General features: G+C 37.6%; 32 protein-coding genes, 1 long non-coding RNA gene, 2 other non-coding genes and 3 pseudogenes across 54 annotated transcripts; 19 read left to right on the top strand and 19 right to left on the bottom strand.

Annotated features, from left to right (window-relative positions):
- Nucleotides 1-9,966: 9,966 nt before the first annotated feature.
- Nucleotides 9,967-11,731, bottom strand: LOC121753424 (3-ketoacyl-CoA synthase 4). The gene has a single exon (XM_042148718.1). It carries the CDS (start codon nucleotides 11,608-11,610, stop codon nucleotides 10,084-10,086), a length of 1,527 nt encoding a protein of 508 aa, XP_042004652.1. The 5' UTR covers nucleotides 11,611-11,731; the 3' UTR covers nucleotides 9,967-10,083.
- Nucleotides 11,732-31,488: 19,757 nt separating this feature from the next.
- LOC121753408 (probable LRR receptor-like serine/threonine-protein kinase At2g16250) lies at nucleotides 31,489-35,142 on the top strand. Of its 2 annotated transcripts, none has more exons than XM_042148716.1 (4): nucleotides 31,489-31,757; nucleotides 31,938-33,657; nucleotides 33,741-33,829; nucleotides 34,459-35,142. In XM_042148716.1, the coding sequence occupies exons 2-4, from the start codon at nucleotides 31,943-31,945 to the stop codon at nucleotides 35,043-35,045; spliced, it is 2,391 nt and encodes a 796-aa protein (XP_042004650.1). In that variant the 5' UTR covers nucleotides 31,489-31,757; nucleotides 31,938-31,942; the 3' UTR covers nucleotides 35,046-35,142. The 2 variants fall into 2 exon arrangements, with proteins under 2 accessions (XP_042004650.1, XP_042004642.1); XM_042148708.1 differs by having other exon boundaries at nucleotides 31,844-33,657.
- A 1,701-nt stretch (nucleotides 35,143-36,843) lies between these two features.
- On the bottom strand, nucleotides 36,844-40,295 carry LOC121753399 (putative late blight resistance protein homolog R1A-10). The gene is made up of 2 exons (XM_042148694.1): nucleotides 37,230-40,295; nucleotides 36,844-37,118 (listed from the first exon to the last, which is right to left on the bottom strand). Exon 1 carries the CDS (start codon nucleotides 40,142-40,144, stop codon nucleotides 38,321-38,323), a length of 1,824 nt encoding a protein of 607 aa, XP_042004628.1. The 5' UTR covers nucleotides 40,145-40,295; the 3' UTR covers nucleotides 36,844-37,118; nucleotides 37,230-38,320.
- A 2,836-nt stretch (nucleotides 40,296-43,131) lies between these two features.
- Nucleotides 43,132-43,527, bottom strand: LOC121792222 (putative disease resistance RPP13-like protein 3). Its single transcript, XM_042190091.1, has one exon. It carries the CDS (start codon nucleotides 43,525-43,527, stop codon nucleotides 43,132-43,134), a length of 396 nt encoding a protein of 131 aa, XP_042046025.1.
- Nucleotides 43,528-50,051: 6,524 nt separating this feature from the next.
- Nucleotides 50,052-53,194, bottom strand: LOC121753391 (putative late blight resistance protein homolog R1B-23). The gene is made up of 2 exons (XM_042148684.1): nucleotides 50,444-53,194; nucleotides 50,052-50,271 (listed from the first exon to the last, which is right to left on the bottom strand). Exon 1 carries the CDS (start codon nucleotides 53,164-53,166, stop codon nucleotides 50,479-50,481), a length of 2,688 nt encoding a protein of 895 aa, XP_042004618.1. The 5' UTR covers nucleotides 53,167-53,194; the 3' UTR covers nucleotides 50,052-50,271; nucleotides 50,444-50,478.
- A 4,004-nt stretch (nucleotides 53,195-57,198) lies between these two features.
- LOC121792215 (putative late blight resistance protein homolog R1A-10) lies at nucleotides 57,199-59,214 on the bottom strand. Its single transcript, XM_042190078.1, has one exon. The coding sequence runs from the start codon at nucleotides 59,212-59,214 to the stop codon at nucleotides 57,199-57,201; it is 2,016 nt and encodes a 671-aa protein (XP_042046012.1).
- Nucleotides 59,215-63,001: 3,787 nt separating this feature from the next.
- LOC121753372 lies at nucleotides 63,002-68,565 on the top strand. Its single transcript, XM_042148663.1, has 6 exons — nucleotides 63,002-66,724; nucleotides 66,826-66,933; nucleotides 67,058-67,188; nucleotides 67,920-68,020; nucleotides 68,170-68,229; nucleotides 68,364-68,565. Exons 1-6 carry the CDS (start codon nucleotides 66,523-66,525, stop codon nucleotides 68,449-68,451), a joined length of 690 nt encoding a protein of 229 aa, XP_042004597.1. The 5' UTR covers nucleotides 63,002-66,522; the 3' UTR covers nucleotides 68,452-68,565.
- Nucleotides 68,566-69,019: 454 nt separating this feature from the next.
- LOC121753363 (putative S-adenosyl-L-methionine-dependent methyltransferase MAB_0213c) lies at nucleotides 69,020-70,955 on the bottom strand. Its single transcript, XM_042148650.1, has 2 exons — nucleotides 70,168-70,955; nucleotides 69,020-69,905 (listed from the first exon to the last, which is right to left on the bottom strand). The coding sequence occupies exons 1-2, from the start codon at nucleotides 70,553-70,555 to the stop codon at nucleotides 69,277-69,279; spliced, it is 1,017 nt and encodes a 338-aa protein (XP_042004584.1). The 5' UTR covers nucleotides 70,556-70,955; the 3' UTR covers nucleotides 69,020-69,276.
- A 2,462-nt stretch (nucleotides 70,956-73,417) lies between these two features.
- LOC121753355 (GPN-loop GTPase QQT2-like) lies at nucleotides 73,418-76,603 on the bottom strand. The gene is made up of 7 exons (XM_042148639.1): nucleotides 76,436-76,603; nucleotides 75,780-75,863; nucleotides 75,566-75,677; nucleotides 75,232-75,458; nucleotides 74,465-74,755; nucleotides 74,008-74,213; nucleotides 73,418-73,928 (listed from the first exon to the last, which is right to left on the bottom strand). The coding sequence occupies exons 2-7, from the start codon at nucleotides 75,828-75,830 to the stop codon at nucleotides 73,685-73,687; spliced, it is 1,131 nt and encodes a 376-aa protein (XP_042004573.1). The 5' UTR covers nucleotides 75,831-75,863; nucleotides 76,436-76,603; the 3' UTR covers nucleotides 73,418-73,684.
- Nucleotides 76,604-79,834: 3,231 nt separating this feature from the next.
- On the top strand, nucleotides 79,835-80,400 carry LOC121792204 (annotated as a pseudogene).
- Nucleotides 80,401-96,040: 15,640 nt separating this feature from the next.
- On the bottom strand, nucleotides 96,041-97,023 carry LOC121792190. Its single transcript, XM_042190047.1, has 2 exons — nucleotides 96,578-97,023; nucleotides 96,041-96,488 (listed from the first exon to the last, which is right to left on the bottom strand). Exons 1-2 carry the CDS (start codon nucleotides 97,021-97,023, stop codon nucleotides 96,041-96,043), a joined length of 894 nt encoding a protein of 297 aa, XP_042045981.1.
- A 1,241-nt stretch (nucleotides 97,024-98,264) lies between these two features.
- LOC121753381 lies at nucleotides 98,265-99,411 on the top strand (annotated as a pseudogene).
- A 1,410-nt stretch (nucleotides 99,412-100,821) lies between these two features.
- LOC121753345 (DUF21 domain-containing protein At1g47330-like) lies at nucleotides 100,822-104,990 on the top strand. Of its 2 annotated transcripts, none has more exons than XM_042148619.1 (12): nucleotides 100,822-101,246; nucleotides 102,225-102,301; nucleotides 102,389-102,472; nucleotides 102,566-102,679; nucleotides 102,909-102,995; nucleotides 103,106-103,245; nucleotides 103,337-103,424; nucleotides 103,553-103,626; nucleotides 103,722-103,834; nucleotides 104,105-104,337; nucleotides 104,449-104,495; nucleotides 104,599-104,990. In XM_042148619.1, exons 1-12 carry the CDS (start codon nucleotides 101,069-101,071, stop codon nucleotides 104,675-104,677), a joined length of 1,314 nt encoding a protein of 437 aa, XP_042004553.1. In that variant the 5' UTR covers nucleotides 100,822-101,068; the 3' UTR covers nucleotides 104,678-104,990. The 2 variants fall into 2 exon arrangements, with proteins under 2 accessions (XP_042004553.1, XP_042004561.1); XM_042148627.1 differs by having other exon boundaries at nucleotides 101,106-101,256.
- A 914-nt stretch (nucleotides 104,991-105,904) lies between these two features.
- LOC121753338 (S-adenosyl-L-methionine-dependent tRNA 4-demethylwyosine synthase-like) lies at nucleotides 105,905-111,166 on the top strand. Its single transcript, XM_042148605.1, has 9 exons — nucleotides 105,905-106,833; nucleotides 107,533-107,648; nucleotides 107,924-108,099; nucleotides 108,464-108,654; nucleotides 108,794-108,880; nucleotides 109,595-109,752; nucleotides 109,834-110,044; nucleotides 110,127-110,271; nucleotides 110,803-111,166. Exons 1-8 carry the CDS (start codon nucleotides 105,955-105,957, stop codon nucleotides 110,265-110,267), a joined length of 1,959 nt encoding a protein of 652 aa, XP_042004539.1. The 5' UTR covers nucleotides 105,905-105,954; the 3' UTR covers nucleotides 110,268-110,271; nucleotides 110,803-111,166.
- An 8,518-nt stretch (nucleotides 111,167-119,684) lies between these two features.
- Nucleotides 119,685-123,037, top strand: LOC121753317 (uncharacterized protein At1g01500-like). 3 transcript variants are annotated; one of them, XM_042148578.1, is made up of 3 exons: nucleotides 119,685-120,117; nucleotides 120,796-121,585; nucleotides 122,566-123,037. In XM_042148578.1, exons 2-3 carry the CDS (start codon nucleotides 120,881-120,883, stop codon nucleotides 122,794-122,796), a joined length of 936 nt encoding a protein of 311 aa, XP_042004512.1. In that variant the 5' UTR covers nucleotides 119,685-120,117; nucleotides 120,796-120,880; the 3' UTR covers nucleotides 122,797-123,037. The 3 variants fall into 3 exon arrangements, with proteins under 3 accessions (XP_042004512.1, XP_042004528.1, XP_042004519.1); XM_042148594.1 differs by lacking the exon at nucleotides 119,685-120,117 and adding an exon at nucleotides 120,143-120,347; XM_042148585.1 differs by lacking the exon at nucleotides 119,685-120,117 and having other exon boundaries at nucleotides 120,354-121,585.
- A 2,600-nt stretch (nucleotides 123,038-125,637) lies between these two features.
- LOC121753308 lies at nucleotides 125,638-128,856 on the bottom strand. Of its 2 annotated transcripts, XR_006040388.1 has the most exons (4): nucleotides 128,576-128,856; nucleotides 126,700-128,441; nucleotides 126,146-126,336; nucleotides 125,638-125,826 (listed from the first exon to the last, which is right to left on the bottom strand). It is a non-coding gene; the product is annotated as an uncharacterized LOC121753308 (long non-coding RNA). The 2 variants fall into 2 exon arrangements; XR_006040386.1 differs by lacking the exons at nucleotides 125,638-125,826; nucleotides 126,146-126,336 and having other exon boundaries at nucleotides 126,634-128,441.
- Nucleotides 128,857-142,920: 14,064 nt separating this feature from the next.
- TRNAK-UUU lies at nucleotides 142,921-142,993 on the top strand. Its single transcript has one exon. It is a non-coding gene; the product is annotated as a tRNA-Lys (tRNA).
- Nucleotides 142,994-144,663: 1,670 nt separating this feature from the next.
- Nucleotides 144,664-144,735, top strand: TRNAE-UUC. The gene has a single exon. It is a non-coding gene; the product is annotated as a tRNA-Glu (tRNA).
- Nucleotides 144,736-145,218: 483 nt separating this feature from the next.
- Nucleotides 145,219-152,939, top strand: LOC121753294 (glucose-6-phosphate isomerase, cytosolic 1). 2 transcript variants are annotated; one of them, XM_042148550.1, is made up of 24 exons: nucleotides 145,219-145,313; nucleotides 145,856-145,906; nucleotides 145,991-146,067; nucleotides 146,178-146,259; nucleotides 146,373-146,420; nucleotides 146,989-147,144; nucleotides 147,224-147,320; nucleotides 147,451-147,493; nucleotides 148,052-148,119; nucleotides 148,216-148,300; nucleotides 148,942-148,990; nucleotides 149,410-149,482; nucleotides 149,558-149,618; nucleotides 149,896-149,962; nucleotides 150,309-150,365; nucleotides 150,458-150,511; nucleotides 150,604-150,732; nucleotides 151,154-151,217; nucleotides 151,328-151,401; nucleotides 151,836-151,889; nucleotides 151,975-152,043; nucleotides 152,149-152,238; nucleotides 152,339-152,446; nucleotides 152,636-152,939. In XM_042148550.1, the coding sequence occupies exons 2-24, from the start codon at nucleotides 145,856-145,858 to the stop codon at nucleotides 152,684-152,686; spliced, it is 1,707 nt and encodes a 568-aa protein (XP_042004484.1). In that variant the 5' UTR covers nucleotides 145,219-145,313; the 3' UTR covers nucleotides 152,687-152,939. The 2 variants fall into 2 exon arrangements, with proteins under 2 accessions (XP_042004484.1, XP_042004491.1); XM_042148557.1 differs by lacking the exon at nucleotides 145,219-145,313 and adding an exon at nucleotides 145,696-145,785.
- Nucleotides 152,940-154,076: 1,137 nt separating this feature from the next.
- LOC121800939 lies at nucleotides 154,077-155,944 on the bottom strand. Its single transcript, XM_042200429.1, has 3 exons — nucleotides 155,501-155,944; nucleotides 155,018-155,241; nucleotides 154,077-154,401 (listed from the first exon to the last, which is right to left on the bottom strand). The coding sequence occupies exons 1-3, from the start codon at nucleotides 155,768-155,770 to the stop codon at nucleotides 154,341-154,343; spliced, it is 555 nt and encodes a 184-aa protein (XP_042056363.1). The 5' UTR covers nucleotides 155,771-155,944; the 3' UTR covers nucleotides 154,077-154,340.
- A 3,643-nt stretch (nucleotides 155,945-159,587) lies between these two features.
- LOC121792182 (putative late blight resistance protein homolog R1A-10) lies at nucleotides 159,588-160,796 on the top strand. The gene has a single exon (XM_042190036.1). The coding sequence runs from the start codon at nucleotides 159,588-159,590 to the stop codon at nucleotides 160,794-160,796; it is 1,209 nt and encodes a 402-aa protein (XP_042045970.1).
- Nucleotides 160,797-163,333: 2,537 nt separating this feature from the next.
- LOC121753286 (putative late blight resistance protein homolog R1B-16) lies at nucleotides 163,334-166,953 on the top strand. 2 transcript variants are annotated; one of them, XR_006040378.1, is made up of 2 exons: nucleotides 163,334-166,401; nucleotides 166,525-166,953. XR_006040378.1 is itself a non-coding variant. In XM_042148537.1 (2 exons), the coding sequence occupies exon 1, from the start codon at nucleotides 163,471-163,473 to the stop codon at nucleotides 166,318-166,320; it is 2,850 nt and encodes a 949-aa protein (XP_042004471.1). In that variant the 5' UTR covers nucleotides 163,345-163,470; the 3' UTR covers nucleotides 166,321-166,355; nucleotides 166,525-166,953. The 2 variants fall into 2 exon arrangements, 1 of the variants encoding a protein (XP_042004471.1); XM_042148537.1 differs by having other exon boundaries at nucleotides 163,345-166,355.
- Nucleotides 166,954-170,942: 3,989 nt separating this feature from the next.
- On the bottom strand, nucleotides 170,943-172,606 carry LOC121804893. Its single transcript, XM_042204598.1, has 3 exons — nucleotides 172,213-172,606; nucleotides 171,733-172,071; nucleotides 170,943-171,568 (listed from the first exon to the last, which is right to left on the bottom strand). Exons 1-3 carry the CDS (start codon nucleotides 172,522-172,524, stop codon nucleotides 171,026-171,028), a joined length of 1,194 nt encoding a protein of 397 aa, XP_042060532.1. The 5' UTR covers nucleotides 172,525-172,606; the 3' UTR covers nucleotides 170,943-171,025.
- A 439-nt stretch (nucleotides 172,607-173,045) lies between these two features.
- Nucleotides 173,046-173,441, bottom strand: LOC121792176. The gene has a single exon (XM_042190023.1). The coding sequence runs from the start codon at nucleotides 173,439-173,441 to the stop codon at nucleotides 173,046-173,048; it is 396 nt and encodes a 131-aa protein (XP_042045957.1).
- Nucleotides 173,442-176,372: 2,931 nt separating this feature from the next.
- LOC121792170 (transcription repressor OFP8-like) lies at nucleotides 176,373-177,032 on the top strand. Its single transcript, XM_042190010.1, has one exon. The coding sequence runs from the start codon at nucleotides 176,373-176,375 to the stop codon at nucleotides 177,030-177,032; it is 660 nt and encodes a 219-aa protein (XP_042045944.1).
- Nucleotides 177,033-177,796: 764 nt separating this feature from the next.
- Nucleotides 177,797-182,775, bottom strand: LOC121800925. 3 transcript variants are annotated; one of them, XM_042200421.1, is made up of 7 exons: nucleotides 182,637-182,775; nucleotides 182,432-182,558; nucleotides 180,393-181,886; nucleotides 180,228-180,312; nucleotides 179,174-179,586; nucleotides 178,462-178,560; nucleotides 177,797-178,336 (listed from the first exon to the last, which is right to left on the bottom strand). In XM_042200421.1, exons 3-7 carry the CDS (start codon nucleotides 181,851-181,853, stop codon nucleotides 178,181-178,183), a joined length of 2,214 nt encoding a protein of 737 aa, XP_042056355.1. In that variant the 5' UTR covers nucleotides 181,854-181,886; nucleotides 182,432-182,558; nucleotides 182,637-182,775; the 3' UTR covers nucleotides 177,797-178,180. The 3 variants fall into 3 exon arrangements, with proteins under 3 accessions (XP_042056355.1, XP_042056349.1, XP_042056360.1); XM_042200415.1 differs by lacking the exon at nucleotides 182,432-182,558 and having other exon boundaries at nucleotides 180,393-181,916; XM_042200426.1 differs by lacking the exon at nucleotides 182,432-182,558.
- A 3,166-nt stretch (nucleotides 182,776-185,941) lies between these two features.
- On the top strand, nucleotides 185,942-187,648 carry LOC121800918 (outer envelope pore protein 24, chloroplastic-like). Its single transcript, XM_042200410.1, has 3 exons — nucleotides 185,942-186,154; nucleotides 186,408-186,767; nucleotides 187,288-187,648. Exons 2-3 carry the CDS (start codon nucleotides 186,426-186,428, stop codon nucleotides 187,366-187,368), a joined length of 423 nt encoding a protein of 140 aa, XP_042056344.1. The 5' UTR covers nucleotides 185,942-186,154; nucleotides 186,408-186,425; the 3' UTR covers nucleotides 187,369-187,648.
- A 4,114-nt stretch (nucleotides 187,649-191,762) lies between these two features.
- LOC121753278 (eukaryotic translation initiation factor 5B-like) lies at nucleotides 191,763-196,105 on the top strand. The gene is made up of 11 exons (XM_042148523.1): nucleotides 191,763-192,633; nucleotides 192,724-192,778; nucleotides 192,891-192,990; nucleotides 193,118-193,346; nucleotides 193,578-193,631; nucleotides 193,720-193,859; nucleotides 194,089-194,662; nucleotides 194,793-194,907; nucleotides 194,987-195,036; nucleotides 195,410-195,556; nucleotides 195,640-196,105. The coding sequence occupies exons 1-11, from the start codon at nucleotides 191,890-191,892 to the stop codon at nucleotides 195,886-195,888; spliced, it is 2,457 nt and encodes an 818-aa protein (XP_042004457.1). The 5' UTR covers nucleotides 191,763-191,889; the 3' UTR covers nucleotides 195,889-196,105.
- Nucleotides 196,106-198,594: 2,489 nt separating this feature from the next.
- LOC121753268 (probable serine/threonine protein kinase IRE4) lies at nucleotides 198,595-208,409 on the top strand. 2 transcript variants are annotated; one of them, XM_042148509.1, is made up of 17 exons: nucleotides 198,595-198,935; nucleotides 200,089-200,180; nucleotides 200,271-200,474; nucleotides 200,935-202,152; nucleotides 202,771-202,943; nucleotides 203,017-203,260; nucleotides 203,883-203,975; nucleotides 204,164-204,304; nucleotides 204,375-204,467; nucleotides 204,820-205,009; nucleotides 205,148-205,233; nucleotides 206,118-206,206; nucleotides 206,554-206,605; nucleotides 206,700-206,756; nucleotides 207,297-207,440; nucleotides 207,556-207,630; nucleotides 208,086-208,409. In XM_042148509.1, exons 1-17 carry the CDS (start codon nucleotides 198,623-198,625, stop codon nucleotides 208,191-208,193), a joined length of 3,372 nt encoding a protein of 1,123 aa, XP_042004443.1. In that variant the 5' UTR covers nucleotides 198,595-198,622; the 3' UTR covers nucleotides 208,194-208,409. The 2 variants fall into 2 exon arrangements, with proteins under 2 accessions (XP_042004443.1, XP_042004438.1); XM_042148504.1 differs by having other exon boundaries at nucleotides 198,596-198,935; nucleotides 207,553-207,630.
- A 343-nt stretch (nucleotides 208,410-208,752) lies between these two features.
- Nucleotides 208,753-211,595, bottom strand: LOC121800900 (protein SICKLE-like). Of its 4 annotated transcripts, none has more exons than XM_042200400.1 (4): nucleotides 211,372-211,595; nucleotides 210,836-211,023; nucleotides 210,250-210,531; nucleotides 208,753-209,907 (listed from the first exon to the last, which is right to left on the bottom strand). In XM_042200400.1, the coding sequence occupies exons 3-4, from the start codon at nucleotides 210,500-210,502 to the stop codon at nucleotides 209,036-209,038; spliced, it is 1,125 nt and encodes a 374-aa protein (XP_042056334.1). In that variant the 5' UTR covers nucleotides 210,503-210,531; nucleotides 210,836-211,023; nucleotides 211,372-211,595; the 3' UTR covers nucleotides 208,753-209,035. The 4 variants fall into 4 exon arrangements, with proteins under 4 accessions (XP_042056334.1, XP_042056337.1, XP_042056330.1 ...); XM_042200403.1 differs by having other exon boundaries at nucleotides 210,857-211,023; XM_042200396.1 differs by lacking the exon at nucleotides 210,836-211,023 and having other exon boundaries at nucleotides 210,250-210,534.
- Nucleotides 211,596-212,586: 991 nt separating this feature from the next.
- On the bottom strand, nucleotides 212,587-219,584 carry LOC121753256. 2 transcript variants are annotated; one of them, XM_042148482.1, is made up of 16 exons: nucleotides 219,387-219,584; nucleotides 218,727-218,938; nucleotides 218,251-218,387; nucleotides 218,043-218,153; nucleotides 217,861-217,962; nucleotides 217,655-217,763; nucleotides 217,356-217,556; nucleotides 216,858-217,026; nucleotides 216,552-216,633; nucleotides 216,366-216,459; nucleotides 215,908-216,004; nucleotides 214,645-214,738; nucleotides 214,284-214,356; nucleotides 213,971-214,144; nucleotides 213,016-213,138; nucleotides 212,587-212,852 (listed from the first exon to the last, which is right to left on the bottom strand). In XM_042148482.1, the coding sequence occupies exons 1-16, from the start codon at nucleotides 219,397-219,399 to the stop codon at nucleotides 212,679-212,681; spliced, it is 1,965 nt and encodes a 654-aa protein (XP_042004416.1). In that variant the 5' UTR covers nucleotides 219,400-219,584; the 3' UTR covers nucleotides 212,587-212,678. The 2 variants fall into 2 exon arrangements, with proteins under 2 accessions (XP_042004416.1, XP_042004425.1); XM_042148491.1 differs by lacking the exon at nucleotides 219,387-219,584 and having other exon boundaries at nucleotides 218,251-218,606; nucleotides 218,727-218,856.
- Nucleotides 219,585-223,334: 3,750 nt separating this feature from the next.
- On the top strand, nucleotides 223,335-226,733 carry LOC121753248 (trafficking protein particle complex subunit 5-like). The gene is made up of 8 exons (XM_042148470.1): nucleotides 223,335-223,541; nucleotides 223,792-223,880; nucleotides 224,092-224,155; nucleotides 224,433-224,510; nucleotides 225,252-225,328; nucleotides 225,418-225,484; nucleotides 225,569-225,676; nucleotides 226,446-226,733. The coding sequence occupies exons 1-8, from the start codon at nucleotides 223,470-223,472 to the stop codon at nucleotides 226,473-226,475; spliced, it is 585 nt and encodes a 194-aa protein (XP_042004404.1). The 5' UTR covers nucleotides 223,335-223,469; the 3' UTR covers nucleotides 226,476-226,733.
- Nucleotides 226,734-226,809: 76 nt separating this feature from the next.
- On the bottom strand, nucleotides 226,810-231,452 carry LOC121753236 (J domain-containing protein required for chloroplast accumulation response 1-like). Of its 3 annotated transcripts, XR_006040365.1 has the most exons (12): nucleotides 230,859-231,452; nucleotides 229,534-230,096; nucleotides 229,238-229,450; nucleotides 228,830-229,155; nucleotides 228,649-228,751; nucleotides 228,420-228,487; nucleotides 228,269-228,331; nucleotides 228,107-228,184; nucleotides 227,862-228,038; nucleotides 227,665-227,787; nucleotides 227,309-227,394; nucleotides 226,810-227,227 (listed from the first exon to the last, which is right to left on the bottom strand). XR_006040365.1 is itself a non-coding variant. In XM_042148451.1 (10 exons), the coding sequence occupies exons 1-10, from the start codon at nucleotides 231,185-231,187 to the stop codon at nucleotides 227,743-227,745; spliced, it is 1,965 nt and encodes a 654-aa protein (XP_042004385.1). In that variant the 5' UTR covers nucleotides 231,188-231,452; the 3' UTR covers nucleotides 227,472-227,742. The 3 variants fall into 3 exon arrangements, 1 of the variants encoding a protein (XP_042004385.1); XR_006040367.1 differs by lacking the exon at nucleotides 227,309-227,394; XM_042148451.1 differs by lacking the exons at nucleotides 226,810-227,227; nucleotides 227,309-227,394 and having other exon boundaries at nucleotides 227,472-227,787.
- Nucleotides 231,453-232,152: 700 nt separating this feature from the next.
- LOC121753227 lies at nucleotides 232,153-238,154 on the bottom strand (annotated as a pseudogene).
- Nucleotides 238,155-241,226: 3,072 nt separating this feature from the next.
- Nucleotides 241,227-245,434, top strand: LOC121753207 (deSI-like protein At4g17486). Of its 3 annotated transcripts, XM_042148431.1 has the most exons (5): nucleotides 241,227-241,487; nucleotides 243,228-243,308; nucleotides 243,915-244,179; nucleotides 244,362-244,649; nucleotides 244,853-245,434. In XM_042148431.1, exons 3-5 carry the CDS (start codon nucleotides 243,969-243,971, stop codon nucleotides 245,098-245,100), a joined length of 747 nt encoding a protein of 248 aa, XP_042004365.1. In that variant the 5' UTR covers nucleotides 241,227-241,487; nucleotides 243,228-243,308; nucleotides 243,915-243,968; the 3' UTR covers nucleotides 245,101-245,434. The 3 variants fall into 3 exon arrangements, with proteins under 3 accessions (XP_042004365.1, XP_042004357.1, XP_042004349.1); XM_042148423.1 differs by lacking the exon at nucleotides 243,228-243,308 and having other exon boundaries at nucleotides 241,227-241,528; XM_042148415.1 differs by lacking the exon at nucleotides 243,228-243,308 and having other exon boundaries at nucleotides 241,228-241,487.
- Nucleotides 245,435-249,370: 3,936 nt separating this feature from the next.
- On the bottom strand, nucleotides 249,371-250,440 carry LOC121800896 (peroxisomal membrane protein 11A-like). The gene has a single exon (XM_042200387.1). It carries the CDS (start codon nucleotides 250,342-250,344, stop codon nucleotides 249,562-249,564), a length of 783 nt encoding a protein of 260 aa, XP_042056321.1. The 5' UTR covers nucleotides 250,345-250,440; the 3' UTR covers nucleotides 249,371-249,561.
- Nucleotides 250,441-254,662: 4,222 nt separating this feature from the next.
- On the top strand, nucleotides 254,663-256,991 carry LOC121800890 (DNA-3-methyladenine glycosylase 1-like). The gene is made up of 4 exons (XM_042200383.1): nucleotides 254,663-255,172; nucleotides 255,735-255,876; nucleotides 255,965-256,091; nucleotides 256,480-256,991. Exons 1-4 carry the CDS (start codon nucleotides 254,764-254,766, stop codon nucleotides 256,768-256,770), a joined length of 969 nt encoding a protein of 322 aa, XP_042056317.1. The 5' UTR covers nucleotides 254,663-254,763; the 3' UTR covers nucleotides 256,771-256,991.
- Nucleotides 256,992-257,698: 707 nt separating this feature from the next.
- Nucleotides 257,699-261,347, bottom strand: LOC121753191 (NEDD8-conjugating enzyme Ubc12). Of its 2 annotated transcripts, none has more exons than XM_042148399.1 (6): nucleotides 261,192-261,347; nucleotides 259,415-259,528; nucleotides 258,504-258,612; nucleotides 258,314-258,392; nucleotides 258,103-258,219; nucleotides 257,699-258,028 (listed from the first exon to the last, which is right to left on the bottom strand). In XM_042148399.1, exons 2-6 carry the CDS (start codon nucleotides 259,521-259,523, stop codon nucleotides 257,891-257,893), a joined length of 552 nt encoding a protein of 183 aa, XP_042004333.1. In that variant the 5' UTR covers nucleotides 259,524-259,528; nucleotides 261,192-261,347; the 3' UTR covers nucleotides 257,699-257,890. The 2 variants fall into 2 exon arrangements, with proteins under 2 accessions (XP_042004333.1, XP_042004341.1); XM_042148407.1 differs by having other exon boundaries at nucleotides 261,084-261,309.
- Between the last annotated feature and the right edge of the window lie 290 nt (nucleotides 261,348-261,637).

Raw genomic sequence — 261,637 nt, 5'->3', positions numbered from 1 at the left:
GCTAGCTCATGTTTGTGTTAAATTCGCATCACCAACGTAGGTGGTGCTATGCAGATCTCTTCGTGGTCGCAAATTGTATAACTGTGAAACATATCTATGTCAATTGTAGTTTGGACATTAATTGTGTACTGTTTGGAATATTTTGTCAAAAACTCAATAAAAGTTAAAAAGAAAAAGAGAGAATTAATAAGATCAATTTAACTGTAGTACTACTAATTCATAAATAATCTAGAATTTGATTTTAATTTTAATTTTAATTTTAATTTTAATTTATGAAATTAATTTTAAAAATAATTATGAATTGGTTTTGTTGAGCTGTCAGTTTGGCAAAATAAAATAAAAAAATGAGATTATTATGTAGGTAGGGGGGGGGTGATTTGACACCCTGCGCAGGCTTTTTGTTTTTCAACAGCTCATTAATTATCCCATATAATCCCCATCTTCTCTTTTTCCTAAAGCGCTGATTCCGGGATAAGTACGGATCCTATCATACCCCTCGTTCAGTGCATACTGTATTATTACTCCTCTAGCTACACACTTTAGTGGCTCATTTTGTATTCAACACACTACTATGATGTTGTCCGATTAAAGTAAAAAAAATTTCTGAAAATTTGTCATATATATATTTTTTTATCCTTTTTAAAAAGAATAAAGTTATGCGGTCACATTATGACCGGCCATATATTAATTAAATAACAAAAAAAAATTGATTTTTTTTCAAATTTTTGATTTAATACTACTTGATTTACTTTTATATCATCTTCATTATATGTTGCTCAACATGTTAGTGTTGCTCTTTCGTAGTTTTTGCTCAACTTATTACTACTGTCATTTCTTGATTGTTGCTCAACGTATACAGTAATTCGTGATATTAATGTGTTTTACGTAATGGAATTCAAAAATAAGTATCAACCCACAAGTCCATTCACACACATATAAGTTTATATCGGTAATTCTAATTTTTTTATACATGTAAATGGACTAAATTAACTCTATATGGTCGGCCACATTATGGCCATTTAGTATCACTCTTTTAAAAATTTGTCATGTTACACTTTTATCATTTTTGTTAAGAGCATCCACTATAGGTGAAAGGGGCGGACGGCTTGGAGGGGGCGACGAGGGGGCGATCTATAGTGGCTGGAACGTCCACCCCGGGGCGGATGAGGTAGCGGCGGGAAGGGGGCGAGGACGGGGCGGTGGGGGATAGGCGCGCCGGTCTATAGTGGGGCGACGGCCAGCGCGCCTTAGCCCCCTCGAATTTAATTTTTTTTTCAAAAATTTGTCCTATAAATACCACTCCTCCACCATCCATTTTTCACCATTTTTTATTTGTATTTTTTATAGGAGGAATCGGACTCCGCCACCGATTAGACGATGGCGGCGTTTTTATTTGTATTTTTTTTGGACGTTCGTTGTATAATTTTACCTTTGCCAATACAACGAATATTCGGTCTCAATGACCTCGTTTTAGAATTATTTCAATTCAGCTGATTTAAAAATGAAATGAAAAAATTAAAATGAAAATTGATTATAAAATTTCGGGGCTATTGGAAGTGTTCGCCTATAGTGGCGGAAACAAAAAATTGGGGCTGTGGGCAAAAAATTGGGGCTGTGGACAAAAAAGGGGGCGGGGCTATTGGGAAAGGCCGCCTATAGTGGATGCTCTAATAGACCTTCATTCCACTAACTCATTCACATTCATATTTTATTATAAAACTAATACTATATAAAAGTAGGACCTACATACCACTAACGTTTTCAACCACTTTCTATTACATTCTTAAAACCCATATCGGATCAAATGGTGATAAATTGTAAGGGACAAAGGGAGTATTACAGTAAAAAAAATAATAAAGAATGATGTTTCTATTTTAAGATATACGGAATACTATGTTATTTAGAATAGGATATCTATATATAAAAATGTGTCACTTAAAATAGGACATATAAAATAGTATTATGTATTAGTTGATTTAGAAAATGAAACCCATTAAATTGAACACTATGGGGTGTTCGGTTTGCAAGATTGTATCTGTGATTAAATTAGTTGTGTGTTTGGTTCATAAGATTTAACCCCCACAACTCAATTCTAGATGGATAATCATTAGATAATTAGTCATTGCTAACATTCTATGACTAAAATAATCTCACAACTCAATCCTAAATTGTATTTTGGTATTAATTTATCTTGCAAACCGAACATCATCTATATATACACCATTGTCCTAGCGGCAAAGAACTTAGACATTATTGCATGAGGTGCCGAGTTCGAGCCCTCTTGACATCAGTTGTAATTTCCTCCCTTATATAGCACTTTTTCTGCCTGCTCTCTGGCAAGAGCACAACACCCACAGTTGTGCTCTTCCGTCCTGACGGAAGAGCACAATTCAATTTAAAATTAAATGAAACAAAAACATTTTCATAATATTAAAATTCATTAAAAAAACCTAAATAATATTACAAATGACAAATAAAATAAAAACGACATAATTAAAATCCTAAAAATTAAAAATTATATAATTAAAAACTAAAAATAAAAAAAATCACTACTCGTTGCCGAATTTCGCCCACATGTGTTTTATTAGGTCTTCTTGTAGCTCAATGTGGGTTCGGGTATCGCGCATTGTGTGCCTTGTCTCGATCCTCTGGCCCACCGTCATATGCACACCTCGGCGTGGGGGAGACCTCGAGGTTGAGCTTCTGGCTTCATCCTCGTCGTAGAAGCTAGCCGCCCTCGGTCCTTCGTCGGCTATGATCATGTTGTGTAAGATAATACACGTGTACATGATATCGGCGATATTATTCACGTACCAGAGCCGAGCCGGGGCCTTCTCAATGTTGAATCGGGCTTGAAGGATCCCAAAGGCTCTTTCGACGTCTTTCCGCGCGGACTCTTGACGCTGCCCAAAAAGAACCTGTCTCGGGTCGTGCGGGTTGCTGAGCGTCTTCACGAAAGTCGACCACCTTGGGTAGATACCATCAGCGAGATAGTAACCCATGTGGTATGTATTTCCGTTGATGGTGAAGTCGATCGCTGGTGCTACATCATTCATCACATCATTGAAGAGTGGTGAAGAATATAGCACGTTCAAGTCGTTGTTAGATCCGGCAACGCCGAAATATGCATGTCAAATCCATAGGCGGTAGTCGGCGACCGCCTCCAGGATAAGTGTTGGGCTGCCGCCTTTGTGACCGCTCAGGTGTTACCCCCTCCAAGCAGTCGGGCAATTCTTCCACCGCCAATGCATGCAGTCAATGCTGCCAAGCATTCCGGGAAAGCCATGGACTGATTCGTGAAGACGAAACAACCGTTGGCAATCATCGGTGGTGGGTACCCGAAGGAATTCATCACCGAAAGCTGAACGAACGCCCTCGCAAAAAAATTTTAGACAAAGGAATCCAGTGGACTCACCGATATGCAAATACTCGTCGAAAAGGTCGGCCGTTTGCCCAGTAGCGAGTTGTCGGATGGCATACGTACACTTCTGCAACGGCGTGATACTTTGCCGGTCGGCTGCATCTGGACCTGTTTGGAAGAATTCAACACGTGCGGACAATGTGTTGACAATTCGCATAAACAAGCGCTTTGACATGCGAAAACGGCGCCTGAAGTAATCTGCCGGAAACCGCGGCTGGTCGGCAAGTAGTCGGCAACGAGCCTTTCGTGGGCTCCCTCCCGGTCACGATGGATGTAACGGCGAGTTGATCTAGTTCGTTGAGGAGGAGGAGCGGGGGTATTCGCCGCGACATATGCTTCGTAAGCGGCACGATGTTGTTCGTAATATTCTTGTTCTTCGCGCTCCGCTTCCGCCATAAGATGAGTGAAATCTATCTGAGGTTTTGAGTGAGAGATGGAGGTGTAGATAGTATGTATGAGAATTATGAATGAGAGATGAGTTGATGTGATAAATGGATGATGAATGTGTGTATTTATAGATGATTTTGGAGGAAAAAAATTTTAAAAAAATAGAAAAATTTCAGAAAAATGGGCAAAAAAACGGTCATTTTTTGGGATTTGGAAAATATATTTTTTTATTTTTTTTTATCGATTTTTAAAATTAAATACCGAATTTTTTTAAAAAAAATCAAAGGCAACGGCATCGCGTGCCGCTACGTCACCTGCTCTATAGCACGGACGTGCTCAATGCATCGAGCAGCGCCATGCCAGCGACGCGAGCGCAGCAGCGGGCGACCTCCTAGCGGCACGGACGGACGGACGGCGTCCGTCCACCCACCGTTGTAGATGCTCTTAGATCATCTATCATCCCAAAAGATGTATACATATGTATACACTATGTCGCATCATACATTTATAAATGAGGTATTTTGCTGTATACATATGGTTTTGAGATATGTAATTGAAGTAAAAGTTTATGTGAATGTGGAAAAAAGATGTAGCAATAGTGAGGTCTGCAAAGTGTTGCAGAGGAAAGCATTCCTTTCCCTCGCCGATGTCTTTTCCTTCTTTCTGTCTTCATTCCCTCTCTCACTACTATGCTTGGGGAATTGGTAAATGGAACATTTTCTACCCAATTGGAATTCAATACTAACAACTTTTTGAAATCTATTATTCTTTTCGTTTACACCCTTTTAGCTATTCACGGGTTGCTCAAGATTGCGTCACAAGGGCTAAAGTAAGTGAGAGAAGCTCAAGATTACATCGTTGATTGGTTTTGGTCTTTGAAATATAACTCCATATACTTCTACTCTAAAAAAAATTAATAAAAGATAGTGTATTTAATGTCATTTCACTGAGATAAATGCTTCTAAAAAGTATCAATTTTATTTGTACAATTGTACCCTTAGTTATGAAATATAAATATGAAAAGACTAGAATTTATTCAATTGAATCATTCAATATTTATTAAGGTTACATGATAATTAATTTAATTCTTTCTTATATTTATAATACCAACGCATCGTGGTAATACTTTTATTTTTAATATTTACTTAAAATACTCTAAATGTTTGTATATTTAAAAATAAGTAAAATTGAGCTTTGATCAATATACTTATTTATGTTAATAATCATGGGTTAATATTATAAACGACCACTAAACTACATAGCATGTATCAAATTAGTTCCTAAATCAATTTATTTCTTAAGGAGTACTAAACTTTATATTTCATTCCATTTAATGTTTTTATTTAAATTTCTTAATTACTTTATTTTAAATGGAAGTAAAATTCCGCATAATCTCTTCTATTTAAATTAAATTACTGAACTTTTTTATCAATTGAATCTAGTATAATATTCAGTTGCCACAAATTGAAGATTAAGAGGGCTGACTGCAATTGCAATTTATTGAAAACTATACAATTACAACAACTTCATGATAAAAAAAATTTGCACTATAGGCAAAGTAACTACTACCCTCATCCATGTATGCCCAAGAACAAAGTAGTAATTCAAAATACGGTAAAAAGTTTCTTAAATTTTTTTTCCATGTTGATATTATGCGTTTTACATTATTTTTAATAAAGAATGGTGTGGTAGTTAAATATTTTATCAATTTCATTTAAACTGAAAAAATTCTAACATATTCTAATCTATATTAACAATAATAATATTAATTGCTATTATTATTATATTATATCTAGAGGTGGGTAGATACGGTATACCTTACCGAAACCACCATACCGTATACCTTACCGTAAATTCGGTATGCGAAAAAGTCATACCTTTATCTTACCAAAATTTTCGGCATACCTTATTTTCGGTATGGAGAATTTTCATATCGATATCGTACCTTATTTTTGGTATGTCGTACCAAAGTTCGGTATACCATACTTTTGCGGTATACCTTACTTTCAATATCAATGAAAATTGAATATTTGAGTTTTTAGAATACTATTTTTATTTTATAGTAATTTAAATAATATACGGGGTATTAAATACTAGTTTTTTATTCATATTATATTATATTTCACAATAAATTTTATAATTTAAAAATATATAAAATACTTATATATTATTATATTCGTATTTTACGGTATATACCTTAAATTACGGTATATACCGAATTTCGGTATGCCGCGGTATACCGCAGTATATAAAAATTCATACATTTACCTTACCGAAATATTTCAGTAAGGTATCATACCGTACCGAAAATCACGGTATACCAAAAATTTTATATTTTCGGTATTTTTCGGTACGATAAGGCCGGTATTTCGGAATTTTGGTATTTTTTCCCAGCCCTAATTATATCACAACTTATAATTGGAAAGTATATTAATATAATAAACTATTATGTATACTACATGCCTTATGTTATGTGAGCATTTTATGTATACATTATTCTCGTTCGATGCATATTTAATATTATTTATATGTATTTATATTTTTAGTTTGATTTTAATATATTAAAAAATATTATTAAAAAATTTAACAGTATAAAGTATGTTAACATAAAAACATATACTATATGTCAACTAAATTTGTGTTGAAATATTAATGTTATTGTATTGATATTTTAATATGCAGAATTGATATGTTATTAGAGTTAACAATTTGGAATCTAGATCCAATATTTAATTAACAATTTGATAGTTCAATTAAATTTAGACTTTAGACCATGTTGAATTGAATAGCTGAATACTGTAGTGATCTTAGATTAAATTGGGATTTCTATTTTCAGATAATCCCCTATTCAATAAGTTTTTGGTCCAATTGAAAATATGATTGATCTCCGATTAATTAGATTCAATTGAAAAATTAAGAATCTTAATTGATTTTTAATTCAGTTGTATAGTTGAGATTATAATTTATCTTCAATCCCGTTAAATAAAAATGATTTGATTGGAAGTAGTACTTGATTCGATTTATTTGATTCAACTGAATAATCAAATAATTTTCAGTTTATTTCGATTCATTTAAGGATCTTAATTTATAATACTTAATTCCATTGGAGATTAATTTTGATTTTGGATTTAAAGATAATTTTTTTTATTAATCTTAGTTTTATTTAAATAATGAGAATCTCACCATATAAAAATATGAGTAACTAAAACTAGAATGTAATATCACAGTACAAATATTGTACGATATATAATTTGTTCTAACGTATTGAAGATTGTGCCAAGTTTAAAGATTAATTACTATTAATATTCTTAGAAAAGATAATACTAGTAATTATTATGGAGAGAGAATGGTGTATATATAAATTGGAAAGTAAAAAACATTCATTATCTTTTGAAATGGTGAGAAAAGGGCTGTTACGTAAAAACAATTTAGCACTAACTATTACTATTAATTTATTGCATTAATTTTTATAATTATTTATGAAAATGCCATTGTGTGGCTGGCCACATTATGGCTGCACAGCATTACCCTAAAAAATACTCCCTATTCAAAAAATATAAACATTAGAAATGACAGAAGTTTTAATGCAAAATTGGTAAAGTAAGTGAGAAAAATGAGTAAAGTAAAAGAGAGGAAGGGAAAAAATAGTGAAAGTAGAGTTAGTGGATTGTGGGATCCATGTCCTAAAATAGAAAGATTCTAAAGTTTCTATTTTTAAGGAACGTTCCAAAATGGAAATAGTTGCTATTTTTAAAAAACGGAGGGAGTAGTCTATTTGTGGACGACACGGTTTTTAACGTTAAATTGATACATTATAAGAGCAGCAGAAGAAAAAATAGGTAGTAAAATAGATAGAGAGAAAAACTAGATAAAATATATGAGAGAAGAAGAAAAAGAAGATAAAGTAATTGAGATAGGGAGAAAAACTAGATAAAGTATGAGAGAGGAAAAAAATGAGGTAAAGTGTATGTAAAAGAAACTTTTCATTTTTATAAATGAAATTATTTGTATGAACATCCCAAACTAGCAAAATGAGATTTATTTATTTATTTGACGGAGTGAGTATTATGGTACCAAATTGAATCGTCTGACTTTAGATTGAAATTTATGAGATTCAATAAAAAATTTGGTTTAAACAAAACATTTGACCTAACCGACCCAACTCTCCTGCACCGTGGATTTAATTTTGTGTGGCCTAAGGTGGTGGTGGTGGTGATTGTTAGCTAAAGAGAGAGGGTGCCGGTGAGAAGCACGACCCGTTAGCAAGCGAAGATTATCTACATCAGCTCAGGCCCAGCCTGCAGAGTATGACAACAGTTCCGGCCCAAATGAACCGGGCCTGAGCAGAAGACCCGGTTGTGGGTCCATAATGGGAGGTAGATATCCCGGGCCCATATTGAGATACTGGGAGTTTCTTAATTAAGGGAATTATATTAAACAGTCAAAGACTAATTATTTGGATATTGATTCCTTTACGAAATCAATCCACACAAAAATATTAGTATAAGGTTGAATATCTAGAGATTGGTTCCTTCACCGTTTTCTGCAATCAATCCGATAAAATAATCCACCGGTTTTTGCAATCAATCAATAAAATAATCCACCATATAAAAAGAATCAATATTTAAAAGGTTAGCCATCTAATGATTGGTTACTTCACCGATGTTTGCAATCAATCAACGAAAACAATCCATCACAAAATTGAATCACACTTAAATTAAATTTCTTTTTATTACACTTTGTACAATAATATCCACCTTAGAACATATGATATGCCTAAAAGAAAAAGTCAAGGATCAAATCTATCTCCTCTTTTAGTAATAGTATTATCCTAATTTTGAAATTTGTCAATTTTATAATCTCAGTATCAAATATATCTCAACTTTTATAATCTATCAATTTTATCAGTCATTTTCTAGACAATTATTAAAAAAAAATTAAAGTAAAATTTTTATATCATCATACATAACATATATAACAAAATAATTAGTCATCACCTAACACATCATGTCAGGCTGAATCCGTTGAACTGAAATTTCAATTATAAAATTGATATAAGGTGAAAAGAGTATAAAATTTAAAAAGAATTGTACTAACAGAATTGATAAAATCACAGTAATAGTAAATTTGATCCAACCCAAAAGAAATAAGACAACTTGGAGTAGTAGGCCAAAATAAAAGAAAACTATCTTGAGCACAAGTCTGTTTGTATACACAAATAAAAAATGACAAAAACAATCAAATATTTAAATAGAAGAATCAAAGAAGGGACTAGGAGACAAACGAAGATTAGTATCCCTACAAAAGACTCAAGAGGCAGAACTGAAGGCAAACCACACACAAAAAGAAACACAATAGAATGATGTGCAAAGTTAAGATATGTCCCCGGAGTTAAATACATGATCACTGTAAGGATCTTATCAAGAGCCAGGGCATGTCACGATCGCCACAAACATTGCCCCTTTACTCGAACAAGGTGGCCCGGAAAGCACCGACGTTTCACAAATCAAGAGTTGGTAAGAGATGATCAAAGATTCAAAAAGGTAGGACCGTAGGATTGGTTTGGCTTTACATAGACTAATCAAAAGTAAACTTGATGCATGAGTTCCAATGGAATGATGTAATATTCAAGAAACTTAAAGCAGAGGATCAACAAAACTGGGCGGCTTCTAATTGGTATCATCTCAACAAGCTACATTCAAGAGCAATAGATGATCAAGTTATTATTCTCTAATAACACAAGGCCAGATTATCGCCTCAAATCAAATATCACAAACATTGTCAGTTGCACGAGGTGGGTGGGAATGAATCAGCGTTTCACAAATCAAGAATTGGCAAGAGATAGTCAGAGATGAGCAAAGATTCAAAAAGGTAGGCTTGGCTTGGTTTTCTGTGGACTAATCAAAACTAAACTTGATGCCTAAGTTCCAAGAGATGAGCAAAGATTCAAAAAGGTAGGCTTGACTTGGTTTTCTGTGGACTAATCAAAACTAAACTTGATGCCTAAGTTCCAATGGAATGATGTAACATTCAAGAGGACTATAACAAGAAACTTAAAGCAGAGGATCAACAAAACAATGTGGGTTCTAATTGATATCATTTCAAAGAGCTACATGCAAGAACTTGTATGATTAAGTTATTATTCTTTAATAACACAATGCCAGACTATCACCTCAAATCAAATATCACAAGAAGAGAATAGCAGAGTACATCATTAACTAAAAGAGCAATAGATAACATGTGTAAAGAGTCAAATAGATGCCAATTCTAATATGTTAGGAAACTACCTTCACCGGATACCTATCAATGCAGTCTTCCCACGGTCCATTTCGAGATGGCCTCACGCTGCGGAGCGCCTGCCAAACCGCGCTGTTACACTTGAAACCACTCCCGAAAGCAATCTGCCAGACTCTGTTCCCACGGCGCATCCTTCCCTTGGCCTCAATGTAGGCGAGCTCGTACCAAATGGAGCTCGAGGAAGTGTTGCCAAAGCGATGTAGAGTCATCCTCGAAGCCTCAACGTGCTCAGGCAGCAGCTGCAGGTTCTTCTCAAGCTCATCAATCACAGCTCTACCTCCCGCATGTATGCAGAAATGATCAAACGCCAGCTTGAAATCGGGTATGTAAGGCTTGACGTTCTTCTTGAACAGCTTCTTGATCACCAATGTGGCGAAGAAGAGCAGCTGCTCGCTTATCGGCAGCACCAGAGGGCCCAATGTGGTGATGTTCGTCTTGAGGGCGCCACCAGCAATGGCCATGAGATCTTTGGATAGGGAAACCCCTGTCTTCCCAACATCATCCTGCTCTTGATAAACGCAGCGAAACGCCTTATCATCAGCGCCTTTATGCGTCCTCACCACATGAACCAGCTTATACTTAGCCCTCCGCCTATCTTTAGACTTGTTCGAGAGCAGCACCGCCGCGCCTCCCACTCTGAACAAGCAATTAGGGATCAACATCGACTTTTTATTCCCGAAATACCAATTCTGCGTGATGTTCTCGGTGCTGACCACGACGGCGTAGGTATTCCGGTGAACCTGCAGCATATCCTTAGCCAAATCGACGGCAATCACGCCGGCACTGCACCCCATCCCCCCTAGGTTAAAGCTCTTCACATTGCCCCTCAATTTGTACTTGTTCACAATCATAGCCGACAGCGACGGCGTCGGATTGAACAAGCTGCAATTGACCACCAAAATCCCAATTTCCTTAGGCTTAACGCTCGTATTCGCGAACAATTTGTCAAGCGCGCCGTACATGACCTCCTCCGCCTCCGCCCTCGCTGCCTGCATCGACGGATTCGGCGGGATGGAATGCATCGCCTCCGGAACATAGGTCTCGTCGCCGAGCCCCGACCTCTCGAGGATCTTCCGCTGGAATTCCAGCGACGATTCGTCGAAATCGCCGGTCAACCGCGAATGCTTCATGAACCGCTCGTACGGCGCCTTGAGGCTCTCCGGCGGCCGGTAGCAGGAGTAATCGACGAGGTAAACGGGCCGGGGGCGGGTCATGATGTAGACGGTGGATCCGAACACGAGAAAAGCGGAGCAGGTTATGACAGTTACGAGATTGTATTGCAAATGCAGCCAGAGCTGGCGCACGTCGTCTGGATTCATCTGCGACGCCTCGATGATGATGATTGCCATGATTGGGACCAAGCAGAGAGTAATTAAATGCGAGATCAGGTAATGGTACCCTAGCTTGACGTACTTCAAATTGACGCTCTGTAGAAAGTCCGGCAGCCGCCGCGCCGGGTGGATCCGGACCCCCACTGTGGCGGCGCCCTCTCCCCCTCCGGCCATAGCCTGGTATCGTTTCAAAAGTCTTTAAATTTTTGCCAGCGGTGTGTAGAGAGAGAGAGTTGTCAATTTGATGCTGATTGATTGCTGCTGGGCCTTGATTTCATGCTGGGATGAATTCTATAAACAATTTTCTCTTTCTAAATTTTTTATTATTTTATTTTTTTATCACTAAATTTTATGACGAGAATTGAATAATTGAATGGATGAACTGTGCTGCCTAAAATTTCGGATCTTGGAAATTAATTTCTTTCCCTAAAAAGAAAAGATTTTAGAAAACATTTTAAAACATTGATAGAGATGTCAGTTATGGGATGGCCCATCAAAATTTGGGTTAGGGGCAAATATGGGTTAATAAAAATTTGGGTTAGATGTGGGCTCAAAACTAAAATTCATTGCTTTAAAAGTCCAATCATAACCAAAAAATTTAGTGGGCTTTTTACTTCGGCCCACAAAATTTGGGTTATATTTAATCCTACTTATTCAATCGGTTCAGTTCCTAATCGAACTCATCAGTCGGTTAACTGACATACTGGAACCATCAATCGTGGAACTGGAGTTGGAGTCGTTTATGGTTCGGTTCCTATACTAATCAATTAGTTAATATAAGAACCAAATAACCAAAATTAATGTGTATTAGTTGATTCCGAAAAAAATTTGTTGAAGAGGGTCGAACCGAGGTCTACTAGTAGTGAGGCAATGCGCTATAACCCTAGACCATTCTCAGGCCACCCGCAACGCGTCACGCGGGTGGCTCGTAACCTGTCACGCCGGGACGAGACTGCGGAAAGACGTGTTGCAGCGTCCCATCTCGTCCCTAGCCCGCCGAGCATCCCGTCCCGCCGAGATGGATGGCGAGTCGTCTCGCCACCCGCCAGGGCGACGTAGCGCGCTCCGGCACCATGCGTGACGCCCACTCGCCGGCCCGCGAGTGTGCATCGTCACGCTGACGTAATAAATCATTTTTTTTATATTCGAATTTAAAAAATAAAAAATAAAAAACATTAATATTACCGTTTTGTCGACCGTTTTTATTTTGTTTTTATTTTTTTTACTCTATAAATACTCCTAATTCATCCTCATTTCACACACAAATACACATCTATTCTTTCCAAATCATCTTCATTTCCTCTCCAATTTTCATTTATCATCTCATCACAAAATGTCCGGCGACGGAAATCTGGCGGTGGCGGCTCCGGCGGGTTTGACATTAACCCGTTCGGCGACTGGGGGCATGTACAATGTCCTGGGTGGTGGTTCCGGTTCGTCGATGTCGGGCACCCAGGGTTCGTCGACGCTGGGGGTACCAACCAACTCATTTTGATGTGGATGCATACGCCCTTCCCTCCGCCCCGTGGTATTCGCAGGGATTATCCCAGATTCGGGAGGATTATTCGGTTGAACCCACTCCGGAAGGAGGCCTAGGCGGTGGAAGCTCCAGGGCGGAGGCGGAGGCGGACGAGGAGGAGGAGGATCTAGGCCGGCATCCGTAGAGCCCCAAGGAAACATTCGTTGTGTACAATGCCTGGATCAGCATCTTGTACGATCCCATCGTCGGGAATCAACAATCCCGGAAGTGCTTCTGGGAAAAGGTCACCGAGGCCTACCACGAGATTAAGCCGAAAGGGTCCCGCCGCCGCACATTTAAGATGCTCCGCGCTCACTTTAACCGAGTCGACAGAGAGGTCAAAAAAGTATGCGCCATCTACAAGAGTGAAGCGGCTCATTACCAAAGCGGAGCCATGGGAGCCGACATTATGAGGTCGGCTTTGCGAGTCTACTTCGACGACACCGGAAAGGTGGGTCGGCGGTGTCCGGTCCAGCTCGGGCTCGACCTCGAAGCGCACGAAGCACACGGCGGGTGGTCAATACTCGTCTAGTGAGGGCGGTTCGGGCAGCGCCGCACAAGAGTTTGCCTCGCAGGAGGTTGAGGGCACGACAGACGATGCCAGGGGGTCCTCCGGTGGGCGCCGTCGGCCGCAAGGGAGAAATGCGGCGAAGGCGGCTAGAGGGAGGAGGGGCCGAGCCGAATCAAGCCAGGCGGGCTCGGGCTCGGGGGCACCCTCGAACTCCCTAATGTCCACGTACATGACCGCCACAATGTTGGACACTTCCCGCATGACGCCTCCCCAATACCAAGCATATCTTGCCGGAATTGAGTTTATGGCAAGACAACTTGGTATTCCGCCTCCAGGTGGCTTCAGTGCACCTCCACCGCCTTCGAGGGATGATTTGCCGGTGGAGTAGTTTTTTTATTTTCTATAAAATTGTATTTTAAATTATGTAATTTTTATTATTTTAGGATTTTAATTGTGTGTTTTGTTTATTTTTTTGAATTTTAAGTTGTATTTTTATTTTATGTTGTAATTTTATTTTATTTAATGAAGTGTGTTTTTATTAATTGAATTTGTTGGAAATAAAAATAAAAAATGAAATTGAATGAATAGTAATTTAAGAGATGGTTAAGAGACGAATAAGAGATGGAGGGTTGCAGGTTCTGTCCCTTAGTTAAGAGATGGAGTAAAAAAAGTACAGTGGGGCCCATGAATAGTAATTTAAGAGACGGTTAAGGGACGGATAAGAGACAACGTTGCAGATGGCCTCATTCATGTGATATCTATTTGTCAGATTATATTTATATGCAAAATTTTAAAATTAAAATTATGTTATGGAGTAAAATATAGAAATGAATTTAAGTAATAAAAATAAAATTTGATTTTGGGTTCCGGTTAGAACCAACGAACTCATAAATACAGAACTAGGACAGAACCGAGAAACCGTTGAATCGGTCAGTCCTATGATAGCTAAAAAATTCAGTTCGATTCTCGGATAACCGAGAACTGATCGACCAAATTCTCAGCCTTAAGCTATATTGATATCTTTTGCAATTGAAACCATAATTTTGTAATACCTTATTGCGAAACAAATTCAAAATTATAGTAGTACATTATTTTGATCATACAGTCTTTTGATTATTTTGGGAGTTTGAAATTGAGGGTGAGATCGAGATATATCTAATAATGAAACTTAAAACCGATTAAGGGACATATTACTAAAATTAATCTAAGGGTTCACTTTAATTAGTTCACAATTTGGGCTGAGATCAATTTCGGCCCAACATTTGTTAAATAAAACCATGTTATAACTAAATTATTCAGCCCAAAATTTATTAATTCAAAGCCGGCCCAAACACTAATTTCTTCTTGCTGCTGATAAGAATACAATATTATGTTTCATTATGATTATTACATATTCAACTAATATACTCCATCGGTCCCAAAAAAAAGACATTTAGAACGACACGAGAATTAATGCATAATTAGTAAAATAAGAGAGGTGACGAGAAATATAGTTAAAATAATATTAGTGGATAATGAGACTCATATTATTATTAGTGTTTAATGGTGAACATAGTGGTATAAGTCGTAAATAAATTGATGTGTATGGTTAATAATTTTTTAGCGCACTTTCTAAAAATGGAAATAGGATAATTTTATGTGACGAACGAAAAAGGAGAGTGTCCTTGTTTTTATGGGACATGGGGAGTATTGAAATTTATGTGGAATGAAAGAAACTTATTAAATTTGGAGATAGTGAGCTTGTATCGAATAAAAAAGCCTATTAAATTTAGATATCTCTTATCTTCAAATTAAATAAGTTTCTTTGATTTGATATGAATTTTAATATATTCATGGAATATATAATAAGCGGAATGTAATATTAAATGACAGATGCCACATTTGTAATAGTATATATTAAAATGGTTACTAAATTGGAACGATTCAAATTACAAAAGACGAAGTATCACTATTTAGGGCACCCGCAACGCGTGCCGCCGCCGTTCCGCGTGCCGTTCCGCCGGAACGGTTTCGCCGCGGAACGCGTTGCGGCGCACCATTCCGCTCCCATTCCGTTCTCATTCCGTTCTGCGTGCCGACGGCACGGCTTGTGCCGCCACGCGCTGGGGCGATGTGGCGCTCCCCGCTTCGTGCGTGCTTCCCACTCGCCGGCCCGCGAGTGGGACACATCAGCGATGACGCAATAATTAAATTTTTTTAAAAAAAATATATTTTCCCACGTTTTTTTATTTCCCACGTTTAATTGTGTGTTTTTGGTATGATTCGCCGGCGGAGTAGTTTTTTTATTCTCCCACGTTTAATTGTGTGTTTTTTATTTTGTGTTTTTTATTTTTTTAGGATTTTAATTGTGCGTTTTTTTTATTTTTTTTAAGTTTAAGTTGAATTTTTTTTTAATGTTGTGTGTTTTTTAATAAAGTGTGTTTGTTTTTTATTAAAGTGTGTTTATTTAAATTGAATTGGGTTGGAAAAAAAAAAAAATGAAATTGAATGAATAGTAATTTAAGGAACGGTTAAGGAACGGTTAAGGAACGTAGGGTTGCAGGTTCCGTTCCTTAATTAAGGAATGGAGTAAAAAAGTACAGTGGGGCCCTCAAATAGTGGTTTAAGGAACGGTATAGGAACAGCGTTGTGGATGGCCTTAGTCATGGATATTTTTGTTTTCTTTGTTTATCAAAACTAATCTCATTTTTGTATTTTGATTCAACCAACGAAATTAGTTTCATTCTATTTGTGATAAGTTCCACCTTCTAATGAGATGAGTCTCATTTTTTTTACTAAAAATATTAATTTCAATTACTTTATTTTTTCCATCTTTATTTTTCAATTTTGTATTAAAATTCAGGTGGTCAGTCGAGTAAACTCATGCACATAGAACTAGTTATAATAAACACACGATTTATACCATTACACGAAAATAAAGGCCATAGTAGACTATAATCTCTCGTTTATTTTTTAGAAGAAGAAGAAAACATTATAACCGGGAGAAATGAACTACTCCACATTATTTTTCTTCAACTCTTGCTTCAAGTTGATGGATAATTAAGAAATCCCCATCCTGCAAAAATAAGAAAAGAAACAAATTTTTAGTATATAATCAGTTACTATTTCACAAAATAAATTCAACATAATCCTACCTTTTATTTTGCCAATAATATGATATCTTAATCAATGGCTATGACGCAAAGCATACTCATCCTTATAATCAGGCAATGGCCACTTTCCCGACTCAATCAATTCGATATCATCGACAAGCCTTTAGAAGTGGAGCTTCACATCCTCCTCCGTCTTCGTGCCACCGACGGCCGCCACCAGTTTGCTCCACCGGTCCGGCGCCTTCTCGTCGAACACCGCCAATGCATCTTCAAATCGCTCGTTCTCCTCAAATGTCCAACTATCGCTAGACGCCATTTTCCACTAACAATATCGAATAATTTGTTTGATATTTGAGTGATGAACTTTGAAATGATAGTGACTCCTATTTATACAGTTATGGGAGAATTTTGGTAACAAATTGGTTAGAAAATATTGTGTGGAGATAAGATTAAAATAGCTGGTGTATCAAAGGAAAGTTAATCCCAAGATATCCCAAAACGTGAAAAATGAATCCAGATGCATCTACTTTGAAAAAATGTAATGCGGAGATTATCAAAGCATGCCATTATATCAGCCAATCAACGTTCGTTGCGCGTTTCATTTAAAATAAATTTTTATAATTCAAATATACAAGATTTTTTTAAAATAAAAATGAAACTGGCTTGATTAGTAAACACATGCATACGACTTTATTAATTTTTTAATTCCATTTCTGTAATTTATAGTAGTAGTTTATTTCAATTATGTAAATTTTGTTGTTTTAATGAAACTTTAATATTTTTTGTTTATTCATAGATAATAAATTACAACATAAAAAATGTAAAATGAGAAAAGTAGATGTGACACATGAATTAGGCAACTTTAAGTGATTTTTAGTGCTCGAGAGTTAGTGTAAAATTATAATGCGTGAAAGTAGATGTGAGATTCGTGAATAGCTTAAATAAAGTGATTTTTATTTTATTCGTGCTCGGCATTGCAACCAAAATTTGTAATATTGTAATCATCAACTAAAGAATAGTTTGACAAAATAGACATTCATGATACACCTCAAGTAGAAAAAAGTACTAAGACGCATATTATATACTATTTTTTTTATCAAATCTATAGAAAATATAAATTTTTGATCAAATCTAAAAAATATAAAATTGTCAATGAAATATATTGAAAATTAATTTGAAATGGATGAGATTGTTTTGAATTTATTGTGAAAAATATCACAATTAATAAATTCAAAATATCACAACTAAGCTTAATTCGCCAAAAATCATGTTGGTTTTAAAATTATATGGTTGATTAATAAAATACTGAGGAATGGGGTGACTAAATAGACTTTCCTAATACATCAGTAAAAAAACATTATGCCATGTTTCGTGTGTTTTAATTACGCTTCCATTTAACTTTGCGTCCCATAATATATACTACTATGTTCGATCAAATCAACGAAACACCCGAAATATTCATGAGATATTTAGAAAATTCATTTGAAACTTACTAGATTTATCGTGGTTGAAAAACAGATATATTAAGGGATGGTGTGACAAAATAGACATAAAGAATAGAAAATTCATTTGAAACTTCCTAGATTTATCGTGGTTGAAAAACATATATATTAAGGGATGGAGTGACAAAATAGACATAAAGAATAAAATATTAAGACGTGTTCGGTGTAGGTGTATTTTAATTACACGTCCATTTTGATAGAAATCCATGGGTTCCATCCTAAAATCAATTGATAGGAGGAGGGCCCTCAAACCCACGTGTTCGGTGTATTTTAATTACACATCAATTTTGATAGAAATCCATGAGTTTCATCCTAAAACCAATTGATAGGAGGAGGGCCCTCAAACCCACGTGTTCGGTGTATTTTAATTACACGTCCATTCTGATAGAAATCCATGGGTTCCATCCTAAAACCAATTGATAGGAGGAGGGCCCTCAAACCCACGTGTTCGGTGTATTTTAATTACACATCCATTTTGATAGAAATACATAAGTTTCATCCTAAACATATAGGAGGAGGGCCCTCAAACCCACGTGTTCGGTGTATTTCAAACCCTTCAAGGTGAACCTTGGAGGGGTTGTACTTTTTTCTGATCGATTGGATAACTGACTCAATTTTTTTAGGTCGGTTGGGACCACTTGGCACCAATTTTAAGTCCAAATATACTGTTGGGTCAGTAATTTTTTTGGTTTCAGCCCAGATATACTGTTGGGTCAGTTAAATGGGTTGGACTTTTTTTGTGATTGATTGGATAACTGACCCAATTTTTTTCGATCGGTTGGGACCACTTGGCCCCAATTTTAAGTCAAAATATACTGCTGGGGCAGTCATTTTTTTGGTTTCGGCCCAGAAATATTGTTTGGTTTCTTAATTTAAAAATTTTCTTTTATATTTTAATTAAATATTGTAATTTTATTATAAAATTTGTTTCAATTATTCCTATTCATCATCTGAAATGGCGAAATTTATGACATCATATATTTTGTAATTAAATTTTAATTTTCGGAAATCTCATTTAGAGATATATCTATAGTTAAGTAATCTATGATTTATTAAATTAATATCTATTGTTGAATTACACATAACAATTTAGAAAAATTAATATTTATTTTTCATTCGATAATCAAAGATGAGTTTTGACCGAAAGACCTCGAGCCAAGCGATTTAGGACACCATAGACAAATGAAATATCATCATTCTTGGAAGAAGAAATTATGCAAAAACACACACACACACACACACACACACACATATATATATATATATATATATATATATATAGGGGAGCGTTATTCTCCTTTTCACATCTTAGATCATTTTTCCTTCTTAATATTACGCGTTAGATCTAAGGCATCAACGGATCAGATTGATTCTATAAAACTGGTTCCGTGTTGCATTATAGAAGGTGGTTGTATGCATTACAGGGTTATTATTGACATTTGACGGAAAAGTAACTGCCACATTTTGGTATCTGCGAATAATGCACCACATGGTCACGAGTAATGCATATAATTGACTATATAATGCACAATATGTGAACTGCAATGCATACGAATAAGATGTACCATGTTATGATGTTTGGACACACGTTTCTTGTTTCTCCTAAGGGTTTAATAAGCTTAGGGGCTAGGGTATAGTACGTAGACACGTAAGTAATCTTCACATGGTAACGAGTAATGGATATAATTGACTATATAATGCACAATTTGTGAACTGCAATGCATACGAACAAGATGTGCTGTGTTATGATGTTTGACACACGTTTCTTGTTTCCCCTAAGGGTTTAATAAGCTTAGGGGCTAGGGTATAGTACGTACTCATTAATAACAAATTATAAAACGATACGAATAATTCACCAAATTGTCACGAGTAATGGATGTTATTAACTATATAATGCACAATATGTGAACTTCAATGCATACGAATAAGATGTACCATGTTATGATGTTTGACACACGTTTCTTGTTTCCCCTAAGGGTTTAATAAGCTTAGGGGCTAGGGTATAGTACGTAGACATTACTAACAAATTGTTGTTATTGGAATATACGTATGTGCATTATTTGGTTTAGGTAGTGCATTATGTAGCTGTTAATTGTCATTATCTCAGTATATTATGCATTATTAGAGGTATTGTGTATATGGGTTAATCAACGGATTGAAGATTACATACGTGCATTTAGTAATGTCTACGTACTATACCCTAACCCCTAAGCTTATTAAACCCTTAGGTGAAACAAGAAACGTGTGTCAAACATCATAACATGGTACATCTTATTCGTATGCATTGCATTTCACATATTGTGCATTATATAGTTAATAACATCCATTACTCGTGACAATTTGGTGAATTATTCGTGTCGTTTTATAATTTGTTATTAATGCGTACGTACTATACCCTAGCCCCTAAGCTTATTAAACCCTTAGGGGAAACAAGAAACGTGTGTCAAACATCATAACACATCACATCTTGTTCGTATGCATTGCAGTTCACAAATTGTGCATTATATAGTCAATTATATCCATTACTCGTTACCATGTGAAGATTACATACATGTCTACATACTATACCCTAGCCCCTAAGCTTATTAAACCCTTAGGGAAACAAGAAACGTGTGTCAAACATTATAACACAGCACATCTTGTTCATATGCATTGCAGTTCACATATTGTGCATTATATAGGCAATTATATGCATTACTCGTGACCATGTGGTGCATTATTTGTAGCGGTTTCCAGCCATTATTAGATTACTATTGTACCCTCATAATGTACAAAATAGGACAAATAATGCAACACGGGATTAATTACCCAATGTTGATCTTGACCGTCCATTTCTCTAATCTAATGGCTGATATTAAGAAGGAAAAAGGAGGAAATATAGGAAAATGAAATGAATACATCCATATATATATATATATATATATATATATATATATATATATAGGAAAATGATCAATACAAAACTTGATCTCAATACAAAATCCAGACCAAATCCTGACCATGAGATTTGACAATCCAATGGTCAATAATTAAACAAAAACACGGAGGGTCATTGTAAAGCAGTTTTAGGTCATATTATAAACTTTGGGTTTGAGGTAATGTTAAGATCATTTCATGCCATCCTTACTATAATGAAGTAAAAATAAGCTTACAATGACATAAAAATGACTTTTGTATGCTTGGTTCTACATTTTTGTATTAAGAATGGTTTTGCATGGATCAAAACCCTATATATATATATATATATAGGGTCATGATCTATGGCAAACACCTCTTAACCATATAACTAGAGAACAAATAATAGCCACAAGATCAAAAAAATCAAGGGCTAGTATTAATACATGTGATTTTAAAATTTAAAGGAGAGAAGAATCCAATTTGCGGGAGAGAGGAATCAACTTCTCTCTTTTCTCATGGTGTCGCAATTGCAGGCAACCACGCCGGAATCGGACAGGAAATCCGACGTTTCAGCCGACGCTTTCGACGAATCTACATTCTTCCTGCACAGTTGCTGCTGCGTCTGGACTTTCCCTTGCTACGGCACCCCAAAACCAAAAATTGGGAGCGAATTTCCACATCGGAGACCGAACACCCCGACAGCGACCGGAGCTGGTGGAGCGATGGAGTGGATGCGTTTAAGAAGGCGAGAGAATGGTCGGGGAAATTCCAGTACGATCCTTGTAGCTACGCCTTGAATTTCGCTCAAGGACCGGGGCAAAACGGTCAATTTGAGGACGACGATGCTTTCCGAGACTTTCCATCGCTGTATGAGGCGATCCCGGCGCAGAACAGCCTGTTGAAGGACGGTGACGGGGAGTAATAATTATCTTCATTTTTTTCTGGTTTTGTCGGGAAGTGTGTCGGGGAGAAAGAGGCAGTGAGAAATGGATGAGAATACAGTTATGTAGTTTGCTGCAGCAAGTCGTGAAAAGAGGGGGATAACACCTGAATTTCCAAGATTATTGTCTGTGTATCTATCTTCATTTTAATCCATTTTTTAATCTTTTTCTACCTCTACCTATTTCTTCCTGTCCATGCACTTGGGAACAACCCTTAAATGTAAAAATCAAGTTTCAAATATTATTCAAAAGAGTAAAACGATGCAATTAATCTATTCCTTTTTTGAGGGATGATCCTTCATATAACAATCTCAAGTTCGAATACTACAATACCTTTTTTCAAATAAGAGTGATGCGTTTTGTTAACAAGAGTGAAGTAAAATCGTGTTAAGAGTGATGCATTTTGTTAACAAGAGTGAAGTAAAATCATGCTAATAGTGATGTGTTTTGTTAACAAGAGTGAAGTAAAATCATGTTAATAGGGATGCGTTTTGTTAACAAGAGTGAAGTAAAATCATCCTAATAGTGATGTGTTTTGTTAACAAGAGTGAAGTAAAATCATGCTAAGAGTGATGTGTTTTGTTAACAAGAGTGAAGTAAAATCATGATAAGAGTGATGCGTTTTGTTAACAAGAGTGAAGTAAAATCATGCTAAGAGTGATGTGTTTTGTTAACAAGAGTGAAGTAAAATCATGCTAAGAGTGATGTGTTTTGTTAACAAGAGTGAAGTAAAATCATGCTAAGAGTGATGCGTTTTGTTAACAAGAGTGAAGTAAAATCATGCTAAGAGTGATGTGTTTTGTTAACAAGAGTGAAGTAAAATCATGCTAAGAGTGATGCGTTTTGTTAACAAGAGTGAAGTAAAATCATGCTAAGAGTGATGCGTTTTGTTAACAAGAGTGAAGTAAAATCATGCTAAGAGTGATGCGTTTTGTTAACAAGAGTGAAGTAAAATCATGCTAAGAGTGATGTGTTTTGTTAACAAGAGTGAAGTAAAATCATGATAAGAGTGATGCGTTTTGTTAACAAGAGTGAAGTAAAATCATGCTAAGAGTGATGTGTTTTGTTAACAAGAGTGAAGTAAAATCATGCTAAGAGTGATGTGTTTTGTTAACTAAGAGTGATGCGTTTTGTTAACAAGAGTGAAGTAAAATCATCCTAATAGTGATGTGTTTTGTTAACAAGAGTGAAGTAAAATCATGTTAATAGGGATGCATTTTGTTAACAAGAGTGAAGTAAAATAATGCTAATAGTGATGCGTTTTGTTAACAAGAGTGAAGTAAAATCATGCTAATAGTGATGTGTTTTGTTAACATTCCTATGCTCGTTAATTATGTTTACCGATCACTTTAGTTTGTACATTTAGTGATTTATCGTATTCACTAACTCCCTTTTTTATAGTGATAATTTTTGAATTTATTCCTCCAGAAAGAACTACATTGAAAATGTAATTTGAGTAGAACTTTTTATAAAGAAACCATGAATTAGGATGCACGGAAAGAACATATAAAATATTCGAAGTCACAAAATAGTGTTACAAAGAAAAAACAGAATAAAAGAAGCAATCAAACGATAATGAAATGCTCCATTAATCATTAATTAACCATATAACGCAAGACAATTAGGAACATAATGGTAAAAAACACAAACATCGTAGCTTTAACATAAGTAGCTCTTATTCTCAATCCATTCGAACCAACTCCTCAGAAGCGGCGCTCCGGGCTCCATCGCGGCGCATCGGGGCTGAAATGGCTCGACACAACCCTCGCGTCGAGCGATAGTGACCTTTGAGCCACAGCTCTTGTCGTTGGTGGCAGTTGTAGGCTGGATTCGTCGCTCCATACGAAAATCACATGTTATGCATATTCCGCCTTCATTCCACTTTTGAACTTGCCCCTCGCATCACTCATTCAATCTTTCCTGCAGCTCTACTTAATCATGTAATCTATTTCCTCTTTGTAATGTTGGTTATATTCAACAATCCTTCTTTCCCCCGTAAGAATTGGTTGCCCAAGTTTTGATTTTGATAACAGCATGCGCTACTGCATATCCAAGTTTGTTAAATGGCATCCGCCTCTCAGGAATTTTAGCTCCGTAAGTTCCTTCTGTTTCCTTCAATCAATGGCTTCTGAAGAATGTGTGGAGCGTGCTTCTTAATATTTGTTTCATTTATTTGTGTGGCTGAGATTTGTTCTCTAGTTATACACTTAAGATTAGTTATATCTTGATCACTATCCTATATATATATATAGGGTTTTGATATATGCAAAACTAGATTTAAATACAGAAACGCAGAACAATATCATAATTAGGTCACTTTTAGGTCATAATTAGGTAATTTTTAGGTCATGCTAGGTCATGCTAACAAAGCATGACCTAAAACGATCTTAGCATGACATTAAACCCAAATATTATAATATGACCTAAAATTGCTTAATTATGACATTCCGTGTTTTTGGTTAATTATTGACCATTAGATCATCTAATCCTAGGGCCAAGATTTGGTCTGCATTTCTGGATTTAAACACATACTTATTTTGATCATCTCCCTATATATATATATATATATATATAGGGTTGCGTTAAAGATAGAACCATTCTTAAGTGTAGAACCTAGAACTCTACATATTTTATTCATTGGATGAGGAAAAAATGACGGTCAAGATTAAAAATCATACATATTAGACTATGTTTTCACGACATTCCGGACTCAACATGTGAAAAAACTCACATGTTGATGGAAGAATGAATGAAACGAAGAAGAGTCCATGCATGCTTTATTTTTTCACTTATCTGCATTCACCCATTAATAATAGTTTTGGTTGTAATGGGAAGTTGTTGTGCAAATCAACACCATTGGATTAAAAGATCTAACGACCTCCGTTTGGCATTTGTTCTACGTTTAAGAATGGTTCTATCTTGATCACAATCCTATATATATATATATATATATATATAGGGAGATGATCAAAATAAGTATGTGTTTAAATCCAGAAATGCAGCCCAAATCTCAGCCCTAGGATTAGATGATCTAATGGTCAATAATTAACCAAAAACACGGAAGGTCATAATTAAGCAGTTTTAGGTCATATTAGAAGATTTGAGTTTAATGTCATGTTAAGATCATTTTAGGTCATACTTGGTTAATATGACCTAAAAATACACTAACCATGACCTAAAAACTACTTAATTATGATATTGTTCTGCGTTTCTGTATTTAAATCTAGTTTTCATAGATCAAAACCCTATATATATATATATATATATATATATATATATATATATATATATATGGGTGTGTTAAGGTCCTTCGCAGCTTTTCAGTCCAAGCTTCAATCAGATCACAACCCTTGGATCCTTGAATTGGATGGTTGTGATGATCTGCATTATTACACTATGATGGTGCATTATTAGTCAGTGTACATTATTAAACTGAAATCTGCATTATTAAATGACACGTGGCATCAATCTAACCGTCGGATGACAAAATCGTGGGGCTGAGATTAAAAAGAACAATAGAACAAAAGATACAAAAAGGAAATGAATATATCCCTATATATATATATGTTACGTTAATCTATACAATTGATTTCAAAGATATAATAAATCTATTTCCTAAATGTCTATATATTGATTATAGAAAACTTATTCTTTCCTTAATAGTCGTAGAAGGGTAACTACGTAATACATCAAATAATTTAATAACTATAAACTTATTTTAAATGTAAAATACCTAAAATGTCCAATTTTGTATATACAAATTTTGTTAATTTATCACTATCCATATATAAAAATACTAAGGAATGGTATATATGCTCATGTTTGGCTAAATCAACGAAACAACCAAAATATTCATGAGAAATTTAGAAAGTTAATTTGAAATCATGAGATTATTGTGAAAAGTAAATCATTGATCATTAATGTGAAAAATGTCACAATTATGCTTAATTCAATGCAAAGAATCATATTCGCTCTAAAACTATCACAAATTTGATTGATCTGGTGGAATAATAAATATTGCAAGGAATGGTGTGACAAACATTTAATGATACACCCAAGCAGGAAAAAAATATTAAGACATGTTTGGTGCATTTTAATTAATTACGTTTCCATTTTAATTATGCATATCAGAATATATATGTTTGACCAAATTAACAAAAAAGACCAAAATATTGAAATATTTAGAAAGTTAATTTGAAATTCATGAAATCATTTTGAGTTTATTTGTGAAAATATCACAATTAATCAATTATGCTTAATTGAATGGCAGAAATCACGTTTGCTATAAAGCTATTGCAAATTTGATATGTCGCGGTTGAATAATAAATATAGTAATGAATAGAGTGACATAATAGAGATATATACACTCTAAGTAGAATTTTTTTAAAGCCATTTGGTGTGTTTTAATTACGTTTCCATTCAACTTTATCTAATATCAATCTTAAAGAAAAGGACCAAAATATTCATGAAATATTTTGAAAATTAATTACTTAATTTCGAATTAATTGAAGAGATTATTTTGAGTTTATGTTTTGAAAAATATTATAATTATGTTAAAATGCCATAAATCACCTTCGCTCTTAAATTATCACAAATTTGAGTTATTGTGGTTGAATAATAAACATACTAGGAATGGCGTGACTGAATTGTGATTGATGATACACCCCAAATAGAAGAAAGAAAAGTATTAAGACGCTTGATTTATTATAATTATGTTTCATAATATATACTTCACCTGTCCCATTAAATATAAAATGCTTTTTTATTTTTTTCACATGTTTTGAAAAAATAATTGAAGAAAAAGTCAAGTAAAAGAGAATCTCTCTTACTTTATTTTTTCTCCACTTTAACTATTTATCATTTTTCAAAACACGTGCAAAAAAGACATTTCGTATTTAATGAGACAAATAGAGTATATGCTTGATCAAATCTAAAAAAACCCAAAAATATTCATGATATATTATAGACCAACCAAACAGGATAACAAAGGGAGTATATGTTTGGTTACGACTGAATTTTTGCCCGTCCACCACTCAAAGTCAGCTCCAAACTTACTCGTTGGTCACGGCGAATTCATCGTCCGGCCACCACTTCGAGTCATTTGGGCTCTTAATGAAAACACCAATGATATAGACCAAACAAGAGAATTCAATTTAAAAAATTAATTGGTTAAGAGAGAGAACTCATTTAATCTATATATCTAAGTTGTTCTTACAATAAATGTATGTCATTGAATTTTTAACATGATAGCTCGTCAATTTATTATCAGCCTAATTTTTAAAACATTAATTTTATAAAAACTAGCAATAATTGAATGTAAAAGACCTAGTCAACAACTTAAATTTCTCTAAAATGTCATCATCACATAAGAAAATTTCGATTAATGGGACCTTTTAATTGTCATGTCCACTTGTAAATGTGTTTCAAATTATTGAAAAAGACCAAGAAAAAGTTGAAGATTCATAAGCTATGTCGTTTTCTTTCCATGCCCACTTTTTATGATTTTGCATTGTAATCTTAGTTTCATTAGACAAGTAGACGAAAAAATGCATATACTTTTTCTTAAAAATATTTATACCGTGATGACTATCTTGTTGTACCTCGTTCTTTACTAATCCATCGTTAGAGCATTCACAATAAGAGCCTATCTCCGGAGCCCATCTCAGAGCCTATTTCCATTTTTTCCTGCCACATCAGCACGCTCATCCCAGAGCCTATCTCCCTGTAATGAGAGCCCATCTCAGAGCCTATCTCATTTCCACATCATCACTATTTTATTTCACTCTTTTAATTTTTGTTGATGTAATAATTAAAGACAACGTAAAATATACGACAAAAAATATATTTCATTTTAAAAACTAAATAAAGCATAAATGTCTAAATAATATAAATAAATTACATAATAAATTCATTCTTCGATCTAATACAATATTGGAAAACATAATACAACGAAAAACAAATTTAAATAAAACATCAGCCCCTTCGTGACCAAAGTTCTTCAATCATATCACGTTGGAGTACACGATGTGCTTCGGCCTGGCGCATGTCAACAAATGTCTGAAAACGCTCATCATCGTTGTATGGTAGACCCTGGCGATGAGACTCACTTGCAACACAGTGGCTTGGTCCAGTAGTGTTTTCATCGACGACGTCTGCGATTCATTCACCTTCATTTTCGACTATCATGTTATGCATGATGATACATGCATACATGATATCAACGAGATCTCCAAAGTAAAATAGACGCGATAGGCCTTTAACTAATGTCCAACGCACTTGGAGCACACCAAAAGCCCGCTCCACATCCTTTCAAGCGGCCTCTTGTTTCTTGGCAAAATAAGCCCTTTTCGGCTCAGTTGGGCATCTGATCGTCTTAAAAAAACGGGCCACACCGGGTAGATACCATCAGCCAAGTAATAACCCATCTTATAGGGATTGCCGTTGACAGTGGGTGAAATAGAGAAGGACGTGGGTGTGTGAAATGAAGGAGAGGAGATTGAGGTATTTATAATAGGAGAAGAAAATAAAAAAAATAATTAAAAAACAAAAAAAGGAAAATCAGCTCCGCCATCGGCCCGAGCCTCCGCAATGGAGGCCCATGCGGAGTCGATGGGGCCAGCGGCTAAGGCCATTGATAGGCGCGGGGGCGGAGGCGAGGGGGAGAGAGAATCGGCCCTCCAACCGCAATGGTGACCGGTCGGGGGGGGGGGGCGATCAACCGATCTTGAAGATCGGCCCCCATTGTGAATGCTCTTATAATCCAATTTTACAAATTTCGTTTCCTAAATCTATCCAACGTGTATGAGAGACTAATACTCTTGCAAATAGTATTTCTTATGAAAATAATTACTCTCTCCATTCACTAAAAATAAGAATTTTTGAAACAGTACGAGTTTTAATGCAAAATTGGTAAAATAAGAGAGGTAGAAAGAAATATTTATTAGAGGAAAATGAGTATCACTTCATTAGAGAGAATGATATTTTATTAAATAGAAAGTTTTTGTTTTTATAGGATGGATGGAGTATAATTGAGAAAACAAACATGTGAAGTGATTCGAACCTTGATGTATGGAGTATTATTATTGAGAAAACAAACACCTTCACATTAAGTGAGTCGAACCTTGATGTATATTCTTGTAATATAACATATATTATTAAGTGTAAATGTAGTACTCCCTCCGTTTCTTCATAGTTGAGTCATTTTTCCATTTTGGAAAGTTTCCTCATAGTTGAGTCATTTCCCTATATAGTAGTAACTTTTTTCTCTCTCTTACTTTACTCTCTCTTACTTTATTCACTTTCTACTTTATTCACTTTCTACTTTATTCTCTCTACTTTTTTCCCTCTCTTACTTTTTTATCTATTTATTTAACACAATCAACATCTCTTTCTTAAACTCCGTGCCAAAAAGTTTTGCCTCAACCAGGGGCGGACGCACGTGGACACATGGTAGGGCTTAAGCCCTTACCGATTTTTTTTTTTAATTTTCTACTTTCAAATTTTTCTAAATTTTAAAAAATCGTGTTACTGAAGAACAAATTATCTTGTGATGAATAATTGTGTGGGGCTGAAATTAAAGAAGGAGAAGTACAAATCTGCAGAAAAAAATGTAACAATGGCGTTTGGCAGTGTAAGGAAGAAGATGAGTAATTTTAGGAGTGAATTAATTAATTATAAAAGTAAAAGTCAAACTTACCCCACTTATCCCACATTATATGTTGAACTATTTTTAACTTTTAAAAATAGAGAATGCATTATTTAATTTTATAAAAGTGCTATCACTTTTAAAAATGGACACACATTTTTATTAAAATTTGAGAAGAAGGGTTTTTAAAATTTTAAGTGGGTACACGGTTTTGGGACTTTAAAAAATCAAAGGAATACAGACAGAAGTGTTTAGAGGTTTAGAGCAGAGCGGCTGCGGCAAGAGGGTTTGAGTCTTTGAGACTTTACAGAAATTAATATTCAAATTCTACATAAAATGTGAGGTAAGGAGTTTATTAAAGTTGTTAATTTTATATTCTATCTCTTGTCTTTTTAAGTTTTTTTAAGATTTTGATAGAATAGTTGCAAGTTAAAAAGGTTATAACAATGGTTAGTTGCAAGCTAATATTTGTGAATTGTGATTGTCTAGTATACATAATACAATTATGTTATGTAGATGTGGGTGTTGATAGTATCTTACTGATATAAACTAATGGGAGGTGAATGGACGAATGACAATTTAATTGTGTATATTGAGAATGACATGTTTTGAACTATTGATAAAGGGCGAATCTTATAACGTTTCCAATCAATGAGAACACGTAAGATTCAGTTTTACTGCTTTAGATGTAAAACCACAGCTCTGACATGTTCTTTTTATTAGATATATTTTGGACTAGTTCGTATTAAATATATATGCATTTTTACAGTTGTTGTGATTGCGGTTTTTATATTGTATAATATATATATATATATATATATATATAGGGTTTTGATCTATGCAAAACTAGATTTAAATACAGAAACGCAGATCAATATCATAATTAGGTCACTTTTAGGTCATAATTAGGTAATTTTTAGGTCATGCTAACAAAGCATGACCTAAAACGATCTTAGCATGACATTAAACCCAAATATTATAATATGACCTAAAATTGCTTAATTATGACCTTCCGTGTTTTTTGTTAATTATTGACCATTAGATCATCTAATCCTAGGGCCAAGATTTGGTCTGCATTTCTGGATTTAAACACATACTTATTTTGATCATCTCCCTATATATATAAATATATTATATTTGACTGTGAAAAAATATATAATGAAACTCAGTCCCTACACCCAATTTTTTCTGCGTCCGCCTCTGGCCTCAACTACGAAGAAATGGAAGGAGTATAATATTGACTACAAGATAAAAAAAAGGTGTGGACATATGCATGCAGATATATTGATATACGCGTTGAATGATTGGCGGTTTTGGATTTTAATAAGAGTCGTAGTCTACTTTCTCATATGTTTTGGTCCACCATAGTCAATGTTTATTTGAGATAGAGAAAAATCTAGTTGATTTCCAAGTTATTCACTTCGTGAAGTAAAGTAGCAACATCAATAATTGTGGTATAGCAAACAATAAAATCTAAATTTCATTTTGCATGTTAATTTATAAAAATATTTTTATAATAATTAAACTTTCAATTTCATCCGGCTTTGCTATGAAGTTGGATTATGGCCTAATTTAAGTTTGAATCGATCACCTGAAAACCCATGGTGGCCAAGTTGCTCGTTTTTTATTGAAATAGCACGCACATGATCTAGTAAAATCAATTTGATCGTGAGCGTGAAATTTGGGGCGAATCCAAAAAAAATCAAATAAAAATGAATTTTAAATTGACTTGCAAAAATAGAAATCTAAACATGTACTTTTGTATTTTAAATGCACTTATTAACTTTGTATACAATATTCTGGTGGACTGCCGATCCATACGAGGTCGGGGCCTAGGTCACCGACCCCACTGTTAGCTCATAACCGTAAACAAAATTTTATTAAATTCGATTTTTTTGAACCCAATCCTTTTCAACGGGAGTTCACTTATGTTCTCATTCTAAATCCAATTTCTTGCATAATTGCATTGTCACTATCTTATGAAACCACCTCATTCGTGTGTGCTTAACTTGAATTATTTATAGGCTGTTCTTCTTCCTCTTCTCTTGATAAACAAAATCTAGTTAGGATTACCGAGTCAACCCAGTCCTTCTTCCATTCATTGAATAGCTCCCTTTCCCGCCATCAAAATCACATTCGGTTGTGGCCTTGAACCCTACCTTTTCGCCATTAATTCCTTCATCCAGAAACCAAAGCTCGTGATCATCATTCAGGTATGTACGCATAATTTACTGTCGACGTGACGCAACCTGCTCGTCTCGTCACTTTCCTCATTAATTTCATCCCCCCCCCCTTTCAGCTGAAACACAGAAATCCAGTAATAACCAGTAACAATTACGTTATATGATTGAGATTCATGGCAGCAGAGCTCGTGATTTCGCTTTTATTTACAGCTGTCATGGTGCTCAACTCCGCGGCGGCGGTGGTGGCTCAGCCCCTTCCGCGGCCGGTGGAGCGGCGGGCATTGCTCGATCTCCGCTCCTCTCTCGGAATCTCAGCGAAGAGCTGGCACAAGAAGGCCAATCCGTGCCTCAATTGGACAGGAATCGAGTGCCGAAACGGTCACGTAGTCGCGATTAAATTATCAGGTTTGAGGAGAAGTAATGATGGGAAAGTAAATCCACGGTTTGCTGTTGATTCGTTGCAGAATTTTCCTTTCTTATCGACGTTCAATTCGTCTGGGTTTGTTCTAGCTGGGCCGATTCCGGTCTGGTTAGGCACAAACATGAGCAATCTCCGAGTTCTCGATCTTAGCTCAAGTTCGATTTCTGGCTCAATTCCGTTGTCTCTCGGGAGTTTGAGCAGCCTTGAATGGTTGAATTTGTCTAACAATTCAATCACCGGCAGCATTCCGATTGCATTGGAGAAGCTGCAGTCATTGACGGTTCTTGATCTCTCACAGAATTCATTAGCAGGGCAGATTCCCAAAGAGATTTCATCTCTTCGGAATCTCACCATTCTTGACCTATCGTTGAACTATTTATCCGTTGCGATTCCACTTGATCTCGATTTGCTTTCAAAGCTTAAGCAGCTGAATTTGAGCAGGAACAGCCTAAGCTCATCGATTCCCTCTCACCTTGCAAATCTCTCGGAGATGGAGGAGCTTGATCTCGGATTCAATTCACTAAGCGGGGAGCTTCCACAGGAACTGGGAGAGCTGAGGAGCTTGAAGTATCTAGATGTTTCTAGAAACAATCTCACCGGTGTCTTCCCAAACCAGACAGCTTTCTTCAATGCCGCCGCCCCTGCTGCAATCTTCAACTTCTCTGGAAATCTCTTCTATGGAAATGTGAGCTCCGGGTTTGGAGATGCCCTTGTTGTTGATCTATCAAGCAACTATTTTGGAGGGGAAGTGCCAAATGAGAGGCCCTTCCGCCTCTCGAATAATTGTTTTTTGAACAGGGAAAGGCAGAGGGAGTTTGGGAAATGCTCAGAGTTTTACAAATATGTAGGTATACCCTATGGAAATAATGGTGGAATGCCACCACCACCACCACCTCCATTAATTGAACCAATAAAGAGGAGGAGAAGTAAGCTGGTTTATGCTATGATTGGGGTTTTTGGTGGGATTGGTATAGTCTTCATATCTGTGACAGCATTGCTGCTGCTTCTGAGATCACGAAGAACCCAGATTGGAGATATTGAGCAGCCTCACAAGTTCGTTGCTGACTCGTCTGGTTTGGGAAAGGCGTTCACTTATGAGGAGCTGCTCGTGGCAACGAGCAGTTTCAGCAGTGAGAACTTGATAAAGGTGGGGCATTCGGGGAGCCTGTTTCGTGCAAGGCTGGATGGAGGAGAGCTTGTGGTTGTGAAGAAAGTGGATCTGCAGTCGATCAAAGAAGAGTTGTCTGTGGCGGAGCTGGAGCTTTTTGTGAAGGCGGCGCACCAGAGGCTCGTGCCTCTGGTAGGCCACTGCTTTGATGATGAGAATGTGAAGTTTCTGGTGTATAAATACATGCCAAATGGGGATTTGTCGAATGCTTTGTATAGGTTGGCCAGCTCGGAAGAAGGGCTGCAGTCGTTGGATTGGATCACGAGGCTGAAGATCGCGATAGGAGCTGCAGAAGCCTTGGCATACTTGCACAATGAGTGTATTCCGCCTCTTGTTCATAGGTAGTGACTTAATCATACTGTGTAATGTGAAGTTTGTTTATGTTTTTTCTATGGTTTTTAATCTGTTTTGTTGTGTTATGCAGAGATGTTCAAGCTAGTAGCATCCTTCTTGATGACAAGTACGAAGTTCGTCTTGGGAGTTTCAGCGAAGCTTGCGCTTCCGGTGGACGTGGTAAGCATTTGTTGTTCCTATGCAAGAAACAACATTATTTCATGCTCATACAAAAAGTTTAAGTTTGCATAATAATTCAAAAGGTTTCATTGGCGTTTTGTTTTAATATGTTCCGTCATCCGTGTCCAGACGTCGTCAACTCTTTGCTTACGTGGATAAAAGTTTAATCATTATTTCATGTTAGTGCAAAGGTTTAAAGTTGATATAGTTAATACAAAATGCTTCATTCGGTGTCATTGTGATACATTCGGTCCAGGCACTAATGTGGCATCTATATGAATTGTGTAACTACCCTGTAACGAAATGTATCACAATGAGACCGAGTGAAGGGTTTTGTATTAACTATGTTAACATGAAACTTTGTCTTACAACATGAAACAATGATGCAATTTTTTGTTGCTCATGCTGACAAAGAATTAATGTCTAAACACATGAAGAAATGAATTAAAATGAAGCGCTAATGAAACTTGTTGTACCAACATGAAATAACAGTGAAACATTTTTGTATGAATAGTATACTTACCCCCGAATATTCTGTTCTTTTGATTGGTAAATGAAATAGAGAGTAATGTGAAGTATTTGGATGAGTTGTTGATTGAAATTAAAAAGAATATTCTGTTTTTTTGCAGGATCATGCTCTAGTACATGTGCCTACGATGTTTATTGTTTGGGAAAAGTATTGCTTGAGCTGGTGACTGGGAAGCTTGGGATCAGCAAAATGAGTGATGCTGATGCACAACAATTGTTGGACAGCAACTTGCCATTCATCAGTATCTATGACAAAGAAATGGTGAATAAGATTATGGACCAATCTCTCATAGTAGACGAGGATCTGTTAGAGGAGGTGTGGGCCGTTGCGGTGGTGGCTAAGTCGTGCCTGAACCCGAAGGCCTCACGTCGCCCTTCAATGAGGCATGTGGTGAGGGCTCTGGAAAATCCGTTCAAGGTGGTGAGGGACGAGAATTTCAGCTCCGGGAGGCGCTCGTCTAGGCAGTCATGGACGGCTGCGTTGTTTGGAAGCTGGCATTATAGCTCCTCGGACAGCTCCAACGTGTCGAGCCAGACTAGCAAGGAGATCATCGGGGGGCTGAGGCGGGCCGAGAGAGCTGGGTCTCGTGGTAGAGGGACGAATGAACTTTCTTCTTCGCATAAAAGATTGTCGAGCGAGGTCTTCCCACAGCCACGGGAGATGGAAGATGTGGAGAGTGGCAACTGAGGGTGTGTTATGTTTGTATATTCAGTGTAAGAAGCTGTCATTGTTTTTGCTCATTTGTACAGGAACTTGCATATGTGAATTATTAGTCTCGAGCCAATTTTGATCTGAGAAAACATTTCATTTTTAAAAGAAATAATTGCGATTTAAATGTTAAACCTTCTATTCTTTAGCGTGAGTTTGGAGCTTGCAATATCATTTGGAATCTCATCCGAGTATGGACATCGATGAAGCATTAGGCACTGGAGACTCGGAAAGTGGCTACGATCAGTTCTTCAACATTTCAGATTTGATTATCAATAAGCTACTAATCCAATTCAGTCCATAAATCTCTTGCAACTCCATCTACTTTTCCTTTGGCATAAGCTAGTAACTTTGAGAGAATAGTCTTTCTACTACTATAATCGTGTGTTATTGTAATCCAAGCTCGAATGTCGAAATGACCCATGATTACTATAATTAGGGAGATCACTTATTATATTTGGTGCTACATCTCCAACTATACACATTATAAAATGATACCTTATAGTGGATCCACATGTCATTTTATAGTGTGTATGTAATAAGAGAAGTAGCACCAAATGTAGTAATGATCTCCACTAGATTACAGTTGTATCTACCAAGATTTAAAAGTCAACTGTGATGAGAAGTAGTCAAGAATATATAAATGGGCTTTAGTCTTATATTAATTGAGGAATACACAAATCAGAGTGATATGAATATTTCATTTTTATGTTCACTCCATATATGTTGCTTATAATGTGTAGAATTTCAAAAGAATCGAATTTGGAATTAACAAATAATCCCAAACCCAAATGGGTTCTGGAATCGCAAATTTCAAAAGAATAGAATTTGGGCAGAATAACAAATTGGGCTCTAACACACGAAATTCAAATAAATAGAGTATTTCACAAAAAGGCCCAAAGGCCAAAACACAGCAAAGGGTAAGGGTGAACAACCAAAAAACAGAGAGAGCAATGATAAACTGATTAGTCATTTCAAACAATGGAAAGGTTTATATCATATGGTACAACCCATGACCGAGCCACAGCCCCAGCCCCAGCCCCAGCCAAGACGCACCATCACCGCCCCTAAGCACTTCGGCAACGTTGCCTTATGCATCAATTCAAGCATAGCTATAAGCTCCTTTAAAATAGGATTGGTCTATACTATTTCAAATAAGAGAATCGTAGTCTTTATACTCTATAAAATAAGTGGCACAACTGAACTATGCATCTCCAGTTTCAGCTTTCTCAAGATGAAGCAAACGTATAAGATTGTCAAGATGATAGTCTGCACCAAACTTCTCTTCTGTGAGTAATCCTTACAATTGTTAGGAATTCATGTCATTGTGTAATGATACGACATGTAATATTGACACGAAAAACAACATATTATATCAGTTCAACATTTAAATACCACATATACTTACTTGTTTCGCTATTTGTTTTTAGTGATTGATCAAATCCTACTAGGTGAATTAACTACTTTCGATATACAAGTCCGATGCAAGAATAATTACCGGTACACAGTTCAACATGAGAAAACTAAGAAATCTCCCTATTGAACATACATGTTACATATGTCTAACAAAGAATGACTATATGTTCTAAACATTCTGAACTGATGCTCTATTTTACTACAATACAGATATACTGATATCAACAACATCATAGACTTTGAGCCCATAGGCTCCCATCCTTTTATTTGCATTAATGAATTTTAATATCAATATTAGTTCATATAGCTTTAACCAATCACATCATTGATAATAACAAAGTGTTCCTTTCCACTCATATACTACAGTCTTACTTAATTCCCTTTAATTTCTCTCACTTGTTTATACAAACTTGTTGAACTACATTAACAAGGACAAAGTACAATCCAGAGCAGCCTATTTCTTCCCTATGTAGAGTGATTTGACTTTGACAAATACAACACATTTTAACACACTTATCATCACAGTTTATTTGAAACCAGCTTGCAAACAAGTAGGATTTTATCAACCACGCCTTTAATTCTCTGCATCTTTCATCGGTAGAATATATGATAAGCTACCTCATCAAAGCTCAGCATCTGAAAATATGAGAAGAAAAAAATGATGGGAATCAACCAACATTCTACGAACTAAGAAATGTTAAAAGGAGAGGAAGATGCTCGGCTATTGCAACTTTTATGAGTTCCTACCTTATATGATGGACACGGTCAGGTTTGAGAGGATCAAGAACGCTTCACAACAACCTTTAGGCGATCATTCCTATGTTTGGCTTTTATTTTGTTTGCCGAGTACAAAAGAGATTGATTGTGATCATCGATCTCAATCAGTTTAAGTGTAGGAATATTTCCAAAATCATGTGGAATCTCATCCAAGTATGGACAACGATGAAGCATTAGGCACTGGAGACTCGGAAAGTGGCTACCACTAGTTTTCCAATGCTTCAGAGTTGATTCATCAATAAGCAGGAGTATCAAATTACCAAATTCCCCCTCAATGGTTTCCCAGTGTTCCCCATGGCAAGCATAGTTCTTTAGTTTCAACACTTGAAGATTAGGCAACGAACCAACAATCATCATATCTCTCCAAGAAATCCACCCGCCACTCAGTTCTAACTTTTTCAGTGACAAAGGAAAAACAATCAGACGTGGCACATATAAACTATGCATCTCCAGTTTCAGCTTCTCAACTCGACGAAAACGAATAAGATTGTCAAGACAATAATAGCCAGAACCAAACTTCTCTTGAGAGTAACATATTCCTAACTTTTTAATGTTGGGAATCATTTCCACCACCTTTTCACTACAGACAAAGTCTATTGCCATAGAAAGCGTTTGCAAGTTTTTTAGAGAAAGAGTTGCTCTTTTGGGAAGGGGTAAAGGTTGAAATGAGAAGGCAATAAGATGTCTCAACATCCTCAGACTCCAAATCTCTACTGGCAAACGAACATCAGATCTGTAAATAATTAAAGTCTGCAGATTTTGAAGCTTTGCTATAGCTGGAGGGACAATACTATCAGGGATGTTGGAAGCAAGGTAAGTAAGATTACTCAATTCAAACACTTGACCTAGTTCCCAATATGAACGATCATTTCTACGTAAAACATGAAGGACCCTAAGTGAAGTAAAGTTTTGTACAGAGCATTTGGGCCTATACCCTCTTTGTGGGATGCATATGATAGAAGTGGTACATGAGCTATGCCTAGAGTCTTTAAGATTTAGATCGTGCCAACTAACACTTACACGGCAATGATTTTGGAGGACTTGTGGAAGAAAATGTCTTCTCAGGATAGGAGTAGGGAAGTAGTCCATAACAGGGAGAGGAACTTCTCTTGCCCGGCCTGTCTCACACAAAAGTCCCGCACCATACTATGCAGCCTGCAACTTTTGATTTTGCCATCAGTTTTCCGGCTACTGATCAAAACTAGACTTTGCTTGATCAGATCCTCCAAGCACTGCTCTGCGAACAAATCTACAGTTTCAAATGCATATTGCCATACCTCAGCAACCCAAAGTTTGATGAGTTCAGAGGCACGGATGTCATACTCTTGAGGGAATGCTGCCATATACAAGAAACACTTCCTCAAATGTAGAGGCAAGTGGTTGTAACTCAAAGATAATATTGATCCCAACTGCCCATCATTTACTTCAATTTGCTTCCACAACTTTGGAGTTCTAGGAATCCTTGATAAAAGTCCTGCCACAGTAACAATTGAGAGAGGCAGTCCTCCACACCCTTTTACAATTTTTTCCCCCACACTTTGCAGCTCAATAGGACAATCTTGATCTCCAAAAACCTTGTCGTGGAACAAACGCCAACTTTGTACATCATCCAAGAAACGCATCATATGAATGTTCCGCGAAATGGCGGCATTAGTCGCCACATCCATTAGCCTTGTGGTTAATATGATCCGGCTTCTGTTATCATTGTTAGGAAATAGGCACCGTATGCGATTCCAAGCTACCACACTCCAAATGTCATCTATTACTATGAGATACCTCTTCCCTGATAAAATTTTTTTAATTTCAAGCTTCTCTGCTTCGATTACTTTCAATGAATCCCTTTCAACTCGCTCTACTTTTCCTTTGAGCGAAGCTAGTAATTGTGAGAGAATACTTGGTATGCTATAATCTTGTGATATTGTGATCCAAGCTCGAATATCATATTGGTCCATGATCATTGGATGATGATAAACATATTTAGCAAGTGTGGACTTACCAATGCCTCCCATTCCGACAATAGGGAGGATTTGTCGTCGGTTGGATGAATAGCCAGTTAGTCGGTGCACCATATGTAGTACATCTTCATCAAAACCAACCACATCATATTTGGTCGTGGATGGATATATTGATGGTGTATCACTCGGATCTTCAGCCCTTTTAGGTGCAGGTCTTGATGATGATGCAACAGCAGCAGAATCATTCAGATCATCATCAAAACCAGCAAAAACATCTTTGTTCGTGGGTAGAGAGATTGGTATTGAATAACTCGGTCCGATCGTGTCATCTGCTAATTCTTTGGCAGTTGACTTTATTTTCTCCTCTAATCTCTTCAACCTGTATGTATTTATTGCAATCAGCTCAACCGGACTCTTGAGTGAAAATCTTGTAATAACAGGACTCGGAGCTGACTTTATTCTCCCCCCTAATAACCTCGACTTGTTTGAATCTCTAACAATCAGCTCCTTTGCAATCGTCAAATGGTCAACTTGACTCTTAAGTGCAGATCTCGATGATGAACTAACACCAGGAGAATCACTGACAGAGTTGGAATTGATCTTGCAGTAGTCAACCACATATCCAACAGTTGAATCGAGCTCCCTAGCTAATTCCCCTAACTGATTTGGAAGTCTGACAGTTGGGTGTATGAATCCAAAATCTGATAGATTTAGTGGGGAGAAAAGATATTCAATAATCCTCTTTGCTGTATTTGCAACCTCCCTTATTGTTTCTTTATCTGGAAAATGTTTGAGATTCAATTGCAAGCCAGCAGCTTTGTCGTGGATGGATATAATTTGTTGTTTAACAGGAGGAGTGATGAGATCATCGTGGCGTTGAAGGATTAGGAGCAAAGTTTGTTGCAGGGAATCCACAGCTTCATAAGCCATGCCACCCCAACAATTTCTCAATCAAAATGCTTATCAATTTGGATTCGAAAATAGCAAAAATGAAAAGGTTGAGTGTAAGCAAGAAACATCTCCAGTGGCTCTCTGGATAAAATATGAGTGGTTTGGGAAGAAAATCATAAGGCAGATAGTATTAACTAAGTCAATCAAATCATTGAAAAATATAACAAAAAAGTGAAGGACAAAGTGAATAACTGCTGCTAACCGTAAATGATTGAGATTGAGTAAAATATCTGTAAAACTTGCATTACGGAGTAGTTATTTAAATAAAATATTTTATTCAAATAAATATTCTATTTATATATTCCTAACCAATTATATATAGTCCCTCCGGCTCACATAAATAAGGACTTCAAGTATAAGAGATAGAAAGAAAAAGTGATTGGAGTCCTGAGAATGGGGTCCACCTTAAAGAAAAAGAAAAACTTGTCAAAAATAAAAGTGAACTAATTTGAGGGAATAGTAATAAAAAAAAAATGGCTTACACACTTCCAAATCATACTTCTGGGGCTGAGCCAGGTTTTTCACTTCTCTCAACACTAGCTAGCCATCATCGCCACAAATTTTATGTTCAGACCTACTAATGTTGTTATCACAGATACTTTCCAAATGGAAAAGTGATGTTTGCTATTTCTCATATGATTACTTTTAGAACAGATACAACTTTGAGGATGGCATGCTAGTTATTTCTGCATGAATCAAACCTGAACATTTCAAAGTTTCATACACATTTTTAGCTTCCCATTTAATAGTATTTATTTGCAATACAACATAAATCTCATTCAAACAGGTACACCAGCAATCAACTAAAATATGAACAATTCAGTTGGGCATAGTAGTTCCATACTCTATACTATGCAATCAGAATACTAGTTTCTTCAGGTATTTGCTTACTAGGATTTTCCTGTGTGTGGATCTCTTCCCTTTACAAGGAGTTTAGTTTATCAACCTTTCATACTTAAACAGACATCACCAACCATTGCACCTTTTATTCGCTGCCTCTTTCGTAAGTGGAATATCTGATAAACTACCTTATCAAAGCTCTGCATCTTAAAAACACAATGATAGGAATCAACTAATATTATATGAACAAAGAAGTGTTCCAAAGAGAGGAAGATGTTTAGCTATTGGCAAAGTGTGTGCCGTTTCATAATCTCTCATTCAGCTTACTAATCTTATTTCTATCAAGTATGGATGCTAAAAAAGATGCCAAACCTTGCAACTTTCATGAATTCCATACCTGATATGATGAAGCACACTGTCAAGTTTGAAACAGGATCATGAATGCTTCACTAAATTTTTATGTCATCATATCAACATTCAATTCGAGAAAATACACAAAATATACTCCATTCACCATTATTTAAAACGAGATTACAACCAAGTAGAGTAAGAGTTTATCAACCTTTCATGCTTACATCATCACCCAACCATTGCACCATTAATTCTCTGCTTTTTTCGTCAGTGGAATATCTGATAAACTACCTCATCAAAGCTCTGCATCTGAAAAAATGAGAAGAAAAAAATGACAGGAAGGAATCAACCAATATTCTAAAAACTGAGAAATGTTCAAAGCGAGGAAGATGCTTAGCTTACTACTAATCTTACTAAATATGGTGTCAAACCTTGCAACTTTTACGAATTCCTTACCTGATATGAAACTCACTATCAAGTTTGAAACAGGATCAAGAACGCTTCACTACAATTTTTATGTCATCAAATCCTGCTTCCAATTCTTTCCTTTGTATAACTTTTGCTGAGTGCACAAGAGATGGGTTACGATCATCAATCTCAATCAGTTCAAGTGTTGGAATCTCTCCAATATCAGTTGGAATCTCATCCAAGTATGGACAACGGTGAAGCTTTAAGCACTGGAGGCTTGGAAAGTGGGTATATTTAGTTCTCCAACACTTAAGATTTGATTCATCAATAACCAGATGTGTCAACATACGAAATTCCCCCTCAATGGTTTCCCATTGTTCTGCATAGCAGGCATAGTTCTTGAGTTTCAACATTTGAAGATTAGGAAACGAACCAACCATCATCATATAATTGCATGAAACCGATCTGAAACTGAATTTTAACTTTATTAGCGATCGAGGAAAAACAAGATTGTCAAGATGTGGCACAAACGAACTATGCACCTCCAACTTCAACTTCTCAAGTCGAAGCAAATGTATAAGATTTTCAAGAGAATAGCATGCACTAAATTTCTCTTCAGAGTAGCATATTCCCAACTTTTTTATGTTTGGGATCATTCTCACCATCCTTCCACTACATGCTAAGTTTGTTGCCATGTAAAGTGTGTGTAAGTTTTCTAGAGAAAGAGTTGTTCCTTCGGGAAGGAGTAAAGGACAAAATGAGAAGGCAATAAGATGTCTCAACTGCCTCAGGCTCCAAATCTCCACAGGCAAACGAACATTAGATCTATAAATAATTAAAGTTTGCAGATTCTGAAGCTTTGCTATAGCCGGAAGAACAATATCATTGGGAATATAGGAAGCAAGGTAAGTGAAATAAATCAATTTAAACATTTGACCTGGCTCCCAATATGAATGATCATTTCTACATAAAACGTGAAGAATCCTAAGTGAGGTAAAGTTCCCTACAGAGCCTTTGGGTTTATACCCTCTCTCCTGGATGCATATAATAGAAGTGGTGCATGATCTATGCATAGAGTCTTTAAGATTAAGATCATACCAACTAACACTTCAGCGGTGATGATTTTGGAGGACTTGTGGAACAAAATGCCTTCTCAAGATAAGATTAGGGAAGTAGTCCGCGACAGAAAGAAGGAACTTCTCTTGCCCGGCCTGCCTCACACAAAAGTCCCACGCCATACTCTGCAGCCTGCAACTTTTGGTTTTGCCATCACTTTTCCAGCTAGTGATCAAAACTAGACTTTGCTTGATCAGATCCTCCAAACACTCCTCTGCACCCATTTCTTCGCTTTCAGATTCATTTCGCTGTTACAAAAAGCCCTCAGCAACCCAAAGTTTGATGAGTTCAGTGGCACAGATCTCATAATCTTGAGGGAAGGCTGCCATACAAAAGAAACACTTCCTCAAGTGTGGAGGCAAGTGGTTGTAACTCATAGATAATATTGATCCCAACTGCCCATAATTTCCCTCAATTTGCTGCCACCACTTGGGAGTTCTAGGAATTCTGGATAAAAGCCCTGCCACAGTAACAATTGAGAGGGGCAGTCCTCCACATCCTTTTACTATTTTCTCCCCAACACTACGAAGCTCGTTCGGACAATCTTGATCTCCGAAAACCTTGTGGTGGAACAAACGCCAACTTTGTTCATCATCCAAGAAACGTATCATATGAATGTTCCATGAAACATAAGTAGCCACATCCATTAGTCTTGTGGTTAATATGATCCGACTTCTAATATCATTATCAGGAAATACCCACCGTACGCAATCCCAAGCTTCCTGTTACGAACGCACCAGCACCGACAACGGACGACAAGGCGGAGGGGGCGGTAGAGACGATGGCTGGCGAGGAAGTGGAGAGCACGCCAGTCGGGGAGGACTCGATGAGTGTAGAGCCAGAAGTGTCGACGACAGAAACGGTGAAAGCACCGTCGACGGATCGAGTCTTAAGGCCGAGAGACCAACTCAAACCGCCAAGCAGGCTGAAGATTTGACGTCGCCCAAAGGGCGACTGTTTTATTTATTTTTGGTATTTTGTTTTATTTATTTTGATGAGGATATTGTTTTTTTTATTTAATTAAACTTATATTGAGTCGAGCAGTTATAAGCTCCGTCGAGTTTTGTTTGTTGGTTCTTTCCCGATGCTTAGGTTAAGTCGAACCAACCTAGGGTCCGTAGATTATATAAAGGCTATTCATTGTTCCGTCTTTTTCATCAATGAAGAATTATTTGCCCAATATTGCATGCATAATACTCTAAACCTTAAATAATTGCCGACGGAGAATTTTCCGAACCAGTCGTCGTTGTTTATCCGCCGATCCTTTCGCCTAGGACGCCGGAGTTGTGGTATTATTTTCGTTGTTTGGACAGGGATTCAACGTTGAGAGCAGGAGGCTCTTAACACTTCCACACTCCAAATGTCATCCATAACTATGAGATACCTCCTCCCCGATAGGATTTTGTAAATTTCAAGCTTCTTTGCTTCGATTACTTTCAATGATTCCCTTCCAACTGGATCTACTATTCCATTGAGCAAAGCTAGTAATTATGAGAGAAGACTTGGTATACTATAATCTTGTGATATTGTGACCCAAGCTAGAATATCATATCGGTCCTTGACCAGTGGATCATCATAGGTAAGTCTAGCAAGTGTGGACTTACCAATGCCTCCCATTCCGACAATAGGGAGGATTTGTCGTCGGTTGGATGAATAGCCAGTTAGTCGGTGCACCATATGTAGTATATCTTCATCAAAACCAACCACATCATGTTTGGTCGTGGAAGGATATATTGATGGTGTATCACTCGGATCTTCAGCACTTTTAGGTGCAGGTCTTGATGATGATGCAACAGCAGCAGAATCATTCAGATCATCATCAAAACCAGCAAAAACATCTTTGTTCTTGAGTGAAGTTGATTCACTGGGATCTTCATTGGCTAAGTCTGTGCCACTTGACTTTATTTTGTCCGCTAATCTCCTCAACCTGAACCCGTTTGCAAATATTGCAATCAGCTCCGTTGTAACCACGGGATCTTCAACTTCACTCTCAAGTGCAGGATCACTCCGTTGCCTTAATTGATCTGAAAGTCTGACAGTTGGGTCTATGGATGATAGATTTTGTGGGGAGAAAAGATATTGAATAATCTCTTCTAATGTATTTACTCCCTCCCTTATTGTTTCTTTAACAGGAAAATGTTTAAGATTCAATTTGCAAGAAAATAGATATGTGGTATATGGATATAATTTGGTGTTTAACAGTAGGAGTGATGTGATCATCGTGGCGCCGAAGGATTACAAGTATGGTTTGTTGCAGGGATTCCATAGCTTCATAAGCCATGTGAGGTGTATGATTATGGGTTGGATTGGAATCACCAATGTTAACCCTCATTTGGATGCAAAAACGGCAAGATTTAAAACTCAACTATGAGGTGAAAAAGTTATCAAGAATATCTAAAATGGTCTTTAGCCTTTTATACAAAGAATAATTTGGATCAAACGATAAGAACCATGCCAACTAGACTCTCACCACGATATGAATTTTGAATCACTAAATCAATTTTTTTCTTGTTTAGAGAAAATTTTCTTTTGGCTTACAAAAGACGCATGATCACATGCTTCTTTGAAAACGCATTGCGAGATTCATTTTAATCGAGTGAGAACATCTTTTTTGGTCCACGAACTTTAACAAAGTATCATTTTAGGTTCGTGAACTTTAAAAATATCATTTGAGGTCCACCAACTATAGATTAATATCATTTGAAGTACTTTTTACTATTTCCAAGTTTTTTTGGACGAAAATACCCTCAATACCTTAAAGTGTATATATTTTTAATAAATTTATCATATACTCATATTTTTTTATAAATATCTTTACAATATATTTTTGACAAATTTTCTAAATATAATTTGACCTTAAATATTATCACTTAATTTTGTGACATGCAAGTAAAATTGCTTCTTCAATTTTTTATATTAACTTTTTTTAAAATTGAATAAAGAACTTTTCTTTAATAATAAAAAATTGAATAAAGATCTTTTCTTGCATGTCACAAAATTAAATGATAATATTGAAGGTCAAATTATATTTAGAAAATTTGTCAAAAATATATTGTAAAGATATTTATAAAAAAAATATGAGTATATGATAAATTTATTAAAAATATACACCTTTTAAGGTATTGAGGGTATTTTCATCCTAAAAACTTGGAAATAGTAAAAAGTACTTCAAATGATATTAACTCATAGTTGGTGGACCTTAAATGATATTTTCAAAGTTCACAGACCTAAAATGATACTTTGATAAAGTTCGTGGATCAAAAAAAATGTTCCTCTCTCTAATCAATGCATGATTTTTTTGGATAGTTATAATCGTCATCCACACCTTTAGTTTATTGTTTTGATAAACAATGCATTTTCTTGGTTTCATCTACTTAGCTTTTATCTATTGCGGTTCAGTTTTAATTACTTTTTGGATTATCGGTTTATATAAGCCATTTGATAGTATACAAAATTTTCGAATCTCGATTTTTGATTTAGTTAAGCTTATTACTATTAATTAAGTAGTGACAAAAATAGTACTTTAATAATAGTTTCTCTATCTTTTAAAAATAGAAAGTTTTGAAATGGTAAAGGAAGAGAGAAATAGAAAAAAAGTTATTAAAAGGACTCAATTTCATACAAATACGAGCAAAAGGATGAAAACATCGAAAATACTACTTAATATTGATAGTATAGTAAGACCAACTAACCTGTCTTGAGCAAATAATATACTACCACTGACACTCTCTCTTTGATCAGCATGTGGGAAATCAGAGACACAAAAAGATCAAATATATAGAGGACTAAAATGAGTGAAAAAGAAAAATGAGGTAAAAGGGACTGCAAAGTGCAAACAATCAAACCTGGTCTTTAGCATATCACCCACTAAAAGACAGAACTATCCTTTGTAGGAATGCATGAAAACCGGACCAAAAACTTTCTTCCACATTTCCCCCTCCGTAGGAATGCTCACGAACATCTGCAAGCAAACAAACAGGAATAAACCTGTATCTATATATCCATCCAAGATTTTCAATGTGGTCGGGTTGACAAGCAATAAAGCAGAACATCATATTTTACGATTGTCATTTATCCAAACAGTTGGTGAGCAAATCGGAAATCTAATGGATGCTCACGCGGTGCATTTTGAATGTTTTCTGGGTTTGTGTGTTTAAATGTTGAACCGGAGGAGCTGTCTGATGAATAAACTCCCAACACATTTCAAAATATTGGACACAATATTAATATTTTATCTTCACGACAAGTAACATTTCAACGTTGTAAATAAATATAGATCATCATTTCTTATTAAACAATAAGTTTTTCTTTCGGGTTCGGCCGATTAATATCCCCTATAGCCAAAGAATCTTCTCACAATTATTACCACCAGTGACGGAATCAGGATTTTTAATAAGCCGGTGCTGATTTTTTTTTTAAAAAAATCGTCTAAAATATTCAATTTTATGTATAATATCAGAACAAGTGTTTGAAATAAAAATATTTTCTCGTGTGAAACCATATATCAAAACTTTAGGAAACTTTTTTTGGCATTAATTTTTTTAATACTACTATTCGTATAAATTATAAAAATTATTTACACATTTATCCTATAAAAGTATTAATGAAAATTTTGAGTTTAAAGGTTGCAATGAACTAATACATGTAATATGCTAGCACTCATTAGCAATTAATACTAAAAACAAAGAAAACACGATCTAACAATACATATAATAAATACATAAATTTATTATACTATGAACTATTAAATTTATTATATATAACACATAAAAAATTTAAATTAGGAATTAATATAAATTTATAGGCAAATTAATGAAAAAAAAGATGGATGAAAACATAATTTAGAGTTAGAGAATAAGACAATTAGTGGCTGGTTACTTTAGTAAATTTAAACTTTTACATGAGAGTTAATGAAAACCATCTACAAACACTAATTCAAATAATATTAATAGCGAGTGATTCAAGGCAAATAAATTAAATATGATACTAAATGCTAATGGGCTATAGGTCTATTATTTTATTAAAAGCCCAATAACGAATGTACCGTTCATCTTCTTTCTCAGCATATGGCAGATTCTGCAAATCGGTGCAGCGCGTCAGCGCCCCAAAAATCCAGTGATAACAGGTGTCAAGCACCGGCCAAGCCCCCGCTGGAGCGGTGGCTTGGCCTATGCTGGTTCCGTCACTGATTACCACACAATATGCACAAACAAAGACGACGCGTGTATCAGGAGTAAAAATTTGATGGTCCTTCCATATGGCATGATGATTTGATATACCTCGCCAATAATTCTTTGACAAATGGACATAAAAAAAGGACCCACACGCCACATCTATTTATAGTCAAACTCACAAAGCTACAGTTCCATTAATTAATTTATGGAAAATAGCATAATACTATTAAATAAGAATTATCTTACCTTAGAATTGGCGATGTCATATAATACAATATATGTATATTAACTTCATAATATAATTGTAATATTTCACTCATAAAAAATAATCATAGTATTACATTCTTTCAAGCCAAGAAAAAAAATTATACTTTTTGATAATTGATGGGTAAGATTTTTTTCTTTATTTTATATTCATATATATACAAAAAATTTATAAAAATAAAATTTATGACTATAACTTATATTTTATATAGCTTTCAATTATTATTATGTTAAAAATTATTAATAAATTTAACATGAGGATTCACTATCTTATCTTTATGCAATTAAAATGAACTTATTAGTAAAGGAAGAATTTCAAATATAAAATAAAAAACAAAGATTATTTTAAACAATATATTAAAAAATACAAAAAATAACATATTCCACTATCTATGTAGTCAAACAAACACATACATGTATATTTTATAAAAAGCTTTGGAGGAAATCAAAAGGGATGGAGAATTGAAAATAATTTCTTCTCTATATTGTATGAAAAAAACGAATGAAAATTGAAGAATTGAAAATAATTTCTTCTCTATATTGTATGAAAACACCGAATGAAAATTGAATACACATAAAAATATTTTTATTTTATAAGAGAGATATTGGAGTATATTTCACTCTAATTCTATGGTATGATAATTCCATATTTAATAGTATTATACTACTTTCCATAAACTGATTAATGAAACCGTTAGATTAGTGAATTAATGTTAAATAGATGTGGAATGCAGGTCCTTTTTTATGTCCATTTGTCAAAAAATTATTGGTGAGATATACCAAATTATCATGTCACTTGATATGGAAGGACCATCAAATTTTTATATTGTAAATATCAAATTATGACTAGTTAGTTAGCTGTAAATATCAAAAAAAAAAAAAAAAAACCTACACCGGATTTTTATAAGTACTTATTTAATATGTATGTTTTTGTAATTGGCACATGGTGGGTGTCAGAGATATATGGTGCAAAATAATAACCTAAAGATTAATGAAGACCGTTGGATTGCATAACTCTGGATTTGGTCCTTGCTTACGTCTTGTCTTGGCTTTGTGTTCTTGGTAATTAATCTGATTAAAAGCCAAAGCACTAATTAGATTTAGAAAAATAAATCAAAATTTGAGTATGAGTGGTGTAATAGTTAAATCTTAGTTTTTGTGTATCGAAAATTTCAATTAGTGGTAGGTCTTACGTACCTAAAATATTTATATATGTGATTTGATTTAAATACAAATCACACTTATGAATCTCCAACAATTCACGCTTGATCCATTCTTGCCGCTTGGTTCTTGGTAGCGTTCATGACCATTAATTTTTCGACAACCTCCGTTTAGGCTGATTATTTCAAATACACACATTCAAAATTTAATTAATCTACGCATAAGAGCCCACAGTGATAAATTAGTGCCTCAATTCAATTGATTCATAGTAGAATAATAGACCACACTTTAAATCATTATTTTAATGAATGACATAAACACTTAAATATACTCCCTACTATTGATTGTTTTAAATATAGGCAATGAAGACGAAAACTGCAAATGAGGACCCAAATTGTAGCCCATAAGGTGGTCCACAATTCACTGCCGAAATCCCACAACGGGAGCCCAATAGCAATGAGCCCAAAAGACCTCGGCCCACCAGCATAAGTGCTTACCCTATTCTTAAAAGGTTTGTTTTGGCTGAAATTTTCATCATTAGTTGTGATCAGTAAACCATGTAAACAAGAATGTTAATCCAAACTAACATTTAAACTTTAACAAACATCACCAACCATTTACATTTAATTACCTACCTCTTTCGTCTATACAATATCTGATAACACAAACATTTTTCATTCAGAGTCATTTGAAAGTAGCTAGCAAACAAGTAGGAGTCTATCAATGATTCATACTTAAATAAACCGTCAGTAGGTAGACTATCTCACTAGCTACCTCATCAAAGCTCTGCATCTGAAAATGAGAAGAAAAAAATGATAGGAATCAACCAACACTCTGTGAACTGAGAAAGATGCTTAACTATTGGCAAAGTGTGTGCCTTTTCATAACCTCTTAGTTAGCTTACTCTATACAGTATGGTTACTAAACACAAAGTAAAACCTTGCAACTTTTATGAAAACTTTACCTGATGTGAAGCACACAATCAAGTTTGAATGAGTATCAAGAACGCTTCACAACAACTTTTAGGTCTTCTCTTACCCAGTCCTGGCGTTCCTCTTGTATTTTTTTTGCCGAGTACAAAAGAGATTGGTTATGATCATCAATCTCAATCACTTGCAGTAATGGAATCAATCCAATATCATATGGAATCTCATCCAAGTATGGACAACGAAGAAGCGTTAGGCTCTGGAGCCTCGGAAATGGACTACATTCAATTGTCCAACACTTGAGATTTGATTCATCGATAAGCAGATGTACCAAATTACCAAATTCCTCGTCAAAGATACCCCAGTGTTCCCCATAGCAAGCATAGTTCTTTAGTTTCAACACTTGAAGATTTGGCAACGAACCAACAATCGTCATATCTCTCCAATAAATCCACCCGCCACTCAATTCCAACTTCTTCAGTGACAGAGGAAAAATAGGATTCAGACGTGGCACGTATGAGTTATGCATATTCAATTTCAGCTTCTCAAGTTTAAACAAATGTATAAGGTTGCCAAGATGGTAACCTACACCAAACTTCACTTCAGGGTAGCATATTCCCAACTTTTTAATGTTTGGGAGCATTCCCACCATCCTTCCACTACATGTAAAGTTTGTTGCCATGTGAAGTGTGTGTAAGTTTTCTAGAGAAAGAGTTTCTCCTTCAGGAAGGAGTAAAGGACAAAATGAGAAGGCAATAAGATTTCTCAACTGCCTCAGGCTCCAAATCTCCACAGGCAAATGAACATTAGATCTATAAATAATTAAAGTTTGCAGATTCTGAAGCTTTGCTATAGCCGCAGAAACAATATCATCGGGAATGTAGGAAGCAAGGTAAGTGAGATAAATCAATTCAAACACTTGACCTAGCTCCCAATATGAATGATCATTTCTACGTAAAACGTGAAGTACCCTAAGTGAGGTAAAGTTCTTTACAGAGCCTTTGGGCCTATACCCTCTCTGTGGGATGCATATAATAGAGGTGGTGCATGAACTATGCATATAGTCTTTAAGATTAAGATCATACCAACTAACACTTATGCGGTGATGATTTTGGAGGACTTGTGGAAGAAAATGCCTTCTCAGGATAAGATTAGGGAAGTATTCCGTGACAGAAAGAATGAACTTCTCTTTGCCAGCCTGTCTCACACAAAAGTCCCACACCATACTATGCAGCCTGCAACTTTTGATTTTGCCATCACTTTTCCGGCTACTGATCAATACTAGACTTTGCTTGATCAGATCCTCCAAGCACTCCTCCGCCGTCATTTCTATGCTTTTAGATTCGTTTCGACATTCCAAAAACCCCTCAGCAACCCAAAGTTTGATGAGTTCAGAGGCACGGATGTCATACTCTTGAGGGAAACCAGCCATATACAAGAAGCACTTCCTCAAATGTAGAGGCAAGTGGTTGTAACTCAAATATAATATTGATACCAACTGCCCATCATTTACTTCAATTTGCTGCCACAACTTTGGAGTTCTAGGAATCCTCGATAAAAGTCCTGCCATAGTAACAATTGAGAGGGGCAGTCCTCCACATCTTTTTACAATTTTTTCCCCAACACTTTGTAGCTCAAGAGGACAATCGTGATCTCCAAAAACCTTGTGTTGGAACAGACGCCAACTATCTTCGTCATCCATGAAACGCATCACATGAATGTTCCACGAAATGGCAGCATAAGTCGCCACATCCATTAGCCTTGTGGTTAATATGATCCAGCTTCCATTATTATTGTCCGGAAATAGCTTCTGCACGTGATCCCAAGCTTCCACACTCCAAATGTCGTCTATTACTATGAGATACCTCCTCCCCGATAAGATTTTGAAAATTTCAAGCTTCTCTGCATCTATTACTATCAATGAATCCGTTCCAACTGGACCTACTTTTCCTTTGAGCGAAGCTAGTAATTGTGAGAGAATATTTACTATACAACAATCTTGTGATACTGTGACCCAAGCTCGAATATCATATTGATGCATGATCATTGGATGATTATAAACATATTTAGCAAGTGTGGACTTACCAATGCCTCCCATTCCCACAATAGGGAGGATTTGTCGGTTGGATAATGAATAGTCAGTTACTCGCTCCATCAGCTGTGCTATATCTTCATCAAAGCCAATCACATCATCTTTGCTCGTGGGTGGATATATTGATGGTGAATCGCTAGGGTTTTCAGGAAGGTCAAGAGCAGCAGAATCATTCAAATCATCATCAAAACCAACCGAAACATGTGAATCACTCGAATCTTCCTCTTCTGATTCTCTTCCAATTGACATTATATTCTCCGCTAACCTCCTCAACCCGTTTGAATTTATTGCAATCATCTCCGTTGGATCTTCAACTTCACTCTCAATTGCAGAATCACTCCGTTGCCGTATGTAGCCAACCATAAATGCAACCGTTGATTGGAGCTGCTCAGCCAGTTGCCCCAACTGATCTGAAAGCCGGACAGTTATGGATCCACAAATTGATAGATTTTCTAGGGAGAAAACAGATTGAATAATCTCTTTTGCTGTATTTGCTACATCTCTTATTGATTCTTTATATGGAAACTGATTGAGATTCAATTGCAAGACAACAGCTCTGTCGTGGATGGATATAATTTGGTATTTAACAGGAGGAGTGATGAGATAATCGCCGCGTACAAGGATTTGAAGTAAGGTTTGTTGCAGGGATTCCAGAGCTTCATAAGCCATATCAGTGTATGCAGCCAATTTGTTAAACTAAAATGATTATGGCTTGAGATTGGTGCCACCAATTCTTCCACTTGTTTTATGATGAATTGGGATTAAAAAAAGTTGTGTGGGATCCATTGTTAAACGTGGAAAAAGTAAATAAATCTGCAATAATTCTGTTTTTAAATGTTTCCATTTTAATGATTTTGAATGGTTTTCCCCTTTTTATACGTTCTACTATTATACTGTTGGCATCTTAACGGTCATATAAACGCCACCATGTCACCACTGGTCGTCCAGTCCCTATCTCCCGCTAAGAGCATTAGCAATGGTGGCCTATCTCCGGAGCCCATCTCAGACTCTATCTCCTTTTTTTTCTGCCATGTCAGCAGGCTCATCCCAGAGCCTATCTCCCTGCAATGAGAGCACATCATAGAGCCTATCTCAGAGTTGATCTCATTTCTACATCATCACTATTTTATTTCACTTTTAATTGTTGATGTAAATTAAAGACAATGTAATATATGATATTTCATTTTAAAAACTAAATCAAGCATGAATGTTTAAATAATATAAATAAAATTACATAATAAATTCATTCTTCAATATATTACAATATTGGAAGTGGAATTAAAAGACATTTCTAGTGAGAAAAAAAATATGAAGTAGAGAAGGATGTGGGTGTGTGAAATGAAGGATAGTAGATTGAGGTATTTATAACAGAGAAGAAAATTAAAAAATTAATTTTTGAAAAAAATATATGAAAATCGGCTTTGCCATCGGCCCGAGCCTCCGCAATGGAGGCCCATCGCAGGGCCGATGAGGTATCGGCTGGGGCGATTGATCGGGCATGGGGCGGAGGCGTTGGGGGTTGGAGATGGGCTCCCTCCCCACAATGGTGGCCTATGACAGCCGATGGGGAGGCCGATCGCTCGGCCCTTGCGACCTGCCTCCATTGCTGGTGCTATAAAGCCTCAACACTCAGAACCACCACCTCAACTCTCGCCATGCAGGAATAATTAGAAAATTCGAGAAAACTAGAAAATCTCCCGATTGAACATATATATGTCTAATAAAGAATGACTGCATGTTCTAAACGTTCTGAACTGATGCTCTACTTCTTTACAATACAAATATACTACTTCCGTCCCATAATAAATGTCACATTTTGTCATTTCGGGCCGTCTCACAATAAGAGTCACATTTCACTTTACTATAAATGGTAAGTAGACCCCACATTCCACCAACTAATTCTACTAACATTTTATTATAAAACTAATATATATACGTGGGACTCATATCTACTAACTTATCAACCCACTTTTTTTTACATTTTTTAAAACTCGGGCCTACACTAAATGTGACACTTAATGTGGGACGGAGATAGTACTATTAAAAGCATCATACACTTTGAGCCCATCACGTATCACTTTTTGCCATTACTTAGAGCATCCGCAGTGGTTGAAGGACGGCGTCCGTCCGTGCCAGCGGCACGGCACCCGCTGTCTGCCGCTGCGCTCTCGCCGCTGGCATGTCGCTACTCGATGCTTCGAGCACGTCCATGCCAGCGAGCAGCTGACGTGTCCTCCTCTGATTGGCCAACGACAATACCGTTGGCAATTTTGTTTTTTTTTTAAAAAAAAATCGGATTTTAATTAAAAAATCCGATTAAAAAAATATTTTCTCACTTCCCAAAAAATTATATCCGTTTTCTTCCCACTTTTAATTTATTTTTAAATTTTTTTCTCCAAAAATTAACATTTTCATCTATAAATACCCCCACTTCCACACAAAAAATTTCACACCACACTACACAATTCTCATCTAAATTCTCTCATTTCCATTCTTACAATTCTCAATCTTTCTTTCACTCTTACAACAAAAAAATGTCTGACTCCGGTGATCACACCTCCGACTCCCGCGGTTGGAACCACAAATGGTTCGGCTTGCAACCATTTCCTAGTCCAAAAACGGAATTTTCGGCCGCTCCGGGTGGCTATCGGCCTTACCCGATGGACGACCAAGATGCCCCCGAGGGCCAATACGGGTGGGTACCCGAACCACCCGTACCTAGAGCGGGAGGGAGCGGCGGCTCTCAAACTCCTTCTGTTCCTACTCGTGGTGTCCGCACCCCGTACACTCCGGGGGAGATGGATCAATTATTCAAAGCGTTTTTGTCTATCTCCGAAGATCCGAAGAATGACACGAACCAATCCGGGGACCATTTTTGGTGGCGCATCTGTCGCCAGTACAATCAAAACTGGCCGGCTGGAACAATCGAGCGCAACGAGAGTATGGTGCGCAATGTCATATACAGAGCCAACGAAGAAATGCAAAAGTTCCAGGGGTATTACCTCCAGGAAGAGCGGTAGGCGGGGAGCGGCAGAAGCGAGGTCGACATTATCAGTGCCGCGTTGGCGACCTACCAATCCCAACACTACAAACCGTTCAAGTACCTCAATGTTTGGCAGGAGGTGCGTGTGCATCCGAAGTATAGGGGAGGCGTATCATCCTCGTCTAGCTCCTCCGGAAAACGGTCGAGGTCGGTATCCCTATCCGACGCCGGCTCCGATGAGGTGTCCACCCAGCTCGCCGGAGCTAACTTGGGTAGCTCTGACGCCGGCCCGAGTAGTTCCCAACGCCGGCCGCAAGGAAGGAAGAAGTCGACGGCCAACCGCCATCGCGCCGCGACTCCATCCGCCCCCGATCCCGCTCCCGCTCCCTTTGTGCCACCTCAACCCCCCACCAACTCGTTGTGGGGGCTTTGGCCCAACTCAATTTGGCCGATAGGTCAACTATGACCCCCTAGCAACTTTGATCGCATGTGGCAATGATACGGGCTATTCAAAGAACATTTGGGGTAAAGCCGGATGAATAGTCTTCCACATGGGTATTTTTAGCCTTTAATTATGAAATTTTTATTTTTTAGGAGTTTAATTATGTAATTTTTATTTTTTAGAATTTTAATTATGTAATTTTTAATTTTTAGGATTTTAATTATGTAATTTTTAATTTTTAGGATTTTAATTATGTAATTTTAATTTTTTTTATAATTTGTAATAGTATTTCAGGTAATTTTAATGCATTTTAATATTGTGGAAATATTTTTATTTAAATTGAATAATAGAATGGTGGGAATCTTGAGCTTGTCCTTGCGGAAGAGCACGGATGTGGGTGTTGTACTATTGCCTAAGAACAGGGAGTAAAAGTGGGTCCGGGCCCACATCCGTGCTCGTTGGTAAGAGCACGGATGGGGATGCTCTTAAGTTCATATTACATGGCATATTCCTCTTATCGATATAGTGTCAAATGAGGCAATGAAACGTCTTAATTTAGCATTGATAATCATATTTACAAATTGTTCCTTTCCACTCTTATAGTGTACTACTCTCTTATCCGTCCCCTAAAAATAGAAACTTTTAAAATGGTACGAGTTTTAATGTAAAATTGGTAAAGTAAGAGATAGAAAGAAAAGTGTGTTACTGTAAAATGAGTCTCACTTCATTAGAAAGAAAGAAATTCTCTAAAATAAAAAAAATTATATTTTTAGAAAACAGACCAAAAAGAAAAGAGTTTATATTTTTAGGAGATAGAGGGAGTATCACTTATTTGCCTTTGAATGCTCTCCCTTGTGTATACAAACTGGTTCAACTACATTAACAATGACAAAGTACCATCCAGATTAGCCTATTTCTTCCGTACGTAGAGTATTGTAAACAAGAATGATAATCCAAACAAACATTTAACTTTGAGAAATACTACACATTGTTACACAATATTTATCATTCACAGTTATTTGAAACCAGCTTGGAAACAAGTAGGATTTTATCAACCATTCATACTTAAACAAACATCAACATTCAACAACCATTGCACCTTTATTTATTTGCCTTTATCGGTAGAATATCTGATAAGCTACATCCTTAAAGCTTTGCATCTGAAAAAATGACAGGAATCAACCGATATTCTAAGAACTGATAAATGTTAAAAAGAGAGGAAGATGCATAGCTATTGCAACTTTTATGAGTTCCTTACACTGTATGATGGACACGGTCAGGTTTGAAAGAGGATCAAGAACACTTCACAAGGGATCATTTTTGTGATCTTTCCTATGTATATATTGTATATATTTTTGTGATCATCGATCTCAATCAGTTTAAGTGGATGAATATTTCCAAAATCATGTGGAATCTCATCCAAGTATGGACAACGATGAAGCATTAGGCACTTGAGCCTCGGAAAGTGGCTACTTTTAGCTGTCCAACGCTGCAGATTTGATTCATCGATAAGCAGGAGTATCAAATTACCAAATTCCCCCTCAATGGTTTCCCAGTGTTCCCCATGGCAAGCATGGTTCTTTAGTTTCACCACTTGAAGATTAGGCAACGAACCAACAATCATCATATCTCTCCAAGAAATCCACCCGCCACTCAGTTCTAACTTGTTCAGTGACAAAGGTAAATAAATCAGACGTGGCACGTATGAACCATGATGCATCTCCAATTTCAGTTTCTCAACTCGATGAAAACGTATAAGATTGCCAAGACAATAATAGCCAGAACCAAACTTCTCTTGAGAGTAACATATTCCTAACTTTTTAATGTTGGGAATCATTTCCACCACCTTTTCACTACAGACAAAGTCTATTGCCATAGAAAGCGTTTTCAAGTGCACTAGAGAAAGAGTTGCTCTTTTGGGAAGGGGTAAAGGTTGAAATGTGAAGGCAATAAGATGTCTCAACATCCTCAGACTCCAAATCTCTACTGGCAAACGAACATCAGATCTGTAAATAATTAAAGACTGCAGATTTTGAAGCTTTGCTATAGCTGGAGGGACAATACTATCAGGGATGTTGGAAGCAAGGTAAGTAAGATTACTCAGTTCAAACACTTGACCTAGTTCCCGATATGAACGATCATTTCTACGTAAAACATGAAGGACCCTAAGTGAAGTAAAGTTTTGTACAGAGCTTTTGGGCCTATACCCTCTTTGTGGGATGCATATGATACAAGTGGTACATGAGCTATGCCCAGAGTCTTTAAGATTTAGATCGTGCCAACTAACACTTACACGGCGATGATTTTGGAGGACTTGTGGAAGAAAATGTCTTCTCAGGATAGGAGTAGGGAAGTAGTCCATAACAGGGAGAAGGAACTTCTCTTGCCCGGCCTGTTTCACACAAGAGTCCCGCACCATACTATGCAGCCTGCAACTTTTGATTTTGCCATCAATTTTCCGGCTAGTGACCAAAACTAGACTTTGCCTGGTCAGATCCTCCAAGCAATGCTCTGCCAACAAATCTACGGTTTCAAATGCATATCGCCTTAGCATATAGCCCTCAGCAACCCAAAGTTTGATGAGTTCAGAGGCACGGATGTCATACTCTTGAGGGAATGCTGCCATATACAAGAAACACTTCCTCAAATGTAGAGGCAAGTGGTTGTAACTCAAAGATAATATTGATCCCAACTGCCCATCATTTACTTCAATTTGCTTCCACAACTTTGGAGTTCTAGGAATCCTTGATAAAAGTCCTGCCACAGTAACAATTGAGAGAGGCAGTCCTCCACACCCTTTTACAATTTTTTCCCCCACACTTTGCAGCTCAATAGGACAATCTTGATCTCCAAAAACCTTGTCTTGGAACAAACGCAAACTTTGTACATCATCCAAGAAACGCATCATATGAATGTTCGATGAAATGGCGGCATTAGTCGCCACATCCATTAGCCTTGTGGTTAATATGATCCGGCTTCTGTTATGATTGTTAGGAAATAGCCACTGTATGTGATTCCAAGCTACCACACTCCAAATGTCATCTATTACTATGAGATACCTCCTCCCTGATAAATTTTTTTTAATTTCAAGCATCTCTGCTTCGATTACTTTCAATGAATCCCTTTCAACTCGCTCTACTTTTCCTTTGAGCGAAGCTAGTAATTGTGAGAGAATACTTGGTATGCTATAATCCTGTGATATTGTGACCCAAGCTCGAATATCATATTGGTCCATGATCATTGGATGATGATAAACATATTTAGCAAGTGTGGACGTAACAATGCCTCCCATTCCGACAATTGGGAGGATTTGTCGTCGGTTGGATGAATAGCCAGTTAGTCGGCGCTGTATGTATTTATTGCAATCAGCTCAACCGGACTCGGAGCTGACTTTATTCTCTCCCCTTATAACCTAGCAATCAGCTCCTTTGCAATCGTCAAATGGTCAATTTGACTCTTGAGTGCAGATCTTGATGATGAACTAACACCAGGAGAATCACTGACAGAGTTGGAATTGATCTTGCAGTAGTCAACCACATATCCAACAGTTGAATTGAGCTCCATAGCTAATTCCCCTAACTGATTTGGAAGTCTGACAGTTGGGTGTATGAATCCAAAATCTGATAGATTTAGTGGGGAGAAAAGATATTCAATAATCCTCTTTGCTGTATGTGCAACCTTCCTTATTGTTTCTTTATCTGGAAAATGTTTGAGATTCAATTGCAAGCCAAATGTTTTCTTAAGATAGGCGTAGGGAAGTAGTCCATAACAGGAAGAATGAACTTCCTCTCACACAGAAGTCCCGCACCATAATATGCAGCCTGCAACTTTTTATTTTGCCATCAATATTCCAAGAGATAACTCCCCACCACAAGGGTTATCAGAAACAACTGCAGAATCGATGTGTCCATAGTTTCACCCAATTGAATTTCACAAAACTTCATATCATCACTATAAGGAATTGTAGGAGTTGCTGAATATGGCAAATCTTTTATAGATTGTGCAGATTCAACATAAAGAAAATGTAACATCCCAAAAAAAAAAAAAAATTTACTTTTATTTTAATATGTCGATTGGAAATTTCATTTATGAAATTTAATTGTTCCTACTTGATTGAGTTGACTATGTGGAATAAATTGTCATGAGTGATTTGGAATAAAGTGTTATTTATATTATTCAATGTGGGTGATTAATTAAGTAAATCATGCATTTTGTTCTAGCCAAATAAAGTGGCTATTTTCGGCCCCCTCCAATTATTGGAAACTATATTCTCTTTCTTGGATTTTATTAATTGTTTTGGGATATTTATCCAAATTAAATCCAATTAAATCTTGCCACATTTTATTCCCTCACCCCAATTAAATTAAGAGTTGAATAATTTCCTTGTGGAAATTTATTTAATTGTTACCTATTTTATGGGAGTATTTTCCTATAAAGAAATTACCAAATTTAAACCCTATTATTATTTAATTGAGGATTTAAATAATTTCCTTGTGCACCCTACTAATTTTGGCCCCCTCCTTTTATTTCCTATTTGGAGATTTAATTTATTTTGTTCCCTTGTTTATGGAATATACATCGTTTTATTTCCTAAATTTTGAATCTATTTATCTCCAAGTAAATACTAAATAATTTCCTTATTGAATTTCTATCCATAATTTTCGAAATACTTGTCTTCCTTTTAATTGTGGGATTTTATTTTATTGGCCTCTATTTTATTCCTCCACAATTAATTAATTAATGGGATTAAACCTAGGACTATATAATCACCTAAACTAAACCCTAGCCCCCACCTCCCTCATAAAATTTCGTGCCTCTCGTCCCCCTCTCCACATCCTCTCCAAAAACTTCCTCCACAATTGTTCTTGCTTCAATTGGAGTGGATTTTTCAAAAAATTCCGGTGAATCGTGTCAACGTTTGTTTCTACCGTTTGTTTTCTTGATTCAAGAAGGTATAACTAAGTCTTTCTTCTCATCTTCTTCATTGAAACTTCATTCTTGAATCCTACATGCATATAGAGGGTGTAGGATTGATAGATCGAAAATTTAATCGGTGGGAAAGTGTGATTTCATAAGAACTTTGATAGTTATGTGTTTTTTTTATTGAATTCATGTGAAGTTGAATTTGAATTAATTGGTGAATAATATGAGTTGTATGCAAATTGTGTATGAGGAACGTGTAAGCATGATTTGGTGTTTTCGAGCATGGAAAATCGGTGGTTGTGTTGTGGAAGTTTTAAAAACCCTATTTTCGAATTTGAACCAGAAATCTGTGATGCACGACCAGTGACTTATGATCTGTATTCGACCCATCAAACGAACGAATTTTGCTACGAAACTTTTACTGAGTAAACCTCAAGGTGTTTTCTGTGTCTCGTGTGAATTTCAGGCCGTTTTATCGAAAACTGAATTTTTAATAAATTTTTGAAGTTGACTGCGCAAATCTGCCAGAAACGTGAGTTCTCGCCATGAATGTTTCGTTTTCTGTTTGACTGACCAAATGACCTCCGATCGATGTGATTCTTGAACTATATGAAAACTTGAAGTGTCTTCTGTGTTGTGTTAAATTTTCAGCCTTTTTGGGCATCGTATGAATTTATGGTGAATTTTTTTCAAATGAACTGCGCAATACTGTCAGAAATTGTATGTTCCGACCAGAGAGTTCAATATATGATATGACTGACTAAATGACGTTATTTCAGTGTGAAAATTTTCATGGATAAACTTGAATGTGTCCTCTGTATTGTGACCAAAATTTATCATCTTTTGAGGTCGGGTGAATTTATGGTGATTTTTACAAAACGGTCGCGCAGTTCTGCCAGTTTTTTGCCTTGATAAAATGACACTTATTTTCAAGTTTAAAAGTATTGTATGATGTATGTATGTCCAAGGAACGTGCCTAATGATGTGATCACGGGTGATAAGTTGAAATATATTACGGTGTGTTTTTCCGTCTTTGTGACGAACTTTGGGTTGGGTTAATTGAGAAAAACGATGAGAGAGAAACGATAGGACATGCATAGTAGTATGATTTTTGTGGAATGCTGACTTGTGTTGTCGTTGACAAGGGTGATTGTGTATTCGTGAACTCGAGGAACGAGAGTTGCCATAAGTTGGATTGTGAATTGTTAAGCGAACGAGGTGGGCTTTCTTTTCAAATCTCTTTATTTTTCCGAAAATACTATGTGGCGTTATAAGGGTGGTTTAACTTGTTATGTCATACCATGATTTGTTTTGATTGAGATTGTGTGCCTGATGCCTAGTTCGTCTGAGTTTACTCCGTTAGGCTATATGGCTGTGTTGTGAAATGAATTCGGGTCTGAGTAGGGCCGCAAACCCTATCAGGCTGTGTACACTGGTGGGATCGTGAGCCGTCCTTGCTAGTCGGCCGGTCTCGTGGGCGAATAGTGTTGCCACACTTTCGTCGCACATGGAATGATGATTGTGATTGATGGATTGTTGAGAAAGTGGGGAGATTATTTGACTGGCCAGTCTATGAAATGTTTTTGTGTTCTCGTGGTAATTTCTTAATCTCATATAAAATCTCGAGATCACTGATATGGATGACATAACTATATAAAATGTTTTCGGCATGAGCCCATTGAGTACAACAAGTACTCAGCCCTGCAATTTCTTTTAAAATTTTGCAGGTTGAGCAGGATGTTGCGAAGGATGTTGAGCTAGCCTTAGGACGCGTTGTGTCTTCATACATAGGCGTGATCCTTGACTCTCTTTAAACCTTATTTTCCGCTGCTATATTTTAAACTATGTCTCAAGACTTTAATCTTTTCGTACTGTGGTTGAACATGTATGGTTGTGTTAGGTTTTCACCAAGTAATTACGTTATCTTTTGAAAATGGTGTTCTCGTGAATTAAATTAAATGGTCTACTTTAGAAGTTAATTGGTTTTCTTTAAGTTATTTTCTCTGTTTTTTTCTTTTAAAAGTATTTATTATAAACCTTTTCTAAGTGATAGTAAAATTTTAACCTTAAACTTCTTTAAACTAAAATGTCTTTCTTCCTTTAAGTTAATTAGGATTTTCTTTTAAAAACGTTATCCATGCATGTCGGTCACAATCGCCGCATTTGTGGTACCCCTAGTATGGGCGGTCGTGACAGAAAACCATCGTCATCTTCATCCTCACACTTCCTAACAAGCTTCACGTAAAATCCGGTATCAGAATCGAAACATACTGATTTCAAACCATGATTCAGGCTGTTGGAGCTTTCGGAAACTTCAACCCTTTCGGTAATTACCGAAGGCACTGGAAGAGAGTGGTCAGCAATTTCGAAGCTAGGGCTGCTCAAATGAGAAGCATGAACAACTTGCTCCTCATCAGTCGATGACCCGAAAGACGAGGAAGAGTGGGCTGTTCGGCACGGCAATCCCGTATCATCATACCCTGAATAATTCAGGATCCGAAAGACGCATCGGACTCTCAACCTCAAGATTCAACGGAACCGACTATGTTTGAATCTTCTTCCTAGACTCCTCACAATCACCCCGACCATTCTTTAAGTCAAGCACCCTACTAGAGTTCAATGTACCATCTATGCCAACGAGGACATCATTCTCAACCATTTCCACCTCCAATTTATTTTCAAACAAAGAATCCATAAACTCATTTGAAGGTAGAACATCTAGTTGATTGTCATCAACCACACATGAAACTGCAACGTCAAAGAATGCCGGAGCAAATACCTCTTGTGTGACCTCCTCGTTTCGTTGCGGTGGCGGACGAATGGGCTCATGTCCTGCGACTGGGTACAGGTTGTTGCTGATTCCGGCTGGTCCAATCCGTCTGCGGAAACGGTCCGGGTGAGGCCGTCATCGCGTGACAAGCTTGTAATCTTTGAGCGATGACGAAAGTGTCCCGGAGCGTGCTCGGACGTCGAATGAGTACTACCTGTTTCAGCGGTGATTTGAGGCCCGCGATGAACAAATAGGATAGCATCGATTCCCCGACGTGCGAAGCATGTGGTAGCAATGCTTCGAATGATGTTTGATAGGCTTCGAAGGTTGAAGTTTGACGTAGTCGTCATCATATAAATCGGGATCGAATCGCTGCTTTACTGCTAGCAAAAAGTCATCCCAGCCCTTTCCCTTGTTATTTTCCACCCAATATTCCCTCCAATCCGATGTTGGGTGATCGAATAAATATTGTGTAAGATAAAGACGATCATCCAGCGATGTGCAGTGGTGATTATAGTACTTTTGGATCTTACTGATCCACTCCGAGACATTCTCTCCGTCGAAACGTGGTGGCTCGAGGCGGAGGCGTGGTACGGGGCAGGGTTTGATACTCAGCGGTGCGTTTGTGACCGACGGTGGAAGAGACCAGCCCCGCTGCGGTGTCACGACCGGCTGTTGGTCCGGCGGCTCCTTTGGTCTCGCGAAGGTAGTCGTGAGCTTGGTAAGGGCTTCCTCGATGTTCTTGTGGACTTGGCTTGAGTATGCATGCAACGGAGGTGGGGTGTTGTAAGCGACTGCTTCCGTTGCCATCGAACAAGTGGGGGTTGGGAAAAAATTGGAAGAAGGATTGACGTGAGTTTTTTGATTTCATGAGATTTTGATGTTTTGAGAGGAATTGATTTGATGAAGGAAGAGTAAACAATGAAAGCGCCAATTGATAGGATTTTGTATCTTATCGATTAGCATTAGAGCACTTGAACGATTGCGAAGAACAAGATAAACTCGAACGATTACGAAGAACAAGAAGATAAAGCCTAGTTGAGATAAGATAAAGCCTAGTTGAGATGCTAGGGGCGATTTCTGCCAGAACCGGGAATGAGAACAAGTAATTAACTTTATTTCTCAATGAATGAAATGATATAGAATTCTATTATATATAGAATTCTTAGCCCTAAAATGTATCTTGCTAACCAAGCAAGATAATTAAATAAAAGTACAAAAGATATGGAAATAAATAAAGTTAACAAAAAGTGCTAGATCAAAAAGATATGCTAAATAGGAAAAGATATGTCGTGTTGTTGATTGTTGAGGAGATATGTCTTACGATATTTGGTGATGAGTTAGGCAACATGAGATCCCTATCAACATGTCATCCATTATTATCAAATACCTCCTCCTCAATAAGATGTTGTGAATTTCAAGCTTCTGTGCTTCGATTCCTTTCAACGAATCCTTTCCATCTTGGTCTACTTTTATATTGAGCGAAGCTAGTAATTGTGGGAGAATACTTGGTATACTACAATCTTGTGATACTGTGACCCAAGCTAGAATATCATATCGGTCCTTGACCGGTGGATCATCATAAATAAGTCTAGCAAGTGTGGACTTACCAATGCCTCCCATTCCGACAATAGGGAGGATTTGTAGGCCTAGATAGGATGTATATGGAGTTACTCGCTCCATCATCTGTTGTATATCTTCATCAAAACCAACCACAACCACAACCACATCATCTTTGGTCGTGATTGATGGTGAATCATTGGGATCTTCATCTGCTAATTCTCTGCCACTTGAAAGAGATCTTCAACTTCACTCTTGAGTACAGACGAACTAACAGCAGGAGAATGTCGGAATTGCTCTTGCAGTAGTCAACCACATCTCCAACAGTTGATTTGAGCTCCACAGCCAATTGCCCCAACTGATGCGGAAAGTCTGACAGTTGGGTCTATGGATGATAGATTTAGTGGGGAGAAAAGATATTGAATAATCTCTTCAGTTGTATTTGCCACCTCCCTTATTGTTTCTTTTTCAGGAAATTGTTTAAGATTAAACTGCAACACAACAGCTTTGTGGTGGATGGATACAATCTGTTGCTTAACAGCAGGAATGATGACATGATCATCGTGGCGTTGAAGGATTAGGAGGAGTAAGGTTTGTTGCAGGGACTCCAGAGCTTCATAAGCCATATCAAGTTCTGTCAAAGTAACTGCTTATCAATCCCTCCCATTATTGGGATACAATTATACTACTACTATGTAATAATATTGATAGTACCACTAGCACTCTCTGTTTGATCAGCATGTGGGGAATCTTTTGAAGCAGGGATACTATAAATACGAGTGAAAAAGAAAAATGAGCTCAAAAAGACTGCAAACAATCAAACCTGCTACTAAAAGATAGAACTATCCTTTGTACGATCAGATACTGGGCTAAGGTACATGAAAACCCGACCAAAAACTTTCTTCCACATTTCCCCCAATGCTCAGCATGTGCCACAGACAGAGATCGCCGCTGGATTATATGGGGAAGAGGAAGACTCTCCCAATTATGGGAGAGTTTCTGCCGTTTTTTTCAAACTGGTTAATCACGCATTATATATATATTTTTTTGTGCAATCATTCTGTTTTAAATGTTTATTTTTGGAATAATTATTGTTTTTTCCTTTTTATTATACGTGTTGGAGGCGTTCGGTTGGCTAGATTTTATATGCATGTAGTGTGTTAGTTGATGAGATTCAATCTCACAACTCTAACGATGAATAATCATAGGATAATTAGTGACAGTTAATCTCATATTGACTAAAACAATTTTATTGACTAAAATAATCTCCTAACTAATTATATAGAAACATAAGACAACTTTTGTATAGTATACAGTCGGCATCTTAACCGTCACACAATCTTCACCATGTCACCACCGGTCATCGCGTCCCTATCTCCCGCCGCCGCCGCTCCGCCGCTGCTAAAGTCTCTACACTCAGAACCACCACCTCAACTCTCCCGACCCGAAATCACCTCGATATCGCGCCGCGCAGCCGCCGTTTTGCTCTCCTCAGTCATCACTCCCATCCTCGGGCCGCCTTTCGCCTCTGCATTCTCAATCGGCATCTGTACTTCACATTTTCTCAATTTTATTCGACACATTTCTCATATACATAGACGTATGGTTCAGTTGTATGTCAATTTTTTTTGTTTTTTGAACTGCGATTAGCAGGACCAAAGGAGTGGCTTAAGGAGCAGAAGAAGAAGTCGTTTAAATTTCTGTTAGCTCCGGTTGATGCCTCACGCAACATCCTCCAGTCCGCCTACCTTTTGCTCAGTACCTTTTTTTCTCAATTATCTTTTCTGCTAATGCCTATTTAGTTCATTATCTTTTCTGCTCAATTTTGTTTGCTCGTGTTCTGTTTCTCTTATACTACAAAATGTGATTTTGATTGATGTAGTGAAAAGTGAAGGAGAGTTAGGTGAAGGTGAATTGGACGAATTTCAGAATTTGTTGGTTTCTGCAGCCAGAGATTGTGTTCCTCGTGATAGAAGTTCTTTCGTTGAAATACAAGCCAATACTGGAGTAGAGGTATCAGATTGCACCCTTGTTAATTATTTGCTTGCGCTTTTCCTTGTCATTTGTTTCGCCTATTGGATTCTGAGAAATGAGGCTGAAAATTGTAGCAGATCAACTGTTTAAGAAAATGGTTAAGTAGAGTTTAACTTGCTCTTGTTCAGTTGAAACAGTTCATCCTGTCATTAGTTTGATTAAATGATTAAGTAGAGCTGGAATTTCTTGTCATTTGTTTCGCCTATGTTGTGCTTTTACTGTCTGGGAATGGATACTTGCTGAATCCTCATTTGAAGGCTAATTCAGCCCATGTAGAAAGTTTGTTAATCTGAATTAGTCTTCCTGAACAAGGTGTCATGTTTTCGATCAAATTTTGTTTAGCTTCAGCCTAAGTTGGAAAACCAGAGGTTTTAGCTAGTATTTATGTGTTATGTGAATACATGAGGTTTTCCAGTAATTGTTTCCTGGAAATAATAGGATTAACATGACATTTAGACGTGAACTTCGAAAATAGTCTCCATGCTATCAAACTCATTACTGGATCTTCCAAGCAAGTCGTGCAATGTCAGAGGTTAAGTGTATTTTTCAAGTAGGATTTATTCTGCATTTCTGAAGCACTCTTCATAGAGCAAAATTAGTGACGACAAAGTAGATCAATAGATGCAAATGGAGAAGGGGAAGTAATATGTTAATTTACTTGCTTTTGAAGAGTTTGAAATTAACTTCCAGAGTCTAAATTCTACCTTTAGGTCTGCACATTCCGGTTGATTGTGAAAAATGCAGCGTCCTTGCTTGATGACAACGACCCCCTCAAATTAGAAGCTGAATCCAAGCTCAATGATCTCATAAGGTATGTTTACTTGGGTAGCCAATGGGTCTTGCTTAATGTTGATGCTATGAATCATGTGATCCTATGCAATATGCTTAAAAGACAACAAACTGCATGTTGATAATCTAGGATCAGCAGATTCATTCTAATGTTTTTCTTGCTGACTGCAGATCATTTTCTTCTCTTAGTGGCATGGCTCGGGAAGAAAGTGTTCAACTTACTTTGAACAGGTTCAATAACCAACAGATTCGATAATCTACCATGCCCCCTTAACTGGCACTCAAATTAATGCCACTAACCAACTTCTCACGTAATCATTTATACATATTTGACAGTGAATATGGTCTGTTCATCTTTTGTGCAGGAAGCAAAGAGTTGTAGATGCACTTAAGGATACCATATCTTCACTAAACAACTTTGAGCAGGGTATCAAGAACTGTCTCCAAGTTTGATCATTCCACCTCTTGCTAAATGTTCTTAGCATGACTTCTTTTCAATGTAAACTAGTACATTGTAGAACAGGTGGTTTATTTACAATTTTAACACCAACACTGTCTATTGCAATAGTTATGTACTGTTATAAATATCAGCAAAATGTAGCTTGGGCATATGGACAACCAAATCAAGGTAAAGTAACTAATTAAGCACCAGTAGTTTGTTTTAGTTGATTAACCTCGAATAGAAGATGACAGAACCAAGTTTGATCTCATAAAACCATCTCTTGTCTTCTATAGATTACTAGCAATATGTGATTGGAGTTATTAAGGGTGTTTATTCCATATTTGGCTATCATCTTAGAAATTGTTGTAGTACCAGCTTACTTGATCTTATGGAAAGAATTTATCCAGTTGAAAGTCGTGTGCCACTTGCGGAGTCTGCAGTAAATTTAGTCATTCATTTTGATTATACTGACGGTCACCGCTAAGATGCTACAAATTGAAGCCAAGGAAACTCATCAAAAAGTACAGGTAAAAAAAAAAAGATGAACTGTGTTTGGTTATCTATACTAGGAAATGATGCTTTTGGCTTTAAATACTCTATATAACTGTTGATGTATTAAAATGTTATCACATGCTAGCGAATGTGAGGCCAAGAACCTCGTTTGGAACAAGGAGTTCCTGATTATAATGCTAAATTGCTAATACCAGATCTTTTGACAGAGCTAGTACTGCAATTTCATCACTGACTAAGCCTGTAAATAATACTAGCAAGAAATAGTGCCTATTCATATACTATAAAGTGAAACTCTGATATGTATAGCTTATTACAACAGGAACTCATGAGCTCATTTGATTGGGCGAACCAGAAGCTTGTAACAAATACAATCGACCGCAGGGCGTGCCATCATCTGGGTGAGTTTGAATTGATCTGGGCAGGCTGCGTAGCTTGTTGAACAGATTCAGTGGATCCTGCAATAATCCGAAATGGGCATCTGGATCGCCAATCTGTGAGAGCGTAACATCAGCAAAACCTAGAGATGGAAGTAGTTCATCTGGCCAGTCACAATAGAAAAGGAAGGTGGAACTGGATAATGCCGTTGCCTGCTTATTCATGAAGTCGGCTAACAGCACAGTCTTGGTAAGATTGCATTTTTCTGCAATGATTTTAAGTACTTTCATGGCATTGGTTTGCGAGAGATAGTACAGGATTCCCTCCAAGATCCAGACTGTACTCTTGTTTGGCTCAAATCCTGATGTTTCGAGCTTTTCAAGCCAGTCATCTTCCGTTAGGTCAGCTGCCACTCTAGTCAATGACTTTGCTGTAACGATTGGATGATGATGCTTGTCTCTTGAAGATGCTGCTGCCTCCAGAATTGTGGCTTTTGCGTGTAAAACCTCAGGAAAATCAACCTCAAAAACGCTGCTTTCTTTCAAACAGCTTAGGCGATGTGATCTTGCATCCATACCTGCAGGTAGACCACATATTCTTTATTCAAATTGAGTGGTTGTTTTGATTTCTCTTTTCTTGTATAAGCTAGAAATAGTATATCAAAAGAGGGCGTTTGTGCCATTTTTATAGAAAATGGTTTCTCATACTTTTTGAAATTTCTAAAACAAGTACAGAATGGATATATTTCTTTGGCATAGTAATATGGTAGAGATTCATTTATACAATGCTGCAATTTATGTTGATAAAGCAAAAAAAATGGTTTGAGAATTGTTACATACCTGCACCTAGCAGAACAACCTGTGCTCCTCCCCCATCATGTGAGCTCAGAGCCGCCTCAAGCTTTGAATCGAACCAAAGCGTCCTAACAGCAAGAATCACCCCGGAAATCTCCCTGGCATTGTTAAGCCGGTCTTTCTTGATCTTCTCATATATGTTTCTCAGGAACGTCTCGCCTGCAAACAGCTCGGCCAGTGGGTCATGGATCACCTGCTTCCACAATGCCCGCCCAGCCGCTGTCTGGCACGCTGACCGCCTCAGGAAATCCCAGTTGCTCTTGATGGTTGCATGAAGGCCTGCCAGAGTGTCGCTGCTCAGCAGCTCAGACAGCCTAAGTTCCGGCCAAGTTTCGTCCTTTAGAAACACACTTGCGTTGTCATCATTCGACATGTTGTGCTGGCGCGAATGCTGAACCGTACCATATGCGTCACGGAAGTTAAATGAATGAAGGGAGGTTCTGAGGAGAGAGTGGAGTCAAGATATAGTCATGAGGATAAGGAAAGAGAGCCACACACATAATCAACATGAAAGGTTCTTAGATATCCAGCCTCATTTTGTGTGTAGGGAAAGAGAAAGGTGATGAAGAGTCCACGATCACCTTCATCCATTTGCATAAAAAAGTGGCTGAAAAAGGCTCCCACCTTCAAAATGTGGTTCCCACTTTAATACTCTTTGTTGAAGATGATGTTTTGTTACGTACTTTATCCTCAAATATTCACACATGGACATATGGGCATGTAAAGTAATCATAATTCTTTAAAAAAATAAAAGCAGTGCAACTTTTTCAGGATTTTAATTCCCCAACTTTGCTTAGCTATTTTATCTTAGTTTTAGAATTTTTACATATTTAGTATTTTATTATTTTATTCAACTTTGATTAATTATTATTATTATTATTATTATGTTACAAATTAATACTAAGTAATTAAGAAAATTATTACAAGTTAGAGAAAATTGATAAATTTCATAACATTTGATGAAATAATTAAATATCGAGATCGATTCAATATCTAAGCCTTACATTTATCCTATAGGGAATATAATCAAATGAAAACTCTAAATATTGTACAAACTCCAAACTATGATCTGGACCGTTAAAAAATGTCTACAAATTACAAAATAATAGCAACAGAAAATATCAACACAGTGTCAACGATTGACACCGTGTTGACATTGTATTGACATTGTGTCGGCATCAAAATCTTGAAATTTTACACTGTGTAGACATTGTGTTGAAGTTGTGTTGATATTGTGTTGAAAAGTTTGGAGTTTGTACAATATATAAGTTTGCATTTTATCACTACCCTATCATATGGTATATAAATTAACTAATTAAGGATCATGTAATTATGGTAAACTTCAAACTGAAACCTAGAAAGAATTACTCCATCCGTCTCTAAAAAGTATGAACTATTTCCTTATTAGTCTGTCTCTGATAAGTATGAACTTTCTAATTTTTGAATAGTTAAACAATACATTATCCTTACACATCATATTATTTATAACTTATACAATTACACTACACTACTAATGATGTGGAACTCACTTCTACTAACACTACTTACACTACCATTTATCTCTCTCATTTTACTAATTATACATTAAAATCCAGGTCGAACAAATGTTCATACTTTTTCAGGGATGGCTAGTTTTGGGATCTATCATTCATAAAAAAAGTGAAATAAGATTATGATAGTGGAAAGATCAAAATAGCAAAAGAGAATTTTGTTTGTGGACGTGCGTCTTATATTATTCTCTTTGTCTATAAAATATTGTCCCATTTTTTCAATTCTTTGTCTATTCACCAAAATTTTTATTTTTATTTATGAAACTTTTCTTCTCACTTTTTTTCTGTCTTTTTCTTACCTACTTTGTCAATTGGATATTAAAAACTTATCCTCCACAAATAAATATGGAGTATTTTTCATGGATAGGGTATTAAAAATTAATGAATCAAATAAGAATTTAAAGATGCTCATTCGACGTCCGTTCATATCGCATCAATTTGAGCTGTTAAAGCCGGGCACTTGTTAAGACCTACGAATGGTGGATATTCAGTTTGGATTATCATTTAAATCACCTTCTTTCAACCAAATTCAGAGTAGATATAATTTTCAAAATCATTACCAAAAAATAGAGATTATATGATAGAAGAGCTGACAAGTGGACATGTTTAACGTATTGTTAGATTTTACTTACTAATTTAAGAGGGCCACACTAAATTATTAAAGAATAAAGCTATAATCTGATACAAGTCCAACTTAAGAGGACCACACTTAAATAAAGAAACAATGTGGTTGTTTGTCACAAAAAATTCTCCCAAAGCTAAAGGATTAAATGTTTTGCTTTGATTCATCGCAAATTTTGGTAAACGTAAAAAAAATAAGTGAAAAAGTTAATAAAAGAATTTTAATAGTGACATCCCAAAATAGCAATATGCATTTAAATTATAAGTAAAACATACTACATTCGTGCAATTGTAGTTGAGGGGAGTTTTATTTGGTGATGGATATTTAAAAATAGTAAATTTTTAGTGAATTAAATAGACTGTTAATAAAATAGATAAGTTAAGAAATAAGTGCTACTTCCTCTGTCCCTGAAAAGAACATTTTGTTCGACATGAGTTTTAATTTATAATTAGTAAAGTAAGATAGAGAGAGATAAAGGGTAATATAAGTAGTGATAGTAGAGAATGGTCTCTATATCATTAGTAAAATAATATAAGTTGTAAATAAAATTATGTTTAAGAGAGTGTGTTATTTAACTATTTCAAAATTTAAAAATGTTGTTTAACTATTTTAAAATTTAAAAATTTATACTTTTCAGGAACGGAGTAATAAGTAAATAGTTGGAGTACTTTTTTAAGGATGAGGAGACTAATACAATAGGAGAGATTAGACACATGAAATAAACGAAAAGACAGAGTAATGCTACTCAACTGTTAAAACGGAGAGAGTAATATGTTAGTAACTAGTAACAAATACTCCATTTTACAAACCACTAGTAAATGAATCGATATTTATATGAACAGAAATTGTGGCAAGTCACTACAAGATGATAATAGCAGTTTGTAAATGAAATCAATTTCAAGGGTAAAATTAGCATTTGAACAATACAAACTTATAGCAACGATCTGCTGGGTGGTGAAATTAATAAACAAGTTGAGCAGTAGAAGATGACTAATGTAGCACTCAGCTTTTCGTTCATCTTACCTATCAAACCATGGATTTCATCCATGATAAATCGCGTATCTTACCTACCCAATCATGGGTTTCATCCATGATAAATTTTATCATGGGATAAACTCAACTAGCACTAATTAAAGTTCATAACAATTGAGTTAAAGCATGACTTCCACAGCTACTACTATCTTTTTATACAAATGAGACTACTTTATAGTCAAATTCACCACACCAGATGAAATAAACGACTCCCAACTTCATGTACACCAAACCAAAGTTTACTAAGTAGATTTTTTGTGGACTCAGTGCCTCAATCCGAAAAAAACTGGCTACCCCTTCATCCTCTCGCTAGATCTTCATCCTCGTCATCATCATCTTCGTAATCTTCTTCACTGATCATGTCGTCGTCCTCTATCTCTTCATCCTCTTCATCTTCCTCAAGTCTGTCCTTCAACCCCGTGCTCAATATCACAGTTTCCCCCCTGGACTTCTCCATATCTTTCCGGAGCTTCTCCATGTTCTCTTTTTTGCGTTCTTCTTCTAATCTCTCCTTCTCTGCTCGTCTCTTGTCAAGATCAGCCCTGAAAAAAAGTGATTACGATGAAGCACAGAAATATTACTAGCATATGAAATGGTTTTGGTTGGCAGATTAAGAAGTACTTGTAAGTTTCCATGTACTCTTCTGCACTGGCTTCAATAGTCTTAAAGAAGGCATCCATCCCTGAACCAGTGATTGCAGACACTCCAACTGATCTCAGATGACTATAAAATTCCTCCAGTGATAGGGAGAGACTACGGGTCAGAGTCGATGTATAAGAATGGTCGGAATCTAGTGCCGCAAGAAATACCTCAAAATCTTTCATCCACTGCATTTACAGTAGAAAGTATAATAAGCCAGTGTACAAACACAAACTCAATAATAGAAAATATTATGTGATACCATATGGTGGAATACTTCAGTTGTCAGGAAGGAAAACATGAAGGCAGAAACAATAGGGTAGCCATAAGCAATTCTAAGGTGCAAATATACAGGCCTGAAATAAGTTAAAGAGGAATGCAGCGGTGTGTACATGAAAAGGGCAGATAATGAAAAGGACAGATAACACACAAAATATACCTCCAATGCGAACTCGTGCTGTGCCACATCTGTCTTGTTGAACACCAAAACCAGTGGCAACCGTGTCTTGTAGAGGATGCTACATGCATACAGCATATTACTCATGAAGGTAGCTGGGCTAGCTGAACGTGGCGTATCAACAACATAAGCTATTACGGTGGGAAATGTTGATGCAAAAGCTTCTGTTATAATAGCTCCAGATGCAGACCAAGTGAAAATCTCGATTTGGCCAGGAGTGTCCACCAGCACATAGTCAAGCTCATCCGCTCGTCTCTCTATCATGGATATGACCTACAGTTCCAACCAAGCAATTAAAGCAACACCTTCCCTCTCCTAATTGAAGATTTGATAACCAAATTTACACACAGTGCATAGCAAACTGCATTTGCTAAAAACTGAATCAACAAAATAGACCATTAGACGAATTTTATCACTTTAATGGTGTCGTCGACTAAGCAGACAATTTGTATTCAATATTCACCACAGAGCAAGCTGGTTCAAGCTTAGAGCTTCACTTGGCTGAATTATAACTTTCTTTCAACTTGAAAATACATAAACTAAGGTTTCTGATTAAGTCAAAATTTATGGAATCCATTGCATGATTGTTCTCACACTAACCCCTAGGACACATTTTAGCATATATGAGCTGGCATTTATTCAAGAACATCCCCTAAGCCATATTGTATACTGATTATCATAAGACATGTACCGTAAAAGACCCGCTGTTTAGGAGTTAAAACATGAAAGGAACTTCATGAAATTTTTACCTCATCAAACTTTGTAGCAAACAGATTAAGTGAAGTCAAAATTCCTCCATTTGGCCCAAGATTGAACTGCTTCATGACATCCTTGTATCGAACAGTATCTCTGATGTCAATGTTCGCACCATAAGGAAGTGTCAGGATGGCAGGATCAAGATTCATAACATAGCCTCGAATATTTGATGCCATAGTGTGGCTGACTAGCCGGTGAAGAAATGTAGTCTTTCCACATCCTAGACAATATGATGATGAATATTCAGAGTATAGTCATGGTAGTGAAAGTAAAAGGAAAAGATAAATAGGTAAATGAGCGGATTTTTCTTTACAAGCCATCTAATACCTGCCATTCCCACAACTATAATGATAATTGGTTTCTTCTTGAAGCTAGAGGATGGTTCTACAATATTCAGCTGCTCCATTGTTTTGGATATGTTGTCAGCAGCATCTTTAATCTTTTAAACACACAAATTGATCACATGTCATTTAACGAGTAAAGAAATAAGATATAGAGGATCCAGATGAAGAATCCACAGAATCACAAATAAAGTACTCACCTGTGTATCAACTGATGCAGCATTTTCAGGTGCTTTTGAGTCGATGTCCATATCTCGTGATTTTATAAAACTCTGAAGCTCAACCTAGAAGAAACATTGTTTAAGTAAGTGATGTAAACCACAACCTATACATAATTCTATCAAAGAGTCACAGAATGCAAGATAAAAGCATCTCCATGCTCCCAATCCCACAAAATTGCTCACCATAAGACATAAAAATAAAATGAACCTCGCCACTGTACTAAGGCACGACCATGCAATAAATAGATGTTAGTAATAAGGTGGAAGCTATCTACATATGCAAAAAACTAATTGAACTAACATCTATGAATTGTACAAAAAATGCATCCCCAAAAATCTGCAAACAGAAGGGAACTCAAACCGAAAAATGCATTTGAAGAATACTTTTCCAGTCCTGTTTGAGCTCAGCTTATCAAAAACTTGAGAACACATAACTGGAGCTCAAGTAACCGTTCCCAGAAAAAAGAAATTACAGACCGAGAACTTCACATGAACCAAAGCAACGCTATTCAACTCATACAGGTGTTGAAATTAAGTCAAAAGACGGAAATCATCTCTTCAATCCTTTCTGAAATGCATAAACCCTATCATAAATGACCTGATTTTAGGGCATTTTTGTGGATGTGAAAACCAACCTTAACCGAGGAGCGGTGGCCAACGAGTCGAAAGCGTTCCTAGAATGCGAGGGAGGAAAAGAGATGAAGATAAGCGGAACCGGCGAGGTGGGGCGGCCGCAGCGGGATGGGGCTGCAGCGGGGCGTGTGGGGGAAGAAGGGTTCTTTCAATTATGGTGTGCTGGGGGTTTGGAGGGTTTCTATTCTTTTTATAGTGGACTAATAAAAAGTGTTTTCTCTGTACGGCCAAATTTATTTTTCAATTATTCCTCCGTGCTACTTTAGGAGTTTCATTTGAGTTCCTCGCTAGTTTTAAAAAATGTCGGCCAAATTTATTTTTCAATTATTCCTCCATCCCACTTTAGGAATTTCATTTAATTTCGGCACGAATTTTAAAAAATATAAATGAAAATTGGTAAAAAGGAATAGTGAAATGTAGGTTCTAATTTTATATACTCCTAGTAATAAAATGTGAGTGGAAAAAGGTTAGTGGAAGGTAAGGCCTATTACCATTTATGGAAAAATTTAAACTGGGACTCCTAAAATTGGACACCTAAAAATGGCTAATCGGGACACCTAAAGTGGGACGGAGGAAGTACTGATTTCACATCTATACATCAATATTCCATCCATCTCATTTTAAATAAAGCATTTTTAATTCGGCACGGGATTTTATATAATATTGTTTAGTGAATAAAGTGGAGACTATAAAGTAAAAGAGATGAAAAAAATAGATTGAGTGGTGTTTCTATATATTTATAAGTATGTCATTTAGAATAGGACATCTTAAAAAGAAAAATGTACTTATCACTTGTAGCAGCGGTATAAGTATAAAAGAATATTTTTCTGAAACTTTTCAAAAATGTCATCCGCGTTAGTTTTGGCAGTAATCATGATTCTAAACATTCTAATTCTAATTCTAATGTTATCTTGTTAAAGCATTCTTTTGACCTACTAAATATTGGTAAGGTAAAATAGCATAAATACCAATTTACAATAAGAAAATTGAAGCAAATCAAAACCTTACAAAGCACAACCCAACGAGGGCAGCAAGGCCGGTGGTGCAAGTGAAGCAAGCAGGCAACGACGCAAGGCAGAAGAACTGGCCAGGCAGGACGGTGGAGCGACGAGGCAGGTGGGGCTGGAGCGGGCGGCAAGGCAGAGCGGCAGAGAGGGCAGGCAGAAGGGGCGGTGGTTGTGGCGGCGAGGTGGGTTCCGCCGATTAGAGAGTAGTAATGTTTTAGGCTGAAGAAATAAATAGGGGTGGGTCGATACGATATATCGTATCGAAAACGTTGTATCGTATATCGTATCGAAAATATCGATATGAAAAAATTTCATATCGTTATCATATCGAAAGTTTCGATATATCGAACTTTCGATATGGAGGATATCTATATCGTTATCGTATCGATATTTCGATATATCGTACTGAAATTCGATATATCGAAAATATCGATATATATCGTATATTCGATATAAACGATATATCGTACCGAAATTCGATATATCGTACCGAAATTCGATATATCGAAAATATCGATATATATCGTATATACGATATATATCGTATATTCGATATAAAACGATATATCGAAAATATCGATATATATCGTATATTCGATATAAAACGATATATCGCGATATAAGGAAATTCATATCGTTGTCGTATCGAAAACTTACGATACGGTATCGTTTCGTGTCGAAAATTACGATATATCGAAAATCCGATAATTTTTCGATATTTTTCAATACGATACGAGCGATATATCATTTTTTCGATATTTTTCCCCAGCCCTAGAAATAAATGTGTTCGATGGTTTAAAAGAATTGAGACGACTATTTAATCTCTGGATTTATTTAAGTTCTCAAATAATTAATTCAAAGAACTTAGTGTTTTCAAATTAATTAATGCAATTAATTAAATCTCCAGATTCAGTTAAGGCATAGAACTTCATAAATTCCTTAAGATGAGACAAAGAATAAAGCAAACATCACGTAGAATATATGCATTTTATTTAAGTCAAATGATTTTTTAAAGTCTAAATCAGCATGTTATATTGTTTCTAAAAGCATCACGCTATTGGAGACCAAAATGGACGGTTAATTTAAGGATTTAAGCAAATAAGGTAAAATTCGAGTCCTGGCTAGATTAATAATCTACTACTAATAAAATTCGAGTTCCAGTGTGGGAAGAGTCCCTATTCGGATTAGTGCGCATAAATGGGTATCGGACACCATCCTTCGACCAGTAATCGTTGTGGAATGTAACCACAATCCCGATTCACAAATGTTCAGATAAGGTATATGTTAAAGATACTTAGATTGGGCAATTGATTACTATTACGGATGAAATATTTTAGTGTACTCGGACCTTTTCAAAAGATAAAACAACTTATTTAATTATGGTTTAACAAAACTTCTTTTATTGAAAACATATCTTTCGATATGTGTTCATTAAGCATACCAAATATCCAGTCCTTCCTATGTTTAAAAAATGTATAGATTGAGAGTTGATGACAGAAAGAAGATGTTGAGCACAAACGCCAAGTGTCTTTTGATAAAATAATGTTGTACGGATCATATCTCCATACATGATGTCATTCGTTCTTAAACTCTTCCCTGCAAGTTAAACTCATACTTGTATTATTTACTTTATGTGTAAATAAACCGATACTTGATATTCTAAAATCAATCCCAATTATTTCAGTTTATAATCAATTATACTGATGTTTCCCAATCTTTCTCGCTTCCTCAATCCTCCTAAAGTCATGGTATCCCAAGCTTGCTATCCCTAATAAGTGAGATCGTGACAAGGGGTGGAGAGGAGCACCATGACAAAAAGAAGAAAAAGAAAGGGGAAGAAGATGTGGGAATTCGGTGCTTAAGTTTTTTAAAGTTCATTTACTAATTTGTATATTTATTTTGTATTTTAATTTTACTTATTTTTCATATTTTTTAATTTCAATTATTAATATATGTATTTTTATTGTATTTTAATTTCAATTACTAATTTGTGCATTAAATTTTGATTATTTAACTAATTACATATTTATTATATGTATTTTGAATAATTAGTGTAAATTAACGTGAGGGGTGCGGGGAGGGGTATGAGGAGAGGAGACGTCCATTGTGGAAATTGTAAACTAATGAATAAAAAAGAGGAGAAATGGAGAATGATGAGGGGTGAAATGTAGAAAAAATATACGAAATATGCTAAAAAGTAAAAACAAGAAAACACCTCAAATCAAATAAAGTCTTTATCCTAAGTTAATGGTGCTGTTTAAGTAGTATTTCATAAGATACCGTTCACTCTCTATCACTCCCTTTCCAGTCCGTTGGCAACTACTCTATATAAGTATAAGAAACTGAAAATCTGAGAGAAGTAAGAGAGAGAGAAAAAAATGGGGGAGAAGGTGATTCTGGTTGGATATGTTTGCTAGCATGTTCGGAATGAGGGCGAGAATAGCGCTGGCAGCAAAAGGCGTGGTCTACGAGTACAGAGAGCAAGACCTGCGCAACAAAAGCCAGCTTCTTCTCCAATCCAATCCCATTCACAAGCAAATCCCCGTCTTGATTCACAACGGTAAACCCGTCTGAGAGTCTCTCATCATTCTTGAGTACATCGACGAGGTCTGGAACCAAAAATACCCTCTTTTGCCTCACAATCCCTACCACAGAGCTCAAGCTAGGTTCTGGGCTCATTACATCGACAAAAAGAGGTATGCTCTAACTTCTTAATTCCCTAATCAATCGGATTTCCTTATCAGTTTGGCAGGGTAGGTAACTCATCTATCTTGGAATTATATGGACTTAAAATGTGTGTTCTGTGTTGCAGTTGTATGGTGGTGGAAGGAAGATGTGGAGTACGAGAGGGGAAGAAGGAGTTGGTTGAGATTCTGATGCAGTTGGAATCGCAGCTGGGCGAGGAGGCCTTCTTCGGGGGCAAAAGGCTGGGGTTTCTGGACATGGCGTTGGTCATGTAGAAATGATTAATCTAGATATCATGTAAAGGTACTCAACAAGAAATACCAGACAAACTAGAAGAAGAGAACCGAGAAGAAAAAAGAGTGTTTTATTGATTCAATCTGAATTGTTCAAGCCTACAAAGTGTTAGCTCTCCTCTATTTATACTCTACGAGCTACTCTCCTAAAGAACTAAACAACAAATCTCAATCGGAAACTAACTTCCTAACTAATTGACAGCTGTGTAACTAACTTTCATAACCGCCACCAACGGCTCTTTTCCAACTGCCTTTCATCCTTCAACTCTCAAGCTGGAATCCGCAGCTTTAACACCCCCTCTCAAGATGGACAATATAGGCTATGAAAGTTCATCTTGCCAAGAATGTTTCCAAAGGCAGAAACTCCCAAAGGCTTAGTGAAGATGTTAGCTAATTGCTGATCATTTCGTATAGGCATAGGTTTGATCACGCCTTCTAAATATCTCTCCCTCACAGTATGACAATCAATCTCAATATGCTTCGTGCGTTCATGAAACACTGGGTTAGAGCTAATGTGGACTGCCGCTTGATTATCACATAATAAAGGAACTGCTTTTTCAACTTTAATACCAAAGTCTTCCAACAAAGCTCTTGCCCACACCACCTCACAAGTGGCATGCGCCATAGCCCTGTACTCGGCCTCTGCCGATGATCTTGAGACAGTATGTTGCTTCTTTGCTTTCCAAGATACCAAAGATGAGCCAAGAAATAGGCAATAGCCTGTCATAGATCTCCTTGGGTCAGGGCATGCAGCCCAGTCTGCATCTGAAAAAATGCTGAGCATGGAATCACTATCACTTGAATAGAATAGACCATGTCCCGGAGTTCCTTTCAAGTATCTGAGTATTTTCTAAGCAGCCTATCAATGTTCATCACAAGGCTTTGAAACATATTGACTGAGCTTATGAACTGCAAATGTTATGTCAGGTCTAGTTATACAAAGATAGAGCAATCTCCCAATTTGTCTTCTGTATTTAGATGGATCCTTCATAGGGTGTCCAGTGTCTTGCTTGAGATGATTTACTGGATCCATAGGCACTGAGGATGGCTTGCATCCTAATAAACCTTCATCTCTGATCAGGTCCATCCCATATTTCCTTTGAGATATTAAAATTCCTCCTTTGCTTCTTGCTATCTCAAGGCCAAGAAAATATTTTGGAACTCCTAAGTCTTTGAATTTGAAAAACTGAGAAAGAAAGGTCTTGAATGTTTCTATCATGTCTGGTCTATTAGTAGCAATCATCATATCATCAACATACACAACAACACCAAAGAACATTGAGTGATCTTTCTTAAAGAAGAAAGAGTGGTCTGAAGCTGATTGTTGAAGTCCAAATTTAGCCAAAACTTCAGAGAGTTTGAGGTACCATTGTCTAGAGGCTTGCTTCAAGCCATATAAAGATTTATTCAACTTGCACACAAGTTTTGGACCAGTGGGACTGCCCCCCTCAACAATAAGCCCAAGAGGGAGATTCATGTAAATCTCTTCTTCCAAATCACCATAAAAGAAGGCATTATTAATGTCCAAATGGGAGAGTGACCAACCTTTAATAGCAGCAATGGCAAGCAAGAATTTCACAGTTGTTATGTAACGCCCCACTTTTTGAACCCTAATTTTCGAACCCTAAAGTACTTGCATTTAATACTTTTAATGTTGCGAAGTCCGTTGATTAATTGTCGAGTGGAATTGTTGTTGGATACTTTTCGTGACCTAATTTTTAGTTGAAATTTTGACTGGGTCAACTTTGTTGAAAATGTGACGTGGCTGCTTTGAATAGTTAATGTGGAGTGAAATTTAATGTTTTTGAATAATTGATAATTTGTTATGAGAGCTAGAAATTGTGAAGTAAATTACAATGCGAATTTAAATAATTCCTTTCCGTGAGGAATATTTGTTGGACTCAATTCCGTGTTGGATCTGATAAATTAAATAAATAATACAAAGATCCAGTCCGGTGATAAATAAATTGTGGGCTGCACAATTTAAATAAAATACAAAGGACCGTGAATCAAACTAATCTAATTAAATCTTTTCCTCGTTGGTCACTAAAAAATTTTAAATAAAGATTCTGTAAAGATTTTTCCTCCTCCGTGATCTGCAAATAAAATTTCAAGGAAATAAAATTAGTCAATCCTAATTAATTTTTAGGAAATTAATTACCCAGATTCCACCCCTTTCCCACGTTCAAGAATAAATCATCCCACTCCGTGAGTCTTTTCCAAATCTAAACCACCAATCAGCTGTTAATCCCAATTATTATTGGAGAATCAATTACCACAATTACTCTTTTAAATCATGGCCTTTCTACCCTAATCTCCCACCGCCGCTCCCACAATCTCTTCACAAACCTTAACACTCCAACTGTGAAGAATACGACAGAGAAGAAGAAGCATCATCCAACGCCTCCATCTCCTTCCCAACGCTGAATCTAAATTTCAAAATCAAAAGCAGATCGAGAGGAGTTTCGCCATCGATCGGATCGGACTAACATTCGAGACTTGTGGTTTAGGTATAAGATTTTCTCAACACTTTTCTTAGTCTCATACGAATGCATTCATAACAGCGCCTCATCTAAATCCATGACTCTTATATGAAATAAATTCATACAGCTTGTGCGACGAAAATAGATCAAAGGGGAAAAGCACAAACTCATCCTCCCCTTCTCAAATTGAATCTGCCACACCTACGGTATACACTCTCCCCATCCAAATCCGATTCCATACTTGTGCATCTCATGAAATCTGAAATAAATATCTAATCGGAAAGCCGTAGCAACCGAATTAAGAACCGGACATAACTAAACCAAGAACGAACCTTTAATGGGAAAGCGTGGCTGTTTCGGGGTGGATTCGGGGCTGCCGGAGCAGGCGCGGTCTCGGCAGACAACAACGCGGGGCGAATTGGAGCCGGTAGCGGCTGATCTGGGAGCAGCGGAGAACAGAAGCACCGAGGTGCTGTGGGATAGAGAGAGAGAATTGAATTTGGGGATCTTGTTATTTCTTTTTGTGAGAGAAATCGAGGGAGAAAGAGAGGCGAATTGTGTGTGTGTGTGTTCTTTATTTGAATTTACAGTAGAGAGAGGGAGTACAGAACAGTACACGATAGAAGGGGATTAGGAATATATATGTTGACTTTCATTTATTTCTTTTACGTTGAGCCTAATATTAGAGTGAGTAGTGGTATTTTAATTAGGAGTTGGGCTTCTTCAACTTTTGGTTTTGGGCTAGTGAATGAAATTGTTTTGAGCTGGAAGTGCACTTAATTCTCCGGGCAGAATTTTAATGGTTAATGGGTGGATGCTAAGTAAATTATTGGATAACGTTGGAGGAATCCCGGGTTAATTTTTGAACTACGGCGACGCCTTGGGCAGCCAAGAATAATCGAAATATTTAAGTTTTGATTCGGAAAATTCATAATCTTGAACGAGGAAAATAATTGAAGACATAGGATGCATGCATCTTATTTATTTAATTTGAAAGTGTGTTGATTTATGTGTTATGTAAATTCTAAAGGTGATATCTCGCAAGGGAATCGTGATCGCAAGGGAAAGAAAATAATTTCGGATTAAGCACTCGAGGTGGGCTTTCTTTTAAATAAGGACAATGTCCTAACTATTTTATCGATGGGAATGAAATGTGAATATGCTATCATGCCAAAGTTTTGGTTTTAACGTGCCTATCTGAAATGGCCTTGCCATTATTATTTAAATCGAATTCGGGTCCTTGTAGGGCCGCAAACCCTACTTGGATTAGTGTACACCTATGGTAGACCGTGTGCCAGCGTACGGGTTGGCCGGTCTAGTGACTTGGTTTGTGGCCACATTCCAAGTCATGTATGAGCAGATATGGCTGACGTCTATGGGAAAATGACTGCGCAGTCGTGATTTTGAACAATGAATATTTTGGTGCCACGTGCCTTTCAAAAGCTAAAACCCCGATGGTTACCTAACAATGGCATGATAAAATATAAATATTTTTGATAACTTGTTTTCGGCATAAGTTCACTGAGTGCATCAAGTACTCAGCCCTGCATGTGTTTTCCTATGTGCAGGTTGAGCGATGACGAGCTGGGTGGTGTTGAGCTTAAATTGAAGTCTCGTTCGATGTTTTTTGAACTCCGAGGGGCGTCGTGTCTTCACACATGGCGTCACTCCTACTCTTGAATGCTTCCGCTGAATTATGACTGTTTCCTTCTCAATTATGTTACTGAACCCTCTTCCATTCTTGGACTATTAATTTTGATAATTGTTGACTTTGGATTCAAATGTAAAGAGTTTACTCTTATTTTCCCTCGTTATTGAATATTAAATATTTTGGGTCAAACTCTTTATTGAAACCCTAGAAAATTCTCCTTTCATAAAGTCCCTTTGGTCACGACCTCCCGCATTTATTAACCCTAGAAAGGGGCGGTCGTGACAGTTTGGTATCAGAGCCTCAGTTTCTTTCCGCTTTGGACCCAAGAGTCTTTTTGAGTTGTAGTCTACCCTTGTATCGATAGACTAAAGTGTTAAACATCGAAGGCTCAACACCACAACTCGTCACGCCCAACCACGAAAGAAGAGGTGAGAATATTTTGGCGACTTTTGAAATAAATTACTGAAATTTTTGAAATTCGATGGAAAAATGGTTCCTTGTGAAAATGGCAATTTTGGGCCTATTGGAAATTTAAAGTAAATGCTATGGCTTTTGGAAAATGATGTGGTCATATGAGACGTGAGACACTATGGGTGTATGTGATTGAAGGTGTTGAATGTGATAAATATTGAAGTGTGAATATGAATCGCATGCTTGAGGCGGAGACTTGTTATTACATATGTTTGAACTGCGAATTTAACTTGAGGGACATACATGTTGATTACTTGAGCGGCAATTTTTTTTATGCCTATGTGGTCGAAATTGCATGATTACGAAACTGTGAATACAAAGCATGATGAGTGCATAGTTGCAATTTTGTGATTGTGATACAGATGTCCATGAACTGTATAATTTATGAAATGTGATTCCATGGACGATGGATTGACTGAGTTACTTTTTAAATATTAATATACTTTGGATGAAATGCTATGGAATGCCAAATGGTTTATATGGATAAACATGTTTGACTGCGCAATATATGAATGCCGTTTTATGTGATGATAATTCATGATTGATGAAGTATGAGGTATCGTACAAAATCATTATGAAAGTGAAATGTGGAATTTTGAACTTTGTTGCAAACGTAGAATCCATATGAAGCTTGAATTAAGCAACGATCGAATATGTGTTGAAGTATGAGACTATGAACTATGTCCGAAAAACATAGAGTGCCTAAGAAGTATACTAGGCTGAACGTGCTCGAACATAGTTGTAAATTGATAACTGCAATATCACTTTCCTGAGTGATGGGGCAAACGAAAACATATACTTCGAACTATACGGATTATTATAATTGCCTATTGTTTTCCCTGGATGAGAAGAACAAAGCGAAAGGAAGTTTCTAACGAGATCAAGACAAGAAGAAACGATAGGTGATGTATCTTTACAACGACGAGAAATTGTGCCTACAATCAAATAAAGTGAATGCAATCGTGCATAACATGTAAATGCTGCGACACGTTACAAATATGACAACATTTATTACACGTTAAGGCCAGGAGGGTTATTACCATGTTTTAATGAGAATGACCGCTATGGCGTGCCAAAAACAATATGGAGATGTGACCTTCAAGGATAGTTAATTGTTGTAACGACACCAAGAATCTTGACTTCGAATCTAGAGTTTTCGAGAACGCCTCTATTATCTTCGGGAAACGACGGAGTGCCACTTTTGTAGCTAGAATGGATGAATTTAATTGACAGTACTTACTTGGATTCTCAGAAATTTCTTTCTATGAAGTTCCTTGACAATGGTATTCTTTTCGTGCATTTAAAACTTTTGATTGACCCGCAATTTGCAAGTGATGCATCACTGTTTCCTTAATGAAAGTAGTGACTCATTCTTGTTCCTCTTGAGTCAATTTCGGTGCCATTCTAAATCAAGAGCAATTTCAATAGTGCTCCTCATGTTGAAACCCGTTCTGATCCAAGTAAGACTGTTAAATAGATTTCTAAATTCTTGATACAAGACTCTCAAGAAAGACAATGGCTCGATCTCTGCAAACACATATGAGGAATAAGTTTCAAGAGACACATACAAAAAAAAGGATACATCAACAACACGAGGAGTCAAATATTTTTGCATCTATGCTTAATTGTAGCAAGCGGCCGAAGAATCGAACGTTATGCCATACCTAGATATTAGGTCTTGAGCAATAAAAAGCTAAGAGAAGCCGTGTACACCAAATGATCACGTTTTGCGGCTCAAAATTTATGTAAGTGGTTGATCAAGGGATATACGGATAACAACAGAAAGTTGTGAGTCGGAGTATTTAAGATCGTCACATAAGATCATCACTGTACGATAGTATTGGAATGAAAATACGAGCACCCTGATAGATTAAGATATACGAACGAAGGTCGTCGACGAGAGGAAATCGTCTAGCAAGTGGCGAAATCGAATCAACTAAAATGAGAAACAATCAAAAGGAGGAACGCGTGCTAGTACCATCACCATCACCTCCTCCACCTAAGCCAGAATGGCATATTGAATAGTTTTTGCTAAAGCAAAATCCTCATATCTTCGATGGGATAGGAGAGCCAGCAAAGGCCGAGACTTAGATACGCGCATTGGAGATCAGCTTCGAATTCTTCAAGTGCACTAAGGAAGAGCGTTTGATTTGGGTAACCTACCAACTCACGGATTCAGACGACTTTTGGTGGGACAAGCAAAGTACCATGACCACTGAGCAAGTGGATACAATGACATGGGATGACATTAAGGCGGAGATATACAACAGGTATGTCCCAAAAAGTTACCGAAGGGCGAAGACGGCCGAGTTTTACAATCTCAAACAAGGGCGCATGTCAGTGACAAAATATGGCCGCACACTTGCGACATGGCTCGGCATGCACCCGAACAAGGGATACCAATAAGAAGATGGCTGAGAAGTTCCGTTCGGACTTAAGGCATGAGATAAGGATAGCATTGGCCAACCTTGGAGACTTACATACGCTGGATCGTTGACCCGCGTACTAGACGTGGATGAAGCTATGCCCAAGGAGAGGGCGATGTGAAACACTACACTGGCACTGCCTCCACCACATTATTCTCGAGAGAAGAGAAAGTGGGATGAGAATAAGGCTCCCTATGAAAACAAGGTATACCAGCCCACCCAAAACCAACCAAAGTATAGGGGAGTACATGCTGCACCGAGTCAGATGGGTGATTTCCGACCCAAACCTCCTCAATGCATCGTTTGCTCGTACTATCATTTTGAGAAGTGTAGAATTCATAATACTATCAAGTTTTTTTTACTGTAGTAGATATAATCACTTTTCTAGAGAGTGTCCAAGCAAAAATGTGGGGACGGAGTTAAGGGAGAACAATCAAGGACCCCGCTAGCAGTTAAGAGGGGATATTGATATAATTTTGGGAATAAATTGGTTACCCTCGTATTTTGCTACTAATCGTTGTAAGGAAAAACAAATATCATTTCAAGCCCCGGGAAAGGAACCAATTGTGTATCATGGAATCACGACGAACCGAAAAACGTCTATCATGTCCGCACCCCAAGCCACTACGATGTTGGGAAAAGAGCGTCCTGCCTATCTTGTCTTTCTACAAGGAGATGAGAAGAAAGAAAGGAAAATGGAGGATGTTGCTGTGGTACGAGAATTTTCAGACGTTTTTCCTGAAGCTTTGCCTGGCCACCGCCAGATCGACAATTGGAGTTCACAATCGACCTAGAGCCAAGGTCGGCACTTGTGTCTAAGGCCCCATACCGAATGGCGCCTAAAGATTTGGGAGAACTCAAGATACAACTTCAAGAGCTTATGGACTTGGGTTTCATTAGACCCAGTGTTTCACCGTGGGGCGCGCCTGTGCTTTTTGTGAAGAAGAAGGATGGGTCGATGCGGATGTGTATCGACTATAGAGAGTTGAACAAAATTACCCTCAAGAAAAAATATCCACTGCCGAGGATAGATGACATATTCGATCAACTACGAGAAGCCGGTGTGTTCTCAAAGATTAACTTAAGGTCCGGATACCATCAATTGAGGGTCCGAAGAGAAGACATACCGAAGACCGCTTTTCGCACAAGATATGGTCACTATAAGTTTGTGGTAATGCCGTTTGGATTGACGAATGCACCTGCAGTATCTATGGATTTGGTGAATCGAGTATTTCACCCATACTTGGATAAATTCATTTTGGTCATCATAGATGATGTACTCGTCTACTCGAAGAATGAGAAAGAACATGAAGAACACCTGTGAATCACTCTGGATACGTTAAGGAGTGAGAAATTGTACTCCAAATTCAGCAAGCGTGAGTTTTGGCTTAAGGAAGTAAACTTCCTTGGTCACATTGTGTCGGCAGAAGGAATCCGAGTGGATCCCGCCAAGGTTGAGGTGGTACAACAGTGGAAAGCACCTTCGACACCAAACGAGATTCGAAGTTTCCTGGGTTTGGCAGGATATTACCGAAGGTTCATAGAGGGATTCTCCAAGATAGCGAGACCAAAGACCTAACAACTCAAGAAGCGGGTAAAAGTCAATTGGACCCCGGAGTGTGAGGCAAGTTTTCAACTTTTAAAGGAGAAACTGACCACTGCACCAATCTTAGTTGTGCCAGAGCTTGGAATGAGCTACGTGGTCTACACTGACGCTTCGAAAGTGGGACTTGGATGTGTTTTGATGCAAAACAACAAAGTGATTGCCTACGCGTCACGACAATTGAGGCCACACGAGTTGAACTATCCAACCCACGACTTGGAGTTAGCAGCGGTAGTACACGCCTTAAAGATTTGAAGACATCATCTCTACGGAGTTCGATGTGAGATCTTTACGGACCACAAAAGCCTAAAGTATTTCTTCGAGCAGAAAGATTTGAACATGCGGCAACGAAGATGGCTCGAGTTGGTGAAAGACTACGATTGTGGCATCAACTACCACCCTGACAAAGCAAATGTAGTGGCAGATGCTTTGAGCCGGGAGGACCATACCCAACTGGCTACTTTTCTCACCAAAGAGGGAAGCCTGATTCGCGAGTTTAGCAAGATGCGTTTGGAAGTGGTGAGGGCACTTGAAACAGTGGAAGCACGAATCGCCACTTTAGCTGTTGAACCTGATCTAAGGTCGAGAATTATTGAAGCACAACAAATAGATGCGAAATTGGAGGAAATTCGTGTAGAAGTGCAAACCGGCGAATCTGGGAATTTTAGTGAAGAATGTGACAATGCCCTTACTTTCGAAGGAAGACTATGCATACCGAATAACGAGGAACTCAAAAACGAAGTTATGAGTGAAGCACATGAGACCCCTACACCGCCCACCCAGGAAGTACGAAAAATGTATCAAGATCGGAAGAAGTCCTTTTGGTGGAATGGTATGAAGAGGGATATATCGTCATTTGTTGAGAGATGTTTAGTCTGCCAGCAAGTGAAGGCTCTACATCAACGACCGTATGGAAAGTTACAACCATTAGAGATTCCTGGGTGGAAATGGGAGCACATCGCAATGGATTTCATGACGGGATTGCCAAGGACTCTGAGAGGGAACACCGCCATTTGGGTAATTATAGACCGACTTACTAAGAGTGCACTTTTCATACCGATTCTCAAGAGCTATGGGTCCAACAAACTAGCTCAAATTTACATAAGGGAGATATTCCGATTGCATGGAGTCCCAGGGACTATCACGTCTGACCGTGACCCAAAATTCACCTCAAGATTTTGGATAGGTCTACAGAAAGAGCTTGGAACCAAATTGAACTTCAGCACAGCGTTTCACCCGCAAACCAATGGACAGTCCGAAAGAACGATCCAAACTCTCGAGGATATGTTGAGAGCCGTGGTACTCGACCGAGGAGGAAGTTGGGAGGCAGCACTACCACTGAATGAGTTCGCCTATAACAACAGTTTTCAGGCAACGATAAACATGGCGTCGTATGAGGCATTATACGGAAGAAAGTGTAGATCGCCGCTATATTGGGACGAAGTTGGCGAGAGAAGAATACTTGGACCCGATGCAGTTGAAGAGATGGTTGGAATTGTTCGACGAATTCGTGAAAGGATAAAAGAAGCTCAAGACAGACAGAAATCATACGCGGATGTCCGACGAACTGACTTACAATTCCAAAGCTGGCGACAAAGTTTTCCTGAAAGTATCCCCGTCAAAAAGGGATAACACGATTTGGCGCCAAGGGCAAATTGAAGCCGCGATTTATTGGGCCTTACGAAATTCTTGAAGGAGTGGGCCCCGTTGCATACCGATTGGCGCTGCCACCAAACCTTGGTAATGTGCACAACGTTTTCCATGTGTAGCAGTTACGGAAATACGTGTTCGACCCTAAGCACGTGATCCATTACGAAGAAGTCGCCTTGAATCCGTACTTGAGCTAAGAGGAGAGACCCCAATCTATTCTGGACCGAAAGATCCAGAATGTGAGAAATAAACATGTTGCTTATGTGAAAGTACTATGGGAAAATCATGGGCATGAAGAAGCCACGTGGGAGAATGAGGACAAGATGATGGAATTGTACCCAGAACTCTTTACTTGAGGGTAACAAATTTCGGGACGAAATTTCTGTTAAGATTGGTAGGATGTAACGCCCCACTTTTTGAACCCTAATTTTCGAACCCTAAAGTACTTGCATTTAATACTTTTAATGTTGCGAAGTCCGTTGATTAATTGTCGAGTGGAATTGTTGTTGGATACTTTTCGTGACCTAATTTTTAGTTGAAATTTTGACTGGGTCAACTTTGTTGAAAATGTGACGTGGCTGCTTTGAATAGTTAATGTGGAGTGAAATTTAATGTTTTTGAATAATTGATAATTTGTTATGAGAGCTAGAAATTGTGAAGTAAATTACAATGCGAATTTAAATAATTCCTTTCCGTGAGGAATATTTGTTGGACTCAATTCCGTGTTGGATCTGATAAATTAAATAAATAATACAAAGATCCAGTCCGGTGATAAATAAATTGTGGGCTGCACAATTTAAATAAAATACAAAGGACCGTGAATCAAACTAATCTAATTAAATCTTTTCCTCGTTGGTCACTAAAAAATTTTAAATAAAGATTCTGTAAAGATTTTTCCTCCTCCGTGATCTGCAAATAAAATTTCAAGGAAATAAAATTAGTCAATCCTAATTAATTTTTAGGAAATTAATTACCCAGATTCCACCCCTTTCCCACGTTCAAGAATAAATCATCCCACTCCGTGAGTCTTTTCCAAATCTAAACCACCAATCAGCTGTTAATCCCAATTATTATTGGAGAATCAATTACCACAATTACTCTTTTAAATCATGGCCTTTCTACCCTAATCTCCCACCGCCGCTCCCACAATCTCTTCACAAACCTTAACACTCCAACTGTGAAGAATACGACAGAGAAGAAGAAGCATCATCCAACGCCTCCATCTCCTTCCCAACGCTGAATCTAAATTTCAAAATCAAAAGCAGATCGAGAGGAGTTTCGCCATCGATCGGATCGGACTAACATTCGAGACTTGTGGTTTAGGTATAAGATTTTCTCAACACTTTTCTTAGTCTCATACGAATGCATTCATAACAGCGCCTCATCTAAATCCATGACTCTTATATGAAATAAATTCATACAGCTTGCGCGACGAAAATAGATCAAAGGGGAAAAGCACAAACTCATCCTCCCCTTCTCAAATTGAATCTGCCACACCTACGGTATACACTCTCCCCATCCAAATCCGATTCCATACTTGTGCATCTCATGAAATCTGAAATAAATATCTAATCGGAAAGCCGTAGCAACCGAATTAAGAACCGGACATAACTAAACCAAGAACGAACCTTTAATGGGAAAGCGTGGCTGTTTCGGGGTGGATTCGGGGCTGCCGGAGCAGGCGCGGTCTCGGCAGACAACAACGCGGGGCGAATTGGAGCCGGTAGCGGCTGATCTGGGAGCAGCGGAGAACAGAAGCACCGAGGTGCTGTGGGATAGAGAGAGAGAATTGAATTTGGGGATCTTGTTATTTCTTTTTGTGAGAGAAATCGAGGGAGAAAGAGAGGCGAATTGTGTGTGTGTGTGTTCTTTATTTGAATTTACAGTAGAGAGAGGGAGTACAGAACAGTACACGATAGAAGGGGATTAGGAATATATATGTTGACTTTCATTTATTTCTTTTACGTTGAGCCTAATATTAGAGTGAGTAGTGGTATTTTAATTAGGAGTTGGGCTTCTTCAACTTTTGGTTTTGGGCTAGTGAATGAAATTGTTTTGAGCTGGAAGTGCACTTAATTCTCCGGGCAGAATTTTAATGGTTAATGGGTGGATGCTAAGTAAATTATTGGATAACGTTGGAGGAATCCCGGGTTAATTTTTGAACTACGGCGACGCCTTGGGCAGCCAAGAATAATCGAAATATTTAAGTTTTGATTCGGAAAATTCATAATCTTGAACGAGGAAAATAATTGAAGACATAGGATGCATGCATCTTATTTATTTAATTTGAAAGTGTGTTGATTTATGTGTTATGTAAATTCTAAAGGTGATATCTCGCAAGGGAATCGTGATCGCAAGGGAAAGAAAATAATTTCGGATTAAGCACTCGAGGTGGGCTTTCTTTTAAATAAGGACAATGTCCTAACTATTTTATCGATGGGAATGAAATGTGAATATGCTATCATGCCAAAGTTTTGGTTTTAACGTGCCTATCTGAAATGGCCATGCCATTATTATTTAAATCGAATTCGGGTCCTTGTAGGGCCGCAAACCCTACTTGGATTAGTGTACACCTATGGTAGACCGTGTGCCAGCGTACGGGTTGGCCGGTCTAGTGACTTGGTTTGTGGCCACATTCCAAGTCATGTATGAGCAGATATGGCTGACGTCTATGGGAAAATGACTGCGCAGTCGTGATTTTGAACAATGAATATTTTGGTGCCACGTGCCTTTCAAAAGCTAAAACCCCGATGGTTACCTAACAATGGCATGATAAAATATAAATATTTTTGATAACTTGTTTTCGGCATAAGTTCACTGAGTGCATCAAGTACTCAGCCCTGCATGTGTTTTCCTATGTGCAGGTTGAGCGATGACGAGCTGGGTGGTGTTGAGCTTAAATTGAAGTCTCGTTCGATGTTTTTTGAACTCCGAGGGGCGTCGTGTCTTCACACATGGCGTCACTCCTACTCTTGAATGCTTCCGCTGAATTATGACTGTTTCCTTCTCAATTATGTTACTGAACCCTCTTCCATTCTTGGACTATTAATTTTGATAATTGTTGACTTTGGATTCAAATGTAAAGAGTTTACTCTTATTTTCCCTCGTTATTGAATATTAAATATTTTGGGTCAAACTCTTTATTGAAACCCTAGAAAATTCTCCTTTCATAAAGTCCCTTTGGTCACGACCTCCCGCATTTATTAACCCTAGAAAGGGGCGGTCGTGACATGTTAATTTTGCAACTGGAGAAAAAGTGTCAAGGAAATCGACACCCTCAAGCTGTGTGAACCCTTTAGCAACAAGACGAGCCTTGAACCTTTCTACTGATACATCAGCTTTGAATTTGACCTTATACACCCATTTGCAGTCCATGGGAATTTTTCCTAGGGGTAGAGACATAATTCTCCAAGTATTTGTCTTCTCCAGTGCAGATAATTCCTCTTGCATAGCTTGCTGCCAATCAGGAGAAGAGGATGCTTGGGAGTATGATTTTGGTTCAAATACAGCAGTCATGAGGACTGTGTATTTGAGGTGTTAGATGATGAGACAGAATTGCAGACATAATCAGTCAAGTGTGGGGGAAGTTTGGTGGGTTTTCCAGTTCTTGTGATCTGATTGCCTTGATTAGTGGTAGAAATGTCTGAAGTAGGATTGCAGTGATTATCTGGAGGTGAAATATTTTGTGAGGCGGGATGATTTGGGGATGCTGAGGCTGAATCATTTAGTGAGGCAGAAGAACTTTATGGTATGGATGAATTATTTAGTGAGGCGGAATTATTTGGTGAGGCAGAATTATTCAGTGAGGCAGAAGTGAAAGGAGAAGGATTTAAGTGGGAAAAGAGAAATGTATCTTCATGAAAGACAACATTTCTGGTTATGATTTCTTGCATAGAGTCAAGATTTAAGACTCTATAGCCTTTGTATCCTGAGGGATATCCAGAAAAACACATCTAGAAGCTCTCAGGGAAAATTTGTTTCTGTCTCTATGAAGAGTAGAGGCAAAACACAAGCATCCAAAGACTTTCATGTGAGTGTAAGAGGGCGATTTGTTGAAGAGAACATGGAAAGGAGTGGTATTATTTGGTAGGACTAAAGAGGGGATTCGGTTGATAATGTATGAAACAGCGAGTATACTATCTCTCCAGAAAGTAATAGGTAAATGAGACTGGAAAATAAGGCTTCTAGCCACATTGAGCAGATGCTGGTGTTTTCTCTCCACTCTAGCATTTTGCTGTGGAGTTTCTACATAAGAATGTTGAGTCAAGGTACCAAAAGATGTGTATAAAGAGGGTAGATTGAACTCAGAGCCATTATCAGATCTGATGGTCTTAATCTTTTTAGAAAATTGGGTGGAGATGGTGTGAAAAAACTGAGTTAGTATGGTTTTGACATCAGACTTGTGATGCATGAGAAAGGTCCACACAAACCTAGACTTATCATCAACAATTGTCAAAAAATAGGCATAACCTTGTGTGGTACATGGAGAAAAAGGACCCCAAATATCACAGTGTATTAGATCAAAGATATCAGGGGCTACAGAATCAGATCCATGAAAAGAAATGTGATGTTGTTTAGCTAAAGGACAGACCTCACAAACAGAGTGAGTAGTTTTGGAAAAAGAAATAACATCATTCATGGATTTGAGTTTATTAAAAGATAAATGGCAAGTCTTTTGTGCCAGAGATCAATAGCAACGACAGAATTCACACAAGAGCTAGAATTTGAGGAACCTGAAGTAATGGCAGTGGAGATATCAAGAGAATAGAGGTTACCAAGTCTGCTACCCCTCCCAATCACAGTCCCCGGAGAAGCTCCCTGAATGAGGATGGAATCATGAGTAAAAGAGACAGAACAAGGTATAGATGATGTGAGGGAACTGATAGAAATAAGATTGAAAGAGAAAGAAGGAACACAAAGCACAGATTGTAGAGTTATTGTAGGTGTTAAATGTATGGTTCCCATATGAGTAACACCTGCCCTGACACCATTTGGTAGGTTCACAAAGGCATCATATCACAACAAACGTGGTGTGTGGCACCAGTATCAAGCAGCCACAGAGATGATGGTAAAGAGGAAAAAGCAACAAAAGGTGAGAAAAAAGTAGTACCAGTGAAAGGAGTTGACAACAAAAGGTGAGAAAAAAGTAGTACCAGTGAAAGGAGTTGACTGAGTAGGAGTGAATGAAGAACTTGGTTGAGTAGCAGAAATGTGAGGAGAAGATGGAGATGGTGGTGAGGTTGATGTAGATGTGGCAGCAAGCTGAGTTTGCAAAAGAGAAATTAGCTGCTGGAGTTGATCAGAAGATGACAAATTAGATGGCCGAGGCAGTGAACTGTCAGCTACTTTTATCACAGTTCTCAGTTATAGATTCTTCAACATAGTTCACCACTTTAGAGTTGGAGAAATCTTTGTAACTTGGCTTGCCTCTGCCCTTGCCATAACCTTGAGGAAAACTATGTAAAGAGAAGCATCTATCAACTGTGTGATTGGTGCAGCCACAGTGAGAATATAATAACCTTCCACGGCCAAAATTAGAGGAGGTTGCATTCACACTAAAAGGTTGTTCACTGGAGGAAACTGGAGGGGAAATTATCAGATTACCGTCAATAGTTCGTTGCCTCTCCTCTTGAATAACGAGGGAAAAAGCCTTAGACAGAGAAGGTAGAGGCACCGTTGATAGGATAGTAGACCGAATCTGAGAGTAAGAAGAATTCAAACCAATTAGAAACTGGATTGTGCACTCATCTTTCTGATGTGTATGCCATCGCATGGCACTATTACATCTACATGTGTCGCAAGTGCACCAAGCAACAGGCTGTGAATGCTTGTACTCATCTCAAACAACTATGAGATTAGTGAAGTATGTGCTAACATCAGAGTGCCCTTGCACAAGAGCCATAAGCTGTTGCTTAAGTTGATAAGATCTAGCTGAATCACCTTGAGAGAAAGATCACTGAGATCAGACCAAATATCATGAGCGTTATCTAAATACATAACACTCGAGCAGATTTGTGGAGAAACAGAATTTCGCAACCATGAAACCGCCATACTGTTACATCGGATCCAAGCGGAGAATAATAGATCATCATCATCATTTGGTCGCAGCAAGGATCCATCCACAAACTGCAACTTGTTCTTCGCGATTAAAGCAGTAATAACATATCTGCTCTTATTGATGTAATTGGATCCAATAAGAACTTGAGGAACCAGCTGGAGGCTTGGATTGTCACTAAGATGTAGATAATACGGACTGGTATGATCATCAACTGGAACGATTGCATCTCCTCCGCGATTGCCACGATTGCCACGGTTGTTCATCGTGAGAAACAGAGAAGAAGCTTAACACAAAAGGCGTAGCGGAAACAAGACAGATTACTTCTGATACCATGTAGAAATGATGAATCTAGACATCATGTAAATGTACTCAACAAGAAATACCAAACAAACTAGAAGAAAAGAACCGAGAAGAAAAAAGAGAGTGTCTTATTGATTCAATCTGAATTGTTCAAGCTTACAAAGTGTTAGCTCACCTCTATTTATACTCTACGAGCTACTCTCCTAAAAAGCTAAATAACAAATCTCAATCGGAAACTAACTTCCTAACTAATTGACAACTGTGTAACTAACTTTCATAACCGCCAGGCTCTTTTCCAACGGCCTTTCATCCTTCAACTCTCAAGCCGGAATCCGCAGCTTTAACAGGTCAAGTATTCGACGTGGTTCCACACCTACGAAATGTGCGCTGGTTTCAGCATTCAAGAGCACTGCCCCAAACTCACTCAATGGGTGAAGAGGTGCTTGGAGATAGACTTCATGTCCGAATCCTTGGCTGATCCGGCCAAGGTTTATGACTTCGTTTTAGCGATAAGGAAGGAGCTCGTCCTCCACACCCCCTAACTACTAGTAGTATTTTCTGTGGTTGAGATATCAGTAGTAAGTGCGATCGTGACAAGGGTGGAAAGGAGCGCCGTGACAATGAGAAGAAAAAGAAAGGGGAAGAAGATATGGGAATTCATGGCTTAAGTTTTTTTAAATTTCATTTATTAATTTGTATATACAATTTGCATTTTAATTTTAGTTCTTTTTATATTTTTTTATTTCAATTATTAATATGTGCCTTTTATTGTATTTTAATTTCAATTACTAATTTGTGCATTACATATATACATTTGATTATTTAACTAATTACATATTTATTATATGTATTTTGAATAATTATTGTAAATTAATGTGAGGGGTGTGTATTGAAGGAGTCTCCGGTAATGAGACTCAAGCTGGAAGAATATCAGATAATAGAGATCAAATTGATGACAATGCATCACATGGTTCACGTGCTCAAAGAAATGAAGGAAGCACAGGCTCACTGCCTAAAGCAAGTGTTGTTGGTGATGCTACAGCTGGTGTGAAGGACCACAAGAAGTCCTGGAGAGACGTGGCAACACAACCAGCTGTGAAGAAGAATTAATTGGCTTTCTGTTATGGATTAGGTTCTTAATCTAAGTTTAGTTGTTTGTTCTAGATCCTTCTTGTTGATGCTATATATATTCTGTAACGTGTAGACATCTCATCTTGATCCATGAAACAGTCTCAAGTCTACGTTCTATTTTGAGCTACAATGTTCTCGATCTTTATTCACTCTTTTCAATGGCTTTCCATGTGAACTAATGAAAAAAAAGAGGATAATGAATGATGAGGGGTAAAATGTGAAAAAAAAATACGGAATATGCTAAAAAGTGAAAAAGAAAGTCTTTATAATTATTTTATAAGATAAGATACCGTTCACCTTCACTCTCTATAAGACTCCATAACAGCACACTGAAAATCTGAGAGAAGTAAAAGAGAGAGAAAAAAAAATGGGGGAGAAGGTGATTCTGGTTGGATATGTTTGCTAGCATGTTCGGAATGAGGGCGAGAATAGCGCTGGCAGCAAAAGGCGTGGTATACGAGTACAGAGAGCAAGACCTGCGCAACAAAAGCCAGCTTCTTCTCCAATCCAATCCCATTCACAAGCAAATCCCCGTCTTGATGCGAGTCTCTCATCATTCTTGAGTACATCGACGAGGTTTGGAACAAAGAATACCCTCTTTTGCCTCCCCATCCCTACCAGAGAGCTCAAGCTAGGTTCTGGGCTCATTACATCGACAAACAGGTTTCTTAATTATTCTTGGAATTATATGATAAAAAAATGTGCGTTCTTATTATATTTGTGTTGCAGCTGTATGGTGCTGGAAGGAAGATCTGGAGTACGGGTAGCGGGGAAGAGCAGGAAGCGGCGAAGAAGGAGTTGGTTGAGAGTCTGAAGCAGATGGAATCGCAGCTGGGCGAGGAGGCCTTCTTCGGGGGCGAAAGGCTGGGGTTTTTGGACGTGGCGTTGGTCGTGTATTCCACGTGATTCCACACCTATGAAATGTGCGCTGGTTTCAGCATTCAAGAGCATTGTCCCAAACTCACTCAATGGGTGAAGAGGTGTTTGGAGATAGACTTTGTGTCCGAATCCTTGGCCGATCCGGCTAAGATTTATGACTTGATGGTAGAGGTAAGGAAGGAGCTCGGCATCCACACCCCCTAATTCCTACTACTATCCTATCTCTCTTGTTTTCTGTGGTTGACATCACCCAACCACATGTATCCTACCTTATCTGTTCAAGTTATATGTATCGTACGCTCAATAATTGATCGAAATCTGGAATTTCGATATTTTTTATCTGCAAAATCTACTTAAAAAAAAGACTGGTCATCGCACGTTCAGCTCAACCAATTGGGATACGACAACTGTAGCAAGTTTCGAAAGGTGAGGGCCCACCACAGCATATACTATCAAATGCATAATATGCATTCCTCCACATTCAGTAATTTAATTTACCAATATCATATGTAAGTTGAGTATTAGTAACAAACATTTACAATAAATATTGAAATTCCAAACTCAACTCTTTGATGTACTAATGATTAGCTATTAATGTAGCATTAGTGATGATATATATAAATGCGATCAAACTTAGTTACTACTTAGCTGTACTATATAGAATAATAGAATAATTCCTTATGCTGAGCATATCTAGTTTCTACCACATTGAATTATATTAAAGTATTACGAAAATTCCTATTTGCAATGGTTTTTCTATTATTATACGCCTCAAACTATATGGTAATTAAAATGATTGAAATATTACAAAATAATAAATTTCAACATTTTAAAAAGTTATTTACACTCAGTAATCTTAAATTATAAATATAAAACCGTATACATAAAATAAAGCATAGTAAATAATAATATAAAATTTTAGTAAGAAATATTGGTCCCTCAAACTATGAATTTTGGTCTAAATCTGTTTTTTCGGGATAATTATACAACTCATGTAAAATACTCCTATTTCATTTTGTTATGTATAGAAATCATTAAATTTTTTAATATGTGGAGTACAAAAGGTTTCATCGATATTACATTTTTGTACAAAAAGTTATATCGTTGTTTAATGTTCATACTAAAATTTTCATTATTGTTTCATATTCTCTACATCACGTAGGTAATGAATTAACGATGCCCAAACTCATATGACAAACTATATTAAATTGAAACGTGGTTAAAACCCCACGTTTGTACTACTACGGTTATGTTTAAAATATTTAACGGGGTGTATTAATTTAAAACACTAATGTAACATTTTGTATGAAATACGTAAACTTAATACTTTTTGTAATAAATTGAAACAAAGGTAAAACATTTTATATGAAACATGTAATTACTCCTATCAATGTGTGTTATTTCTAAGAATTTTAAAAGTGGTTTAAAATATCACAAATTGATATTTCTTGTATTATTTTCTAACCCAATTCGAATAAGATATTTTTGGCAAAAACTTACATGGGCAACCATAAAACACTTTTAGACAATTTTTAAGTCCGTAGCAAATGGAATAAAAAACTAATTTAAATTTTACCCTTCCAAGAATCAGACCATTATCTTTTTTTTTTCACAAATCACAGTCGTTTGAGCTAAACGAATTACATTTAAACTAGTACTACAAGGCTGCATAAATACTTATTCCAAATACTACTGTCGAAACTAGATAAGTAGAGTAGTTTATGATTTTATTTTATAATTATTCCAAAATAAGCCTACAACAAAGTAACGACAAGATGAAAAACTCATTATCGTAGGAAGAAAGAACAAAAGATTCACCCACCAAAGGAGTTTGCTCCAAATTTTAGAAAAAATAAACCCAAAAGCTTGGAATTGAGTAGGATACAGACAGGCATATCAGCACAAACTGCAGATTTTGTCTCTCTTTTCAGGAAGTGCGTGCCGGAAGATACACACACGCACAAACCCACTGACTGTGTGTGCGGCTGAGGGAGATAGATGGCTGATGATTTGCCTTGCTGCGATACCAAGTTTTTTCTGTATGTGATTGTAATCATAGGGCTGGTGCTGTTTGCTGGGATGATGGCTGGTCTCACTCTTGGCCTCATGTCTCTTGGCCTTGTCGACCTCGAGGTTATCAGCAAATCAGGCCGCCCCCAAGATCGCAAACATGCTTGTACTGTCCAGTATTACTCTCCCTCTATCTCTTGTTTAACTTGATGTTGTGATTTTACTATGTTTTTGGTGGTTTGGGTTTGTGGGATGCTGTTTGTTTTTTTTGGGGTTTGTGTTGCTGTGGACTTGATTCTGTAACTCTGGATCATTTTTGTTTGTTGTTTTTTTTCATTGATTGTTATCGAATACTCACTTCGAAGCTGAATTGCCTGTGTTGGTTTGTTGATTGGCTGGGATTAGAGTTCTTGAGCTACATTTGATTTTGCCCTTTCTGGAGTTTGGTGATTTGGGGTTGTGGGATTTTGTTTGTTTTTGCGTTTTTGGGGTTTGTGTTGTTGTGCACTTGATTTTGTAGCTCTGGATTATTTTTGGATTTTTGGCTTGTTGTATTTTCAATGATTGTTATTGAATACTCACTTTGAAGCTGAATTGCCTGTGTTGGTTTATTGATCGGTTGGGTTTAGAGTTCTTGAGCTCTATATATGATTTTGCCCCTTCTTGAAGATCTTGTTGATTATTACTTTTTTCTGTTCTAGCTAAATCTCGAACTCCTAAAATTTGATTTTGCTAAGCTTGGACTTCTAAATTGAATGACTAGGTTATATGATTTTTCCTATTTCGTCCTATTTGTCAGTTTGCTTAGGATTTCGGTGTTTGTGAGCTTTTTCTGCATTGTTATGTTAATACATAGTTGATGCCGAAAATCATGTCATTTCTTTCGTGCCTCCTTTTTCTACTGTAGCTCCATACTTCCAAATGCTTTATATCTGGAGTAACAATATTGACCTGCAAAGGATCTAGGGATGATCTAGTGTAGCAGCTTGTGACAAGAGAATAATCGGGTGTTATGCTATTCCGGACAAGATCTGATTTGTGTCAAAGCTATAGTTGAAGTGGAGAATGTGCTTAAGTATATGGTGTTTCTGCTTGCAATTCTTTTTTGTAAAATCTTTATAAATGACAATAATTTATTTGACAGCTAAAATACTTCCAGTGGTGAAAAATCAACACCTCTTGCTTTGCACACTCTTGATTGGAAACTCTTTAGCAATGGAGGTTTGTGTATTATCTGTTATGGCATTCGTATTCTTGGTGGTAGTTCTGTGTGTAGGTAACCAAACATTATGTGTTTTTTCCTTGTAGTCACTTCCCATATTCTTGGACAAGCTCGTGCCCCCTTGGGCTGCAATCCTGGTATCAGTCACACTCATCCTCATGTTTGGCGAGGTGATTGATCTGCAACTTTACTGAACAAAGTCAAATTTAGGATTAAATAGTATACTCTGTTGGCATAGTTCTAACATTTCCATCTTACTGAAGATATTACCTCAAGCAATTTGTACACGTTATGGGTTAACAGCTGGAGCAACTGCGGCGCCCTTTGTCCAACTTCTTCTTTGGGTGTTCTTCCCTATTGCATATCCAATTAGTAAGGTAATTGAATCGAAGGTTGATATTCGAATACGTTTAACTTTTCCAGTCATATATTTTCTACTTTTAATGAATTTGTAGGAAGATATCATCAAATTAAAGTTGTAGAAGTTTGCTCTTTTTTCGTGACTGCATGAAGAAGAAGTTACATGTGAATCCTTCAGATCATGGAATTCACCAAAAATGATCATTTTTCTATCTTGATTACTTAAAAACCTTTGTTTGCTTGTAGATCCTTGACTGGATGTTGGGCAAGGGGCATGCTGCTCTACTGCGCAGAGCCGAGCTGAAAACTTTTGTTGATTTCCATGGCAACGAGGTATGTCATGATTATCGAGGCTGCAATTAGTTCCCCTAAAATGAATATGTTTTGGAAGATGCCATTAGTCTTATTGTGAAAGCTAAACTAGTATCAATTTGCACTCATAGGCTGGGAAAGGAGGGGATTTGACACATGATGAGACGACAATAATAGCCGGGGCACTGGAATTGACTGCGAAGACTGCCAAGGATGCCATGACGCCTATAGCAAAGGCATTCTCCATTGATCTCGATGGAACTCTTAATTTGTGAGTTTAGCATTTCCTATCAGATGAAACTAATGTGTTATTCGTGATATCAATCCCTCTAATTTTATCCCCACTCTCTAATCCTCTATAGGGAGACGTTGAATGCTATAATGACGATGGGCCACAGTCGAGTTCCTGTGTACTATAACAACCAAAATAATATCATTGGCCTCATCTTGGTAACTTTCATGTTTTTTACTACACTTAATGAATTCACAATCATCGTCTGTTTATCCCTTCCATATGTTCACATGATGTGATTTGCACTGTGTGAACAGAGGCTAATATCTGTCTTTACCGCGTGCAGGTTAAAAACCTCCTTGCAGTCGACCCTGATGATTCAGTTCCTCTAAGGAAAATGTTAATCAGAAAAATTCCTCGGTGAGTTACACTTTTTTTTTTCCTAATCCCAGTTCCAATTGTAAACAGCTTTTGGTGATACTCGTGGCTAATTCTTCTCCTCATACGACTCACAGAGTCTCAGAAGACATGCCCCTTTATGATATTCTGAATGAATTCCAAAAGGGTCACAGCCACATCGCTGTTGTGTATAGGGATTCAAAAGATACACTCCAGAAAACCAAAGAAGGTATAACCATTTACAATCTTCATAGTTATGCAAACTTTAATGGAAATAAGCAATTTCTTCTCATCAAACACGATACGAGTTTTGAAGCTCCCGTGGTTCGTTTTCTGTAATTTTGCTCCTTGACTGACTACTTGACAATTGACATCAACACTTTTAGCTATAGCAATTCAACTGTCACACTAGTAGTACTAATTTTTGTGTTGAATTTGCATGTTTTTCTGCTGGATGTGTGGAAAACATATAGCAGTAATATATTGTGTCCCAATGCAGAGAATCATATATTTGCAATAAAAACTGTCACCCATGATGCCGACTCAGTCATGAACAAGTCTGACGATCAAGTCAAGAAAAGCCCTCCAGCGACTCCTGCTTTCAAGAAGAGGCACAAAGGCTGTTCCTTTTGTATTTTAGATTTAGAAACCTCACCAATCCCCGAGTTTCCACCCGATCAAGAAGTAGTTGGTGTCATCTCCATGGAAGATGTGATTGAAGAGCTTCTTCAGGTTCCCTTTTACATTTGAATTCTGTCTGCAAACTAGTCTATCAAACGATCATTGAAGTTTTGGTGTTCCTTCTCTTGGCTTACGTTAAATCTTTAACCTTGTTTTTGACAGGAGGAGATACTTGACGAAACAGACGAGTATGTAAACATACACAATAGGTAAGTTAAGTAATGCCTTATGTCATTGTTCAAAAAACTGTGAAATTATACTTGAAAATTCACATGATATTATCAGATTGATTGGGTGTTGTCTCTGTTGCAGGATAAAAATAAACATGAATGCTGCTTCTCAGGATAAGACTCCTGATTCCAACTCTATTCAATCTACAACTCCGGTTTGAAGCTGTTGTCCGATTCAACGGGTGCTGCGCATTAACACATTGTAGTATATAAGCTCATATAGTTGCCAAAGACAGCTTATATAAGTCTTATATGTTGAGAACAACTAGAAAAAGGAATCTGAATTATAGTGCATGTGGATGAATAATTAATTAATTGTGTGTGAAATATGGGTTTAAACTTGTCTGTATCAGTATATGGTTTGGCTAGGCTATATGTATGCATAATTGTATACTAATTAAACCATTCTCTTTCTTGAAAGAGAATAATAATCGATTCCAGAAAATTCAAGTAATAATTCAGATTTACATGTTTTATGGTGAGTGGGGATAAACCTTGTTGTTTATAATGTTTCAAACGTTTCAGTATTTAATTATTCTACCCTTTTTTACTTATTTCTAATAAAAATCAATTAAAGTTATGAGAACATGATTAAAATGTTTAAATTTTATAAACAGGTAAAAATAGAAATTATGATAAATCAAGAACAGAGTTTTCAATGATATTGAAAATAAATAAGTAAATGAAAAATAATTTTGATACTCCGTACTAGTTTTTTTTAACATGCAAATTCGTCAAAATACATGCTTCACAGATCACATTATACTGAACATGTATTTTATTATCAATAAATTCACTGTTTCACATGCTTCTTCACACACATTTGAAGGGTGTTTACTTTGGTTAATAACTTAAATACACATATCAAGCTAATTCACCATATAACTTTGATGGATTGAACATCTCTGAGCTCGTTCATTCATACAATCCTTCAAATAATCTATGTTACTAGTACTATGTAGTATTATCAACTAATATATTATACTTGTACACCCAAAAGAAATACATGTACCAACAACTACGAATCAAAAAAATGAAACTTGTAGAGTTGGACACAATTGAAAATATCATCATTGTTCACTAACAAAGATAATGCGACGATCATGCTCAACAACAAATGGTGATTGAAGAATGAAAGCTAAAGGGTTGGAGCGAGCGGACTGCCGTAAGATCGACGACAACTTTATGGGCAGACGATGGGATAGTTCGAGCCTAAACCCAATTGCATTCACCTTTATTAACAAGTGCATTTCTATTTTATTTCATTTAACTATTGATATAGTTTATCATTTTATAAACAAAAGAGATGATTATACTATTGAGTTGGGCTTCAAAAAGAATTAATTTTGGAGTCAAAGCTAATTCGATTGCCCTCGTTCCTTAAATTTCATGTAAACCCACAAAAAATATTCGAAAACCCCAAACTTGAAACCTGCAAATGCCGCTCCCGTCGTCGCTCTCGCTCCCTCCCGCTCGCATCACACTCCTCACTCTCCTCTCCGCCTCCGCGGCCCTCTACCTCCTCCACAAATCCCTCAATCGCCGCCGCCTCCGCGCCGTCGCAGGAACCGGCTGCGGATGCCACAACCACGCTCCTCCCAAAAGGGGCAAGCTCTTCTTCCTATCGCAGACCAACACTTCCAAAGCCCTAGCCCAGCGCCTCCACGCTCTCCTCACCCTCAGCGACGTCCCCTTTGATCTCGTCGATCCCAAAGACTACGAGCCTGAGGATTTATGCAAGGAAACCCTCGTCTTGGTCGTCGCCTCGACATGGGAGAACGGCGGGCCCCCTCAAGATGCGGCCTTTTTGGTGAATTGGCTAGCCGAGAGTGCTGAGGATTTTCGGGTTGGGGCGCTCGTGCTCAAGGAGTGCAGATTTGCTGTTTTTGGGGTGGGGAGTGGGAGTTATGGGGAGACGTTTAATGCCGTGGCCAGAGATGTTGCGGCGAAGCTGAGGAAGCTTGGGGGTAGAGAGCTGGTGGAGTTGGGGGAAGGGGATGTGGATTTGGGGGATTTGAATGGGGTGTTTGATCGGTGGAGTCAGAAGATTGTTGGGGTTTTGAATGGTAATATAGAAGAAAATGAGCAGGGTTTGGGAAATTATGTAGCTGGGAGTGAGAGTGAAGGTGAATACAGCGAGGAAGATGATGAGGATGTGGAAGAGTCGGACGTTGTTGATCTTGAGGATATTGCGGGCAAGGGGCCTTCAAGAAGATCAGCAGTGGAAGCTAAGGCTAATGGGAAAGTGAATGGACATGCTTCCAATGGGGAGAAAGAAATGGTGACCCCGGTAATACGTGCAAATTTAGAGAAGCAGGTAAAAACTTGTTTATGAATTGGCTAATTTGAAAGAGTTGGGATTTTTGGGTCATTTGTTGTTATATATATATATATATATGTGGAAGATATCCTATTTCGTTCATACTCTGTGCATTTTGCTCAACTTAGGAAATGCTAGGGTATTCTGCTTTATAGCTCTTTCCAGACTTCAATTAGCTCTTGCCTAGTTATTTACTATTATTCATTTATACTTTTGTTGGCCAGTGTACTCTGTCATTCCAGTAAATAGCCAATCAAGCTCATGTGGTGTATAACTTCTGGTAGTTTATATATACCTCGTGAAAATGACTGGGTTTGTATGGTTTTTATCTCTAATTTATTGTGATTATATGTGGTATTGATGTGTTTATGAAATTTCAGAAGTAAAATAGTTTTGCAATTCATACTTAAGAAGTTGCCACCATTCGGATGGAGTTTCATGTATTAGTTGATTATGAATTAGAAACCTATCACAATATAGAAACAAAAAACTATTTATGTATAAACTAAAAACCTGGCTCCAGGCTGATCTTCCCATCTAAAGCCCCTTAAAAGAATACCTAAGGTACCTTTAATCGTATCATCGTGTTAATTCATAATCAGTTAACATAATTTTGTGTTACATGCGCTTCAAATACTATTGTGATCTCTTTCTATTACATGAACTATTTTCTTAACTGGTTGATATTGGTGGCAGGGTTATAAAGTAATTGGCTCTCACAGTGGGGTTAAGATTTGTAGATGGACCAAGTCTCAGCTTAGAGGGCGTGGAGGATGTTACAAGCACTCGTTTTATGGCATTGAGAGTCACAGGTATATTTAATAGTGTTTGTGTTGTGGGTTATTATTTAACATGGAGGTCTTGTATTATGTTTATATCATGTATTATACGGACTATCGGATCTACATATGCGATTCCAGTTATTTGATTTCTTGAGCTCTAAAGCTACTCAACTTATTTCTGAGAAAACAAAAATACTATTCCGATTGCCTCTACGAGATTAACTGTGTTCCATTTTAGTATCAATTATTTCCCTTGAATTTAGTAGAAGTTTCATTCTGTGTTATGACTTTGATTACATCTCTAGGTGCATGGAGGCTACTCCTAGTTTAGCATGTGCAAACAAATGTGTCTTTTGTTGGAGACATCACACAAATCCTGTAGGGAAAAGCTGGCAGTGGAAGATGGATGATCCATTGGTCATCATTGACACTGCAATTGACCTACATAAAAAAATGATAAAGCAGATGAAAGGAGTACCGGGTAAGTTAGTTAAATGTTTTTTAATTCTGAGAAGTGAGAACTGTATCAAGAATGCTCAGATAATATATAGATTTATTAAATGTTTGCTATGGAGAGGATTAACATTTTCTGTTCAAAAATTTCATGAAGATGTTTGTTGTAAATTGTTGCACTTCTATTCGAAAAGTGGTTGGCATGCTGTTTTGTAAATCTTATGCCTATCTGTTTGTTTTTTCTGTCTTAAGCCTTCTGTTTAATTGAAGGAGATAATGTATATCATTACTTTCTTTATTGATTTTGTTATCTGCATTTCAGTTGCTTTGTGAGGCTTTTAGCTGGCTGGTGGTATTGCTGATAATTGACTAGATTGTTCAAATATGCACAGGGGTAAAGGCAGAGCTTCTGGCCGAAGGTCTTTCTCCTAGACATTGTGCCTTATCTCTTGTTGGTGAACCTATCATGTATCCGGAGATCAACAATCTTGTTGATGAGCTACACAGGAGGCACATCTCTACCTTTCTTGTGACAAATGCTCAGTTTCCTGAAAAAATTATGGCGTTGAAACCTATCACACAGGTGTGCTTTTTCAGTCTTCTTTGCTATATTGGTTTTAGTGAAAAACATGTTTTGAGAAGACCGTAGAAGCCTGGATGGAAATTTTTATTCAGATAGATGATAGATGAGGTCTAACACTGTTTCTATATGGGTCATGCAGCTATATGTGAGTGTAGATGCTGCTACTAAGGATAGCTTGAAGGCTATTGATAGACCACTCTTCAGCGACTTCTGGGAGAGATTTCTTGTGAGTACATTAAAAATTTATAAGTCCTATTGCTGTTATGAATATCTAACTGTGTTGGATACTAGCTGGGAGCAGACATTAAAAATTTTGAGAAAAAGAAAGAAATCCGAGCTTCCTTTTTTACATGCAGGATGAAAACATTCTAGAAACAATTTACACTTTTTTAGATGTAACTGAAAAGTGGTCAAACAAACAATTGGTTCACGTATAACATTTTTGAAATATTTGCTTTGTGCATAGTTTAGTATATCACCCGTTTACTGGTATTTTGCTATTTCTGTTACCTCTTTATACCCCAAAATGATCAAGAGTTACCTTTCCAATCAATTGTATCATATGCCATATTGGAGTTTATAGGTAGTTTGATAATATTTGGCCTTTTAATATCGTATAACCTGAAATGCTTAAGAATTACCTATCATCATATGGCAGATTAGTAATGTACTGTAGTATTCATTAGTAGGTTGATATTTTATGACCTCTTAATCTCTTATAAAGTCAATGCTTTAAAATCATTCAACTGTAACTTTTATTAACTTCATTAATAATTAGTCTGGAGATAAATTTTTACTGTATTTTTTTTGACACAACTGGATTTTTTTGTTACCCTTATCATATTTCTTTTACAGTATTCTGTCATATTCATCATAATCCCAAATCTGATTTGTTTTGTTATAACACGTCTAAGTTGAGGTATTCGTAAATGAATGTCAGGACTCTTTGAAAGCACTAAAAGAGAAGCAACAGCGCACTGTCTACCGCTTGACATTAGTAAAAGGATGGAATACAGAAGATATAGATGCTTATTCCAGCCTATTTGATGTTGGAAATCCCGATTTTATTGAAATTAAAGGGGTGACGTACTGTGGATCGTAAGATTCTCTCCCATACTAGTGCTCTTTTTTGTCTATTACTGTTGTTTGTTGTATTTCACAAGAAGAATTCTGTTACAGGTCAGCCACATCGAAGCTAACGATGGAAAATGTCCCCTGGCATAAGGATGTAAAAGAATTTTCAGAAGCCATTGCTCGAAAGAGCAATGGGGCTTATGAGGTTGCTTGTGAGCATGTCCACTCGTGTTGTGTTCTTTTGGCTAAATTCGACAAATTTAAAGTCAACGGCCAATGGCATACATGGATAGACTACGAGAAGTTCCACAACCTGGTCCGTAATTCAGCATAGTTTCTACATGCCTCATAGTTTTTTTGCCATTTATTGATGATATTTGACTCGTTTTGAACTGAAGGTATTAACTGGAGAGCCATTTACTAGTAACGATTACATGGTTCCTACACCATCCTGGGCTGTATATGGAGCAGAGGAAGGTGGCTTCGATCCAAAGCAATCTCGATATAGAAAAGAGCGACACCACAAATCTGCACGCTGAACAGGTTTGCTTTGAATTTTATCATAGATGATGATCCATTTCATTTCCTCTGGCTAGCAGTATTCACGATTATTTGTCAAAATCACAGTTTTCTTTTCGGGATGTCCCATTCAATGACACATTTCTAAAAATGAAAGCACCACTCTCTCTACTTTATTCACTTTCAACTTAACGTACCAAACAACACTACATAAAATTTCGTGCTAAAAAGGAAATGCTTTGTTTTGATGAATTGATTTCATCACGTTTGATGAATTTCACCTTCCCAAACACAGGAACCATGCTTATCTGTATATACAGTAGTTTGCTTATTTGTATATATACAAAAATGCTTTTTCTATGTACAACAGTGTTTATTTTATGATACCTCATATTTATATAGCCACAATACTGTTTTTTACTGAAACCATACATCATACCATTATTAGCAGTTCATATGTATTTGATAACTGTTTTCTGGTCTTTCAAAATTTTTCATAACATTTCTTGCATAAATCAGCACTACTCAATTCTTTGGTTTCCTTCCCCTCAACAGACAGTGAAGATGTCATTTTTCTAAAGTGAGGCCCGTGCAGAGCCGGTAGAAGCTACTAAACGCGGTTGGTCTTCTACTGCCGGCCAATCTTGAACATACAATAGTGCTGAGCAAGACTAAATGTGGCATGTATTAATAAGCTTTGGCTACCATCTTCTCACAGCAATAGCCGAATGAGTTGAAAATTTTGAAGCTACTTCAATTTTAGATAGGTCAAGGAGTTAAAAAAAAAAAGCAGCTTGCTTATAATTTTGGTATCGATTTTGTGTCGAATCCACACTTATTTTCATATAACATGATAATTTTGTGCTGGATTTTATCGTGTTACATGATACTCCATTTAGTTACTTGATTTTATTATTAATGGCAGTCTAAATATTTAGATAAGTCAAGAAGTTGAAAAAAAGCAGCTTGCTATATATTCGGTATCGATTTTGTGTTAATTACATGTTTATCTTCATATAACATGGTAATTTTGTGCTGGGTTTTATCGTGTTAAATGGAGTAATATTAATATGGGGAAAATCGGGTTTATGGGGCACTTTACACTAAAGATTACGTAAATGTACCCATTTTGTTATCTATTCCAAAAATGGGAAAAACGCCAACCACATTGGCGTTTCTATTAGTAAAAACGCCAACCTCATTGGCGTTTATCTTCGCGTCGTATTGGAGGTGTATTTTCGCCAAATACAGCGACGGGAAAAAACGCCAATGAAGTTGGCGTGTATACCAGGTAAAACGCCAATGTAGTTGGCGTGTTTAATTAATAAAAACGCCACTGAGGTTGGCGTGTTATGCTTAAAAACGCCAATTTGAGCGGCGTGTTTCTGTTGAACCATATCCTTATCAGATCTCCCCCAACATCGCGACCCTAAACACTTTCCCTCCCCAAAACGCGAAAACCCTTCCCAAACGCATAAAAACCTTTCGCTCGGGTCGACCCGGTGGTGGATTTAAGCGTGGATATTTTGAATTTGGCTAATTCTTTCAACCATTAGTCCTTCTAATCGGTTAGTATATCAAATTTTAGACTCATTCTTCTAAACATTAGTCTTCCAATATTTGATTGATTGTTGTGATAATATATATTGTAGTGTAATTAATATAATAGTTTGACCAATTATTATGGGTACACTAATATTTTGATGGATTATTATGATAGTATATATTTTAATGGAAATATTTTGACCAATTGTTATGCTATTATATGTTATAGTATATTTTATGGATTGTTATGATAATACATATTGTAGTGTATTTAATAGAATTATTTTGTCAATTTTTTGGCTGACTCTACATAATGATGAATGTAAAAATAATACATATTTATTTGTGTTTTACATTATTGCAGATAGTATGACGTGGTGTGTCAATTTATATTGGGGTGGAAAGATAATTCCCGGAGCAGTTATTTCGTATGATCCTCCTTTTGCTAAAGGATTCATTATGTTGGATGAAACAATTTCGTACGATGACCTTGTGGAAAAAATTTGTGAAAGGATGGGGATAAGCATATATGAAAACAATATTCAAATAATATGGAAACGTACTATATGCTTTGGATCCGGAGTCACGTTTATAGGTGTTCAACTAGAAGAAGTATGCATGCAACTAATGTTTAGTGAGAGTATGGTTATTGGAGGTGTAATTGAATTATATGTTGAGTATTCGGCAATTACTCAACATCATAGTCATCATGTCATAAGTTATGATGCTGGTACGTCAACGAGAGCCCAAGAACCATATTTTGCTGCAACACAAGATTTTGATGTTGGTACGTCTACGAGAGCCGAAGAACCATATTTAGCTGCAACACAAGATTTTGAAGCTGGAGGCGTGCATTTAGGGGATCGTGACAATTGTGATGTGGTGGAGGACATAATAGGTCCTGATAAAGCCGACTTTCTTGATCCACAATCACCTTATAATTCTGAAGATTCCGACACGGTTAGTACAGACTCGGATGGTGATCCGTCGGATGATGAACAATTTGTTGCTTCAAGACCATCCATTCCACTTGGAGAAACAGCAGTTGGAGAAACATCAGTTGGTGGAAGGGCAGTTGGAGGAAGAGTAGTTCCACAGTTCCCACAGCCTGGAATCAACTACTTTCGCACCTTACCAGGTCCATATGATAGTTTTGATCCCAAAAACTTTGAGCGTGATGATCCCAGTGTGCATTATTGGAGTGAAAAGGATCCTACCAATGTCGGTTTGCATACTAAATTTAGAACGAAGTTGGAATTGAAGGCAGCTGTGACTCATTGGCATTTGGAAAAAATCCGACAATATACAGTTGTTGAAAGTAAAGGAAAGAGATGGCATGCAGTTTGTAAGTGGCCACAGGGAAATCCGAAAGATAAGTCCTTACCGCCATGTTTGTGGGAGTGCCGAGCAACACTGAGGAAGCATGATGAACACTGGCAAATTAGAGTGTTCAGCACTGCTCATACTTGCATGGGGGATCGTAACTATAATGGTCACGCTAATATTTCGTCGGGTATGATAGCGTTGAGTGTTCGCCATCAGATAGAAAACGATCCTTGCTACAAGGTAAAAGCAATTGTGGCGGATATTGAAAATAGATTTCATGTCAAAGTTAGTTACAAGAAAGCATGGTATGCTCGGAGGACAGCGATTGAGCTTGTATACGGTGGATGGGAGTGGTCGTTCAAAGTTTTACCAGCTTATTTGAATGAAGTGCAAAGACAAAATCCTGGCACAATTGTGGAATGGATGCACGATGACATATTAAGCAATGGTATGAACAAGGTATTCAAGTACGTATTCTGGGCTTTTGGACCAGCTGTGGAGGCTTTTCAACTATGCAAACCAGTTTTAACGGTTGATGGAACTCATCTACGTGGACGATGTCGAGGTAAAATTCTTATTGCCGTTGGATTTGATGCTAATAAGAAATGTTTGCCTGTTGCATATGCCATTGTTGATGAGGAAACCAAAGAAAGTTGGAATTGGTTTATGGAACGCATTAGACTTCATGTAGCAAAGCATGAAATATGTGTCATATCTGATAGGCATGTGGGAATCATAGATGCAATGAATTCTCCCATATGGAAAGAAGAACCCAATGTGGGTCATCACAGATTTTGCTTGGTACATGTTAGAAAGAATGTTTTGCAGAATCACAAAGGTATCATGGTCAAAAGACTTGTTTGGAAAATTGGTATTGCTACCAAGAAGCGCAAGTTTAAGATCAGACGTCGTTTACTTCGAAACGTCAACAACGAGGCTTTGCAGTACCTTGATGCCGTGGAGTTAGAAAAATGGAATCTGGCGTATGACAAACACAAAAGATGGGGTGAGGTTTCCACTAATATGGTGGAATCTTACAACAATGTGTTGAGAGGCGCAAGACAACTCCCAATTAAAGCTTGCATTGATATGATATTCTGGAGGACAATAGAATGGTTCAATGACCGGTCAATTGCATCAACACAGTGTGCCACACCACTTACCCCGTGGGCGCATGAAAAGGTGTGCAAAAATGATGCAAAAGGTCAATTGCATAATGTGAGAGCACCCAACACAATTGCAGGGCATTATGTGGTTCGAACAAAGCGTCGAATTGGTGGAAAGGGCGCTAATAAGTGGAAGGTAAAGTACTTGGACTCGCACTGCAAATGTCAAAAGTGGCAGATGTGGAGACTTCCATGTTCACATGCAGCGGCAGTTGCGCGTTTTAGAAACGACAACATGCTGTCGCTTGTTGATCCCGTATACCGCACAAGTGTTTGGGTACACCAATATTCTACGGTGTTCAATCCACCCAGACACCAAGATTATTGGGCCGTGCCTGAATGGACTTTGCAATGTTCACGAGCTCAGTTAATGCCTAAAAGTCGCGGTCGATACCGTACTACTAGGATTCCTAATCAGATGGATGTCCGTGAAGCTGACCAGCCACGAGCCCGACGCCGATGTAAACATTGCCGTCAACCAGGTCACGACAGGCGCAACTGCCCGAATGCTCATTCAAGGATGGATACTCAGTTGGTAGATGATGCCGCTGACGATTTTTTGCATCCACCTCCACCAAGGATGGATAATCAGTTGATAGATGATGCCGCTGACGATTCTTTGCCTCCACCTCCACCAAGATATGCAGTTCGAGGTCGTCATTCTGTCAGTCACACTGATGATGTCGATCACGATTTTATGCCTCCACCTCCACCAAGATCTGCAGTTCGAGGTCGTCACTCTGTCAGCCACACTGGTGGTACAGGCGAACACATCGGTCTCAGTGATGTCCCACATTCTCCACCTCGGTCTTCTGTGCGAGACGAATATTTTGGGGTTGATTTAGAGAATGTCGTTGTGCGAGAGACTCCTCCGTCTAGACTCTCAACCGCCAGAATCGGGAAGGGGATCCGTAGCTTTTTTACGCGGAAAAGGCGAGACAATTGAACGTATGCATTGTGTAATATTGGATTTCTGTATTTAGCAAGATTTGGACTAATGTATAGGGTAATATTTGTATGTACTTATATATTGAATAATGATGAAATGATTAAAAACTCTTAGCTGTGGGAGCGTTTTTTTATAGGACACGCCGATGTGAGTGGCGTGTTTGAAGAGACGCCTACTTAATTGGCGTCTTTTCACTTTAAAACGCCAACGTGAATGGCGTGTTATTACTGAAACACGCCAACGGGACTGGCGTGTTTGTTCAGAATGTCCGCTTTCGGCGTAGAAAAAACGAGCAACGAAAAAACTAACTTAAAAACGCCAATGGCGTTGGCGTTTTTAAATAACACGCCAACGGCAATGGCGTCTTATTAAAAAGCCTCAGCCGCCTGCTCGGCACCTCAGCCGCCTGCTCGGCACCTCGGCCGCTGGCTCGGCATCTCGGCCGCCTGCTCGGCACCTCGGCCGCTGGCTCGGCACCTCGGCAATGGCGTCTTATTAAAAACGCCAACGGGAATGGCGTGTTTGTTCAGAATGTCCGCATTCGTCGTAGACAAAACGGGCAAAATATAAACTAACTTAAAAACGCCAACGGGAATGGCGTTTTTAAATAACACGCCAACGGGAATGGCGTCTTATTAAAAACGCCAACGGGAATGGCGTGTTTGTTCAGAATGTCCGCATTCGTCGTAGACAAAACGGGCAAAAATATAAACTAACTTAAAAACGCCAATAGCATTGGCGTTTTTCACAAAGACTTACATTCACACAAAAACGCCAATATCTCTTTATTTGCCTGTTTTCATTTTCATTTCTACTAGGAAATAATAATTCAGACATCCAAATACTTAATCATAAAGACTTAAAATCAATGAGTTCAAATCAAATGAAAAAACATCAATATCAAATTACAGTAATATCAAGAGTTCAAATTAGTTCAATCGTCACGACGTTTCCGCATAAACAGACGCCGTATCCCCTTCCCAATAGTAGATGTAGATCTAGGGATCCTTGAGGGAGGAGTATCTTGAACAACAGCGTTCTCAAGATCCTCCTGCACAGACGACCGCGGTGGAGAAGCGGGGACATCACTGAGGCCAATATCTTCTCCGGTACCACCGGTATGGCTAATAGAATGACGGCCTCGAAGTGCAGAGCTCGGTGGAGGTGGGTCCTCAAAATCGTCATCGGAGTCGTGTACGAACTGAGATGACGACTCTCCGCGGACGGTTTTCTGCTTGGTTCGTCGTTTTGCCTTTTGCCTTATGGGTACGTCCACGTCCATTGCAGAGCGCTGCGAAGGAGGGTAGTCCATCAGCTGAGGCTCCCCGGATATCTGCAGTCCTTCTTCAACCATCCTCGAAATGGTTTCCATATCCGGACAGAAATGTCCTGTCGCAGCTCGACCACTTAGATAGTGACGTATTTTGTGAAGCGTCTCCACCTACAATTTTTCAAAGTTAAGTACATATCATAATATGAATTTGAATAAGTAATCAGGGTTTAGTTAAGTATGAATAATGTACCGTAAAGTTATGAGAAGATGCGGTTTCGTGGAATCCCTCTTCAGCATGCACGCCGGGTTTGGTTAAATACACCACAGTGATCTGGCGAAACCAATTCATATATTCTTCCGTTGCAACAGGCTCAGTACTGTCCTCCAGATCAGTCCATATCGTAAAGTGTCTGTTGTCCCACTCCTGTATATAATTGGCGTGCCATTGAACCCAATTCCGACCAGCTTTTCCACGGCGATCCTGTTTCAAAAAATCAGAACCGTGGAACCGGGGGAGATCCGGGATATACGGTTGGACAATCCCGAATTGGCGCAACACTCGGTGTGGCAGGTGTGGCTCAGCCAGATTCCAACAAATAAGCGTTGTGATCGACATCCATATAGGACGACCGGCATCACAACTTTCCGGCAACTCCCGGTGGAGATAAGGCCTCCAAATAAACTACATGTGATACAAATTTTTCAAAATAATTTCCATAAAAACAAAAAACAAAAAACCAAAAACATTTTATAAATATATGAAGTACCTGATTAGGATGCATCATGGAGAACTGATCTCGGAAATTTTCAACACAATGTCCGGGTGCTTTTACATATGACGCCGGGCCATTCCATCTAAAAAATTTAAATTATGAGCGAAGAACACGAAAATTGATGAACATTAAGTTTAAAAACGCAATTAATGAACAACTTACGCGCTTGCACATGGTAGATAGTCTGTATGCACGGGATCTAGCATCCTCGGTCTAATATTTGGGATTCTCTCCCAAGCCCAAAGTTGTAATAGAGTTAAGGCTCCCCCTACATCCGTCCTCTGACCAACGGCCGCTTCACACAAATTGTGGTACAAGCAAGCAAGCGTCGCCCCACCCCAGCTATATGTAGAACACCGTTCTATATCCATGAAAAAGTGTAGGTAGAAGAACGGAATTTTATTTCCGGTGGCGTTGGGGATCATCAGACCACCAAGTAATAGCAGACAATAGATACGAGCCCGCTGAGCATATATGTAGTGTTCGTGGTCATTAGACAGCTCAATCCTCAATTGGCGCGATAAGCTCGTCTGCTTAAAAGCCATTTCCTTCAACTCGGATGCTTCCGGTATGAATCCTAGAAAATCCATACACCTGTCCGTCCAATATCCCGCGTCCGTCGGGGGGATGTAAGTTGTCAGAGCCTCTCCATCAACTTTCAGGCCCCATAAGACCTCCACGTCTTCCAGTGTCACAGTCGCTTCACCGACTGGAAAGTGAAACGTGTGAGTCTCTGGCCTCCAACGTTCAATCAGAGCTGTGATAAGATGGTGGTCAATTTCTTTTGGTTTACCACACCTTAACATACCCCCAAACCCCATCTGGTCCACTATTGTCAAGACATGTTGCTGGATGGGAACATCCCAAATTTTTCCTTCAAATCGTCGGCAGCGTACATCTTCGGATGGAACTCCTGCCCATATGTTGTTAGAGACGTGTTGTCTCTGAAAATATAATACAGATGGATCCGCAGGACCACATGCAAGCCGACGACGAGAGGTTGAAGATGATGCCATAATTTACCTACATAATTCAAATTCAACAATAACCAACCATAACATTTAATCCAATTTCATAAACCAAATTCAACAATAACCAACCATAAACCATTTCAATAATTAGATACAATTTAATCCAATATCACAAAATTGAACACCAACATCAAATAAGCAAGTTACACAACATTGCACATTCAAAATCATAAACCAATTCACCTACACAAAATTAACAATTTCAATTAACAATTCGCCCAACCTACCAATTTCAATTTTGCCTAACCTAAACAAATTTAACAATCTAAACTAATCAACCAAAACCCACATAAATCAAAACAATTTGCCCAATTTTTTAGCTATAAAAACCCTAGGGTTTAGGCTTATAATCAAATTTATACACAAATTAACTTAAACCCAACACAATCCAACATAATAATCAACAATAATATCATTCAACCAATCCAAAATGCATAATATTTCTACTCAATTCACAACCCATTACAAACCCTAGCTATCCACCAATTACTATAATTATGTAAAAGGTAAGCATACTAACCGAATAAAATAGATGAATTTGGGGGAAAATAGCACCGATTGATGAATGTAGGCCGAAATCACGGAGAGAAGGCGCGCAGCTGGAGAAATCGCGAAGGCTGTGTGTTGTGAGGTTTTCGCGATTTGGGGGAGGAACGCCTGGTATATCAGTCTGATTAAACACGCCACTCAGAATGGCGTTTTTCATGATTAAGTAAATACGCCACTCCGGTTGGCGTCTTTTACAAAACGTCAATATGTTCGGCGTTTCAACAAAGAAAACACGCCATTTACAAATGCGTTTTTTTATTTATACACGCCAACCAAGTTGGCGTGTTTAATCGTAATTACAATCCGAGAGCATACACCCAAAATACGGCACAAGTATAAAACGCCATCATCGTTGGCGTATTTACCTAAAAACACGCCAATGACGTTGGCGTATTTACTAATAAAAACGCCAATGTGGTTGGCGTTTTTCCCATTTGTGGAATAGATAACAAAATGGGTACATTTACGTAATATTTAGTGTAAACTCCCCCACAAACCCGATTTTCCCTATTAATATGCTTAAATTTTATTAATTGCAGTGTTAATTTATTGTTTTTTTCTTTTTGTTGTGGACGGAGGCAGTATTCAAGGAGTAGTATTCATTATTCCTGATGCATATATGTGTACATAATTCAATCGTGAATTTATCAGTCAATAATATCGGAATTGAAAATCCTAGAACCACATAAATGAGAAAGTCATTTTTCAGAAATATAGCTAAATCCATAAACATCACTTTCAGTATAATGTAAGGCACCGACCTCGTAAACTCCAAATCTTCGGATAAGAACGAATGGATTAATCCCCCATCTCCATCAACACTCGTTTTTCTTACCTCACCAAGTCACCAACAAATAAGAATATGTATGTGCATTCTTTTGATTGTACCAATAAAATATTTGTAGATATTTTTAGTGTTCTGCTAATTTAAAACTTGTCAGGTCCGTCCAACTCTAGGATCTTTTCATCAACTCTGCCTACTCGTATGAATTTTGAAATCAAGAAAATTAAGGAGTATTACAAAACCAAAGGCGATATTTGTTTTGATTGTTGGTATAATTCCAAAGAAGGGTGTCATAATATTCCATTTTCATCCACACAAAAAAAATAACTACTAGTATTGAATAAAAAGCTCCCATCTTGTAGCAGGAAAGCGATTTGAGAGATCATAGGCTGATTGTATTCCTTTTCTTGAGATTATTTTCAAGATTGTGATTTTCACCAAGCCCAGAAATTCTTTCCATGTAAATTAAAGAGGGTAAGCTGCTGTCATCACTTCCGGAATTTCTGACCTTTCATTTTTCTTTTTAAGTGATTTTTTTGTCCCTTTCTTTTGTTGAATTATTATATGAGTTGAATGGCTGGGTTCTGTCATTCTGTGACATGTGTATTCTCTCTCTCCTTTGTTTCTCTCTTTAGTTTGTTTAAATTCCACATTAGTGTTAGGACTGAGGTTTTGGTGTGACAAAGAGAGATGAAGTTATAAAGGTAGGAGACTTCAGGGATACGTTTCATCATTTGATGGTGCACAATGGATAATATACTATCTGTAGAAATTTCTCACTATATGTTTTTTCCCTTTCCAACAAAAGTATTTTCTTGAATGTGGAAAACTGGTTGATGCAATTCGGTTATATTTTTCAGGGCTTGAATCTTATTGTCTGAATTTCTGGAAAAGATTAGGTTTTGAATGGTTACATAATCTCAATTTTGGGTAATATTCAGTTATATTGCAATTTGTTTGCATCAGCTCATTTTTCTCTTACAGATGTAGCTTTTAGCAAGAATTTCTCACATAGTGGAAAAAGCAATCAGTGTTCATTCTGTTGTTTCATATAATTCTTTTTTAATCAGAGATGTTTGGCCTTATTACTAGCTTATTCAATCCATTTACCTTATTTCTTTTGGATTTATTTGATTTACTGCTCTTGTTCAGATTAGGGTTCCTCAGCTCATTCATCCAAGTTTATCAATTGTCTGTAAAAGAATGTGGTGAAAGTTAAGTGAGTGAGTGAGAGAGGATGGGGAGTTCTTATGAATTTCATAGCAATGGTAGTGTGAGTGATCAAGGCCTACAGATTATCAGGCACCCTTTGTACCAATCCGGTGGTCGGTTTTCATTGCATTGGTTCGATGCGAGAGTGTTCTATGTTAGAATCAGCAATTTCTTGGTTGATGATGCCACCCCGGAATGCCTAACCCTCAACCACATCCCTGCTTCCATGGACTCTGTCCTTGAGGTGAACGGAGTAAGATGCTCGATGGAATCACAGGGGGTCTCATCTATTCTTAGACGCGACAGGGTTGATAAGAAATCAGAAGAGGCCACATTTGTCAGTACAGATTGTATAAGGTTTACAGGAAGTGTGAGATTCGAGGTTTTTGATAAGGACGATCTTGTGATCTCCGGGGTTTTGGAAATGTCGAGTAGCAATGGAGGTGTTGGGGATTCGACAAATGCAGCTAGAAAGTGGTGTATGAATTGTGAACCTGTGATCAGTGCTGGAACTGGATTTCTGAAAGGGAAGCAGATAACGGATTCTGAATCTTCGTCTCCTACGATTGAAGTTTACGTGGCAGGTACCTCCTCAGGAACCCCAGTCATTTTAACCAAGAGCGTGCAGCTTAATCACCGAAAGAAACACAGAAAGGGTGTCTTGCATTCAATCCCTGAGTGTGATGCTTCTGAATCTCGTGAGGATCTTGCATCCGAGCACGATCTGCAGGTAATGTATATATATTTTCTGTCTTGTTCCGACCTATGCAACGTATCTTATATTCATCCTCTGATATGTTGAATTAGCTTAGTATTATCAAATAATGACATGAGTTTCTTGGTTGTCTACTTTTCCATGAGAACCTAAAAACCTAGATTAAGACGCTTCGACTAATAGCTAGTAATACTCATCATCTAAATGTACTTAGTTTCTGTGTATAATTTATTCAAGATTGGGATGCACTTGGGTTTTGTTAATCTTATCCACACCATATCCTCCACTATGGCTGTTTTCCTGCCTCCTCTGGTGAAACATGTTTCTATTGGGACAATCGTTGGGACTGAATATAAGCTAAATAATAGAATCTTATCCTCAACATATCTTAGGTATGGGCAGGCACATATATTAAAGTGATAGAGTTTGACACCCTTTTTTGCTGTCTCCTATAATATCATTTGCTGCTAAAAACATACATGTATGGCCCTTCATCGAATATACTAGGTAGGTCGACCTCAACTCCGGGCCCACCATGTCTCATTTTGCAGCTGAAACCTTTGAAGGCCAATCTTCTTTGCAGGATAGGATAGTGTTTGTTAAATGCTACTGTAGATTTGGTGGTTTGGCATGCGCTAGACGTTTCTCGTTAGGAATTTAATTATCATAAACGGAGATGCTACATCTCTAGGGATGTTTTTAGCTTCGTTTGCAATCTAATTTGCCATGTCTGATAGAGTAATGACACATTTGAACATGGATAGTTTCGATTTTGGTCCAAAATAAATAGATGTTCCACTTTCTTTTTTGAAAAATTAAACCGTCATTATTCATTAATACATTCAATTACATCAACAAGTGTGACATCTTAACCGGGATGGGAGGGGATAGTATATTACTGGCTCTCATGGTAATTTTGATCTCCAAACATGGTTGTGTTTGGATGCTAAATTCTCTATGTTGATGCTAAAGAGAGTTCTTGTTTGGTCTTTCAGCTGGCAGATTACAACCGATATAAACAGGAAAGCGACGAAGAATACGACTTGTACTGGAGACCGGCTGACTATGTTGAAGGTGAAGACGGAGAGCTATCTTGGTTCAATGCAGGGGTCCGAGTAGGTGTAGGAATCGGGCTTGGGGTGTGCCTTGGAGTCGGGATTGGGGTTGGGTTACTGGTTCGTACTTACCAGACGACTGCCCGGACCTTCAAGAGGCGGCTTTTATAGTCTGGGTAAAGGACCTCTACCATTACAGTGTGCATTTTGAAGTTGAGAGTTTCTTGATTTTTTTTTTTCATTTTTCTTTGATGGTGTTACTGAAAATACAGAAGTAAGAAAAGAAATGATATTTGAAGACTCTGTAAATTTTTTTATAGAAGTACTTGTAAATAGCTTGTTTTGTCTGTTGAGAAATAGTGTGCACTTATGTAGAGTAGCATCAGTATAAATTATCAATCACATTCATAAATACTATTTTTGTTTATAGAATTCTATCTCTAGGATGAATTATCTACCCTACTAAACATAGGCTAATGGGATAATGAGTCTTGCATATTTTTCAGTATCTAATAATATCACAAGTCTCTAGGATGAATTATACTCCATTTGATGTACTTTCGCATTGTTTTTTAGATAATCTATCGCTTCTAACCTCTTATTATTCTCTCTTCCTTTTTCTTCTTCCCTATTTTTTTTTCTCTCATCTATTTAATTTCTCTCTCGTCTTTCTATTCTCCATTTTTTTTTTCTCAATTTCATTTATATTAAAATAAGCAATCAATAATTTATCCCTTCTAGCCAAATACTTGTGTATGCAAAATGGATCTTTAGCAAATTAAATTTGTGAATAACATAAAAGAGTAGTAGAATCATGAGGTGAAATGCGATCCTCTTTATTAAGTTGAGAAATGGAATTTAACAAGTATAAGAGCATCCACATTGTGGATTGAGTCCACCATAGGTAACACAAAAAGAATTTATAAGCCTGGAACCATAATCAGCTTCACACTTGGGAATGCATATTTGAGGTCCTTCAGCATCACATGGAGCACTAAACCGACTGCTGCAATCCTTACATGATGCCATTGACACACAAACCATTGCAATCACCATCAATATTGCCCACACCTTTCCCATTTCTACTCTACTATTTAGGAGTACTACTACCAAGTATATTGTCTTAATGATTTTTCTCATTCCTACATCACCTTTATATAGCCATATTGATATGCCTTTTCAACCATGTAGATAAGACTAGCCGTTGACTTTTTTTGACCCATCCCTATTAATTAATGCTGGATTTTTATTATTTAAATTTGCCTCATTCATATTAATGTTGGATTTCTACGATTTAAATTTTTAATGTTTTTCTTAGGTATGGCAATTTCGAGATAAAATGAATTTGGTTCAAGCTTTATTGGGTCTGTGTCCTTATCGGACTGACCTGTTAGAAATCTGTCAATTTCGGGTAATCCATTAAAAGATAGGAGTACAATAATATTACTATTTTTTAAAAAATTACTTTACTTTTATTCTTTGAGTTCGGCGTGTAAATTAGATTTAAATCATGTAAATATGTTTTTGTATTGTAAATAAGATTTAAAATTTAGGTTTTAATCATGTAAAAATGTAATACCAAATTACTTTTAATTAGTTGAATGATAAATAACTTACTCAAAATATCAAAATAGAATGTGGCATTTAATTGTGGATACATTTTTTCACAATTCAGGACATTATTAATTATGACGAATGAATAAATTGGGCCATATTGTTGGGGAAATGCAATAGATGAAATTTAATTATTAGCAATCAAATATATCTGCTGCGGTTGGGATTAAATACATAATAAGCCATAGAATGATATATTAATAAAAAAAATTGCCAAAAAGGGAAAAAAGTCACACATTATAATAAGCCATACAATGATATATTAATAAAAAAATTGCCATAAAGGAAAAAAAAAGTCCCATATTATACTTCCTATTATTATAAATATTATTTAAAATAATTTAGGCCTATAAATAGTTGAGTGCACACATCAATTAATTGACAACTAACAATATTTAATACACTATATTACTAAAATAGTAGAACGTCATAATTTTCTAACAATTTGCTCTTTTCCTTGTACCTCAATCTTTAGAGCAAAATTGATGCTTTTCTAGAATTAAAATGTACTTGTGTAATGTATGTCTTGAATTTTCATAAAATTGTTATTTCTTTCATTTCAGCCAGACGTTGCGTTTAATATGGCACAAGGTTAAGAATAATGTTTTAGTGAGTTAAATGAGAAAGATAATGTAGAAGAAATAGTAATAATAAAGTGTAAGAGATAAATAAGAATAAAGTAGCAAAAGATAAGAGATAAGATAAGAGAAAAAAAAGAGAGAGATTAAAAATTCACACAAATTAATTTAAGTTAGGAATTAGGATGGAGGGAATGTCGGTATGTCCGTACTAGGGAATATTTTCTCATAATTTTCTCCTGCAGCGTAGCATCAGTATAAATTACACTACATTAGGATATTTTCATAGTAGTATGTAATTTCTGAAGTTTTAACACTACATCAGAAAAATAATACTCCAAGAGTCCTAGTAATGCATAATATGAATTTTAAGTCTATAAATTGACGAGAAGAAAATAGTTTGATAAAGTAGAAGAGAAGAAAATAGTTGAGTGTAATTAGTAAAAAAGTAGAATTATTATAAAGAAACTTATCATAAATAGAAAAAAAGAATTTGATACACAGAAAAAATTGAAAAAAAAATATTTTGTTGATAATGATAATATCAAGATAATCTCGATAAGGAGTCTAGATGACTTACAAGAGAGAAGATGCGACAGAGGCAATGTCGAAGGATTTTTAAAAAAAGGTTTGCTTTGTCTTTTCCTTCATTTACATTTTATTTTTCTCATTTTTATTTCTACTTTCCCCCTTTTTAAGTTTAATTATCTAGCAAAGTATATATTAATATATTCTATACTTTTGTTTTATTTAATACTCCATTTTTTGTTTTAATTATATAGTAATAATTTTTAAAATTTCAGGATTTATTTAGGATTCAAATTTCTGTTATTCACAAATTAAATAAACATATTAATAAATATATAGAAAAAAAATTCTGATGTCTAGACTCGTTGTACCTCTCCAGCAGCAATTCAGCATCAGTTTCAGTTCACTTTATGTATGGTCCTTGACTCCTTGTCTTCAAGAGCAGTTCACTTTATGTATGATCCTCGTCTTCAAGAGGCTCCTATCAAACAAAGATTCAAAACCATAAAAATGGTACAGAAATTAGACATCTCAACATTTCTTTCTGGCAATTTTATTTTACTCGATAGAATGACAAAAGTTTTGTATTTGTACAAATATATTTCTCTGGCGAAAGATAAGTAATGATGCGATTTTAAACTATAAAAGTGTGATATGTTTATGTATTTATACAATGTAAGGAATCCAGGTGGAATTGAACCACCATCCTCTCAATGCCCCCTTTGGGTCATTGAGCGCTCTGCCATTTCTGAGCTCATGGATCCATCCATATATCATAACAAAACTCAACACCAGTTTACCTTATTTATGCCCATAGATTCAGAAATGACACCAAACTCGGACAAAACCTTTGAATCGATTTCTTTACATCGAATACTAGTCCAGAAATGGAGCTCAGCTTTAATTTCCCATTTGTCCATATTTCACACTTTAATCTTCTTGAATCACAATTTGCATCTTCATTTCCCATTTTAAGATTCCTCTACACATCCTGTGTTGTATTTCGAAATGCATTAATATTGTAACTGGTTCTCACAACTGCTGGGACTATTACTTCACTACCGCACCCATAACACATAATCACAGCAAGCAAAAGCATAAAATACTTCTAAAACTTTATCAACACTTAATTAGGAAACAGTAACAAATTCAATACAAAAACAACCAAATGGAAAAACAGCTAGCAAATTAAACCAAGTACATTTTGATACTGTATTATTGGATACTTATGTACTCCTACTATGAGCAAAGATGGCAATAAGGAGAATAAAAAATAACATAGAATTCATTTAACAAAATACCGATGGCAATAAGGAGAATAAAAAAAGAATACAGAGTTCATTTAACACAATACCAATGGGGTGGAGCAAAGGGCATTGCAGTATTCTCAAGCCCAGCAGCTTCTAACATCATCAAATGTCACACTTGGCCAGCTGAATAGTGTTTACAGACAGAAGCAGAAACAAGAGGAAAGCTTAAAACCAGCTAACTGTTTAACAGATTTAAAGAACCAGTTCAGCCAAAAGAGCTAAAAATTCTATGTTCAGAACTCAATTAATCAAGACTCGAGTTTTCGAACAGCCTCACAATCTAGTGCAACAGTTGATGGGAGAAAAATCTTCAAACTATGGAACATTCATGACCTTGGAAATATACAATAAGTCACAGTTGAATATCATCCATTCAATGGGCAGCACATAAACTCGAACACAAACAACCAATCACCCTTGAGGTGGTTCATTCAATATCAGAAGCTCACTCAGCAGTAGCAGCATATTCCATATCCAACTATGGAATCAGCCCAGGAAACTAATTCTCATTAACTTCATTCACGCCTTTCGCTAAGAAACAGCAGCAAAACCTCAAAAGAAGTATGGTTCACAATAGCTAATACATTAAAAAGTACAAAGCCGTGCCTTCACAACATAAGGAAAGGAATTCCCTTACATGGGCACTAACTGGAAGCTTTATACTCCATCCAAATAAAAAACTAATAGAGGTGTTTCAGATCAAACCACAACAACAGCCTTAATATAATAAAAAAAAAGTAATAGCTTAAGATAGCAAAAACCATACTGTTCAAAATGTACAACCTTGTAGAAAACCAGACACCCATTCAGTCTTTGACTTTGAATGGAAGGCAAAAAAAGCCAAAACCATACTGTTCAAAATGTAAACTTTGTAGACAAACAGATAAACACATCGAGTCATTGGTTTTGATTGGAAGGTTGATAGAGACAATAGATAGAATTAAATTGGTTAACAATTATAAAGATACAAATGGCATAAGGAAATGTGGTAGTAGGCATGAGCCTGCAGTGATACCATGCACTTGATGTGCTAATTATTGTGGTGCGTGATTTCATGTGCGTGGAACCCAGATACCAAGCGATGGATAAAATTTGAAACATAATTGCCTCTTGAGTAACAGTCTCTGTTTTCAGAGCATGTTTGGTAAATCAGATGAACTACCGTAGTAAAAGGAGATGTTGAGTTGTACCTGAGGTCTTGGAACTTAAGGAGTTTTACCGAATTAAAGACAAGATAAGTAGAAAATTAGTAACATAAAAGGGCAGAGTGCTAATTTGTACCTTATCAGTGAATTTGTCGGCCCCAGCCCTCAGGGAGTGGATTAATATCATGTTTTGGTCTTGAATGATTGGCTCAAAATGTAACCATTCAAAGCTACCAAATACCGAAACTGTTAATGGGGTTATGAGTGCTGAAGTAGATGATGGCGAAGGGGAAAGGGGTAAAGAAAAAAAATAAAGGACACCGCACACGAGGGGAGAGCCGGAAAAATCACCGTACCATCTCCCCTCTAAACACAAAAAATAGCTTTTATTATGTGGTGACCTACCATGCGAGCGCACCCAACATGGTAAAGGCCGATCAGCTCACCCACTCTTCTTCTCTCAGAGTCTCAAATATCACACCACACTTTTTTACATACGACTACAACACTACCTAGAGTTCCATTTATACTATCTCTCGTTGTTTTACCAATCAAGTTTCACCAGATTTTGAGACGATGAATGACAATTTCTGGTATGGAAAGCCTCTCGTGCTCGGCTGAGCATGAATAAGATCGTTTACCTACAAAAATCACCAGTCGTACAACTCAATCACGGAAAGTAAAACCATCAAAGGAAAAACTAAAAGCAACTCCAACCAAAATCAACAAAATCTGAAACAAATAGGAGAAATCAAAATTAAGAAAAAGGACATACCATGGGCAGATCAATGAACAAATTTCACCGAATCAGCTGGTTTCTGAAAAAACAGATCTCTCCGAGCTTCATCTAAGCAGAAAAGCGCACAAAAATCAGCCCAGCGTAAATTCAAACGGAGGATCGGAAGAAAATTATAAAATCTTCATCGATTGGCCGTGGATTCAGCAAAATAGAAAAGCAGGCAGCAGAAAATCAAAGGTGAATACAAACGCCGAATATACAACGAGATCGACGATCAGCTGTAAATCGAAACCTACAAAAGAAAAAGTAAACGGGAGGTAGAGACACAGTACTTGTAGCCGTGTAGCTGCAGGGCATTTTATAGAGCAGAGGGTTGGTTGATCTACGGTTCAGATATGAGTAGGTGGAGACAAATCAACGGTTAGATGCGCGTAAGCGTGGGAGATTTTTTTTTTCTATTCCGAGATTGAGGCGGTTTTCTTTTGATTAGGTCGAATATAATTAGATATAGGGCTGTCTATTTTTAAAATTTACTGTATTTTTTATTTTGATAATTTACTATATCGATCTCAAATATTTATAATCTAATCAATACAATTTATTATTATCTAAATCGTGATACGATATATTGAAAATATACTACTCCTACATTATTTTTTTCTCAAAATAAATTATGTCCGATTATATTTTAATGTTAATTTGATGTAGTAATTATCTGACTGGTGAAATTGATGCATTTAAAAATACAAAGATATAATTGATGATTAAGATTGTGATAGAATTGATAACAGGATATAAATAATAAAATTATTGAAGATTGGAATATATTCGATCATTAACATCTAAATATGTATAAACTCATTCAAATTTAACCGAGTCAATCAAATAAATTTAAAGATGTAAATTAAAATATAAATGTATATACTTTGTTATTAGTGAAACACATTATATTTCAAAAAAATTCACACAAATCAAATCTGAAAAAAAAACATATGAATATTTACATAAGTATTTATATAATCAGGTGATTTAAAGATACTACTAGTAATATATTCAATAAATGGATATCTGTATATCAAAATTTAAAAAATTGGAGTTCTTTATTCAATCAAACGCAAATTAGATTTTATTGATTTTTGGAGTACCACTTAAGTTTGATAGCTCGAACAAATTAGATTTTATTGATTTTTTGGTGGGCTGGAGACCGGCTTTATGACCATGTCTAAAACTGAATACAGATGCTTCTTTGGAGCGAGGGACGGGTTGTGTTTTTGGTGGTGGCTTGATTTGAGATAGTGCAGAGATTTGGAAGCATGGGTTTGTCGTCAATATAGGAGTTTGCTCCATCTTGCTAGCTGAGATATGGTGTACTATATCTTGGGGAGAGACTTGGGATTCGAATACTCAATGGCGGATCCAGGAACAAAATATCGTGGGGTCGAACAAGATAGTAAATATCTATTTAAAATAATTATTTAAATTAATTATTTTTATAAATATATTTTTAATATAAATAATTCATGCGAGTATCGATAATCTTAAAACAACATACTCCACTTTCTTCGTCCCGTTATAAGCGAGACGCTTCTTTTGGATACAGAATTTAAGAAAAAGACGTTTATGGAGCTAACTGAAGAAAGAATAAAATATGATCTTAGATAAAACAAATATGCAAATAAATACTTCCTCCGTCCCGCACTACTCGCACGTTTCCTTTTCGGCACGGAGATTAAGGAATGAGTGTATAGCAAAGTCAAATATTACGGCTGTAGGTGATAATTTTTACTAAAAATGGAAAGGGTGCAAATAACTTGGGACGCCCAGAAAGGAAATAAGTGCAAGTAACACGGGACGGATGGAGTAATAAAGTAAGAGAGAACAATTATGTTATACTACGTATTTTGACAAAAAAAAATGACATACACATAGCATAAATTTTCTGCAACATACCAAATTTTTAAAGATTTAAAAAATTGAATATAAATAATAAGGTTGAAAATTTAAATTATAAAACTAAGAGTAGAAGAAATTAAGAAATATTTACTTTATATAAGTAGGTGGTTAATTTAGATAAGTTAGATTTTGATATACTGTAAAAAAATATTACTACTACTATTTAACATTAATTGATATTTTAAGATGAGAATATATTTTTAATGGACTTCTAAGAATTAATTCAAATAAAGAAAAATATTTAAGCCCATTTACAATTAGATAACATATTTAAGATATTTAATCTTTTAAATTTAATTAAATTTATTGATGCCGGTTTATTCTATTTCACGAGTGAATATAGGGATGAGAAAACAATAATGACATCTCCAATACCATTCCTCTTTCTCTTCGAAAACAAAAACCGCGGAAGGACTCTTCCCCTCCAACTCCTTCGTTCTCGACAACAGTCTACCCATCCGGCTACCTCACTTCCTTTCTCTCTGATCAGTCTCCTCAACATCTCACACGGCGTGAGGACGTGAGGTGGGAGCGGAGACGTGAACGCCGTAGGGTCGGAGGCCGAAGAAAGTAGCTTTCCGGTGCACCCCGGGGCAGGTGGTGGGGTCGGCCGACCCCGCCCGACCCCACCTGGATCCGCCAGTGCGTATACTGAAGGTAGAAAGTGGTAATCTTGTGGCAGTCTCCATGATTTTGGGACAGTTTGAACTCTCTATCAACTGCCGCTCTACTGTGAAGCGAATTTGTGATCTGCTTTCGGGCTTTGATTTCACTGTGATAACTGATACGCCATGTGCATCGAGAAGATAACTAGCGAATTTGTGATCTGCTTTCGGGCTTTGATTTCACTGTGATACGCCATGTGCATTGAGAAGATAACTTTGCTGCCGACTACTTATCACACTATGCATACACGTTTCATCGGGGAGTCCATGTTTTAGATACCTCTCCGTCGGGCATTAGTATCCGGCTCCTGTATGACAGACTTGGTGTCTCCTATTATCGGTAATTTTGTTTTTTTAGACTTTCAGGACAGATTTGGTGTCTCCTATTATAGGTAATTTTGTTTTTTAGACTTTCGGGTTATTCCCGCTTTTTATCTCCAAAAAATAAACTAAGATAAAAATTAAGCGTAAAATCTTTATAAAAACAATATCGTACTAACTCGCTTAGTAGATATAATAAAAACAATATGAAAACGAGATGTTTGATAGAATTGTTTGTAGAGTAAGATGTAAATTTACGTTTTTGTCATTAAACTCACTTTCCACCAACGCCAGAAACAAAATCGCCCAAAACGCAAGAATATATATTGTGCTTTCTATGACGTTGTCGTCTATCCAACATTAAAAAAAGAAAAAAAAAGCAAAAGAAAATCATAATGCATTAAATGAAATATTATTTCATCTCTTTACTCTGATGCTACAAACTCTTATTTGCGGGACCGAAGAAGGAATACTTAATTTTACGCACATACTGATGGGATACGAACTACACAACTAAACAATAATTGCGAGCCCAATAGCAGTGACGGCCCATCAGCCCAAAACCCAAGAAAGAGTATCAGTTCGGCACAACCAAAGAGTTCGGTCACAGCCTATAGCTCGGTAAAAGCCGACCAATCGAGCTCAACTCTCAGATCGGCAAAAGCTTCGGCACAACCAAAGAGTTCGGTCACAGCCTATAGCTCGGTAAAAGCCGACCAATCGAGCTCAACTCTCAGATCGGCAAAAGCTGATCGGCAAAGTTCAGCAGTTCGGTCTCAGTATTCGACCGAACAAGGAGATAGTGGACCCATGCAGGATCTCCACGACCTCCATTACACCCACGATCTATTTAGTGGTATTAAGCAGTTATCAACCCCCCTACCAGGGCTGCAAACCACGATCTTAGTTCGAATGTATAAATAGAACTTAGATCAGATAGACCAAGGTTAAGTTCTCTAGATCCTGAATCTCATATAGCAAATCAGCATTGTAATCTGTAAGAGATCAAGCAATACAAATTTGCCCTCTATTCTTCCCGTGGACGTAGATTTACCTCAGTAAATCGAACCACGTAATTTTCAGTGTTGTGATCTTCATTTATTACTTGCATTTATTCCCATAAAAAATTCGCCAAATCATCACTGGCGCCGTCTGTGGGAAACGACAGAAAACCAAAACTGTGATAAAAGCGAGTTTTTGATCCTCTTCCACCAAAAAATGCGTACCAGATCACATAATACCCATACTTCCGTCCGTGATGAACGTGAGGAAGCTAGTCCAGCCCGTAGGTCTGGAAAACAGCCTCGGGAGAAATCTGCCTCCAGTTCTCACGGTGAAAGAACAAACCACTCAAAAAGTCATCGCACCGAGCCTCCCCAGCAGCTCGCTTTGAATGAGGCTGTCAAGTTGTTCTTGGCTGAGAAGCAGGATGAGTTCTTAACATTCCTGCAAAAGAGCCAGAAGCCGGAGAAGAAAACGGCGGATTCTCCCTCCCCCTCCAGACATGAAAGTCACTACTGCAGTAGTGTCGTATCTTCCAGGAGAAAGAATCCTCACCACCGATATGTTCCTTCTCCTCCTTGTTACCGAAATCACAGGAGAACTCCATCTCCACCATACCGTAGAGATGTCGGATTCGCTATGTATGGAGCGCTGAAGACTCCATTTTCGGATGATATCACCAGAACTCCGTTGCCACAGAATTACCGAACTCCGTCAGTGACTTATGACGGGTTAGTGGATCCTCATGATTTCCTGGGACGCTATCAGTATAATATGGCGAACCAAGGTCTCAATGAGGTTCATATGTGTAAGCTGTTTCCCGAGCTGCTCATCGGGAACGCAAGAAGGTGGTTTGATAGCCTCCCTCAAGGTAGCATTAGATCTTACAGAGATCTAATGGATGCTTTTCATAGGAGGTTCTTCCAGAAAGCTGAAACCCGAATCACTTCGGCTCAGCTGCTTTCTATACGTCAAGGTCGCGATGAAAAGATTAGCGACTTCATGACAAGATTCCACAAGGAATGCCTACAAGTAGATGATCTCAATGATCTACTTGTCATTTCGGCATTCCAAAATGGAATTCTGCCAGGAGCTCTCTACAGAAAGCTCGTTGAATGCAGTCCGCAAACAGCTCAAGAGATGTGGGACATTGCGGACCAGTTTTCTCGTGCTGATGAGGCAGACCGTCGAAAACGGTCTTTAGACAGCTCTTCCAGAGGAGACAAGAGGAAGCCCGATCACAGCGATCAGGGACATCCTCGCCGAACTCCTTTTGAAAGAATTCAAAGGGCACCGGTACAAGACAGATTGGGACCACGTCTCAATCCTGAGAAACCACCCTCTCAGTTCGTACCATTGAACAAGTCGAGAGCGGAAATTTTCGAACTGCATTCTGATATGTTCGAAAAACCAAAGTCGATGACGAAATCGGCCACGCGCCGAAGTCAGGATAAATATTGCTCCTTCCATCAAGACCACGGTCACGATACCGAGGAGTGCCGAAATTTGGCAGCAGATATTGATGTTCTTGTGAAAGCAGGGACGTTAAAAAAATACCAAAGCAAGCCGCCGAAAAAGAATAAGAAACAGAGAAGTGCGAACTGCGCTCCTCAGGATCCTAAAAGGCAACAGGATCCCGAAGACGATGACGAGCCGCAATATGATGGAGTGATCCAGACTATTGACGCTCTCCCAGCCGGGAAGACTAAATCGTCTCTAAAATCAGAGCGCAGAGGCTTCAATCGAGAGGAGCCAACACATAAAAGGCTGAAGAAGGAGGAAGTAATTACATTTTCAGATGCAGATCCCGTCCCGGCCATTTCTCCTCATCAAGACGCTATTGTCATTCAAGCTGGAGTGGCAAACAAACTGATCCACAGAGTGTTTGTGGATACAGGAGCGTCGGTTAGCATTCTTTTTAAAGAATGTTTTGATAAACTGGAAGTGGATCCAGCTCGGCTCAGTCCGGCCCCACTTCCTCTGAAAAGTTTCGCCCAGGAGGACACCCGCCCTGAAGGTATTATCAGCCTTCCGATTACGGTAGGAAGAGCGCCTACTAGCTCCAGTACGGTGATCGAGTTTTTTGTGGTAAAAGCTCGATCCCCGTATAACATTATACTGGGAAGAGACTGGCTCAACACAGTTCGGGCCATTTGCTCTACTTATCACCTCACAATCAAGATCCCCACTAAAGGAGGGATAGCAGTCATCCGAGGTGATCAAAAGAGAGCAAAAGAATGTTTGCAGATTGCGCTTAAAAGTGCCGAACAATCAGATCGGCACCATCAAGCATAGCAATCACAGCAGCCGGAGTCAGAGGCAGGCGAAATGAACGAAGTCACACCGGAGCCGAACTCGATGAAAGTTCAGTTATACGAAGATGATCCATCCAGAACGGTCAAGATCGGTTTCGCGGGAACACCTCTACTCCGGGAAAAGACCATCCAGCTCCTCAAAGAGTACAAAGATGTCTTTGCGTGGTCTCCGTCGGACATGACTGGAGTGTCTCCCGAGGTAATTACACATCGGTTAAATATTGATCCTTCAGTCCGACCTATAAAACAGAAGCAAAGGCTCTTTGCGGCAGAAAGAAATCAAGTCATCCATGACGAAGTCCGCCAATTACTGAAAGCGGATGTATTATTTGAAGTAAAATATCCTTCTTGGGTGGCCAATCCTGTGATGATCAAGAAAAAAGAAGGAGGATGGCGGATGTGCATAGATTTTACGGATCTAAATAAGCACTGTCCTAAAGATTGCTACCCCCTTCCCAACATAGATAAAAAAGTAGAAGCTCTGATAGGCTTCGAAATTTTCTGTTTTCTTGATTTGTATAAAGGATACCACCAAGTTTTAATGGATGAGAATGATGCTTCAAAAACGGCTTTCATTACTGACTTCGGTATTTTCGCTTATAAAAAGATGCCATTTGGTTTAAAGAATGCCGGAGCCACATATCAAAGGATGGTAGATAAGCTATTTCGGCACCTGATCGGAAAAGAGGTTGAAGTATATGTTGACGACATAGTTGTTAAAAGCAGAAGCACTTCGGAGTACGAAAACAATCTCAAATCCACTCTCGACGTGCTCAAAAAAGCCAACCTCAAACTCAATCCCCAAAAATGTACCTTTTTGGTAGATTCGGGAAAATTTCTGGGTTGTTGGGTTTCAAAGGAAGGACTCAAGGCAAATCCCCTAAAGGTTCAAGTTGTTCAGAACATGGCAATGCCGAAGTCCATACATGATGTGCAAAGGCTAACTGGATGTCTAGCCGCACTGAATAGATTCCTTTCCCAAGCAGCCGAAAAGCAAATGCCGTTCTTCAATGTTTTGAAGAAGGCACCAAAGTTTGAGTGGGGAGCCGAACAGAAAAAGGCTTTTGACGAACTCAAAAGTTATTTAACCGAACTTCCTACTCTCTCTGCTCCAACAGATGCCGAAGTGATATTCTTATATTTAGCAGCATCAGATCAAACCATTAGCGCGGTGCTTGTACGAGAAGAAGGCCTAAAACAGCGTCCTATCTACTTTACAAGCCGAGCATTAAGAGGTCCCGAAACAAGGTATCAACCTCTGGAAAAAATTGCTCTGGCATTAGTAAATGCAGCAAGGAGACTGCGGCCATATTTCTATGCTCACAAAGTATGCGTCTTAACCGATCTTCCACTTCGGCAAGTTTTGACTAAGCCAGAAGCATCAGGCAGAATTGCCAAGTGGGCCATAGAGTTGGGAGAACATTCAATAGAATATCTACCTCGGAAAGCCATCAAGGGACAAGCCTTGGCAGATTTTCTTGTAGAGGCAAAGTTCGATCAGGCAATCCATATTATTGCCGAACAGAAAAATCTTACCAATGATGAACTAACACAGCCCCAGAAACCCGAAGTAGAGCCGCCGGACTGTTGGATTGGATTCGTAGATGGAGCTTCGAATAAGACAGGAAGTGGAGCTGGTATTCTACTTATCGCTCCCGACGGACACGAAGTAACTTATTCACTTCGGTTCTTATTCCCAACCACTAATAACGAAGCCGAATACGAAGCCCTTCTTGCCGGACTTCAGTTAGCGCAACATCTACTTGTCAAATCTCTCAAAATTCATTGTGATTCACAAGTCATAGTGAATCACATGCTGGGTACAAGTGAAGCCCGTGGTGAAAGGATGAAAAGATACTTGGACAAAGCGCAAAGTATTAGCCGAAATTTCTCTTATTTTCGGATAATCCACATTCCCAGAGCGGGAAATAGCCGAGCAGATACTTTAAGTAAGTTGGCCTCATATCCGAGCTCAAAGGTGGAGGAATTACCGCACAGAAGCATTGATGAAGCTGAAGTACACTCAGTAACCAGTTCACCAGACTGGATGACGCCAATATTAAAGTATCTAGATCAAGGACAACTGCCCGAGGATAAGAGAGAAGCAAGGAAAATCACATGCCGAGCACGTCGGTATGAACTTCATGAAGGAGTCCTATATAGAAAGTCCTACCTTCAACCGTTATTGCGATGTGTAGGACCAGAAGAGACGGATTACATCCTTAGAGAAGTTCATGAAGGATCTTGCGGTAGCCACATCGGAGCTAGAGCATTAGCTAAAAAAGTTCTGAGATGGGGATATTATTGGCCAACTTTGGTACAAGAAGCAGTACAGCTAGTTAAGAAATGTACGAAATGCCAGATCCATGCAAATATCCCAAGGACGCCGCAGACTGATCTATGTGCTATGCAAAGCCCTTGGCCTTTTATGCAATGGGGCATAGACATAGTAGGACCACTACCACAAGCTCCCCGGCAAATGAAATTCTTGATCGTTGCCGTGGATTACTTCACAAAGTGGGTGGAGGCTGAACCATTAGCTACGATAACAAGCTCAAAGGCATTAGATTTTGTCTGGAAGAACATAGTTTGCCGATTTGGCATACCCCATATCCTCATTTCAGATAATGGGACTCAGTTTACTGACAAAACATTCAAAAATTGGTGCCAAGAGTTGAATATTCAACAGCGGTTCACTTCAGTCTCTCACCCACAAGCAAACGGACAAACGGAAGTAACAAACCGTACTTTGGTGAAAGGATTAAAAGCTCGGTTAGAACAAGCCAAAGGACAATGGGTAGAAAATCTTCCTCAAGTCCTATGGTCTTACCGAACTACACCAAAAACCTCCAACGGTGAAACTCCGTACAGTCTAGTGTACGGCACTGAAGCCGTAATTCCGGTTGAGATCGGCATACCCAGCCCCCGAACTCTTAATTTCTCAACAGAACTGAATGACGACGGACTGAGAGCCGAACTAGATCTTGCCGAAGAAAGAAGAGAATTGGCCTTCATAAAAGAAGCCAAGTACAAGGAGCAAGTAACCCGGTATTATAACCAAAGGGTGAAAAAGCTGCAGTTTCAAGTGGGAGATCTCGTATTGAGAAACAATGAAGTAAGCCGAGCAGAAAAGCTGGGCAAACTTGAACCCACATGGGAAGGTCCGTATCGGGTGTCAGAAGTCCTGGGAAAAGGGTCTTATAAATTAACCCACATGTCAGGAGAACAAGTACCCCGAACATGGCATATTTCCAACCTCAAGAAGTTCTATTTGTAAGAGACAAGGTCCGGTCAGTCTTGTGTCTAGTTCGGTCCTAGGGTTATGTGCTTTCATATTTTTATTGTTCTTGTGTCTAGTTCGGTCCTAGGGTTATATGCTTTCATATTTTTATTGTTCTTGTGTCTAGTTCGGTCCTAGGGTTATGTGCGTTTTGTCTCTTACAAATGTTACTGAGGTATATTGTTCCTTAAAGGTTGATCCCCTTTTTTTAGAGCATGTATTAAAGACAATTGTGAGTCCAAGCTTCTAAGGAAGATACAAGATTCCACAATTCAGCTTAAGAAACAAGCAATTCGTCTGAAACGAACTGCAATAAGCCGAAAACCACTCCGGTTAACTAGGGAAAGTCCAATCCAAGCGATAAAACTCGCCAAATAAGGACACTAACTAAGTCCGGTCAAAGAAGAGTTTACTTCATAAGACCGAGGACGAGTACAATAAATGAAATAAAAAATCGCTGAACTGTAAATACGCAGTGATAGAAGCGAAATTTCATTTACTAAGTCTTGTTGGGCATACAATTCCGATGCCCTACGAGAATGCGTTACACCATTACAAAGGACTATTCTACTGTCTACGATTGCTAAAGTTGAGCCACCTATCCGAAAAATCCTCATGATGCTGAGTTCGGACGTTCCGAGCAGTTGAAGAATAAGTAGGTGGACGAGATGCTCTAATCGACCTACCGCCTCTTCCCTGAGTCCGGGAAGTTCTAGCACCTCGGCGGCGAAGAGTCTCTTCACGAAGCATTCGCTGATCTTGCTCACTCATATTCACAACTCCTCTACGAACTTCAGGGCGTTCTTGTCTTGACGTTTCCGGTTGCTCCTGAGTCCGTTGCTGATTTGGAGTAGAAATTTGAGTAAGTAGATTAGAGGTTTGAGTTGGAGTGTGAGCATCTGTTAGCGGGAAACGGCTAAGGAATCTCTCGAGTGAGGGACGCCGGGAAAGAATGATGTCGTACAGAGAAGCCAAGCACCGCAATGATTTCACAACTTGTTGGCAAGCCGAGCTCTCCAGCACATTGTTCTTCCGGAGTACATGAAGCTCCTCCCACAGTTCATCAACTTGATTCTGAACTTCAGATATAGTCATTCCCCCGCGCCCGCAGATGAAATCTTCATATGCAGTCCTCTCAGCGATGACAGTATTCAGCTCGGCCTCCAGATCTTTCTTTATGGACTCTAAGTCCTTATTGTTGGACTCCAGCTCCACTAAACGAGCCAAGAGTTCATCATACTTCATCTGGTCATCTATAGCTTTTTTCTCAGCTTCATTTAAAGCCAAAGAGTATAGCCGCTTCCAGTGAAGTACCTCCAGATCCTTAGAGTTAAGAATACGAAGCAGCTATGTCAGTTCGGCATTTCAGTTTACCGAGCAGGCAGTAAACCACAATAGGAGTAAAAGAGATTAAGAAAAGCTATAAGGAAGACAAGAGTGTAGAAAGAAGATTTTTTTTCATTCGCAAGAAAAAGTTTACACAAGGAGGGCTTCAAGGCCATTTTACAAATAGAAAGAAAGAAACTAAACTAAGAGAAGGGAGACGAAATCATACTCCGCCAGTTTCGTCTCCGGCTTCCCCGTGGGTTTCAGCTTCTTTCTCCTTGTCGACCTCGGTCTCAGCCTCGGCCTCCCTCCTCCCTCCCTCCTGCTCGGCGCCCCCATCGCCGATCTGCTGCACCTCTTGCTCGGCGTGCCCGTCGCCGTTCTGCTGATCCTTCTGCTCGGTCTCCTTGCCGGCCTCATTTTCCTGCTCACCCTCTTCTATGAAAATTGAAGCGGGTGAAACAGGCCCCAAGGAGGCAAAGATGGCCTCCATGTTCTCGTCACGGTCAGCACGGCAATTACGGACTCGCTCAGCAGAAAGCAGGACCGAGGAAGACGCAAGCTCCTCAAGGAGCGGCAGACTCTGGAGACGCGCTGCAATCTCTCGGCCATACAGCGGCAAGACGACTTCGGGTTCCTGCTCAACATTATCGGTCATCAATTTCAGCAGATCACCGATAAGGGCCGAAAATTGATTGCTCAAAAAGAGTTTCTCCGTGTAAACACGGAGAGCCTCCCCCTGAGCAACCACGGCAGCCGCCTCCCTCTGTTTCGACCGCTCTCTGTGGATGATGAGCTGGTCTTTGGCACGCTGGGCTTCATCCTGAGCCGAGATCATAGCGGCCCTTGCCCCCTCAAAGTCTGCCCGAGCCTGTTCGGCCTGGTGACGAGCAGCATTCAAATTCCTCTGCATCTCATCATAATCGCTGGACGCTTTAGAGAGTTCAACTGTGACGAGTTTGCAGAGCATATTGTTCCTCTGAAAATGGAAAAAGGAAAAAGTCAACAGATGGGCCACAAAAAAATATAGGAAAGAAGCAAAGCCAGAAAATCAAGAAGAAAATTCACCTCTACAAAGTCCTTTGGCCATAAAAAGGGCTCAGAGATATGTTCCGAAGTGGCCGTAACCACTCCTGATCCATAACCCCCTGGACAATGTCTCTCTCTGGCGCTTTTGGGGGTTTCTGAGTCTTCGCCGTCCCCCTTGCCGAGGTCGATCGCGGCTTTTTTGGATCCGAAGACTGACTCGAAGAGGTCTTCTGCCTCTTCGGATTCTTCTCGGCATCAGACGCCGAGCTGGTGTTTTTCTATTTCTCCGGCTCCTTTGATTCGGAGGATTTGCGACCAAGCCTGCTTAGCATGTTCACTGCCAAAAAGCAAGAAAACAAAGTTAGTTTTCGCCGCTAAAGCAGTAAAGCATAAAAAAGAAATCCTCACCCTCAGTCTCTTCGTCCGAAGACGAGGAGTCGAACACGAAGTCACCCTTGACGAGCTCAGATTCCAAATACTGTTTCCTAATCATGGGAATCTTATTGAGCCCGCCCTCGAGCTCGTCCAACGGTTCTACCCGAGGATGAGGAATTACGGACTTCGGCCCTCTCCAGGAAAAGTCCGGAGCCGCTATCCTATTGTAAAAAAAGAAGCGATTTTTCCACATCGGCCATTTGGTTTTACAGAAGGCTCTAAAGGGCTGTAAAGGGATCAAGTAAAACCAGGATCCCTTTCTCTTAAACTGAAAGAAATTAAGGATTGCCCTCAGAGACAGATCCTTTTCTAGTCTACGCAGCTCGGCAGCAAAGGCCGATAAGTGCCTCCAAGAATTTGGAGTCACCTGACCTAAAGGAAGTTGGAAAAATTCAAGAAGCTCTACAAAGGCGGGGGGAAGAGGGAAACGAAGCCCGCATTCTAAGCAGGCTTCGTAAACGGTGGCATAACCCTCCGGCGGCGAGTTAGCCCTATGAGTGTCGTCGGGAATCACCACTAACCCCCCAGGAAGAAAATATTTTCCGTGTAAGGATATCACAGTATCCTTACTCAAAATGCTGTGAAAATATTCTACCGTCTTCTCCCCGGACTTTTTCCGGCCAGAAGATCCCTTACCCCCCTTCCTACCACTACCTGATTCAGAAACATTTTCAGAAGAAGAAGACATGATTCTTATTCTTTGATGGTCGAAAGTCTCTGAAGAAATTCTTGAAGAAGCGGAAGAAAATTTTACGAAAAAGAGAGAGAATGCAGAAGAAATAATCGCAAAAGTGTTCCAATGATGAAGAAAGGAAATATTTTTCAAATTCGTCGCACCGTTTCAAATCCCACTTTTTCTGGATTCTCTGGCCGGATTTGCTGTCACATTTAATGCAGACACGTGCAGAGCACGTCCCCTGACGTCAGCCTCCCCCTTACACTTATCCAAAATGCCGAAGTGATTCACTTCGCTTTTCGGGGGGGGGTGGTGATGGGATACGAACTACACAACTAAACAATAATTGCGAGCCCAATAGCAGTGACGGCCCATCAGCCCAAAACCCAAGAAAGAGTATCAGTTCGGCACAACCAAAGAGTTCGGTCACAGCATATAGCTCGGTAAAAGCCGACCAATCGAGCTCAACTCTCAGATCGGCAAAAGCTGATCGGCAAAGTTCAGCAGTTCGGTCTCAGTATTCGACCGAACAAGGAGATAGTGGACCCATGCAGGATCTCCACGACCTCCATTACACCCACGATCTATTTAGTGGTATTAAGCAGTTATCAACCCCCCTACCAGGGCTGCAAACCACGATCTTAGTTCGAATGTATAAATAGAACTTAGATCAGATAGACCAAGGTTAAGTTCTCTAGATCCTGAATCTCATATAGCAAATCAGCATTGTAATCTGTAAGAGATCAAGCAATACAAATTTGCCCTCTATTCTTCCCGTGGACGTAGATTTACCTCAGTAAATCGAACCACGTAATTTTCAGTGTTGTGATCTTCATTTATTACTTGCATTTATTCCCATCAAAAATTCGCCAAATCATCACATACTTTCTTTTTACCGAATCTTTCATACCAAATCAATGTTGGTCAAAAGAATCAAAGTTAATATTCCCATCATCCTTAAAAATACTATGAATTATTTATTTATTAATTTAAAAAATATGAACTCTCTAATTTATTAAACAAATACATTATTCTTTATTTTAGTTATAACTTATATCATCACACTATTTGACTATAGTACTAATAATGTGGAATCAACTATCCATTAACACTACTTACATTACTGTTTATCTATCTCTCTTATTTTATCAATTAATAGTATATATTAAAACTAATGTTAAATTAAATATTCATACTTTTCATAAATGGACGGAGTAAATGTTATCTAATGGAGTATATCTTTTCAAACGCAACCCATGGTTAAGATGGTTACCTACTTCTACACGTTTAAAACGAAAGAATGGGTTATGTATTTATGATCTAAGTGTGCCTTATTGATCATTTCAATAAATATTACATAGTACCAACTTTTTCGAGATGCCGTCTTAGCTCAGCTGGTAGAGCGCATGGCTTTTAACCATGTGGTCGTGGGTTCGATTCCCACAGACGGCGTAATTCGTAATTTATTCATTTTTAATCGTTATTTTAAGCCCATTTATTAAGAAAAAAAATAATATGTTAATTTTCCTCTGATTTAATTTCGCTATCAAATTGACAAATGCACCGAGCTCATTCTAATTTCTGTGTATCATATTCATAAATCATAATGATCAGACATTTTTTTTATATTATGATTCTTCTCACCTAAAATGCTTCAAGGTGATTTGTCACAATGTTTTCAAGTGGTTAATAATGCTTCAAGGTGATTTGTTACAAGTATATTATGGAAGGGGTTAATATTTGGTCTTCTTTGTTTTGAATTTCAGTTTTTCATGATTTTTTTAAATAAGTGGTTTAGTCTCTCTCAAATAAAAAACCCTATAAAATCTCTTTTCGTTGCATAAAAATATGTGCACTTCCCATAAAAATATAGACATTTCCATTTATGAAAAATTATCTCATTTTTGTTACTTTTACACATCAAGTAATTTACTACTTATATCACCATTAAACTACAAGTATATTATTGAAGGAGTTCATATCTAAAGGGATCTTTGTTTCGAATTTCAGTTTCTTAATACTTTTTTTTTAAATAAGTGGTTTAGTCTCTCTCAAAGAAAAGAACCCTATAAAGTCTCCATTCGTCACATAAAAATATGTGCACTTTCTATTTTTGTTCGTCCCATAAAAATATGTGCACTTTCGATTTTCGCTCGTCCCATAAAAATATGGACATTTCCATTTATGAAAAATTATCTCAATTTGTTACCCTTACACATCAAGTAATTTACAACGTATATCACAATTAAAATACTACTCATAATAATAATGGGGTCCCACTACTCACTAATACTAGTTTAACTACACTTCTCATCTTCTCTTTTACTTTATCAGTTTTTTCTTAATTTTCATGTCATGTTATATGCCCATATTTTTATGGGATGAAGAAAGTATTTGTTTATATTGCATGGAATATTTGGAACAGAATAAATGAGTTTTACTGTGAGCAAAAAAATTTTGTCTAGAAGACTTCTTTATTTGCACACAAAAGTTAGATGGAGATGTCTAAATAATTTTCAAGGAGATGCTGAAAATAGGACTGAACAACACTTTTTTATAAATAATGATATAATTATTATCCAAAATGGTCAAGTTGGTTTAGATATAGATGAAATGGGGACGATTGTTTTTGCATATTTTTTTAGAGTTAGAGCGGCCGTTAAAAACTTTAATGGAAGGTATTGTGATTCGTTATGGTTTAAACATAATCCATTTTCTTTTAAACATATCTAATTTGTATGTGTAAATGATAATCAAATTTGGTTAGAGGATTATATGGTGATGTTGACCTTGATCCTTATAGTTATAGTGAGGTGGTAAAGGTTGATCTACTGCCAATGGCGAGTAATGCTCACGTTATCGATTTTAATTTAATCTATAGAGTTTATAATCGTATCGCTCATTTGATATTTAGGTGTACAAACTTTGTAGGAATAAATTTTATTCCAAAAGATATCTTACTGTTAGTACTAGAAGAAACATCTTAATTACTTTTCTAAGAAAAAGTGAAGATAATTGTACTAATTTTGATAATATATTCATAGATTGCGATGTCAAAATTCAAATCATTCAAATAGAATTGTGCGTTAAATATATTAGTTGCACTGCATAAAATACATACATCCGTTGTCGTCCAGCGGTTAGGATATCTGGCTTTCACCCAGGAGACCCGGGTTCGATTCCCGGCAACGGAATTGTTTTTTGTAATTTTTTATTCTTTCGTCAAGTTAATTGATTCGTTTATTGAGGGTTTTTTGTAATTTTTTATGATAATTTTTATTCTTTCGTCAAGTTAATTAATTCGTTTATTGAGGTACTTTATTTTCCGTAAACTAGATGGAGTAGTTTTTTTTGTCAGTGAAGTGAGCAGTTATCTAAGTTCAATGTAGTAACATTTATTTAGGCAATTTTTTTGGTAGATTGGAGTTATTGAGGCATTTCTTTTTGATAAAATGGAGAGATTCTCAAGTTAATTGAGTTATTTGTTTTTGATTAACTACAGAAATTCTATGATATGATATAAAGCATGTCACAAAAGAAAATTTATTAGGATATTTTTTTATGAAATGTACTAAAACAGGAGAAAATAATTTATTGCAATTTATCTCCCTGTTGATCAAATCTCAGCCGTTGATTCAGTAGCCTTGAAGAAGGACTATTTTTCCTGCTTTTTCCTCCGCATTTTAATATTTACTGCTTTTTCCTCCGCATTTTTTCACATTCTGCTGTTTTTGCACTTCCGCTCATTACTGATCTCACTCCAGCAAGAGAGGTATTCTCTTCTCACAAATTCTATTATTTCTATATTTTGTTGGTTATTTGAGTTATGATTCATTTATTTTTCTGTTTCTGTGAGTGATAATTTTGAAAAGGGAATCAGATTTCTTCTGGCATTAATGGCAGACGCAGTGAATTTTTGTTTTTAGGCACGTGTCTTTTTTCTCTTCAGGAGCGATGAGTGTGAAACTTAATATTTTTAACCAGATTGTCTGAATTTCTATTATTTCTATGTTTTGTAGATTGACTTAGCTATACATTTCCGGTTTATGTGACCGATAATATTTGAAAGTGCGTCAGATTGACTTCGGTATTAATGGTGGATGTAGTGAAGTTATGGTTTCAGGCGCCTGGTTTTTATTTCTTCAGGAGCGAGGACTGTGAAACTTAATTTTTTAACTGAACTGTCTGAATAAGAAAGATGTTCTGCGTGTGATTTGCACTAGATTCTTTTGGAATTGATTGGGGTGAGAGACATATAATGCGATGTTTTTAGTTTTCTGAACCTTCCGGATTTTGATTGTGGAATTTGCGTAGATGGCGTCATCTGGTCTAGTCTGCGAAACTGATGCATGGAAGGATTTAAAGGTAATTCCATGTTTATGTTCAGACCATGGTTTGAAAGTGTTGTGGCGATGCACTTTGGTGTGGTATTTAATGCATGCATTTCAGGCCCATGTTGAAGACATTAAAAAGACTCATCTGCGTGAATTGATGAGCGACACGAAGAGATGCCGGTCCATGATGGTGTATGATGCTTGTTTTCTCTTCATGTTTAAAGTTTTTAAGTTTATGATAAAGAGGGGAGTTTTTATGTAAAATGGTGTTGAATTTTGATTTTATGTCTTTGTGATGTCAGTGAGTTTGATGGGTTATTGTTGGATTACTCAAGGCAATGTGCCACTGTCGATACGTTCAATAAGCTCAACAAATTAGCCGAGGTTCGTGATCGTGAACCAACTTTAGTTATTATTGAAGGGGAGACTCATAGCATATATCTTGGTTCATACACGCATTTTGAACTCTGATTATGGTAGCTTGTCTTGTGTTACAGGAAGCTCATCTGAAAGATAAGATTAACCTGATGTTCAGTGGAGAGCGTGTAAGTTAATGTTTACTAACTTATTATATATAGTCTTTGTAAGATGGTCTCTGCAAAACTTCCTTATATTACTTACACTTGCATATTTTCCATAGAGATGTTTCAAAAGTTATGTATCTGTTAAAATTTTCATATAGATACAAAGAATACAACTGGACAGTCCTACTTTCCTACTTTCCTTTATCAGGCAAATGTCAGCAAAATATTCAAAGCATGAATCCACAAGAATGTTACTTTTTCTGAAAATTTTAGAAGCCAAAAGGAATGCCTTTTTATTATATTAATGCAAAAAGCATGCACGCCGTCATGCACATAAGCCATTTAGTATCTTTTGTGTCATGTCTCTGACCATTGCTACCCTTATTATGAATCAATAAAGATCATGCAGTTCTCATAGATCTCCCATTACTGCATTGAGGACTAATATTTGAAATATCCCAATAGTCATTACTTCATTTGAAACTTTTGCATTGGTTAGTGTGACAGAATAATAACTTAATTATTACAATGAGACATGCTTCTTTGACATTCTTCATCCAGTATTTGTTTTTGAATTTCATGTCATCAGATAAACATCACAGAAAATAGATCTGTCCTTCACGTAGCTCTTCGTGCTCCAAGAGGTTCAGTTATAAACAGTGACGGGAAGAATGTGGTACCTGATGTTTGGCAAGTTCTTGATAAGATTAAGGATTTCTCTGACAGGGTCCGCAGTGGTGCCTGGGTAATCCTTACTATCAAATATGTTGTAACTTTTGTTGGTTGGATCATAGATTTGTTTACCTATTTGGGAAATTTTAAAGGTTGGAGCCACTGGGAAGCCATTAACAAATGTTATTGCAATTGGGATTGGAGGAAGCTTTCTAGGCCCTCTTTTTGTTCATACAGCACTTCAAACAGGTTATCTTGATGCTAAAGACATTTCCCCTTGTGCATTTGGATTTTGCCCCCTTGATGAAAATTCACCTGTCTCCAATGATGTCTACGTGGATGCTATAAAATATAGCTAATGCTTCACATGATCATGCAGACCCAGAAGCTGCTGAATTGGCTAGTGGTCGAAAACTGCATTTGTAAGAAACTATGTCCTTGGTTATTTCATCATTTCTGTGTGTGTGTGTACTCTCTTTCTAAGTTCTCTGTGTTTGTAATCTCTTTCTTAAGTTGATCACTTTGAACTTATGTGATTTAGAACAGCTTTCAAGCCTATATATAAACCTGAAGATAGTCAAAGGGTCCAAGATCAATACAGCCTCTTAGACTCGATTGACTTTTTTTTGTCAATATCTCTAAATTGAAACTCAAAAGACCATGTTTTAGGTATCAGGGAAAACCAGTAGGTTATCTAATACATATTTTCCCTTTCTTCCTGTTATTTCATATTTCCCTTTTATAGCTGTCTTTCTATGCAAGTCTTTAGCTATTGTCACTGCTGCTGCCTGCTTTCTTTCTCACCTTTTTGTTTGTTTTTATGGTGGGGGTTTGGGGGTGTATGCCGTAGGGCAGTTTGTAAATTGGTAGTAGATAGTAATGAGTTCTCACTACTGTCATGTACTGAAGTATGCATCAGTTAAGAGTTTCAAGAGCTAAATACCGCTCTTACCTCATTGTTTTTTCTTTTCCTGTCGAAGCCTTGCAAATGTCGACCCAATTGATGTTGCAAGAAACATTACAGGGCTGAATCCTGAAACTACATTAGGTATATTTTCCTTTTTATTTAGTTATTGAGTTCTATAGACAAAAATATTCAAGCTACTTGATTGTTTTTACTTCCTACTTCTATGTTTTTTTGCAGCTGTCGTGGTATCAAAAACTTTCACCACAGCGGAGACTATGCTCAATGCTCGGACTATAAGGGAGTGGATCTCAGCTGCCTTGGGGTGAGAACATTCCAAAATTAAACTTCTAGTCAGTGATCTCAGAGTACACCTCAGGCCTTTGACTAATAATGTGAAACTAGCATTGGCAATATAGTTGCTGTTGATTGCTAATGGTAATTAAGAGATCTGGGAATATCTTGGGTTTTGATGTAGTTGTGAGTGAAGTGTCTTATGTTAAAGTTGTTGAAAAGGAGAAGTAAAAGGAAGTTGGTATAATGTAAAATGGGGATTCTGCGATAACTTTTTGTTGCACACTCGTTGAACTGTGTTAGATCCAATCTATGATTATTTTCTAGGGGACTAGGCAGAAAATGTTTTTGGTGGGGGCTGGATTTTCAAATTTAAAGTTTGAGATTTTGATAAACTATTTTTTATACGATTCAGTTTTGTGATAGGGGAGTTTTGCTCAACAGTTCACACAAAATGGCAGCAATTTCTAGATTTTATTAGAATATAAAGTTGAAATGTTCCGTTGATGGGAGCTTAAGCCCCTCTCTGAGCTCTCTCTTCTTCAGTGGCTCAACCACTATTAGTATCAGAGCCTGTAGTTGGTTTTTATACCTTGGAGTTCTTCCTTAACATGTCAATTGTGTTTCACTTTGGCATATGATCATTTGTATCTCTTCACGTGCTATTTCCAGACCTGAAGCGGTTGCAAAACACATGGTTGCTGTCAGCACTAACCTAACTGTGAGTGCCTTTTCTTTCCTTTTCCCCTGTATTTATAATTCCCTGTAGCATTCAAAGCAACATAAGTTCAATTATTTACTTTTGAAGTTTTCCCAAGTCATTGTATTTCTTTACTTTTACTAGTAGTATTTTTTTAAAAAAATCAGTTGTAGGAAGGACATTTTACTCTAAATTTCTTTTGATATCAGACCCACCCTAACTTTTCTTTGGATCAGCCACAATCATGACTATTATTTGCGTCAATGCCGTTAAAACATAAAGCTTTCTTGTATAGTGTGCCTAGAGAATCATGTGTTTGTATTGTCTACAAGTCTGGTTGTTCTTAGGGGAATTATGGCTGTAAAAGTAGCAGTTTTCCTGATCATGTTAAACATGGATTTGGATTTACTGATTAGACACTCCTGTACTTTTATACGCAGCTTGTAGAAAAGTTTGGCATCGATCCAAATAATGCTTTTGCTTTCTGGGACTGGGTGGGAGGACGCTACAGCGGTATGTTCTCTTTTATGTCAAATGGAGTACTTGATTTGGAGGATGTCTAATTGGTTTCTGGACCACTGTTTGCAGTTTGCAGCGCGGTTGGAGTATTGCCTCTTTCTCTGCAATATGGTTTTGCAGTCGTTGAAAAGTATAGTAAAACACTGCTTTATTTATTCAAAGCACTTACTTGTATGGGTAGTGGAGCATGTCATGAACTTCTCATTTGGGCCTGGAAGACTGACTTCAAAATCATTAAGTGACCTTCAAATTTGGGAACCTTTTGCTTTTATTTCTTTCTTAACAGATCAAAATTTCAATATTTTTTTGTTGGTTGAGATATAGTATTATGTTTTTATTCTGAATCTCTGATATACTACTTTGCTTCACGATGACTAATATTCTATTGTTTTTCTCTTTGGGTGAAGGTTCCTCCAAGGAGCTTCAAGTATTGATCAACATTTCCATTCAGCACCTTTTGAGAAAAACTTACCTGTATGTTTATTCCTTAAAATGCTTAGTCTTAATGATGCAATGTGCACTCCAACTGCTCGATTTATTACCTGCACACACTCTGTTGGAGCAACTATTGAGTAGATTGACTTTGAAGCTAAGTCCTACACGTCCAACTAAGAAGCACCAATTTATATGAATATGTTTGGTCTTTTAAGTATCATATGTCCTCTTTCTCTTCATTTGTATTTGATATTTTGATAGCCTTCTATTCCTTGTTTCACTATTGAACTATATTTTTGACTTGTAAAAACATCCCCCTGGCAGTCTACATTGTATGTGTCTTGTAAATATCACTTATGTGTTTATGCAAAAATTATTTCTGCAGGTGCTACTGGGCTTGCTGAGTGTTTGGAATGTGTCATTTCTTGGCTATCCTGCTAGAGTATGTTTATTAGCTGTCCAAGTTTATTTAAATATTCCCCATTAACTGATGCTTCACTTAAGCATAAGGGCACGCTATTCCTTTTTTTTCAGGCCATCTTACCTTACTCTCAAGCACTGGAAAAACTTGCACCACATATTCAGCAGGCATGTCCTGATGACCCAGTGTTGATAGTTAATGTTTGTGTTTCTTCCATTTGAGGTTGACCTTGATATTCTATAAAAAACTATATATTCAGGTTAGCATGGAGAGTAATGGGAAAGGTGTGTCAATTGATGGTGTTCCCCTTCCCTATGAGGCAGGTGAGATTGATTTTGGTGAACCAGGAACAAATGGACAACACAGCTTTTACCAACTAATTCACCAGGTAATGCCATAACATCTTGTATCAGTACATTCAGTTTTCTCACAGTAAAGTGAACATGCCGACTTAGTGGAGGTGCTCCATATCCAGGTAAACATTCTATGAACTCTCATATTGATGATTAAACATAACCAGGAATATGAGAGTTTATAAGTTGTTTACATGGATATGTTGCTGGTTATATTTAATGTAGTCTCCGTCTCCTCTCTGAAAAGGCTCATGTCATTTTCTGCATTTCACTCGAGCATTTTGGTATATCGACATTCTATATTGTTATAGATTTTGTTGGTCTCGGTTATGGATCCTACCCAATCAGTAACTTTCCAATGTGCCATTGTCGAAAGCAATCACTGCCTGGTTTTGCATATGTGATGTTGTATATTCTAGAATCATTGATTTAACCACTTGGCCGGTGAATTTCCAGGGTCGTGTTATTCCGTGTGATTTTATTGGGGTGGTGAAGAGTCAGCAACCTGTTTACCTGAAAGGTGTTACTTTTCTCCGATTTATCTGCTTTTAGGCATCCTATGACACCTTGTTTTAATAGAAACTGGGAACAATCCAAGCAACATTGAACCCAGGAAGCTTGCTTATACAGGTGAATTGGTCAGCAACCACGACGAGCTCATGTCAAACTTCTTTGCCCAGCCAGATGCGCTTGCTTATGGAAAGGTGATAAACTAGTCCTATTTTACGTATACGGCTTCAATTGAGGTTTACTATTATCTTTTGGTCACTGGGAAAGTGGGAATATATGTATACTCATAGCATTGACAGACTGAGCTCGTCCTTTGCTTTTTTAATTATACTACCCCCTCCGTCCCATAGTAGATGTCACACTTTCCTTTTTAGTTTGTCCCACAAAAGATGTCACATTTCCTCTTTTGGAAAAAGTTTCCTCTCACATCTATTATAAAATTCGATTTTCTTTCACCACTTAACACACAAAACAACATTTCCTAAAATCTCGTGCCATCTTCCAAGTTTGCCATCTTTTTTGGGACGGAGGGAGTATTATTTTGTTGGTTCCACCTGTAAATATCTCGCAATATCTATCACTAAAGCTTTTGGATATCAGCATTTAACTATGGTTAGTTTTTCTCCAGACTCCCGAGCAGCTGTTGAAAGAGAATGTTCCTAGTAATCTTATTACACACAAGGTAATTCCCTTTCACTACCAGTTTATATGATCATCTCCTTCTGCCAAAGTTCGATATTGGGTCTGAAGATATACACTTTTTGCAGACTTTCTCTGGGAATCGGCCCTCTCTCAGTCTTCTACTTCCTTCATTAAATGCTTACAACATAGGACAGGTGGACAATCTTGTTGTTGATGCTACTAGCTATATAAATTACTTTCTTCATGTGCTTGAACCTCCGAAGCCTAATTCTTCATAATACATGCCTGTGATGTTGCAGTTGTTGGCAATTTATGAGCATAGAGTTGCTGTAGAAGGATTTGTGTGGGGTATCAATTCTTTTGACCAATGGGGCGTAGAATTGGGAAAGGTACCGATTATATGATCAGACTTCACCTAACCTTACTACCTTTATGATTCATCTATATTAACTTTTGTAATCTCGTGATCTGGTCTAAATTACAAATCAGTCTCTGGCTACTCAAGTCAGAAAGCAGCTTCATGCATCTCGTAAGAACGCCGAACCTATTGAGGGATTCAATTTCAGTACTGCAACACTCCTGACGCGATACCTAGAGGTATGACACGACCGTCTGTCAAGCAAATTCTTTTTTCTCTGTTGGACTATGATTATCGAACGTACACGGCTTGTTCATGAAGTAGCATATGCACCGTGGACTTTATGATCTTATAGCTAATTTGGTAGTGACTTTTGGTACAACCCACATTTTAAGAGCACTTCTGACTAGGCTTGCCATGTGTGACAGGCGAGCAAGGACGTTCTAAAGGAGGACTGCACGGTTTTGCCAAAGTTGTAAGCATCAACCGGACGGAAAAACGATCTGGTTAACCACAGTCCACAGGTTGATTTCGTTTCCCTGAAATGGAACAGCATAAAGAGTTAGCTTTGCTGCTATGACTGCTTAACTTGCAATTTTCCATGGTTAGGTGAATACATATAACTGCCTACAACTGTACCTGTGCAGTTTCCCTTATTATTTATCTTGTACTTGCAGCATGGTGTACAAGAAAAATCTTACTAAACGATCGAAATAAAAGGGATTTTAAGAACTTAGGTTCTTGTACTTGATATTTCAACACTAACATAACTAAATATTAGCCACTTTTTGTGTTAGGGCAAACATACCCTTATGAAAACAATAGCATTAAAAGCAAAATAATTTAGAAAATCCACTCTCATTGAACATACTGACGATCTAAGTGGGTTCAGTCGATCAATTCCACTGCTGGCACATGGGCTAGAAACTTTCATTAAATTTGGCTTTTCGCGCCAGTTGCACTGCAACTGCCTCTGGCGCCAGTGTAAAAAATCTGGCGATATCGTGTGTTGGATTAACAGTCGGTGGGTAAGGTATGTGAGATTTTCTTAACTTAAAATTTTACTAAACGAGTATTTATTTTGCAATAATATAGTCTATATTTTTGAAGTTGTTTCATTATTGGTTGTCATATTTTTTTCCCTCCATTATTGTTTTTTTTGGAAATGAACATGTGATGGTGGATTGCGGCTCCCGCCAAGAAGTATTGTTCTTTTGAGTTTTGATGATAATAAAATCTCAACTTTGCTTGGTCTAAATAAGCAATTCGATAAGAATTGTTTGACTTTTGACATTGCAAATAAGTGAAGTAGTCTGTGTCGAGTCAAATTTGCCGTCGGAGAAGACAAGGAAGGAGTGATCTAGTTTGGACATTACATATTAGTAGGCATGATAATATGTTATCTGGGCAGACTTCATGTCCCGCAGAATACAACACCTCTCACTAGTAGAGTCCTCAGTCATGTGATGTCTCGGCTTAACCACTTCAGTTATGCCTCACTAACCCAAATCACCATAAGCTACATGCGAATTGCAAAAATACACACAAAATGTTCGTATAATCCATGTAACCATTTAACATGGATCAAGTTAAGAATTCGAGCGACACTAACATGTTACTTCATTTTATAACCATTTTTACATATTTTCCATGTTTGCACATAAAGATTACAGTTTTTATAATTCTAACTATAGTTCCATCTTTAGAATCAATAAATGGCTAATTTTCATATGGTGTGTCATTGTGTGTGAGTTGGTTCGATGAACCGATCGGTTATAACCGAGCAACTAATCAACCACCTGTGTGATCATTCTCTAACACAAAAATATGCCCTTCTTACCTTTTTTTCATCACAGTCAATTGAATTTATAAAGTAAACTACTAATTATTTGATAGGATCAAGATTTATTACAGCTATTCTCCCATTTGGAGCATGCTCTAGTGTAAAACTGTAAATATATTACTAAGCATTGAGGCGTCTCAACACCTTGCAGTAAGGATGCCCCAAGCCAGTATATATATATATATATATGGTGAAATATTTTATAAATATATGCTCCACGATTTCATATAATAATGTGATGGAGAAATCCAAAAAATTACATGATTGAGACTGCAAATATGCAATTGCTCTCATTTCTGCTTTCTTGTCTTCCCCAGCTTGATTCTTAGTCGAACATCCTCCTTCGATTCTCTGTATTTACAAGAATGTACAAGATCCAAATGTAAGAGGAAATCATATGCAAACATAATCCACTTTTTTTCTAAACAATGAAACCAACTATGTTATATCCCTTCACATCAAGACTAACAAAACATGATGACCAAGGTGAATAAATTGTCTTAGTCCAAATATTAGATCTTTAGCACATACTATGTCGATAGATTGAACGAATTTGAACATAGTCCCTCGAATAATCATCATATGCATTGGAAATCGTGGAAAGTAAGCACCCCCTTGAAATGGAGAGCTTTCCCATGCCATCTTACTAGGAGTATTTCATAATCCATTTTTTTTCTAAATCTAGGAAGCCTAATGAAATCAACAATGTCCAATTGTATGATTAAGGTAGAAGACAATTTGATTTCAGAAAACCTAGTTTGTGAACAAATTTGGCCAAGCATTAGATCTTAGCACATACTTTGATAGATTCAACGACTTTGAACTTAATCCTCGAATACTCGATCATATGTATTGCAAATCCCAAACCATCCTACTACCCCAACTTTGTATCAAACAAACACAATGCTCAAAAAGTATCAATATCAATTCAGCCTCAAAATCTGAGGAGCTCCATTGAGAGGCATACCTAGCAGCTGATTCAGCTGGGGGTGAGTCGTAGATGTCAGCTGCGCGGAACGACATCTTTGCAATCTCCCAAAAGGCAGAGTTCCTGACATTGGCAATCTCACTAGTCAAGTCTTGGTATGCTGCCCCAAACGCATCCCTCCAAAAGCCTGGCAACTTAGCAACACTGCTGTGCTTGTACACATTCCACATTTGCTTCACCATCTTTTCCCTCTCATCCACATCCTACAACACCAAAATCAAGAAAGTAAATCATGATTAGTCTTGATTCCCAAATATTCAATTTTTATTTTAGTTTTTTATCGGATCACTTGTTAATGAACTACCAAGATCCAATTTTTGGCATGTGTAACTATTCAAGATCCAATTTTTGATTCCATCTCAACTCTATATCAACAGTACTTCATCAGATCTCAAGCTAGCTTAGTAAAAATGACAGTAAATAAGATAAACCAAAAGGGCAAAAATGATGAGAAATGAGTACCAGAACATCAAGATCAGAATGGAGAGAGGGGTCCAAGTCATTAGAGGCGTGTTTGAGGTTAACATCAGACCATTTTAGAGTGACAGTGCCAGTGAACATCGACCAAACTGCAAGCAGAGTTATGGCACCCAAAGCCCACAATTTATACTTCCCTCTCCCAAACACCCCCTCAAATCCACACCCATCTTTCTTCACACTCATATTTGCTGCTCCATTTATGCTGCTGCTGCTGCTGCTGCTAGGAACTGTTTGCCCTTCTTCATCTCTCATTTCAGCTTCTCTAGTTCTTCAATTCCAATAATCAAAGAAAAAGTAGTGATTTTGGGTGCTTGAGAATTGTACAGTGAGAACTGAGAAGAGATAGTGTGAAATTATAGGTAGCTTTAATGGAAGAGACTAGACTAGAGAGAGTACAATAATCGCAGCAGCACTTGGGAGGGTGATTTTACCTTGAATGAAACTCCCCACCGACGGTGGTGGGGCCATGGACTCATTCTCTCTTGTTTTATTTCTAAACATGTTTTTGTCGGTCATTTGATTAATTCGTTGTACAGTTCAACCATATAAATTAAAGTGTATCAATTCAGATCTGCATTTTATTATCCTCAGTAACTGAAAGTTATTTTGAAACTGATCCCCTTTTTCTACTCTTTCTTCTAAAGAAAGTTGGATTCTTCCTTTCATGAAAGAAGAAATATAATGTAATATAGATATCACATTTTTTTTAGTTTGTCCCACAAAATAAGTTACATTTCTATTTTAAAAAATGTTCTCTCTCACGTAAATATAAAAATTATATTTTCTCTCTCCATTTAACACACAAAATAAAACTTCCTAAAATTTCGTATCATCCCAAAAGTGTGACATCTTTTGTGGAACGGGGAGAATATCATTTTTAGGCATTCTTAGGTTTATATAGTTGTTGTAATCATTTTTAGGTAATCCCAAGATAATTGAATCTTTCTTATTAACAAAAAAATTATTTCTCTCCTACAATACATTTTCTTTATATCTTATTTTATTCTCTGTCCACTTTTATTATTTATCTACTTGATCTCAAAATGTATATTTTTAATTTTTATATCAAAAAAGAAATGTCTCAACTAAAGTGAGACTAAAGGAGTACGAGACTAAAGGAGTACCAAAAATAGCAAGTAAGACATCCCATTTCACTATCTTATTTAACATTCTTTTCCTCCCATTTTTACCCTATAACTCTTAAAATATATGTCGAACTAAAATGAAACACGAACTTTCATGAAAAAAATTTAGTAGTCAACTATGGGTTTTTCGATTGATCAAAATTAAATTATACATTTTCATATGTTGAAGTAGCCCAAGATCATCTGACACATTAATATAGTTGATTATATCTTATGATTGAATATGTAGTATATTTGGTTCATAAGATTGAGTATCACAATCAAATTATAGACGGATAGTCTTAAGATAATTAGTCATATCTATCCCCTCCAATCAAAAGTCTCACAATTTAATATTAAATGGATAATCAAATGATAATGAATAGGGGCGAACGCAGAAAATAATATTGATAGTAGTTAAATTTTTTAAAATTTTATTTAAAAATATAATTTCCGATGATTTAGATGATTGTCAGGGACTTTGCATAGTAGTTTACACTTAAATTTAGACAAATATAAAAATTTTATATAAGAAATATATTTAAAATTTAGTTTTAATGAGGGTTTGAGCCCCTTGTTGGCTTCACTTAAGTCTGCGCATAATAATAACTTATTAATAAATCACGACAACAGGCGATATCTTAAAGTACATTGTTTGAAGCATGCCAATATTATCTGACATTAATATAGTCACATAAAAAATGCCTACACTCGTATAAGCACTAATCTTACATAGTTGCGTAGAATTGAAAATACGCACACCTAATATTCTGAAAATGGGTTGTATTCATTCGTGTATTTTATATGTGAATAACGCCGAGTTCACACTTATTTGGTCAAATTGGGTATTAAAAAGTGCTGTACAATGATAATAGGCTTACTTAATATAATTAATAATAATCATCTCACGTTAGTATTCTATTCCTGATTGATATGCGCCTAAAAATATGATCTACCCGACAAGACTTCATTAAGACTGTTGACTTCGGCTAGTGAATATCGAGTGAAGCTCTCTTTTTTTTATTAGTTGAATTTATAAACCTAACTCCATTCATAGGAGTACTACTTTTATAAAAAGAAATAATATAATAATATAGGATATGAATTTGAATACTCCTACAAACTTAGGAAGATGGAATAAAATGAAATTGAAATATTACTAAATCTTGCCGTTTTGCATCCAAATGAGGGAAAGAATTCGTGTTTCCAATCTCAGACCATTGAGCATCCGCATTGGTGTCTCGATGCGGGCTCGGTCTCGCCCCGATGAGATGAGACCGCATTGAGACACCGATGCAGATGCTCGGTCTCGTGTCGTAGCCTAGGGGGAGGGGTGGGATGTGGACTGTCTCGCCGCGTTCGTTGGCCACGTGGCGAGCAACGAGTGGTGTGTGACACCCACTCGCCGGCATTGCGAGTGGGCGTTGATTTCAGGCCATTTTTATTATTTTTTTAAAATTTTTTAAAAAAAATTGACCTTTTTTTGCTGTTTTTTTACCATTTTTTTCAGATTTTTTTTAACATTCATCTATAAATAACCTAATTCACCCACCATTTTTTCCATACACTAACACTACATTCTCACAAACACTAGAGTAGTTTTTATAATTTAAGTGTGCAATTTTTAATTTCTAATAATTTTAATTTTGTCTTTTTTTATTTTTTTTTAAGATTTTGCATCTTCCTCTCTTTTGAATATTTTCTGAGTTTGTAGAATGTTGATTGATTCCAGTCATAATTCGTTCTTGTTCTTTCAGATGCAAAGCTTTGATAAGGTAGTTTATCATATATTCCACTGAGGAAAAAAGCAGAGAACTAATGGTGCAATGATTGGTGATGTAAGTATGAATGGTTGATAGAGTATGTTATTTCGCGCCGATTTGATCAAATTTGCGGAAAAAAATAAGTATGAATGGTTGATAAACGCTTACTACCACCAATGAATGATAATTTTTTTATTAAAAAAATATAAAATAACCAATGAATGATAATAAAAAAAATAAAAAATTCAAAATATATAAAATAACCAATGAATGATAATCAAAAAATAAAAATCTATTTTATAATATATAAATAAATTGTCCATAGTCATTTATACGATTATTTTCTTCTATGTATTATAAATAAAAGGAAAAATTGCCAATTAAATAAAACGATCTCTTGAAAAAATCAGTTCAGCCTCTTCATATCATTCAGCTTTTAGCAATTTAGTTTTCAATCATATTGGCTTGGAAAGGGCTGAAAACTGTTTTTAATAATATCCAAAATTTGAGCATGTGCAACGCGTCTCGCCCATGGCTTGGGGGAGACGCTCGTGTTGGGCGGCGACGCCTGCTCACTGGCCTATGAGTGATGTTTGTTGAAGTATGAATGGTTGATAAGCTACTTTCAAATGACTCTGAATATTGTTTGGATTTACATTCTTGCTTGCATTGTTTTATACATAGTATAGTAGGGTAGAAATTGACTTCTAAGAAGAGGAGTTGGTTGAACTTCACCATGGAAACGTCCAAATTATTATTTCGTGATCATCAACTAATGATGGGAATATAATCTTTCTTATTGTTTGAACCGGCTGGCTAATCAGTTTCTCCTATTTATACTTTGTCATCTTTTCTTTCTTGTCCAACATTGATTTCAACTAGGCTTTGCTTTCTAAATAAATAAGCATTTTGGTTGAGAAATTCCCTGCAACAAACCTTACTCCAAATCTGCTGTGTTGTACTTTAATCTCAAACATTTTCCAGATAAAGAAAGAGGTAGCAATTGCAACTCAAGGGATTATTCATATCTATGAAATTGTAGATATGACAGAGTTTCAGATCAGTTGGGAAAATTGGCTAAGGAGCTTGGAAATATGTTTGACGTGAGTGATTCTCCTGGTGTTACTTCATCATCAAGAGTCAAGTTGAACATCTCCCGGGTTGAGGAGATTAGCGGAGAAAATGAAGTCAAGTGATTCACCATCAAGTTATTATACTGCTGCAACATCATCATCATCAAGACCTGCATCTACAACCAAATATATACCATCAATATCTCCACTCACGACCAAAGATGATGTGGTTATGGATTGTTTTTACAAAGATATCCTACACATGATGGACCGAATAACTCACTGTCCACCCTATTCCGACCTACAAATCCTCCCTATTCTCGGAATGGGAGGCATTGGTAAGTCCACACTTGCTAGACTTATTTATGATGATCCACTGGTCAAGCACCAATATGATATTCAAGCTTGGGTCACAGTATCACAAGATTATAGTATACCAAGTATTCTCTTACAGTTACTAGCTTCGCTCAATGGAAAAGTGCATCGAGTTGGAAGGGAATCATTGATAGCAATCGCAGCACAGAAGCTTGAAATTTACAAAATTTTATCAGGTAGGAGGTATTTCATAGTAATAGACGACATTTGGAGTGTGAAAGCTTGGAATCGCATACAGTGGCTATTTCCCGACAATCGTAATACAAGCCGGATCATATTAACCACAAGGCTAATGGATGTGGCTACTAATGCCGCCATTTCGCGCAACATTCTTATGATGCGTTTCTTGGATGATGTACAAAGTTGGCTTTTGTTCCACCACAAGGTTTTTGGAGATCAAGATTGTCCTCATGAACTACGTGGTATTGGGGGAAAAATTGTAAACCAATGTGGAGGATTGCCCCTCTCAATTGTTACTGTGGCTGGACTTTTATCCAGGATTCCTACAACTCCAAAAAAGTGGCAGCAAATTGAAGTAAATGATGGGCAGTTGGGATCAATATTATCTTCGAGTTACAACCACTTGTCTCCACATTTGAGGGAGTGTTTCTTGTATATGGCAGGCTTCCCTCAAGATTACGAGATTCATGCCTCTGAACTCATCAAACTTTGGGTTGCTGAGGGCTTTCTGGAACCTCGATATAGATATGAAACCATAGAAGTGGAGGCAGAGAGGTGCTTGATGGATCTGACCAGGCAAAGTTTAGTTTTGGTCACTAGCCGGAAAAGTGATGGCAAAATCAAAAGTTGCAGGCTGCATAGTATGGTGCGGGACTTCTGTGTGAGACAGGCCGGGGAAGAGAAGTTCCTTCTTCCTGTTATGGACTACCTCCCTACTCCTATCTTAAGAAAACATTTTCTTCCACAAGTCCTCACCGTGTAAGTATTAGTTGGCACGATCTAAATCATAAAGACTCTAGGCATAGCTCATGTACCACTTCTATCATATGCATCCTACAAAGAGGGTATAGGCCCAAATGCTCTGTACAAAACTTTACTTCACTTAGGGTCCTTCATGTTTTACGTAGAAATGATCGTTCATATTGGGAACTAGGTCAAGTGTTTGAACTGATTAATCTTACTTACCTTGCTTCCAACATCCCTGATAGTATTGTCCCTCCAGCTATAGCAAAGCTTCAAAATCTGCAGACTTTAATTATTTACAGATCTGATGTTCGTTTGCCAGTAGAGATTTGGAGTCTGAGGATGTTGAGACATCTTATCGCCTTCTCATTTCAACCTTTACCCCTTCCAAAAAGAGCAACTCTTTTTCTAAAAAACTTGCAAACGCTTTCTATGGCAATAGACTGTGTGGAGTGAAAAGATGGTGGAAATGATTCCCAACATAAAAAAGCTGGGAATATGTTACTCTGAAGAGAAGCTTGGTGCAGGGTATCATCTTCTCCACAATCTTATACATTTGCGTCGACTTGAGAAGCTGAAACTAAAGATGCATGGTTCATCTGTGCCGAATCACTACGGTCTTATTTTTCCCCAGTCCCTGAAAAAGTTAGAACTGAATGGCGAGTGGATTTCTTGGGGAGATATGAAGATTGTTGGTTCGTTGCCTAATCTTCAAGTGTTGAAACTGAAGAACTATACCTGCTATGGGCAACAATGGGAAACCACTGAGGGGGAATTTGGTAATTTGATACATCTGCTTATTGATGAATCAAACCTGAAGTGCTGGTATACTACATTTAGCCACTTTCCGGGGCTCAAGTGCCTAACACTTCATCGTTGTCCGTACTTGGATAGGATTCCATATGGTATTGAATTGATTCGATCACTGCAATTGATTGAGGTCGATGATCATAACCAATCTCTTTTGTACTCGGCAAATAAAATACAAAAGGAACACTGGCACCTTTGGAAAAAAGAAGACCTAAAAGTTGTTGTGAAGCGTTCTTGATCCTCTTTCAGACTTGATTGTGTGCTTCACATCAGGTAAAGTTTTCATAAAAATTGCTAGGTTTTATGGAGTATCATTTTTAGAGTAAGGTAATTGAGAGGTTATGCAATGGCTCATACTTTGCCAATAGCTAAGCATCTTCCTCTCTTTTGAACATTTCTCAGTTCATAGAATGTCTGTTGATTCCTGTCATTTTTTTTATTTTGGTTTTTCAGATGCAGAGCTTTGATGGGGTAGCTTATCAGATATTCAGTATTCTACTAACGGAAGATGCAGAGAATGAAAGGTGCAATGGTTGTTTGGATTAACATTCTTGTATTACTCTAATAATTTACATATGCAAGTTCCTGTACAAATAAGCAAAAAATATGACATCTTCTCACACTCAATATACAAACATAACACACCCTTAGTCGCCACTCTCCACATCTTCCATCTTCGGTGGCTCGAAGGTGAATGATCGTTCGTCCCACTGCCACGAGACCCGACTCTCTCAGCTCCCATACAACGCAGCCGTCCACGACTGCCTACACCAGCATCTCCTAGAGCTGAAATTCTCGTCCCTCACACAACTTAGCCACCACCACAACGGCCCAAACCTCCTTGTTCCATAATCTATTCACCATTTCCTTGTCATAGATGCTGATGAATGGTGGTATGTTGCTGTCTAGCCATTGCTGTGCATCAACATCACTCATTCTGCTGATCCCAAGCTTCCCCAAACAATACACATCGTAGGCACATGTACTAGAGCATGGTCCTGCTCCTGCCAATTTTTTCAATCAATAATTCCTCAAATACGTCGCATTACTCTCTAGTTCAAGAGAACTGTTACACTATTCATACAAAATGTTTCACGTTGTTTCATGTTGGTACAAAAAGTTTGAAGTTCACATAAATGATACAATTAGTTTCACTATAATACGTTCGGTTGTGAGACCCTACAAATCCAGGAGTCTCGACCCTGTAGGAGTCCATGTTGAAGAACGTATCGAACTCAGCGTCCAAATCAAATGTGGACCCTACAGATCCAGGAGTCTCGACCCTATAGTCTTCGTGGCCGGGCCAAAGGGCGCCGCTTCCGCCGAACATTGGCATACCGTCGTTGGCACTGTTCGAGTTTGGAAAATTGTCGGGATTCATATTTGATAGAAGAGATTAGAGGAGAGAATGGTGTGATAAAAAAGTGAAAATGAGGGAGTATATAGAGTGTTTGAACAAATTAAAAAAAATGCAAAAACGGGTCAATCGTCCGGACGAAAATCGATCCATTGTGGATGCTCTTAGAGTTGCACCACGGCAGCCGATTGTTATCGCCACTCTTGTGAAACCCGGTGGGTTTGTAACGGGTCGCACGATTGGTTTTTAAGGCTACCAAACAAGAAATGCAGTAACCCAACACAGTATTTTTCCCTCCTTTTCATGGGCTGGCATACCTACCATTCAGGCCCTAAGTAAATAGTACTAACAATGATCCAAATTATTCTTTGTAAAAGGATAAACGCCCATTTAGATATTAGTATTAGCTACTTCTTCAACTCACAGCTCTGACTTTTAAATCTTGGCGTGTTTGCATCAAATTCCAAATTAGGGGAAGAATTGGTGATTCCAATCTCCACCCTGAACCCTCAATCATACATCTGACATGGCTCATGAAGCTGTGGAATCCCTGCAACAAACCTTACTCCAATTCCTTCTACGTGACGATGATCGCATCACTCCTCCTGTTAAACACCTAATTATATCCATCCACGACAAAGCTGTTGTGTTGCAGTTTAATCTCAAACATTTTCCAGATAAAGAAACAATAAGGGAGGTAGCAAATACAGCTGAAAAGATTATTCAATATCTTTCCTCCTCAGAATATCTATCAAATCCAAGTGTCAGGCTTTCAGATCAGTTGGGGGAATTGGCTGAGGAGCTCGACTTAATTGTTGGAGATGTGATCAACAACGTGAGTCATTCTCCTGGTGTTAGTTCATCATCAGGATCTGCACTCAAGAGTCAAGTTGAACATCTGAGGATTGCAACGGAGCTGATTGTTAGAAATTCAAATTGGTTGAGAAAAAAGTCAGCTCCGAGTGATTCACCATCAATACCTCCATCGAGCAAATATGATGTGGTTGAAGATCTCCCGGTTGAGCTTAGTGCAATAAATACAAACAGGATTAGGAGATTAGCGACAAAAATGAAATCAACTGGCAGAGCAGTAGCAGATGAAGAGGATAACAGTGATTCCACATCAATCTCGACCAAAGATGTTGCAGTTGGTTTTGATGACGATCTACGTGATTCTACTACTGCTGCATCATCATCAAGACCTGCATCCACAACCAAATATTTTGTGGCTGACGATCCGAGCAGAGATGATGTGTTTGGTTTTGATGAAGATATACTGCGGATGATGCACCGAATAACTGGTTCATCATCCTATGACAACCTACAAATCCTCCCTATTGTTGGAATGGGAGGCATTGGTAAGTCCACACTTGCTAGACTTATTTATAATGATCCAGTGATCATAAAGCATTTTCATATTCGAGCTTGGGTCACAGTATCACAAGATTATTGTATACCAAGTATTGTCTCACAATTACTAGCTTCGCTTAAAGGGAAAGTAGATCCAGTTGGAAAGGATTCATTGATAGTAATCGATGCAGAGAAGCTTCAAATTTACAAAATCTTATCGGGGAGGAGGTATCTCATTGTAATAGACGACATTTGGAGTGTGGAAGCTTGGAATCGCATACGGTGGCTATTTCCAAACAAAAATAATGAAAGCCGGATCATATTAACCACAAGGCTAATGGATGTGGCTACTTATGCTGCCGATTCGTGGTTCATTCATATGATGAGTTTCTTGGATGACAAACAAAGATGGAGATTGTTCCAGAACAAGGTTTTCGGAGATCAAGATTGTCCTGATGAGCTACGTAGTGTTGGGGAAAAAATAGTAAAAGGATGTGGAGGACTGCCCCTCTCCATTGTTACTGTGGCTGGACTTTTATCCAGGATTCCTAGAACTCCAAAGTTGTGGCACCAAATTGATGTAAATGATGGGCAGTTGGGATCAATATTATCTTTGAGCTACAACAACTTGACTCGACAGTTGAGGAAGTGTTTCTTGTATATTGCAGGCTTCCCTCAAGATTATGACATCAACGCCTCTGACCTCATCAAACTTTGGGTAGCTGAGGGGTTTTTGGAATGTCGAAATGAATCTAAAAGTGTAGAAGTGGTGGCAGAGAGGTGCTTGGAGGATCTGATCAAGCAAAGTCTAGTTTTGGTCACTAGCCTGAAAAGTGATGGCAAAATCAAAAGTTGCAGGCTGCATAGCATGGTACGGGATTTTTGTGTGAGACAGGCCGGGCAAGAGAAGGTCCTTCTTTCTGCTATGGACTTCTTCCCTAATCTTATCTTGAGAAGGCATTTTCTTCCACAAGTCCTCCAAAATCATCACCGTGTAAGTGTTAGTTGGCATGATCTACATCTTAAAGACTCTACGCATAGCTCATGCACCAGTTCTATTATATGCATCCCGCAGAGAGGGTATACGCCCAAAGGATCTGTAGAGAACTTTACCTCACTGAGGGTTCTTCACGTTTTACGTAGAAAAAACTATCATTCATATTGGGAGCTTGGTCAAGTGTTTGAATTGATTAATCTCACTCACCTTTCTTCCAACATTCCCGATGGTATTGTCCCTCCAGCTATAGCAAAGCTTCAAAATCTGCAGACTTTAATTATTTATAGATCTGATGTTCGTTTGCCTGTGGAGATTTGGAGTTTGAGGAAGTTGAGGCATCTTATGGCCTTCTCATTTCATCCTTTACCCCTTCCTGAGGGTGCAACTCTTTCTCTACAATACTTACAAACGCTTTCTTTGGCGACAAACTTTGTATGTTGTGGAAGGATGGTGAGAATGATCAGAAACATAAAAAAGTTGGGAATACGCTACTCTGAAGAGAAGTTTGGTGTATATTACCATCTTGACAATCTTATACATTTGCTTCAACTTGAGAAGCTGAAAATGGAGATGCATAGCTCATCCGTTCCACGTCTGAATCCTATTTTTCCTCTGTCACTGAAGAAGTTGGAAGTGAGTGGCGGGTGGATTTCATGGAGAGATATGACAATTGTTGGTTTGTTGCCTAATCTTCAAGTGTTGAAACTAAAGAACTATGCTTGCTATGGAGAAAAATGGGAAACCACCGAGGGGGGATTTCGTATGTTGATACATCTGCTTATTGATGAATCAAATCTCAAGTTCTGGAGAACTAAATGGACTCACTTACCAAGGCTTCAGTGCCTAATGATTCATCGTTGTCCATACTTGGATGAGATTCCAAATGATATTGCAGATATTCTAACACTTAAACAGATTGAGATAGATGATCATAACCAATCTCTTTTGTACTCGGCCAAAAATATACAAAAGGAACGTCAGGAAAATTGGAGGAATGAAGTCCTCAAAGTTGTTGTGAAGCGTACTTGATTCTGTTTCAAGCTTGACAATGTGTCTCATATCAGGTAAAGAATTCATAAAAAGTTGCAAGGTTTAACATCATTCAAAAAAGTAAGTTCAGTAAGCTAATTAAGGTTATGAAAAGGCCACCTACCCTTTGTTATCAATATTTCTCAGATTGTAGAATGCCTGTTGATTCCTATCCGTTTTCCTTTTTGTTTTGTTTTTTTCCAGACGCAGAGCTTTGCGAATGTGAGATACTCTACCGACGAAAGAGGTAGAGAACTAAAGATGCAATGGTTGGTGGTGTTTGTTTTTGTGTGTGGATTTCTCCCCCTTCACTAAGAAAATACCGTAGCTCGCAAACAAGTATGAATTGAGGGGAACTTTGAAATGTTCAGTTTTGATCCATACAGAGATCAATAGTATGCCACCCTAAAGTAAGTTGTGTCTGTTCTATTAATTGAAATCAAAAGTTGCAGGCTGCATTGCATAGTATTATCCGGGGTGTGACTTTTTTACCAAGATTTGTTTTATTTTGCTTATTTTTCACTCATAGTATAAAAAGACATGTTAGGGTGTTTCCATAGTAGCTTTGAATGATATTGTAAGAACAAAGACTCAAATTTGAGCAACTCTTCATCTTTGAAGTTTTTTCTAAAATCCCTTGTGGTTGCATTTTAATTTATTGTCGGACTTACATTAAATGTTAAGGTATGCAATTCTAATTCTTGTGTTGCTAGTTTTGTAGAGCCATTATATTTTTGTTTTGGTATCTTGTGTTGTATTCATTGTTTTGTGGGTTGCCTTGATGGGGATTTTGTGCTACTGTGCATGGTTGATAAACTTGTTTGCAAGGTAGTGTCAATGATTGTTTGGATTAACATGCTTGGTAGTAAGATGTTTGGATTAACATGCTTGGTAGTAAGATTTACCATTGTTTAAGTCCACAGTTCCTAATATTGTTTATGAATTAAGCAACATTTTAATATCTTTGCTTGGGTCACCAAGTCAATTTTTTGTCTTCTTTTCAGTTTCAAGCTTAACACAACATTAATTTGATTTGGAATCCAAGAAAGTATAATGGCCCAAAGTTTTCTTTCTAAACAAAATAAACACTCATAATTACCAGAGTCTTTCTAAACTTTGGATCAATTATCAATATTTTCAAAACTACAAACATTCTCAAGTTTACATTCCAATATTCTCATACTCATATTTGAAATCCATGTAATCTTTAATTTTATATTGATCACAAGAGCATCCTCATCGATGCTTTCTCTGAAGGACAGCATCCGTGCCGTTGGCGCGGCATTGTGTTGTTCGTCGTTGTGCTCTTGCCGACGGCACGACGCTGCTCAATGCATCGAGCACGTCCGTGCCGCTGAGCAGGCCGACGTGGCACTACGGGATTGGCCAACGGCATAGCTGTTGGCATTTTAATTTATTTTTTTAAATCGAATTTAATTAAAAATTATTTTTAAATTAAAAAAATATTTTCCAACTTCCCAATAAATTATATCCGTTTTCTCACCACTTTTAATTTATTTTTAATTTTTCCCTCCCAAAATTCACATTTTCATCTATAAATACCCTCATTTCATACAAAAAAAATTCTTACCACACTACACAATTTTCACCCTCATTTCCATACAAAAAAATTTCACCACACTACACAATTCTCATTTAACTCCTCCGACTCCTGCGATTGGAACCACGAATGGTTCGGCCCAACATCATTCCCTAGTTCGAATACAAAATTATGTAATTTTTAATTGGTAGGATTTTAATTATGTAATTTTTATTTTTCCAGGTTTTAAATATGTAATTTTTATTTTTTAGGATTTAATTATGTAATTTTTATATTTTTTAATTTGTAATAGTAGTTCAAATATTTTTAATGTATTTTTATATTATAGAAATATTTTTAATAATTAAAATATTTAAATTAAATAATGAAATGGTGGGACCCTTGAGTAGGCTCTTGCGAAAAAATATGAATATGAGTGTTGTGCTCTTAACGAAGAAGAGAGTAAAAAATTAATGAATGTGGCAGACGTCCATGCCTTGCCAAAGGCATGGAATGGATGGGATGCTCTAAAGCATCAAAATTGAAATGAAATTAGACCAAAATAGAGCTCTCCCTCAGACATATAATTGTCAACAATAGAATTTCAGACAAGGCTGAAACATTATTATTATTATCTTGACATCATCGAGAGCTCTATTGACAATAGAGAAAATAAATAATAAAAGCAAAATTTTAAAATTAAAGATCCATCGATCAGATAATTGTAGTCTGGCATTTTTAGATCGTCATTCAAAAGTCCGATCGGCATTCCTCACCTCGATGGTTTCCCAAACAAATTAAATCACAAAAAAAACACTAAAATTAAGAAAATGGAGAGTGGGGAAAGGTTTCTGCTCAGAACTCGGATAAACAATCACAAACAATTGTTTCAATTGTCCAGACATAAATTGGTTTGTTCATCACAGCAGCAACCATTAGACTCTACAAGACAACGAATTACTAAAACATAAAATCATGTTTTCGATTAAAAAATGCAAAGAATTTAAAATCAAAATGTAATAAACAAAATTATATTACTAGGATTTATGAATTCGTTCTCAGAGGCATTTCCAGAAAGAGGAATTATGAGGACATTCAACACGGCATCAGGTTCTGTCCGCCCGTCCGCTTTCTCTCATCACCGAACAATGTTGATTTTTGACACAAAAAAACCATCAAAATTTCGCTCAACGAATAGAATCAACGAGATCTAAACAATGATTCAACCACAATCAAAACAAAAAATATTTTGAAAAATAATCAGGGATAAAACAATTAGGGCTCAGAAAGAGGAATGGCGTCAGATAATAAGCGGAGTAAGTAATCAACACAAAATTGAATTCTGATTGAAAAATCAATCAGAATAAAAAAACAAAAGAAAAACTTAAGGATAATGAAGTAATTGGATCTCAAACGAGATGGAGAAAAAGAGGAAGGATTGATTGACGAATGAGAGGAATTTTTCATTCATTAAATAGAGAGAACGGAGCTGTTGCGTTTGTTTATGATGACGGCGGGTCGCTCACATAAAACTAAATTTTCTGGAGCTAGGGTTTATGATTAAATTAATATTATAATGATTGTTAATTGACTAGCACCGTTTAGGGCATTAGCAATGGGGCGCCCTAAGGCGCGCCACGTCAGCAGTTTTATCCTCCTACCTCCCCACCTGCAGTGGGGCGCCCTAAGGCGCGCCCTAAGGCGCGCCACATCATCATTTTATTTATTTGTTTAATTGATTTAAATGTTTTCAACTAACAATTAATAACGAGTAAATAAAAAGGTCGAAATAACAAACGGGGACACATTAATAAAAAAAGAAGTTACACCGTTCAACTTACAAAAAAAAAAACTAAGTCGGTGCAATTCCCAACTTCCGACGCAGTTCATCTATCAATGCCCGGAGGTATTCGGCTTCGTCGGGGTCGGTACACTTCTTGAGGGCCTTGTGCGTCTCCAACAACGTCCTCGCCATCGACGCTGTCGCCAACGACGAATACACTTCGGCTGCCTGGGGCGGGAGCATTTCCGGGAGCGGAGGTGGGGTTGCAGCGGTCGAGGATGAGGTCGCGGCCGCCTTCCCTTTGGCCTTCGCAGCCTTGACGCCGGGAGGACGTCGGGAGGACATCGGTGTGCCGGAACCGCTGTCGTCCACGTACTGAAATCGGGATCGTATTGGGCGTTGGTGTCGAACGAACGATATTGGCCGGGTTCTGTACCCGGCCAACGCGCATCTCCACTAAACATAGGACTATTTGGACTTGAAGCCATTTCGTAGTAATTATGTAAATGTAAGTTTCGAAAGTGAAATTGTGAAATGAAATGTAAAACGAATGAACTCTATTTATAAAACAACCAAACCGCGTGCCATCGTCCGCGACCTATCGTCCGTGTACGCCACAATGGGGAGGACGATGGCGCGCCCGATGCCTATCGTCCGCAGCCATCGTCCGTGTACGCCACAATGGGGCGGACGATGGCGCGGACGATAGGCATCGGGCGCGCCATCCTCCGCGCCCTTAGTATCGGCCGCGACGATCGTCCGCGACCTATCGTCCGTATCCGCAATGGGCGCGGACGATCGATGGCGCGGACGATGCGCGCCATCGGGCGTGCCATCGTCCGCCCATTGCGGATGGCCTTAAGATACATATAAAAAAATTATATTAACGAAAGTATTTAGCTCTTTTTAATCAAAATACCATTAAAATGGCATTCAATAATAGGTGGTGAAACTAATTGGAAAATTGTTTGTGTGATATAAACATTGCCAAGTATTTTCTCTTTATTGAAAATATTTGAGTCCAATTAATTCTCTCTCATTTTTCTTATAGCTATACTTTGATAAATCTTGTTCACACAAAACTCAGTATTACAAGATTTAGAGTCAAATCAATGAAATGATGTATGGAGAAGGTACAAGCAATCTACAAGTTGACAAATGAATAAAATTCAATTAAAAACTATTTAATTTACAAGCCAAATCTAGCAATTTGTGAAAGTGGATTTTAATTCTTATCTTACAAAATTGGGAATTTTTACATGTCCCCACTATATAAAATCACCATATGACACATAAATATTTGATACTCACCAAAACCTTTAACTTCTCACAAATTAAACAAACATCCATCAAAAAAAACAAAATTAAAAAAAAAATCCATCCTAGCATGATATGCCATTGTCACAATTATGCTCGTCACTGTCCTTGTGATGATGATGATCATCCGCTGGTGGCAAGAAATAATCAACAGACAAACCAGAGATGTTGAAATCAATCTCTTCAATACTCCAAGTCTCCTCCAACTTCCACCTCTTCTTGTGAGTCTTCCCATATCTGTAAATGGAGGCGGTGGTCTTCCCGGAGTGGGCGATGTTGATGCCGTCGACGTGGCGGTAGTCTTCGAGGAAGGACTGGAGGCTGGTCTCGTAGAAGACGCAGTCGTCGCCCGCGGCAGAGGCTGAGGGCGCGGCGGGCTTCATCCGGATGAGCTTCGTGTCCTCGAACTGGATGAGGAGGCCGGATCTCTGGCTGAAGTAGCCCCATATGGTGTGGTGGACGAGCTCCGTGTGCGGGGTGCTTTGCGCCTTGAGCACGTCGGAGCTCGTCTCGAGTTTGAGGATGAAGCAGTCCTCGTCGTTGATGATCTTCTCCCCGATGCACACCGTGTTTGAGAAGAGGTTCGCAGTCGATCTCGGGTCTATACCCTTTGTGCATGTATCAAGAAACCAACGACGATGTTAGTTTTATTCATTGAAGCGTATCTGATACGCAAAGATATGACCAATTGAATTCTATTATGTTTTCATTCTAAAATCAATTGGTGATAGAAATAGCGGTTAATTGGATATTTAGTACTAGTTTAGTTCACCTGGAAAAATCTTCGGAGGGGTCGAGGAGGGCTTCGGCAGATGTTGGAATTGGGGGCATTAGAGTGATTCCAGTTAATTTTGCCATCGCTGCCGGCACTGATCTTGTGGCGGGCAACGACAAGCTCGAGGTACCATAACTCCGGATTCATCTGCCATATCACGAACCCACCCGCCTCACTATTCAATCTAGCATTCTCCATAGCCTTGGCGCTGTCCGACGCCGCTACCACCATCTTCACCTGCCCCACCGCGTACATGCTGCTCACGCCGTTGAGCGCCGTCACCCCTCCCGCCGCCGCTAGATATTGCTGCACTATGTACTTCGCACTGCAAGATTCCTGTCCACATCCAAAACATGTACACAATTATTCATTATTAAAATATACATTCACCAATCATCAACTTTGATCATATTTCATCATTAATTTCACATGTAAATTCTCATACAGATACGAAGAGATTATAATGAGATTGAATACAATGGAGCCATCTTTGATGGGGGTGGTGAGAGCATGATCGAGCTGGACGCGGAAGGGGATGAAGGCGGACGAGACGATCTTGAGGAGGAGCATGAAGTGGTCGGTGTCGGAGAGAAGAGGGTTGGCGATGACGGCCCACTTATCGGCCGCGGACTGGTAGTTGGCCCGCATGAAATCACGCATGTTCTGCCACCGGACGTCGGCCGTGCTCCCGCCCATCTTCTCGAACATCTCCTCAGGGATCGGGACCTCCAGCACCGTGTCGAGGCCCCCTTCCTTGTCCGAATTTGGACACAGATTCCTCATCATCATTAATCATGCACATACAATTAGGGAAGAGGATGATCAATGATGATGATCATTTTTTTTAATCTCCCTTCCCTTTCTTCTTCAATTGTTTCTTTTTTCCACCCCTTTTTGATGGATATGTTTGCCAAAGGTGTTCCTTGTATGTAGGGTGTTGTAAGCCACTATTTAAGCGAAGCTCTATGCTTGCTTCTTTACTTTGTTTAACTCTTGTATGTTTATGGGGTACGAACTATATATTTTCAAGACTAAAGTCCCAAAATGGTCCTTAACATATTGTGTTTTTTTTATTTTGGTCCAAAACATTATCTTTTGAATTATTTGGTCCATCACATTTGAAATCGGATCACATTTGGTCAATTTTGGACGGTTCCGTCAAATTTTTGAAGGTTTTAATTACCAGGTCACTAATCCGTCACTAACTCGGAAAAACTAATCTGTCACTAATCTGTCATTGATCCGTCACGAATCCATATGATTTTTATTACCACACCATAACTAACTTTCTAATAATAGAAATGTAGTAATCAAATAAATCTAAACCAAGAAGAGTGAAACGAGGACAAGTAATGAACCAGCACAAAAAGCAGGAGCAGCACCAGCACCAGCCCGGACGCCGACCCCGCGTCGTCGTCGGTAGCCGCGTGGTGATAGTGGTGTGCTCCGAAGTTGTAGCTCAGGAGGCGGTGGCGGAGCATGACGAGGTTGAGGACGACGATGAGGAGCAGAGGCAGCAGGAGGAGGCTGAAGCGGAACCCTGTCTTCCGCTTCTCCATCCTCTCCTTGTAGTCCGAGTGCGTCGCCAAGTAAACCAGCATCAGCAGCACGGCCGTGAACGCCATCAGCGGCGGCGGCGCCCCGAAGGAGGCTATGGCTTGCTCTTTCCAGCTCATCCCCTTTTTCACTTGTAGAAACCAACCCATCTCTATCTTCTAAATTGTTACAGGAATTGATGGATTTGAGAAGAGAGGATGGCTGATTTTATTTTTATCACCGACTTTGGCCTTTTCGCTATATATAAAGTTTGATGCCCAATTTGAGTTACTTTTTTCGTTGCTAAATTTCAAAAAATTCGTTAACTAAAGACTGTATTGACGGATTAGTGACGGATTTGTGACCCGGTAATTAAAACCGTCAAAAATTTGACGCAACCGTCCAAAATGGACCAAATGTGATCCGATTTCAAATGTGAGGGACCGAATAATTCAAAAGATAATGTTTTGGACCAAAATAAAAAAAAACGCAATATGTTAAGGATCATTTTGAGACTTTAGTCTATTTTAAATTAGGAATTAAAAATTTTGAGACATAATTTTCAGTTTTTTTTGGACTTTTGTACAACAATTTACACAAAATACTCAAAATTTACAATCCGATATAAATTATTAAAAAAAAGAATATTTTGCTTAGTAAGGACTTAAGCAAAAAGATTGATTCTGCCAGTGATCACAAGAGATTGATTCTTTATGTTCCAGAATTTTATGTATCCCATAATATCTTATTAAAAATTCCACAATTTTAATAGGTAACATTTATTATAACATAAAATAATTCATTAATAAAAATAGAAATTTTTTGCTTAATAGAGACTTAAGCTTCACAACGTTACACTAGTATATAAATGAAATTAGAAATTCGTTTGGGCTTTGGTTTATGAGATTCTTATCACACTTTGCAATATCTTTGGTCCATTTGAAACTTTCCATTGAAAAATTATTTACAAGGGTTATAAATATTGTCTAACGCTTTTATGGATGATATATGGTCCTATATTAATTAATGAAAAATATGTGAATTTGAGGTCATTTTATTCACAGTTAATTAAATATTTATGAATGTACTAATTAACTACTGAATTTAATTTTACTAAGGTTCTGTCCTTGAAGCATCATTTTTGCAATCGTCTAAGGGCCTTTTATTTTTTAATTTTCTTTTTTCGGGTTATAGAGAGAGGAGAGACGAACTCTAACTATAATTTTTCTCTCTTTAATAAATTGCTCCATTTCATTATTATACTTTGACCTGTCAATACTATACAAGTATACATGCTCCTAAACTTTTGACAAATTATGATTTTGCATATAACTTTAAAGTTTATGTGTTAATTACTGAACTTTTGATTTAATTTGATTTCCAACCGACACACATTTTGCCAAACATGTAGATTTAATTTTTCAAAAACATATAATAAATAAATTACGATAAATTGTATTTTCAAGAATCATATTTCCTAACCAACATTACTTTCCTATCAAACAATTGTATTCTAAGTGATATGATGTTTATGATAAGATTGTTGTACATAAATGAAGTACTTGTGCTAATTAATTCATTTATGTTAGTAAAACAAGAATTGCCATTTTCGTTCCTACCACATAAGATAACTGCAAACAATGGGACAAAATCTCATCATCCATTTCAGACTATTTTCGTTGGTGTTTGTGTTTGGAATTGAGCAAATTTGACTCCAACAAAAATAGATTAACATGACTTTCAAGAAATATATGAATTGTATATAGTTTAAGAAGAATCCTGGAACCTTGGGTTGCATTGTTTATCTATATCGAATGACTATTTTTTGCCGTGTATAATATAATTAAGTTTGTTTATTAGAATTAAATTATGATAACCATGTGAGAAGGAAATTGTATATTGAGCAAATGTACTCGACTAAAAAGACGTTAGGTAAAATTCCAAATATTGGAAGAAAATTAATTGTACGCAGGCAGAAATGTTATTTTGAAGAGTTTTACAAAAGTTTTTATTCTTCTTCTCTTTGTCGATTTCAGTTGAGACCCTTTTCAGTGATAACGACAAATTCTAACATTTCGCGGCTCTTAATATGGACCAATGCACACACACAAGAATCATGATAGCAATTTAGGACAAGTAGAAAAAAGTGCTATTTTTCCCAATTGATAAGAACTATTTATAGTCAATGGCGGATCCAGCTTAGGTTAGAGGGTCGATCAATCCACCACTTGCCCATGTCCGGAAAACTCCATTAAATTCGGCTTTTGAGCTACTGTCGACCCAACGGTGCAATAGCTCTGTCTCAACCCCAAAGGGTTGTGGTTAACTTTATTTCTTCGTGTGTCTTTCATTGCTAACGGCCGCTGACATACCAACTCTAGCTTTTGATGTCAACGTCGACTTCATTGTGTCTAGACCCACGAGTTCCACTACTTGGATGCGCCAATTAAGCTATTGTGAGAATTTCCAATATGTTTACTATTAAAAAAAGGAAATTGAGAGATGCATCGAACGAGTTATTAATACATACTCATGAGATCAGACATAGTGAAAAAGGTCGTTATCGGTGACCGTTATTGGCAATAAATGACAGAAGTGAACCTTGACCAGAAGGAAGTGGGAATGACTTGCTTCACCATGAGATCAACAACAACTCTAAGTGTTGAATTTAAATGGAGTTTTTCGACTCTCATGGGCCAGTCTTAATCTCGAAGATATGCCACACAAAGAGAGGAAACATCTTCCATGATTAATTATATACAACCAAGATTCATAAGTTGACACTTTCAAAGGGCACACCTGTACGCGGCTCGTGAAGAATTAAAACTAAAAAACCGTGAAAATCTTACAAAATCACCACTCAAATTCCAAGGTTGCTTTCAGGTAATAAACCTGATTGCATCACTAAGATTTGGTCATCACATTTAACTATCCAAATTACCGAAAATACCCCTCACCACACCACCAGCCGGCCTCTCCTCTCATAGTATCTACTATAAACAACAATAAACATCCAATTTAAACATCATCACAACACATATAAATACACATATATCTTGCTTAAACACTCAATCTTGACTACTACTCTCGACCAAGTTCAAATGGCCAAATCCAAAACTCTTAAACTCCACTTCTCTCTCCTCACCTCCTCTCTCCAACTCTGTCGCCCCAAAAACCCTTTATCAATGATCAAAGTCCCCAATCCCCCTCATACACCTCCATACATCCTCTCCCCTCTCAACTCCAAAACATTCGACATCTCCTTCCCTGCCACTCCCATCCCTCCACCATCCAGCTCCGATGATGACGAGCTGGACTGGTGGGTCCCATCTTCAAGAAACGACAAGACGAAGAAACACAAAAACACAAAGCAACACGAGCCAAAATCTTTCTCTTCTCAGAGTGGCCACGAGGAGGAGCGGGGGAAGCTGCATAAGCCACCAAGAAGAAGATTCAAGCGTTACGGGTCGAAAGAGTGGAAGGAGGGAGAGGAGTGTAGTGAGAGGAAGCCGATGTTGGGGAGGCCCGCGGAGCAATGCATGGTGTCGGATCATGGGCGGAGCTTCACGGTGGTGGTGAAGAAGTCGGTGGATCCGTACGAGGATTTCAAGAAATCAATGTCGGAGATGATGGTGGCGGAGAAGATCCTTGAGCCAAGAGAGATGGAGCAGCTGTTGATGAGCTTCCTCTCACTCAACTCAAGAATACATCACAAAGTTATCATACAGGCTTTCACACAGATTTTCAAGGAAATGCTCTAACTTAATGTTGTAGTATTGTTATTTCATTTATTTGTGATCAGAATTATTGTTTGATTCACTTGTTTATGTATAAATTTTTTTTTCATTCAAGTTATAACATACTCCCCTAGTCCTACTTAAAGTGACTTGTTTTTTTTTTGAATTATCTCACTTAAAGTGACATTTTTCTTAAAACTGAAATATAGTCATCTATACTTTATTCTCTCCACACAACTCATAAAACATCAGTACATGACGAAAAGAAACCTTACACTTTAAGCAGGACAGGGAGAGTATATGTTCTAGTGCTAAATGCAAGTGCAACTCAAACTAGTGAATTTAATTAGTATGATGTTCTAAGGAATCATATTCTCTCATCTTTTTAGCATTCGATTATTTGATATTTGTGCTTGTTAATTGTAATAGATGTTATGGCACTTGAATTTTTATAGGTAATGGTAAGATTGATTGATATATATTTTTATTTAAGATGAAATAAAAATGAGTCTTAGATTTTTGGATTTTTCATTTTTTTTATATTTTATGCAATCAATTTTGGATTCTTTGTTCAATCAGAATTTTGTAGTACAAATTTCAGATTTTCAGATAATTCGATTCAGAGTACAAAAATCCAAATTGAAATCTGAGTATTCAACCCCTAATATCCACCTTAATTGATCAAATCATTTTTGTTAATAACTCAAACTTAAAATTGAAATCCCAACCAGTCCCAGAGTCCCTAATTAAGCCGTGAAGAAAATTAACAATTCATTTGACTAACAAATAATATTCTCAGATGGAGACTCGCAGCTACAACAAAAAGCTGCTGAAATCGTCTATCTAAAGAGATTTAGTATATCTTCTATATCAACTATTGGCCGATTGTACAATACAATAAAAAATCCTAAGGCTATAATTAGGGGTGTCAATTGGGCCAACCTGTTCGAATTCATGACCATTTCTCCCATATTTACCATGGTAAGAATGTATTTCAGCTACAACAGAATTTGAATAAGAAAAATGGGTGTCATGAATATGACTGACCTTCAGTATGATTAGCAGCCATACTCAGGAATACACGAGCAGCAAAGCTCTTTCTGTCTCTAACCGAGAATGGATGAACTCGTTCTCAACATGTGAAACAGCATACCGAAATGCATAAGATGTCCTTACTGTTCCACAGCATTAGAAGATGGAGAGGCAGGGCTGTCATCAAAAAATTTGACATGACATAGCTTCCCACCAGCTTCATCAGCAAACATGATCTTCCTCTCCCCCTTCGGAGAACTATCTTTTGAAGAAGGTGTGCTGTCCGGCATCATTTTCTAACAATAGCGACAGTGAGTTTGAATCAGGAGATTTCCTAAGTTGACGTTGTTTCTAGTTTGTAACCTACTGAAAAATCATGACTTTCAGAAAATATGATGGAAGTTGTAAATATAGGACTGACCATTATTTTAGAGAACCGGTTGCAGTCTCTGGTCATCATAGACATCCACTTTTTAGCCGTTTCTTCAGCTTTAATAGCATTTTTTATGGCTAATTTTATCTGTCGAGAAGAAAGAATCATATCTAAGCTACTTGGCGTTCTGCATTGATTGGTATGCTAATGTATACAGTGTATTTTCAGAAATTCAAAGCATGAATGCCAAACAGAATATCAATAAGCTATCCACAAACTGGTTAAACTATCTCAGTATTGGCCTGTGCACATTTATATACTGGCATATCCAGCTGGTCAACTGCATTTAAGTGAACACTACATCTCTAATTCTCAGATCAAGACAAGAAAAACAGACACCCTTTCTAGATGGGTGCAGCATTTTCTGCATTGAGCAGATACGAGGCCAGCTTAACATAGAAGTTTATTTTAACTCGATCACAAGACACAGCCTAAGAATTATAATCAGACAATTGGCAGTACTTTTGTAAAGGCAACACAAGGTGGCCAGGCTTCTTAAGTCAGGATCATATGTGAACTTAAGAGTAATATGAAGCTAGGAGGCAAAATCAAATACTAGAAGACTGTACGTTTATGGTCGTTACAGAAGATCATCAAAGACACTAAAGAGTTAAACAGTAGTTGAGTGTGCAAATTTTTTTGATAGAAATTTAAGCAGATAAAATATACTAATATATTTTTAAAAATGCATATTACATACCTCATCTGCATCATTCTTTAAGGAAGCATTGCGGTATGCTTCAAAAAGCAATTTTTGTTCCACGATGTCCTTCATGGACTTCAACTCATTCATCAGTTTTAGTGCAACAGACTCCATATCTTGCATCTGTCGCTGTGAGAATGCAACAGCACTTTCAGAGCATCCTTGAACAGAGGTACACCCAGTACTGAGATTAGGTAAAGCGCGTGAGAAACGAGGGCCTTCAAGGTTGCCTTTGGCTATCTGTGATCTCTTGCTGATGCGTCTGGGAGATATGACGAGTTTCTGCTGGCTAACCTGTCCAGGAAATCTGTGATTCACAGTTTTTTCGTCATCCTGAACCTCTGATCTTAGAGATGAAGACTTCTTTCCAGTCTCGTTTTCAAAGAGCTTCTCCTCACATTTATAATCAACTGCAAACATTGAAGGGGATGGTCAGGGAATATATGGAAAATAAATAAATTACAAGACAACATAGCTGCATGGGTGAGCAGTGGAAACATAGGATTAAATATTATACACAAGCTTCTAGAGGTTATCAAATTATAATTTCAACAAAAAACACAACAGCAAGTCAGATTTTCTACTCTATGACAAGAAAGGCACTTGTGAAATTTCACACTCAGGAATCTGTATTCTCAATGTTCTCATAGAATCAATGGAGAAGTGTAACATGAAAAGGATAGGGTTCTTCATGCATACAGTGAAGGGGATGGTCAGGGAATATATGGAAAATAAATAAATTACAAGACAACATAGCTGCATGGGTGAGCAGTGGAAACATAGGATTAAGTATTATACACAAGCTTCTAGAGGTTATCAAATTATAATTTCAACAAAAAACACAACAGCAAGTCAGATTTTCTACTCTATGACAAGAAAGGCACTTGTGAAATTTCACGCTCAGGAATCTGTTTTCTCAATGTTCTCATAGAATCAATGGAGAAGTGTAACATGAAAAGGATAGGGTTCTTCATGCATACAGTGATGGGAGAAGGGGAAGTGGGAAAATCCTTAATGACATGGTTAGAGAACCTCGAACTACTTTACTTACTACTTTGATCTGCTTCATTAGCGATTCCAACAGAATTTGGATTCATCGCCAAACACAATCGCTCTTGAGAAGACGGAGACAAATCCTGTTGATGAAGACCAATTAATTTCATACGGTTGGAACAAACATATATAAATAAACTATCAAGCACAAAACCATAGTTACCTTGCGGGAGGAAAAGAGTCTTTGAGGAAGTTGGTGTTGCTCTGGTTTTAAAATGGTTTCAGCATCATCACAAGTTCTATAATCTAAAGAACTCTCATTTTCGGTACAAGTCAATGGAAATTCTGATTTCTGCTTGTCCAGAGGATTCAATAACTCATCTTCAGATTGACCTTCAGAATTGAAGTCATCCCTCATCGTGGTATCAGAGGCAGATGTTGAAAGTTTTTCCACATCAGCAATAGTATCTTTCATGGAAATGGGATTATGCCTAGTACTTGAGGTGGTAATGGAACCTGGGTTGGAGCCAAAGTTCTTGCCAGGGCTACTTTGAGAGTTTCTTAGCTCAAAGAGAATATGTGCCTCAGCTTTACTGTCAAATAAGACCGTATTAGATCCCCAAGGAGGTGTGCTGCAACCATCAATTGCCATATCAAGAACCCTGCAGCTAGAACCACATTCATTGGGCATATCTTCAACAATCAAAGAACTACTAGAATGACAAGATACATTGGCATCTGTATCAGCAGAAAACAAAGTTACTGTTATACATGAATCTGGATTCTCTTTTGGCTTCGTAATTTCTTCTAGTGCAGAACCCAGTGGCTCCTTACATTCAAATTCCTTAGTTTCCAATCTGATGTTACCTTCATCCTGAGGAATAAGAATGGAAATAGGTTCAACATCCTCCAAATGATCATAGCACATCTCATTAGTAAGACACTCTTCATATCTGTTGACATAAGATAGTGGTTCTCTGTCATGTTCAGGTAGAACTGTCATCTGAGCAGGATTGACCACCTCATTATGGCCAGTAGATGGAGCCAAAGGCATTCCATTGTGGCTTCCTATTTGCTCAGCATCTTGAACCCCAACCTCGACATTAATAAGTGGAGCTAATTCACCGCCAGCTTGCTCTGAAGCTTCAGAAACCAAATTCTCTTCAGATCTCATAGCTACTTTAATGGTTGCAGAAGAAATAGCACTTGGATTCAGGCGTCTTCTTTTAGCTCGTGAGGCCTTTGAATGCTTTGATTTCAAATTGATAAGCGGCTCATTAAGATCAGATTCATCTTCCATGGCTTTCTCTTCAGTGGAAACAAACTTCTTTCTCTTTGTCAATAACCGGTTCTTGAGCTGTGATAATGTCATAGCGTCGCTCACATCACAGTCTGAATCCCCATCAGCACTGGGATCACTATCACTAGGTTCAGATTTTATTTTACGTATTGTCCTAGCAGCCACTGTAAAACAAGAACTTCTGTGTATCACTTGTTTCTTACCAAACAGAAAACCTGAAGGAGGCTTCTGCAGTCTTTTAGCATCTTCAATGTCATATACATCCTTTAAAGTCTTGGTTCGAGTCACAGGCCTTCCATTGGTATTGGTATTGCAAAATTTTATCACCAACCCTCCCCTAATAGTTTGGATAAAATGCTTAACATTGCAACTACTCAGCTCCATTATTGCAGGAAAAATCAATAAATGTTCCGTCTTCTATCTTGCATATAAATGTGAGAACCAGACCTAGTTAGACGACAAACAAATGAAGCCAACTCTCAATAATAATAAGAAAAACAAATCAGGTATAGAATATGACAGTAGAGCAAGATGGGTTGTTCTAAAGGAGAACAGAAATCTTTAGCAAACTTTCAAATCAAGCAGATTATTTTATAGTATTTGAGAATGGCTTGACATCTAAATCCAACAAAGAATGTAATAGCGGAAATACTTATGCTGGCCTTCACTGTGACATTGACTATACTTATATTCAATCAATCTGCCGAAGAATCACAAAAACCTGGTTCAGGCAATCCAATTGGGTAAAAGTCGTACACCTAATTGAAATCTCGTAACACGCCCCATTTGGAAGAAAAAAACAATCGAAAAATCAACATAGCTAGCACAAAAAAAGGCAAAAGCTCGTTAAAACGTAATTGGCTGAATAAAAAATTTAATAAACCGTAGTCAACAAATCAATTACAAGCAACAGCAGTGCATATATCAGCCAAAGTGATATTGCTAAAACATAGTAGTAGTACGTTTGACCGCGTAGCATGTCAGATCTGGTGCAAAACAGCTCATACTCATTTCAATTCAGATTCATATCGTCCAAATATGAGATGAAACGCAAACAGCCGTCGGAAACCCTAAAATTTCCGATGAAACCTAACGGAATGGGAATAACTTTAAAATAACAGACATACACGAAAGAATGATAAGCAGATCTCGTCCAAAAGAGTGTACCTGAGGTGGCCGACTTCTGAAGCTGCAGCAGTCGCAGAGAGAGAGAGGGGGGGAAGAGAGAGGCTTCGGAAAATGAATTCGGCGGAGAAGTATTTGACTATTTGTAAGGTAAGGATACAGAGCAATTTCGCGGTAAAGGGTTGGCGGGAAGATATTAGAGATTCTCTTTTTTAGAAATTGGCCCTTTGACTTTCCTCAGATACAATTTTCAATCAAAATGTATTTATTTTCTTTTCTTTTATCATTGTATTGGTTAATATAATTTATGTGTAATTTAAAATCTTAAGAAAATAGAGAAAGTATAGACCATTTTTTAAATATTATATTTAAGATAAAATTACTTACCATACTTTTAGGAACTCGTAAATTACTTGGTCATAGAATGGAAATTAAAAAGAATTGCCATAAAATCACATATGCATAAAATTAAATTACAAATACATAAATCAAGTTACAATTAGATATAGAAAATCATAGAAAAATAAAGATTTCTATGGATTGAAAAAATTAAGAAATTAAATATTAATATCAGCCATCAAGGCTAGACGGTAATAAATTGACATGTGTGTCACGATGCGTACATTGATCATTGACATAATAATCATTTATATGTTTTAACTAAGGTTGAATCGCAAAAATCCTGGTTGATGGATTCACCCATGGTATGCTTATAACGAGGTTGCATTTTCACATTAAATTTTGGTAAATTAATATATTTGTCTCTACATAGTGGTAGTCTGTTAGATATTTGAACTAACGTGGTTTTAATGCGGTAGAAGTTGTTACTCGTGCATGCCACTTGATGAGGACTCTTGGTCTCGCATCCTAATCGGACTTGCCTATGGAGTTCTCAACATATTCGAGGTCTTGTGGATGAACTACATGAAATATAAGCCATCAATAGGCGATATTGTTTCCATCATCACCAACATCATCCATATCCACTTTATTAGTGTTGTCGGCCAAATTCATAACTCCATCTACTTGTGAACTCCGATGTTGCTTTATCACAAACGTTTCAACATCATAAGTAACAGTTGGTGGAGGCTTTTGTGCGTAATAAAAAAATTTTGAACATATAATTTAATTAATCGAGAGGTTACCAGCCTCGTCAATCATTATCAAGTTGTTGTACCGCTATATAGTTATATCTATATCTAAAATTTACACTAGGTCTCCACATTTTTTATATTTTCGACATTATGCTCATCCATGCTTATTACAATCCTTCCACGAACCAAATCGATAAATTCATCATAAGAGCATCTCCAGTGGGCGGACATCCCACTCGGACATCCACTAGGACATCCCAAAAACACCTCCTGCCACGTCACTAGGACATCCCACCCCACTGCCACATCACTAGGACATCCCATGCATATCCGCCCTTCCCATCGCCCTTCCCACTAGGACATCCCGCAATAAAAAAAATCATAAATTCACAAATAAAACAATTTACGTTTACGGAAATAAAATTTGACCGAGAATACGAACGGGAAAAATTAACAACTTTATCGGAAAAAACATACATGATTCGAAAAAAAAAATTACACACTAATAAAAAAAAATTCATACATTATCACGTCAACCCCTCCGAGTCCAAACCTCTTCGATAATATCCTGCTGAAGTCGAATATGGGCATCTGTTTGCCGCATGTCGGCAAATGCACGCAGCCGCTCGACCTCTCCATGAGGTACCCCCATATTCACATTCGCGGTGGCCACGCCGTGACTTGGACCTGCACCCGTATCATCTTCATTGGTCCACTGAGTCAGTTCCGCAGCTTCATTTTCGACAATCATGTTGTGCATTATGATACATGCGTACATGACATCGCCGATGTTGGGAATATACCACTGCCGTGCAGGACCCTTCACTACCGCCCACCGACTCTGGAGCACACCAAATGCCCGCTCCACATCCTTGCGCGCTGCTTCCTGACGGCTCGCAAAGTATGTCTTCTTTTGTCCGGTCGCATGCTTGATTGACTTCACAAAGACAGGCCAGTTTGGGTATATCCCATCTGCCAAATAGTACCCCATATTATGCTGGTTGCCGTTGGCGACGAAACTGATGGCGGGACCAACGCCATTGCACTGATCGTTGAACAGGGGCGACGACTGGAGAACGTTGATGTCGTTGTTGGACCCGGCGACTCCAAAATAAGCATGCCATATCCACAACCGGTAGTCAGCTACAGCTTCAAGGATCATCGTGGGATGCTTGGCTTTGAAGCCGGTAGTGTACATCCCCTTCCAGGCGGCGGGGCAGTTCTTCCACTCCCAGTGCATACAATCTATGCTGCCCAACATCCCAGGGAACCCGTGCACCGACCCATGCATATCTATCAGCATCTGGCAGTCTTCGGGGCTCGGACTCCGAAGATACCGCTCCCCGAATATCGCTCTCACGCCCGCGCAAAAATTTTGCAGACACTCGACTGCTGTCGACTCGCCAATGTGGAGGTACTCGTCGAACATGTCGGCCGCGCCTCCATACGCCAGTTGTCTGATTGCGACAGTGCACTTCTGCAAGGGCGTGAGTCCGGGTTTGCCAGCTGCATCCTCTCTGATCCTAAAAAACAGGTATCTACTCTCTAAAGCACCCACGATGTGCAGAAACAGCGGACGATGCATCCTAAAGCGTCGCCGGAATAAGGCTTCCCCAAAACGCGGTTGCGGAGCGAAGTAGTCCGCATACAACCGAATATGTGCAGCAATGTGGTCACGGGGTACTTGAGTTCGACGATGGATCGGCCGAGGTACCGCCGCCTGCTGCCGCCGCTGCAACCTCTGTTGTAGCAGCCTCTGTATAGCACCTGAAACAGCGACCTCCAACTCATTCTCGCTATCACTTTCACTAGACATTCTAGATATACTTGAGATTATAGATGTAGAGAGAGAAACTTGTTATTAACGCAAGTGGTGCGAATGAAATAAAATTCAACGAGCCGTATATATAGAGTTTCAAAAAAAAAAAAAAAAAAAAAACGGGACGTCCGACCGGACGTCCGAGTTGAAGCCACAGTGGCGGACGTCCGCCCGCCCGTCGCCGGGATGTCCGAGGACACCCGACGTCCTCACGGGACGTCCGTATCCGACCTCCGACCTCCCAACGGCGGACGTCCCGTCGCCCTTCCCGGTGTCCGACCGGACGTCCTACCGGAGGGGCGCCATAGGAGATGCTCTAAGAAACATTCCCATTAAAAAATGTGTTCATTAAGGTAGGGCGGATCACACGCAACACTTTGACTATTAAACTAGTCATTAGTAGGAATCCTATTCCACCAAAGAGAAACATCACCTAACTGAGCCAGATGATGAAGGCGTCGTTCAAGGCTAGATACGAGCCCAACAAAGCGGCGGCCGCTTCCACCATTTCCGTCAACGCCGGCGACTTCAAGCTCCGCGCCTCCCTCACCGATGCCACCGTCGTCAACGGTCCCAGCTTGAACGGCCTAGCTATTGCCGTCTAGAAACCCGGCTTCTTCATCGTAGACTACAATGTGCCCCAAAAAGTAACCTCTAATTTCCCTACCTCGTTCATTTCGAGCTGCAAACTAATACTTTTTCGCTAATTTTAAAACTTCGTAGCTATCGCCTCAGAACTGAACTGACTAAGTAACAATCCGATGTAAATATTTTGGGCGTCAATTGGTTATATGTTTGCCTTGCTGTCACTCATCGTTGCTGTGAATGTTTCATATGAATTGATTCCGATGGAGATTTGCTCAATTTTTTTGTTGTATTTTATATTGGTTGAATTTGTAGGATATTAGGCTTCAGTTCATGAATAGTGTTAGGGTGGCAGAGAAGCCGTTGAATTTGACTTACACTCACAGCAAAGGCGACGGGCGGACCATTTTGGATGGGGCTTTGGTTATTGATTCAGGCAATAAGGTCTCTGCAAATCATGTGCTCGGCACAGGAAATACGAAGCTGAAGTATACTTATGTTCACGAAGGGCTGACAACTTTTGAGCCGAGCTATGATTTGGGGAAGAATGCGTGGGATTTTGCTGTAACGCGCAAGGTTTACGGGGATGATGTATTCAGGGCTACTTATCAAACATCTGCTAAGAATTTGGGGTTGGAGTGGAGCCGGAGTTCAAAGCAGAATGGGTCGTTCAAGGTAAAAATTAATTGTTTGGTTTGTGTATGTTGATCTTTCTGTTGAATAGGATTAGTGAGTTGATGGAATATCAAGTCTTGTGAAGTTGCATAAATTTCTTATTTCTTAGAAAAGGAGGTAAAAACAGATTACTGCTTTTATTGATCATAAATCTTAGCACTTATTTATGCAATCATATGCATATGATGCGCTCCATGTTAATGGTGAGTTGAAACGAGCTTGCATTTGCTCACTGCTCCATTAGTTGCTGAGGGAGCTTGTACGTGTTTCATAATGAAGTCATTATAAGGAGTCTGCCACGGAGTGTCTACATGCGTTCGGTTAAGATCTTGGCTTAGTAATTTCAGGTCGAGTTCTAAAAGTAAAGCCAAATTAGCTGTTTTTCTGTTTAGTTCTTTTTCCTAAGTTAGATGGAAAGGAAGTTGGACTTGCAAAATTCCATGGTTGATATTAACTCCAAACTGCACACACTATCATTTACACTGCGAAGCTATAATTCACTGAATCATAATTCGTGCAGATCATAGCATCCGTCAATTTGGCAGAGGAACGGAAAATACCAAAATTATGTGCTGAAACTACCTGGGACTTTGAGATGTGATCTCCTTACTTGTGCTGCAGGGGAGCAAGGATCTCATCGCAGATGGAGTATTATGTATTTTTAACCCTTCACTTTACATGTGAAGATCAATTCTAGGTAGGCACTGAATCAGTGTTAGATGCAATATGAATTGATGAAGTTGTGATTAATTGGAAGATTGGATTGTTGAAACTTGAAGTGCTATTTAGCAAAGCTGTCGACTGTTTGGAATGTCAATTTTGAAACTACGATTGTATCGAGTGTTTACACTCTATTATATGGTAACCACAATGTTGTCAAATAGCTGCCATATGTGCAATGGCGGTTTGAAATGAAAAAGCCATTGCCACACTTGGGTTTATGGCATTTTTTGTGGCATTTTAACTTTTTTAGTTTTATTTACCCAAAGCCCAACCCATTTATCAGCATAACCCGACCAATTTATCCACATAACCAGGCCCAAAACTTAAGTAAAAAGAGATAAGTTATAAAAAATCTGAATACAAACACTAAATCTTCTTCTTCTCTCACCCGAAATCAAACCCACCACCACCTATCGCCGGCCTGGCGCTGATGCCCTCCAACACTCCCTGCCTTCTACTATCCTCATTAGCAATCCCAATTCCTACCCAACCCAACTTCAATCAACTTTTTAAATAAAATATTTATTTCTCACTCGTCCACATATAAACCCTCACCCAGTTTACTAAATTTTTAGTTCTATCAATGACCCCAACTCAACCCCATTAAATATCTTCTTTTTCATATGTTTTAATCAATGTAAATTTTATAATTTATTCAAATATATAAAAACGCATATTAAAACTATATAAACTATTTTATATTTCAAATTTATAATAATTGAATAAAATAAATTAGTAATTAAAAGTAATAAAAAAATCAAAAATTAATTTAGTGCAAAATGTTCGAGATTAAAAGTACAATACCAAAACATATACTCCAATAAATCAAGTAACAAAATAAATCAATAATTAAAAAGTAATAAAACAAAATTAAAAAATATTTCAATTTTCAACCAATAAAAAGTAGACATGTGTACATGCCACCCAATTTTTCTACGAGGAGGCAGGGTGATACTGAAAGTTGAGGGTGGGTTGGATTAATTTCATTTACAATTGATTTTATTTATGACTATTTTGTCTTATATGGGTGACCCTCTTTCCATGGTTACCGATGGAGGTGGTCTTCGCCCAAAACTGTCAGCCCACTCCAACACAGCTGTATCCCTGTTGAGGATGAAGATGACTATGTTGATGGGAATGATGACTAGTGAGGATGATTTTAATTTAGATATTATTATTATTATTATTATTATTATTATTATTATTATTATTATTATTATTGCGGCGGCTTATATTTTGTTGAATGAAAGACTTAAATTATTAGTCATATTATCCAATTACTCGTGGCCTATGCTTTGATAATTTTTTTTTTTTAAGAGTTTAGATTTTACATTTTTATTATTTTTTATTTTTTGAATTATATATATTAATAGTATTTTTATTTATTAATTGTTATATGCCACAATACCTATACGCCATATATCATATCGGTTTTTGGACAGACCACCATGAGCCGCCATATGTATTTGACAACATTGATATGGTATGCAAATGTAACCCATAGGATAAAACATGATTTAGACAGTAAGATGGTTTCTCTCTCACCAATCGTAGTGATTTAAGGTATCGTTATTGCATTTTATGTTTAGGAAGACATTTGTTTTGGTAAATATGTGAGTTCTTAAGTTCTAATATTTCATCAATGTATACAACTCACTATTAATGAAAAAATTCATCATTAATCCATAATCATTAACTTAACAATTAACACGGTGTGTCTTTTTTCCATTCAAATCTTTTCTTCTTCCGTCCTAACCTAGGTGAGGTGTTTCTATTTAGACATCTGAGTTTGGACAATGATGTTTTAGTGAATGAAATTGTAGATAATAAAGCATAAGAAAAAGAAAAGTAAAAAGAAAAAATAAGAATAAAGTGAAAAATATAAAAATGATAAATTAGAAGATAGAAGTAAATTATCATTAAAATGATAAATATCTCACGTAGATTTGGATATCCCAAAAAAGAATATACCTCATAGATGGAGGAAGATGTACGATTATTATAAAAAAATCATTTAATCTACTAATATTGTTAATTTACTACTCCATGTTTTAACATAAATCGGTGCACTAATGAAAACAATTCCTCCTTGTCAAAATGGATTGCTAATTATTTCCACCCTTAGGGGACGCCTTTATTAGGGCACCCGCAACGCTGTGTCGTTGCGGTTCCTATGCCGTTCCGGCGGAACGGTTCCGCGGCGGCACGCGTTGCAGGCCTCGTTCCGTCGCCATTCCGTTCCCATGCCGTTCCCATACCGTGCCGCGTTTCGTTCCGGAGGAACGCGGAACGAAACGTTCCGCCACGCGCCGAGGCGACGTGGCGGCCTCCCATTCAACGCGTGAAGCCCACTCGCTGCCCCGCGAGTGGGCTTCGTCCCGGTGACGCAATAATTCAATTTTTTTTTTAAAAAAATTGAATTTAATAAAAAAAAAAAATTTTGCAACGGTAATGTGACCGTTTTTTTATATCCGTTTTGTATATTTTTTTTTATTTACTCTATAAATACTCCTATTTCATACTCATTTCAATCACAAGCACACATCTATTCCTCTCTATTTCCACCCAATTTTCATCTCAAATCAACTCTGCTTTCCTTCTCCCAAATTTAATCAAACTAATGGATCCTTTTGAACAAATGCGTCAAATATTGCAACAATCACTTGAAGAAGATCGACGACGGGAGGCCGAAGAAGCCGCGCCGCCCCAACGACGCTCCCGTACGTACATCCATCGTAACCGGGAGGAAGCCGCTGCAAGGTTAGTACGCGACTACTTCTGCGATAACCCGGTTTGGGGAGATACGTACTTCCGTCGCCGTTTCCGCATGGGGAAACCTTTATTTCTCCACATCGCGAATACTTTGGCAGCCCGGGAAGAGTTCTTCCAGGAAGGGTACGACGCGGTTGGCCGTCCCAGCCACACGACGCTGCAGAAATGTACTGCAGCAATCCGCCAGCTTGCGACTGGACAAACGGCCGACATGTTCGACGAATACCTCCACATCGGAGACAGCACTGGGCGAATGTGCTTGCTCAAATTCTGCAAAGGCGTCCGGGCAGCCTTCACCGACGAATTTCTCCGGAGGCCAAGCACGACCGATTGTCAGTTCCTGCTCGACCTTCACGAAACAGTGCACGGATTCCCCGAGATGCTCGGCAGCGTCGATTGCATGCACTGGCAATGGAAGAATTGCCCGGTGGCGTGGAAGGGGTCCTACTCGAGCGGCCACAAAGGCACCCACCCAACCGTTATACTTGAGGCCGTTGCCGACTACCGCCTTTGGATCTGGCACGCGTACTTCCGGGTCCCCGGGTCGAACAACGACGTAAACGTGCTCCACCAGTCCGACCTCTTGACCGAAGTTTTGGATGGTAAAGCGCCGTCCATCAACTTCGTCGCCAACAACCGGCTTTATAAAATGGGGTACTATCTCGCCGATGACATCTACCCGAAGTGGCCTACCTTCGTGAAGACGTGCAGTGGGTCTGCGAACCCAAAGCAGGCTCTTTTTGCGCAGAAGCAGGAGGCTGCTCGCAAGGATGTGGAGAGGGCGTTCGGGGTTCTCCAAGCGCGCTTCAACATCATCAAAGCCCCGGCTCGTACGTGGTTCATGGAAAACATGGTCGACATCATGTATACGTGCATAATCTTGCACAACATGATTGTCCAAGACGAAGGACCCGAGGCGGGAAATTGGTTCGACGACGAATCCCCGGAAGCTCAACCGCAAGTAGTCCGCCTCGAAGTGGAGCGCATCCGTCTATACAAGAACGGTTATCTATTCGTGCAAGGACACTCGACTCTAGTGCCCACAAGGTGTACTTTTGGGCAAATTTTGGCAGATGAAATTATTAAAATTGTGTACTTTTATTTTTTTAGGATTTTAATTGTGTGCTTTTTATTTTTTTAGGATTTTAATTGTGTGTTTTTTATTTTTTTAAGTTTAAGTTGTAAATTTTTTTTAATGTTGTGTTTTTTTTAATAAAGTGTGTTTGTTTTTTAATAAAGTGTGTTTTTTTAATTGAATTTAGTTGGAAATAAAAAAAATGAAATTGAATGAATAGTAATTTAAGGAACGGTTAAAGAACGGAGGGTTGCAGGTTCCGTTCCTTAATTAAGGAATGGAGTAAAAAAGTACAGTGGGGCCCTCAAATAGTGATTTAAGGAACGGTATAGGAACGGTATAGGAACAGCGTTGTGGATGGCCTTATCATACTATAACAGAAGGGCAAATAGCAATAAGATAAAACAACTTGAATTATTCACGGCAAAAGTTTCCAACATTTGGCGCCTAAACCCTATATTCCCCAATTTATCTACGCTTTCCAGATCCCCATTCACTCCATCCTTAAATTTCCCCTTCAAATTCCAATCATCGAATCTAGATTGCCGGAAAATGGACAGCGACGACGATTATCAGACATTTTCACCCCCAAAGGTGCAATCTCCGCAACTCCAATTGCGGAGGCTGAAGCGCTTGAAGAAATCCGACGCCAAACCCCTAGAGGATCCGTTGTTTGACCCGAATGAGGATCCGATTTTGTTTGACCACGTAGATTTCGCCAAGCTGGAAGCACTGGAGAATGATTCGGAGCCACAAGTTGCCAACGAGTCAATTTCAACTGAAGATGCAGATTTATCTCAGGAGTCACTGTCTCAAGGCGCCGGAAAGGAAGTCCAGGATCCGATTTTGTTTTCCCACGTCGATTTCGCCAAGCTGGAAGCACTGGAGAATGATTCGGAGCCACAACTTGCCGACGAGTCAATTTCAACTGAGGAGGCAAACTTATCCCAGGAGTCACCGTCTCAAGGCGTTGGAAATGGGCTAGGGATTGGTGTGGAGGTGAAGAAAGCTAAGAGGGTTTTGGAGTTTGATGATGATGTGGTTGGTGGAAGTCCGATGAGAGAAGACGGTGAGAATCTTGAGCTGGAAAAGAAGGAAATCATTGGAGAAGAGGGCCTGTTAGAGGAGAACGAAGGGAAAAAGAAAAAGAAGAGGAGAGAGAACAGCGATGAAGGTGATGAATTGAAGATCAAATCGTGGGGTTCTAAGAAAGAGAGAGATGTGTTGCCTAAAAAAAGCAAAAGGGCAGAAGAGAGAGATGAGTTGCCCAAAAAAAACAAAAGGACAGAGGAGAAGGTTTGTTACAATTTAGCATTCTCGAATCATCTAATTTTGGTGTGATATGCTTGTTGACCCATAGTTGGATACTGAATTGCTGTTTTGCAGGAGAGGAAAGAGTATCTAAAGGAACTTCATGCTGAATCTCAGAGATTGTTACGAGGTTTTGGTTTAATTTTAGTATTTTAATAGGTGGCTGATGTTTTAATTTATTAGTTATTACTATCTCTCAGGCATGACTGATAGTGTTTGTTGGTCATGGTTTTTCTGTCTAGAAACCAGTGATGCATCGTTTAAACCTATACCAGCGGTGCACAAGCCTATATCATCAGTTCTAGAGAAAATCCGGAAGAGAAAGCTTGAAATTTCAAAAAAGTGGGTAGATATCACTCTCATCCCCATTCTATAAGAATAGAGGAGTATTATTTTTACCCGCATTCCCAAATATGTGATGGTTTTGATCAGGCTTTATAAATTTATGTGAACTTTTGTTTGGTGGAAGGTCTATGATTTCAAATGACAGCAATCATGGTTTCGAGCGAAGCATCAGGCCTAGAGACAAACTGATGGACCTTGATGTACCGAATGAAGACAGATCGGAAGAAAATGCAACCATACCAGTAGAAAAGAAGGCGAATGATTCACTTGAAGAACAGAGTAGTTTGACCGGTTCTAATGTGGATGAAGATGATGGTAAACCGACAATACATGAAAATGCTCAAAATGAAGTGGTAAGTCTGATTTATGATGGACTTCATTTTGATTCATTTGAAATCTATTTCACTTAACAGTTCGTAGGTGCTTATGTTGTGCCGTTCTATCTATCTTTGGTGCAAGTGAGTGAACTATTGATTTAGCATGTGAAAGATGTGTTGAGAATCGTTCTGTACTTTGAAGAATTGACCAGCAGTTTGATCAGTTATTTGCTGATTAATTAATGCTTCCTACCATTTTAACTGCAGCCTGCAAATGAAGAGCCTACTCCTGCACCCCGAGCACCAGTGGATGATACTCAGGTTATCTTCATTTTTTTTCACAGAAATTGCTGAATTTGGTGGTTTGTGGCTGTAAGTTCTCCAATTTACAAAATTGAGATGTCTACAGGATCTTTTTGATGATTCAGAACCACTGGGTACTACAAATGTACAGAATGATGAGAAGCCAAATAATCTTTTGGATGAAGATTTTGCTCCATCTTTACAGGCTATGAACTTGAAGTTCGATTCTGTCCCCATGGATGATAGGTTAGTTGAATTTGAGGCATTGTTTTGTTTGCTCGGTTACTTCTGGCTTTCGTAAACTATTTGGTTGCTGTAAATAGAACCTTTTTCCACAAAAAGAAAAGCCGATACACTTGGCTTTGCTGGTCCTAGTGATATTCTATTAGCATCAACTTTTGTTCAGCTCAATGATTACTATTTTCTCCTAACACTGTCTTAAAATATAAAATGACCTCTTTATTTGATTTCTCAGCTCTTCAGACGAAGAGGACAACGACAAAGAAAATTCAGACCCTCATCCTCGTGTAGTTGATGACAACTCTTCTCCAAATGGCGATCCTGTAAAAAATTTCATTGATGAGGAAGCTGAGGAAGAGGATGATAGTGACAATGATCTTAATCGTTTCCCAGAGAATGAAGGTGATGATATTGATGATTTGGAGGAACTTAATGCTATGATAGCCACTGAGTATGAAGAAAGGCTCACTGATAAAGAAAGGCGCAATGAGCTCCATCAGAAGTGGCTTGAGCAACAAGATGCAGCAGGAACTGATAATCTCATACAGAGATTGAAATGTGGCCCAGTAGTAAGAGATACATTGTTGTCAGACGACGAGCCTGAAACTGATGAGGATGATGAAAAAGATGAAGAAATTGACGATGAAGCTGAAGAAGGCTCTTTGCAAAAGGAATCTGGCAGAGTAAATATTAAAATGGCTAAGCAGATAATCCTAAATTTGTATCCTGATAAAGAAGATGCTTATGTATCTGATGGTGATGAAGATGATGACATGCAGAGGAAGCGTGCACAGTGCCTCATCAGAAAGGCAAGCTTTTATAAGTTATTTATATTCTTGTCGATGAATCTTTAGGTTCATAACAATATGTGCTATTGCACGTGTTGTTTTTTGCTCTAGTTGTTGAGTTGTTGCTAAGCTTTATATTTAACTCGAGCAGGAAGAGAGAGCTACAATAGCATCACCAGCTGCTGATGCAAGTTCCAGGGAAGTATTTGGTCTTATCAAGAAACTGAATATTTCCTCTGACAACAAGAGGAAACCAAAAGCTTTGTGTAAGACATCTTCTTGTAGTGTATTAGTACTATATATTTCTTTTGCATCTCGTCACTAATTGCTGATGATAATTTGCAGCCGTCTTTGATTCGATCCTTAAAGGGGGAAGTAGTGGTCTGTCTGCTAAGGTAACACCTACACATGTTATCTTTTATGTTAAAGCAATGATAAAAGTTACAGTTCTTATCTGCAACCATAGTCATCCTTCTGATTGCAACTTCTTCAGAAATTTATTTGCTCATACTGTAGCTTCATAAATCTTCTTTGAGAGGTGAGTAACAAATGGTCTTGGGCAAAGAGTGATTGCTCTATTATTGTATTCTGCTTATTGTTGTTTTCTTGAGTTCAAGATGCAAAGTCATTCTTACCATTAGACAATTGTTTGAGTTTCCCAGCATCTTTCTTTCTGTCATTTATCTTTTGTCTGTAATATGATGCATTACTAGAAAATAAATGCGGAGCCCGAGAAAATAAACTATCCGTTCTGATTGTTAACTTCAGTCATCTTTTGTTGGACGAGCATCAAACCATCATATTCCATCATCTCATAAGCAAGGGTCAGCAACAGTTCGACCATTCATTTTCGGAAGGGATGACAGCAATAGCCGGAGTTCCATATCAGTATCTGAGGACTCATCGAATGCAGAGGTAATATGTCATGATAGTTTAGAGAACAGACAAATGCTTAAGCTACTATTTTTGGCTAAAACATCAAGTGTTTTAACCTGCAGGTACCTCAAGAAATCCGACCAACCAGGAACATAACTGCCAAATACAGCAACTCACAGACCAAAGTTAGATCTCAAACCACAGATGGTGGTGTAGAATCAATATCAACAAGCACTTCTCTGCTCGAGATTTTGAAACGATCTTCATCAAAGCCTAAAGTCTGTAACTATGAGACTCCAGTCGACTTCACAAAGAGTATCTTTGGATTTAAGGTTCCTAAAAAGACAACAAGAGTACAAGGAAGAGGCTAGCTCCTGTGGTGAGACTGATTTTCTTCCTACGTGATTATATTCATTGATCACAAAATAGTTATCGTATGTGACCACTTCGTTTCTTGGAGTTAGAAGTATACCAGTTTGAAGCATTTGTTAAATTTGTAATTTAATTTGTTATAAACTAAAGGCCCATTTTGGTCCTTAACATATTGCGATTTTTTTATTTTGGTCATAAACATTATCTTTTGAATTATTGGGTCCCTCATAAATAAAAAACGGGTCACATTTGGTCAATTTTGGACAGTTCCGTCAAAAGTTTGACGGAAACCCTAAACCCAAACCTTCCTCACCACCTTTGCCACGGCGTCCACCTCCCATCATCCCTCAGCCTCACCCCCTTCTTACATCATCTCCTACACCACCTCCGCCACGGCGTCCACCTTCCTCGCCTCGTTCAACTCAGCAATCAATCTCCCGTAGACGCCTTCCGGTCTTGCCGCATCCACGATTTGAAAGGAGGAGGTGGAACTGCGGCGGGGGAGGCAGCTGTAGCGGAGGGTGCCTGGACGACGGCGAGGGCGAGGGCGAGGACGAGGGGGAGGTGGTCGAGGGTGAGGGAGGAGGCGAGACGATGAATTGGCCAATTTTCGAAAGAGTCAGAAATAGATAATTGCAGGTGCCGCAATCGGGGGTGTATTCGATCGATTTCATCTCTGGCAAAATTAGCGACAACGACGCCTTCCGGTGTTTCCGCAGCCACGATTTGAGAGGAGGAGGTGGAACTGCGGCGGGGGGAGGCAGTCGTAGCGAAGGGTGCCTGGACGAGGGCGAGGGGGAGGTGGTCGAGGGTGAGGGAGAGGGAGTGGAGGCGAGACGACGACTTGATGGTGAGCAGCAGCGGCAGAACACTGGGAGTTGGAAGCCGGCATGTTTCCGTCAATTTTTGAATTTCCGTCCAAATTTGGAATTTCCGTCAAATTTTTTACGGAACCGTCCAAAATGGACCAAATGTGACCCGTTTTTATTTGTGATGGACCGAATAATTCAAAAGATAATATTTTGGACCAAAATTAAAAAATCGCAATATGTTAAGGACTAAAATGAGTCTTTAGTATTTGTTATACAAAGTGAATGTTATCTTTAGGTTAGTGTTTTTCTTAAAGAACTTGTGGGTATTTATGGTCATTGTACTTAGGCCCAACCTCAAAGCCCAAGTGTAATTATTCCAAAGGCCCAACTGGCTTGGCCATCCCAAACCAGTTTGGTGTGACACGTGTCCTGCCCGCCCGACCCGCGATTCGGCCTCCCAAATCATATTTTGTGATATTGAGATGTCCAACGTCTGACTGACTCATCAATTACTAATTTGCTACTTTTATATTGTTTCCACTTTAATACTACTACTAGTAAACAACTTGTTATGGTGGAGATATCTGAATCACATTCTAATAAAACTAAAGTATGAAAGAAAATAAAAAATACAATTAACTTGCCACACGTGTGTACTGTACACCATGTGGAGTAATAATCATGCAAATTTTTCAATAATTATAGACCACCTTTTTTTCTGGTAGGCGGCCGAGTCAAATTGTTCATGATGTTCCCACTAATTTTTTTCTTTTTGTTCAACATATTACCTAATTAAATTACTTACAAAGTAAACCCTTTATTATAATTTTCCGTAGTCAAATCTCACCATTAATGCGTTAGTGCGCCGAGTAAAAACTCAATAGCCAAAAGGAAAAGAATGCAAAATTAATTAGTTATGGTCAATTCAATAACTCATGTAGTCATGTTGTCCCAAGATTCAACCCACGCGTGAACACTGACACATACTATATCACACAAACATAATAAATAATAGTAATAATAATTAATAATATTATTGTGAAATTTATAATTATATTTTTGATACGTAATTCTACTTTTGTACAAACTCGTACTTGTAAATGTGATATGCTCAAATTTATCGAGATTGTGAAATTCCAATGTTAAACATTGGCTATAAAATGCAAAGTCGTATTTTAGGGATACATATTAGCGAATGCATCTTTACTAGGAGTATATGAATAATCCACCTTAAGGGTCATGCATTTATGTTAACATATTGCAATTTGATGAAACATAAATCACATCGTTCAACACATGTTCGACTCTCGCGATTATGCAGAACCGCATCTGAACCAGTAAAGCAAGTGGTGATTATGGTTTTTGTCGACATTTTTTCCCCGATTTTTCAATGATTTTTCTTTAACTTTTTGCAATTCCCTCAAATTATTAGCTAAAATCGACAATTAATTTGGAATCGGAAGTTGACAAATAGATTCAATTTGTTGGTTCGATTTAGTCCATAGGAAACAATTACGTTTCAAAAAATAAAATCGTCGATCTAATTCCAATTTAACTATGCATCTCTAATTCTAGATGAATATATCAAATTAGCAAAACATTTCATTTTCTTGGATACATAATTACATTTTATTTATTGAAAATCAATACTAGTAAATGCTGATATTTTCACAATTAACCTAAATATCTCCCCATTTAATTAAGATCAAAATAATTAGTGGCTGGTATAATCTTGAAACAGTCCAGGTCTCCTACTAAAATGCACATCTACTTAATTACCATAAAAAATAAAATAATATTTAATAATAATAATGACAATAATAATTATGTGATTAACTTTTGTTAATCTGTAGGATTTAATTTAATCAAATTCCAAACCACTGTAGACTTATCGTTGTATGAACTTGTTTTGAAAGTTCAAATGAGTTGGCCCTTTCGCGCACTCCAAATCATATTTCTTCTTCTTCATCATCAAATACTCTTTCTCTCTCCTCAGTTAGACATGGCGGAACGGAGCCGAAACGACGGCGCTTCGTCGTCGCTCTCCGATGTGGGGATTCCGACCGGATTGAACCGGATCAAGACTCGAAGAGTGACCCCGAATTCAGCGGATGAGGATTCCGACCAGTTTAACGAGTCGCCGAGCAGTGGGTTTTCGACGGCGGCAGCTCATGTGAAGCAGAAGCTCAAGGCTTTGGGTAAAGGACACGTCAAATTCGGTCGTTCTAGAGAAGGTATTTTGTTGCTGTTATTGGAAATTGGAAAGAATGGTTATGCTTTATTTAGGATTCTCTACCTGTTCAATTTTTTTTTTGGTTTGGGATGAAATGGGATTATAGGGCTTTTGGTGCTATCTAGTATATTAAGGTAAGAATTGTTTATTGATTGATTATTGGTTCCTGAGGAGGTTAAATTTGATCAAACCAGCTAAAGAACACTTATTCTGATGAGGGCTTTGCTGTTGGATTCATGACTGTGAGTGTGCAACTAACCTCTATTGGTTGGATGGTCATGATAAATGTTGTATTTATTATTGAGAATTCAGATATGCTGGAAAATTTATAAAATAAATGGTCATTGTTTACCTTTTTTTGATTATGACAAACTTGCCAACTTGGAAATGAAACGTTGGTACTCTTCTTCTCCTCTCTCCGTTTTAAAGAAATAGAGGTTCAACTGATTCGAAGTTATGAGCTTTTGGAGTGGTTGGGTTGATGACGTGTCAGAACCATGCTTAGGGGGTGACCTATAAGTATCTGAAGTAGCAGAGTATATGAGTAATCTATGGGTGTTATTTGGCAATCATGCCTTACCCTCCCTTAGATAAGTTTTATTCAGGACTTGGGCACTTTGCCGGCATCCTTTCGAAAAGGGAAAGTAAGAATATATGGAAAAGGAGGAGAATACATAGAATAAAGACAAAATGGAGATAGCAATGGCGATAGCGTTTCTCGTGCAATGAATGACCCTCACTGCCTCTCCCAAAGTTTTCTAAACATTTATAGCAAAATTCATGTTGTATAATGGAATATCTTATTTCAGCTTCCCATGTAATGAGATTTTCCCTTTTGATACTTGATTGAATGTTGAAGTTTTATTAAATTATCGCTTCTGGAATCATTCAGAATTGAAGACAGTGCAACAATAAATTGGTATGAAACTCTTGCAAATAGGTCTTTCACCCCAACATATATTTGTTTCTATATACACCAATTTACAGATTTAATGACTAGTAAGAGTATCTCCATTCATCCATTGACAGATGCATGTACATCTGTACCTATGCTTTTTATCTAATTGTTACGTTTTATTCGGATATCTTATTACTGGGTTATTCATTACTTGGAAAGTAGTGCAATTGAATTTACAAAATTGTTTACGAGGCAGGATTCCGCAAAGGAAGAAAGATAGCTCGGTGGTTTTCTTCATCCCTTTTTAAGGACTCTGATCAACCTGTGGTTGATGCCACAAGGAATAAGGTCATACTCTTTTGCATTGCATCTCATTTTTCAGTGCTTAAGTGTTTCTTTACATTCTCTATAATTTATTTTATCTAACTAACATGACAGAGTAGTAAGTTGGAGTTCAACATGCCTAGTAAGGAGGATCCTAGAAGAAAACTGCGTAAGACATGGATAAACCAAACTGGGGATTTACCAAATGCCACAACTGCTAAAGTGCCAAAATGTATAAAGAGTTTTTCTCATGAATTGGGACCGAAAGGTGGAGTTCAGTCCCCTAATCCTAGGGCTCACAGCTTTAATGATTTGAAGGTATTAATGACATTTATTGCACGATTATTTGGTTTTGGTGGTTGCATAAAGACAATGTAAAAAATATTTTTCTTAAATTAATTAATATTATTATATGTTTTCAAGTAGTCCCTCCATCCCAGAGAGTTTGTCTCACTTTGACCGGGCTTGAGTTTTAAGAAATGTAGTGAAAAGTGGGTTGAACAATTTAGTGGAATGTGGATCCTACTTTTATATATTAGTTTTATAATAAAATGTGAATAGGAATGAGTTTGTGGAATATGGAGTCCATTACCAAAAATGGTAAAAAAGTGAAATGGGACAATCTATGTGGGACGGACCGAAATGAAAAAATGGGACAAACTATCTGGGACGGAGGGAGTATAATATACTGAAGAATCTTCAGAAAACCAATTTTCTTTAGGAACCAGCATGAGCTTCTTTTTGTTGTTTTGTAACTTCCCTACACCATGGCATTTAGGAGCTCCTGGGATCACTTCGTTCAAGATTCGATGCTACTAAGAAAGTCATGAATATTGAGCTTGGTTCTTTTTCACGGGAGGTGCTGGAAATTTTACAGAAAGTGGAGATCTTAACACCAGATGAATATAAAATGGCAGAAGAACTTTTTGTTCTTGCGCAACAATGCATTGACATGACATCCTTAGATTTCCGTACAAAATGTGAAAAAATTGTTCAAGATTTGACTGCAAAAAGACAGACATGCCAATTTGAGTTGCTGAAATTGCTGTTCACTCGCATCTTGTTCATAATGACAAGGTGCACAAGGTTGCTGCACTTTGAGAAGGATAGTTGGCCTGCGAATGAGCAATCAATCGGCAAGTTCAGAGAATGTTTAGAAAGGGTCCCTTCTGTTGACATGAACTGGGTTGTAAATAAGGGATTTGCAGAGTCTGAAATGAGTGATGATTTGCGACCCAAAGATCATGCCAACCAGTTGCCCACAAAAGAGCATACACTGGATACTACTTCTGAGATTGAGATAACAACTAAGGAACCATCAGACAAGTATGATCCAGAAGTGATAAAAGGTAGCATGTTAGTTCAACAAAAAATTTCTCAAAATACATGTGCTGATATATTTGATGGCGAGCATACGGATGGCATGTTTCAGATAGAATCCGTGAACATGGAGAAAGGCAATTGCTCAGATGAGTCAAATTTAGTGATTTGCCGGATATGTGAAGAACTGGTTCCTGCCACTCATTTGGAGCCACATTCTTTTATCTGTGCTTTTGCAGATAAATGCGTTTCTAAGCATTCAGATGTGAATGAACATCTCCTGAAAATCGCTGAGTTACTCGAACACCTGTTAGAGTTACGCAATTCAAGCAATCATGAAACATGTGTAAACCCGGAGGTCTTGAGGGTGAGGACTACTAATTCTGCAGTAACCACAGAAGGTTACTCGCCAAAGGGAAGTGAGAGTCGAAGTAGGGGAATGGATGGACTGTTAGAGGATCTCCATGAGATGGACACTGCCTGCATTGAAGATTCTCAAATTGCAAACTTGGTAAACTTAAAGAGTCACTTGCTAAATAAGGTAAACCAGTATGGATCACCATCCTCTAATGGAAGCATGACATCTACATCATCTGCAAATAGTCCCCGGGCTGGAAATCTCGACGTCTTGTGGTTAGATCAAAATAATCTGTCAGAGCAGGAGGACATGCAACAGGTTTGTCGTTAAAGATCCATGATACATTGACAGAGTAAACATCTATTGTTACATACTAGGCCCTTTTCTTTGATACATCAGATGGACCTATGATATTTCCGTGAAATTGTTGTCATTTGTAGTATTGTGATGGTGATCTTTATTATATGTTCTCTATCTAGAATTAGATGATGGATTACCACAATCAAATTTGTAAAATACTCATCATCTTCTCCATGTAAAAGTACTTTATCATTTAAAACTGGGTAAACAATTCTTGACATTGATGGGATCCTCATCGTAGAATAAAATGTCCTATATTTGCCTGGAAATTTTGATTTCTGGATATGGCGCAGAGCCATTCCTACTTAAAGTATCACAATTTACTGAAAATTGACTAGAACTGGATTTGGTTGACCTCCCTGAAACTTTTATAATATGGTTTATGATGTAAAGCTGGCATAGTAAGCTGTCTTTGCACAGTGTTATCAGCTGATTCCTTTTTTTGTTATATGTATGCAGTGTTTATTTTGAGGAGACTGTTAATCACAATATCTGCAAATCACTCATGGATTTTCTTTTTCACTTTCTATTGAAAACTTAGCATGTGTTGCTTAAACTCCCAAGTTTTATTTGCAGATAAATGACCTTGCTGACATTGCACGCTGCGCGGCAGAGATTAATATTTCAGAAGTAGGATCCCATGAGTTTTTAATAGCTTGTATGCATGACCTGCAAGAGCTTTTGCAACATAGCAAGTATGCTGCTCTTTTAGTGGATACATTTGGTGGCCGGATTGAAAGCCTTTTGAGGTATAAGGACCAGAAACTATAAAGAAATATGCATATGAAGCCTTACTGAAGCTACCTAATCTCTGATATGCAGAGAGAAATGTATATTTGCTTGCAATCAAGTGGACATAACTGATGATACCGGACGTCCAGAAAGTGCCAGATCTTTGCTTGATAGTGCATCTCAGAGTAGTACAACATCAACTCCTTCACATCCTGCACATAAAGATCGTACAAGTATTGATGACTTTGATATTATTAAACCAATCAGCAGAGGAGCCTACGGGAAAGTTTTTCTGGCTAGGAAGCGTACAACAGGTGACCTATTTGCAATTAAGGTATGATTTTCAGTGATGAAATTTTACTACTATGCTTGAAGACTAGTTAATAATATTGACTTGGCATATTGTGACCCAAAATGAAAGAGGACATTGCAATTTGATTTGTTCCTTTGACCCTGATTCATTGTTGGGAGAATAGTGTAACTTTTTAAGAGATTCTTACAGAATTTTTTTGTTCAAACAACTTGAAAATTGTTGGATTTACAGGTGTCTGTCTGATGACGTATTCATATTGATAATGCCACACATCATGAAGATAGTATGAAAATATGAAATTACTGAAATCGGCCAAATTAGATGGGTTGAACTGTTCTGAGTATGCATGTCTACATGTCTCCCTTTCTGTGGTGATGGTCTTCTAGAAAATTACTAAAATAATTTAAATGATTGTAAAGTTGTTGACCATAGTCATTTGGTCCTTATATGTTTACCTCACCAAGCAAGTTTTTCAAATGTAAGTGAAATTATACATTTGAATTGTGCAGAAGATGAACAAATATTTGTTTGTTGACAATTATATGGTGATTCATCTTGCGAGATATTATCTGGCCTTATCTTTTTTTGTTTTTCCTGCTAGATATTCTGTTTTTGTGGTTGATTTGATTTGTTAATGATACAGGTGCTGAAGAAAATAGATATGCTGAGGAAGAATGATATTGATCGCATATTGGCCGAGCGTAACATATTGATCACAGTGCGAAACCCATTCGTGGTAATTTCTGTTGATAATTTAGTCCACCTAAATCTGCTTTATTTCGAAAATTTGAACATGATGGTAATGTTGATCCACAATATGAAATATTAGGAGGGTGCCTCGGATTAAAATATCATCACAAACTGGTTCATTTAAAAGTTTTATGCTTGGTGCTGTGTAACAGAACAAATGTGATTTTCTTGCAGGTTAGATTTTTTTACTCATTTACCAGTAGAGATAACCTTTATTTGGTCATGGAATATCTCAACGGCGGAGATTTATATTCTATGCTGAAAAAACTTGTTTGCCTTGAAGAAGCTGTTGCTCGTACCTACCTTGCGGAATTGGTAAATTTAGAAATCATTTACATATATAAGCTCTTTAAATTGTATTGTAAATATGCTTTGGCATTTTCAGGTGCTTGCCTTGGAATATCTTCATTCTCTTGGGATAGTGCATCGTGATCTAAAACCAGACAACATACTTATAGCCCATGATGGGCATATCAAGGTATTGCCTACAATATTGTATATGGCTCTGTTGTCAAGAAATCAGTTGTGTACAAGTAGCATAGATCTACAAATGTGTAAGAGTTGATAGTCTTTGTACCTACACCCACTTATATTTAAAGCATCAATTGGTCTATAGTACAGATTTTTGCTCCCATATTGAAAATGTTGGATAATGAAAGTAAAAGATTGTGTGCTTAAATGAGTTTGAGAAATTACCTTATTTTAGGCATTCACATCAAAATCTACCATTGATAGAGATTACACTTGGCAGTTGGCACTCGTGAGTTAAGACAATGACCATTTTTTCTCATGATGACTTACGACTACTAATCCTTACAAAATTTGATCAGCTTACCGACTTTGGATTGTCAAAAATTGGTCTTATGAATTGCACCACTGAACTACCCACGCAAGATACAGAAAAAAATGATGCTTTAGATTCAAATGATCACATGGATGCCGACATAGTGGACAGTCACCATTCAGCTGTTGGCACCCCGGATTACTTGGCTCCTGAAATTCTTCTTGGAACAGAACATGGTTAGACAGCTATCTGATCCTTAATTTTATTAAGCACATGGTTAATATTTATCACTTTTTCTGTTTGTCTAACACAAAAGAATTTGGGAAGAGAAATTTGTTTCGGGTTGCTTATAATATCTTCTCGACACACTACAGGTTATGCTGCAGATTGGTGGTCAGTGGGAATTATATTATTTGAATTAATAACTGGAGTCCCACCCTTTAATGCTGATCACCCGGAGGTATTTGTTAAAGTTTTGTTCACAAAGATCATTTACATGCTAAGCTCTTGTATTAAATTGGCAGTCTATACATTTCATGTAGAAATGAATAAATTCCGGTGGTGATCATTTTTTTCAGCCACATTTTGATAAATGCATGTTGATTTAAACAATATTTAGAGGTTGTAATATTTTGCATAAATCTTTAATTTTTCCTCACAATTAACCACTACATTATTATTATCCCTTGGGAGAGTCAAGTTTTCAAAAGGGCCATGGTATAGTGCAGTTAAATTTGGATTTTTACTGTCTGATCTCTGATGTCATCATTATTAATATTTTCAGAGTTCATGTTTATCATCCTATTAGAAATAAATTTCAGGAGCTTTTTGCGGAGAGTAAATTTTATAATTCAAGTATTACAACTTACGTTCAGCCAATATGTCTAGCTTATACCTTTGGATTGAATTCACTTATAAGCAAGAATAACTCAACTGCCTGCCGGCATATGATATCCTCAACATTGATTGATCACAATCTTGTCGCATTTTTGTTGTCGATCAAACTAAAGCATACTAAAATTTTCTAAGGGAAGTATTAAAGTGTACTTACGCATTCCAAGGACATAACAAAGTTTGTGACAATAGAAGATGACCCTAAGTTCTCTTGGTGGAAGTTACAACAAAGCATTGAGATGTACTATAAATATTGATTTGGTTCTGCATTGACTATCAATCTGTTTTCTTATTTGTTTCTATTGCTCAGGACTTGTTATTTTTACTGCGTTAATTGTGCTATTGCTAAATGATTATTCTGGTAACCTTTTTGTTGATAAGTTTATCTAAATGTTTTATTTGTTAATCAAAGAGTTACCTTCTAATCATTTTCCTTTTTTGGTATGACAGAATATTTTTTACAACATTCTTAGCAGAAAAATCCCCTGGCCATCAATTCCAAGTGATATGTCTTATGAGGCCCAAGATCTGATTGACAGGTTGGCAAACGCGCGTAAACAGAAAAAACATCAAATTAGTGCCTTTTCGGACTCTTAGATTGCAGACTTTGAGTATCTTGTGTTCGAATAGCAACCTGGCAAACTTCTATATAGTGTGATAATTCTATTATTACTAAAAGCTTTTATGGAAAAATACACAGGTTGTAACAATACCTGAAATATTTTTTTACTAATCACTGTTTTATGAACCATATAGAAAAAATAAGATTTTTTTTTCACGTTTTAACTTTTTAATTAACTCCTTCAAAGTAATAGACCTGGCTTATACTTTCTGTTCTTTTTGGTATGCATAGCTGAATCGTGTATTTGTAAATGAACCTTCACAGGCTTCTTGTTCATGATCCAAATGAGCGACTTGGGGCAAGGGGGGCATCAGAGGTTGCTTATTTTTAATTGTATACTATGTTACTGGTAATAGAAAGAGGTGCAATTCCACACTGAACTGTCAGTTATTTTTTCTATTTCAATTCAGGTGAAAGCACATTCCTTCTTTGCTGGAGTGGACTGGGATAACCTTACCTTACAAAAGGTGTGTATGCAAAACAAAAATCAATAACACTGTTTATGCATATTCTTGTCGTGCATATTGCACGTTCCATTGGTGAAAGGTGAAATTCCTTAATTGTCTCTAGACAAGCAACACTGTGTTTGTCAACAAATGATAATAATATTTGCTTTGCTATCCAATTCCCCTATAAAAAATATAATTTTAGATTCATGGTTCAAACATATCTACTTTATTGATTTATATCAAGCGACATAAAGAAACTAATGTTTCATAGAAGAATATTTTTTGTGCAAGACCTTACCCCAGATGAGCATGGCCTACCATATGGAATCCTTGCTATGTGTAGGCGGTATTCAGATTTTTAATCCACTGTCCACTTTAGTGTAGGTCTAAATTGGCTAGACGCTCGATACAGTTGTGCAGAATAGAATAAAAAGAGACGTGTATTGGGAAAATGCAGTGTGTTATACTACATTATGTTTACTTGACAAGAGAATACAGAGTTAATAAATACATAACTGTCTTTTCTGATGGTGAATTTGGTGATTGATGTTTCTCAAGGCTGCATTTGTACCACAACCAGAGCGTATGGATGATACGAGTTACTTTGTATCACGATATAATTCAACTGGAATGGAGATTGATGAAACTTCTGTGGACTCTGATTCCGATTGCTCTGAAATGCACACAAATTCCAAATTAGAGGTGGACTATATTGCTCATAATTTATTTTTAGCATCTTATCCAGATGCTGGAGGAATATATTGCCCAGCTGTCAATGTTGACATATGAAAGATTTTGGTTTCTTTTGCTTCAGAAGATGGATGAATGCGGAGATCTAGCAGAGTTTGATTCTTCACCTCTTGATCTATCATTGATAAATTTCTCTTTCAAGGTATGTCACTTTCTATCTTGCTAAATCTGCATCCTCTTCTGGATTTAGTATGTTCAATTTGAAGCATATTCCATTGCTCAAGTTCTGGATTAGATATAATACAAGTTTCACAGCTAACTATTACTGACTAAGGTTTGTGGCTCAGTTTGATTTTGGGTGTTGATTAATAATTATTGAACCTGAATTCAAATTTATTCAAAGTGCTACTGAATTAACTGATAGAAGCTCAGGTTCATAACCAATTTGTATTTTATCAATTCAATCTAGATAACTATGTGCATATTATGTACATTGTTGGCTGGTCAAAAGAATGCAAAGTTGCAATTACTATTTAGCAAGAATATTCATATCATCTCAGCTACAAGTTTCAGAAAACTAGGGCGTCAAACTGCTTATTTTACCTGTATTCTGGTCTGAATGCTTTCACACATTGAGTTTTTACAACTTTATTGCAGAATTTGTCGCAGCTGGCCTCAATAAATCAGGATGTACTCCTACAGAGTGGGAAGGAGTTATCAAAGTGTTCGTCCCCATGCAGAGGTTCAAAACCGCCTTCCTCTTGATTTTTCAATATGATTTGAGTCCAATTGGAAGTAGCAGATATATGTAGACAAGAAAAATTGTTGTCAGTTGAAGTAGAGAAGAGGGATGCGATGTTTAGCTAGTATTTTAGCTGTATATAGTCAATCCATTTCACATCTTTTTATTTCTGCATCCTCCCATCTCTTGTATGAAACAGATACTTACGGTTCATAATTAATCATTTTCAACTTATTTTAGAAGATTGTCATTTTTAATTTTTAGTATGTTGTGTTGCTCCACCTTTGTTGGTATTGTACTAGAAGTTCGACAGACGAATTTTTGCTAGCTTTGAACCTTAACATTGCTTGAAATTGTACTAAAAGTAGTAGGGCATCCACAACACTAAGAAATTAAGCACTTAATTCACATGCTTTTGAGCATTTACACTAATCTTTTAATAAAACAATGCCACATGGCAGGCTTTGAGCATACCGTGTTCAAAGTCCGCAAGCTGTGCTTTGAGAAAAATATTGCAATCAGATCTAGTCATGATGAGTAATGAGCAATGGGACGACTTCACTTGTCGAGTGATTTTTGAAATAGAATGTAAAGAGAAGTTTGATTTTCTTGCATCATATCATTGATTTCAAGCTAAATTTGGATACCACTACAAAATGATTCTCTCATCAAAATCAGACATCAAAGATTCAACAACTAACTAAAATTACAAAAAAATAAAAATAAAAATTGAATCCAAAAAACATCAGATCTGATGGTTACATATTTATCTGTTTGTTTCCGAGGAATTTAGTTGTAAACTGATAGGCAGAATTAAGGGCTTATTACCAATTACTTTAGGACTCTGCTCCAAATGGCCAACCCTTCATGTACTCGGCTCGCTGTGAACAGGCTCGTCAGTTGAGTCACCGAATGAGGAAGCCAGGTATTGAGCTAGGCTTTGCTGAGAAATTGATGTCTCTGGAACTTCACTAGAAACTTTAGCTTTTTTCATAGTGATGGATTTAGGCAGCCAGGACTTATTCTCTGGGGCAAGAGTATCCTTTCTTTTAACAGGATCCAACATCTTCCATGGATCTTCTACCATTTCCTTGATGTAATACAAATCTGGTCGCACTTCAGCTGAAACTGATTCACGTGACCCTCCTCTCCCGCCAATCATTCTTGAACCTGGAGTTGCGCTATTACCAAATGATCGACCCCTGCCTCTACCAGACTCGGGATGCCTGCTGCCTCCACGCCCTGATGCATGGGGACTACTGTAGTAGTTCTGACTTCTGCCTCTACCATAATAAGGATGATCCTCCGGCCCAAAGCTAGGATTGCTGAAATGACCACCTCTTGAAGTGTTTGGTGGGCTTGCATAGTTAAGGGTGATGCCTGGTCCACCCCGGGCATTTGGAGGAGTACCTTGTGGTCGACCTGCAAATTCCATAGGTCCACCCCACGCATTTGGAGGATTACCTCGTGGTCTACCTGCAAATTCCATCGGTCCACGCCAGGCATTTGGAGGATTGCCTTGTGGTCTACCTGCAGATTCCATCGGTCCACCCCGGACATTTGGAGGATTACCTTGTGGTCTACCTGCGAACTCCATCGGTCCACCCCAGGCAGTTGGAGGATTACCTTGTGGTCCACCTCTTTGATCAGGATAGTTGACACCTGGAGTTTGATATGATTGGTTTGGAGCCGTACTTCGATAAGTAGGTCCAGGAGGCATATGTTGATGGGCAGGTCCTGTTGATCACATAAACAAGCATTCAATGAAAAGAAGCATATGCATACAAAAATCAACTCGAGCATTCAAACACCAGAACTTTCTCTTGGCAAGGATTTCATTATAGCTACATAAAACTTACAACACAAAGCAATTTCCAATTTCCAATTTCCACAAATACACGGAAGAATAAATCAAAGTAGTATCAACTCTACTAATTGCAATGGAGCACATCAAAAGTGCTGAATAATAAACATCAAAAGCAAACATAAGCTTATTTCAAAAGACAAGATTGATATTAATATCATTAGAAAATGAAAACAAGAAGAATATATGTAAAAAAAATCGGGAGCATGTGAGACCTGAGGAGCGCCCGTGTGAGACCTGAGGAGTGATGTTATCTCTCCTACTTCCAGAGAATGCTGCCATAGGGTCAGTGTAATAATCAAATCTTGGAGAAAAATATTGAGTTGGAACAGAAGTGCTTTCTCCTTCAACAAGAGGGTTTGCAAGGCCACCAGATGCCAATGATCTATCAGTGTTTGCAACTGTTGTATCAGTACCTTCAATTCGCATTGCCTTCAGCCTTTCCCTTCTTTTCTGAGACTCTTCCATTATCACCCAACGCCTAAAGAAGAATCAATCTGCTAGAGGGATGAACATATTTGTTATGATCTTTATATCTCAGACTCTATTTTTCAAATAAGATTTATCAAAGATAAAAGTTACAAGGAACTAAATTTACAATATACACCCTACAAAGTAATATGTAGGGATTGGTTATTGGCTACTGAATTACTACTAAGTTCAATTTCCTCTGCCATAGGCCAAATGGTTCAATGAGAAGTATGATTGAAAATCCAATTCTCTAGCTGTTAACATTATCACTGTTTTCCACCAGTTTCAACACACGCATACGTTCTTTTACCCTCATATTTACCCTCAAACCTTTTGAACTAAAAATCTCACAATATATGCACAAATTCATGAACTCAAGATTCATCCAAGCACATTTTGCTTCATAGTTTCCTGCAAGTTCCAAGCAGTCGGATTCGATACTTTTCCACATTCAAGTTTCTTCCACTGAGAAATACATTTATTCATCAACCTCAAGAACTTCCCTTAGGAAATAAGTTCTGCATTCAATCACAATTTCAGAATCAAGAGTTTTCCCTCACGTATGACACACAAATCAAGATTTTAACAAATAGAACTAAAACCAAGTTCTTTATGTATTTTTTTTCCTAGTACCAAGATTTCATGCTAGGATTGAGTGGATTTGGAGCACAATAACAAATTCCCATGCTTCACAAATATGCACACCTATTGCACTAAACAATAAAATTCAAAATTGGGATTAATTCCATCCTCAAACACCTACGACATAAACCCTCCCTTTTGTATTCTTAATTCCCAACACATGTTCACAAATTTCTGAAACAATAAATAAGAAACAGAAATAGGGAATAGGGAATAGGGAATACAATTTTTTCCCGACTGATGCTTGTGGAGGAGTGGGCATGTAAGTCTGTAGAGATGGTGATTCCTGATTGAGTTAAACGAAGGCACGACGCTACGGTTGCTTCTGTCGAGTTCAACCGCGAATTCGGCACGGCGTATCTGTTTAGGGTTCTATTTTAGAAATGGGGATTTTCACTGTATTCTTCTGCATTGCAGCCGCCGGTCTGATATTCTCTTCGTTTTACATTTTCATTTTGATGAAATTTATTACTATATCCGTCCACGAAAAATAATCTTACGACTTGACGACAAAGAGTTTTATGAACAATTAATTAAAAAGTGAAGCAGAAAAAATAAGTAAAATATAAGAAATAAAAAAATAAGTAAAATATGACAAAATAGAATAAAAAGTGAGTGAAATAAAGGAACAAAAAATAAATTTTATATTTTTAAAAATGAGACTACTTTAAATAGATATCCAAAAGTGCGGGAAATAAAATATTGAGGTCATTATATATTCATAATTTATATAATATTCATCTAAACATTAATTACTATAATATAAAATAATACTAAATTTATCAAAAAATTAATTAAAAATTATTTATAGACAAAATTTTATTTAAATTTTAGTTATATGAAACAATTAAGAAATATATTCAAGTTATGATTTAACTAGTTATTTTTAAAAATTATGAAATTGATAAGAAATCAACTACAAGTTATTATTATAATGGCAATTTTTTTCTTTATTAAGTACTTTATCTATTTCCTTTTTCTTATTTTATAGTAAAATTTAATTATATTTATATCATCTGATTATTTTTAATGGATGAGAGAAGTTTTTCTTCTTAAAAACAACCAACCCAAACTAAGCTTTAAGAATGTCAATATTCAATTCATTAGCTTATAAATGTGTCAAGTGTTTTAATTAAAAATTATAAACTTGTCAATCAGATATAATTAAATTCATTTCATTTCATTTACATTACTAGTAATTCGATTCATTTTTTATATGACTAATACAGTAGTACATTATTTATGATGAATAAACGACAAAATATGATTTAATACTATTTTGGATACTACTGAAAACTCTTGAACAAATCTTGATAACAGTAAGTTAACAAATGCAAGTGCTTGTCCAAAAACTAAACTAAGGTGACTTACTATCAAAGATCAAAGTAAAATATACTAAAAGTAAGTTTAAGATTGAGAATCTTAAAAAAAACATAAGATGAAACAAAAAAGTAGAGTAAGATTCAGAATCTGAATGAACATAAGATGGAACAAAAAAGTATTCTCGTATGACAGAAAGATGCTACAGAATTTAGAAGTTACAATCAGAGCGGCATGTCCTGAAAACTTCACCCCTCATCACATCTATTGGCATGTGCTCATTGGTATACCTCTCTGGACCTAAATACATGCCTGTTTTCTCCAACAGCTGAAGCCCTTCTTCTCGCCCAAATCTCGAAGAGTAGAGTTTCAGATACTCAATGTCCTGGACCATGCCAAACAGATGACTGAATTAATGGAATGGAAGAATCTGAATTGTATGGTCCTAAGGCACACAAAATCTTTTCATTTTTACGGATATTCAACTTCACAAAACACGTAAGCACGATGCCAAACAGGAAAATATATGGAATTCTCAATGAAGTTACCTGCAAACCACTTAAAAGCCGCTCAAGTCGTAAAGAGGCAACGGGTTCAGCTGAAGACGAGAAGACTTGCCCCGGGTAATATAAGACTCCATCACCTGGAGGGAGGCCACGCCGAAACTTAATCTGGAAAAAGGTATGAAAGAAGAGTGTCAAAGATGCGACAGGTGATTAAAAACTAGGGATGTCAATTTAGCCCGTAACCCGTGGGTTGACCCGAATAGCCCGCCAAATTTATAGGGTTAGGGCTGAAAATTTCCAGCCCGATAAAATTACAGCCCGATTAGCCCGCACCCGATTAACCCGCAACCCGTTAGGGCCAGACCCGAAAACCCGATGGGCTGGCCCGAAAACCCGATAAAATTTATATTGTTCTATTTGTTTGACTCTAATTCGACACTTCATTGATTATTTTATAATACAGATTACTGAAAAAATAACTTCCATTTTATATATTAAATATATAAATTATATATTAAGTTTTTATTAATATAATAATAGAGAATTAGAAACTTCAAATTCACTAAAAAAATATATTTAAATTTCTAAACATGCTTTAAAATTTCTTGATGTTTATGTTTTATGTTGCATAAATCTCAAATATTAGTATTTGATCATGTTAATATTTGAGTTTACGCATATATCTCAAATTTATCATAATTAAATATTTTACATTTTATAAATATAACTAATTTTCACCATTATTTATTGGATTGATCGCATGTTAATTTTATCGGTAGCAACCCGATTAACCCGATGGGCTAGCCCGAAACCCGAGCTTTTAGGGTTAGGGCTGAACTTTTATAACCCGAAAAAATAACAACCCGATTAGCCCGCACCCGATTGACCAGCAACCCGAATAGGGTTGGCCCGAAACCCGGTGGGCTGGCCCGATTGACATCCCTATTAAAAACCATGGAAGGACATCGACTTCATATCCTGTACAATATCAAGTTACCTCAGCACTAGGAACTGATGCCTTCTCATAGCAATTAGCACCCCAGTAGAGGAAACCGGTTCCGCCTTCTTTCCATACTCGCCACATTACAGCACGATGCTGGGTGCCTCGCATCCCCAAATGCCAATTAGGATGAGGATCTGCCGGCCCCATGCATACATAAGTCCACCACTCCTGTATAAAGGCGTCGATACATATATTAGGAATTAGTTTTATTTACATGTCGGTATAAGTATAGTGAGGAATACGACCCCATAAACTTAAGTGTTGGGGGTAGAAGAGCATTATTTCCTAGGCGTTTAAACTGCATTACCTCGCCATTTTCAGGTTGTATTTCTGCTATGATATCCTTTGCCAGATCTTCGCGATTTCCAATCACCCATTCACTGCAAGGGAAAATGACCTTCTACCCATAAGTCTATACTATTGTTGAAAAAAGAAGTCAAAATCAGCAATCTCAAGCCCACTCTACCATATTTTTCATTAACATATTCACATGTGTAAATTTAAAAATAAAGTTGTATGGAGAAGATAAAATGCATATTTCACCATTCGGAAGTTTAGAAGATATAGAAACTTCAGATGAATGGTTCAGATTCAGTTGCAGTCATAAATGCACTTAGCTGATTTGCTTAAAACTAAACCTAGAAGAAAGAGGTTGAAAGATTTAGTACCTTGTGCAATATATTTGATTGTGAGGACGAAGAAACTCTGGAACTTTAATAAAAGATTCAAAGTTATTTGAGGCTAAGGGTGCATCACTTGGACCTGAATTAACAAGAAACAAAAATGAGAGTGGAACATTCGGAAGAATAGCCACTGTTATCTTTTAGATTTGATTTGTTAGTAGATTTATTCAAAGTCCTTATCAGTAGGAGCTCAGTTTCAGTAGTAGTTGCTATCTTTAGGTTTAATTATTATTTCCAGCATAGGATATCTTTAGGTTTATCTTGCAGAATCTTAGTCATTTAGGATTCTTTTAATTCTCCATAAATACCTCCTTCAAGATTGAAGTAAGGCATCCAAGGATCAGTCGTAACAAACCAATGTGTTACATGAAATGAAGTAATGCAGTTCTGCTGCCTTAATCACTAAGAAGGTGCTTGGTATGATGGAATGGAAGATGGGATAGAATGATCATTCCTACCTCCATCCTACTTATTTTGTTGGGTACTATAATATTTCTTAGGAATCACCATACCTAATATAGTGGGAATAGCCATTCATTCCTGAAGCCATGGTATTAGACCCTTCCTAGTCTTATCTTTACAGTTTTATGATTTGACAGCAGCCATAGGTAATATCAAGTCATGCATCTATGAACACACACTCTCTCTCTCTCAGATTAGGCGATATATGATCTCCAGTTCCAGGCAGATATGCTCAGACATGTGATAGGCTGCCATGCAGTTCCACTGAATTATATTGTTATACAAAGATGTCAATCAATTTTACATGTAACATATCAATCCTATGATAATGCAACAATCATGATTCCATTCTTTCGTATTCCTTGTGCATATCAAGCATAGGAATCACCCAAGGTTTGTCATTCCGTTCCTATCAGCATCCCATTCCCCACTGATTTCCGTTCCATTATACAAAGCATCTCTGAAGTTACTTAACTTTGTATTATAGTCAAGTAGTTCTAATAGATGTTCATGATGCAATGTCAAGAAGAAGCTATTCAATCTCCGGATTCACACGTGTGCGATTTCTTCTGTTACCTATAACTCATCAAGAAATATTTGTAGGTGGATACATGAACAATAAATTTTTTGAACTGATTACTATGAACTCATAGGCACCGCAGGATCGAGTCAATGCCAGTTTGCTCAAAAAAAATTTCATTTTTCCAGCAAGTTTAACATCAAGTTCAGATATACACACATGGAGGTCAACTATCAAATTCCTCAAGTTAAAAGGAAAACACTCACCACAATAATAAGTTGTCATAATACGGGCATCAGGTGCGTAAGCTTGGATCTCACTTGCCATGTTACGAATAGCTTCATAATGCTCGAGGTTGAGTGGCTGGAGGGATAGAAACAAGAAAGAAGGGCGTGCCATCAATCAGTTACAGGGTAATATTATAATATTTATTTCAGAGGAAGAATAGTTTCTATAAGGTAGAGAAGTCAACAGATTCAAAAATATTTGAATACATATATTGCTCTTGTATGCTAGAATTTGGTAAGGTTTAATCCTGGATGATTGAACAAGAGCACATTTTTCAGCTTGCCAAGTATGTTATTTCTACCCAGCGAATGAGATAAGCAGAAGTCAGTTACACCCTATTTCCTTCAGCTATTGCTATCAATACATATCGTAAAAAAATCTCCTAAATTTTTTCAAGAAATATGCATGTTCAGACATATCACTCCCATGTCCTCACCTCATCCCACAGATAGAAGTAGGCCTTCCTCCAATGATTCTTTGTTCGTAATAGCTCCACTTCTCTTTGCAGAAAGTTCTTTGCTGTATCGCCACTAACGCACAGTAAGAAGCAAATATGAAATAATCAAATTAAGAAACAGAAAGAGCAGGATACACTTAGCCAAGGGGCAAGTAAAATATATACCAGGAGACTACCGGACTATCTGGTACAGCATATGCTGCAAGCCTGGGGTTAGACAGATACTCGTCTGATTTCGGATGATCAGCTGCACGAACAAGGACATGAATACAGCATGCCAAAATCAGAGAAATTTAATAAGTGGAAAACAGAGTAGGAATGTAGTAATGGATTAGTCATACTTTGATATCCTCATAAAATATTTGCAAACGGTGAAAAGCAGATGCTACAATTATACTCGACTGATAACTTAATTGTTGTAGAGGTACATTATCACTTTATTATAGTGACCTAAAACTTCTTCTTGTTTACCTGGCCATGGACAGGTGTAAGTCAGAACTCGCATTCCTTCACGCCATCTGCAGAAGTATGGGCTGATTTTATATTGAAGCAGCCACTGAAAATGCTCATCCAGTGCCTCGTACCACTGGCTACTTCCATGCTCAACACCGAACCGGTCCTCAATCACCGTATCGGATATCTATCTATCATTAAGGAATTCACCGTCCTTCACTTCAGTTCAGTAGGCAATAAGTGCAAACAGTGGCCAACTTATGAGATAATTTATAGAAACTATTACGAGGAAGGGTAAAAAGGGCAAGGATTGTCAAAGTGGAGAATTGCATACTATTATTCCGGATGGAATAGTAACAACAGAACATAAGGTTGAATTTCGCACCATAGGATCCAGATCTGTTCAATAGATACTGAAACCACGGGAAAGAGATTACTGAGATCAACTTTGACAAACTGTCAAATAGATAATTCAACTACACTTGGAACAGATGATCAGCCAAACAACAAGGATACACCAATAACAGCTGGAAGAGAAGGTGTGACTGGAAGAATGAAATCCCAGACTGTTAAACTCATCTTCACTCGTATTGAAAAGTTTGAAATGGCATCCTCCTCCATCATATCACCTGAACCATTATCTAGATAAAGATCCGAAAATGATGGCATTTCAAGCATTTTTCTCAAAGAAGAAGATGCACATTTCACTCTCTCTGCCTATAATTTAATAAGAAATTGATCTATTAGCAGCCTGCAGGAACATCTATATAATTTCAAGATTAATCTCTCAGCTGACAAAAAACCAAGGAACCCACCACTTCATCCAGTGGCTTTCCATCAATTGGCTCCAGAAAATCAAGACAATTTAATAATTCTTGGTACATGTGATTCCTCTCAGCTTTGTTTGGGGACTGTACAGTAGATCTGTAACAACACAGAATCACGAAGAGCAGATAACATAAGTGAATATGCACAAATTTCACACTATATGAATTACAAAGAAATACAATCAGATGATTACTGTGTGTCAGCTCGTGTAGCAGTAATTATGAATTCCCCTTCATACTGACCAGGGGGCTGGAATTCCGGGACATCGATTGAAACATAGACTGCCGTTGTTTCTCTGCAAGGATATCAAGATGTTTTGAGGGTCATAGACTTAGTTCAGACTTCAGACGGAATGAATTTCGATTTGTTCAGTACCCAGGAAGAAGGTTCAGTTGAGACACGGGTACTTCAAGCGGCACAAGGGCATCGGGAACACCCAAGATTGGTACAACATGCCTCACTTTCAACGACTCACCAACTATCAATCTGCATGTATGATGTATCCAAAAACATTAGCCTCCTCAATTTTCTAATTTATAATAGTATAAGAGAACAAAATTTGTACTATATTTAAAAGACAAACCTATCACCAGAAGTGGAGCACAGATCCGTACATTGCATCTGCACGGTTCCAGCCACAGTAGATCCGGCCCAAGAAACTTTTGGACGTATAGCTATCTGGAAATTCTCCCTCTCATTTCTTGCTGCTAAAAGAGATATCTTCAACAAAAACAGTGTCAGAGAGAAGGAGATAAGCTGATTTGTGCAGAATCAGTGTCCTTGTAGGAATCACCTAAGATTATGCATATAATATGGAACAAAACAAAAGAAGCGCCAATTTTGATATAGATACCCTTCATATTTGATGCAATACAGTATTTGCATGCACATCTTATGGCCTTCAATCTATTCACCCACATACGTCAGATTCTCCTGAATCTACGAACTCACATTGGATACAAATCACACAACCAATCTAGAGGATATAACAACAAAAACTACAAATGGAGAACAACAGTTAACCCTTAGCTCTAAAAGGTAAAGCTCGTTTAAACTTACGGGCTCCAATGTACGAGGCATGTCTTGTGGGCCGACATTCGCTGTGCTTGGCATGCACCAGGTATGAACTAACTCGGACGAATGAACTTTCAGGGGATCAATGGAGGTCCTCAACAAATTTGGATCTTGTATGCCACTTTCGCCCCATCCATACGCTGTCCCACCTCCTGCTACACCCTCAACTGGCGGTACCATTGCCTCCGGATGGCCCCCTACATTTACCACAACAATCACCTCACCAAATCAGTTCAATTTCGATGGCCACTACAAAAATTAAGAACCACTAGTTTTTTCCTTTTTCATCTTTGGAGCACAATAAATCCTATTAATCAATCTCAATTAAGCATCTCCATCCTTGTCCCCTGAAGCAGCACTTTACACCCCTTTTTCCACCTCCATTCATCAACCTTCCGAGTACAAATAATTCGCAATAATTTAACTAAAAAATGGTAACAAAATTCAAACTCCTCGTTTAAAAAACTCATAACTCCACACAATAATCCCTACAAAAACATAACTATGTGAAAAATTAAACCACAGAATATATAACTCAATCATCTTCAGGCAGAGAATTAACTAAACTAATCACCAAATAACACGAATTTAATCAGCCTAAACCCACACTAAACATTCATCAAATACACACAGGATGACGCTTACCGGAGCTGTCCATTGCTGCAATTCCGATTTAAATAACCACAAAACTATTACAATTTCGAAATTATATTATGTGTTTCGAGTTAGGTGATCCGAGATTGCAGGAATTATAAGTGAGTTTTTGATTGAGATTATTTATATAAATGTAATGAAGAGACAAAGCACGGGAGTTTCGTGGCATTGTCCGTCACCGTCATAGTGAGTCAGGATGAGAAAGTTATTACTGCCACTCCACTTCTTGCTATTTCCACTCCCACTTCAGATTAAAACGGTTAATTATATGGAGTACTCACTTATTTATCTGAACTTTCACCGAAATTTAATTATTTTTATTTATGGTTTATATTTAACTTGAACTTGTAGAAAGTACTTATAGACTGTAGTCCACAGAAAATGATATTAGTAGTGAAAGACAGTCAATTGTAAAATTGATAAAATAAAAAGAGAAAATATAATTGAAATATTTTGATAAAAAAATGAAATTTATCAAGAAAGAAACTAGCAAGTTTATATCTAGAGATTAATTTTAGATCATAGATGAAAATATAATTAATTTTTAAATTAGAGGTTATAATACTATCTAGTAAGTTTAGTATCAGGGAGACAGATTTTCACATGCCATTGTATATGCATCGAGATTGTTTTCCCTCCATTGACCAAAGCATAGCAGCGAGAACTAGTTTACCTTTCAGACCCAGTGATGTCAAGGATGCTCTTTTTGCTATGAAGCCTTGGAAAGCCCCGGGAGTGGATGGGTTTCAAGCAGGTTATTACCAGAGGCATTGGGAAACCGTTGGAAAAGATATTTGTGTTGAGGTTCTGGGCATTCTAGAGGGAGAATTGATGGATGATAAGACTTAATAGAACTATGATTTGCCTCATCCCGAAAGTGGAAGCTCCAAATAGTTTGACTTAATTTCGCCCCATAGCTTTGTGTAGCGTGATCTACAAGTTGGCAACAAAGACAATTGCTAATAGACTGAAGCAGCTCATGCCTCTGATTATTGGCACGACTCAATCTAGTTGTGTGGCTGGTAGACATATTTTTGATAATATTGTAATTGCACAAGAGGCTATTCATTCTATGAGGAATAAGTCTGGTAAAACAGGTACGATGGCTCTAAAGGTGGACCTCGAAAAAGCCTACGATCGGGTCAGTTGGGCATTTCTCTTTGATACTCTTAATGAAGCTAAGTTGCTTGCTGCTCTTGTGGATATGATTATGAAGTGTGTCTCTACTAGTTCAATGTAGCTGCTTTGGAATAGGAACTTAACAGAATCATTTAAGCCGTCTAGAGGACTTAGACAAGGGTGCCCGCTCTTGCCCTATTTATTTGTGCTTTGTATGGAGAGATTAGCTCATGGGATTGAGCATGCAGTAAAGGTGGGAGAATGAAGTCCATTTATGTTTGGTAAGAATGGACCATCCCTAACACATCTTTTCTTTGCAGACGATCTTTTACATTTTGGGCAGGCTGATGTTAGAACGGCTAAGGCCTTCTCAAATGTACTAGAGGAGTTTTGTGGAAGTTCGGGGATGAAGGTTAGTACTGCAAAGACAAGCTTATTTTTTTTCTAAGAACATCTACAGTGAAAAGCGTAGAATAATTAAAAATCTGCTTGGAGTGCGGGTAGTTAATGATTTAGGGCAATGCCTTGGTGTTCCTCTCCTGTACCGGAAAGTTAGCAAGCTCACATATGCTCGTATTTTAGATAAGATGAAGGCGAAGATAGCAAACTGGAATATTGCACAACTTTCTTTAGCTGGAAGAATCACTCTGGCTCAAGTAGTATTAAGCACTATGTCGCTATATGCGATGCAAACTTCCAAGCTGCCTGTGGGTGTGTGTGCTGAGATGGCAAAGGAAATTAGAGAATTTATATGGGGGAGCGATAGGAGCAACCAACGATTGAGCAAGGTCGCATGAAGCAAGGTGTCGCGACCTAAGGAGGAGGGTAGTCTTGGCCTTCGAAAGTTAAGCCTAGTTAATTTTGCCTTTGGAATGAAGGCGTGTTGGGAGATCTTCAAACAACCAATGTCATTATGGGCAACTCTATTATGCTCTAAATATAAGTTTGATCCACTTTTGGGTTTTGATCCTATTGCTCCAGCTTCTTGTACACCTTTTTGGAGATTAATTTGCAGCTCTTGGGATACTATGCGTAGGAATTTGGTTTGGGCGTTAGGCAAGGGGAGCAGTGTTCAATTTTGGAATCAACGGTGGGTTCCAGCTCTGCATGGGACCACTTTCTGAAGTAGCTATCCAACGTATACCTGATCACTTGTTGTATAGGACAGTGGATTTTTTTTTGTTGAAGATTCAACTTGGGCATGGTCTAAATTCAGTTACTTGTTGCCTGAATCGGTGCTTGATCTGATAGCTGCTATTATGCCGCCGGGAGCAGAGCATGAGAAAGACGAAGTGTTTTGGGGCTTTTCATCATCTGGGATGTTTTCTATCAAATCTGCTTATGATGTTCTGGTGGAAGGACAGAGGTCACAAACCTTCTTACCATGGAAGAGAATTTGGAACTGGTACGAGCCACAAAGGATTAAAACTTTTTTTTTGGCTACTCCTAAATAATGGGGTCCTAACAAATGCAGAGAGAGCAAGAAGACATATTTCTCCGTCGGCTATGTGTAGCATGTGTGGTTGTGAAGAGGAGACTGCCCTACATATGCTACGAGATTGCACCCACGCGAAAAGAATATGGGAATGACTGATGAGATATGGAGGAGAGGTTGGATTTTTTTATGTGGCCTTAAATGTGGCCGATTGGATTATTCAAAATATTAGCTCAAAAATCTTGTTAGGAAGTGGAGTCAAATGGCGCACGGTATATGGAGTAGGCTTCTGGCAAATTTGGAAAATGCGATGTGGCTTCATCTTTAAGGGGGAGAGAATTAGCCCGATAGAGAGCATGACTCATATTGTTAGTATTGCAAAGACAGTAGAAGAGGCTAAAATGGCAAACGATACAACCTCTGGAGTAGCTCGCTACCCACTTTTGTCAGTTGGTGACGGATTAGTGACGGATCAGTTTCTCCCAGTTAGTGACGGATTTGTGACCCGGTAATTAAAACTGTCCAAAATTTGACGGAACCGTCCAAAATGGACCAAATGTGATCCGATTTCAAATATGAGGGACCAATAATTCAAAAGATAATGTTTTGGACCAAAATAAAAAAAATGCAATATGTTAAGGATCAAATTGGGACTTTAGTCAAAAAAGAAATATAAGTGAGATCGAAACGTTGTCGCCTAAATAATGGGGTCCTAACAAATGCAGAGAGAGCAAGAAGACATATTTCTCCGTCGGCTATGTGTAGCATGTGTGGTTGTGAAGAGGAGACTGCCCTACATATGCTACGAGATTGCACCCACGCGAAAAGAATATGGGAATGACTGATGAGATATGGAGGAGAGGTTGGATTTTTTTATGTGGCCTTAAATGTGGCCGATTGGATTATTCAAAATATTAGCTCAAAAATCTTGTTAGGAAGTGGAGTCAAATGGCGCACGGTATATGGAGTAGGCTTCTGGCAAATTTGGAAAATGCGATGTGGCTTCATCTTTAAGGGGGAGAGAATTAGCCCGATAGAGAGCATGACTCATATTGTTAGTATTGCAAAGACAGTAGAAGAGGCTAAAATGGCAAACGATACAACCTCTGGAGTAGCTCGACTACCCACTTTTGTCAGTTGGTGACGGATTAGTGACGGATCAGTTTCTCCCAGTTAGTGACGGATTTGTGACCCGGTAATTAAAACCGTCCAAAATTTGACGGAACCGTCCAAAATGGACCAAATGTGATCCGATTTCAAATATGAGGGATCAATAATTCAAAAGATAATGTTTTGGACCAAAATAAAAAAAATGCAATACGTTAAGGATCAAATTGAGACTTTAGTCAAAAAAGAAATATAAGGGAGATCGAAACGTTGTCGTCTAAAGCCAGTCGCGCAACTGCAGCAAGCCTGAAACGCAAACTCTCAGTCGACACTGAGCATATCGGCGATTACTAGCTCCTATGATTCGAATACACATCAATTACTGCGAAATTGCATAATAGTTGGAAGGAGAAATGATAGGGGTTGGCAAAGCGAAGCAATATGCAAACGTGCTAGATAGACCCATTGGTAAAGGGAAACAAGAGGTAATCCTATTGCAAAGCTTATAAATTTGATCAATTTCTTGAAATTGAGATAAAGGTCATCGATCAAAGCTTTTATTCGTTTAATTACTTCGTAATGGTAGTTGATTGGAGTGACGAATTCATGTCTATGGCTGAATATTTTGTGAAGACGGTCTATTTATTAAATCTGCTGTGTTAAATTGGGGGAGGCAGGATTAGTCCTCATTGAATTAGGTCACGATTGACTCGACGAGTAAACGATTTGCTGCAGGTCAGTTTGAGTGCGTTCGCCTTCCTGTTTTCGGAGCTCGTTCAGTACAATCAGATTCAAGTTGACAACATAGCAGAGTTAGAAAGAAGGTAGTAGTTGTTGATCAATTTTTTTCAGTTAACCTCCAATATGATGATCATTGCTATAGAGCATAATATATCTACTGCTCACATTATTTTGATGTCAATGGATTAAAAATCTTTAGAGGATTTAAAATTTAGTATATATTGTCACTAAACATCTTTGCTGGAATCTTTTCTTTCAAATCCAGATTTGATGTTTACACTACGTCTGGATCAGGTTAGAGGATGCCGGCTATGCTGTTGGAGCCAGGGTTCTGGAATTGCTTTGTCATAGAGAGAAGGTTGGAAATTTCCTGCAAGCATGTTTATACTCTTCCAAGGAACACAGTGCAACTTCTGCATACCCGTTACTGCTCACATTGTTTTATCTCTTGATTTTCATGTGCTAAAGTTCTTCTTCATCTAGAGATGACCTGATAAAAAAAATTCTTAAATTTCTTTTGCCCTTCATCATCTCATATATTGCAAACCAGTTTTCACTTGTCAAAAAAATGAGAGTTTAAGATTTTTTTTATCTGTCAAATGTATTAATTGTTTTACTTTATTCCAATGCTCTAGGGTAACAGGAGGGAGACACGGCTATTGGGTATTCTGTCTTTCATACACAGCACAGTATGGAAAGTGTTGTTTGGAAAGGTTGAGACAACGCCATTCTTACTATTAGTCTTATGTTTTGTTTTGGTCTCATACTCTTCCACGAGTATACTTTTTATATTTATTGGCATGGCTCATGGTAGATCATTGATGAGGAATATGGGAGTAGCCTTTGCATTGGTAACACTTTTGTCAGAGATATTATTCTTATCCCTTAGTAGGGTTCCAAAATATCCACTGGAAAAAGGATATGACATCTTTGAGTGTGACTACAATTTAACATGAATGCTAGTCGTATTCTAGGGAATATCTAGTTTGTATCCAAAAACAATGATTTTAACAGTGTTCTTTAAGAAAATTCTATCTTAAAATGGATTAAATTAAATGACTCGTGAAAAATTAAACTTCCTTAACTACAAGTCTACAACATTTTGACATGGTTGATGAGCATTGGCATAAAATTGGTTCAGCATTTCGTGTATAAGATGGGTGAAGTGTCACTCTTGAACCATACAAATATGTTAATTACTGGGACATTGTACAAATATGTTAATTACTGGGACATTGTTTTCCCTTTTCGTAAATGTAGAGTAATGCAATTTAGTTTGGTCTTTTGATCCTTGTATGTAACTCCCATGGGCCCAGCTGTGATATGATGGCACAATGGGCTTCTCTTAGGGCCAGGGTGCTACATCAAATGAGTAGTGCAACTTAGTTTAGTGTTTTGGCCCTAACCAACACAATCCCATAGTTGCTTTGATTTTAACGTCGTATCAACACCAGGTTGCTGACTCTCTTGAGAAAGGTACCGAGCATGAGGATGAGTACATGATCAGTGAGAAGGAGCTTCTTGTCAACAGGTTATTTTATTATGCTAGTTTTCATTATATCATGCAAGATTTCCTTTACTCCCTGCAATATCTTGCTGACTTGGGAAGTTGTATGGTAGATTTATTTCAATTCCCAAAGATATGGGTGCCTTCAACTGTGGAGCATTTGTTGCTGGAATTGTGAGGGTACATACTGCATTGGACAAAGCTTTTCAAATTTTATTTATTTTATGCTAGTGGGTGATTTAAGTGATTTTTCCTATTTTGAAGGGGGTCTTGGATAACGCTGGTTTTCCGGCTGTTGTAACAGCTCATTTTGTGCCTGTGGATGGGCAGCACCGACCCAGAACAACTATTTTGATTAAATTTGCTGAAGAGGTATCACCTTAATAAACATGTGAATAGTACTTCTCTGTACTGCTGTATATCACTTCATTTAATGGGTGTTTATCATCATGAATTTATGATTTTGGCAATACTTAACAGTAAGACTTGGTCGCAACACAATTAAGGCACATGTTCGCTCTGTGCATATTGTGACTAGGTTCATCCTTTGGGACTGATGATTGTAAATTTGTAATGCTTTCTTGCATCCCTAACAATGAAAACTTTGTGGAGTTGAAATTAATGTGGAAGGCTGTCTAAGCAGGGACCCTGAATTTAAATGATACTACAAATTAAGTGTATGAAGACTTCAATTAGTGTACTTGAGTTCTGCTACATAATGAAATCGAAGTCCAACTGTTAGTAATTTTATTGAAAGACAATACTTGATCTTTTTCTCTTTAATAGTCCCTGAAGAAACAAAGGTATAGGATCTGTTCTGATAGTGAGCATATGCTTTTTTTTTCTTGTTCTTTGAGGGAATAAAGTTACGTTTGCTGATAAAGAAGAGGGAAGCTATGGCTGTAAGCTAAATAAGAAAGTCATTCCTGTCTGTGAAGTCCAAAAAACAAGTAGTATCCTGATTGATGCTTGTTCAAAATCTTTTCTAATCATCGCTTGCACGGTTGTCTATGTCATCGATCATTTAATAGAAACAAATGTCGTTCTAACATGTGCTTCATTTCTTTTCTTCATTCATTTTGGAAATTATTTTTAGTTTAACTGGTAGCGCTTACGAAATCAATCTTTTGCTACATTTTAGGTACTGCAACGAGAAGCAAGATTGGGTTAACAGAAGGGAAAATTGGAGCAATGGCTTTGGTATGTTGACATATTTGCGAGCATCTAGAGAAATTCGCTTATAAGATAGGTGAATGTTGAGATGATTGGCTAAGTTTACTATGTTACCTGTGAAGTTGCCGAGGGATTTTCATTACCATCGACTTACAATATGATTGTTTTATGTGACAATGCTTTACTTGGAATTACAAGACAGCTACACAAATCTTGTTGAGAATTCCTAAACTTCAGTATTTCTGTGTTCTGTAAATTTCTTGCCTTGAAGCTGTCAAGTAAATTAGTCACATAATACCATTTCTCACTCGATTATTCACAAAACATTCAAATCCAAAAATCCAAGATTGTATCATATGATCAAATGTTACGCACCATAACAAAAAAATCCAGTTTTGCATAACTTTGATAGCCATCAAATCAAGGATTTCTACATAGCAGCAGGGGATCTCCAAGAAAGCAATACAAGTTCAACAAATAACAGCACAGTACCAGTTTCTATAGATATGAGTAACCAAGCCTTCAGTTTCGACCAAGCGGCAATGATCTGCAACTATACGTCTCCTTGAAATCGTGCTTCTTCGTGAAGTGAAGAGCGACGCATCCAGATTTGTCTCTGATTATTTTTGCATATTGTCGCGGCTGGTGCTCCAGATTTGCTGGTTTCAATCGCTCTGGCGACCATAAATATAGTGGAAAATACAGCGACCGTCGCCCACATCACAAAGTAAAGCAATGCAGCAACCATCGCTGACAATGGACAGGATGAAGAACGAAAGTCATCATGGAATCAACGCAACTTTAAAACTGAATCTAATGGAATTTGGCGACCTTTATATCCGCGGCCTGAGGGTGGGGTCGGTCAATACCCCGACACCACCTGAATGCCTAGTCAACTTGGCCAAAATTAGCTATGACTTTGTTTCCCAAAACCAGCATTGAAACAACAAACCATGAAATATAAGCATTTTTTGTTATAAATGGCATGAAAATATTGAAAAATATATATATACTCCATATATATATTGCAACATCCATACAATTTTCAAGAAATCTTCTTAATCTTTATCTAACTACAACCATTTCTAAAAATCAAAGTAAAATGACACAAAATATTTTCAATGGACAAAAATAAAAATGGGAAGTGTGACATTGCTGCTCTGTAAGATCCAATGTTTTATGTATACCTCTTTTTCTCTGTTAAAAAGATATTTACATCTCTTGAAACTGACTGCTCATTTCTCTGTGTTCTTGATCTTGACTCACTATAAACCTAAGGATGAGCAAGTGTTGAAATGGTCCCATGCTTCCTACATTAACAATCAAAACAAAATTACACATCATTTTTAATTTCAATACATCACTAAACCTTGTCTGAAATTACCTGAAGAATGTCGAAAACCTTTTCTGCAATGTACTTGTGTTGAAAAGCAGCTCCTTTCTGCTGCAGCTTATCCGGATGCAGCCGGAGTAGAGCTTTCTGATACGCCCTCTTTACAGAAGTCGACTCGATCAGATCCACTAGGGGAACCGGCTTCCATCCACTCTCAGCCCACAGAACCTACAAAACTTCGTCTTAGCACATAAATATTTTTCCAGTTAAATCACTTAACGAAGATTGGAGATTACGTATTGCAGAGTCGAGAGCAGAGAGCGGATGTTTCCTTTCTTTCCGGCTGACCACTGCCGAATCTTGGCATCTATAGCCTGCATACATGTTTGGAGGCTCAACATTCCATTTTTTTGAAAGCATATGCATTGATTCATATGAATGTTGAGTGCATTACTTACTTTGGTTTCCTCAGAGCTTTCGTCCGGTGCATCAGCTTCGTTGTCATCAGGTAATTCCTGTACCTGTTGAACCATGCAACGACGTAGGATCAAAACTATACAACAGAATTATTATGTTATCCATTCAGTGAACAACAAATATGTCGTATACCTCAAACGTGTCTTCCAAAGGATCGTCTAGTTTCTCTCGTGGCATCCTTAAATCCTCGCGAAGCGACCCTAGAGAGATAGGAACTTGTAAAACAAGACGCTTTTATATGTTATGTAAATCCACAAAACTTGAAAAGAAAACAGAAACAGATAAAACAGATCAAAGAATTTATGGTTGATTTGTGATTCTGATCTTCCATTAGTAGTCTGAAAATGATTGAGTAACTGACCTGCTGAAAATGATTTTCGTAGTCTACTCGATGAACGAGCACTACGTGAAATTCTCCGTGGAGAGAACTGTTGCGCTTCGTTTCTCTCTAAATTTTCAGCCTCCTAAAAATCACAACAAGGATCAGAGCATCCATGAAGAAAATGTAATCTTTGTACTAAAAAATGGATTGTAGCAAGTACCTTGAAAGGAGCATCTGGTTTCTTATCCACATCTATTTTTTCTTGAACTTTTGCTTGATTCGAACTCGCCTCACTCCCTACATTTCCCCATCTCCGACTCCCTCGAGCATCAGCTTCAGGTCTTAAATCAGCATCCTGGTTGAAGATCTGAACAAAATCCTTCACCTTTCCCTTGGCTGCACCACTTTTCCCCTCAGTAGTTGCTCCCAACTTTGTAGCTTTCTCGGCTTTTGCATTGTTCGAGTCCACTCCGTTCCCCCCCTTTTCCTTCGCTTTCTTGCTGCCACCATCAACCGGCTGAGCTCTAGCTTTCTCATCCTTAATTTCTGCAATGAAAGTTGAGTTACAAACATAAAACAGATCAATCAATCCATGCTGATGAAACATTCATATGAAGAGAGTTGAGACCTTCACTCATCTTCACATGGACTTTCTTTTCAACTTGATCAACTGATTTCAGCTGTTCTTCCTTTACACTTGTGTTTGATTTTGGTTCATAAAACACTTCAAACACATGATCTCGCTCTTGTTTCTTCTCTCGTCTGCTCTTGACACGTTCTGATCTCAAGGGCTCGGGCTCTGCAGCAACTGGCTGAGCTCTTGCTTTCTCATCCTTAATTTCTGGAAACGAAAATTGTGTTACAAACATAAACTAGATCAATCAATCCATGCTGATGAAACATTCATATGAAAAGAGTTGAGACCTTCACTTATCTTCACATGGACTTTCTTGTCAACTTCATCAACTGATTTCAGTTGTTCCTCCTTTACACTTGTGTTAGGTTTCGACTCATAAAACGCTTCAAAAGCATGCTGTTTCTTCTCTCGTCTGCTCTTGACATCATGTGCACGTTCTGATCTCAAGGGCTCGGGCTCTGCAGCAGCAGAGACTTCGTATTTGACACCATCTTTTGATCTCAAGTTATTCCGAAGGACGAGAGGCATCAGCATTGGAGCTCCTCTGCCTGCCCATTTGTAGATAGAGAAGTGAAAGTGATTTCCAATGCTGTCAATGGTTTTCGTATCCGTGTCCTTCTGATCTTGATCAGACAACAGGGAACCCTCAGCTTCATCATCGGATAGTGGCCTTTGGGGGGGACTCACGGGCTCAGCTTCGTCTCTCATCATGTCACCAAGCTTCCCACTTGCCTCATTTGAGAATCTAGAGAAAGGACTCCATGAGCTCAGTCCATTACCACCTCCATCCACCTTGTTTTGCCCATGACTCTGGGATCCAAAGGTTGGCAAATCCATCTTTGGAGGCAAACTGGAATATTGTGACACACTCAATCAAGATCCATCCATCTTTCTTATCAAGAATGTGCATCAAATATAGCACTCATAAAATATGGAACTGACTAACAAATTCTCCTGACTAAAAATGAAACAATTTGACAAATTGTATTGACCCTTTAAACTAACTACTGTTTTCCTTTTTGGGATATTCCGACCTAAATAAACCATTTAATAAAAATAAACCCTTTTTTAATTTCGCTTACTTTATTTTTTCTGCTAATTTTTTTCATGTTCACTTAACTACTTTATCATGGATTGTGATCAAGATAGAACCATTCTTAAACGTAGAACCATTCTTAAACGTAGAACAAATGCCAAACGGAGGTCGTTAGATCTTTTAATCCAATGGTGTTGATTTGCACAACAACTTCCCATTACAACCAAAACTATTATTAATGGGTGAATGCAGATAAGTGAAAAAATAAAGCATGCATAGACTCTTCTTCGTTTCATTCATTCTTCCATCAACATGTGAGTTTTTTCACATGTTGAGTCCGGAATGTCGTGAAAACATAGTCTAATATGTATGATTTTTAATCTTGACCGTCATTTTTTCCTCATCCAATGAATAAAATATGTAGAGTTCTAGGTTCTACACTTAAGAATGGTTCTATCTTTAACGCAACCCACTTTATCATTTCTCATATTTATTCTTTGTCCATTAACTAACTAAACTTCATTTTCTTAAATATCGTACCAAAAAGAAACGTCTGGATTAATTTAAGTAAAAAACCTGAGGTGGGCAGGGAGAGAGGAGGCTAAAGCGTCAGGTTTAGGTGAGAAAGGGCTCATGATCCTCGAACCGGGGCTCGACCCATCACGATCACTCCTCCTCGGGGAGCCTTTGAATATGTCGTCGAAGAAATCAGGCCCCCTCTGCCGCCTCTTCTCCTCTCCGAACACCGGCTTCTCCCACGCCGACGATGACGGCTCCCCAAAGCTGTGCCTCTCTCTCACTTCCTGCATCGAGAATCGCCGCGGTGGGCCCCCGAACACGTCCTTGAAGTCCATATCATCCGACTCCGGACTCCCAACCTCTCTCCGCATCATCAACTTCTCCATTTTCTACACTTTCAATCGAAATTCAAACTTTGGCGGGAAAATCAGCATGTACGAGCTGTTTTGAGAGAGATGCGGAGTGAGATTAGGAAGAATGTTTACTGAGAAACAGAGGCCACAGGTTTGGTGTGAAGAAGATTTGGTTTGAATGGAAATGAAGATAAGAAAGGAAAGAAGAGAGATTTGTTTTTGGCAAAATGCCAGAAAACAATAATACTATCAACTATCATCGTGGTTTCGAATAATTTCTGCTGGAGTTGTTGATTAATAATTTTGTGCGACATACATAATTACGGGGGATTTAGTGATGATTTTTGATTGGTTGAAGGATGACAACCACTCCTTATGTTTGATGAAATAATAAGTGCAAGGACTTTTCAATTTCATTATGTGATTCCACATTTTACAGATCAGAGTTGTCTCTTTTCACAGGTACTCTTGACATTCCTGAAACTGAAAGTGAGTTGTCGTGGTAACCAAAATAAGTGGATGGATGGTCTTCTATAACTAAATTGACAGTATCATCTTTCTTGTTCAATTAATAATAAGATGAGATTTTCAGTCACAATAATAAAGAATTACTACTATTATTAATCTTTTTTAGAGGATGCTACTTATGCAGTTTGTGGATAGGATAAGGGTCTGTTTTTGTATCTATCTATCTATATATATCATCTCTCTCATTGTAAATTACTAGTAAAGTATGTAGTTCGTCATCGCCCCAAATATAGAGATACATCGACAGTCGACATGGGTAAATAATTAATGTATTTATCGTCATAGTATATAGTTTCTACTTTCTAGTAAGTTACTTATACGTGTCTTCAATTCGTCGGTATGCGATCCGGTTCAAACGAAATTTTAGAGAAAAAAACAATATTCTTCTTGTTTTGGTTTCGATTAACCGACCCAATTAATCGATTTACCAAATTTTGAGATTTTTATTCCAAATTAGTAAACGAAGCATCTAAGGCAAGACAAAACTAATAGGAGTATTTTCAGTCAGTAACAAAAAGGGTAAACTCTTTTTCACTAAAAAAAGTGTATAGTTGGTAAGAATTTGGCAGATGATGATAGAAGCGGAACTCATTCTATATATACATTGCGAGCGTCGGAATCAAGCAAATTGTGTTCCTCAATAGGCATGGACAAGGCAGTAGTTGATTTGGAGTTGTTCATTTTATTGGACTCCTCCTTCTCGAGGACTACTGATATTGCAAACACAGGTGAGGTGGTTGTGGCGCAGATGGGCAGACAACTTGTATGTCCACGTGCATCGCAGTACTAGATTGCTCCCAAATCGTCACCTGCAAGCATGGATCATAAGAATCGTAACTCGCTTGTATTGTATTATCACTGGAGAACAGAAACAGTAACTGCTATAAACAGAGTGTGATTTGCTGAACTTGAAAACCCCTGTGAAACAGCTCAAAGTAACAGAGACCGTTTATCAAATTTCATTTCTTGGAAAGTCAAGAATCAAATGTAGAATTTGATGTTTTTCATGACATACCTCAAGTCCCAATCCCACGTAATGTCCCAGTAGAATGAGTTCAATACACTCGATGATAGCCACAGAGAGCGATAGATATTCGTCCATTTTTCAGGGGAAACATGATATTTGAGGGCTGAGAGAAAAATAACTGCTACTGCTGTTGAATGGAGTACTTTAAAGCTGAAACAGAAGGATTTAAGTTACTTATTAGCACAAGTTAATTAAATAATTTGTGACTAGAACACGCCTAAATTTATAGGCTTTTCACTAAATGGAACTGATATCAACTTACCATTTAGAAGTGATGTTTTTTCTCGTGTCCTTCTACTGCCGAAGACATTGGAAGAGACGAAAAATTTAAGGCAAAACAAGAGCTATTGGTATTGTGACAGAGTGACTCCCACAAACAGAGTCTGCCTCAAGCCATGCAATAGTAGCAACCTGCATGTATGTAAGAAAATTTATCATAGGGTTTCACCAAAAACTCTAGTCCAAGATATTAAAGTAAAATTCCCATAAACTCAATGCCCAACATGGCTGAAAAAAATGAAGGGAAAAAACAAATTTCTGGTAGCATCAAGTGTGTAATTTTGGTTGCCATTTACCTCATCCGTCCCATTATTCATGGCACGTATTCCCTTTTAGGTCTTCCCACATAACACACAATGTTTCCTTTTAAAGGCACCTTAATTATCCAGTCTCACACAACTTTAAATAATACTAGTATATATTCCTCAGGCCACGTTTCTCTGCTCTAGATACTCGTACCCAAGAGAAATGTGCCATAAATAATGGGACAGAGGGAGTACTATTAAACTTCTTGTAAGCTAAAAGCAAGTAGAAATTGAAGGCATCTCGTTAACTGACATAAACAGTAAACTAGGACATGTAATTAAAATATTAACCTGCCGATGGACCATTCTACAAACTGAACGCTCCAGATCAGAGAAAACCTGCACGGGAAGACAAAGTTCAAGAAACATATTAGATTAGTCATGATTGCAACCTTTTAACTTGGGGCAAGAGTGAAACACAATAAAGATGGAAATCCTCCAAGAAGCTTCCTGTGACTGTTACTTTTTATTGTTTATTTTTCCAAAATATATAAATTACTTCAAGAAAACCATCGTAAGTCAATTGGAACATACAGCTTGATAAATGATAGACACTTTAGGTTATTTCTCAGGAGCACATACAATGGTGTTCTTCCAAGAAAGTGAGGCCATTCATCATTTTCCAGTGTCATGGATTGAATTAAAGCTTGACAGGACAAATTTTAAAATATACTACAATTTTATCCAATCAAGAATATTGGATTCACAGTGAGTTCAAGTATCATAAATCAAATCTTTATCTTCAGTATTTTCTGGAGAAATGATTAAAAAAGTCAGTAAAACCTAGAAGTACTCACCTAGAGATGTAAAACATTTTATTGTCATTGTGTCATTTATGTTCAACCATCACATACTCACCTACTTCAGCAGAAGGGTAAGACAAAAAGAGGACGTCTAAACTTACTACTAAACACACTAACAGATAAGAAACGAAATAACTGAGTGCATTCTGAAACTATCATTTTTCAAAACAACAATTTCTCAAGGAGAAACAAAGGAATTTGGGATGAGGAAAGATTTTGGGAGAAGAATATATAAACAAGCTGCAGAATTTATCGTGGTTGCAGGATTACGATAACAATTAGAAGAATTACAACAAGCAGATGCATACCTTTGACATAGAGGTAAATATGTCAGCCAAAAAGAAATCAGCAAATGTTATTGCCTGTATAAAATAGTACAACTGATCAGAAATTTATGCAGCTCAAGGTTAAAATTTATATATTAGTTTTCTACATATGTTTCCATGAAAACTTTGGTCAGGCTTGGACATTTCACATCTACAAGGGAAGCAAGGGTGGAAAATGAATAACATAGGTTTCACTTGGAACTTATGGTTTGTTTATTCGACTTAGAAATAAGATAGATAATAATGAACACATCAATCGCAGAGTTTTATATTGAAGCTCTCCAATCTAATACCAAGCTTTTAAGCAATCGCTAGCTGCATAAAAAGATGATAGCAGGGCTGATATGAATTTCTGGCTTTGAGAAATAGGCACAAACTGTTAGAAATATTAGGACTTAACAAAGAGGTGAAGCCTAAATTCCAGTACCAATAAACGTGCACCTCAAAATCTTAACTTTATGCCTTCTCACACTTGCTCCGCCTTTCTCAATGCATGTAACATAAATTTTTTTCATGTCATATATTAAGAAAGGACATAAAGGACGTTTATCATCTTTTTTTTTCTATCCTGTGGATGGTTAGATTTACAAGTCCTTAAGTTATCAAAGCGGTAAAACTTGCCTGTAATGGAAACACTATTCGCCAAACTGTCCTCAGGAAAAAGAATCGAGATGAAAGACAGAAGATATCAAAGGGAAATATGAGAGTCATTAAGATAGCAGCATACAAAAGCACCTGCAGTTGCCAATAAAATGTTACTAAACTTCATCACACAGAACAGAGAGGGTGTCGTCCTAAGAAAGGCAGTCCCCAGTTGATGTCATTGCTAGTCAAAAAAGAAGATAATAAACAAGCCAAGAACCATCAAGAATGATGACACTGATTGCACTCAGATACATGATAATATTAATATAAAGATCTTCTGAGTTCTCCGCAGATAAATACAACTCATGTGATATTCACCACCACTGAAAGGCAAAAATACAATCATTGTATAACATCCACCTTTTCCCCGTTACAGTAGCATTCAGTGCTTATTTTCATCTACAGCAATCACTGTACTTTCCTAAGTATTATCATTATCTTAATATGAAGATATCTGAAACAAGAAGCATAATTTTCAACAAATGTTGTTTAATCACGTGCATGAGATTTAATTTAAAGGATACAAGCATAATGTAGGTAGAATAACAATTTATGAGATTGTAAATTATTGCATGTATTCGTAAAATAAAAGGAGCTCACTATAGTCCATCCTGCATAATGAAAAAATCATTTCAAAGAAACTGAAGATGATAAAGCACCAACATATTTTCTAGGAGAAGAAGCATCTATTACACTGGTTGAGATGCCGCTAACGAAACTTCTCCATGAGAATACAGATACAGGTATGCTGTCATGCTAGTTGGGACAATGATTGTCATCCATGTAGCGCACTGACACATGAAAGGAATTATTGTCAGTAAATCATAAGCCCCTACAAGAGAAGTTGCAAATATACCTACATAAAGTCTAAAGACTCTGAACTTTATCAGATCAGAAATAAATTGAAGGAGAATATTCTGATGGAAATTCAAGCCAACATGAACAGTCCAGTATGATGCAACAAGGTTTAAAAGTTACCAAACACCAACAGAATGGAAGCGTACAATTTAGTTCTGGACGAATTAGAATACTGATTTACAGCAGCTAAAGAAATTGTAGTGAGGTAACCTGAAATATAATATATTTAGTTCATAGTTTAATATGAATACCTTCCATATCTCTCTGTGAGTTAGATGGCTCTGATCTAGGTCAAAAATTTTCACATATCCAATATTAGACTGGGCAAAAACCCATAAATTGATTCCCCAAAGCCAAACCATCATAGTCTGCATCATAACCGAAGCATTATATCAATTCAATCACTAAATCTATATAGATAAGAAGTTAAGAACTAAACCATGTAAAAATCACTGACCACGAGAAGGAGAGGATTATAATACAAGAAAGCCTCATATAAAAATAAATCTCGCAGGTCTGCACTCATTCTCATTACTGAATCCCATTCAATCTGAACATAGAAGAAACAAACACTGATCATCTGTGGACAACAATCAGGCCTAGAACAAAGCATTGGGCACTAAAACCCATAAGCAGATACGATATTACACTAACCTTGAAACAACAGAAACCCCAGATGAAAAACAGTAGTGCCTATACAAAAAAGATAGATTAGAGATGGCAAGCTAATCAAGAAGAATACAAAAGAGAAGAGTTATTAAGCAAAATGACTGTGGCATAAAGCATAATCCATAAACACCAAAATAATATTCCCAAAGAAGTGCAAGCCATCTGAATCGGCCAATGCATTATTATCACTTTAGCAATATAGTAAACCTAATCTAGGCATGGCATGTTGAGTTCCAGAGGTGTTAGGGTACTCCCAAAACATCATAATTATATGTTTGAGACATAAAAGAAATAGATAAATAAATTTTCCTGCTATCTCTTGAAAGGAAGACCAAACCTACTTTTCAGATCTTAGCAAGTTTACATAGCTTTTGACCAGACCAAATACCAAACTGTCTTAGTGAACATGTTCAAGTTCCATGACCATTTTATGCCTACAAATTTATGAGCTTACTTCGGAATAGATCTACAACTTATAAGACCCAATGTAACTACTTAGAGTAAGGAAGCTTACAACACCACTCAAAAAGTTCAGTCAAACTGTTAAGATGGATAGCTGGACATAGTTGATCCTTATACATATCCCATTGCCCAGAGATGTCATATAGATGCATACACTTACATTAAGGAGTAAGTTTTGTAATGCAAAAAAATTCCAAACCCACACCAGATTCTATGACAGCAGTGGAGCAAAGCCAGAATCTCTTTGAGAATAATTGTTCACCATCTCCAAAACGCAGCAATAAAAGTAAAACAAATACAGAAATCAAACAAAAAAATCAAATATATATTCCTCCTAATAACCCTTTCCATATCCAAATGCAAGAACGAACAGGTTCTACCCTGCCAGTCTAGGATGAACTAGAAGGAAAACCTTTAATCTCCACAGCAGAAGAGGAGAAGGCACAATCGCCACACTGCTTAATGCTGTTGACCCACCTTTCATTTCATTTGACTCTTTAGAAAGTAAAAATTCTTCGTCAGAGCTGTTTCCCAGCTCACTTGAGTCTACCAGATAATATCAAAATGATCATAAACATGCTTAAGTATGCATAGGCCTATGCATAACAATCTTCTTCCATTGTAGAATTGGCAGGCAGCCACTCGAAATTTTAGATTGCTAATGATTACATAGTTGTGTATTGAGGTATGGATGTTTCAGAATGTAGAGAGATATGGATGTTTCAGAATGGAGGCACTATCTTTATCCGACAAGTAAAGAATCAGCCTTCGTATCTACATCCAAACGTTGGACCATCGGCATCACGCACTCTTGCCTGACCGTCAAGAAAAGCTGCTGACGGAAAAACCACCTCAAGGAGCCTTCATGATTAAGGCACTGGTCATTGCCCTTTCTTCTAATCTTTGCATAAAACTATTATAAATTAAATTACATATTAAAAAAATTAAATTCAAATACAAACACACCACAAGGAGGAGGGAAAGTTCCTTGCGAAAACTAACAGCTTGAGCTATCAAGGACTCATTGTAATAATTACCTTTAACTTGCACAAAACAGAGCTAAGATTGCAAAACAACCCCAAACAGATAGTGATAGCACCGCAAACCCAAAAATACAAAAAAATATCAAGTGCATACTACCAACATTCATAATTTATAAACTAGTGCTCATAGGCCTGCAAATTTGGGTACCTAACCCGAAATCTCTAAAATATCACACCCAATACCCGACCCGTATATGAATACGGGTACCCTAATAACCGATGCGGGTACCCGAACCCAGCTGATCGGGTTCCCGTCAACACGAAATTGTTATATTTCAAATTTACTCTATTTAAATAAATTATATTGTGATGATTAAGAATTAATCAAAATAACATAATACTTATGGACTATTATTAAAAGTTCAAACTTCATTTTTAGGGCTCATTTGATTAGATGAGTAGAGTAGGAAAAGGATGGAAAATGCTGACGTGGACCTTTCTAACCATCGTTTGTTTGCATTTGTTGTTTTTTATCAAGCCCGTTTGAAAAAACACGGCCCGTTTGAAAAAACACGGCCCGTTTGAAATTAATGTTAGCTACCCATATTCAATTGGTAACTCTAACCCCCAAAAAAGAAGGTTTAGTGAGACAGAGTTTCATTGTTTGAAAAAGACTCCCCCTCTTCTTCCCCTTTTACCCTCTCTCTCCATCCTCATTGTTGCTCGAAGGCCACTGCAAAAACGCAGCAAATACGCCATAGCTGCAAAGAAAACTCCATACAGGTCAGTAAATCCAACCATTTTTGTTGTTGCGTAGACATTCGAGCTCGACGCTCTCCGTCGTGGGTAGATGGTTGTTGTCTGCAACATCTATGAATGACCCCCAATTTGATTAGACATGCAAATGAGATTAGGTTTGAATTATATGGTGTTTTATTTGGTGCAGGTTCTACAGTTTAATTGTAATTAGGATTGTACTAAATTCTATTATGTTATTCCCGTTTTTGATGTCTATTTGTGATTTGTACATAAAATGAATAATTTTTCCGGTGTCACTTGAAGGAGTGGGGACCTTCTGCGCATAAGCCCCAAAACCCTACAGAAATGTTTAACATGAGGCACACCATGGCGCGGAATATCATCGAACGTGCTTTTGCAGTATTGAAGATGAGGTGGGGGATATTACGCAGTGCCAGCTTCTACCCGATCACAACACAAACGCGTCTCATAATGGCATGCTTCATTCTGCACAATTTCATTCGGAGCCAAATACAAGTTGATCCAGTTGAGTTGGAACTTTTTTTTTTTTTTTTTAAATTAACTTCATATATTTATATCATATATATGAAGGAGGAAATTACAAATCAACTCCTATAACAAGGAGGAAAGACAAATTACGCCACCCAGGGTTCGAACTCGAGACCTCCAGGATGGACGCAGTATCCAGCACCCTTTACCGCTAGGCCAAGGGGCTTGGATCCAGTTGAGTTGGAACTTAGTGATGCAAATGTGAACCTTGAAGACCTTGAAGATATAAATGGGGACATTTCAGCAGGGGCGGAAGGAGATGTCGTGGAGTATGTAGATGCAGTTGAATCTACTCCAGCGTGGAACCAAACCAGGACAGAGATAGCCGAGTTTATGTGGAATAATGCGTAGCTTAGCTAGTAGTTTAGTACTCTGCAAGGTTGTGCAATTTGTTTTATCTTCAAACTATTAGTACTTGGTAATCGCTGATTACGAGCTTTCATTTCATTATTTTATAAATGACTTTGATGAACCATGTCCATCATTTTCTTGCCTATGTTATTTTTATTTTGATCACTAAAATACAATTATATATAGTTGGAAGTGTTATGCAAATAAGATATACTACCAAAACAGATCTACTTACAGTGCAATAATGGAAAATTATAGTTAAAATTATAGTTGGGGGTGCTCTTTTTCGGGTCCCGGGCCCCAATTTCAGGTTTCTTTTGCATTTGGAAGAGGAAGGAGGGGGAGGGTGAGAGGAAGAAGAGGGCGAAGAGGGAGAAGAGGCCGACTATTTCTGGTTTCTTTTGCATTTGCACCCCCATTTTTTTTTTGCATTTTGAAGAATGATGAAGAGGGGCAAGATGAAGTGGAAGAAGAGTAATTTTTTTGCATTTTTTTATGTTTTAATTTGATATTTTCGTTAATAGTTTTATTATTTTTGAATTTAAAATGAATTTCTCATGTTATAATTGTTCAACGTTTTTTATTTTACGCGTGAAATAGATGGTAAATTGTGAATATTGTAATTTAATAATTGTGGTCCGGGATGAGGCCTGCAGGGTTAGAGCAGTTGTGGCCCGTGACTTAAATTTAAGGGAATGATGGAGGGGTTAAGGATGCTCTTAGGATTTGTTTTAGGATTTCCCTTCCAATTTACTTGTGTCACTTATCTGCCTTCCAATTTACTTGTGTCACTTATCTGTATAGCAGGAGATGTAGTAGCTTATCCTCATTAGGCTGATTTTTCATTTAAGCAATATAAATTATTAATTTGAAATCGTAAAAGTTAATTTTAATAAAATATACTAGTATGTAATCATTTTGCTTTTATTGTAATTATGTCCATATCTATCTCTATGAATATACGATAGTACTCCCTCCGTCCCATGCTACTCGCACTTTTCATTTTAGGCCGTAAATTTGGGATTGATTTTTTTGTGTAATTAAAAAAGAATTTTAGGTGTAATGAGACATCACTTAATAAAAGAGCTCTTAACTTAAACTAACATATTAATTAAATGCATTAATTCTAACTTAAATTATAAATAGTGTAAGGACTTTGTGACGAGCCGAAAAGCAAACGTGCGAGTAGCACGGGACGGAGGGAGTATTCCCTAGTTCATTTCAAACAATTTTCTTTTGCTTTTACAATTATTGAATAAGTGATTGATACTGATAATATGCAACGATGACTTTTCATTGATTTTCTACAACATTTTCCGTCGTTGTTTAAATGCTCAACATAATTCACTCCTTCAAGATTCTTAATCGACAACCAACCATAATATACATGTTTTTTTTAATTAATTGCAAATAATTTGATCAGAACTTATAAAAACTAATGGAGAAATTCTAAAATAAGTGAAGGTGTGTTCAATAAGAATTCACTTTAATTCCCTTTTTACCTTTCATTCATCTCAATAATTATCATTGGTAGGCTCTGTAAAAGTACTAGTTATGCTTGGCTTAAAACAATGTTGACGCTTTGCAGTGCTTGTTTATCTACCTGAGAATTTGTCAGAAACCCCATGAATGTGTGTATGCTCTCTCTCTCATAGTCATAGCATGGGTGAGAAGCTTGCTAATTAACCCACCTTTCTTTCTCTGCACACGCACAATTCGCCGCTGCAGTTTTCAGCTCAAAGCTCGAATCTTGGCTAATCTACCAATGCTATTATTCCCATCCAAATCTGTGAGTCTTTTCCACAGCTGTTCTTGAAATTCTTGTTGCTAGTAAGAAACACTTCTCTTTTCAATTATACAACCAACCACTGCTTTGCACTTCGCCTCTTTTCTTGGTTGCGTGTTAAGCTTCGATTTTCCTCGAATTGGTTGAGGGCTGATCTGTTTTTTTCCTGAAATCAACATTTTCTTTCTTAGGTTCGTTGCTTTTGCTATGAAGTTTCGAATTTGCAACAAGATCTGGTGGCTGTGTTTAAAATTTTGGGATTTCAAGAAGTTAATCCATAATTTCAGTAGTAATTCTGTGGTTCTTGAAGCTTTTGCATATCTAGGGCATGTGTCAAATGTTTTGAATTAAAAGTTGTTTATTGGTAAAATTCCATCTAGAAACTGACAAAATCTGGTGTTTTGACAAAGATGACAGTGATTAGAGGTATAATTTTATTACTCCATATTTTAGTCAATTCTGTTATCAACTTGGCAATTTAGCTAGCTCTTCACCTGTTGACTAAAATTTGGATATCTTTTGCTTTGCACATCTGCAATATGGTTACTTGTAGTTTTATTCTTTGTTTTGCCTAATAACTACTTTGACTATAATGAAAACTTTGAAAAGTTTCCTCGTTCCCATCTGATTGTTCGATGAAGATGGAGTCTTTCGTTTTCTCTTAAACCGACTCTGAGTTGATGACAAGTTTTCAGATGAAGTGTGAGATACCCCCTTCAAGAAGTTTGGTGGCTATGTGTTATTGGCTACTTATTGTTTCGACTTGCGAATTAGAAGTATATAATAGAAATAAATACCTTGACCAATTTATTCGCTGATTCGTTCAACTGATAGTCTATTAGAGTTAAATGTCACATAAGTAGAAACTCGAATACATAAGTGTAGAAGGAAAGAGAGGTGAAGAAGTTACATTGCTATAGCATATAAGCATGGTTTAAATAGTCAACAAGTAAATACTAGTCACTTTTACTTAAAAGAATCCCAACTGTTGTGTGAATCTCTGTATTTTAAATACTTATTCAACAGATATGCTAATACTTTTATTGTTTCTTAAGTAGTAGTATTAGATTTCAAATAAACCAAGTGTTTTTGTCCTGGTCGAACTCATTCCATTTGCTCGACATGCAATATTATATGTATTTACAGTTTAAGTAAGTAAATTATGGTGGGATTTGTCAATTGAATGGAATAGTCTATATTGAAAATTCCATCATCAGCTAAGCAACATAATTTAATAAATGTAAGGATTTTGAGGGATTAATACATATTTGAAAAATGTCATGTTATAATAAACTGGGAATAGACTTACATAACAGCGGATTTGTTTCAATTCTAGAAGTTACTTAAACATCCGGTTGTAATACTTTGTTGTGTAGTATGGTAACAAGCAAGCACAGTTTCTGATGCAGATCGTGTTTTGCTTCTCTTTCACGTAGCATCTTTGTTTATTGTGTACTTCTGTATAAATTATTAAAAGAAAGTGTTAATGCAATTTGAAGTTAAACACGATCGTGTAATAGCACTGCAGAAGCTGCATGTCCTTTTTGGTTTTCTGGGGTGAGAGAGAGGAGGGATGTTGATCCTATGCAGTGTTGTGAAACACAGTAGCGGCTACAGTGCAATTAAACAACCTAGTTTTTCTTCAAATTGCATTAACACTTTTTTTTAATAATTATTCTGAAGAACAATCAATTTATTATTTCTTAGGTCCATCTGTCTTACTAATTACCTTACCATACGCAGAATTTTGGTTGCTTTCTTGGGCTCGTCATCATATGTGATGCTTGTGAATCTCTGTAAAGAATTTATTTTACCAATCATTTGGTACGTAAGACCTTTTCTAGTCCTGCCCGGAAAGGCTTCGTCAAGCTGTATGCCAGGATTGTTTTAGAGCATCTCCAACCATTTACACTCAACTCAAACCTATTTTAGTGTAAATGTCACATTAAATTGTGATTTTACTCCAACCATTTACACTAAATTCAAACTTAAAAGAATAATCTTTGTTACATTTTTTATTCACAAAATTTGAAAAAGTGATTTGGGTTTGTTTTAGTGTAAACCTAAAGATAGGTATATTTTACTCAAAAACCAAAAATGGGATTAGTTTTGGAGTACCATTGGAGCTAATTTCCTACTCAATTTTAGGTTTTAGTGTACCGTTGGAGATGGTCGTAGTTCGTCTCGCATAACAAAACTTGCCGTATTTTTTCCTGGCTATGGAGTCCCTTTGTTAGCACGTTTAGATGTATTCCCTAGTTTCAAGTTCCGTGTTCCGATATATTGAACTCGTGTGTTTCTGACAGAAGATTTTGGAACAAAAAAGAAAAATTATAATGTCATAATTTATTGTTTATATTCATTTCATAGTTGTTGCTTCTTCTGCATTGTTATTTTATTTTTAGCCTCACCCCTCTTTTTTTTGTGCAGATGTAGAACAATCTATCAGGCCTATATTCAAGTGTGTTTACTCGTGAAAGCAGCATGAAATTAAGATCTAAGAAAGGGTGGAAGTCCATAGTGCCACTCCGTTTGACTGAAAAATCAGCTCGACACTTTTGTTTCTTCTCGAAAGTGAAATCAGATAATGATGGTTCCAAAAGAACTCCAGTGTATCTAAATGTGTATGACTTGACACCCATGAATGGTTATGTCTATTGGGCTGGCCTAGGTATATTTCACTCCGGGGTCGAAGGTATGTTTTGCTCACAATGTTTTTACTACGTTTTTCTATATCCTCATTTGGTTTCTAGCAATTAAGATTTATAGTGAGGATTTTGTTCCCGTGAGTTTCTTTTTTCCCTTGTTGCTTGATGCATGAACATCATGTACTTCAAAAGAATATTCTCTCTGATACTTCTTGTTTGTAATTCACAGTTCACGGTATAGAATATGCATTTGGAGCTCACGACTATTCATCTAGTGGTGTCTTTGAGGTCGAACCTCGCCAGTGCCCCGGATTTAAATTTCGAAAGTCCATATCTGTTGGTACGACGTCACTGGATGCAACTCAGGTCAGGGAGTTTATGGAACGTCAAGCTGCAAATTACAACGGTGATACATATCACTTGATTGTAAAGAACTGCAACCATTTCTGCAAGGACATTTGTTACAAGTTAACAGGAAAAAGAATCCCACGATGGGTAAATCGACTAGCCAAATTAGGTAAGTTTTTTGTTGGTTAATGTATATTTTTGCTTCATTCTTATAAAGAGAGATTAAATGCGTAGAGAATTTTGATGGTGGAGATGAACACAACTTTTCCCACTCCTTAAAAGTTGTCAAGACTCAAGACTTGGAACTTTATAGAAAGATGACCACCTTACTTCGCCTAGAATGCTCGCTTATTCTATTTCTTGTGCACCTAGGTTCGATCTTCAACTGTGTCTTACCTGAGGCCCTTAAAATTACTGCTGTGCAACATGAGCCAAAATACCAAGCGTACGACAACAGTGAGAAAACGAGGCTTAGAAGTACTTTCAGCTGTCTGTCCTCAATTTCCTCAAGGCAGAAGCAGCTTTCCACATCGTCTTTGCTACTACAGTCCCCCTTGAAAGGATGTCTCCGACCGTGGGAACTAAGAAGGTCTGCTAATGGTTCGTTCAAGGAAAGGTAATAGAAAAGATATATTTCAAAATATGGTCTTTGCCTGGAAATATCCTGTCGGTTTCTACGGAGGCAAATATGCACGAATCTTGAAAGCAGTCATTTCCCTTTTGGTAATTCTTTCCGCAATTATAGCTGTGTATTCTATGTCAATATCAAATAGTGATTGTTGTAAATCAACTAACTCCGTGTCAAGTGTCAAGTGTTGTCGTGTGTGCTCAGACGTACACGATATTTGATTGTGTAGACTCTAGTCAAGTTCATAGTATGAGAGCAAACTTAGTATGTACTTGAGGTACCATATATTCTAAGCTAATGCAAATTGCATTGTGCATGTTGTTCAAGATTCTCATGTATACAAACAATATGTTCTCTAAATCTCATCTAAGCCAAAAGGATTTCAAAAAGCATGTAAAGGTTCATGCATTCGTTGTATGCTAACCCGTAGTGACGGGTAAACATATGTACTCTGGATTTTGATGTCGGTGCAGTCGTTGTTTCGTCCCAACCATTTACCTAACTAACATTGCAAACGACTATGTATAATGGTTTTTCCTTCATTATTTGGACAAAAAATAGCTGCAAATATTGTAGTATATCCATTTTGAGGGTGTATATCTTACATACCTTATTCGTATTTGAGTACACATTTGTTTCGAAAAATTGTGCAAGTATGTTTCTTCTCCTTTTAACTTGAGGTCTCTAAATGCATAATAATGCAGCATAGGGATGTAAATTGTGTTTGCAAATTTAGAACATGAAGACTAAAGAGAGATAATTTGTTTATGTTAATGTATGCCAACTCATTACTTCTATGACATAAATCTATTTATTTCAATGTATAGAGTATTGAGTATATAATTGTGTCACCATTGTAGTTTTGAACGGCATTAGGGTGTCCACTATGGCATGGACGCGGCTATAGCCGCGTCCACGGGCGGGCGGCGGGCGGTCTATAGTGGGAAGAGTGTCCGCCCCGGGGGTGGACGCGGCGGGCATGGCGATGGGGGCGGATGGGCGATCGCCGGGTGCGGGGCGAGGACGCGGCGGTGGGGGCATAGCCGCGCCTATAGGCGCGGCGACCATAGTGTCAGAAACCGACGCGGCGCATGCGGCGCCAAATTCAATTTTTTTTTTCCCTCTATAAATACCACTCCCCACCACCTATTTTTCACAATTTTCACAAAATCCCTCCACTCACTATCTACACAACCACTCTCTAAAAAATGCACCGAGGAGACGACGAATCACCTGACTCTCAGGAATCGGGATATGGCAGCAATCCATCAAACCCCTCGGGCTATCCTTCGCAGCCATCGGGTTTTGGCGGATATGCTTCTCAGCCGTCGGGCTTTGGCGGATATGCGCCTCCGTCCCAGCCTTTGACTTGGAATCAATCTCCCCCACCGTGGGCATCGAGTCCACCCCTTCCTCCATCTCAGTCGTGGAGGTCTTCTCCAACTCCGCCACCTTTACAGCGGAATCTGAGTCGTTCCGCATTTGGAGATTACAGACCCAACCTAGACACGCTTCACCAGCTGCGTCCGGGTTCCCCTTTCCAAGCCAGCCAATCTCCGTTCACCGAGGCAGATCAAGACGCGTTTGATACTATGATGGGTCTGCTCAGTTCTGGCATCCCAGATACGCCGGCAGCACGGGTGGAAACACCCGTTCCGACCCGAGGAGGTAGCGGCAGTCGGGGCGGAGGCGGAAGGGGCGGAGGAGGCAGTCGTGGCACCGGCCACGTCGGTGGGCGCACGGGCAGCGGGGCCGGCATTCCGAGTGGCGATGGCAGTGGCACTGGCGGTAGCGGTGGCTCTGGTTCTGGGTCCAACCGGGGCAAGCCATACACCAAAGACGAGAGCATTGCCGTGGCGAAGGCTTGGGATGCTATCACTTCAGATCCCGTGGTGGGTACAGATCAGGCCGAGGGGAGCTTTTGAGGCGCGTCATGTTTGCATACGAGGAGTTCAAACCCGCCGGCGCCGAGAGGCGCGACCCAGAACAGCTCCGGAAAAAGTGGGGTAGGATTCTCCATGCGACCAAGCGGTTCGCGTCCATATACGAGAACAACCTTCGCCACGCTGAGAGTGGGCGCAGCGCAGCAGATGTTAAAAACTTGTCTGAGGGCCAATACCACACGGAGGGCTGGCCGAAGTTCACCTTGTGGGAAGAGTATCTTGTCCTCGCGGATTGTCCGAAATTCAGGTCGATCGTGGCGAACGAGGTGGGAACAGCTCCTGGGCCAAAGCGCACAAGGCACAACCTTGCCGGCGACTACAGCAGTGGAAGCGGCTCGCACGAGTTCGAGCAGTCCGACGAGCAAGTCGAAGAGCCAGCCGATACTCACACTAGGCGACGACGGCCCATGGGACAACAGGCCTCTATCCGCAGCGCCAGAGGGGGTAGAAGTGGATCGCACATCCACCAATCCGCCCCAATCCCACCCCCCACGGTGCAACCCCACGAGGTTTTGTTCAATACCATAGACGTGCAGTTGATGCAACAACTGCAAGACGTATGCAGCAAATACGCAGGGGAAACTGACCCGTACGTCAGGAACGTCTACAAGAGGCTCATCACTCGGATTGAGAGTCGACTGGGGTTGGTTGATAATGCGCCTGGGGATACCGCGGCCGGCAGCAGCGAGAGAGGAGGAGGAGAAGAAGAGGAAGACGAGGAAGCCGACTCCGACACCGAGTAGACGGTGGCGGAGTTTTGTAGTTGTATTTTATTTTAATTATTCGTTGTATAATTTTACGGGTTTGCAATACAACGAATATTCGGCCCTAATTACCTCGTATTCTAGTTATTTACACTGCGATTATTTAAATTACACTTGATTGAAACTAAAAAATATTTAAAAATGAAAATTGATTATAAAATTTGGGGGCTATTGGAGGTGTCCACTATAGTGGCGGAAATAGAATTTTGGGGCTATGTACAACAAAATTGGGGCTATGGACAAAAACTGGGGCGGAGCTATTGGGCGTGTCCGCCTTATAGTGGACACCCTTAGTCGATGTTTTCATTTCCTTTGCTGGAAATCATTTTCTATTTACTTTCTTATTTCTATCCTAATTGTCTTTAGACAAGTTATCATCGTATTAGTGCGCTAAGCCACTTATGCCAACATATTATCGCTGGCTCCTGCGACCAAGCATCATTTTAGCCATTTTATAATTTTTTTAACAAAATAATTGGTCAAAACTGATTTTATATACACTCATCTATAAATATCTACTTCGCCCATTATTCACACCAAAATATCTACTAGTGCTCAATGTTGATGATACCTTTATTTCCATGCCGTCCGTCCGTCCGGCTACTTTATCGCCTACTTTGATTTCACGTTTATGTGAAATACATACATGAATCATTTCTGGATTCACAGAAGCAACTAGATATAAGTTGTGGGACAATAGCCATATTTGAACTTAATAGAATCAAATCCTTTACCAAAATCCCGAAGTGATCGTATAAAGACAGAGAAATTCTTCTATACATCAAGAAAACTATACGCGCTCTATTTCTTGCTCTCCCTTTTTTTCTAACTCCATTACGAGGCACACTCCAATGCGTCCTCCCTTGTGATTACTGAACTTAATTCAGTAATACTGTAATAAACTCTTACAAATTCGAACTAGAACGGAAGCGCCTTACATCCGGATGAACAAAAGTCTTCGATTATAGTACAGACAAAAAACACTACTTTCACCTTTCACCAAAACCCTGCCGTGGGGTGGTCATATAAGACATGGAAATTCTTCTATACATCAAGATATTATACACACTATTAACTATTTCTTCCTTCTATTATTTTAATTCCATTGAGAGTCACAGTCCAATATATCCTCCCTACTTACATTTTACTATTTCAGAAGTAATACACTCTGATGAAATCTAACTAGAACTGATGCACCTTACATCCAGATGAATACGAGTTTCTTTCCCTTCGAGATTCAAGTAGAGACAGATAAAGCACTTTACTTTCACCTTTGACCGAAATCCAACAATGATATCATGTAAGACATAGGAATTCTTCTATAGTCTATACATGAAGAAATTATACAAGTTCTATTTCTTGCTCTACTTTTCCAGTTCCATTAAAAGGCATGCTCCAATGCATCATCCCTACTCGTTATAACTGGACTTCATACGAAATCTAACTAGAATGTCCTGACGCACAAACGTTTCTTTCCTTTCGATTAAAGTAGAGACAAAAGAATCACCCTGCTTTCAACTTTCACCAAAATGAAGCACATATCTCAATCCCAAAATCCTCCAAAACTAAAAAGTTCATTTCCTTCATAGTATATAAAACATCCAATAAATCTTTATGCAATTATTCTACAAGCTACACATAGTTAAGTACTAATAAAGAATCATTTTATTCTCAACAGGCAACTTTGCAACATTCCTCAATCATGATCACAAACAACACCAGAACAGCATCACACACAGCCATACCTCAGCAAGAAATCCAATTCTTATGAGTACTAATAAGCGCGGAGAGCATCCCAGCCGAGGACAGCAAGAGCGGTGACGCCAGAACTCCTCCTCTGCCGTCTCTAATATCCGCCAGCGCCATCAATCCATCGGCCAAATCTTGCACCACCGAGAGCCGCTTCATCACCTTCTTCTCCCTCAATTTCCTCAGCCTCTCCTGCTCCTCCCCGCACTTAATCCCCCTCACCACCGCCACATCCACGCTCGACGCCGCGCACCTCTCCTGCACCTCGATCTCCCGCAGCTCCATCACCTTCAAGCTCACGCTCCCGAAATAGCCAACAAACTCGCACCACGCGCTCCATTTCTGCAGCAAGTTTAGATGCCTCTTGTCGATCAGCCCCGCCTTCCCCAGCCACACCAGCTGCTCGATGAAATAGTAGACACCCTCGCCGCCGTAGGCGACGACGGAGAGGATCAGGCTGAGGCGGGAGTGGGAAGCGGCATCGATCGCGCGGAGAGCGTTGACATCCTGAACGAATTTGCCGAGGCGGAATGCTTTACGGCTAACGCCGACGCTTGATTCGAACGATTTGAGGCGGGCGGAGAGCGGGGTGTGGTGGCGGAGGAGGGAGGAGGCGAGGGCGATCTTGGCGGCGTAGCGCGAGATTTTGAGGAGTTTGTCGACACCGTCGCGCTTGGCTAAGTAGGTTTCGAGGTGGATTAGGAAATCCTTGTTGTTTTTGGGTGGGGATTTTGGGGGAGGATTGGGGTTTTGGGGTTTGGGATCAGGGTTTGAATCCATTGGAATTTAGAAACAAAATTATGAATTTGAAGAATGTTTCTTCTTCAGATTGGTGGGAAATTGAGAAAGTGATGACTAAAGAGATCTTCATCTTGATTTGCGTGCCCAAAGATATTAATTTTATTTTATGAATGCAATTTTCCACATATAAACTCATATTTGCCTCCTACAAAAAATCAGAATAAAAATTTAAGAACTATGACTAAATTTCCTGTTTTTCTCTAAATATATCCGACATTATCTTAAACTAAATTTCCTAGTCTAAAATATACCAAGTTGATATGAGGTCGTGTATTCAATTAGTAGTAAAATTTTAGTACGTGTAAGATAACATGAAAATTAAATACATCTTAAATATAATAAAAGTTTTCCTTAATTTTTTGGTCTTTATTTATTTTATTGATTTTTACGTATATAAAATAAAAGTTTTCTTTTAGCTTTAATATTTTAGAATTTTCTTTTAATTTTTTATATATTATAAAAAATATTAATATATTATATAATATAAAAAAATATTAATATTTGTAATTAATAAATGAATATGCTAACAACATTAAAATTATGGTCAATAAAATTTACGAAGTTTTCATATTTTAGGTGCATTTAGTTTCAATATAATAATATAATGATTATGTTTGTCAAAAATATATGTTTGCCTACATATATTTTACTTCGTAATCTTTAGGGAAAATTTGTAAAAAGATACAAAAATTTACTCTAGTTTTGATTCGATCTCTAATTTTAAAAAGGATATTGGTCCCTAAAACCATAAACTTTGACCAATTTTTTGTATTTCCATAAATTTTAAAATTGATCTAAAATATCATAAACTTTGCATTTTGTTTGTTATTTCCCATCTCAACTCAAATACAGTATCTTCGGAGAAAAACTAATTTTTACGTGGGCAATCGTGAAATATTTACGATGTTTTAGACCACTTTTTAAGTTCTTGGTAAGCAAGATAAAAACCACGTAAAAAATCATGTTGATCTAGCAGTGCCAAGTAGGATAAAAAAAACGCACGTAAGTTAGTCGGATATGGTGATTTAACTGGAGAAATAACAAACAAAGTTTAAAGGTTGTGATATTTTAGACCAATTTTAGTGTTTGTGGGAAATACCAAAATTTGGTCAAAATTTATAGTTTTAGAGACCAATATCCATTTTAAAAATCAGTTAGAAAACTGCATGGTTTGAATGTATTGAAAGTTCTTATTACTAAAGTGTGATATAATGTTCGTATTTTTCAACTAAACAATGGTATTTTCTTTATGATGAATATGCATTACAAATCATTCCAAGAAGTGATTCAACCGATTGTATATCTGCCATTTTATTGTCGTTGGAGTTTGTTAGGATTTGCATGTTATTGTAACTAATCTCTAATTAGTTTGTATAAGTATGTGCTTTTGCTCATGTTAAGAAAGAGTGAGTTTAAAAACACGATAAATTTTGTGTGAGGGAGAGAGTAGTTAATTTCTAACTTTGTGGTCAGTACATCTATCTAATCAAATGAATCTTAATCTTTGACTTTCTTTTTCTTTATCTTAAAGTCTATTTAGTACACACTACACAGAATTAGAATTAGCTGCGAAATTGAATTTAAATGAATTGAATTATAATTCAATCCAAATGTTTTGTGCTGGTAAAAATGATATACGGGTATGAAGGATGTGTAGTGTGTGTATATTGTAATATATGTGTGTAGAGTATGAAGGTGCTCAATTTTATGTTAACTATTTAAGAGCATTCATATCAGTGCTCTTGCAGAAGAGATGTGCTCTTGCCGACGGCATGAGCACGTCCGTCACGCCGTTGCGCTCTTGCCAACGGCATGGCGTGCTCTTGCCGAAGAGTACGGCCGTGCCGACGGCAAGAGCACGAGCAGTCGACGTGGCATGCTCTGGTTGGCTGTTGGTTTATCATTTTTTTATTTTTTTTATTTCTTAAAAAAATCAAAAAAAATCTGAAAAATTCAATTTGATAAAAAAAAATATTCTCCCACTTTCCAATAAAATATATCCATTTTTTCCACACTTTTAATTTTTTTTCTTTATTTTATCCCAAAATTCACACTTTCATCTATAAATGCTCCCATTTCAGCACAAAAAATCACACTACACCAAACAACTCTCTCAATCTCAATTTTTAGGATTTTAATTATGTAATATTTATTTTTTAGAATTTTAATTATGTAATTTTTAATTTTTTAGTAATTTGTAATAGTATTTCGGGTATTTTGAATGTATTTTAATATGTAGAAATGTTTTTAGTAATGAAGTATTTAAATTGAATAATAGAATGGTGGGATCCTTGAATGGTGTAAGAGTATGCTCTTGTGGAACAGCATGGATGTGAGTGTTGTGCTCTTGCAGAAGAGTATGGAATTAAAAATGAATAAATGTGGGTCCAGGCCCACATCCATGCTCTTTGGCAAGAGCATGGATGGGGATTCTCTAAAGGTTCAATGATCTATTTTAATATAGAATTCAAATTATAGAATTATATTCCCTCCGTTCGCCATTAGGAGTCTCATTCCTTGGCGACACGAGTTTTAAGAAAAGTGGGTGGAAAAAAGTTAGTCAAATATGGGTCTCATATGTATATATTAGTTTTAAATTAAATGTGAGTGGAATAAGTTAGTAGAATGTGAGACCATATTACTATTTATGGTAAAAGTGAATCAGGACTCCTATTCACGGACGGACTAAAATGGAAAAACGGGACTCCTATTTGCGGACGGAGGGAGTATATAATCATTAATAAATTTGGTTTTGGAGGTTCTAATTCTAACTTGTATGTCTAATTCTATGATACCAAGAGAGTCTTACAAATTTTATTACCCTCTTCGTCCCATAAAAATATGGACAATAGATATAGCACGAGAATTAATGAAGTACAAAATTGATAAAGTAATAGAGAGTATACGAAGAGTAGTTAAAGTAGTGTTAGTGGATAGTAAGACTCATATTATTAGTGTTTAATGGTGGTATAATTTGTAAATAAATTGATTTATAGGAGTAATAAATTAAGATAACTTTTCAGAAATAGAATGTACATATTTTTATGAGACATGTAAAAATAGAAAGTGTATATATTTTTATAGGACGAAGAAAGTACTAATTTTACAATAAAACTCGTTCCGTGTAGACCAGGAATCCAAAGAAGTGATGTCGAGAATAGGTGATGAGAGGCCACTTTCGAGCTGTTGAAATGGGCCGCCTTCCAAATTCCACTCGTTATCTTAACGGTAACATCCTCACTACCAAACAACACTTTTAATTTCTACCCAATTATGAATATGACTCCCACCCTAAATTCAAACCCCACTTTCGACCTTTTTACTCTCTTTATCCAATCAAATTCATATCTTTGTCCTTCCTTCTATTATACAAACGTCGTTTCACTAAATAGAATGATATAATCTATCTATCATAGTTGGTGTTTGATATACAATTTCATTTTCACTACTAACGTAACGGTATCCTTATTTGGCACGTCTTTCGGTGACGTTCGATTTTAATAAACTAGATCATGTATATTGTTCGGTTAAATATATAATCTCGGGACAATACCATCGTATGTGACTAGTATTGACATTTCTTTATTCATAATAGTATTAATCTTGAGTGATCCTGGTAGATTTAATTTCAATAATTTTGGTGAGTGTAATATTGACCAATTGTATAACAATCTAGATAACTCCACTAGTAAGCCTCTGAATTTGATAACTACTGAATAAATTACATTTATGATGAAAACAATCTAAATATTTGACAAGGCTCTGAATTTAATTATCATTGTATAAAATGAAAAATAATGTTGTCGTCAAAAAGAATATTATTATACGGTATTTTATAGACCATTCACCAAAATTATGAAGTTTAGTTAAATTTCACAATTTTAATTTGTTTAGCAACAAATGTGATCTTGAGTTGGCGCATATGTATAAAATTTTAGTAATGCGAATTAAATGTATGAAATTTTAGTAATGCGAATTAATAGTAGAGTATGCGCGTGTAATAATATGACTAATATGAACGACTAAACAATGTGTTTTAAACCTCAAAAACTAAAATAAATTTCCTCAAATTTAGGCAAATGAAATAATTATTTTTTTAGAACTTTGCTAATGAGAAACCAAAAATGACACATTTTTCGTAATTTTAGTCAATTAATGAATTTATCTATTAAAACGCATCTCCCACCAAGAAAGTGGACACGTCGTCACTTACCGGCTACCACCGGTCACCATATCCAAACAGTTCCTTAAATACATATGCAATTAGTTCGTTAATTTAATTCAGTCTTCTCCTCCTTCAGGAAATATTTATCTTCCAATTCTGCCCTCCAACTTCTCTTCTAATTCCACACAGTTTAAACTTCACTCTTCCCTCACCAAACTCTCAAACCGGAAAAAATGTCTGCTGCTACGGAGAAGATCGGAGCCGTAACCCGGTGTATACTCGCTCCGACGGGAAATAGGGTTCGGATTCTCGAAGAGCAGACGCGACGGAACGAGATGATGAAGAAGCCACCGGAGAAGCCTAAGAGAGTAGCTGCGCGGTCACCGGCGAAACCTGCGGCCACAGCCGCCGCTGCTGTTATTTTGCGGTGCGACGTCTCAGCTGATACATCTTCCGACTCTTCTACCTCGGCTTCGTCGTCCGGTACTGGTTCAATTGTTAAATCTGCTAAAACTACGAGCTCGAGACGGAAGGAGAATGGAAACGGCGTCGTTAGAGCGGCGGAAGGAGTTGGAGCTCTGTCGCTCTCCCCTGCGGTTCCGCTTCCTGTTAAGCGCTGCGATTGGATCACACCGACTTCTGGTGAATTTTCCGTTTTTTTACGAGTTAATTTTATGATTTTTGCTATTCATTTGTTTTCTCTGCCTTTTATTATAACTTACAAGTCAGATGATTGAAGTTGAGTTAAATTGTAGTCGATGCAGAATGTACCTTTTCATGCAAAATGTGATCCATAGTGCTACGTTTAGTTGATAAGTTTAAAACAGAGGTGTAGAAATTATGTTTGATAATACTGTGTTTGTTTTCATTAAAGTAAGTGACGAGATTTGGTGAAAAGGTGCAGACAAAAAGTTTCATAATGCTATAGCTTTAGAAAAGAAAGAGGAGCACTAATTGCGCCATGCTTAGTTGAATTTGAAGGGCGAAATCTAGTGGATCAGCAAAACGCAACATATCATCAAATAGAAGCTTAAAACTAGGAGAATTTTAGGTATTTCAGAAGTTCTTTGTGTTAGACGTGAGAAGCAGTAGATTTTGTTGTAGTCTAATGGAGTGGTGAATGTTGGAACTTGGAACAGTGAGAACAAATTCATGTGCACTAGGTTTATTGAAGAAACTTCCTTATCAGTTTCCTATAATGCAGAGCCACTTTATACTTCTTTTCATGACGAGGAATGGGGAGTTCCGGTCCTTGATGATGTCAAGCTGCTCGAACTGCTGGTTTATTCGCAAGCATTAGCCGAGCTCTCCTGGCCATTGATTCTTAGCAAACGAGCAGTATTTAGGTATCAGTTGAATCAGACGTGCCTTTTGGCTTTGAACTCCTACACCATTTCCCACATTTTCTTGATAAAACTATGGATTGTGTTTCAGAAAGGTTTTTAATGACTTTGATCCAAAGTCAGTTGCAAGTCTCGATGACAAGAGATTGCCCTCTGTTAGATTGCTCTCGGAACCAAAAGTTCGTGCAATTGTTGACAATGCTAAACAGATGCTCAAGGTTGGTATAAATACACTAAACATGTTTTTAAAAGTAATATGTATATGATCAAATCTCTTTCTTTACTTTAATGTAGAGGAATCATAAATTAGGTATTGAACTTGTTTCAAAGAAAATGTAGGTTGCACACTGTGAAAGTTAGCATTTATTTTCGATTATGGTCCCAATTTATTGTTGTAGATCATCAAGAGATTAGGTCCTTCAGCAACTATGTATACCAAGTTGGTATAAATACACTAAACATGTTTTTTCAAACAAATCTAAATATGATCAAATCTCATTCTCTACTTTAAATGTAGATGAATCGTGTTGTTTTAAAGAAAATGTAGGTTGCTTATTGTAAAAGTGAGCATTTCTTTCCCATCATGTTCCCAATTCATTGTTGTAGATCCAGCAAGAGTTTGCCTCCTTCAGCAACTACTGCTGGCGCTTCGTAAACCATAAACCTATAAAGAGTGGGTTCCGTTATGCACGCCAAGTGCCGAGTAAGACACCAAAATCAGATCTGATGAGCAGGGATCTGATGCAGAGAGGGTTCCGTTGTGTCGGGCCAACAGTTGTGTACTCGTTCATGCAAGTTGCTGGTCTAGTAAACGATCATCCCGTGACATGCTACAGATACAACCAATGCAGCCATGATTTTGACAAAGTTCCGACAGCTGAGGATGAAGCAGCGTAGGGATGCATAAACTTCACCACTGATCTTGTGTGTTAGTCATTCTAATCTTGCCACTGATTTTTTTCACCTGTTTGTAAAAAGTTTTTAGCGTCAGACTAATTTTTTGGGGTATATCCACCATTTGTGATTGTGATGTGATGATTATCATTTGTGTTGTGTTAGTTTTGTGTGTTCACAAACATATTGCATCTAACCCTTCTTTAGCGCTTCACTTATTATTATTAGTGGGTATTTGCTTGTAAATTTTAGTTTGGCTCAATTTTAGTTTTACATATTAGCTACTATTCAATTCCTAAAAAATTTGAACTATTGATTTATTCTAATTTTACCACCAATCAAATTTTCAGAGTTCATGAATTGATGACTTACGCACATGACCCTATCGGACTTCAACTAAAACAACGTAATAATGTAGACAATGGAATAGCGTCAAATTATATAAAATTAAATAATTTCATTTTTTTATTCCATTTTATCTCATTCTTTTGTTATATAAATTTATTCAACAAAATAAAATAATTTAATTTAGCATAATACATTGTCATTTTGTTGCCTACAATGCAATATACTACTCGTTGACAAGAAATAGTGTCATCAAACCATATCAGCACTAGAACCTTGATTGAATGACAAATCAATAGTTCCTCAGGCCAAACATTTCATCTCCAAAGGTTCCTCAAAAAAAATTCTTTTTTTCTGATGTTAACAGACCTTCTCAAACTGCTTCGTTTTAACAACTAAAAATATTTATGGCAGTTCCGTTTTAAGAACTAATATTATTTGCGCCAGTTTTGTTTTAAGAACTAAAAACATTTGTGCCAAAATTACAGATGCCAAGAAGACTTGGACACATTGAATCTTGCTGCAATCGAGACCATAAAAAATAATAATGAACCTAACCATATTAACATAAAATTAACCAACAAACTGAAACAGAAATCAAATCCATCACTCTTCCAAACAAAGGTCTTGAACTTTCATATAGTGCATAATGAATAGCCAACATAAAGGATAAAGTTATGATCGCCATACAAACATCTTTTCTGCTTCTTAGATACATCAATTTAGTGGCAGATTTGAACTAGCTTCCAAGTCTGGCAGCTTCTGGAAACTTCACATACTATATGCAGCGCGGGAAGAAAGTTTGGCCAACGTAGCCACCAGCCATTGCTCTCCTAGCATTAGACTCAAACATTTTTGGGTTGTCTCTCAGCACAGCAGCAGCGTCATGATTGAGTGGATCCTCGTGGTTAGGTTCCTGCATGTACATCTCGTTAGAGAACACAAAGCTGCAACAATATCAGTGTTTGATAAGGATTGATATTTCTATACCGTGAAAAGGTGATACAACCCGTAAATGATGGTGTTTATGTTCAGAACAGGTTTCCAGTCTTCACGAAGAATGTTTAGACAGACATTTCCATCTAAGTCAATATTTGGATGGTAGACCTGCACAGTGAAAATCAAATTAAAACATTAACAAAATTTCTGGATATAACATTATCTAGAAAATACGAGACCCCACAAAACTAAGATTCATTACCTTTGTCTTGCATTTCACCTTTGGTGCCTCGTGAGGATAGATGGGTGAAATTTGAAATGAGAAAACAAATGTTCCATTCCTGAACACAGAGCACTAGTATTAATAAATGTTACAGATTTAGACGAAAAAGAAAACTACCATAAAAAGCTTAGAAATTAACTAAAAGCCTGACTTAGACATAACTACTTACAGATAATATCCTTCATCAGGGCGAATGGTAACTTCAAAAGTCATCAGTTCGTCCTTGCCATTAGGGAATGAAATGGTACAGGTTTTTGGCAGATTCAGTTCACTGATATCTACATAGAGTGTGAAAAGGAGTCGAGACTCATAAAGGAATTAAAAACCAAAGTGCCAGAGAATGCCCTTTCTGAAATAGTGATATCATATCAGTGTAAGTAAGATTTTTATTTAAAAAGCAAGCTCCAAACAGTGGCTAGCCAAAAGAAGGGGGGTTCCAATTACTCCTTTGATGAAGGGGATCCAATTACTCCCTTGATATACTGAAACAGATATTATTAGCTATACTAATGAAGGTCTAGCACGTATTGATCTGCAGAAGAGTGCAAGACCTGTACGTCATAGCCACCGAAAGAAAAATTTATCTAAAGATGAGATATCCAAAGGAAATTTAGATGCTGCAAGTTTCTTAAGAAGAGAAATATCAGATCTTTAACCTAGTCAGGGGATATACATCAAGTCTTAGTTCTTTCTAATTTAACTTCTTGGGAAAAACATTAGCAAGTGGAAAATCTAAATATTCCCAAAAGTATGCTACATAAAAAGTGTCATGCAAACTTCCATGTGATGTAGTCCATCTCATTGAGCATCAGGTGTTGGCTTCTTCCTACTGCTGTAATTCTCTCTTCAGATAAGCGATGTGGTTCATAATATAACTCTTAACATAAAACTATCCAAATGTGAAATCTGTCCACACATATCAACAATTTCCGGCTTTGCACCATCTTTCCCAAAATCATTTGCACATAAGTCCAGGAAAAAAAATAACTTCAAAATGAAAGAGACAAAAAGAAAAGGAAAGAACAGTGACAAGCATTTGTTCAGATGTTGATAAGAAAGAATATCTAAACATTAACAAACCTTTTTGAAGACGAAGTTCTCCAGCACTTTGTTTCTTCACTGGAGGCTTCCCATTAGCACTTTCTGCAAGCTCTCTCTGTTTTTCTTTTACTTTGAACAACCTAATCATGGTGCCTGAAATGTAATGCGAAAACATACTATGTAAAGAAGCTAAGCATAGAGACTTCATAAGATACGTAATAGCATCTTCTAGCAGAAATATACTGCATATTTCAAATGATACAGATCAGGCAGTTGTTTATGCTCAAGCACTTTGAATACAAACTCAAACATCAAGTAATTATAAATACTAAAAGCTCATTCAGGGAAGTATAAAATGTTGGCGCTTGAGTTCAGATTTCAACAGGTTTATCTGCCAAAAAGATGGAATGATAACAGCAAATAGTCAAGTAGACTAAGACACTGCATCTTCACGTGAAGGATAGGAAATACGACTTTCATCAACTGATCAATGGTTAAGATGCAAGAGTTTCAAAGTGCATGTATTAAACGCCAAGAAAAGTGAATGATGATGCCAGTAAAAGTACGGTACAAACTACAAAGTCAGATTTTAATGTCCGTCGAATATCAAAGCTAAACAACATAAGGAACACTGCAAGTTTAGTTTCACTTTCACCAAGACCAATTGTTGCTACTAAAAACAAGATAAATTTATAAATAAGTCATATTGACAGAGAACAGGTGGTCCAAAAAATTCTTCACAAATCATAAACTCTTGAAAGAAGCATTATATCAGATAATTTCCTTGGCAATTTCATTTTCTGGAAAGTGAAAAATGCAAAACATATCCCAAAATCTAGACAATCAGAGCTATGTAGTATTGATGATCAGAGAGACATAGAATGTGCTTTTGTAAAAGATTATGAGACACATCAAGCTTCTATATTGTCCATGCAATCACAACTCTTTTTTTGCAATTGATCCCTTAGAAATTATAAATTCTCTTCATGGTAGAAGAATTTCAATAAACATAATAAATGCATATTCATGTATGAAACCCAAGAGTTAGAAAGCCATGTTACAATTTCAATGCTTTTGCTTTGATTTACAACTACATGTTAAGAATATTCTCCAAAGAAGCAACTTAAGTAATTAGGATTCCAAGTTCTAGAGTACGTTAATAATAAATATTGATCCAGCAAAACATTGATATTGAGATCCTGCAACTAAACATTTGATGCAAGAATGCATCATTGCTCAAGATGAAAGTTTCCATTACAGACCACATATGCACCCAAATGAACTGAAGTAATCCAAATAGGCCTAGAAATGAAACATATAAGTTTCTTAGTTAGAGCAAGTAATACCAAAAACACAACTCCAATATTGAATTCTGCATCAGTTGACAAAAAATTCCTCTCCTCCAGCTTAGTTTTTAATCATGTAAACACTCAAAATGGATTCCAAAGCGCCACCAGAAATAGAAAAAACAGCCCGCACAAGCAAAATGAACTACAACCCTAGCATAACAATAGCTCAAAATTGACCCAGTCCAAAATCAAGTTATATCATCGCCATTCGCCTACAGAATTCAGCAGCAGGAAAGCCAATTGGATACAGCGAACCGATTAAAAGTAAAGATAGATTAAGACAAAATACTCCAGCAATTGAAGGTCGAAGAACAATTAAAATCACTGGTAAAACAGAACGATCTGAGAGAAAACCAAACCTATACGCTAAATGGGGGACGATAAATCCACACGACCGTGATGATCGCAGATATGCGGATAATCGCAGATGTGTACGGAACAATTAAACATAATCGGGAAAAATATACCTGTTTGATGAAAACCTGAAAGGAAAATCAAGGGTTTCAGATTTCAGGGCTTATCAGGAGAGGAGAGAGAGGAAATAGGCGATATATTATTGAGAGAGAGAATCTGAGAAAGCTCTCTTGAAAGCAAGTCTACTTTTGAGAAAGTTCTTCTATTTATTGAAGGATTATTTGCCTCGTAACTTTAACATTTTTTTTCTAGAAACTTTAATTTTTCAGTACTTTCTCCATATAAATTTTACTCGTCAAATGTTATCCTTCAAATTTTATTTTTTAGATTAATTTTTTCCCCTAAATAAAATATTCGTCGATAATATCAGTATAACAAAAGCGAATATGATTAAAATTCGTGTAATTATATATACAAATAACCTATTGTTTGTAGTTTCTTCGCAAAGCTCAATTATTGGTGGAAAAGGCATAATTCCTTTCTTTTTCATTTTTGGATT

The sequence above is a fragment of the Salvia splendens genome, chromosome 1, assembly GCF_004379255.2.
Source record: "Salvia splendens isolate huo1 chromosome 1, SspV2, whole genome shotgun sequence".
In the NCBI taxonomy this organism is placed as follows: Eukaryota; Viridiplantae; Streptophyta; class Magnoliopsida; order Lamiales; family Lamiaceae; genus Salvia; species Salvia splendens.
Note: the sequence above shows the minus strand (reverse complement) of the source record. Positions and strands in the feature narration are given on the sequence as shown.

Coding starts and splice junctions, on each gene's coding strand:
- LOC121792170 (XM_042190010.1), top strand. CDS start 176,373: ATGGCCAAATCCAAAACTCTTAAACTCCACTTCTCTCTCCTCACCTCC.
- LOC121800890 (XM_042200383.1), top strand. CDS start 254,764: ATGTCTGCTGCTACGGAGAAGATCGGAGCCGTAACCCGGTGTATACTC. Junction 255,173..255,734: donor TTGGATCACACCGACTTCTG/GTGAATTTTCCG, acceptor CCTATAATGCAG/AGCCACTTTATACTTCTTTT. Junction 255,877..255,964: donor AGCAAACGAGCAGTATTTAG/GTATCAGTTGAA, acceptor ATTGTGTTTCAG/AAAGGTTTTTAATGACTTTG.
- LOC121753236 (XM_042148451.1), bottom strand. CDS start 231,187: ATGGAGAAGTTGATGATGCGGAGAGAGGTTGGGAGTCCGGAGTCGGAT. Junction 228,332..228,419: donor CTTTGGAAGACACGTTTGAG/GTATACGACATA, acceptor ATGGTTCAACAG/GTACAGGAATTACCTGATGA. Junction 227,788..227,861: donor AGGTTTTCGACATTCTTCAG/GTAATTTCAGAC, acceptor TTGTTAATGTAG/GAAGCATGGGACCATTTCAA.
- LOC121792222 (XM_042190091.1), bottom strand. CDS start 43,527: ATGGATGTGGCTACTTATGTTTCATGGAACATTCATATGATACGTTTC.
- LOC121753408 (XM_042148708.1), top strand. CDS start 31,901: ATGGCAGCAGAGCTCGTGATTTCGCTTTTATTTACAGCTGTCATGGTG. Junction 33,658..33,740: donor ATTCCGCCTCTTGTTCATAG/GTAGTGACTTAA, acceptor TGTGTTATGCAG/AGATGTTCAAGCTAGTAGCA. Junction 33,830..34,458: donor TTGCGCTTCCGGTGGACGTG/GTAAGCATTTGT, acceptor GTTTTTTTGCAG/GATCATGCTCTAGTACATGT.
- LOC121753372 (XM_042148663.1), top strand. CDS start 66,523: ATGTCACCACCGGTCATCGCGTCCCTATCTCCCGCCGCCGCCGCTCCG. Junction 66,725..66,825: donor TGCATTCTCAATCGGCATCT/GTACTTCACATT, acceptor AACTGCGATTAG/CAGGACCAAAGGAGTGGCTT. Junction 66,934..67,057: donor GTCCGCCTACCTTTTGCTCA/GTACCTTTTTTT, acceptor TGATTGATGTAG/TGAAAAGTGAAGGAGAGTTA.
- LOC121753191 (XM_042148399.1), bottom strand. CDS start 259,523: ATGATTAGGTTGTTCAAAGTAAAAGAAAAACAGAGAGAGCTTGCAGAA. Junction 258,393..258,503: donor CCTGATGAAGGATATTATCT/GTAAGTAGTTAT, acceptor CTCTGTGTTCAG/GAATGGAACATTTGTTTTCT. Junction 258,029..258,102: donor GGTTGTATCACCTTTTCACG/GTATAGAAATAT, acceptor ATGTACATGCAG/GAACCTAACCACGAGGATCC.
- LOC121800900 (XM_042200400.1), bottom strand. CDS start 210,502: ATGGAAGAGTCTCAGAAAAGAAGGGAAAGGCTGAAGGCAATGCGAATT. Junction 209,908..210,249: donor CTCACACGGGCGCTCCTCAG/GTCTCACATGCT, acceptor TGTGATCAACAG/GACCTGCCCATCAACATATG.
- LOC121753399 (XM_042148694.1), bottom strand. CDS start 40,144: ATGGCTTATGAAGCTGTGGATTCCCTGCAACAAACTTTGCTCCTAATC.
- LOC121753338 (XM_042148605.1), top strand. CDS start 105,955: ATGCCGCTCCCGTCGTCGCTCTCGCTCCCTCCCGCTCGCATCACACTC. Junction 107,649..107,923: donor TATGGCATTGAGAGTCACAG/GTATATTTAATA, acceptor TTACATCTCTAG/GTGCATGGAGGCTACTCCTA. Junction 108,655..108,793: donor CGTTGAAACCTATCACACAG/GTGTGCTTTTTC, acceptor TGGGTCATGCAG/CTATATGTGAGTGTAGATGC.
- LOC121800896 (XM_042200387.1), bottom strand. CDS start 250,344: ATGGATTCAAACCCTGATCCCAAACCCCAAAACCCCAATCCTCCCCCA.
- LOC121753286 (XM_042148537.1), top strand. CDS start 163,471: ATGGCTCATGAAGCTGTGGAATCCCTGCAACAAACCTTACTCCAATTC.
- LOC121792176 (XM_042190023.1), bottom strand. CDS start 173,441: ATGGGTTGGTTTCTACAAGTGAAAAAGGGGATGAGCTGGAAAGAGCAA.
- LOC121753268 (XM_042148504.1), top strand. CDS start 198,623: ATGAGTTGGCCCTTTCGCGCACTCCAAATCATATTTCTTCTTCTTCAT. Junction 198,936..200,088: donor ATTCGGTCGTTCTAGAGAAG/GTATTTTGTTGC, acceptor TTTACGAGGCAG/GATTCCGCAAAGGAAGAAAG. Junction 207,441..207,552: donor ACACAAATTCCAAATTAGAG/GTGGACTATATT, acceptor CTTTTGCTTCAG/AAGATGGATGAATGCGGAGA.
- LOC121753207 (XM_042148431.1), top strand. CDS start 243,969: ATGAAATTAAGATCTAAGAAAGGGTGGAAGTCCATAGTGCCACTCCGT. Junction 244,180..244,361: donor ATTTCACTCCGGGGTCGAAG/GTATGTTTTGCT, acceptor TGTAATTCACAG/TTCACGGTATAGAATATGCA. Junction 244,650..244,852: donor AAATCGACTAGCCAAATTAG/GTAAGTTTTTTG, acceptor TTGTGCACCTAG/GTTCGATCTTCAACTGTGTC.
- LOC121753391 (XM_042148684.1), bottom strand. CDS start 53,166: ATGGCTTATGAAGCTCTGGAATCCCTGCAACAAACCTTACTTCAAATC.
- LOC121792215 (XM_042190078.1), bottom strand. CDS start 59,214: ATGGGAGGCATTGTTACGTCCACACTTGCTAAATATGTTTATCATCAT.
- LOC121753355 (XM_042148639.1), bottom strand. CDS start 75,830: ATGGACATCGACTCAAAAGCACCTGAAAATGCTGCATCAGTTGATACA. Junction 75,459..75,565: donor TATAGTTGTGGGAATGGCAG/GTATTAGATGGC, acceptor CATATTGTCTAG/GATGTGGAAAGACTACATTT. Junction 73,929..74,007: donor GAGTACATGGAAACTTACAA/GTACTTCTTAAT, acceptor ACTTTTTTTCAG/GGCTGATCTTGACAAGAGAC.
- LOC121753294 (XM_042148550.1), top strand. CDS start 145,856: ATGGCGTCATCTGGTCTAGTCTGCGAAACTGATGCATGGAAGGATTTA. Junction 147,145..147,223: donor GGGTCCGCAGTGGTGCCTGG/GTAATCCTTACT, acceptor GAAATTTTAAAG/GTTGGAGCCACTGGGAAGCC. Junction 152,239..152,338: donor GGGGCGTAGAATTGGGAAAG/GTACCGATTATA, acceptor ATTACAAATCAG/TCTCTGGCTACTCAAGTCAG.
- LOC121800939 (XM_042200429.1), bottom strand. CDS start 155,770: ATGAGAGATGAAGAAGGGCAAACAGTTCCTAGCAGCAGCAGCAGCAGC. Junction 155,242..155,500: donor ATTCTGATCTTGATGTTCTG/GTACTCATTTCT, acceptor TTGGTGTTGTAG/GATGTGGATGAGAGGGAAAA. Junction 154,402..155,017: donor CCAGCTGAATCAGCTGCTAG/GTATGCCTCTCA, acceptor TTGTAAATACAG/AGAATCGAAGGAGGATGTTC.
- LOC121753424 (XM_042148718.1), bottom strand. CDS start 11,610: ATGGCCGGAGGGGGAGAGGGCGCCGCCACAGTGGGGGTCCGGATCCAC.
- LOC121753363 (XM_042148650.1), bottom strand. CDS start 70,555: ATGTCGAATGATGACAACGCAAGTGTGTTTCTAAAGGACGAAACTTGG. Junction 69,906..70,167: donor GGTTGTTCTGCTAGGTGCAG/GTATGTAACAAT, acceptor GTCTACCTGCAG/GTATGGATGCAAGATCACAT.
- LOC121792182 (XM_042190036.1), top strand. CDS start 159,588: ATGAAGTCAAGTGATTCACCATCAAGTTATTATACTGCTGCAACATCA.
- LOC121753248 (XM_042148470.1), top strand. CDS start 223,470: ATGATAGGGGTTGGCAAAGCGAAGCAATATGCAAACGTGCTAGATAGA. Junction 224,511..225,251: donor GGAAAGTGTTGTTTGGAAAG/GTTGAGACAACG, acceptor TATCAACACCAG/GTTGCTGACTCTCTTGAGAA. Junction 225,329..225,417: donor AAGGAGCTTCTTGTCAACAG/GTTATTTTATTA, acceptor GTTGTATGGTAG/ATTTATTTCAATTCCCAAAG.
- LOC121792190 (XM_042190047.1), bottom strand. CDS start 97,023: ATGAACAACCGTGGCAATCGTGGCAATCGCGGAGGAGATGCAATCGTT. Junction 96,489..96,577: donor TTGTGCAAGGGCACTCTGAT/GTTAGCACATAC, acceptor CGACACATGTAG/ATGTAATAGTGCCATGCGAT.
- LOC121800918 (XM_042200410.1), top strand. CDS start 186,426: ATGAATAGTGTTAGGGTGGCAGAGAAGCCGTTGAATTTGACTTACACT. Junction 186,768..187,287: donor AGCAGAATGGGTCGTTCAAG/GTAAAAATTAAT, acceptor TAATTCGTGCAG/ATCATAGCATCCGTCAATTT.
- LOC121753345 (XM_042148619.1), top strand. CDS start 101,069: ATGGCTGATGATTTGCCTTGCTGCGATACCAAGTTTTTTCTGTATGTG. Junction 101,247..102,224: donor CCAAGATCGCAAACATGCTT/GTACTGTCCAGT, acceptor TTTATTTGACAG/CTAAAATACTTCCAGTGGTG. Junction 102,680..102,908: donor TTGCATATCCAATTAGTAAG/GTAATTGAATCG, acceptor GTTTGCTTGTAG/ATCCTTGACTGGATGTTGGG.
- LOC121804893 (XM_042204598.1), bottom strand. CDS start 172,524: ATGATGATGAGGAATCTGTGTCCAAATTCGGACAAGGAAGGGGGCCTC. Junction 172,072..172,212: donor CCATCAAAGATGGCTCCATT/GTATTCAATCTC, acceptor GGATGTGGACAG/GAATCTTGCAGTGCGAAGTA. Junction 171,569..171,732: donor CCCTCCGAAGATTTTTCCAG/GTGAACTAAACT, acceptor ACATGCACAAAG/GGTATAGACCCGAGATCGAC.
- LOC121753278 (XM_042148523.1), top strand. CDS start 191,890: ATGGACAGCGACGACGATTATCAGACATTTTCACCCCCAAAGGTGCAA. Junction 194,663..194,792: donor CACAGTGCCTCATCAGAAAG/GCAAGCTTTTAT, acceptor TAACTCGAGCAG/GAAGAGAGAGCTACAATAGC. Junction 194,908..194,986: donor GAGGAAACCAAAAGCTTTGT/GTAAGACATCTT, acceptor GATAATTTGCAG/CCGTCTTTGATTCGATCCTT.
- LOC121753256 (XM_042148482.1), bottom strand. Junction 217,027..217,355: donor CTCTTCCAGCTGTTATTGGT/GTATCCTTGTTG, acceptor AATGATAGATAG/ATATCCGATACGGTGATTGA. Junction 213,139..213,970: donor CATCAGTTCCTAGTGCTGAG/GTAACTTGATAT, acceptor ACCTTTTTCCAG/ATTAAGTTTCGGCGTGGCCT.
- LOC121800925 (XM_042200421.1), bottom strand. CDS start 181,853: ATGGAGCTGAGTAGTTGCAATGTTAAGCATTTTATCCAAACTATTAGG. Junction 179,587..180,227: donor TAATGAAGCAGATCAAAGTA/GTAAGTAAAGTA, acceptor CAATGTTTGCAG/TTGATTATAAATGTGAGGAG. Junction 178,337..178,461: donor ACCGGTTCTCTAAAATAATG/GTCAGTCCTATA, acceptor CGCTATTGTTAG/AAAATGATGCCGGACAGCAC.
- LOC121753317 (XM_042148578.1), top strand. CDS start 120,881: ATGGGGAGTTCTTATGAATTTCATAGCAATGGTAGTGTGAGTGATCAA. Junction 121,586..122,565: donor CATCCGAGCACGATCTGCAG/GTAATGTATATA, acceptor TTGGTCTTTCAG/CTGGCAGATTACAACCGATA.